The 243793-nt window shown below is 46.0% G+C and overlaps 3 protein-coding genes across 21 annotated transcripts; 1 reads left to right on the top strand and 2 right to left on the bottom strand.

Annotated features, from left to right (window-relative positions):
- Nucleotides 1-219: 219 nt before the first annotated feature.
- Nucleotides 220-26269, bottom strand: SRSF4 (serine and arginine rich splicing factor 4). Of its 4 annotated transcripts, none has more exons than XM_037827954.1 (8): nt 25916-26033; nt 14484-14666; nt 13602-13774; nt 8900-9042; nt 7891-8003; nt 3737-3951; nt 1952-2041; nt 220-1734 (listed from the first exon to the last, which is right to left on the bottom strand). In XM_037827954.1, exons 3-8 carry the CDS (start codon nt 13712-13714, stop codon nt 891-893), a joined length of 1518 nt encoding a protein of 505 aa, XP_037683882.1. In that variant the 5' UTR covers nt 13715-13774; nt 14484-14666; nt 25916-26033; the 3' UTR covers nt 220-890. The 4 variants fall into 4 exon arrangements, with proteins under 4 accessions (XP_037683882.1, XP_037683880.1, XP_037683879.1 ...); XM_037827952.1 differs by lacking the exon at nt 25916-26033 and adding an exon at nt 15653-19448; XM_037827951.1 differs by lacking the exon at nt 25916-26033 and having other exon boundaries at nt 14484-19448.
- Nucleotides 26270-32023: 5754 nt separating this feature from the next.
- Nucleotides 32024-71354, bottom strand: MECR (mitochondrial trans-2-enoyl-CoA reductase). Of its 8 annotated transcripts, none has more exons than XM_037827946.1 (11): nt 71141-71354; nt 54815-54912; nt 54222-54353; nt 47678-47821; nt 45601-45703; nt 44297-44399; nt 43313-43386; nt 40505-40565; nt 40260-40332; nt 38569-38676; nt 32024-32601 (listed from the first exon to the last, which is right to left on the bottom strand). In XM_037827946.1, exons 1-11 carry the CDS (start codon nt 71314-71316, stop codon nt 32573-32575), a joined length of 1101 nt encoding a protein of 366 aa, XP_037683874.1. In that variant the 5' UTR covers nt 71317-71354; the 3' UTR covers nt 32024-32572. The 8 variants fall into 8 exon arrangements, with proteins under 8 accessions (XP_037683874.1, XP_037683875.1, XP_037683878.1 ...); XM_037827947.1 differs by having other exon boundaries at nt 38569-38615; nt 71141-71353; XM_037827943.1 differs by lacking the exon at nt 32024-32601 and adding an exon at nt 37513-37874.
- Nucleotides 71355-77389: 6035 nt separating this feature from the next.
- PTPRU (protein tyrosine phosphatase receptor type U) lies at nt 77390-176885 on the top strand. Of its 9 annotated transcripts, none has more exons than XM_037827935.1 (31): nt 77390-77569; nt 92653-92784; nt 95504-95775; nt 96315-96396; nt 96504-96619; nt 97027-97201; nt 97644-97937; nt 124831-125139; nt 128420-128529; nt 128901-129102; nt 129436-129538; nt 132115-132388; nt 133054-133090; nt 133983-134121; nt 141676-141833; nt 157116-157306; nt 157994-158069; nt 158553-158629; nt 160354-160371; nt 164684-164720; nt 165327-165415; nt 165513-165629; nt 166371-166525; nt 167376-167511; nt 168120-168269; nt 170134-170307; nt 171600-171740; nt 173886-174011; nt 174129-174286; nt 175482-175617; nt 175879-176885. In XM_037827935.1, the coding sequence occupies exons 1-31, from the start codon at nt 77497-77499 to the stop codon at nt 175939-175941; spliced, it is 4320 nt and encodes a 1439-aa protein (XP_037683863.1). In that variant the 5' UTR covers nt 77390-77496; the 3' UTR covers nt 175942-176885. The 9 variants fall into 9 exon arrangements, with proteins under 9 accessions (XP_037683863.1, XP_037683861.1, XP_037683870.1 ...); XM_037827933.1 differs by having other exon boundaries at nt 165327-165424; XM_037827934.1 differs by having other exon boundaries at nt 77497-77569; nt 165327-165424; nt 174135-174286; nt 175879-175941.
- Nucleotides 176886-243793: the final 66908 nt, after the last annotated feature.

The raw sequence follows: 243793 nt of genomic DNA, 5'->3' as shown, positions 1-243793 counted from the left end.
CAAACAGCACAGAAGAAGGAACTCTATTCTATGTCCAAGAAGACCTCATCTGGTTTCCCAAATAAATTGGCCATAAGCTTTGTAAGAGAGGAAGGATGGGAAAGTTGCCTTTATTCTGTTCAGTGAGAAAAATCCTTTAGGAAAGTGTTGGTTCCCTATCCAAGCAAAGAAAAGAATAATTAAGATATATCAGGAAATGCAACTCTGATTCAAGCACTGTGAAATTTTGTCAAGCAAAAATAGTCTTTATTCAAATTTAATGGAAACAGGGGTCACTATACTTTGCAAGACGGGGAAAAATAAAATTAAAAAAAAAATTCTTTTCTTTTTTTAATATAAAACAATATAACCACAATACCAGAATATGGAACTCTACAATTTATTTCCTATGGGTTACTGCAGGTTATCAATTTCCCTCGACTGTGCTATTCACAACTTTGTTAAGTCCAAAATATGAAACCAAGGTGGTAGCAAACTTTAAGACTTAGCACTTTTACTAAATGGCATACATTAAAGGGCATCAATTCAAGGGCAAAAACGGTCGAACTCACCATACCTACCTATTTCATCATTCCAGCCTTAAAGCTGTCCAGGTACTGAGCTCCCTGTAGGAAAAGCCAGGCCTGAAAGCCGAGGCATTTTGGATATTCTACTGTGGGCCATGAGTATAGGGGTTTTTTTTTCAAAGAGATTTTTTTTCAGTCGAGCAGGAAGGCCTGGCGCCCGGAGGCTTTATGGAGAGGAAGCACTTAGATTTAACAATTATAGACACACCATTAGGGGAGTTAAAAATGTACAGCAGTGACGTGTTCTAACTCAATCACTTGTGCTACGGCTACCAAACATGTACAAAAGACTTCTCGGGTAGTTCCGACCATGGTTGTAGCCAGTTAGGACCGTGAGTGGGACCTCGATCTAGATCGGGAGGGTGATCTGGAAGCTGACCTGGATCTAGACTTGGACCGAGACCGGGTTTTAGAGGCTGACTTTGATCTGGAGCGTGATTCTGACGGCGGATTTGGTTTTGATTTGGAATTGGACCTGGACCTGGACCGGGTCTCCTGGTTGGTGCCTGTATCCTCACTCTCCCCTTGGCCTTCCCTCTGGCCAGACTCAGGCTTGGCGTGTTCCCGCTCCTTTGACACTGAGCGGGATCGCGATCGGGACTGGGAACGGTCAGTGTCTTCCTTCTTCTTCTTCTTGCTACTCCCTGACTTGCTGTCTCGCTTGCCACCCCGTTTCCTGCTCCTCTCGCTCTTGCTGTGGCTGCGGCTCCGACTGCGGCTCTCCTCCCTGCTTCTCTTCCTTCCCTTCCTCTTGTCTTTGCTTTTGCTACGACTCCGGCTTCGGCTTCTGCTGCCTCCCTTGCTCCTGCTCCTACTTCTGCTCCTACTCTTGAGGGGGTTTTTCTCCTGACTCCTGCTCTTCTCCTTGCTTCTACTTCTGCTCACACTCCCTCGCTTCTCCTCCTCCACTCTCCTCTCTTGACTCCTGCTCCTACTTTTACTCTTACTTTTATGCCTACTGGGACTTTGGCTCTTGGATTTCCCAGCGCTGTCATTGTTCTGGATCTTCTCTTCGGCTTGGTCTTTGCTCTTGCTGTGGCTCTTGTCTGCACTGCGGCTGCGGCTGCGGCTCTTGTCATCCTTACTGGGGCTCCTGCTCTTCTCCTTCTTGCTCCGGCTGCGGCTCTGGCTCCGGCTGCGGCTCTTGCTCCGGGAATGGGAGCCCGACCTGAGGAGGCAGAAGGGATGTTTGAATCACACGTCGCTATGTTCCACAAAACAATGCATGGCTCGGCCCGGCCAAGGACTGCTTTCTGAACCTCCATGATACCATTCCAGAGCCAGAAAGATGGGGGTGAGGGAAGGTTGGCAACATGATTAAAATCAAAGAGAGAAAAGGTACAGGTGTTCCCAGTTGACCTCCTCTACTTACACCAAAGACATACCTGGATCGGGATCTACTCTTAGAGTGACTGCTTTTGCTGCTGCCACTTCGGCTTCTGCTCTTACGGGAATGTCTGCTTCGAGACCGAGACCTAGGGGGAGAATATATTTTTCTTAACACTTGATAAAAGGCTAGCTGACTTGAGCCAACCAAGACATTCTTTCTATTAAAAAAGTGTATGGACACCTGCTGTTTGCCAGGCACAAAGTCAAAAGAGAACTCTCCTGTGTTCTAGGCCCACAGATGCAGTCAACTGCAAATATTCCACGTGGATAGCTCACTTGAAACTCTTAGCCCCTCTAATCTGAACACACAACTCTCCTCCTAGACCTGCTCCATTTGCTAAGTTCCTAAATTTTCACTGATGATGCCATGTTACTTACCCAGTTCCTCCTACCAGAAACCATCACCACCCTCGACTCCTCTTTCCCTCATCCCCTTATGTAGTGATGATTCTGCCCCTTTACCGTCTCTAGTCTATCCTCTCTCCTGGTACCACAACAGGTTCCTAACCTTTTGCCCCTTTCTTATCTTTTCACATTGCTGCAACCAGAGAACCATTAAAAAAAAAAAAAAAAAAAGAACTTTTAAAAATCTTTAATAAGCCTAGACTGTGAACTCTTCTTATTTGCCCCCAAAAGCAACCAGGGCTCTTTGGGGGAAATGAATGATTCCAGGTGTACAGCAAGAAATGCACAAGATGGGCCTAGGACACCTCATCGTGACAGAAAGAGGGAAATTTTCAAGGACTGTTGGACACCATCACCTGCAAAGGACTCTTGCCAAAAATGTTTGTCCTGCATCTCAATCACTAAACCTAACTTCTGGTTTACAGGAAGTTTAAGGGACAAGGTACAAGTTCAACGATATCAAGAGGAAACAGATAAATCCAGAATACGGGATAGTCTAAAAAAAACTTCAAAGAAAAGTGAATACTATGGGGGGGAAGGCATAATGACCAATTTTGATATAGATGACTAGATTGGATCCTGATGGGGAAAAAAACAAAAACAAAACACAAACAAACAACCCCCCCCAAAACAAAAACAAAAACACCACCAAAAAACAGCTACAAAAGATATGGAACAACAGGGGGAATTTGAATATATCCTGGATATTATACGATTTTCTGGGATTTATTGTTAATGTTATTATATTAGAAAACAGAATTGTGTTATCCTCATTCTTAGAGCTGAAGTATTTAGGGGTAAAAATATTTTACTTTCTATAACACTTTTAAATGCTACAGAAAAATAAATGTATGGTAATGTATGGTATGTGTGTATACACACAAACACACACATAGAGAGAGCGAGCGAGACAAAATGGTAACAACTAATGAAGCCAGAAAGAGGGTTTATAGGTGTTTGTGAACTATTCTTTCAACTTTATGTTTGAAAACATTCACAATAAAAAAACTGGGGGAAACATTTAGTTAATTACTTTCCCACAAAAATCAAACAAAAACAAGATACTAAAGATGGAAGACACAGAAGCTACCTTGAGGACCCCGATGGCCAAAGACAGAACTCAACATCCATCTGGGGTACCCAGGAAGAAATGTGAAAGAAGGCCGCTGATTCCTGCCTTGGAAACAAGATTTTACTTCTATTTGTATTCATGACTAAGAGTTTCAGAGTATTACAAATAAATGTTCAGTGTAAAGTTCTGAGTTTTTGAACCAGATGGAACCATGCCACCGAGAACTCAATAGGGGGCTGTAAATGGACTCTCTGTGTACTCGTTGATGATTTATGGCTCCAACACGAGAAGGCATCGACAGTACCTTGAATGACTCCGGCTCCTGGAGTAGGACCGGCGTCTTCGAGAACCTGGCTTGTCTTCAACTAATCTGATTTTTCTGCCATTGACTTCAGTTCCATCCAACTTTTCCAAAGCTCTTTTCATATCAGAATAAGACACAAATTCAATCACCCCTTCATTTTTGCGCCCCTTATGAGCATCTGCATAGGTCACTTCTCCCGCCTGACGCATATAATCCTAGAGAAAAAAAAAATTCCTGAATATGTTAGGACAACTTTTGCTAAAATATCTGTTGAATCATCATAATGAAAGTTTTTCCTTTCCTTTAAGGAGAAATGCCAACTTTTCTCAAAATGAAGTTTACTCTTAAATATTTCCAGCTACCCACCAACCATTAATAGAAGTCCTTTAAAGTGTCAGGCATTAAGAGGCCAGTAAAGACAATTAATACTAAATTGTTCCTTTAAAGTTTTCTGTGAATATATAAAATTTTAATTAATTATTTTCTAAATTTTATAATGGCAAGTTCTTAATTTATAGAAACTAAGGTTGATATATTTAAGTTAGGTCTTTTACATTTCACTATAAAATCTAGAATGAAAACATGTTTAGATATTAGCAAATATCCAAGGCAAAATGTAAACAAATTTCTAAAATGATGAAATTAGTCCCCAAATTTTACTTAAAACTGTTGTTACATAATCACTTCAAAACAAATAAAAGGCAAAAAGGCAACAGAAGAGTATTGTCCAGTTCTGGCTCTTAAAAGTGGGATTACCATCTATGTCACTTCACCATTATAGGTCTCTTTTGCCCTCTTTCAGAGGACTTTATACAATCCAACAAGACAACACAACTAATGTGCTAAAGGCAAAAATGATATATAAATAAAAATAAGAGGAAATATGTTTAGTGTTTAAAAAGAAAATGAAATGTGAATAAAATTCAAAACCTAGGGACTTATGGTTCTTTTTCAACATTTCTTTATATGTAAAACACACTCAAAAGATATTTGTGGAATGAATATATGAATATTCAATTTCTATTACTTTCCTTTTACAAAGTTACAGACATTGAGCACAAACCATTTTATACTATCTTTGCCTACTGCATCATAAACAGGTTTACAAGTCTTAAGATAAACAGTCTTCATAATTAGTGTGCCCGATACTTTTCCTGAGGACTCCTCACTTTTTGGACTTTCAGGTTGTACTCAGTCTTTTGCTATTATTCATAATCCTGCAATAAATATCTCTGTAAAAAATTTTCTTTACTTCAACTGAATTATTTGCAGGAGTGGGGTAAAATGCAGAGTCCAGAAAATTTATCACCCAGATTGGGATACATATGAGAGTGAGTGAGGACACTATTAATAGCTATGACAGGACTGTGACTGTTCTGCGCAAATCAAGATATATGGTCACTTTGGTAAAAAGAGGGCTTGAAGTGTGTCACCAACTTCTGTTATATACTGCCATACTCTCAAATTAGAAAATTGTAATAACAATAACAATATTGGTAAAATAGTAGTAACATTGGATGTTTATTCTATGATGGATGTTTTAATTAAATTAGTCCTAATTACACCCACACACGGTAAATACAATCATTATTCCTATTCTACAGGTGAGGAAAGTGAAATACAGAGATGTTAAGTAAACCGCTCAAGGTTATTCAGGTAGTAGGTGAATCAGCTGGGGTCTGTAACTTTGGAAACTGTATTTTTAACACTGCCTCACACTGTGGATGAAACTACCAATTCACAATGAAACCAGCAGTACATGACTACATAATTTTCATCTCAATGCCACTGGCACTGGGTGTTATAAGTTTACACGTTAAAAAAAACTAACAACATCCCTTAAATTTGTTTTATTTTTAATAGTTCACATTCATTGTGTCAGGAACTGCTTTGGCTTTTCATATAAAAATTCACTCAATTTTTACAATTACCTTGAGTAGAAATTAATATCAACCCCATTTTACAGTTGAAGACTATGAGGGACAAGAGGTAAGTAACTTGCTAAGGCCATGTAACCCACAGTAGCAGAACTGGGGTTCAATCTAGGCAGGTCAGCTCCAGAGCCCAGTTCTTAATGACAGCTTGGCTTACTAGGAAATCTACTTTTCTACTCTCGTTTCCTGACTCTGCCCAAATGTTGAGAAGTATACAACCACTTGAGAGCACGGCTAGGCTCCACTTTAACCAAAAATTCAAAAACTTTTGTAAGAAATTAGTTTAATACTATGTTTAGTGACAACACCTAAAGGGCTGGCATTTTCTATATTCACGAAGAGAGTAGTTTTCCAGTTTTAACTCTCCAGAATACTGGAATCTTGTTGGCAGGCACTCAGTAAAGATCTGCTAGAATGCTGACATTCAGCACAATGTACTAGAAAAAACACCAGACTGGGAGTCAAGAGTCCTGGGCCCAGCTCTTCCGCTAAAATCAACTGTGAGACTTAACTTTTTCTGGATCTTAGATCTCATGCTTGTTTTCTGAAGGTTGGTGGGGGGGAAGAAAAAGGACATATAAGTACTTTGATAAGGTAAAACTACATAAATGTGAAGAATTCCTAACTACTCTTTTCTGAATTTAAGTATACTCACTCATTTTGCTATAGACGACTAGTTTAATCATGGATTAAAAACTGAGAAGATAGGAAACTCTAAGTAACTTTTTCATCTGTCCTCCTGAGACCACCCTGGTTAAGATACTACTCAACAAGCTTTTTATTATCAAATTAAAAACCAAAACCATTCTCAACATTGTGATTGTGACAACCCTGTGGATCGCACTCCCTCCCTTTATCCAGTGTATGGATGGATGAGTAGAAAAATGGGGACAAAACCTAAATGAAAAATAGGGTGGGATGGGGTGGGGTGGTGTGGTGATTTGGGTGTTCTTTTTTTTTATTCTGATTCTTTCTGGTGTAAGGAAAATGTTCAAAAATAGATTGGGGTGATGAATGCACAACTATAAGATGGTACTATGAACAGCTGATTGTACACCATGGATGACTGTATGGTATGTGAATATATCTCAATAAAACTGAATTAAAAAAAAAACAAACAAACCAACACAATTCTCAAAAAAATGGGCTGGGATCAGTACACTAGATGGCTAACATAGCATTGGGACTTATTCTTATTTTTAAGCTTATATATCAAACAAAAACAAACAAAAAAACTAGGAGTCTTGCCTCTTTTGAACCCTCCTGACATTTTAGGAAAGCATGGTTCCTAAAATGGGGATGCCACTTTAGCACCACCGTGCTACAGTAGGGGCCTTGCTTAAATTAGAAAATGTGGAGTGTGACAGTTCTTATTTAATCTAAATTCAGGGGACAGAGCCTAGCTGAGGGCTAATATATAAAAAAGATGTACTTTTCTACTGAATGGTAGATGTTAAAAGTCTCTACCAAGGCTAAATATTGGTATAATGACACCAAGAGAGCAATTCTTAATGTACATTGCTCAGTGGTGATTTCACGGATATTTTCTGACTTTTTTTTTTTTCCTTCATGTCCCTGAATGGTTTACATTTCAGAGTGAGAAAGAAGTATTTCTCTATCATGGGTTTAATATTAGACATTGATTTTTTTTTTTTTTTTTTTTTTTTTAAATCATCATTTTATTGAGATATATTCACATACCACGCAGTCATACAAAACAAATTGTACTTTCGATTGTTTACAGTACCATTACATTAGACATTGATTTTTGACACCAAAATTCTTTTAGGAAAAATATTCCACAAAAAACAAATAAATCTTCTGAAAGAAAAGGCCAGGTATCAATTTCACCAGTGAGGTTTTATACTGGAAAGATGACACCAACTTGTATGCTATAGCTAATGTGACAGGAAACACTGGTGGTTGCACCTTTTTCTTTTATTGGTAAGAAACTACATTGGCATCTTCCTATAACATTCTCCAGAGGAAAGTTTCATTTAACTTGGATTTGTCCTTAGTGTGATGGCCCCATAAAGCACAGTTAATAGTGAGATTCTGATGTCTTTTGTATTTCTATGGAAACTTTCATTGGAGACTTTCCAAACACTTGGATTTGTTTTGCAAACACAACACGAATACATGCCTGGGCCCACATAATATCCCTGTTTCCCAACCTTAACTCCTTCCCAACCTCACCCAGAAGGTTAATGGAGCCCAAACCTTTAGGTCTTGCCAGCTGCACCGACTTGACAAATTTTCCACAATAAGTCTGTACTCAGTGCGGGTAGGAGGGCCATATTTATCTCGGCCACTTCTTCTATAACCATATCCACCTTTGGAACGTTCAAAGAGATAAGATTACTTCAGAGAAGGAAAAGGAAAAGTGATACAACACATATGCCCCTTAAATAGATACTAATTAGTCCCCTACCCCCACCCTAAACAATAGCACATATATTTAACTCTACTCCCACCCTTAATTCAAAACTAAATTTGTTTTTATTTTTAAAAAAAGCAGTTAAACATAAAAACTTATTTTAATTTACAAAGTTAAAGAATACATATTCGTTAATATTTATATTGAAAATGAACATGCATAAATTAAAAGCTATTAACAATTTAACAATTTAGAAATAAGTAACCAAATTACTAAATCAGTTACTGGTGTTACTCACAGTGATTAAAAGATTTTGTGAATATTTTATATGAAAAAAAGATTTTCAGGCACCTATTTCAGTTTAATCTCATCTGTGTCTAACCCTTGGGATCCTCACCACCCAGGTCTAATGGGGAAAGGTTGCGGTCGTCACATGGCTTCCTGTTTTTGGTCAGCCAAGGGCCACAATGGTTCAAAGAGCCACGCATGGAAAGGTAACCCAAGGTCAGCAAATGGAACAGGCAGTCATCTTAGCCTCAAAGGATTCTTTTAATTAAAACATTGAGGTCTTTGTTAAATCTATGTTAAACAATTGCATTACAGAGAAAAAAAACAACACAAACACACATCATTAAACATTGATAAAGTATTAAAACAAATTTGTCATTATTTTAATAAAAATTAAACATTATCAAAGATGTTTATTTGCAACTCTACATTTAAAAAAATAATTTATAAAACAAATGGCTTAAGCATCAAATTTAAATTAACATTAATTAATCAATTACTTTAAAAACTTAACATTTAAAAACAAAGGCATGTGATTGATACAAATGCCCTTTAAATGCTTACTGCGTCCAGAACCGTAACTGCCATCTCGACGTGGGCCACGGGCATGCTCAACAATTACTCGCTCACCACAAAGGTCTTTGCCATTTAGTTCATAAACAGCATCATCTGCATCTCGCAGATCATCAAACTCCACAAAACCATATCTACAAGAGAGCAAACAAAATCCTGGTTGGAACCATTTTGACAACCAGCTTCACTAACACTGAAGAGAAAGCAATGAGGTTCATGCTTAGCAAAGATAAGGTGGGTTTTGCAAACTAAGGGTCAAATTTTCTCTCCCCTTCCACTGAAACCACTCTGCTTTGAGCCAACAGGCATTGCCAAGAGGAACTGGAGACTTCTCAAAGTAGACCCCTATCTTCCTGGTAGGAACATAGCTATATACAGACCTTTCCTTTGATTCCCAAGTAGTTGCTGGAAATTGCAATGTGTGGTATAAAGTATCAAAAAAAAATTATAACTCTACAAGATGGAATATTTGCTCTTTAAACACCACATAAAAAGCCATCTTTTAAAAAGTTTTAGCCCCGAAGTGACATCTTAGAGAACAATTAGACCTATAGCCAGGTACTGTCTTAACTGTTAAATGTTGCTTAGGAATAATAAACCCCTGTGAAAGGAAAAATAAGTTCCTGTTCTTCTACTTAAACAAATCAGTCACAAATGAATTGACTATTCTAGAAATTATTCGTGAAAAAATTCTGAGCTATTCATTTTCCTGTGATATTCCAAACTCATTTTCCATGCCATTTAGATAGGCTGGAATTCTCTAAAAGCCATATACAACTGTGCAAACTTCTTTTCATTGTATTGCTAGGAATTTTCTAGCAAAGAGGTTTGGTGATTTAATACATACCCATAAGAAAATACCCCTCCCCCCAAATCCTATTTGTGCCCGTTAAAAAGTACAATTTATAAAAACTAAAGTGCAAAATTTATAAGATACTTATAAGCAAGGTAAAACAAATGCCCTGTCAACTCTTATGAATCAGCCTTTAGTTTAGTCTACACAGTTGTGAAAATTCTAGCTTTGTGACTACTTCCTATATTTAAAAACTGAATTCATCTTACTGATCATATCTAATCACAAAGGAAAGTTACAGGCAATTTCTGTAAACTTTAACAAGGCTGTGTACATAAGCAAACATGACTAGTGTTCCTCAGCATTTAAATGGATTCTTGTACAAAATGAAACTAAAAACAGGTTACAAGACTTGCAAGCAGTTCAACCAGCTTGCTCACAAGAAAAGTCCAGTGTTTTTTTTTTTCCGCATGTAATGCTGTATTCAGCAACATGCTAAATAAGTGTGTGAACACTCGGAATTGCTGAATTTTACCATTACTAAAGGGTTCCTTTCAAACAGGAATCTCTCAAGGTGACACTATACTAGGTTACAATATGTAACTAGCTAACTTTGGAGGGTTCTTTATGCTGAAATGTTTATGAGTGGCATTCAAGTTTTAAGAGTCAATGAATTTCAACTCCATTAAAAAAAAAGGTAACAGAGAGACACATCCAGTTATTTAATGGGAAATATTTTGTAGCAACACAACTTAGAAGTCACCTGGCTCAATTTATGGGCTGTGAAGCCTTTAGAACATGGCCTCACACTTCCATAAGCTGGAACTACTGAGAAGCATATTAATAAGAATGATTTGAATATGTGGTTATATTTGACAAAGCAAGCCAAGTCTCTCCAAACCACTGACTTACTAAAAATTTACTTAAAATCTATAATAGAAAATACATTCTATCAGCTTTTCCTTTTCCTAGTAGAATGAGTTAAGTGGAAAGCTGTATTTCTACTTTGGTTTATTTCTAAACAGGTCATAAAAGACTTAGAAAATAACAACAACAAAAAAAAACAGCCCCTTCTGTAATTGCATGGTTGAGTCTAGTCATGGGCCTGCTTTGCTCTCAGCATCATGACTCTTGGCACCATGTGAGAGCCTGAGGCCAAGCAGAGAGGGAGGAGAGCAAGTACTCACACACTGGCAGGCTGCGAAGGGACCCTTGCAGGTACCTTCCGGAAACTGGATGACATGACTGATCTAACGTGATGTCAGAAGGAGAACACTGGGCTCCTGAGGACTATCCAAACAAACCACAGGAAAACCCCAATTCTTCAAAAACAGTTAGGGCTTACAACTACTTGAGGGTCAGAGAATACATGATCCCAGTGTCTACGAGTCATGAAATGGAAAGCCAAACTATTATTACTGACAAATGACACTTGTCAGACCCATGAGAGAAGGCCACCTCCAGACTCAAAGATCACCCTGTGCAGTTCACTCTGCTCCAAGGTTTACACACAGAGGAACTCACTCTGACCTTTTAGGGAAAGTAATGACAATCTGTTAAGCGGAGGCACATTTATTTAAAAACAAAAAATTAATGCTCAGATAGACCCATCTTTCTTTGCGGCTGAAGCAATGAATGCTTTTTCAATAAAAATCTTCCCAGAGTTGTAGGGATCAATTTGTGATGTTAAAAGGAAAATGGCCCCCAGAGTCCTTCCTTAATATTTACTTTCTAAAAATTTCAACAAGAAGGTCACTCAGTAGTCACTTTTTTGGGGGTATCCAAGTCACTATAAAAGAGCTGACCTGAGATCCAATCTATTCCACAGAAAAATTTTGGCTACTACTCTGTGAAAAGCCACAAAATCTAGCTGGAGCATTTTGATGCCAAGTCCAGTCTGAGAATCAAGTCAGGGTCCGGACTATCACTTCTCTCTGCTACTGACATGGTGGATGGGTTTGGAAGGTTAAAACAAGTATCCTCCCCCACAACAAACCACACTTGATACGAGACTCCTGTTCTGAGAACAATGCAAAGGCCAGGTCAGTTTGGTTCCTGCTACCAAATTACTGTTTCTTTAGATCTGCCTTACTGAAATAACTTTCATTTATTCAATAAGTAGAATGAACTTTCCTCCAAATAAAGCAGTAAGACAAGATAATAACAGAAAAATACTACCTAACATTAATAATCTCTATATACTAGGTGATCTCATCTTATATAATATTCACAATACCCAAGAGCCAGGTACTATTATACCCACATCACAGATGAGGAAACTGAAGTACAGATGGTTAAGTAACTTGCATAAAAAAGGGGCAGAGATGGTGTTCAAACCCATGTGGTCTGGCTCCAGAGCATAAACTCTGTAGCCAATAACAGTGGAACAGCAAGAATAGGCCTTGGTCTCACTTCTCCTTGTGAAATGGTGTGTGTGTGTGTGTGTGTGTGTATGAGGGTGTGTGTGTTTACACTACGTTGGCTCTAAGGTTTCTCCTAACATCAAAAGCATGACAGATAACTGTTAAAATGAACACTCTCCTGACTTAATGACGGGGAAGCTTAAACTTGAAAATTTGGCAGGTTCAGACCAGTATGGTAATATCCATAATCTTAGTCACCAGAAGTGTACAACAGAGACAGGGACAAATTTAATTTTTTCATTTAAAAGACCTTTTAAAACTATTGTATGGGTCTCAATTTTAATTTTATTTGAGCGTTTTAACTGTCCTTGAATTAAATTTTAGTGCTTTCGACAAAGTAAAGCTCTCCCTGGTAACTGACGTCAGTCTTTCTAAATTATCTTAACATTCCCTTTGGGCTCTGTAGCACAAAATAACATGAAAACCAATTTATTTTCCTAAATTCCTTTTGAATCCTTTGTCAAAGTAAGGATAGGTATAAAATACATACATGCATGGATATACACATATGTATTATGTATGCATGGGTGTATACATTATATCTAATATACATACATTATCTCTGGTGTGACAAAACACAACCCAACAGATGAGTTTCTCTAAATCTAACTGCGGACACTCCTCTTCTACTCTATTGAAAGAAAAAAAAAAAAGCTTCTTTCTTCAGTGGTTCTCTTCTACTATCTTCTCCCAAACTCATTTCCTCTAGGTCACTATTTTTCCTGACAAATTAAGTGAAAGAAATGAAGGGGTTGCTGCAATTTTCTCCCTTTAAAAAAGTGGTTTCCATGGTTCTAAACAAATATAGAAAGGCACCTGGATACCACAAACAAAAGCCAGACTGAATTACATGGGCTGTTATAAACTTTAGTCCATTCACAGACCATGGCCAATGCTCTAGTCTTCCTTATCCAACAGGTGATGTCTGCCCAGGCACAGTCAGAACTAGAATGATGTATTTTTAAACTAAGGTACTCCAAGACTCCAATTTTAGAAATGTCAATCATACTTCTTCACCCAAAAAGAGTAATCACCTGGGCTCAGACCGTTTCTAAACAAGCTTGCCCTGATCCTAACAGCCTCTTCTCATGGTCCCAAACACCACTGAACATGTCCTGTTCCCTGAACGTTCTACTGAAGAGGATACAGATTATCACACTCTTTGCAGAATGGCTTAGGGTAATCTCTGTCTTCCAAACATCTTCACAGAACAGGGAGAACTGGAGAAAAATTGTCTGAAAGATGATGAACGTGACTTGCTCTGGAGGTACTCTGATCAACGGCTAAGTGGACAATGCGTGACTAAGGGAGCACTCAATACCAGCAAACTGATGGGAAGTGGATATGAGGAGCAGGGAAAGCAAGCCTCCATGCGTGTGACCACAGTCACCCACCAACACTGCTTACCGAGGGGCATGCCTTGGATGATCTCTTGATAAGAAAATTTTGCCCCTTTCCACAGAGGATCTCCGCTCACCTTTGTCCTAAAACTGTGCCACATGCTTTTCTTTGTATGTGGACATGACAGTCCTCAGCCACCATCAGCAGGATGTGAGTTTTGTTTTCCCAAATGGTGAGCCATTCCCACATTCACTCATTTTCCTTGTAAGAACCGAACCTCTCCATGGCTGGTCAGGATTAGGGATGTTGCTGTAGCCAAGGAAAAATTTTCATCTGTTGAAGTTAACCCATGGGGTGGCTTGAACCCTCAGTCTAGAGTCAAGAGCACTGTACTTTAAGGGCAGATTCCTTAAATCTATTCTAAAAGAAATGACAGTCAGTGGATAGGAATCAAACAGCTTACTTTCAAAGCACTCAGTGTTGGTTCTATGCTTCGGCCAACTTGGTCTCATGAGTGAAAAAAATCATGATACATTGACAGGATAGTAACAAAAAGGAGTAATTCTTGCTGTCTGAATAAAGTGCTTGGAAAACCGAAGACAGACACTTCTGCAACCAATTCTCTAGTGCTCGGGTGAGGCCAACTCACAGAAAAGCTTGTGAATGAGAATGGTGTAACTGCCCCTGATTCCAAAGGTCTGCAACATTTCAGGGAACCAGCGGTCAGGCCCTCAAAGTAGGATTAACCAATGTCACATTTACTGCTCTGGGTCAGTAGTTAGGACTGCAATTTGACTTTCCCGGTAACACTGACTCTCCCGGTAACAGAGAGTTGTTTATAACCCACAAAATAGTGCTTATTTTTCCAGCCACTAGGTGCTCCTACCACATCAAGTAGGTTCCTCAGATCCTTTCTAACCTGAGACAGGAGGTTGCTCTGGGCATTCTGGCCTCCCATTCTTTAGCCTCAGAGGAGGGAGGGCCATCAAGGCCACCCGGAAGAAGGTGGATGACTTACCCGTGCTCATGAGTGGCAGAGCTGGGGTGCGACTTCAGGGCTCACCATAACCCAGTCTGGGGCTCTTTTCACGTCGGCAAACTGGCAGTTCCTGCATACCAAGAGCTCTCTGATTAGAGCTAGTGTGGATTCCTGGTCTGCAAACGTTGGCCACAGCTCAGTCTGCACTTGATTTTTCCCCACCTTCAAAGAAGAAAACCTACCTCATGATTTCTCTTATGGATCCCCTGACCATCTAATTCACTCCCAACAATCTGGTAATTGCCTTTGACTACTTATCTCTGGTTGCCCATTCATTCTGTTGCCAAGTTCTACATTCTTCTCATTCTGTAAGGCTGTCTCTACTTATCTGATCAACTTACTTAATTCTAGGCTGTGCTATTTTTACTTAGTCATTTTTTCTCTTTATATGTAGCACGGGAAGTCAGCTGCTATATCATTCCTTTGCTCAAAGGTCTATACTGACTCCTAGGTATCTTTGTTTATGCCATTCTCTAAACCAGAAATACCTTGACTACTCAGGGTGAATCAAATCAATTTTCTTCCAAATGCTTGAGGAATGACCTCTTTCATGAAGCCTCAGAAACCCGACTCCAGTCATTTTAGCTATAGCACTCCAATTTTTGTATTATATTTATGGCATTTCAAGCCTTGTTCTTTTGTGTATGTGTGCTTATCCTCTCATTTGATTATGAGCTCCTTAATAATAACAAAGGCTACTATTTATTGGGTATTTAGCATAGTGCCTGGCACACATTAAATAATTTATTTATGTCTCAATCATTCCCTATAACACATGTAAAGAATGTACTGTTACTATTTCTATTTTACAAATGAGAAAACTGAGGCTTGGAGAGGCTAGCCAACTTGCTCACTGTCAAGGAGCTCAAAAGTGACAGACCTAGATTTAAACCCAGATCCATCTGACTCTAAAACCCAAGCTCTAAACCATAGGCTATGCTGCCTTTGTAAAGGCAGATGCTACTCCTTCCGTACTACAATCCTGAGTACAATCTTTTTATTCAACAAATGAAACTGCTTGACTTAATGATAATCTAACCTCAGTCAGGGCAGATTGTGTTAAAAAGTTTTTTTTTTTTTTTTTTTTGATACAATAGGGTGAAGGCTCCAGGGAAAAAGGAAATTGATCTTGGGGCAGGGTGAAGCACCTCTAAGTAGGGGGGGACATGTGACAACCAGGTTACTTTCACTCTTGTCTTTTGGTTCCCATTAGTCAGTGCCAGCCATCTGGTCCTTCCGAAAACATGTGTGGGTTCAGAACATAACGGACTGGAAGAACAGAGGAAAAATAAGATTATTCTGTGCAATCCCCATTCTGGAGGCCCCATATCAACCCCTGGAGTCTATATTTGGTTCCAAGGTCCAGCAAAAACTAGACCTTCAGAGTAGATAGAAAGCTGGGCCTAGAGGTGGTGGGTTTGAATGGATATTGACAATATAATGTTTTTAAGAATGCATTTAATTAGTTTTGCAAGGGATGGTGATTGGGACCAAACAAAACAAAACAAAACAAAACAATGCATAAATGGTGGGCACAAAATGGATTAGAAATCAAGAATACTAGCTTCACAGAATTCCAACTATATGAGGATTACAGCAGCAACAAGAAAAGTGTTCTGCAGACGGTAAACATAAGACCTGATTTGATTTTGTTAATTCCAAACCATTATTGACATGACTATTCCAGCCCACCAGGGCTCTCCTCCTTCAAATTCCACCTTTTTTTTGGGAATGTCTTACTATGGGTCAAGCATTATACTAAATGCTTTGCAAACAAAGCATTCAATTTTCTCAACTCTGAGGTTTACTGTCATTTCACAGATGAAGAAACTAAAACTTAGAGAGATAAGGAACTTGCCAAGGATATCCAAACACTTGGGTTCTTCAAATCCAGGCCTCAATCTAAAATCCATACTCCGTCATGTTCTATTGCTTCTTAAATATCAATGGAAAGAAATGGTCCATTAGACCAAACAGTTTGAGAAACAAAATCTCTAGGAGCACAGAAAATCAGTTTTGTCAAATTATGTTCTGTAATGTAGAAGACAAATACCCACATGAATATTGGCATCTTATGAGAAATATTAAATGGTAAGAAATACCATCTCTGCATTTGACATGTGCTGATACTAATAAGTTGCAAAAATCCAACTCAAGACCCTCTCTCATTAAGTACACTATTTGTTGACAGAACCTCTTAGGAAAAAGAAATCAAATCAAGCCCATAGTGCTATGTCCCCAATTCAGATAGCAGCCCTTCTCTAAAGAGCCATTACATACTGGGGTGGGGAAAATAGTAGGTTAGGCTAAAAACTGATCAATAAAAGAAAAGATCCCAGAATTGTAGAAACTGGAGAGGAATTCTGTATCAAAATAAAATTTAGTCTTACTTTGTAAATGTTTAATGGGTCTATCTGCCAACCTGTTTCAACTATCCAAAATTGTTTCAAAAATGAACTACAGTTGCTACACTATTTCACTTTTACTAGGCTGCAACAAATCTTTAATCCTCTAAAATAGGACCATTCAGAAAGCAACATAATCGCAAGTAGTCTGTGGATCAAACTATCACAACCATAATCTCCATCATAACTAAATGACATTCAACATGACTGCTTTCCATAAAGGGGGGCAAACACAATCATACCTGTGTGCATTTCAATTTTCTGACACTTAACACTAAGGGTAAATGAAATTAAAAGGTCTCACAAGAAAATAGAGTCAACTATCCCCTGATGACATACTCAAATCCATGAAGATTCAACGACAAATTAAAAACGATTAAACAAAACAAAAACAAAAACAAAAACAACTCAAGAGATGGAAAATCATATAAGCAATTTAAAATAAAACTCTTGAGACATAAGATACTCTTAATTAATGAAAAAGAGGCTTACACTCAGCAGACAGAAATGATTCTACACCAAAGCTACAAACACAAAACCAGTTCATACTTACCTCTAAATAGACATAATGAGAGGGCTGACAGGTGTTAAAGCCTCTTAGGGATTATGCCTCTGGGACCATCTTGGCTGTTCCCATGTCCCTCATAATTGCCCCAAGGTCCCATGGCTGCAGTCTGTTTTTCCTTCTTTTCAAATTTAAATATTTGGTTACAGCTGCCACTCCCTACTCTATTTCTTGGGGATTCCCTTCCCTTGAAAGCAACCATTTAATTCTTTAATGAATCTTTCAAATCATTTTAACAAAACGGATCAAAAGCTTCATTTCACCCCCATGAAAGACTTGTCTCTAAGTTAATGCCTCTGGTCTGTGATTCCTGATTCCCTTGCTTGAGGCTTGCCTCTTTCATTCCTGAAGGCTGAATTCTGTTTCCCCTACTCTCTAAGTCTTGGAGGTCTCTGTTCATGAAAGACTCCCTTCCTGGCATACAGGCCTAAAGACATGGCAGGGGGATAACAAGTGTCACTTAAGTGCTTCTTCAGGCATCTACATTTCAGAGACCTCTAGGCTGGGAAACTCTAATCTCAGTATACAGGAAAGGTTATATAGGGGTTTTCCTTGAAATATGGCAAAGTATGGATGGGCCAATTGAGAGCAGAATCTGATCCCTCACCTTCAGGACACTCCAAGACCAGAAAGCACTAGGAATAACAGGACAGAGATCATTTACTGGCACCAATCTTACGCCAGTCAGCTAAGACAGAGATGATACTACCTTATAGCTTTTCAAAGAGTAGCCTGAGAAGACTCCCTAGCAGTCTCCAAGGTTAACACCATAAAAATTACCATCTGTCTCACTTGGCAGTAACTTGTTAACTTGTTGGAAGCCTCTGCAGAGAGACCAAAGACTAAACAAACTGTAGAACCTGAAGTACCCTCTTACCCTTGGAGGAGGCAAGTCCCAAAAGGACAGGACTGAACCATCTGGAAAAAAACAGGATGAGAGCAGCTCTGAATACCATTGCCTATGCTATATCTGGACAGTGAATAAAAAAGATCTTCAGCTGTCAAAAGCTCATTCTGTAATCTTGAGCCAGTCGCTTAATCGCCCCATGCCTCAGTCGCTACTTCAGTGAAACTATGGAGAGCATTTGTTGGTAAAGCACTTTGATAATACTCAGCCAAAAAATAAATCATATAAATGCATGCATGCTGTTAATATTTTTAAAAGTTTTCAAATTTCAATCATAGCTTATAAATTCATAAACACAACTCTGGTTAGAATTCTCTGGGATGCCTGAAGCACCTTGCTTCTCAAAGTACAATTTCCTGTTCAGGTTACTTGGAAGCATCAAAAATACTGGGGTCCCAAATCACATTTTGTATTCTAGTCTAAATCCTGTGCCTATCTTTTAAAAACATATATATAAATAAAAAGAGATTTATTAAAAAGAATTGGCTAGGCAATTATGGGGGCTGGCCAGAGGGATTCCAAATCTGTAGGATAAGCTTTCAGGAAGGGCAGGGCTGGAAGTCTCTGGCACTTGCTAAAGCTGCTGTCCACAGATGGAGTTCCTTCTTCCATTCTCCTTTTAAAGCCTTTCACTGATTGAATCAGTGTGCCTATCTTTTAAGAAGGGACAAATACTTCACATGGCCCTTATACTCATGACACCTCAATAAGGGAGAGTGAGGTATTACACCGAGGCATAGGGGTTTAGAATGACTTTACTCAATAATTACAAATGATGTTTCTTGAGACCAAACTGACTGGGAATCCATACCACGGATGGGGGTCTTGAGACTGTGCAATTCATGCTAGTAATGTTTGGTCAAAATCTCAATATAGTATTGTCTTTTGGCACTGATGTTTCAAAATGACAGATATTTTTAAAAGTACCCATGTCTAGGGAGAAAAGGTGACATACTCTAGGAATATATCCAAAAGAACTAAAAAGAGACTTGAACAGATACCTGTACATCCATGTTCATAGCACCATTATTTACAATAGCCAAAAGGTAGAAACAACTCAAGTGTCCATCAACAGATGAATGGATACACAAAATGTGGTATATATGCACAACAGAATATTATGGAGCCATAAAAAAGAATGAAGTTATGATACATGTTACTACATGTGTGAACCCTGAAAACATTTTATTGAGTAAGACACAAAAGGACAAATATTTTGATTCCACTTATATGAAACATCTAAAATAAGTAAATTCATAGAGACAAAAGTAGATTAGGGGTTATCAGAGGCCAGAGGGAGGGAGAATGGGGAGTTATTGTCAATGGGTAAAGAGCTTCTGTTTGGGTTGATGAAAAAGTTTTGGTAATGGATGGTGGTGATTGGTAGCACAACATTGTGAATGTAATTAATACCACTGAATTATACACTTAAAAATGGATAAAATGGGAAAATTTGTGTTATATGCATATATTACCACAATAAAAATTAAAAAAAATTTTTTTAATTAACAACCTTTTTTGGAAATAGGTTAATGTCAAGAAGAAATTCTGGTACAGAAACAACTCAGTCACATTTGTAATAGTTATACTACTAATACACCAATGATAAAATGCTACTTAATCCATAGACCGATTTCTCATTTATTATCTGTTCAAGGAAATGCTCTTGATTAAGATACATGTGACTATTTTCATCTGTTAAATTAGCAAAGACTTTTAAAAATAAGGATGTGCAATGTTGGTGAGACTGCCATGGCAGGGGCATGTGCATACACTGCTGGTGCAGTTTTTCTGGAAAGTTATTTGACTATATGCAGTGAGAGCCTTAAAAATGTTCATTCCTGCTGTGATACACCAATTCTACTTCATGGAATCTGTCCCAAGGAATGATAAAAATGCAAACAAAGTTTTACATACAGATATCCACCACAGCAAAAACTTAGGACAACCTGGGAGTAATGGCTGGGTATATCAAAATATAGCCAAACAATGGCCATTAAAGTTATGTTTATGAAGACTTTCATGTAACAGAAAAAAAATGCATGTGATTAGTAGAAAAAGCAGGACATAAAACTGCATGTAAGACCTTGCCTACATTAAACGGATTATTTTCTATGTTATGCTTTTGCTATTATCTAAATTATCTACAATAAGTCATTTATTTTATAACCAAAGAAGTTATTTTTTAAAAAAAGTTGAATCTGTTCTGCTTGGTATGCTAAATGGATGAGCTTTTAAAGGCTGTAAGATGACTTCCTCATATATAATTTTAAAACTGTGATTAAAAATCATAATATCTGAGGTAGTGAGTTCGGAAAAGCAGGAACTCTTAAACATTATGGGTAACAATATAACTACTATTATGTTTAGAGAGTAATGGAAACCAACAGCTAGCAAAAGCCTTAAAATGCTCTTATTCCCAAAGTCTACTTATAGGAATTTGCCTGAAAATAATAACTATAAAGCTGTACAATGATTTATGTAAAGGATATTAACCACACTGTTACATATGTATGAAATAGTGAAAAACCAACAACAACCTAGATGTTTAGCAACATAACCCAGGGGGGAATACTATGTAGCCATTATGAATCAAGTTGCAGGAGAATACTTAATGACAAGGTAGAAACTAGCAGGTAGAATATACAGTGTGACTCCAAGTTTGTAGTTAAAAAAAAAAAAAAAAAAAAAAAGGAGGGGTCATAAGAAGTGTGTGCAGGTGTGTATGTGAAAAAAGTCAAAGCTTACATGCCTAAAGTGTGGGCAGCGTCATCTATGGATGATTATATTTTTTTGTTCTTGTCTAAATTAAAAACTTTTATAATCAGAAACAAACATAAGCTGTTTTGAATTGTTAAATACATAAATATAAATAAAATAAAGAATGGATCTTTAATTTTGACCAGGTATAACCAGAGTTGTTCAAACTCTTCTTTAAACAAAACCATGTTTTAATTTCTTCTTAGGTAACCATAAAATTAGTCCAGAACCAAATGCCACAGACACACAGAGCCAAATACTTGGTACATGTGAGTCCAAATGTTACATTACTTGAAAGCAGAACTGACCATGAACAAAAAGGAGATGGGACTCCTATGGGTAAAGTATTTTTTTCTTTAGTCATTCCTGTTACCCATTAGTTTTATCATTATCATAAAAATGATAAAGCATTTATCTGCCATTTGATAGGAGGAGGGTGGAGGTAATCGCTCACATTAAGAATATAATAATAGTGCAATTAACTGGAAACCAATAAGCTGGAACATTAAAAAACAAACTCCCATCAGAGATTCAGCCAAGAGAAAATTCCTGTGTAGATTCTAGGATTGGCAGAGATTCATCTCTGTATATTATATACCTAACAATGTCCTGCAGCAATCAGGGATACAAAGATTAACAATCTGATTCACTGAAATTCTTAATACGTTAAAAAGAATTCTTCAATTCTAAGGTACATTATACTAACATACTAAGGTACATTCTACTTGAAGGAATTTTCAGCAAGGGTCAAAACAAAAATTTCCTGCTAATACTTAGGTATTGCGGAAGTCCAATTAAACAGACCAGCATATCCCTGAAAATCCTGGCTATTCACAATTTCACTTGTAATACGAAACAGAGATTCTGAAATTTAGAGACAAGTTTCTATTGAGAGTTTTCATTCATGCCTTTCATCAACTAAAAACTGAAATGATTTGGGGCTTACTCTTTCAGCTACTAGGCAACTAAGATAATCTTTGGATGTATCAGGTTTTCCTCATGATACGAAGATCTATTTGATATATAAAGATTATTTTGAAACAAAATAGGAACTACTGTTTTATACCTTACTATGATTATGAATTAAAAGTTAACAGGTTATTTTTAATAGCCCACTGACCAAAAAAAAAAAAAAAAAAGCTGCCTTTCTCTGATGGTGCTTAAAATTGTTCAAAACAAATCCTTCCATAAACAATTGCTTTTGTAAATATAAATAGATACATTTAATTAGGTAAGGAAAATCATAACATTCAGTAGGTCTTTGAGACACTGAACCAAATACTTATTTGTGTGTGTACATGTAGATAAGATGCTAATCTGCTGTTCTGCTTGGCTAAAGAATTTTCTAATTTTGTCATGAAGTGACTTATTAGTAAAAGAGAAAACCCACAGAATCCACATATGATCAAAACTAGTAAAAGTTAGTTACCATAGAGATGGGAATTCTCTCTATAGAAGTGTTACTAATGCTGTTGTTTCCTTGAAGAACTCCTAGGATTCTACTCCCTGGTCTCACAGTGGCTCTTGCTAGAGACAGTATGGAAGGTATAAATACAGGAGATCCTAATGGGATCTGGAGTGGTCCATATGGTCCTGGGAGATCTACACCAAGTTTGAGGCCCCAAACTAACCCACCTTTACAGAATGGAGGCAATCTAGATCCTTTAGGTGGCTGCTCTCTGACCATTTTAGAACTGACCCAACTTTTAGGATTAGGGATGTGGTGCTGTGTAGAGTCATCAAGGATATCTTATCAAGGATATCTTATGAACCTGTGTGTTCCAAAGTATACTTTGTGTGGTACAAAGTATTGTACCAGTTACCTGGTACAATAAAATGGCAATGAAATAACTGCATACACACTTCTCAAAACCCCAAAAGGGCCCATAAAATCCTCTCCTGGACACTACATCTCCTTGGGAGAGCTCATCTGCTTCCTCATTTTACATCCTATTTATTTAATCCTGAACTTTAGCCTTCCAGTCTAATATACCTACTGATATATCTCATTTTAACCACAAATTTGAGCTCTTCAGCAATTCTTCAAAGCCCTATCAATCCAAAATCTGCTTTTGAGTTTCAATTACTAATCATCACAATCCAGATATGTTCAAGGATGCATCTGAATAGGGAGATCCACTATCCTTCTCAGTTTCCAGGTCTATGAGGTTACATGTATTGATAAATTATGCCATCTTTTCCTTTTATACCCATTTCTTCCTTTCAGATTCACCTGCATTTCTGCCATTGAGTCCAGCCAATTCTTGCTTGAAATATATCTTTATCATTGGTCTTCCCAGAAGTCATTTTCCTCCACAAAGATTCCTGAATGCTGCCAGGTCATACTGTGTGTCCTTCACTTGGTGATTGTCACAACTGTCTTCAAATCCCTCAAATGACTTCCATTACTCATTTCAACCTTGATTCTCAATCACTGATTTCATGCATATCATGGTTTAGAAACAGAACTGTAAAACAAATAGTTCTCAGAAGAGACCCAGGTATTCAGAGTCCTGAAAGAATCTGTCCTTCCTCTTATAATTCCTCAGGTTGCTCAATTCTTCCCTCCAGAGCCTTTGAATTCCTATTCATGATTTCGAATGTTTAGTGTAAAATCATATTGTTGTTGTTTTCTGGATTATGTTGTTATAACAGATGCTTCATGAGGCTGATCAATCCAAGCTAGATTGTTTAGCCAACTCCTCATCACCAGTTATGGCACATCTTATTCCCAGACACTTCTCTTTCTTCATTCCAAGCCACAGTCAATCCATTTTTCAAAGTCCATTTCAAACAAATTTTTTTCAAGCAAACCTTTCCAAGCTTTACTTGAATTTAAAGCAAGAGCAAGCATTTCTTAACTCAAATTGTACATTATAAAAATAAACACTTATTGCACTTACTACTCCTGCACAGCTTTTTTTTTTTTTTTTTTCCCCCTTTCTCCCCCAATTATACTTAACACAGTATCAGGCATCTTGTTGGTGGGTTATCAATAAATATTTGGTCAATTAACCAGTTTCCCCATTAACATTACTTCCTGCTCACTGATTATTACAAGAGTAACTTTAGAAAACAGACCCGACCAAATATGCCTCATATTATCAAACACTTGCATGTGAAGATGAATCCTAATGATCACAGTCAAATTTCTTTGATTAGAGCTACTACTTATTAGAAGGCTCCCATGAGCCAAATGCTTTACATTTATTATCTCTAAGCTTTCTATTTCATGTGGATGAGGAAATAGGTTCAGAGAAATCAAATAACTTGCCCAGAGCTAGTAAGTACTGAAGCCAAGATTTGGCTCAGGCTTGTCTGGCTTCCAAACTCATGCTTTACCCACAAAATTTATTCTGTCAATTTAGTTGGGCTCTGAAAGTAAAAAACTGAAGTTTTAATTTGATATCTCAGGTCTATATGTATTACAATTACAGAAACAAAATTTTATCACTTCTTTAGTATAAGCCTTAAGAACTTAATGCCCTTTTGCACAAAATGGGTAATTTCCTAAGCCTTTTACTATAGAAGAAATAGGCATTCATAAACACTTTACTGAGGACATTTTTCTCAGCAAGAAACTGATTCCTCCTAACAGACAATATGAAATGGCTTTTAAAATCGAGACCACAATTTTACTGTCTGGTAGTACTAAGTTTTCTCAAATGTGCAACTCACACTTAGGTATCTTTCATAACTTCTCAAGTGTCACTTGCTAGTATTACACTGGAGAGTAAATTGTACTACCAGACCTGTTGCAAAGTAGAGGGCTTTAAAAAAAGAAAAAATTAAAAGCTAAAGGTCACATGCAAGGTTTGGTGTCCTAAAATGCTCCCCCTGCTCCTTTTAATTTTTATATCCATGTTTTCCAAGGCCTACCAGCTATCATTTCCAGATTCCAAGTTTTCCCCACTGAGTATCTTCTCATGGCCTGACTCATCTGTTTTCCCAAAAACTTGGAGCCCCTGCCGGTTCTGCTTTGCCAAAGTAGATCAATAGGAATACAAGGATCAGACCACACTCGGGCAGGCAGTAAGTTAGCAATTTTGAGATGTGTGTCTCCCTGTATTAACTAACAACTCCCTGTATTCTCTAACAACAAATTCTACAACTGCAAGCAATTTTTTGGCAAGTTGGAGAACGGAAACCACAGTATGGAAACCCTGCACCACTGTAGAGGGAACAGTCAAGGCTTTCAATACGGCAAGACGATACTTTTGAAACTATCACTAATCAAACCCGTCTCCCGCCCAAAAAAGTGTGGTACATGGCAAGTCTAAAAAAAAGCTTCCCTCCAAAGCTCCTGTCTCCGGGATGACCTGGTGGCCGTCTGATCCATTAGGCTGGGAGGGAGGGTAAGGGGGCCAGGAAATCCTGTTTATTTCCAGCCTTCAGAGCAGAAAAGATTGGTCTCTACCCCGAAACGAACCAGGCCCCAGCCTCAGGGTCTGGCAAAAGAAAAATCCAAGCCTTTCTCTGCGCCCTGGAGCTGTCCCGTCCCGCCTGGAGCCCTAATTCCACTCGGATTTTCCGGCTTCCAGTCCCACTCAGATCTTCACTATCGCTTCCATTATCCCGCCACCACCCCCACCCGCGCAGGCGCAGTGGGAACTGGGGCCTACCGGCGCCCCCAAGGCGCGGTGACTATGGCAGAGCCGGACCAGGCCGGTAGCTACTCCGTGCGGGGCAGGCGACCCTCATCCGTCTCCGTGGCCTGCTCAACACTGGCGAAGCCTGGTTCCCCCCCGGCCAGCCCTTCCACCGCCCTCCTCACCCGTTCTTCAGATCCACCTCCAGGATCTTCCCGTAGCCCTTAAAAAAGCGCTCCACATCGCGCTCCCGGGCCTGGTAGCTCAGGCGGCCGATGTACACCCGCGGCATCCTGGCAACGTTGGTGGTGGCTTGGCCTGGCCCAGCCCCTTTAGGCGGCGGCCGGCGAAGCGAGAGCTCGGCGGCAGTGGCGGCAACGGGCGGGCGGCGGGACGGACGCAGCCGAACCCGGCGACGTACGCGAGCACGTAGCTCGCGAGCACGCGCCTCCCGCTTCCCCCCACCCGGCGGAGGGTAACGGGAGGGAACGCGCGTTAGCTTCCCGCCTGACCAGGAGTGAGGGGCGGGGCCTGCCCGGGGGTACGCCAGCGTGAGGCGGGGCCAGATGATCGACACGGCGCGGGTGCCGTTCGCTCCTCCGCACGTTCTCTCGCGAACTCGCGGGGGCAGGGACTTGCCCGTCCTCCCGGAAGTTGTTGCGCTTCCTCCCGGAAGTTATTGTGACTACCACCGTGCTAGGCTTGGTCCTGAGTCCCTGCTTTTGTCCCTTGAGGTGGAGTGGTTTCATTTTTAGAGAAAGACCTCTGAAATTAAACCTGGCCTCATAACTCGGGCTCGTTACGCGATGTCTCTGAGCCTCGTTTGTCTTCTCTGTAAAAGGAAGATAGTAATTTCTACCTCCCAGAGTTGTTTTGAGGCACGTAAAGCACTCGGTACTATTGTTCCCGGCACATAGTAAGTGCCTAATAAATGTTAAGAATCATATTTTAAAAACAAGACACTGTTTAAATAGAAACAATGTGGGAAGTGGTGAGGGCTGGGGTTTTGGAGTCATAGTAGGCATGATACTGAGCAATTTACTTGACATATTTAACTTTTCCATATCCTAATCTGTAAAACTAGAGTAATCTATACCTACCTCAATGCACGACCAGGATAAGTAAATGGGGTAGTGTATATGGGAAGTGCTTCAAATAGTGTCTGGAACGTGATAGCTCAATAAATACTGGTTTCCTTCTCACCCCAATTTACCTGAAAACCACAAGAGTTTTGTTTTTATTTAAAAAATTATGTTTTGAAAGGATAATTTCATTCACTTCAAAATTCAAACAGTTCAAATGATATACATCAAAAAGTCTTCCCATACTTGTCCTCCAGCGTCCCAGTTTCCCACCCCAGAGGTAAACAATATAATCAGTTTCTCAAATGTCCTTCTGGAGGTATTCTATACATATAAAGCAAATAGTAGTATACTATATATACAATTCTGCACTTAATATATTTTGAAAATCATTCCACAAGAGTATAAAAAGGAACTTCTTAGGACTCCTTATGGCTCATGATATACCATTTTATGCAGAGTAATTTATTTAACCAATTCTCTACTGAAAGACATTTGAATCATTACCAATCTTTTGTTATTACAGCTACTGCAATGAATAACCTTGTATATATACATACATGTAGGATCTATTCTTAGAAGTAGGATAGTTGGGCCAAAGGGTATGGACATTTATAGTTTTGATAGATAATGCTCCTCTCTCCTTTATAAGCGCCTGTCTCCCCAAACTGAATTATCAAACTTTTTGATCTTTGCCAATCTGATAGGTGAAAAATGGTATCTGTGGGTAATTCTAATTTGCAATTATTTTATTTTGAGTGGTGTGAGCCTCTTTTCATGTTTGAGTCATTATATTTCCTTTACTGTGTCTGTTTATATCCTTTGCCCATTTTTCTGTTGTGGTGTTGGCTCATTTTTTATTGATTCAGAGGAGCTCATTATATATTAGGGAAATCAGCTCTTTGTCATGAGTTGCAAATATTTTTTTCCCAGTTTGTTTGACTTTCAACTTTGCCTATCATGGTTTTTGCCATGCAAAAACACTTGATATTCACTTCTATGTATATATGTTATGTTCTACAATAAAAATATATGATAAAAAATTAATATAAAGGAACTTATTCTAGGATATAAAAAATTTGATGTTTAAGGGATCAAATTTTATACATCCTTTATTTTCTTTCATAGTTTTGAATTATAGTTTAAAAGGCGTTCTTTACTCAGATTAAAAAACAAAACACACACACACACACATACACACACAAAATACAACTCCCATGGTGGATTCTATTACTTTTAGGGTTTATTTGTATATTGTAATTTTTAATCCATTTGGCATTTAGTAAGGTGTGAAGATCATAACATTATTATGATATAGCATAATAATGATATGGATTGTCATATAGTCTGATAAACTCATTGTTTCCACAGAGGGGAAACATCTGCCTCCAAAACCTACCCCTCCTCCTGAGTTTCCTAACTCAGGGAGTGGCACCTCCATTTGCCTGAGACCCTCCTTCAACCACCACATCCAGTCTATCCTGTGGATTCTTTCTTCTACACTTGATCTTAGCCAAAAGGCCAAAGAGCAATGATGCTTCTAAATATTCAGGAATCCATTAACTTCTCTCCATTTCTGCTTACTGACCTAGTTCAGTCCTCATTATATTGTTCACACATCAGGCCTCAGGCCTTCTTTGCCCATCTTATCTCATATATCCCTATCGTTATGATATCACCCTGCGTTTTCTTTCACAGCACTTACCACATTCTGTTCATTTATTCATTCCTTCACTGTCTTTTTCCTCCACTAGAATGTATGCTCCCTGGTATCAGGGACCACATTATTTGTCTCCTGTTGTATTCCTAGTACCTATGACAGTGCCTTTTATATAATGGGTGCTCAAAATAGTTATTGAATGAATAAATGAATGTTCTCTTCCTTGGACTACTTCAATGGCCTCCCATGAGACACAGACTCAGGGAAATTTGAATATTCTTCCAACTGACATGTCAAGAAAAAAATAAGGGAGTCCTGAGGAGAGAGGGAGCTCCAATGCCAATCTTGAGGCCAAAAGAATCAGGACTGACTGGTGTGGTGAACAGACAGGGTCAGGGGATCTGGCTGCTGGTGCCAGCTCTGCTGGCTTGCTAGCTGTGTGATCTTGAGCAACTTACTTCACCTCTCTGTCTGTGAAGTGGTGATATTAAAATCTAAATGACACAGGGAAGTTGTAAAAATCAAATGAAGATGGACACGGAAGTGTTGTATACTGCAAAGGACTGTGGGTGTGAGGAAGGCTTTCTTCTCTTTAAGAAAGTGCCGTCATCTCACTTGCTTTTAGGCCAGCGTTCCCGTCCTCGCAGGTACTTTTCTGCTTTCAGGTGCAAACAAATGCTGTGCCAGTTCAGACTTTTTTTTTCTCCACCATTTCTAGCTGCTTCTGGCCTGAGCCTACTGCCCCACACAAGGCATGGCATCTGCCAATAAGTGTGGGGCTGGTGGGTGCTGCAGAGGGCTTCCTGGCACAAGGACAGTGATGCCTGGCATACACAGGTTAATGTGAGAGCCTTATTTTTCTGGGTTTCAGTCTTTCCCTAAGGAAAACAGGCTCTATTAGCTCATCTCCCAAGACATTCTTCAATATTATGGCAGTTACTGTAGGTAGTTGCAAGGTGGAAGGTCCTGGAAAAAAAACAGGGAAGTTGTAAAGCCCCAGGGTTGCAGGTGTACCCAAAACTTTGGTTTAGGAGGTAATACTTGTTTGTCTTCTTTTAGTCTCCTGGAGCCATGGGTTTCTCCTATTGCCACTTAAAAGGATATTGTTTGTTTTGTGGGCAAGAAGAGCTGTCTCAACTCCACAGAGATTATTCAGCCTGAAAATTAAAAATAATCTCCTGCACTTGTAAAATATAGAAGACATAATCCATTTTAAGTCAGATTCTGTTTTGTATCAGTCTCCTTTCCTCTGCTGGCCTCTTTATTATTACTATTTTTATTGTGGTAAAATATGCGTAACATAACATTTACCATTTTTGAGTTTACAGTTCAGTGGCCTTAAGCACATTCACAATATTGTGCAATCATCACCACTATCTATTTCCAGAACATTTTCATCATCCCAAACAGAAACTTTATACCCATTAAGCAATAATCCTTTTTCCCTTTCTCCCCAGCCCCTGGTAACCACTATTCTATTTTCTGTCTCCATGAATTTGTTTATTCTATATACTTAAATTAGCAGAAACACAAAATATTTGTCCTTTTGGGTCTGGCTTCTTTCACTCGGCATAATGTTTCCAAGGTTTAGCATGTATCAGAACTTCATTCCTTTTTACAGCTGAATAATACTCCACTGTATGGATATACTGTTTTGTTTATCTATTCATCCCCTGATGAACAATTGGGTTGTTTCCCCTTTTGGTTACTATGAATAATGCTGCTATTAATATCTATGTACAAGGATCTGTTTGAGTCCCTGGTTTCAGTTGTTTTGGGTATACCTAGGAGTGGTGGATTTTGCCCAGTCATATGGTAATTCTATTTAATTTTCTGAGGAACAGCCAAACTGTTTTTCACAGTGACTGCACTAATTTTACATTCTCACCAGAAATGCATGAGGGTTCCAATTTCTCCACATCCATATCATCCTAGTAGGTGTGAAGTGGTATCTCAACGTGTTTTTGACTTGCTTACTCTAATGGTTAATTATGTTGAGCATCTTTTCATGTACTTATGGGCCATCTGTATATCTTCTTTGACGAAATACCTATTGAAGTCCTTTGCCCATTTTTCAAACTTTTTTATTAATAATTTCAAATTTATAGGACAGTTGCAAAAATAATACAAACCACAGAGAACTCCAGCATACCTCCAACCTCCCAGATACCTGGATTCACCAAATTTTTTTAATTAAATTCAGTTTTATTGAGATATATTCACATACCATACAACCATCTGTCGTGTACAATCAACTGTTCACAGTGACATCATATAGTTATGTATTCATCTCCCCAATCTATTTTTGAACATTTTCCTTACACCAGAAAGAATCAGAATAAGAATAAAAAATACCCCATACCACCCTATTTTTCATTTAGTTTTTGTCCCCATTTTTCTACTCATTCATCCATACACTGGATAAAGGAAGTGTGATCAACAAGGTTTTCACAATCACACTGTCACCCTTGTAAGCTACATTGTTATACAATCGTCTTCAAGAGACAAGGCTACTGGGTTGCAGTTTGATAGTTTCAGGTATTTATTGCTAGCTATTCCTATACATTAAAACCTAAAAAATGTTATCTATATAGTGTGTAAGAATGTCCACCAGAGTGATCTCTCGACTCTATTTGAAATCTCTCAGCCACTGAAGCTTTATTTCGTTTCATTTCACATCCCCCTTTTGGTCAAGAAGATGTTCTCAATCCCACGCTGCCGGGTCCACATTCATCCCCAGGAGTCATATCCTGTGTTGCCAGGGAGATTTACATCCCTGGGAGTCAGATCCCACTTAGTGGGGAGGGCAGCGAGATCACCTGCCAAGTGGATTCACCAATTTTAACATTTTGCCACCTTTGCCATATCATTTCCTTCCTCTCTCCCTCCTTCCTTCCTTCCCTCCCCTCCCTCCCTCTTTCCTTTTCTTGCCTCTGCAGCAACCCTCTGCAAAGGGCTGGTCTAGTGGTGACGAAGTCCTCAGTTTTGTTTACCTGAGAATGTCTTAATCTCTCCCTCATTTTTGAAAGACAGAATTCTTGGTTGACACTTTTTTGCCTTCATCACTCTAAATATGACTTCTCACCACCTTCCTGCCTCCATGGTTTCTGATGAGAAACTGGCACTTAATCTTATTGAGGCTCCTTTATATGTGACATGTTGTTTCTCTCTTGTGGCTTTCATAATTCTCTCTTTATCTTTGGCAATTGACAGTTGGATTATAACATGGTGCAGTGTTTGGATCTGTCCTATTTGGAGTTTGTTGAGCATCCCGGATGTGTATATTCAGGTCTTTTGTTAAATTTGGTAAGTTCTCAGCCATTATTTGTTTGAATATTCTCTTTGCCTGTCTTTCTTCTCCTGGGACTCCCACAATGCACATATTGGTTCCTTAGGCTCTGCTCACTTTTCTTCATTCTTTCCTCTTTCTGCTCCTCTCATATTTGATGATTTCAATTGTCTCATCTTCAAGTTCACTGATTCTTTCTTCTACCAGCTCCAATCTGCTCTTGAACCCCTACAGGGAGTTTTTCATTTTGGTTACTATGGGCTTCATTCTGTTTGGTTCCTTTTCATAATTTCCATCTCTATATTGATATTCTCTTTGTGGTCATCTACTGTTTTCCTGATCTGATTTCCTTTAGTTCTTCATCCATGTTTTCCTTTAGCTCTTTAAACATATTTAGGACTGTCGACAAATGAAATAACCAAGGGATCTGCTGCAAAGGCAACGAAAGGGTTTTACTGAGCAAAAGCAACATGCAGGTGGAGCAGTCTCAGAATGGAGGGCTGCTCAGGGAGTTGCAGTTTTGGAGACAGCTTATATGGCAGCTCAGAGGAGAGGATGGGTGAGGGGTAGGTATGAGTCATTTGGGGTGGAATGTCTTTGGGCAAATGGCCAGTTATCAGCAAGCCCCAGGAGCAGGACATTTGGGCAAATGGTTGGTTAATCAGCAAGCCCCCAGAGCAGGATGTTTGCACAAAATCTGGGCCATCTGCTGAATGTCAGTGGATTCTCTGTCGCCAGCCTTGACTTGTTTTTCTCACAAGGGCAGAGGTCTCTGTTGCCACCTCAAAGTATCATTGGTAAGTCAATTCATCTAGTTTCTCTTCTCTTCTTTATAGTTCCCTGGATAAAGCAGAAGCTCAAGCAAATCAAAATGGTTAGTATAGTCATTAACCATTCCATTTTCACAGGACTAGATATTTTTTCTGTTTCTAATGTTTCATTTAGTCTTTTTTTAAAACTCCATTTTATTGAGATATATTCACATATCATACAGTCATCCATGGTGTACAATCAGCTGTTCACAATACCATCATATAGTTGTACATTCATCACCCAAATCTATTTTTTGAACATTTTCCTTATACCAGAAAAAGCAAGAATAAGAATAAAAAAATAAAAGTAAAAAGGAACACTCAAACCATCCCCCCTCCCACCCTATTTTTCACCCAGTTTTTGTCCCCATTTTTCTACTCATCCATCCATACAGTGGTTAAAGGGAGTGTGATCCACAAGGCTTTCACAATCACACTGAAACCCCTTGTAAGCTACATTGCCATACAATCGTCTTAAAGAGTCAAAGCTACTGGGTTGCAGTTTGATAGTTTCAGGTATTTACTTCTAGCTATTCCAATACCTTAAAACCTAAAAAGGGTTATCTATATAGCGCATAAAAATGCCCATCAGAGTGACCTCTTGACTCCATTTGGAATCTCTCAGCCACTGAAACTTTGTTTCATTTCACATCCCCCTTTTGGTCAAAAAGATGTTCTAAATCCCATGATGCCAGGTCCAGATTCATCCCTGGGAGTCATATCCTGCGTTGCCAGGAGATTTACACCCCTGGATGTCAGATCCCACATAGCGGGGAGGGCAGTGAGTTCACCTGCCGAGTTGGCTTAGCTAGAGAGAGAGGGCCACATTTGAGCAAGAAGGCACTCAGGGGGAGATTCCCAGGCACAAATACAAACAGGCCTAGCCTCTCCTTTGCAGCAATGAACTTCATAAGGGCAACTCCTGAGATAGAGGGCTTGGCACACCAAACCGCAGTCCTCAATGTTGTGAGAACATCAGCAACAATCCAGGTGAGGAAGCCCAACACCTCCACATCTTCCCCCAGCTCCTCAGGGGGGCCCTGCATATGTATTTTTATTCTCTGCCGAAATTACTTTGGGATGTGCACAGGGCAATTTTTTTAAAGGGCTTTGTCTGGAATGTTCCATATGTGAGCCTTTTCATTTATGGTTTCTAATGCTTTTTTTAAACTCTTCTTCTTTGCCTGGTCATCACCTCCTGTTTCTTTGCATGTTTTGCAATATTTTGTTGAAACCTGGACATTTTTTATATTTTAGCATGTCACTGTTGGAAGTTAGACCCTGAGGTGTTCTGTTACTTATGCTCATATCAAGCTAGTATTAAGACAGAGCTTTCCTTGACTAATCAACAAAAAAAGAAAAAACCTTTCCCAGTCTTTGCAGATTGACCTGTTCAGTGTTCTTCTTCAGGGCTTATCCATACACCGAGTTTGGAGAATAGCTCCAGGCCAAATCATAGGGGCTTCTTCTTGAGTCTTTCTGTGCATGCCTCTTCTCTTAGGCATGTGACCCTAGAAATTTCCCCATTTACATGTACAGGAATGTCCCCTTTTCCCTAGGAAAGTTTCCTCATGGTCTGTGGTCTCTGGCACGGCACTGGATGTCCTACATCCAGCAATCTTTTGCCCCAGGAAGCATGAGTTGACCACTCTCCCACAGCATTTTGTAGGAGAGCTCAGTGAGCCGCTTTCTACATGTAGGGCAAGTTCTGGGACGGTGAGTCCCTCAGGCCATCACCAAACAGATTGGGTCAGAGATACATGCTTCCGGTATGTGCATGAGGTTTACTCTGCTCCCTCTGGAACTAGAACTAGGGATCTGCACTGGGAACTTTGGCTGGCTCATACTGAGCTGGTGAGGGGATGGGGGTGGCACCAGCCAGGGCACCAAAGGATCCTACTACCTTTATATGACCTTTTCCTTGATTCAGCATATGCCCTGTTACTGCAATCCTTTAACTGTTTTCTGGAGATTTTATAAAGATGTTTCTGCCAGTTCTTGCTGGTTGATCAAAGCTTCTGTAGGGGGATGGAACCCTAAAGCATCTCACTCTACCATCTTGATCCTCCTTTGCACATTATTTATTTGGGTTGTCTTTTTTTGTTGTTGAGTTGTAGGAGTTCTTTATATATTTTTGATATTAAACTCTTATCAGGTACATGATTTCCAGATATTTTCTCTCATTCTGCAGGTTGTCTTTTCACTTTCCTGATAATATCCTTTGATGCACAAAAGTTATTAATTTTAATAAAGTCCAATTTACTTTTGATGCTTGTGCTTTTGGTGTCATTATCTAAGAATCCATTGCTAAATACAAGGTCTTGAAAACTTACACCTATGTTCTTCTGAGAGTTTTATGTTTTTAATTCTTATATTCAGGTTGTCGATCCACTGAGTTAATTTTTGTACATGGTGAGAGGTTGGGATCCAACTTCATTCTTCTGCATGTAGATTTCCAGTTTTCTCAACATCATTTGTTGAAGACTATTCTTTCTCCATTGAATGGACTTGGTATCCTTGTTGAAGATCAGTTGGCCACAGATGTGTGAGTTTGCTGGCCTCTTAAATGTTGGCAATCCCTATGTTGATCTTCAACATTTGGGGTGTTTTACTTATCTGAAATTCAGAAGCCCAGGAATTTCTGATCTTATCTTTTCTTTTAGTGCCTCCCTCCTCCAAATTTTCCTCCAACCTGCTGCCAGAGGGATTTTTATAAAATCTGATCTTGTGGCTCAGCAATCTTTTTTTCCCTACTGCCAACAGGGAGTTGGCACATTTCTTGGTTGTGAATCATAATCTGTCTTGATTTGCTTTTTCAGCTTCAGATCTCATCCTAATACAAATTAAATTACCGAGTTTGTATCAGTTGGGCTTAAGTTCATCGGGTGAATCAAACCCCAAAGAATAGGGGCTTAAACAAGACAGAAGCTTACTTCTCATGTACAAGAATTCCTGAGGTGGGCAGTTTGGAGCCTCTGGTGTGTCAGGGACACAGGCTCCTTTGATCTCATTGCTCTCCCATCCTTAACCTGGTCAAAGATGGCTGTACAAACTCTAGGAGTTGTCTCTGTTTCTCACCCAGAAGGAAGGCAAAGGGGAAAAAAAAGGCACAGGATGCATGTCAGCCATATTTTAAAGAGGTTCCTAAGAAGCCCTCACCTCTGCTTACACTGCAAAGGTTAGAATGTGTTAGCTCCAAGGGAGGCAGAAAGATGTACTGTTTACTCCAGGCTACCATGTGTCCACCTACAATTTGTGGGTTTCAATTTGAAGGAAGAAAAGAATGAATATTTAGGGGAAATTAGAAGGTTCAGACATAAACGTCATACCTCTATGACTTTGTTTAATCTGGTGCCTTGGTCATAATGCTTGTCTTCTTTTCCTGCCTGAGAAAATTAGAATGATCCTTTAAAGACCAGCCCAGATGTCACTGCTAGACTCCTGAAGTTACAGTGAATAACTCCACTGTTCTGAGAACATTCCTTACTCCTGTCCACAAGGCCTCTAACCATGATGCTGGGAACTGTGCTCCTTTGTGTCTGCCTCGTCTCAGAGATGGTCCCTGGGGCTTGCTCCCTCACCATGGCCACAGGCTCATCACTCCCCCTAACTCCAGCCTTGGATTCCCCCTGAAGAGCCTAATCTTAACTTTCACCCCTGCAGCTTTTGGGCAGTCTCTATCTCCCTCTCAGGCTCTTTTCAAGTTGACCAGCAGTTCAAATCTGTCCCACTAACCTAGAGGATATGGAAGTGGGGAGGGGAGAGCAGATGGAAGGGAAAACTGGCTGAGTTGGGGCTGATCCTGAGGCCAGGGTGTGAGGTGGCAAATTTTACCCAGAGAGCATCTTCAGGACTTTTCCAGACTGAAGCTGAGTCCCTTGCTCCAGAGGACACACAAGTTCCTCCCAAAGGCAAGATGATTATACCCGGAGACTGCATACACACTTGCATGCAACTGACCATATGTGTACTCTGGGCTTCACTTGCTGTTTAAAATTCCTCAGTGGCTCCCAGTGCATCAGGGTATGTCCTGACCTCATAGGTCTTTGTGATCTAACCCTTGCTCACTGCTCCCATCTGTTCTCACTCCCCATACTAGCTCAGGCAGTGCTACACTGGACTGTGAAGCTAACATGGAAAAGTCACTATAGTGGCAAACTCCTCTCTTTGCCTGAATAAAACCTACTCATTTTTCAGAACCCACTTCAAGCTTCACCTGAAGGATGCCTTCCCTGACACCAGGACTAGGACTTTAGTTACGTTCTCATAGCACCTCGCATGTCCTCTTTATAGCACTAAGCATTATGGTAATTAATGTAGGATTGTTTGCTTAATGGAGGGTTTCTCAATAGCGACACTCTGACATTTGGGGCTGGATAATTCTTTGTTGTGGGGGCAGTTCTTGGGCACTGTAGGATGTTTAACAGCATCCCTGACCTCTACCTGCTAGATGCCTTAGCACCCCCTCAGTTATGACAACAAAAATGTCTCCAGACATTGTCAACTGTCCCCTGGGGGTAAAATTGCTTCTGGCTGGGAACTACTGATGTGTTGTCTATTTCTCCAGTGAGGATGTAAGCTTCCTGAGGGTGGTCCAGCCCTTGGGACCCCATTTCCTTGACTCTCCAAGATCAGCTTGGTAATTACACTTTCCTTGCAGATTCTTCCCCTGTCCCTGATTGAGCTGCACATGCATATCATCTGAGAAGTAAGGCAAACCTTCTGTTTTACAAGATTCTACTTGTGGGCTTGGACAGCTGGAGGGCAGAGGTTGTGTCTAACTGGCTTTTGTACCTACCCGTGCCTGCCCAGGCTTTGTTTTCAGGGTGGTCAGGAAATAAGTACTGGGGTTATAAATGAAGGAAAAGCAAGGGGGGAGCTTCTTAGTGCTTTGAGGGGGCAGGTGCATATTCATCCTTCTTGGAAGGGATAAATTCTATTTATTATTTTTAGGAAGTTCACTTTATTAGATACTTTAAGGCTGGCCCTGGGGAAGGCCCTGGCTGGCTTCACAATCCTCCTAGTAGGAAGCAACAGTGAGGACAGAAGTGGCCTGGGGAAGGTTGGAGGCCCCTACTTAGGGGCCTGAAACAAATCCTGCTGGTCCATCTCCCTTCCCATTCACTTTGGTCCTCTGGGATTATCACATGGTAAGAATCTGTTTTGAAGACATGAAGGGCTTCACTGAGGCTTCCAAGGCATGCTGGTAGTCCTGCAGTGAGACCTCGGAGCAGGCGGGGGCTGTGAGCTGGCCTCGGCGGATGAGATCGCAGAGCGTGAGGATCAGCTCCTTGAACTGGTCTGTGGAGGGTTGGAGGAAGCCAGACAGGGAGCATCAGCTGGGGTTCGGTGAGATGGCACATGGGCTTCCCTTGGGGGCAGAAGCTGGTGCTGAGGTTTCAGCAGTGCCTCGAGAGCCCTGGCTTTGCCAGGGATAACATGGATCTGGAGGCAGCCTGGTGCCCACCTGTGGTAGACTGAATCTTGTCCACCATAAAGACATGTTCAAGCCCTAACCCCCAGTCCTGTGGGTGTGAATTCATTTGTAAATGGGATCTTCAAAGATCTTATTAAGAGGAAGCCAAACTGAAACAGGGTGGGCCTTAATCTGGTAAGACTGGAGTCCTTATAAGCAAAGGAAATTTGGATATGGAAGTATAAGCCACAAGAGACAAAAGGAGACAGATTGTGTGACAGAGGCAGAGAATAAAAGCCAGCAAGCCACCACCACAAGGCTAGAGACTTCAGAAAAGGCATGGCCTACCCTGATTTTGGATTCTAGCTTCCAAACTGTGAGCCAATAAATTCCTATTGTTTAAGCTAAGTAGTCTGTGATATTTTATTACAGCAGCCCTGGCAAACGAAGACACCGGCTGTGTTTAGGAGAGTGAGGGCCATGCGGGGTAGAGTCGCATGGGGAGTAGCCCCAGGAGTTGTGAAGTAGGTAGAGACTGCCCTTCAGAGAGCAGTGGCTGAGATGGCGCAGACACCGTACCTGACTGAGGTGGAACCAGGAGTCCTGAATGGCGGGAGGTAGGATTCCTGTGAGGCAGGAAGCCAGAAGAGGCACACAGGGAGGGAGGTGGTGTGCCTGGCACACCAACTGGCAGGGAACAAGTAAGATTTGCTCAGGGAAAGGAGGGGACTCCCTTAGAGCCCCTTAGAGCAGCCACATCCCCTCCCTTGGCCTATCTCCCACTAAGGACCCAATACAGTACAGGAAGATGAGACTCGAGGCCTCAGCTGGAAGTGTTTTTTGTAACACAAATTCACTCAACATTCAGATATAATCATATCAGTCTCCCACTTAAAGTGCTTGAGTGGCTCCCCAACTGCTTTTTTTTTTAAATTTTTTAACTTTATTGAAAAATTAAAAAAACAAACAATAAATACCCCACATTTCAAATAAAAGAAAGCAAAAGATTAAAAAAAACCAATAACCTAAAATAAATACTTTGCTTCCAACACATTCCTACCATACCCCAAGAAAATTAATAGACCATATCCAAACAAAGGAGTAAGAAAAACAAATGTAAAATAACTACATTGCTTCCAACACGCTCCTACCATACCTCAAGAAAATTAACAAACCATAATCAAACAAGGCATAAGAGAAACCAAATGACCTAAAATAACTATATTGAAGCTAAAATTTTTTTACTGCTAAAGTTTTTTTTACTTTATCAAAAAATTAAAAAAAAACAAAGGAATAAGAAAAACAAATAACCTAAAATAACTGTATTGCTTCCAACATATCCCTACCATAACCCCCAAAATTAACAAATCTTAACAAAACAAAGGAATATGAAAAACAAATAACCTAAAGATAGTCTGAACTCCTCCAAAAGGTTTATAAGGCCTTTCGTGATCTCGTCATGGCCTGCCTACCAGTCCAGCTTCCCTTACCCTTTTCAGACCTAATGCACCCGTTGTTCAGAACTTCAGTGCCCCAGGGAGTCAGGCTCACTGTTTATGGGCTTTGTGCTTGCATTTTTTTCTGCCTGAAACACCCTGTCCATACCACCATTTTCCTTCCCTTCCACTTGGATAACTTCATGTCATTTTTCAGTCTCAGCTTGAGGGTCCCATTCTGGGGAGCCAGTCTTCCAGGAGAGGAAGAATAGTGTAGTGGGTCAGATCCTGGAGCCAGGGAAACAGGCTATTCTCATCCTGGCTGTACTAGGATGTGAATAGCCCCTAGGTAGGGGTGACTTTGGGCAAGCTACTTAGCTACTCTGAACCTCAGTTTCCTCTTCTGTCAAATATGGTTAAAAATAGTTTAAACTATTATGACATTTAAACTGTGGCAGAGGTTAAGTACTTGCCCAAGGTCTCATACTAGGCAGAGCCTATAAACAGGAATGGTGGAGGCAGGATTTGCATCTGGCAGGCTGGCTCCAGAGTGTGTTCTCCTTACTTGGCCGTCTTAAATGGCAGTCTTCCGTGTGGTCAGCTCCTCAGGACAGGAGCAGTCTATGACTTGTTCAATACTGTGCTCCAAGGACTAGTTCAATGTAGTCCAATAACTATTTGCAGAATGCAGCTGTGGCTGGAGGCTATTTTCCTTTATCCTGCTGTGGAGTTGGGGACCCAATCACCTCTCCAGAGCTCAGAATGGCTTTTGTAACCATTCTTAGGCACTGCCCTCTCCTATGTCCCTTAGCCCTGGGCCCATCATCCACTGACCTGGACTGTGGTCCTTCTTCCACTGGGACAACCAAAAGCCCCGAAGTTTGATATCCTTAAAGATGAGCTGGCTCTGTGGACACAGGAGGGACATGTTAGAACTTGGAAGACAATCACTTCAGGCACCGCTTAAGGGTACAGATTCCACATTCCCCTCACCCCCCCGCCCAGGGACGGGGATAGTGCTTGAATTTACACAGCTGTGGTATCAGAGGAAGAGGTCTGGCTGAGGCATGTCAGCTTACCACAGAGGCTATGATGGGCTGTTTGGCCATTCCCCCATAGGTCACCATGGTTCCTCTAGGCCTGCAGAGTCCAGAAAAAAACAGAGTGAGCACAGGCACAGAAAGAGCTGTTCCTGAACCTGCCACCATGCTTGTTCTCCAACCCTGGTTCCTACCTAACTCTTGCTCTGAGAATCTCTGGGAAGTTTCCTAAGCCTGACCCCAGACCTAATGAATCAGGAGGCAAGAGTCTACATGAAAGACAATAGACGGCAACAAACAAGTAAACACCCCCAGATGACTTGAATCTTTCACCAGACTGGGAACCCAGTGACCTAACCCACCCAGTGAGGCTTTAATTAAGTCCTGCAAAGAATAATGTTGTAACATCCCTGAAGATTGGGAAAGCGATTAAACTAGAGGAAGGGGTAGCAACAGACAAGATGGAATTTAACAAAGAATTATGAATACTGAATCTTTATATAATGTGCTTTTTCTTAGTTGCTAGGGTATTAGGATAGAAGGGAAGAATTGAAACAGTGGAACTGTAACCCATAACATCCTTTGAAATTTGTTCTATAGCTACTTGTTAAATTGTCATTTGAAAGCCATAACTTTTTGTATATGTTATATTTCACAATAAGGAAATAACTGAAACTATGGTACTATAACTCATAATAACTCTGGAAATTTCCTATATATCTACTTGCTAAATCATACTTTGAAAGACAACACCTTTTTGTATTTTTGTTATACTTCATAACAAGGAAATAACTGCAACTGTGGAATTGTAACCTATAATATTCTTTGAAATTTGCTAACTACTTGTTAAATTGCACTTGGAAAGTTATCACTTTTATGTATATATGTTCTATTCTACATTAAAAAAAATGAGGAAAAAAAAAGAATCATGCTGTACTAAGGAAAGCTCAAGACCAAGTTCAGTCCTGGCTCTCTTCCTCCTTACAGATCTGGGACCTTGGGCAATGCACTGAAAACAGTCAAGGTCTCCATCTCTTCAGTTTTAAATGGTTATTCTAAGGATCGGTGAGATGACAGGCAAGTCACTCTACAGACAAGGGACAGTTTGGGTGGGGTGGAGGACAATGACAATTGTTCTCTCACTGAGAGAGGTGCCTTGTCAGTGCCTGTTCTCTGACACCTAGGCAGCCATCTCAGCAGTCAAGTGGAGTGACACCAGAGGGGAGTCTTGAATGGCACATGCTTGACTTATGTTCTCATCCTCACTCCCTGGCTTTATTTTTAGGAGTTTGTTGGTGAAGGACGACCAAGAGGCACATTTTGGGACAACGTAAGGGAGACTCTAATCTATACAATGCAAGAAGCTGCAGTGTGAGGAGGGTAACTCCTTGTCCTTGAGGCTAGTGGAGAGAGGACTTCGGTCCCATGTACCCCCTCAGCTGCACCTGCTCTAGAAGAAGCCGTCCCTCCTCTGTGTCTCCACTGCACACCAGATAACATGCACTGGGTGTTTACTCCGCCAGGCACAGTTCTAAGCATTTTACATGTATTGTCTCAGCGAATTCTCATAGCAACCCCAACAGAACGCCATTATTATCCTCATTTTGCAGATGAGAAAACAGGCCCTCCCTCAATTTATGGTGATTTGTACATCACCTCAGTGACCCTTAGAATAAACTCCTGAGGTGGAAAGGGTTTGTACTGCCCCCATTTCACAGATGAAGAGACTGAGGCTTGGGCCATTTTTTCATATATTGCCTAACTTTTCGTAGGTCCACAGCTAGCAAGTCACACAACTGGGACCTGAACCCAGCCATTCGAACTCCCACTCCTACACCTGTAACCATCACATGATGTCACCTCCTCCAATGACAAGGGGATGCAGTCTGCTTTGGAGGCTGCCCAGGGGAGGCCTGAAGAGGTGTGCTCTGGAGTCACATTGACTTTGGGGCAAGCTTGGCTCTCTGGCTTCCTAGACCCTGGGCAAGGTAATTACCCTCTCTGGACCTCATTTTCCTTAAGTGTAAAATGGAGTTGGTAATAGTACCCCTTGCCTGGGTGGCTGTGAGGAGGGGTAAGGCACGCACTCTGCATAGTCTGACTCGCGGTAAATGCTCAGTGACTGTCTCACAGCTCTTTGGCCACACAACTCATCTGCCCATCCAGCCTGGGAGTTCTCAGGGGGTTACCTCAGTGACTCAGACATTTCTGCACCCGGCAGATAATCAGTGCTCAGCAAATATTTGTGAATGGAATCAAGCTCATTGATGGGATTCCTGCTTTATTCAGGATGTGTCCTCTCAGGTGCCCTCCAGGTCAAGAGGTTTATATTTAAAGAAAGAAAAGAGGGGAAGGACATGGAACACACCATTAGCAGTGCTTGTCTCTCTTGGTGAGGGCGTGCTGGGTAACTTCCATGCCTTAATTTTCCCTTTGTGCTTTTATATGCTTCCACAAAGATTTGTAATAAGCCTAACGTTACCTCTAAAATTAGAACCTAATTTTTTTTTTTAAAGTTAATATAATTTTTAAAAGCCAGTAAGCTAAGACCAAGTGACTTTTTAAGATGCCCCCGGATTATGAATCCTTGAACAGTCCCGTATCACAGAGAGCTTCCGCAGACGGCTTTCTGTTTTCTCTTGGAAAAACAAGGCTGAACAAGGAGGAAGTGGAGAAAGGAAGTGCCCAGTTAACTAGGAGATGACTTTGGTCCTAGTTTCCTACTCAGCATCAGGCTGACCTGGCCTTGGCTTGCAATGGCCATTGGGACTTGGTCAACTGATGTTTCTCCCAGCTAAAGGCTTGGAGAGCTCCAGTGCACTGGACCTGCAGGACCGAGGGACTTACGCTAAGTGCCGCAGCAGTTCTGTGGAGCTTTTCCCGCCAACACAGTTGAGAGCAAGCCGGGGCTGAGGCATGTCCTGCAAAATAAGGAACAGCAGAAGGAGGGAGAAAAGGAAATGGGATGGATGTTCACGCCTCTGAACTCTCTTTTTCTCTCTGCCAGGAGGGCCTTTCTTTATTAATTTAATCCTGCTGTCCATTGCAGGACTTGGTTCAGACCTCATTTCCTTGAGAAAAGAACAGATAAAGAGCATCTATATTCAGTTTCAACTGACTTCATCTCCCCAGGGGTTCCTCTTCTCAGTACTTCTGACTCAGTTTGTATTGGATGTGCTGATCTACTGTCTTGGAAATGTTCTCGAGTGGTGTGTATTCTCAAGGGAGTGTGTGCTTGGGCTCCTCAGATGAGACGGGGGTCATGACTATGTATGTGCTGGGTGGTGGATGTTCTGGAATGTTAACAGATAACCTAGGGCCCAGTCCTGATTCCACAACTTACTAACTATGTGGTTTTGGTCAAGTCCGTTTTCTTTTCTGAGTCTTAGTTTCCTCATCTGTAAAACAGATGATACCGACTTTATGGAGCTGTTGTGGGAATTATCAGATAAAATGTAAGGTAGGTGCTTAGGAAACTCTACCTCTTTTCTTTCTCTTCCCTCCCTGTGTCTCAGTTTCCTCAGGTTCTCTCCCAGCTCTAAGATTCATACTGGCCATGTGAGCTGACATGGCCCACCACAAACACTCAAAACTGCAAACCACACAGGGTTTTCTACACTTTTTCTATTTCTCCTACCTCCCTCATGGTGTTGCCCCCGGGCACTTAATGCTGTTTCCTGGCTAAGGGGTTTGGGCTTCATCCTTTAAGAAGAGGCAAAGGAAGGTTTCTTGAGGGGAAAAATGCAACAAGTCCCCAGCATTTCTAATTCAAGTCACTTTGTTCAGGTAGATAAACGTGGGTGGAGGGGCAATGTCACTCATCCTAGGTACCTTCCAGAAGCTTTTCATCTCAGGCTTCCTAAGTTCCTCCTCTGTGATGACATGCTCAGCCCCCAGATTCTTCAGTCTGTTGCTTAGCTTCTGGATGTCAGGTCTGGAAACCAAACACAAGCCGATGTCCATGGTCACACCTGTTTCCTTAGCCTACCCAGTCTCCCAGGACCCCTTGGCCACAGTTGTGAGAACCTAAGTTTGTCTTTGCAAGAAGCCAGGATTGGGCTTAAGCCAGATTTCGAGCAGGGGCCACCACCTAATTTTATCATACTCCAGTATCTCTTGGCCTTGGTTTCCTCACTGGTGTGAGAGAGCTGGACTGGGTGATTTCTATAGCTCTGCCAGCTCAAGGTTGCTAGAAACCATCATGCCCCGGGAGAAATCATCTCACTTCTGATCTCTTCTAATGAAATGACAAACTCCACTTCCTTCCCACTTGTCTCTTTTCAAGGGATGCTTCAGAGTGTTGTGCGAACACACTCCAGCCCAGGAGTGGCTCCAGGCCTCTTTGACCAAGGCAAACAGAATAATTTCTGTTAGTAAACTGAGGATAGGGGAACTGGTGCAGGTTCAATTCCCCTCCTGGGGCTTGTCTTCATGACAGCAAAACCACGTTCATGGATAGTGAGGCTTTAGGCAACTAGATGATTTGATGGAAAGAGAAGAAGTCAGAAAATGAAGCCAGCTGAGCCTGCTACTGGCTTGCTGTGCTTCCCTGAACAGGCTGCTCCTTCTCCTAAGCTTCGGTTTCCTCATCTGTAAAACTGAGATGACAAACCTGTCCCATCTCCTTCACAACTGCATTAAGTGTACTTCGAAGTGCCACACGAATGCAAAGGAAAAAAGAGCCTTAGGGTAGACAGTTCACAGAAAAAATAATATAGCTTAAAACATTTCCAAATATGAACAATATGAACTGTGGTTTTGAAAAATGGGGTTATTAAGTCAAGAGTCTCAAAGACTCTTAGCTGTTCAGTAAGGGCAGTCTCCACCCCCTTCCTGCCCTCTCAACATTTCAAAAATTCACTCATCCTATAGCCAAAGGCCACCTGGATTTCATTTCCGGTGGCTGACTCATCTGTTTCAGCTGCCAAGTCTGTTAGCAAGCTGCAGCCTAATTGCCAAGTCTGTTAGCAAGCTGCTTGTGCAAGCGCGCCATCTGGTGGAGATGTGGGCACCTGCAGGGCTGTAACCTGGAAAAGTCCAAAATCTACGTCAAAAGATTGGTACTTTTCACACCTGCTAGGGATGCAAGGTGGAAAGGCCCAAGCTGTGATCTGGGATTAGGCCTCCCCACGCACCTGTCTCGGACCACATTGATGGTCCTCAGGCCCAGGGCTGCGGCGATCTGGATGACTGCTTGCCCCACTCCACTGTTGGATGCATTCTGGATGACAGAGTCTCCTGTGGAGCCAGGAAGAGACCCAAGTCAAGCCCTGGAGACCTGTAACAGATCAAGAGAACCTGGCCTGGGATCCTATTATGGGGCAAGAGATGGAAGCTCTAGGCTCAAAAGGGACCCAGGACCTGGCTGCTGAACTTTCTAAGACCTTGCTTGGACTGCTGCTTTGAAATGGGATTAGAGCTGCACTGGAGATACTGGCAGCCCCTGAAACAGGGTCCTACAGGCAGTCTGTGGTCAAAGCTCAGGCCTAGCTTTGGAATTAGCCAGTGGGGGAGGCAGTGTGGCGGGTTGAGAAAAATGTGGGTTCTGAAACAAGACAGACCTGCATGTGGAGTCCCATCTTCATCATCTGCTGTAGCTAAATGAGACAGAGCAAGTCATGACTTCTTTGAACCTCAGTTTCCTCCCCATAAAATGGGACTCCTGGGAGCACCAATCAGGGCTGCTATGAGGGTCAAATGTCAACTGGGTCCAGGAAGTGCTCCATAAACCCCAATGTCTTTGGTTTTTGAGAGGCAGCAGAGATCTGGTCCACAATCGGCTTGAGCTAAAAAAAGAGGACTTTCTGGAAGGAGAAAGCCCATTCTCCTTAGCCAGGGGATAGCATGCAAGTTATGACCTATCAGTGGGCTCTGAAATCAATCTAGTGGACTGCAAGGAGAATTTTTTTTTCACAAAAGTGGCAGAGAATAGAATAAAAAATAAGAGAATGCATCACACAGAGTAAGGGTAAATACTGTTCCATGAAACTGTGGTTTCCATTATACATATATATTCATATGTCTATGTACTGGGTCACAACGTAAAATGTAATTCTCACTGTGGGTCCAGATCCTAAGTTTGTTTACTACGGATCTGCCCTGAGGCAAAAAAGTAGCGCGGTGCACACGGGGCACTTGAGGTGGGGTGCTGTCAGCCTGCTCAGATCTGTCCACCACAGCTGCAGCCAAAACCAGAGGTGGCCTGAGGAGATGTGACTCAGATGACTGAAGCACGTGCTGCATTAGGGCTCGAGCAATGGTTCTGGGTCACATGTGCTCACTTTCTCCACCAAAGGCTCCTAGGACCCCTCTGCCACAGTTGTGGGAACCCGAGATTCTCCTTGAGGGAAGCTGGGATTAGGTTTAAGCCAGGTCTTGAGCAGGGGCCACCACCTGAGTTCATCATACTCCAACATCTCTTGGCCTCAGTTTCCTCATCAGTGTGAGGTAGCCAGATGGGGTGATTTCTATACCCCTGCTAGCTCAAGGAAATGCAGCGTGCAGGGGCAACCCCCAAACAATGGATGACGGGAGTTGGTGGATGACTGGCCCAGCTCCCATGCTTTGGACAATGACTGTATGTCAGGCACTGTGCTAAGTGTTATACCGCAGTGTTTCAGTTAATCCTCACAATGCCTTAGTCTTCATTTCACAAATGAAAAATCTGGCAACCAGAGAGGTCAATTCACACAGCTAGTGAAATGTGAAGCTTGAGTTCAGACCTGGTGATTTGACTTTGTGGGCTTGAGCTCTTAACCAGTGACAGTGATACCACTCTCCCCACACAGCTTTGAAGATTTAATGTGCCCAATGGGGGTATGGCATGTAAAGGTACTTTATGCAAACTGTAAAGTTCTGTGTAAATGCTGAATGAAATTAACACTAAATTCAATACTTTATTCAAAGCACAGGGACTATGTCTATTTTCTCTGGCTTTATATCCCTGCAGAGTTGGTTACATTTTTGCTGAATGAAAGAACTCCAGCCCAAGCTCTAAGGAAAATAATCTTTTAGCCGTTTTCATGAGCATACTCCTCATGAGGTTTCAGCATGTTTTCCAGGAACCAATCTATATCTTCCTAAGTAAAAGCAACATCACCACACTCACCCAGCTTAGGGGCCGGCTTCCTTTCAGATCCCTCCCTGGCAAGTTCCCAAGGCCTCAAGGTCAGGAGGCCTTGTGGTTTGCCCCCTCCAGTTGTGGGGCCCTACCTGGCCGCAGCTGCTCAAAGTCCATCAACATCCGGTAGGCCGTGCAGGGGTTGACACCCAGGGTGGCAGCACTCTGAAGAGGGATGTCACTCGAAATTCCCATCAGTGCTTCCTCACTGAACACCGCCTCAGTCCGCCAGGTTCCTGAGTCAGGGGATGAGCCCAGGATAGTGAGGGAGGATCCCTTTCCACCCCCAATCCCAGGGCACCCTCCTCAGTAAATGGGCATCTAGGACAGCAGACTTCAAATAATACTCAGAGAAAAAAGAAAATCTTGAAGTACCCCCCACCCTTTAAAAAAATTTTTAGCATGGGAACGTATCTACATCATAACATTTACCATTTTAACCCCTTTCAACTATACAATTCAGTGGTGTTAATTACATTCACAATGTTGTGCTCCCATCACCACCATCCATTACCCAAACTTTTCCATCACCCCAAAAAGAAACTCTGTACCAATCAAGCATTAACTCTCCACTTCCCATCACCACCCCTGGTAACCTGTATTCTAATTTCTGACAATGAATTTGCATATTCTAATTATTTCACATAAGTGAGATCATACAGTATTTGTCCTTTCATATCTGGCTTATTTTACTCAACACAAAGTGTTCAAGGTTCATCCACCGAAGTCCCTTTGAGTTCTTGTATAATAAAATAAGGTAGATTATGTTTCCCATTTTACAATGTGGTAACGGAAGTTCAGAGAGGTTTCCTGATTTACCTAATGTCCCACAGCAGGTGGCTAAGGATCTCAAACAATACTGGACTCAGAGTGTAGGACCAGTGATGCCATTCCAGGGCAAGAGGAGCTGCACATGCCTCCTCTTCCTAGTCAGTTCTCATTCTTCCCATCCAGGGCAGGTGACCCTGGGTGCTATTATGGAAAAAAGCATGAAAGTTGGAATCTAAAGGCCTCAATGTGCGACCTGGTTTTGCTACTCTGCTATGTTGAGCAAGTTTTTAAATCGCACTGAATTTTTGGCTACTCTAATTAGCAAACGACATTGGCAGTAACAGCCTGACTGGCCACCTCCAGGAGCTGTTGTGCAAATCAGACAAGATAAGGGAAGTGAAACAATCTGTAAACTGGAAAGAAACGATCATTAGCCCCAGCCCACATTCCAGTTCCAGACAGGAGAATCACAGTACATCAACACTGAGAAGACTGCTCAAATATCCAGTTTAAACTCCTCATTCAACAAGTGAGGAAACTGAGGCAATGGGAGGGAGGAAGTGACTCGCCCAAAGCCACCTGACTAATGTGGAGCAGAGCTGGATCTGGAGCCCAGGTGTTGGGGCTATCTCCCTTCCATCTACACATTATTTATTCTGCACCTATTCCAAGCCAGGCATTGTGCCAGGTATTGGGATTTAACCCTCGAACACCACAGACATGTTCCTTTCTTTCATGGGGTTTTCATTTTAGTGAGAATTAGTGAAAAACAAACACGCATATCAAATAATTATAAATAATAAAAAGACAGAGAGTAACACTGTAGAGAATTACTTTAGATGGGAGCCAGAGAAGACTACTGTGAGAGGGTGACAGGCCAAGAGTAAAAACAGATGTTAGCCACTCAAAGAGTAAACGAAGAACATTCTAGGCAGAGGAAAAAATATATGTGAGGACCCTGAGGCATAGCAGATTTAAGAGCGGAACTGGAAGAACATGCTGGAGGGCAGAGTGATGGGAGGAATGGCGCGAGATGTGGTGATGTAGCGTGGGCTAGGTCAGTGTCAGACAAAACTTTCATGAGCTTGACCCACAGTTACCAAGAGTTACATTTTAACTCAGTTTATATACATAATGAATATGTACATAATGGAAACCACAGGTTTTAGGGAATAATACTCACTCTGTGTGTGGTGTACTCTCATGCTGTTTGCAACCCACTAGATTGACTTCACACCCACCAATGGGTCACAATCTACAGTCTGAAAACACAGGGCTTGTGCAGGGTATTCAACATCACGGCATGGACTGCGGATTTTATTTTAGTGAGTGGGACGCCTCTAACGGGCTTTAAGAGGAAGACTGTGGTGATCTGGGTTAGGCTTTAAGATCAATTTGTGGCTGTAAGGAAAAGGCTGTGGGCTAGGGAGGGGCAGAGGGGAAGTTGGGAGACCAATCAGGAGGCTTTTGTAGTGGTCGAGATGATGGTGGCCTAGACGAGGACTCTGGCAGTGGGGATGAAGAGAAGGAGATGGATTCCAGTTATATTTTGAAGGAGAATCAACAGGATTCGATGAGGATTGGGTGAGGGGTGCCAAGTCCTTCCTCAGACATGCAGGATCCAGGATAAAGCAGAGGGGAAGAGAACAGAACTTGGAGTCAGAGAGATGCAGATTCAAGTCCTGACTGCCATGTACTTGTTCTACCAACCAAGGGAAGTTATTTGGACTCCTGTTGGCTCCGTGTCTGGTGTCTGTGGTGACTCATGGGCCCTTGGCCTATGCTTCCAAAATTCTTGAGTCCACCCACTCACTATCTAGTTGCTGGGATTCTAATGGTGCCCTGGTACCACATGGTCAGTTGTGGGAAGCAGGGGGCTGTCCAAGTGATTCTGGATTGTGCTGTAGGAAGGGGGAAACAACATGGGCTTTAGGGACTGGGAATTGGGGAGAGGAGGCAGGAACACTACTAAAGGCTGCTCAATCCCACAGTAGGTGTGTGGTTGAGAAACTCAGAGATGAAGAAGCTGAGGAAGGCCACATGAACCATTCTTCTCAGATCAAGGAGGTGCCCTGGTGTTCTCTTGGCCTTCACCCAACCTGGTTTTCAAATCTTCCTTGTCATCTTCATAATCCCATTCATCCTAGTTCACAGGATGTACTGAGCCAGATGCTCATGTATGAACTCACTGAGAAAGTTCATGAACTTTCTATGCATGAACTAAAGGGTGTTTTCTAATTCCCCTGAAAATGGATTTCTGGGCTTAGCAGTCCCTAATCCTCTTCTCAAGAGAGCCTGGGTGGGCTATGGTCAGCTCTAAGGGCTTCCAGGGCTTTAAAGCAGAAACTCTTAGACTTTGGAGATGCAAAGACCTGCTTTGAAAATCCTGGCTCTGTTGCTCACTAGTTGTGTGGTCTTGAATTTATCATTTTACCTTTTTGGGGTTTCAGTCTCCTGATCTATAAAATGCAGACAATTAACATGTCACAGTGTGAAGCTGAAATGAAACAACATTTGCACAGAGACAATCACTGTCTCTGGCACATAGTAGGTGTACAACACACGTTGGTTCCCTTTCCTTCTCCTGTTCCCCATGTGCAATCTGGGGACTCCCATTCCTCACGAGTGCACAACTGACCCTCAGCCATCTCTATCACCTAACACAGGGGTCGGTAAACTATGGCCCACAGGCCAAATCTGGCCCTACTAGCTGTTTTGGTAAAAAATGTTTCATCGGAACACAGCCATGCTCACTTATTTATGTATTGTCTGTGGCTATTTACAGTGACAGCGTTGAGTAGTCACAATAGACGGTATGACCTGTGAAGCCTAAAATATTTCCTATCTGGCCCTTAAAGAAAAAAGTTTACCAACTCCTGCTAATGCATATAGAAGTTTATCTTTGCAAAGCATCAGCGCATGCATTCCCTCAGCTGAACTACATAAATGTCTGCTGACTTTACACAAGGCAGCGACTAATAGCTCCATTTTAGGGATGAGGAAATAGAGGCTCAACGTAGTTGTGACTTAAACAAGGTCAGACAGTGGAGTTGGAAGAACCTGCATCTGATTCCCAGGCCAGTGCTCTTTCTACTCCTCTGGGCTGCCTCAGGAAGGTTTTGAGTGTTTCCCAATGAGATTGTCGGTTGGCAAAGAGCTATCCACACCCTCTGGCCCAGTTTCCTCTGGGACTGTTTGTATGTGGGAAAAGGTTGGCTATAGGCACGGGAACAGCTGGGCAGCTTGCTCAGCACCATAAACCACTACCAGGATCCAGCCAGGTGAGGACTTTCCTGTTTAATGACTGCCACTCTTAATAAACCACCGTCTTCATAAGAAGAAAGAACCTGTCTGTTCACTGCTATATGCCAGAGCCCAGCTGCCGCAGATGCTTACAAAATGTTTACTGAACAAACTGAGTTTATTATAACACCAAAAATTATAAAATCCTCAACCTCCCTAACAAGCACCTTGTTAAAAAGCCTCACCTTTACTCCATGGAGGAAATCCTGTTCTGGCTGCCACCACCACCACATGCAATTACACGTACACTTGGCAGACATCCTTTATTCTTCTCCTCCTCTCTAAATCCAAATGATTTCCTAGTCCTGTTACTTTTAGCTCTTAAATCTACCATTTCCTCTCCAGCCCTATGGCAATGTCTTGTTCAGGCCCTCATTATCTGAAGCCTCAACTGTTCAGCTACCTCCTCACTGGCCTCCTGCCTCCACTCTGCTCCTCCAGCACAAAGCTGATCAAATCGCTCCTCTACTTAACTCCTCCTGGGGTTCCCTCTGACCGTGGACTTGAGCCCACCATGACAGGGCCCCAGCCTACCTCTCCAGTCTCATGTCCACGTGTTCCCTCTCCCACACATGACCCAGTCACGCAGAATTCCCTGCAGTTCTCTGACTGCGCTGTGCCTTCTCCTTTTGCCATACCTTTGCACATGTTGTGCTCTCTGCTTAGAAAGTCCTGCTCCCCTCCCCACCAGCCCGTCACCTGGCTGTGCTCCTAGTCAGTCTTCCAGACCTAGATTGCTTCTCTGCAAAGCCTCTCCTAAGGTTTCCCAAGACAGGAGACTCTCGCCTTTGTACCTCTCCTATGATTGCAGCACTGATTATATTGCTGTTATTGTGTTGTTTCCCCATTCCTGGACCCTACATCCCCAGCCAAGAGCACTTTGAGAGCAAGGACTATTTCTGACCCATCTTGGTGCTGCCAATCAGTATCTAGTGAAATTCTCGCAGCTCACAATTTGCTCAGATGGCTGGGCTCCTGCAGAAGAGGGTGGGACTGTTCTTGGCAGCTTCCCTGATCCCAGAGAAGCAAAGGGCTGGTAGTAGACTTACTGTTTTTTTCCTGCCTGGTACCTTTTCCCTTCTAGAACTGCCCCTTCCTAACCTTTGGGGCTGTCAAACACAAGGTCCCACCTGCTGCACCACAGGGGTGGGCAAGAGACCCAATCAAGGCAATCAGAGTGGCCCAACCCCACCCCCCTGGTGATTGGTTCAGGGATGGGCAAGGACTCCGGCAGGGTCAGTCAGAGCTCTTCTGGAGGAAGGATGTGGTTGTGCTGGGTGGAGTATGGTCATTTGTTAGTTCTCAGGATGATGTAAACCTCAGGCTGCTGGCAACCATCTGTGAAAGGCATAAGTCAGAGTGAGTTAGAGACTTAGCTCCACCACCTACTGACTGGGTGACCTTGGGCAAGTTGTGTCTTGAATGAGAATAATAAAACTATCTACCTTGGCTTGGAGGAATAACTGAGTTAATGTACATGTAGAGTGCTTAGAACAGTGCTTGGCACAAAGGGAATGGCTAATAATATTTCCTATTAATATAGCACTCTGTGCCTGAAGCTTTCAATCTCCTGCACTTCCCAGTTGCATGAGCCAATTAACTTCCTTTTTTTTGTAAAATGGGTTTGAGTTGGGCCTTTGACAGTTATGACCCAAAGGGTCCTAACACTGGAGTGACATGAGAAAAACACAGGGGAGCTTAGTGGGCTCTCTCTCGGCTTGCTATGTAAGTCTGGGCAAAGGTTTCACTTCTCAAGCTTCAGCTCCTCATGTCTGATGAGTGGGTAATGTCTGCTCTGCCTCCCTCTCATAGCTGCAGTGAGAATCCATGTGTCTAAGGGATGTGCCTTGAAAACCAGTAAGTGCTAAAAAGCAAAAAATCACCAATGGCTTCTTAAAATGTAAGAAGGAAAATCCTAACTCTTTAGATTGGCTTTTGAAGGGTCTTACCCCATATGGCCCCAAACTACCTTTTTAGCCTTACTTCTCCTCTTCCATATGCAAATCCTCTGCAGAGGCTACACTAGACTTTCCACCTTTGTGTCTTGGCTCATTGTGTTGCCTCTACAGGAAATGATTTTTATGAACCTCCTCCATGAAGCCTTTTCTCATCCTTCCCCACAGCTGTCTCTTGCTTGCTGTCTCTGTCTCTCTCTCTCACTCACACACACGTAGCCAGAAGTCCCTCTCCTTTCTGTGAACACAAGCACTGTCTTTATTGTGGTTACTGGTTTAGAGATTTCTTCAATTAGATTTAAACTTCCTGGAGGGCAGGTCCTGTCTTATTTGTATTCCTGGCTGTACGTTACAGCAGGGATCGAAAGAATTACAGCTCTAATCAACAAAGGCCCAAGGAGAGAGCAGATGAATCACCTCCAGGGCAAAAGAAACCCAGAATTTCTGCTCTCCTTGTTCAGCTTCTGTCCCTCCTGGAGTCAGATATATGGACTCAACAATAAACCCTGCATTGCTTAATTACACTGAACCAATGAGTGAACTTTTCAGTGTGGGTGAAATAAGATCTGGAACAACAAAAAGGCTGCTGACACCTAGAGAAACTCACCCAAGCCGGCATTTGCTGGAATCACCCAGTCTCCTGGCTTCACCCTGGTCACAGTGCTGCCCACTGCCACCACCTGTCCAACTCCTTCGTTCCCTCCAACAGCAGGCAGTGGGGGAAGGAGGCCGTAATTTCCTAAGGGAGAAGGGCACAGAGGGTCATCCAACATCTGGCTGGTAAAAGAGCATGGGCTTTGGAGTCAGATACACCTCAGCCCAGCCTGGGCTCTGCCTCTGGCTGGCGTTGTAACTCACCTCTCTGAGCCCTGACTTCCTCTTTTGTGAAGGGGGAATCATATTCTTTAGCACCCATGGTTGTTGTGAGGCTTAGATGAAATAATGTATGAAGTGAGCCCAGACTATTGTAGGCCCTTCACAGTGCTTGGTTTACTACCCACCCCAATCCTCCTAACTCTCAAAAGGCCTCACATTCCAGAAAGGGGAGGCCCAAGAGAGCTGACAGTCTGCAGATGGCTCATCTGGAGAACAGCTGCTGCTAATCACAGGAATTTCACACCCGCACCTGAGGAGGAAAGAAAATGAGGTGGCGGCTAATCAAAAAAGCCAATTAACATAAGCCATAGAAACCAAGGTTACCTTGGATCATATTTATGTCAGATGGATTGATAGGGGCCGCCAGCATCTTCACGTGGACGTCTGATCCACCCACAGCAGCCAGCTCCAGATTCTTCAGTCTACGCACAAAGGCAAAGAGAGACGTTAATATCACCCAGGCTACATGGGGTGTCTTTCACTCAAAACCTCTCCACAAAGTAAGTCAGGCAACACTTTTGAGCTGCCATTGTGTCCCCAGGAATTAAGGTTCTGTTAGAAAAGAGAGGGCTGTGAGGAAATAGCACAGGATGCACTCAAACTTTCACTCCCTCAAGTGGATAATCCCTAATGACCTCTCGACCTGACTGTCCACCTTGGAAAATAGTTAACACCTCTGCTGGCCTGGATTAGCCCTGTTTCTCAAAACCTGATGGATCATAAGAATCACCTGGTGTGCTTACTAAGCATACCGATTCTCAGACCCCAGCCCCAACTACTGAACCAGCATGTCCAGATAAGGGATATTGGAATTCTTACAAACAGGCCTATCTGGGAAACCCTGGGCTAGCCCACTTGTTTTCTTTTGCTTCTTTGACCTCAACACATGTAGGGGAGATGAGACACTTCTGTCAGTTGCAGAGGAAGCTGAGGAAATGGAAAGAAGCCCCGGGATGCTGTGACCCACCCCGGTGGTGGTGCCCCTTCTGGGTGAGGATCCTGGACAGGATGGAAAGGATACTGGACAGGGTCTTAGGTGTGATGCCTCAGGCAAGTTTCTTCCTTGCTCTAGGCCTCTTGCTCCATTGGTAAAGTGGGGGTGTGGTGGGGGTTAGGACTTGATCACTATCAAGATCCTCTCTTATCCTAAGACTGTGTTAACTCCCTTTGCTCACCATGGGCCCTAGACACTGTGGTACTAATGTCTTCATCCCACTGGAACTTTGGTTAATGGGTAAAACCTGCCAAAGGGCTTCTGAGGGAGGCTCATGGGTCACAGTGTCCATGAATTACTTATATAATTAAAAAAAAAATTTTCAAAAAAGGAGATCTATCATCCCAGAGGCATTGATCAGTGTGGACTCATAAGTTCCCAAGACTTTTTAATTACCAGATACTCCTTTTCTTTCTTTCTCCACACCCCTGAGACTTCATGTTTGCAAAGCTTTTCTCTGCTCAAGTGTATTATTGAGTAACTTTCCTTATTTTTTATTTAGCAAAGATACATCTAACTACCTCAGAGGTTCTTAGGCAACACTGTCACTGCACTAAGCTGATGTAATTCCACTAACTTCTTGCAGAAATCTGACCTTTTAATTATACCTGAGGGTTGATCTTGGAGTAAAAGTGTGATTTTCAAGAAACACTTTGTACTAATAGTAATAACGGTGGCACATATGTATGAAGTGCTCATTATACACCAGGTCCCGTGCAATCTAATTGCAGATGCAATGTTCCTATAAGTAAAGTATAAATATTCCCATTCTGTCAAGTAGGAAACTGAGGCCCCTGGAGATTGTGAAACTTACTCAGGGTGATGTAACTGGGTAAGGGGCGGCAGGTTTATCTAAGTCCAAAGCCAGTGCTCTTGCTTCTCATGGCCTATCTTAGTGTCCTGAGATTAGCCTAAGATCCCTCCTGTCTCCAAGGAGCCCTGAGCATCTGGAATCTGATCTGATCATGTCCCAAGCAAGGGAGGCCATGCCTCACTATGACTGAGAAACAGCTGCCAAAAACCCAAACAGGTAAACTCTCTATAGAAAATGGTTATCTAGGAATGAGTTGCTGACAAGAGGCAGAGAGAATAAAGAAAGGGCTTTTTTTTTTTAAGGTGAGTATTAAGAAATGTAGGTATTTATACACAATCAGAGGGGAGGGAGTCCTTGTAACAACTCCTACTACAGTTTATCAAGTCCTTACAAGTTATGCACTGCACCAAGTGTGGTTTCATTTAATCCTCAGAAACTATTAGTCTGACTTTTTTTTCCAATATTCATTTTATTGAGATATATTCACATACCATACAAAACAAATTGTACATTTGATTGTTCACAGCACCATTACATAGTTGTGCATTCATCACCAAAATCAGTCCCTGACACCTTCATTACCACACACACACAAATAACAATAATAATAATTAAAGTGAAAAAGAGCAATGAAAGTAAAAAAGAACACTGGGTGCCTTTGTTTGCTTGTTTTTTTTCCTTCCCCCATTTTTCCACTCATTCATCCATAAACTAGACAAAGGGGAGTGTGGTCCTTATGGTTTTCCCAATCCCATTGTCACCCCTCGTAAGCTACATTTCTATACAATCGTCTTCAAGATTCATGGGTTCTGGGTTATAGTTTGATAGTTTCAGGTATCTACCACCAGCTACCCCAATTCATTAGAACCTAAAAAGCGTTGTCTATATTGTGCGTAAGAGTGACTGCCAGAGTGACCTCTCGGCTCCTTTTGGAATCTCTCTGCCACTGAAGCTTATTTCATTTCCTTTCATTTCCCCCTTTTGGTTAAGAAGATGTTCTCCATCCCACGATGCCAGGTCTACATTCCTCCCCGGGATTCATATTCCATGTTGCCAGGGAGATTCACTCTCCTGGGTGTCTGATCCCATGTAGTGGGGAGGGCAGTGATTTCACCTGCCAAGTTGGCTTAGCTAGAGAGAGAGGGCCACATCTGAGCAACAAAGAGGCATTCAGGAGGAGGCTCTTAGGCACAATTATAGGGAGGCCTAGCCTCTCCTTTGCAGCAACAGTCTTCCCAAGGGCAAATCCTGTGGTAGAGGGCTCAACCCATCAAACCACCAGTTCCCTATGTCTGTGAGCATGTTAGCAACGATCGTGGTGGGGCAGGCCAATACCCCTGCATTCTCCACCAGCTCCTCAAGGGGGGTCTGCATTTTTTCCCTTGGTTTTTTTTTTTTTTAAACTTTTCTTTTTTTTAAATCAACTGTATGAAAAATAAAAAAAAGTTAAAAAAAAATACAGTAAAATAACTTTTCAAAGAGACCATAACAAAGGAGTAAGAAAAAGACAACTAACCTAAGCTAACTACTTTACTTCCAACATGTTCCTACTCTACCCCAAGAAAGTAACCTAATATAGCAACATTTCTGTGAACTTGTTCCTACTATACCCATCAGAAACTAACAGACCATAGTCATTCCTGGGCATTCTCAGAATGTTAAATTTACCCACGATAGCTTATCTGTTCTTATTGGATTATTGTTCCCCCTTCCTTAATTGCTCTCTACTGCTAGTTCCCCTACATTCTACATTATAAACCATTTGTTTTACATTTTTCAAAGTTCACATTAGTGGTAGCATATAATATTTCTCTTTTTGTGCCTGGCTTATTTTGCTCAGCATTGTGTCTTCAAGGTTCATCCATGTCGTTGTATGTTTCACAACATCGTTTCTCCTTACTGCCGTGTAGTATTCCATCATGTGTATATACCACATTTTATTTATCCACTCATCTGTTGAAGGACATTTGGGTTGTTTCCATCTCTTGGCAATTGTGAATAATACTACTATGAACACTGGTGTGCAGTTATCTGTTCGTGTCACTGCTTTCCGATCTTCCGGGTATATACCGAGAAGTGCAATCGCTGGATCGAATGGTAGCTCTATATCTAGTTTTCTAAGAAACTGCCAGACTGACTTCCAGAGTGGCTGAACCATTATACAGTCCCACCAACAATGAATAAGAGTTCCAATTTCTCCACATCCCCTCCAGCATTTGTAGTTTCCTGTTTGTTTAATGGCAGCCATTCTAATTGGTGTGAGATGGTATCTCATTGTGGTCTTAATTTGCATCTCTCTAATAACTAGTGAAGATGAACATTTTTTCATGTGTTTCTTGGTCATTTGCATTTCCTCATCAGAGAACTGTCTTTTCATATCTTTTGCCCATTTTATAATTGGGCTGTCTGAACTATCGTCATTCAGTTGTAGGATTTCTTTATGTATGCAAGATATCAGTCTTTTGTCAGATACATGGTTTCCAAAAATTTTTTCCCATTGAGTTGGCTGCCTCTTTACCTTTTTGACAAATTCCTTTGAGGTATAGAAACTTCTAAGCTTGAGGAGTTCCCATGTATCTATTTTTTCTTTTGTTGCTTGTGCTTGGGGTGTAAAGTCTAGGAAGCGGCCGCCTAATACAAGGTCTTGAAGATGTTTTCCTACATTAGCTTCTAGGAGTTTTATGGTACTTTCATTTATATTGAGATCTTTGATCCATTTTGAGTTAATTTTTGTGTAGGGTGTGAGGTAGGGGTCCTCTTTCATTCTTTTGGATATGGATATCCAACTCTCCCAGCCCCATTTGTTGAAAAGACCATTATGACCCAGTTCAGTGACTTTGGGGGCCTTATCAAAGATCAGTCGGCCATAGATATGGGAGTCTATCTCCGAATTCTCAATTCGATTCCTTTGATCTATATGTCTATCTTTGTGCCAGTACCATGCTGTTTTGACAACTGTGGCTTTATAATAAGCTTCAAAGTCAGGGAGTGTAAGTCCTCCCACTTGGTTTTTCTTTTTTAGAGTGTCTTTAGCAATTCGAGGCATCTTCCCTTTCCAAATAAATTTGATAACTAGCTTTTCCAAGTCTGCAAAGTAGGTTGTTGGAATTTTGATTGGGATTGCATTGAATCTGTAGATGAGTTTGGGTAGAATTGACATCCTAATGACATTTAGCCTTCCTATCCATGAACATGGAATATTTTTCCATCTTTTAAGGTCCCCTTCTATTTCTTTTAGTAGAGTTATGTAGTTTTCTTTGTATAGGTCTTTTACATCTTTGGTTAAGTTTACTCCTAGGTACTTGATTTTTTTAGTTGCTATTGAACATGGTATCTTTTTCTTGAGCGTCTCTTCAGTTTGTTCATTTCTAGCATATAGAAACATTACTGACTTATGTGCATTAATCTTGTATCTTGCTACTTTGCTAAATTTATTAGCTCTAGTAGCTGTATCGTCGATTTCTCAGGGTTTTCCAGACATAAGATCATATCATCTGCAAACTATGACAGTTTTACTTCTTCCTTTCCAATTTGGATGCCTTTTATTTCTTTGTCTTGCCGGATTGCCCTGGTTAGCACTTCCAGCACAATGCTGAATAACATTGGTGATAGCAGGCATCCTTGTCTCGTTCCTGATCTTAGAGGGAAGGCTTTCAGTCTCTCACCATTGAGTACTATGCTGGCTGTGGGTTTTTCATATATGCTCTTTATCATATTGAGGAAGTTTCCTTCAGTTCCTACCTTTTGAAGTGTTTTTATCAAAAAGGGACGTTGGATTTTGTCTAATGCTTTTTCAGCATCTATTGAGACGATCATTTGATTTTTCCCTTTTGATTTGTTAATGTGTTGCAATACATTGATTTTCTTACGTTGAACCATCCTTGCATGTCTGGAATGAACCCCACTTGGTCATGGTGTATGATTTTTTAAATATGTCTTTGGATTTGATTTGCAAGTATTTTGTTGAGAATTTCTGCATCTATATTCATTAGGGAGATTGGCCGGTAGTTTTCCTTTTTTGTAGCATCTTTATCTGGTTTTGGTATTGGAGTGATTTGGTTTCATAAAATGAGTTAGGTAGTGTTCCATTTTCTTCGATGTTTTGAAAATGTTTAAGTAAGATTGGTGTCAGCTCTTTTTGGAAAGTTTGGTAGAATTCCCCTGAGGAATGGAGGCACAATAGTGGTAATAACTTGCTCACGTTAAGGTCACCAAAGGTAGTAAGTAGCTAATCTGATTTGAACCCTGTCAGTCCCATGCTGGGGAGACCAGTGGTGATGGGCTGACCCCAGACCAAGCAGAGAGTAGCGAAATGAGCATCAGCTGGACTGGTGTGCAGGACTGATCTTCACTGGACCTGCCATGGGTGGGGGTGTCAACGGGCTGTACACCTCAGTTCCAGCCTAAGCAGGAAGGCATCAGCCAGGAAGGTGATGTTTCTCCATGAATGTATGCATACACCGGCATTCTAAAGAAAAATCCCATCCAGAGCAAATGGATTCTGGACTAGCTGCACTTTTACATTAGCCATACTGCTTCTGTCTTGCATTTTGACAGATAATCGGCTTACCTGTAGGCTTACAAAGTCCATGCACTCAAGCTGCTTAACAACATTTTTCTACACATTTTCTACACACACTTCCTCAGTCCAGAATTTATTTTCCACAGCTTCTCCATCTACCAAGAAATTTAATGCACACTTTAAGACCAAGCTCATATTTTATTTCCTTTAGATGTCTTCTGACCCTCTTCCAGACCCTGAAAACAACATCACTTGCTCTATCCTCAGTGCTCCCATTACTCTCTTTCAGAAGGGGAGAATATAGCATTTAAGACACATTTTATGAGTTTATTGCTGTTTCGTTTACAAAGCCTTTTCACTCGTTTTTTCAATTGATCATGATAAACCATAGGTTCACAATCCCTTTTCCAAAACTCTTGAGGCCGAATGTGCCCCCGGAGTTTAGAACCATATATATACATATAATTATTATTTTTTTAAAATTCAGTTTTATTGAGATACATTCACACACCATACAATCATCCATGGTGTGCAATCAACTATTCACAGCACCATCCTATAGTTGTTCATTCATCACCCCAATCTATTTTTGAACATTTTCCTTACAGTAGAAAAGAATCAGAATCAGAATAAAAAATAAAAATAAAAAAAGAACACCCAAGCCACCCCCTCACCCCCAATCCCACCCTATTCTTCACCTAGGTTCTGTCCCCATTTTTCTACCCATCCATCCATACACTGAACAAAGGTAGTACAATCTGCAAGGCCCTCACAATCACACTGTCACCCTATGCAAGCTACACTGCCACACAATCATCTTCAAGAGTCAAGGCTACTTGGAGCTTGGCAGTCTCAGGTATTCACTTCTAGCCATTCCAATATATTAAAACCTAAAAAGTGTAATCTACACAGTGTGTAAGAATGTCCACCAGAGTGACCCCTCGACTCCACCTGAAATCTCCCAGCCACTGAAGCCCTACTTTGTTTCATTTTGCATCCCCCTCCTGGTCAACAAGATGCCCTCAATCCCATGATGCCGGGTCCAGACTCATCCCCGGGAGCCACACCCTGCACTGCCAGGGAGATTTACACCCCCAGGAGCCAGGTCCCATGCAGGGGGGAGGGCAGTGAGATCACCTGCCAAGGTGGCCTAGCTAGAGAGAGAGGGCCACATCTAAGCAATAAAGAGGCACTCAGTGGGAGACTCCCAGGCACAATCATAAGCAGGTCTAGCCTCTCCCTGAAGCAACGAGCCTCACAGGGGCCAGCCTCAAAACAGAGGGCCCAGCACACCAAGCAGAAAGTTCCCAATGTTTGTAAGATTATCAGCAACAATCCAGGTGAGGAAGTCCAACACCTCCGCATTCTACCCCAGCTCCTCAAGGGGGCCCTGAATATATATTTTTATTCTCCACCCAAATTACCTTAGGATGTGGCCCTAATCTATACAGACCTACCATAGCTCACCTCCCATTCAAAGTTCCATGCAATTGTAGTGTAGAACCATATATTTATCTAGACCTCAACAGGGGCTGGAGCAGCACCCTCTGCTCATTCACATGAATGTTTCTGCAGCAAAAGGTATGAATAGTCACACTAAGTGGGATGGATGAAGACCACATAAAAACCTCCTGTCAGATCAGGTTTTGCCTCCAAATGAATTATGAAAAACTGTCAGTTTTCAGAGCTTTCTGGATTTTGGAATAGCAGATATGTTTGGATTTGGATCCAAGGCTTGGAGACCCAGAGTCTAGTGCTCCTTTTACACACATGCTGACGGCAAAACTGGGTGCTAAGTGTCTCTCTCAGTCTCTGAGCTCACAGAGGGCAGAGAACTTTTAGATTTACTTAACTCAGGGTTTAATACTTGCTTGGACCAAGACAGCATTCAATGCTTCCTAAAGAAATGATTAACTTTTCTCTCCAGTGAAAAAATATGGCATAAAACTGTCAGTCATTTAGGAAATTACAGGAGGAATTTAGGAAATTATAAACCCAAGGAATTTAGCTATTCAGGCTTATACCTGTTATTCTTGGTTCTGGGCTGTTTAGGAAAACATCCCTGAAGGATGGGCTCAAATGAAAATGGATATTATCCTTGAGAGTTCAAGTCAAGCAAAGATCCCTGGCTCTTTTCCTCACCAGGAAGTGCAGATACAATCTGCAAGAAGATTACTTATTAATCTACATATCTATGGTCATTCAGATAGTTCTCAGTTCTTTGACGGAGGGTAATACACTAGAAAGAGCATGGATTTAGAGATAAACAAACAGTCTTGGGTTGGCATCCTGTCTTGGTCATTTACTAGCTAGATGAGCCTCAGAATACTCATCTATAAAATGAGGATACTATTAGAACCCAGCTGAAGGGATTAGAGTTAATGTACATAAAGCATTTACTAAGTACCTGATACACAGGAGATGCTGAAAAATGGCAGCTGATATCAGCAGCGGGAATATCCAAGGAAACCTTTGAAACAATTAGCTGGCTATACTTCTGAAAGGAACCATTGAATCACTGAAAGGAAGATAGCACTTTTTGGAAATCTCAAGTGAATTTAATTTAACAAACATTGACTGATGGTCCTACTAAGTGCCAGAGGTACTGTGCCTAGGGGTTTAAAGATGACTAAAATAAAATCCCCTGCCTGGGAGCTTGGGTGAGTGGGAACCCAGCTGTGGAAACACTGGGAGAAGGAATATAATACAGGCAGACTCAAGGTGCTAAAGTTGACTGACAGTGCCTAACCTTGCTGGGAGGAAGAAAACAGGGTTAAAAAATGGTCTTTGGAAGAAGTGATACCTTAGCATTACAGGAATTGATTGGGTGGAGCCAGTAAGGAAGCAAGGCATTATTGCTGGAGGGAATGGCAAATAATTTGACCTGACAGTAGGCTCAGCAAGAGATGTAGTCAGAGTTGGAGCTGTGGGAAGGGAGAGAAGGATCTGATAACCTGAAAGGGACAATGATGACTCTTGGGCGGAGGAAGCAGGAAGCCTTTGATGGCTCCCGGCTTCTGGCTTGGGCAAGTGGATGCTGAGACAGGGAGGAAGGTAGAGCACGTCGGGAGTGAGAGGGAGGTGACATACATGAAGTCCTAAGCAGGGAACCTGAAGCAGGGATACAGAGAAGAGGATGCTTATTCTGGGTAATTAAATGACAACTAACACTGAGTAAGCTCCAGGCATTGTGCTTAGCATTTTATATACACGACAAATTTAATCCTCAAAACACCTATGTGGAGAGTATCATCACAGACACACACATGCCCCATTAACAAATGAAGAAACAGCTCAGAGAAGTTCAGTAACTTGCCTAAGTTTCAAATGTTAGTAAGTAGCAAGATGGATCTTAAGTTTGACTCCAAAGCTCACACTGTTAAACACTGTGCCAGTACCCCCTAAACCGTATGGAATTCTAGTTCTGGGAGATATTATTAGGTATTTTTCCCTGGGGTTAAATACGTTTGGGAAATGCTGCTACTAAACTCCCTTTGTAAGATTCAGATGGCACATGACAACCATGAAGGCTCTGAGAAGTGACTTTGTGTATTCCAGAGATTCCCAGATTTAACTCAGGCTGGGGACACTATTTTCACAGCACATGAACATCATTCCCCCTGGAGAATATCATTCCCTCAAAGAGCAGTTTTGAGAAATGCTGCACTGCGCTAAAAACCGCTCTCAGTTTTCCTTGGTCTTCTGGGGAGCCTAGCTTGCCCTGTGCAAGTTGAGATTCACAGAAGAGGGAGGGAAGGAAAAGTGGGGCAAGGACCAAGCAGGGACAAGGGTCTAAGAGATGGAAAGGTGCAAACACAGGTGGGTGATGGCAGGGGGCAGGCCTGACACATGATGCATGCCTGGCAGAAGGTGTGTTGGTCCAGCTGTGTCGCACGAGGGACACCAGCCCAAGCCTGCCCCAAGGAACGCCATCAATGTCACAGATAAAGCTGTTCCTGCAGACAGTTCTAACAGCGTCATCAAGGATACCATTCTGCCAAGACAGGAAGGAAACCAGGGTCTGAGTCTGAATTCTAGGAGTTGGACCTCTGCTGTAATGCTAGCAATTTCTTCACTATTTTTTTTTTTAATTAAATTCACCAAAGGAACAGATGGCTGTCACAGAGTGCAAATGAGGCACCAAACACAGCCCAGCAAGATCTCAAGTCATTTCCCTGGGACTGTTCATGTCCTTCCCCTGTGAGTCTAACAGGGCTGTGTAACCCAGAGGGAAGCCAGTCTTCAACTGACAGATCCCAGACTGGATAAGGTCACAATACCTCCTTTGAGGCTGAGGTTCTACACCTGTAAGGTTGTATGAAATGCAAGGGAAACAAAAGCAGGCAGAAGAAAGAACTGTTTGAGAAGGGGAAAAAAGAGGCCAGTAGACTGGGGACTGGCTCAGTTATATTTGCCCTCCAAGGGGGCATTACAAGTTTGCTAAGATATCTTTCCCATCTTCCACATTTAATTAGCAACTCTTTGTTCTTATCTTGCATTTTTTACTCAATCACCTCAAATAGGTCAATATCATTTTGAGCAGAAAAAATAGGCAGGGAGAGGTAGTCACTGGCCACATGTACTTTCTCATCTGCTCAGTACAGAGAGCCAAGTGTGTACCTCCCATCGTGGGGCACTGGGTAAAGGAAACCAATACTTTACATGGCTTTCCCAAGTCTGACTGCAGTCCCCTTGGTCACGAACAAGCTGTCCTCTGTGATTTAGTGAAATGTCTGGCATGCCGGGAACACTGTTCTGGGGTGTGATTAATAATTAATACACAAGGCACAACTGGGCAATTGTAAAGGAATGAAGTGTCTTGGCTCACAGCTTGTAACAGCTCACCCCCCAGGAGGGGATGCTGGAGGCCTCAACTTGTGGGGTTCTGAGGGACAGCTCCTTTCCCAGAGCAAAGCCTACTTGTTCCACGTCAGTTGGTGTGCCACGCATACCCACCTCCCTTCTTGTGCCTCTTTGGCTTCCCTGCCTTGCAGTAATCCTGCCTTCCCACCCTTCAGGATATATCTTTTTGCTTACTAGTGCAATCATTTTGAACTGAGGGGAATCAGAGACTTAGGGTAACTTCTGCAAGTCTCTAGGCAGGGTTGGCAAACAAACAAACAAACAAACAAAAACCATTCCCTACCTTCTGAATTCCCTGAGTTCCTTCAACTACGATTACCAGAAACCTTGCAAGACCCTTGCAAGTCCTCCATCACTGACTTCAGGGAAACCCTGCTTGGAGGGAGTCGCAGTCTCTGCTGCTTAGTTTGCTGAGGCCTAACTCTTCTTGTTCCAGAGGGCAAGACTGGGCCACTGCAGGGGGCGGAGTCCCTGCCTGCAGCTGCTGTTGTCTCCCTGACAGGTACAAAAGAAGCTGCTGACTGTGTAATCAACCAAGGGTAAAGTGGGCCTTTGGTGAAATCTTCTGGCCAAGACCCCAGATTTCTAGCCACACTGTTGCTCCCTGGAGGTTGCTGGAGCAACCACTGGTAAGCAGGCAGACTCATGCTGCTTTAGTTTCATAGAATTGTCGAAGCTGGAAGTACTGGTCCAGGGATTGGAAAGAAGATTCACATCTCCTAACAACTCCTGTGGCTGCATCATCATGTTGAGGAAGTTGAGGCCTCATCTAGTTTAAGTGGGAAAGAGTGTTGTTTGGGGAGCATGGGGGAAAGAGGTGTGTAGATCTTGAGGTATATAAAAAAGGGAGCTATGAAGGTCTGTCACTGGCACAGAAGATGGGGATAACAGCTTGCATGCCTATATTTACCACTGCTGACCTTGGTCAACCCTTGGTTATCAAGGAATAACAGAAGAGAACGTAGACTGGAGTGAATTCCTCGCTCTGATTACTGGCAGAATTGGGACTGGAACCCAGGTCACCTGGTCCCCAGGATAATGCTCTTGCAGGTGGCCCCAGTGGAGCATCCTGAGCCAGTCTAACCTTGTGTCATCTTTGTTTCTCCTTCTTTAAAAAGAGGACCCCTCCCACCCACCCAAGGTAGGAAAGGCTTGGAACCATACCAGAGGACTGCAGTAGCTGCTAGGAGACAGCCAGACTGTAATAATAACTTGGAGTTGCACTGGGTGGCAGCATTCCTCCTAGGAGTGCTGGATGTGGGGGAAACCCCCCACCCCCGACTATTGTGCAATTCCTCAGAGGTGTACTTGCCAAGTTCCACTCTCTCAGGCAAGAGGAAACTAGGGTAGATGGCCTTGCCCCAAACTCCACAGTTCAGTGGTAAAATCTAGAAGGAAGAGTGTCCAAACATACAGGATGTGGGACCTGGCTTGAGTTTCAATCTTGTGTCCTTGGGCAAGTCCCCTCTGAGCCTCAGTTTCAGCAGATTCCTTTCTCACAGGATGACAGTTGGGTGCATAGGAAGCACTCAATAAATATTAACCAGATATACCACGTTTTTCTCTTGTCCCCGAGTCTTCGCACATACAGACTTCTGATTGGAACATTTCTATACTTTCCACACACAACACCCACCCCACCTCCTGGGGGATGCAACTTAAGACTTAGCATTCTCTGGTCACCCCCTGCAGGGATGTGGCACCCTCTTCTATGTGTCCACAGCACTCTGAACATACCCTACCATAGCACTTACCTCCATGGACTACAGGTGCCCAACTCCTGAACTAGACTGTAAGTTCCTTAAGGGCAAAGATCACATATTATCCATCTCTGCTCCCTCACTGCCTAGCACTTATAGGCCTTCAATGAATAAATACTAACTAACTGATTAATATATCAATGAATTCTGTTCCCATTCCATTCATACCCACAATAAAGAGCTCCAGGCAACTTAAAACAAAACAAAAAGCAGAAAACAAAATTCCAGTTCTTAACAGAGCACCAAATCATATTTTTTCCCCCAAAGTACTATAATTCTGGCTTAAAACCAAGTCATCTGCATAGTTTTGGTTTTAAACAGACAACCATTTTAAACACTGGTATCTAAAAAGAAGAAATTCCCTGAGGGTAAACAGTGTCCTACAGTGAGAACTCACCACCTATACAACCTGAGTTCCCACCACTTGCTCCCCAAAGTTCTGCGTGGCCTAAGACAGAATGGGTATGTGTCCAAGGGCTCCACAGCTTAGTTTCAGGAACTCATTTAGTACTAGCAGCAGGCAGGTGAGAAAGTCATGATGATCAGGATGCTGTTTTATGAAAGCTTAAGGATCCAGAAAAGGGAAGGAGATAGAGGAAAGTATTTCTATTTTCTTCCCCAGGGTGGGACTGCCCTTTCTGAGAAGAGTAGACTCGGAGTCACCTGAATGACTATACTTATGTCTTCTGTTTTGACCCATCATATTACCAATTTTATACCTCAACTCATTCTCAAAAGAAGATTTGAAAAGACTGGCATTGTTTCTTCAGGTGTATGTCTACATCGAGGAATTTTAATAACAAAGGGGCATCTTGTATGATTTTGGAGAAATGACTTTTGGCCTTCTCAAGTCTCAGTTCCCTTATTTGTAAAACATGATTTTTAAATTTCATAATATATGTAAAGAACTTAGCCCAATGCCTGCCACATAGTAGATGTACAGTAAATGAGAGCTGTTTTCACCATAAGACCTGGAGAATAGCAAAATCCTGCAAGGGGTTCCAGGGAACTATCTGATAGAGAATCCAGAACTCTCTACAAGGGATAATGGTCATGAGGACCTCTGAGATTTCTAGAATGTTTGTCATTCTCTCCTGTACAGTCTTAATTCATTCAATCAGCAATTAATAATTCTTTAAATGAAAAAGACCAAAGTGCTTTTTTAGTGGAGCCCATTTTATGGGGAGGGGAGAGAAACTTCAAGTCAGAGGAAAATAGCTTAGTAGAGAAAATAGCTGGAATGTTTTGGGGACATTCTGAATGTGAATAGGAGCTACCTAGAGGCCTTAGAGTTTCATGACATCTCAGGTCTGGGCAGATCTAGATGCACTATACTGTGTAGACTGACCTCATCCTTCCCTCCGGCTCCCAGAGCTCTGGCCCACAGTGCAAGTATCACAAAACTCACCAGTGTGGGGAATGTATGGACTCTGGGGAGTTCCACGACCCTACCTGGTGTAACTGGGATGTGTAAAGGACACTTGATTCTTTCTGTGCCAGTGTGGAAACCCTAACCCTCCTAAGACATGACTACAAGGAAGAGAATCCCAGCCTCTGACCTCAGTCCACACACGGACAAGTTAAGTCACCTGAAAGTGGGTCAGAAAGGAAAGTTTCCTTTCTGAGGCAGAGAGAGAACTACTGCTTGCTTGACAATCTGTATCCACAGGGCAGTGGTTCTCAACCCTGGCTTGGGGATCAGAGTCACGTGAAGAGCTTTAAAAACCACATATGCTCAGGAGGTCCCTGGACTTATTAAGTACCTCAGGGGTGGGGCCTGAGAACCTGTAGTCTCTAAAAGAACCACAGGTGACTGAGATGTGAAGCCAAGGTTGAACACAATGCTATGCAGAAGTTTCAAGGTTTGAACTTCTGGGAAATTACTTAGACCAGTTTTGTTTCAGCTTCCCTGGTTCTCTAAAAGGAGGGAACCAGTCAGGAGAAGCTGTCCTCAGCTCTGTCAGAGAAACACCCTTTCCTCTCCTGCCTAACCCTCTGCCACCCTTCCTCGGGTCCCCAGATATCTAAGATGCCCTCCTCATCACCATATACCTCATTCTTCTCTTCTTTTAAAAACAAGCACAGTAACAACTCAATAAAAGGTGCTCTTACTGAAATTAGATTCCGGTTGAACTAACATTTTTGGAGCAACTGTTTCATGGTGGGTCCTGTATTAGACATATAAATTACAAGCCTTATAAGCATTAAACCATCAACCCATTTAGGTGCCTTCCTGGAAATGGAGGGGTGCTTCTCAGAGCTTTACCAGCTCACTACAGCAGAGTCCTCGGGGAGATGTCTTCCCAACCCAGTGATTCATCATCTATGATCAACATGCAATTTGGGGATTACTGACTGATGTGTCGTCTCAGTCTTCTTCCCAATTGCTCTAATGGTATATGTGACCAGGCTGAGTGCATGACCTTCAATCTATTGGAGGTTTATCCTCTCCAGCTGTTAAAACATCTAGCCTGTATTTTAACCATTAAAATAATCCATGTTTGCCTGTCCTTTGGAAAACACTCAAGCTATTTGCTGGAAATCAAAGCAGAGGTGTAAAGAAGGAAAAGCAGGTGCTTGTAGGTGGAGAGCATTAGACTGATCTCATCTCATCAGCACTATGACCTATGCCTGTATTGTCTCCTTTTGGATGAAGAAATTGAGGCTTAGAGAACCTAAGTAACTTGCCAAACACACAGTGTAAGATAGGGATTTGACCTGATTCCCAGACCAGTGCTTTTGTCTTAGCTCCACTCCAGTAGCCCCACTAGTCCTTCGGAATGGCTAGAGCTATTTATTTATATGCAGATTTATACTGGTTGACAATTCACATACTATTTTTATCAGCCACATGCAAAAATCATGGATTAAGACCCAACAGAATTTTAGGAGGACACAGTCACACAAGTAATGAGGGCTCAGAGTGACTTGTCCAAGATCAAACAGCTTCTAAGAGGCTGAGCATTGGACCTTAGGTTAGTATGGCTCCAAAATCAGAGTTCTTTTTTTTTTTTTTTTTTTTTTTTTTAACTACTCCAAAGGAAGGTGCATTTACAATGCAGTGGAGAGGAAATCACAGGAGTAAGAGTCAGGAGCCTTGGGTTCTTTAGCCATATTGCTTCAGACAAGTGACTTGCCCTCTGCAAAATGGAAACAATGATCTCTGGCCTACTTTACTGAGAGGTGAGGTTCCAAATACAATAATGGAGGTTAAAACATCCTGAAGATCTCTTCCATGGATGCAGGGGATTACAGAAACAAAAAAATAATAGAGGGTAAGAACTCAGGCAGGTCAGTCAGTCGGACCCGGGTTCAAACGCTGACTCTGCCACTGTCTGTGTAACCTAGGGCAAGTGATTTTACCTTTCTTATCCCTCAGTTGTCAACTACAAAATGTGGATAAATCAGTTACTTAACATCAATTGGGGGCACCTATATAAACGAGACTACCTGACATGTGGTACTCGATCACTACATGTCAGCCATTATTATTTCAATTGCCAACATTATAATTGTGCCCCTCAGTCTGCAGCCACCTAAAGGTACGAACTTTTTGAGCTGTCAAATGCTCTCTGGGCTTCAGTTTCGGCCTTACCCTACTCCGCCCCTTCTTCGGATCCTGGGTCCCCCTTCCTATCCCCTTTTCTCCCCCTCTAGGGACCCCGGCCCCTTCCCCAGTCTCGGCACTGCCTCTTACTCGACGACCTTGGCTGGATCTCCGTGGTGCGCATAGACCAAGGCCTGGACCCGGGAGGGCTGGGTGGATGCGGAGTAGGAGGAGGCGGTCGGCCCATGGCGGCCCGAACCGGGTAGAACCAACCGCAGTGGCCGAGCCTGGGCTCTAGCCCAGTACTGTGTGCTGCACACCCACATGCTCCTTTCCGGTAAAACAGAGCCGGGCGCCCGGGAAACGTCATCCTCCCGCGACCGCGCGCCTGCGCCCCGCCTTCCGTCCCGCCCCCAGACGAAACCCCGCCTACGATCCCGCCCATTGCTGTTTTTAAATGGCTTTCTTCCATCGCACCCCACGCGGTGGCGCTTCGGGAGACACCTTGGGGAGACGAAGAGGGAAGTGGAGGCATCTAAGGGAATGGCGAGATTACGAGCCAGCCAAAGCTGCTCTACCAACCAGGAGAGTCTGGATCTGTCCTAAAAAGTGTGCCTACACCCAGGCCTGTGGTTTGGTGTTTGGTTTTGGGTCATTTACTCTCCTCTGGCCATAGTTTCCCCTTCTTGCTGCCATTTGAATGCTCACTGTGTTAGACCCTTTATAGGCATTATCACATTTAATCTCCACTACCCTGTAAGGGCATAGGGAGACAAAGCCTGCTTTCCTACACTGAATAGGGTGTAAACTGATAAGGAGGCAGGAATACTGGGCTTGGAGTTAGAGGATTTGGGTTCAAAGCCTAGCCCTGACCCTTCCTAGCTGGGTCACCTTGGGCAAGTGACTAAAACTCAATCTGTTTCTCACCTCTACACGGGGATAATATTCCTCCTTCAAGGAGGAGTGGATGAAACAATAGATTAATGTTATCATGGACATGAGAGCACTTTGTATAAACTTAAGTGTGTTCAGATATAAGGGAGAAATCACAAAGAGGAGACCCCTTCTCGAAATGCTCCCAGTCTACAAAGAGATTAGATGGGACAATGAAGTGCTTTGTAAAAAGGTGTAGCCCAGTAAAGAAGCTAGATCTTATTTTTAGGGGAGGGAACACATGAATGTAAAAAACTAGAATCCCAGTTAAACATAAAAGTATGACAGAGTAAACTGCTGAAATCTGAAGGAGAAGGGATGGGGGGTGTGGGGCTTTTAGAGGAGGTGCTATTGGAGCCAGTCCTGTGACTCTCAATCTTCAGTGTCCAGAAAAATCACCTGAGGCCCCTCTTGAGCTCTACTGAATTGGAATCTTGGGAGGTGTCCAGGAAGTTCCATTTCTTACAAGCCCCCAAGAATATTCTGATGCATGTGACCCAGGGAACAGGCTTTGAGAAACACTGAGCCTGTGCTTTGAAAGAAAAGGAAGATTTTCTTTCTCTGGATTGTATTGACCTGTTGTTTTTGGTTTGTGTTCTCTCTGAGAAAGAGAGGACAGCAAAGTGCTGTGATTAAGGGTGTGGGAGCTGGACTTGGGCAAACCTGACTTTGAATCCTGGCTCTGCCATTTTTTAGCTATTTGATCTTGGTCTCTCTGCATCTCCATTTCCTTATCCTTAAAATGGGGGGTGGGGTGGATAATGGTACCTGTTTAAAGCTTGATACTTGACAAGGTTATTCACTTGAAGCATTTAGCACAATTCTTGGTACATGGAAGCATCTGATAATTGTTACCAGGGGTTCATTGTGAAGATTAAATGAGAAATAGCACACGTAAAACACTCAGGCTAGTGTCGGGCTCATGGTAAGTGCTCAATAAATGTCAGCGCTTGTTTTCCTTTTCCTTTTTTATTGGGTTAACATATATACCACATAAAATTTCTCATTTTATCACGTTTAAGTATACAATTCAGTGGTACTAATTATATCCATGATATTGTGCTACCATCACCACCATCCAATTCCAAAACTTTTTTGACACTCCAAATAGAAATTCTGTATTCAATAAGCAAAAATAACCCATCCTTCTCACCTCCTTCCACCCCTCCCGGTTCCTGGTAACTTGTAATCTACTTTCTGTCTCTATGAATTTACATACGCTAGGCACTTCATATAAGTGGAATCATATGACATTTGTCTTTTGAATCTGGTTTATTTTATTCAACATGATGTCTTCAAAGTTCATTGATGTTGTGGCAGGTATCAGAACTTCATTCCTTTTTATAGCTGAATAATATTCTACTGGATGGCTATAACACATTTTGTTTATCCATTTCTCTATTGATGGACACTTGGGTTGCTTCCACATTTTGGCTAATGTGAATAATGCTGCTATCACTGCTTGTTTTTATCACTAGAGAATAACCTGGTGGGGGAAGGGCTTGGTATTACAGTTATGCATTCACACACACACACACACACACACACACGACCCTATCCTGCTCACCACCTATTTTCACAGTGACACACAGGCCTACTTTTACTAGGAGGTATACAGTAACCCTCTGTTGGAAGTCTTTCTAGGTGACAATCAGCTGCTGATATCATCTTCCCTACCAAATTGGTTCCTTCTCCGGAATTACCTGAGTAGTCTAGCCAGGAAGCTTAGAGAATCATCTAGCAGGTCTCCCTCCTCAGTACTGGAATTTATTCCCTCCTCTATACCTATAGCCCTCACCTTCAGTCCAGGCCATCAGCTCTTGTTAGAACTATGACAATAGCCTTCTTACTAACTGGGATCCTTTCCCTGCATCTCTCCATCCCCAGTTCCTCCTTTCCCAGGCCTCCACAATGATTTGTTTTTCTTAACAGAAAGATCAGATTTTGTCTTTTCTTTGCTTAAAGCTCTTCCATGTCTACCTCTCCCCAGTGCTTAGGGAGAGACCGAAGCCACAGTGCATTATAGAACACAATAAACTATTGATATATGAAATTTAAAATAGTGGGAAAAAAAACAAAAAAAACTATGATTCTATGCTGATTTTATCATTTTCTTACACTATTGGTTTGCACTTAAGGCTTCAGGAAAATATTTGGAGGAAAAGTACCTTAAAACTGAGAAATTCTATTCCTGTAATTTTTAATTATTTTTTTATTTATTGTAATTTAATCTGTCTTCTTGCAAATTAGGAAAAGGTGGCTATCATTTTCATTTAATGGCAGAACCCCTCAGCTTGGCTTGAGGAACACCTGGCTCCCCAAGGGATTGGTTTGAGGACCACTGATCAGGGGTTCAAGTCTAGTTGTCCTGAATTGCATTCAAGATCCTTTGCCCTCTGACCCTCACCCTGTCTTTCCAACTTTATCTCCTGCTCTCAGTCCAAGCACGGCCTACAATCCACCTGCACCTGATACCTGCTTTTCCCAGCACTTCCACGTCCTGTGCTTTTTTTCAGGCTGCTCCTTTGGCCTGAAATGTTCTTCCCTGCTTGCCTATCTGGGAGTTTCCAGGTTCAGTTATCATTTCCTTGATGTTGTTTCCCAACCTCCTGGGGTGAGTCAGCAGATGTTGCCTTTGTGCTGTCCCAGTATTTTCTGGTCTTTAGGACATCACCTCTTATTTATGTGCCCACCTCCTCCTCCAGGCAAGAGTGGAGCCTGTTTGGTTCGTCTGTATGATGCCAGCACCCAATACGAGGCTCAGCAAGAATAGGTGTCATAAATGTTCAATGAGTTGCAGGTAATTGAATTTCCTTGTGACCTGGCACTCACTTTCTGAGGTGCCATCTTCTTTTCTCCAGACCCAAGCAGGTCACTCTGGGCCAGGACCTCTCTTTTCCCTTCCCTCCTCTTTCCAGAATTATGGAGGGTTATAGAGGTTTGAAATTAGAATTTTCTCTTCTATCCACTTGTTGCTGCCTTCTCTTTCACCCTCTAGCATAGTCTCTGCCATCTTTCCCTACACAAAGAGTAGAGAGTTTGGAATCAGTCGAGGGTTTGGACTCGAATCTCAGGTCCACCCTTTACTAGCTGTGTGTCCTTAGCCAAGTGCCTAATGCTCTTTAAGCCTTGGTTTCCAAATCCGTAAAATGGGGTGGATGGTAAACCCCTGCCATGAGGCTCCTGCAAGATTGCTCTGCAAACAGCATTCTTGGCTGCTTCTTTTCCGGTCCACCAGTTTCCTCCCTTTGATTCTCCTTTTCTGGGTAGCTTTCTGTGTCTCTCCTCCTTATTCTGGTGTCTCTCTGTCTCAGTTTCTTCCCCTTCCCTTTACACTGTTTTTGCTTCTGTGTCTCTCTCCCTGTGACTCTCTCTCTATTCAGTTCTCTGTTTCTGGTTCTTGCATGCTCTGTCTCTTTTGGCCCATTACCTGGCTCAGCCTAGAGCTCATCAGCACTCACAAAAGAGGAAAACGAGAGCCTGGGAACCCTCTGCTCTGCTTCCTCCTGGCCCAGGTAACTGTTGGGTGTGCAGAGCCAGTCAGGCCCTGCCCCAGCTGCCCTGACCCCAGGAAGAGGAGGGAGGGCAAAGGGAGTGCCTAGATACAGCTGGAGCCCCTTGGCTCTGTTCAATGTTGCTGCCCAATGTTCAGTCTTCCCATGTCTCTCTGGCCTGAAGAACAAATGCAGCAATGGCCCGTGGGTTCTTCTGCTTCCTCAGTCTGTTCTCCACTGAGCTTCTAGCGGACTTTAAAAGAATCAGAGATCAGAACTTAGTATTCTGCTTATTGCTTCAATGGCTTACCAGTACTTTTAGGGTTTAACCCAAAAGCCCCTTCCTTGCCCACAGTTCTTTGTGTTACCTGCAAGCCCTGCTGACCTCTCTAGCTGAACCTTGTCTCCCCTCTCCCGCCACCCATTCTCCTCTAGCCATCCTGGCCTCCTTGCAATTCCTCATACCACCAGTTCCTGCCTTGGACAGGCTGTCCTCTGGTTGCAGCGTTCCTCTCTGCTGATACAAATTTCTTTCTCATACTTCAGGTCTCAGCTGAAATGTCACCATGTCATCTCCTTAGGGAAGCCCTGTCAGAACACCTTATCTAAAGTAGATCCCTTCTGTACTCTCCCCCCCCCTCATATTCTTTATCACAACATACCACCCATTTCTTTCAGAGTGCATGTCTTGGGTTGTAATTACATATTTATTTGTAAGCTTGTTGTTGGTCTCCCCCCACTCAATTGTAAGCTTTAAGAGGGCAGGAACTAAGTTTGTATTCATTCATTCACTCATTCATTTATTCATTCAGTATTTGTTGAGCACAAACTACATGCCAGAGACAAGGCCCAGGATACAAGACAAAGTTTTTGTCCTTCAGGTGGAGATGGAGACAAATAAACATGTCACATAGTAGGTCCTCTGTTTAAAACTGCAGCAATCCCCTCCCCTTTGCTGCTTTTTTCTATACCCTGTATCACTGTCTCCTATACTGTAGGATTTTGGTTGTTTCATTTGTCTTCCCACTAGAATGTAAGCTTCATGGGTGCCAGGTTTTTTGGCTGCTTTGTACCTCTGCCCTGGCTCATAGTAATTGTTGAATAAATGAATCAATATCCAGTAAACATTTATTGAATGAATGGGTTTCCAGATGGGAGCTTTGCCTCAGCTCCCATTCAGTTCAAGCCAGAAAGCCTTGACTCAAATCCTGGTGCTGCCCTGGACTAGTGCATGCCCTTGGGAAAGTCCCTTCCTTTCTCTGTGCCTTGGTTCTTCAACTGTGTTTTGGGACTTACAAGAGTATATACCTCAGTACAGGGTTATGGTGAGGACTAAATGACTACACGTTGGTAAAGCATATAGAAAGTTCCTGGCGTCACATAGTAAGGGAGGGCAAGTTTGCAGGTCATTGTAAAAGGGTTTGTACTGGATAGAAGCCCAGATATACTTATCCTGTGTTGCCAGAGGGTAGGAGTAGGACCAGTGAGGGAGGCAGCCTCCACGACATGAAAAGGAAGAAATATCTAAACGCTAGGCATCTCCAAGAAACTAATGAGCACTCTCGGTAGGTGATGAGCGCCCTGTCCCCTGGAGGTATGTATGAATGCGCATTTGGAAGGAGCCAGGGTAGAGGGGATTCATGCATCAAATGGGACACAGAGGCCTGATGACCCTGGGTCACTGTTCCTGAGAGCGCCAAGCCGAGATAGGCGTGGGCGGTGAGCGTGCTCACCTGAGAAAGTCGGGCCAGAGCAATGGACCGTGGGCGTCCAGGCCCGGCCGCGGAACCTTCAGGCTGGGTGCAGGGGTGCGGGAGTGGGGGAGGGGCGCGCCCGCCCCGCCGGCGACTGGCCGGGGCAGATGCAAGCGCCGGGGCCAGCAGGGGGCGGTGCGAGACCGCGGATTGCGCGACCCGCCTGACGTCAGCGCCCGGCTCGCTTGGGCTCCCGCTCTGGACTCGGCGCCAGTCCCGCTCCGCGCCGCGCAGCGCCGCTCCGGCTCCAATTCGCCTCGGGCTCGGCTCGGGCTCCGGCAGCGGCGCCCCCCGTGCCGGGCCCCGGGGCAGGCGGCGGCGCGCCATGGCCCGCGCCCAGGCGTTGGTCCTGGCGCTCACCTTCCAGCTCTGCGCGCCTGAGATCGAGACTCCGGCAGGTAAGCGCGCGGCGATCCGACCAAGCTTGTCCCGAGGAGCCCCGGGGCCCGTGGCGTAGCTCGGAAGAAAGTGTGAGTGGTGGGTGACTGGGTGCTCCGAGCGTGTTCCGTGTGTGTATCTGAGTGTTGGATATGCAATCATGTGTGCAGGGTGTTGTGTGTCTGCGAATGTTCTGTGTCCGTGAGTTATATGTGCAAGAAAAGGTACTATGTGTTGTGTGTCTACGAGTATGTTTGGGTGCATGTTGTGTGCATCAAGGCGTTGGGGGTGTTCTGTGTCTAGTGTGTCTGCCAGTGTGTAGTGTTTGTGCGGCCGAGTGGGTTGTGTATCTATTGTGTGTGCATCTGAGTTTGGTTGTGTGGCTGGAGTTGTCTCAGCAAATATGTTGTATTTGTTTACATTTGGTATATGGTAGTCGGGAATGCTGTTTGTTGTGTGTCTGAGAATGTGTTGCGTGTGTGGCCGGGAGTGCTCTGTGCAGTGTGGATCAGGGAGTGTGTGCTTGTGAGATACGTGTACGTGTGTGAAAGCTGGGCATGGGTCCGGAACGTGTGAGTCCGTTCACTGTGTGCGCGATGTGTACGTGTGGGAGTGTCTGGGGTTTGTAGTGTGCGCCGACGTGGGCTGCGTGGGTCCGAGTACATGCCAAGTGTGTCAGGAATGCGTGTGTAGGAGCGAGTCTGGAGCGGATGTGAGTGTGAGTGCGTCCGTGCGTACTGGCTGCGTGTCCGGGAATGTTGCGAGTGTGGTGCGCGCCCGGGCCGTGGCCGTGTGTGTGCCCGGGGCCCCTGGGCCCCTCGAGGTGGCAGTGGCAGTATGTGTGTGTGTGTGCGTGTGTGGCAGCGCCGGGCCGAGCAAGTTGTCGCGGCGGCGCCCCCTCCCCTGTCGGGTCTGGCTTGAGGCTCTGAAGCGAGGAATGAGGGGCCCCGCGGCCGCGGACTCCGACATGTCGGGCTGTTTTGTTGTTTCGCAAGTTCCGAGCGGCGCTGGCGGGCGGCTGATCCGAGGCGGTGCTTGGGCTGCGGGGCCGCTCGGGTCGGTGTGTGTGTGTGTGTGTGTGTGTGTGTGTGTGTGTGAGAGAGAGGGCGCGCCTGGCGGGGGCCCCGCCGAGGGGTCGACGCGGGAGGTGGCCGGGAGGGGCCGGCGGGGGCTCTCCAAGGCCCGGCTGGCGGCCCGGAGGGGAGGGCTGGGCCGGCGGGCGCTCCCGCGGTGGCCCGGCCGCGCAGCTGGACCGAGGGCGGCGAGGCGGGGGCCGGTCCTGGCGGCGGGGCTGCGACGTCGGGGCGCGGGCAAGGCCCGGGTCTCCGCGCGCTCGGCGCCCCCTCCCCTATGGTACCCGAGGAGCCGCGGACGCCAGGGTCTCCCGGGACCCTCCCTACGTCGACTCTGCAACTTTGTGCAACCTCCCCGCCGGCCGGGACCGCGGTGTGTGAGTGTGTGAATATGTGTCTCCGCGCTTGTCTGCTGTGCGATCGCGCTCTCTCTGGGCGTGTTTTGGAGTCTGCTGTCTTTGGGAGTGTGTGTAGACATGTACGCGTGCGTGTGTGTTCGATTATCTGAATGTGTGTTTCTGGAGCTTGCGTCTGTGTGTCCGTGTGCCCATCAGAGTGTGTGTTTTGGACCCTGTGTGTATTGGTGTGTAGCTCTGAGCTGTCCTTTAGGGCGTGTGTTTGTGTGTCCGTGTGTCTGTTCCAACCCCATACCCACGCTCCCTCCCCGAGCAAAACCCCACGTCCCACCCTGGGACCTGTGATCCCACAGCGTTACCCCCTCCAGCGGCGTTCCGCCCGACCTCCCCTTCTCGGGGGCCTCAGCTCCTGCGTCCCCACCAGTTGCGCGGCTCCCGCCCCTGACCCCGGGTGCTGACTGAACCCGAGACGCCCGAGGCGGGGATCCGAGCTCCCGGACGTCGGTCCCCGAGACCGGCCTCCTCTAGATCGACTTTGCGGCCCCGCGCCCCTTGGGGACCCTGGCGTGCGAGCTCCGGAGGCTCCCGCGGTCGCTCTTGCAGCTGGCTCAGCGTTCGGGCCTCGCCCGGCGGCCCCAGGGCCTCTGCGCACAACTTTAGCGTTGTCCTCAGTCCCCATCCCCCCGCCCCTGCCCGCAGCCACTTTGCTCTCCTACCCCACCCTGAGCTCAAAGGGCTCTAAGGTACTCTACGCTCCCCTCCAATTCTCAGCCCCTCCCCCTCACCTTTAATCCCCAAACCTTTACGTTCCCAGAACTCCTGCCAGTTGGGGTAACTGTCAAGAACGGAGGTTTGGGAGTGAGACCTTGAGCAAGTTACTCCCATTCTTGGGGCCTCAGTTTCCCCATTTGTCCTGGGGTAATAATAATGGTATATGATACTTGGTAGAAGTAAGGCTTGGTTTGTGGTGTTGAGAGCTGTTACAGAGTCCCAGAGGCTGTAATCTGGGTTCAAATTCTGCCTCTGCTGCGTGCTGTCTGTGTGATCTTGGGCAAGCCGCTTCACTTCTTAGCCTCTGTTTCCTCATCTGCAAAATGGGGGTGGCTGTGCAGTGGGTAAAGTTCCTGGCAGTCTCGTACTCGTATTTTTAGAGCTTAATTCTGAGGCCCTTAGTAGCAGGCATGGATCACCTCCTGCCCCAATCTGGGTAGAGCCAACCCAGCTTGCTCAATGCCTCCTGAGTCCGACAGGTAAGGGTGGGTGTGTGATGGCATGTCTCTTAGCCATGCAAACTTGGCAGTAATTTATTTTGCTGCGTTCCAGCTCATTTTGTCCTTTTGGTGGCTGGAGTTGTGGACAACAGGAATGAGGGAGAGGCTGCCCAGTGTTTTCAGCTTGGGTAATAAAGGCTTGTCTGGGCAGTCTTCCTTTCTCTCTGGGGCTGGGGGAGGGGACCCCCAGGCATTGGTGAGAGGCGGTTCAGGCTGGGGGCACTGAGCTCCTGGGCAGCCTTCTGCCCGAGTCTGGTGCCAGGGAAAGTCCAGGGTGGGCACTCTGCCATCTTTCTGCCCTCTCATCAATTAAGTTGGGCTTGTGGGATGGTTTTCAAGGCAGGACTGGGTTAGCTAGAGTTGCAGGGGTGCCCTATGCCCCCCCTTTCTCCATGTCCTCTCTCAGGGAGCTGCCTCCAGATGTGTCCTTCCTTGTGCCCTCTCAGGGTTTCTCTTGTTCTCAGGAAGACCCCAGACTCTTCTCTCCATCTCTGTCTTGCTTGTGCCAGGGATCTTCCTAAAACATGTTTTAAAGCCTGGTTTAAAACTCTTTGAAGGCTCTCCATTGCCTTCAGGGTAACTCCCTCTTGGCCAAGTTGCCTGCTTTAGCTCCTGCCTACCTGTCAGCCCCTTACGTGACATTTATCCCTTACGTCCTGCGCTCTGGACAGCCTGACCCACTTCCAATAGCCCCCTAAGTGCCTGTTGCCTGCCATCTCCTCTCTGGGCCTTTGCACAAGCTGTGCTTTCTCTTCCAAACTCTCAAATTCTACCTTTTTGCCTAGTAAACTCCTGCTCCTTGATTGGTCTCAGCTTAGACATCACCTCCTCCCTGGAGCCTTCCCTGATTACTTCCTGCCCTAGTGGATGTTGATTGGAATTTTATGTAGCTTGTAATTAGTTTATTGGTCCTGTCTCCTTTACCAGACCATGAGCTCCATAAGGACAGGAACTGGACATTTAGTTCACCTCTGAAACCTCAGTGACAGACTTAAGGCCCAGCCTTCATGTGCTGGATACATTATATGTGGCATGAAAGAATGAATGAAGTTTAGTGGGTCAAGTTCAGAGCTGCAGTTGCCAGATGGGGGCGCACTGACTCCACTGAAGGTAGGGATTAAAGAACCAGTTTTTCCCTCCAGGAATCTGGAAAATTCTGCTGGGGGATGGTGGTGTGTTGTGAAAAGGCCATATAGAGAGTGTCGTTTGGGAGCTGTGGGTAGGAGAGGTGAAGTGCCTGGCAGAGAGGGAAGGCAGTGAGTCTCCTGCCTGCCAGCCCCTCTCCCAGGCTCCCAGCACTGCCTCCCCCTGTCCTCTAGCCCCTCTCCCAGCAGCTGGCAGGGCCAGTCCAGCCCCCAACCCTGGCCCTTTGTCCTGGAGGCCTTGGCAGTTGGTGAGGCACAGAGTCCCAACTGTCAGTCTGAGCGTCTGTGGGGAGGGAGGGAGGCCCCTGGAGCAGAAGGGAGAGGGGGACTTCTTGGCAGAACACCCTACCCCCCCATCCTCAGTCCCACATTTAGCCAGTGGTGACTGTATTGGACAATGTAGGTAGAGAACTTTCCTTCATTGCAGAAAGTTCCAGTGACAGGACCGGTCCAAAGGTATGAGACTTACAGCATCTTTAGTGAGGTGTGGGCCCCTCATGGATTGGACTTAGTCTGCATGGCAACCACTGAAAAAGGTTTTGTTGAATCCACGTCCCTTCTCCCCAGCATCTAATTTCTTGCCTGGACTATTTGCAATAGCCCCTTCCTTGGTTTCCATTCTGCCACCAGCCTCTTGCTCTCCAATCCTTCCACCACCCTGTGACCAGAATGACCTTTCTAAGGCAGACATAGGATGCTGCCACTCCCTTGCCCCAAGGTGAAGGCTCCCAAGCATCCAGGAGATAAAACCCAAACTCTGATGCAGCAGTCTACCCAGCTGTTGCTTTTTGCAACACCTTCGTGTGATGACTCTCTCCCCGTCATTCCACTCCTCTCTAGTCCACTTGATGACACAGGGTCACCAAAAAATTTGCTGCTCCCCAAACCTGCCATTTCCTTTCATGTCTTCGTACCTTTACGTGTGCTGCTCTGTCTGCCAAGAATGCCCACCCCACCCTTCTCACCTTGTGAGGGCCTGTCTGCTGGCTCAGCCTTCAGAGTCTAGCTCTGATGTCATTGCCCCAGTGAAGACTTCCTGGACCCCTCCCAGCCCAGTTGGTCAGATTCCCCCTAGAAGGCACCTATGAGAGTGTGCTGTAGCCATGTTGCAGCCTCCTTCCCTGACTAGGTTGGGAGCCCCTTAGGGCTGGGCTTCATCTTAGTCACCTCCGTGTCCCCAGGACCTTGTCCATGGCAGGTGCCCATAAGTGTTTTCATTGCTGTGAACCCCCAGATACACAGGGAAGGGGGGGAAGGGTGGAGGGGCTGGAGGGGGGCTCTGGAGGGCAGTGGGGGTGGGGATGCCCTTTGGGTAGCCCTGGGCAGGGGCTGCAATTACCTGTTGGGGTACACAACTCAGGAGAAGTTGTTACTGGGTGCAAAACCCCAGGACCTAGAGGCAAATCACAACGGATGAGCAGAATGGGGATTTAGAGGGACAGGTGTGGAGTTTGAGGGCAGAAGCTGGGGTGGGGGTCGGTGAGTGGAGTGGTGGGGCAGGGTGGAAGGATTGGGATAGGAAGTTGGGAAGCGGTGTAGTTGGGGACATTTGATGGGCAGGGTCACAGAAGGGGGTGGGGTGACAGCTGGGGATAAAGATAAATCTGGCGAATGGGGACAGCTGGTGGTTGGGGGGACAATGGAGGATGAGGGATTGACCATAGGATGGGGACAGCTGGGGTTTAGGGGGGACAGCTGGGGATGAAGAGACAACTGGTATTGGGGGACAACTGGGGCTTGGGAGACAAATGGGGATGGAGAGAACAGGGAGATACATGACAGCTAGGGGATGAGAAGTGACAACAGGGTGTCAGAAACCTATCTGGGCAGGATAAGTGGGTCTCAGCTGAGAGAGTGAGAAATAACATTGCTCAGAACATGTGTGTGTGTGCACATGTTTGTATGTGTATACCTTTGTGGCTGTCCATGTGTGTGAATGTGTTTGTACCTAGAGTGTGATGGTTAAGAGCATGGGCACAGGAATCAGACTACCTGGGTTGTAATCTTGGCTCCTGCACTTACTAGCACGTAACACTGAGCAAATTACTTAACCTCTCTGGGTCTCAGTTTTCTCATTTGGGAAATGGGCATAGTAGTAGAATCCGCTTCATGGAGTTGTGAAGATATATGTATATATGTTATGTATATAGACATATAAAGTTTAGAACAGGTCCTGCAGGTAATAAGCAGTGTGTAAGTGTTTACAATGAAATGTGTGTGGGTTTATGTGTGCCTCCTGTGTGCTCCGAAAAGTTTGTTCTTAGCTTCTGATGGAGTCCATTCCTGGGGGTGGCGGTGACCAGTCACATTGGTTGGTCTGGCTCTCCTCGTACAACCTTCCCACTGTTCACCCCACTCCCCACCCACCCTGTGCCACCTGATCCAATAAGTCTCCCTCTCTGTCTCTCCCCTGTCCTGCCCTGCAATGCCCTGCCTGGGGCTGGGGGATGTGCTGTAATTGTCCAAAAGCTTTTCAGCAGAATCTGAATTTATTGTTTGCCTGCCAGTGAGCTGGGGCCCTGCCCTGCTCAGATATAAACACTTGGATAATGTGCTCAGTTCTGGGCTGCCCATTCTGTGGGTGGCGGTGGCTTCTTCCCATGCTCTTGGAAAGTCACTGGAGTGGAAGTGTTGGAGGTTGGGGGGTACAATGGGGAGAAGCCCACAAGGTGGATGAGGCCTCAGCTCCCAACCAGTGGGTGAGCTAGCTCAGCGTGGCAGAGATGTAGGAGTTTTCTGGTGGTCTGGGCCCCCTTCCCTTCCAGTGCATCACTGGGAGGCACCTGCAACCCTCCCTGCCAACACTTTTGCAATGTGCTGCATCTTTGTCTTACACTGTATAACTGCAATGTATTATGGCTCTGGATGGCTCTGGGTGTGTGTGATCTGCGGTTCCTGGGCCCAGAACCTCAGGGCTGAGCCACTGTATTACATCTTGCTCAGACTGCATCTCAGCTCTATACTGAATAACAACTGCACAGGGATTCCTCATTACATAGGGTGTGTGAACTCTCCTGGCTCTGTCTACATTCCACCTTTGCATTGTCCCATCATATTCTACCTCCACCCTGCAGTTGTATGTACTGCCATTTGAACTTTTGTAGTTCTCATCTGTGCTGCATTACTCTCCCAGAAGTGAGCATTGCATTAAGAAGGTGGACTTTCCTGGGTTTCTGGACAGAGTCCCTCACATTGCACCACAGCCTGAGACCAACACGCGGCTTTCTCCAGCCACGTTGCACGTTTGCTTTGTAGAGTGTTTCTGTTCTACACTGCAGGATCCCACTGGGTAATCTACATTGTGTTGGGTATGTGTACTCTGCTAGGTTTGGGGCATTGCTCCTCACCATGGATCACTGCATTTTGTACCAACAAATAGCATCCTTCCACCACACAGCATCCTTGTAGCACATGATGTCCTTGTATTGCACCATAATACTGCAGCGTTCATCTGCCCTGCATTGGGCATTTGGACTTTTCTGAGTTTCTGGGCACAGCCCCTCTGCTTTCCTCCATCACACTGTGCCAACACAGCACACCTTTGCCTTACACAGTGCTTCTGTCCCACTGCTTTGCTGCACTGCATTGGGTACGCACTGGTTCCAGGCCCAGGCCTTTACACTATACCACTGCTGTGGCAATGCTGCCCGTTTGGTATCTGTCTTTCACTGTGTTACCACTGAATGTGTCTACTTGTTTCCTTTCCTAGGTTTCTGTTTGCAGTCTCGTTTGAACAGTGTCTTTGCATTGGGTGTCTTTGCTGCAGTGCACTTCTGCTCCCCATTGCACACTGCATTTACGCTACAACTTGAGGCCGCTTTGGTGGGCTTCAGAACTGGCTTGGCTTTTGAGGGCAGTGCTTTTGCACAGAACTGCAACAGTATCCTGGTGCACCATGCTGGATCACTGTTGTGGACCTCTACTAGCAACATACCTGTTCACGTGCACTCTGCTGGGTTTCAGGACCCAGGGTCTTTGCGTTGAAACCACCAATCCACACTTTATCTTCACTACCCTCCATGCCACTTTCTACCACTTCTTTGGGTGTCTGCACCTATACTGCTCCTTGGGATTGTACTGAGCTTGTGTTCTAGACAGAGTTTCCATACCCACAGGTTCCTTCTACACCACACTGCTGCCTTCCCTTCCTTCTGTGCTGTTCAGCATGCCTGTACAGGGCACCTGCCTTCAGTGAGAATTTTTGGAGCTCCTACCATGTCCCTTTCCCATGTTAGTGTCTGGAGAGAGAACTGGTAGGGGCTTGAGCTTACCTCCTTGGCCTTCCTCCATACACCTCTCATGTTACCCTGAGTGCCAGCCCATTGGACCACTACTTGCTTTGCATTGGCACCTGTGTGCTGGGCCTCTGTGCAGCTGTGGGTCCTGTCCATAGGGACGTGGCACTCCTACTCCGTGTCATGACACTGATCAGTTCTGCCATGCTGCACAAGATGCTTCTCCTGGAGTCTGTGCACACTGTGGGCTCTGCTTGCTGCATTGTGTGATCCCGTGGTGATGCTGTACAGTGCAGAGCTGCTGCCCTGCGGGAGATCTGTACATCCTCACTACATAGCCCTCTCTCCCCACAGTACTTTATAAAGCTCAGTTCTTTGCATTGCACAGGTCCAAGCACAGCCCTGTGCCCCTGTAGTCTGCCCTGCATGTCTCTATGATGCAGGGCCTCTGTATGGCATGGCATCTGCATACTCTTTGGCCATCATACCCCTGCCCAGCACAGCCGTTTATTTGGCCCTTCGCCTGTATATGGCATCTGGGCCACACTATGCCTTCCCCTTATACTGCCAACATGGCCGACCTACTGTTAACCCTGGGATTTGCAGTGCATATTGATCAGGGAGATGGGGGGTGGGTCTGGCTTTAGTCCCCTTGCTGCAGTTGGCTTTCCTACTCCTCAGTGGAGATGGCAGGATGTTGGCATCTCTGGGCTCTGGGTTGGCTCCTGTGGGTGGTGCTGGCTCTGCTTTCTCTCCTTATGGCCTGGCCTGGGTGTCTTCCCTGGTTGCAGCCTTGCTGAACCCTGGGCGTTTAGAAGATGGGCATATGGCTGCCAGCACTGCCCTTAATTGCTCATCAGTTATTCAGGGCTCCAGCTGCAGCTCCAGGGAGTGCTGGCCTAGGTCTGGATGTGTTGATTTGGGCAAAGACAGGAGTGAGGTGGGCTGGGCCAGGCCTCTGGGCTAGGGTCATGGTCCTTGAACTGGGTGGAGTGGTCACGGTAAGAATAATGGGGATCATGGAGTCAATAAATCCAGCCACTGTCGGCCATCTATTGCACACAGGGCTTGGGGATGGGATTGAAAGGCATAAGAGACAGTCCCAGACCTCAGGAGAAGAGGAGATGAGGGTGAGAGGGGCCAGAGATGGATCTGTAGTTGGAATGAGGACACTAGACAGGGCTGGGGTGGGCAAGAATATCTAGAGATGAGGCCAGTATTGGTTCTGGGAATGGGTTGAGCTACTAGAATAGGGGTGCCATTTTGGTTGGTGAAGAAGACCAGGATTCTCACTGGGGTTGTGCTTGGATTTCACAGGCCAGAGTTGGGGCTTTGCTTGGGATTTGGTGTGATCCTAGCCCCTATGTTTGCTCTCGGTTGGGAGAGGTTTTGTTTCTCCTGTAGCTACTCTTGGGACCTGGATGTTCTGTTGACAAACCAAAGCCCTCATTGCAAACAGGGAGGGCAGGCTGTGTTTACCTTGGGTCTTCAGAAAACCGCCATTGGCACAGAGCATGTTCCCTGTCTGGTGGCGAGGAGAGCCTGGTGCACGCATACATGCGATGCTCACACAAACATGCATGTCCCCACTGCACCCCCCTGTGCTCGCCTCCCCCACAGGTATATGCATTTGCTGTATGTGCCCTTATACCTCTGCACATAAATATCCACCTACACACCTACAACTTCATGGCACGCTTCCCGGGAGACCCACACTTTCAAACACCCATGCTCACCCTTGCATATCCTTCTCCCATAATGTCTCTCTCTGCCCTCAATCACTCTTGCTCACATGCATACTCAAACAACTGCAATCAGAATTCCAGAGCTGGAAGCCACCTTAGAGGTCACCTGGCTCCTCATTTTTATTTTCTAGGTGAGGAAGCAGGGGATCAGAGAGGGCAAATCACCTGCGTGAGGTCACACAGGGAGTTAGGGGCTCAGCAGGAATAAGACCCAGGGCTCCTGCTTCCCAATTGAGTGCTTGCAACTTGGTACCAGGTCCTCGCTCTCACAGCCCTGCATATACCCTCACACGTACATGCACCCTGCGTATGGAAATGCATGCCCCTGGAGACATCGAGACCATCGACCAAGGAGAACCGCCCCTAGACTCTGGTTTCTCCTCCAAAGGTTGCTTTGTTCCTTTTGGCCGGATGTGGATAAACCATCTCTGTGCTTTCCCAAATTGTGGCTGACGGTTGCTCAGGCAACCGCCTGCCAGATTGGGGAGATTAGCTGAGGAATGTAGCTGGGCCAGTTTGAACAGGGGCTGGGGGAGGTGGTGGGGGTCCTGAGTTGGTTCAGCCCACCCTCTCAGGCAGGCTGGGTAGAAGTTGGGTGCCCAAGGAGGAACCTGGTCTTCTCTCCCTCCCCAGTCCAGCTGAGAATGTGTCCCTTAGGCTTCGACTAGGCTCGGGGAAGGGAGTGTGTGAACATTTGAGTGTGAGGCTCTGTGTGTGTGTGTGTGTGTGTGTGTATTGTGCTTCTCTCTGTAGGGTTCTGGATGTTATTGGGGTTTCTGCTGTGTGCATCCAAGATGGGGACTTGAGGCCCCTTTTCTTAGTAGTTCCTGGCATCTGACTCTGGACCCCATGCTGGCTTGGTCCCAATTCCCTCCTAATTCTAGAGTGTCCTCTGAAGAAGCTGCCACCCTCTTCAATGGCTTATAGGATGTGTCACTCATCTCTGAATCCAGGCACTCCCCTGTGCAAACACCTATGGTAGCTCCCCAATTCAAGATGCAGCCAAAGTCCTCATTCTGGCATTTAAGGCCCTCTGTGCTTTGACCTCAGCCCCGATTCTCTACAGTCATATCTCATCAGAGCAGCCCCTCTGGGCCGCACTCTGTGCCCTGGACAAACTGTGTTTATTCACTGTCTTCCTTTTGCTCCTGCCAGGCCCTTTGCCTCAAATGCCCTTCCAGCCATCTCCACTGGCCAAACTGATAACCGTCCTCCAGACTCAGCTCAGATGCATCCTCCTCTAGGAACTCTTTCCCCTGCCGCCACCCCGTCCTGAGATCTCTGACTCTTCTGGACTCCAGGGCACCTCCAATCCCCCCTGCCCCTCACCCGTTGTGGCCTTGACCCTTCTCTCTCTGATTTGTCTCACTTCCTCCCTCGCACCCAGACTGGGAGGTCCCTGAGGGCAGATGAAGCCTCAGTCACCCTTTTTCCTCTAATGATGCCAGCCTGGGACCTGCTTTGTTGCAAAGTGTCAGCGAACAGAAGTCCTGGGAATGAACTGAACTAACACATGTGGCCAGCAGAAAGTCAGGGCCTTTTCTCTTTGTGCCTAATCTCCTTGAATAAAGATAGCTGGTTTCAGTCCCAGCTGCTTCACTTTGTATCTATGTGACCTTGGGCAAGCAGCCTCGTTTCTCTGTGCCTCAGTTTCCATCTGTAAAACAGGAATAATAATAGCACCCACCTTCTGGGTCACTGTTCAGATTCGCCAGCACATGGTCACAGTGTGAGGGGTGGCAGCCCCCTCGTGGCGGTGTTGGTGTGTGTATGTGTGTATGTGTGTGTGTGTGCACCCATGGCTATGTCCATGGAGTTGAGAGGGATTCCCTGCTGCCAGTCTTGCTCCGAACCCAAAGCCTGATCTAGTATTTTCCCCCGGGCTGGAGCCCTCAGACTTCTCTGGGTCTCCAGCAAAGAGCTGGGGCTTGGTTTTGGGGCTCCTGGCTCCTGGGCCTTTCAGGTTGGAAGTGATGGGGCTTTTCCCAGGGCCGGGGGAGGGCTGATTGTTTCCATCCCAGAGTGAGCTGGAGTGAGGTGGGAGTAGAGCCCTTGTTGGGGAGCTGGCCCTGGAGATGTTACCCCTCAGATCTGTGGCTGGAATGGGTTCTGGCCCAGAGACGCAGAGCTGGGGATGGCCTGACAGATGATGCTGGTTAGCCTGGGCCCTGGTCAGTTGGTCTGGGGTTGCTCTGGCCCAGGACAGTCCCTGAGACAGTGACCAGGGAGAGGGAGTCATCCTGGCTGAGGAGTCACCCTGTCTGGGGTCAGGTGGCAGGAGTCATCTGGTGGAGGTCAGGGGTCACTCTGGCCAGGGTTAGCATGAAATCAGATGATCTGGTGGTCATCTGGATGATGTTAGGGGACACTCTGGTCAGGGACAATCAGCTGGGGGCCACCTTGGCTGAGGTCAGTCTCTCTGAGGCTCACTGACCTGGGTCAATCAGTCTGGGGGATCACGTGACTGAAGTCAATCTGGGGGTCACTCTGAGCAGTTTAGGCATTGCTCTGACCAGGTCCATCAGTCTGGGAGTCCTGGCAGGTCATGGGGCCTAACCCTGGATAGACAGGAGGAAGCCCTGGAGCTGGTCCTAGGCTTGCCCCACGGCCATGGGTGAGATAAAGTGAGACAACCTGGGGCTGCTGCCTTATTACTTGCGAAGGAACAAGTTGGGTCTGAGTCCCAGCCTGGCCCTAGATCCTGGACTTCCATTTTTGGCAATCCCTCTGCCTCAGGAAGAACTTGGCTGAAGAAGACCCTCAGGGGCAGGCTTAGCTCATGCTGAAGTCAGCTGTCCCCTCTCCTCCAGGGAGCCCTCCCTGACCATTCCCCCTGGCCATGTCCCCTCTCTCAAGCACTGTGGGTCTTTTCTAGAGGGAGAGTTGAGGCCCTCCCAATACAGATGGGGATTAACATACACCTTCCCTCTGGCCACAGAACATGGTGCTGACCAGGGCTTTTCAAACTGAGAGGGAAAGAGCACAGCTAAGGTCTTGCTCCAGCCCGGGAGAGAGGCTTGTGTTGTTCTGTCCCATCGGCTTAGTGCCAACCCCACACCTACATCTTATTGTTTTATGCACTGAAGGGCCAAGAAGGGGAAAGGGAGACTCCAACATTGACAAGCCCCTTCTGTGTGGCTGACTCTGCTGCCTGTGCTTCCATATGCCGCTTTACATGACCTGCACAGCAATTCAGAGAAGTAGTTGTTCCAGATGAAACACCTGAGTGTCCGGGAAGAGAAGTCACCTGGCTGCATATGAGCATGGCCAGCGCTGTGCCTGGCCCATGGCCCTCGCTCCCCAGTTGTTGCCTATTCCCTCCACTCCTTGAGACTGGGAAGCAGCTCAGGTCCCTCTTGCGTTGAAGGTGTCTTTGGAAGAAAGCGTGGACTTTGGCCTCCGACCAACATGGGTTCAAATCCTGCCTTTGTTACTTATGTAAACTCAAGCAGCACATATAAAGAACCGCTAATCCAGGGCTTGCTATGTGCCAAGCCTTGTTCCAAGTGGACCCCACAGTGAATCCTCAACCACCCCACATATGAATGGGGAAACTGAGGCTCAGAAAAGAGAAGTCTTACCCATAGTTACAAGGGTTGCTAAATTGCAGAGATTCAATCCCAAATCTGCCTGACACCGAGGCCCACTCTTATATACCATGTTATACTGTGGGTGAATCCTTTACCCTTTGGAGTGTCAGTCACCTCACCTGTCAAATGGGGAGAAGTACCAGGGGCTGGCAGGCATCCAGGACAGGGCCTGGCATGATTTGTGCCTGCTTCCTAACTGCTTGCCTGGGCATTTTCCTGGATCTTGGATGCCTCAGGACTATCCCTGATGGGGCTCCAAGCACTAAAGTTTGGGAGTGAGTGCAGGGGACTGGTTTGCTGTTAATTTCTGAACCAGTGATGTTCCCAGTTTATTAGGTGCCCACCTCAGGGCTTTGATGAGCAAGCTATCATGTGCTGACCTTATTACCAACTGGAGGGCTTGCTTCTGTTTCAACCCACCCCTTCAGTTCACACCAACTGCATTTTTTTTTTTAAGAGAGGCAACATATAAATAACACAAAATTTCTCCTTTTAATCTTTTAAAGGTATACACGTCATCGGCATTATTTACATTCACAGTGTTGTGCTACTGTTACCACCATCTATTACCAAGACTTTTTATGGCCCCAAACAGGAACTCTGTACCTATTAAGCAAAAAATCCCCATTTCTCCCTCCCCCAGGCCCCTGCTAATGTCTAGTCTACTTTCTGTCTCTGTAAATTTGCTTATTTTAGATATTTCATCTAAGTGGAATCATGCCACATTTGTCCTTTTGTGTCTGGCTTATTTCATGCACCATAATGATTTCAAGGTTCATCCATGCTGTAGCATGTATCAGCACTAAGTACTATTCCATTATATAGCTCTACTACATTTTGTTTATCCATTCTTCAGTTGATAGACACTCACATCCCGCCCCCCCCCCCCGCTTTTATCCTCATTTAAACTGTAAATATTGGTTTCAAATCATGGGAATTTGCTTTCTCTAGTCATATGCGTGCCCAGGCCACACACGGCTGCATTTTTGCATGCCACAGCCCTGCAGGCAGAGACCTAGGTTGGGTGACTTTGGGCAAATGACTGAATCCCTTAAGCTCATCTATCAAATGGGAATAATAGTAGTACCTGCCTCCGAAGGGGAGGCCTAAAGGAGACTCTGCCTTTATAGAGTTTATCTCCGAGCTTGGCATGTAAGCAGGAGATGATCGGTGCTGATTGGTATTGTTAAAGAGATACCGTGACTTCTGGCTTAAGGAGTTCATGATCCTGTCAGTCCTGGTGTCCACTGTTCGTCCTCTTTGTGAAGATGGAGAGGCAGGTGACAAGACACTGACTAGCAGTCAGCAGATGGTGGCTCAAACCCCACTTCTGCCATTAACTAGTTGTGTGACCTTAAGGAAGTCACTCAGCCTCTTTGGGCCTTAAGTTTCCTCATCTGTAAAATGGGCACAATTCTAGTCCTGATCGCACTGAGTTGTTGTGAAGCTCCAATGATACAGCAATAATGATAACTTGGTAGAGGGCTTTGGTAGAGGGAGAGGGGGTAAAGAGAAGAGTTTTGTTATAGGCAGGGAGTAAGCTGGGGAGGGCTTGAGGAGAAGAAAGGGTGGGAGGTAGGTCTGGGTAGAAGGAGGAGACAGTGGGGGGACCTGGAGGGCAGCCCCGGGTGCCCTCTCTGTCTGGCAGTCCTGCCGAAACCTGGGCTAACCAGGCCCTGCCTTCACAGCCGGCTGCACTTTTGAGGAGGTGAGTGACCCAGCAGTGCCCTGTGAGTACAGCCAAGCCCAGTACAATGACTTCCGGTGGGAGCAAGTGCGGAGCCACCCTGGCACCCAGACCGCTGCGGACCTGCCCCATGGTGAGCCTGCTCCCCATCCCCATGCTCCCTCCTCCCACGACTCCTTCCAGGAGCAGTTCTACCTACATGCCTTGTGACCTTGGGAACTTCACGTAACCTCTCTGGGCCTCATCTGCTTTTGCATCTGCAATGACATACATGATGCTGTGAGTATAGAACTCGCTGAAAAATGGATGCAGGACAGGTAATCAAAGGTCCTTACAGTTATCAATTAAAACCCGCTTCCTGTTACTCCCCTTGCAGCTCAGCTCGGGATCCCCCTCACTCCTGCTGGGTCTTCCTGAATCCTCCACTCTCCTCCTTGAGAGCCTCTGACTCTAGTCTCCCCAGGGCTTGAAGATGCTGATAAAGCAGTGACACGGGGGGCTGGATGTGTATAAAACCTTCCTTCCTCTCTCCCCTTCTTCCTGGAAGTCCCAGATCCTTTCCAACTTCCACCATGTTTGTTCCTTATTTCAGGATGGGGTTCTTTTGGCATCCTGAGTACTGGACTGGGAGCCAGGAGATTTAATTACATGGGCTCTAGTACTGGTCTCCTACTTGAATGATGGCCCCCTAGAGCACTGGCTCCAGAGTTATGAAGACCTGGGTTCAAATCCTGCCTCTATCCCCTTACCAGCTGTGTGACCTCAGGCAAGTCACTTAACCTCTCTGAGCCTTCATGAGGGGACTCAGTGTTTACTTGCTATTCTTCGGGGGTCTTTGAAGGCCTCTCAAACTAGTACTCCTCTTCACTGCCTGGGTTCAGAATCAACTGGGAGATTGAAAAAAAAAGCTAACACGGAGGCCAAATTACCAACTTTATTACTGATAAAGACTGGGTTGGAGGATATAGCATAGTGGGAGAACCAAATAGGCTTGCTGAACTGGACAGCTTAAGGCCCTCTTCCCCACTGCCCTATCACAGTAGTGGGCCAGGGCCTTACTGCTCAGCTGGGGGCATGGCTGAGAATTGTACCTGCTACTGGGGACAATGGTGGGGCCAGGACTTAAAGCCAATGGGAAGAGGCCTTTCTCTTCTGGGCGCAGGTGGCCTCCACACAGCCTTGACTCCCGCTGCTCTCCCTACCTCCTGGAGGCCTCCCCACCTCCCCCTTCTGTGCATTACTCGCACTATGCCACCCCCTGGGGCAGTCATCTCTGCCCCTGCAGAACTCTCAGCTCCTTTTTTGACCTCTGGGCTGGTGGGATCACAGTTGGACATCGCTGAGAGTGACCTGTCAAGATAGCCGCCTGGTAGGGATCCTGTGTGAGCACTGTATCCTCAGGGCCTAGCATGGTCAGGACTCCAGTAAATGTAGCTGGTTAGAATTCTCCTTTAAAGCCTTGACCACTGTGTATGGGCTCTATCTCTCTCTCACACGCAAGCACAGACATACCCAGTGAGAAAGGGGACAGAGAAATTTAGAATTTCATGAGGGCCTTGTGCTAGACCTTGGGCAAGCGAGACAGACATTCTTAGATCTCTTGGCACTCACATTCCAGGGAAGGGAATTAGGGGTGAGGAGAGAGAGAAGGAAGGAGGGAGAGTTATAAGTAGAGACAGAGAGCAGGAGAGAGGAGAAGGAAAAGCAAAAGGGACAAAGGAAGTAAATGAGAGAAGGGAAGGGATGGAGAGTGGGAGAAAAAACTGGGGAAAAGAAGAAAGAATCAGAAGGAACGGGAGGAAAAGGCAAGAACAAAGTGTCGGATTGGAAGGGGGAGAGACACACACAGCTGCTCACAGGAGGGGAGAGAAGGAGGAGCCGGCCAAGAGTGTGTGGGGGCGGGTGAGCTGTCCTGGGCAGGGCAGCTGACTGACCGACAGGGACCAAGAGTTGGTTTAGTCTCTGGCCCGTCAGGACTGACCAAGGGCCACCTCTAGACTCCTGGCTTGCAGAGATGAATGACAGCCTCTACAGTGGGGTCCCCAGGGACCCTCTCAGAGCTGGGAGCCTCATGGTTTGGGATCTGAATGAGCTTGTGTTGGCCGGCAGCCAAGCCCAGAGGCAGCGGTGCTGGATGGCTGAGGGGGCCCCTTGGCAGCTGCTGGGCCTTCTCCCCTGAAAAAGAGAAGCCATAATCCCCCCTGCTGGGCCCTGAGAAGTCCAGCCACCCGGCTCCTCACCAGCCTGGGTCTCTGGGGAAGGGACAGGGCCTGCCTTTCTCCAGGTTGGAAATCAAGAGAATTCGCATCCCAGGAATTTAGACTCAGGGCATCGGGCTGGAAGGGAAGTTAGAGTCCTTTCATTCAATCACTGTTTTATACATTCATTCGGCTTGGAGTCAGAGCCTGTGCTCATACATGCAGACCTGCATGCCCTTTATTAGCTGGGAGGGAGGGCTTGGGAAGAAGTGGCCTTTGAGGTTCTGTTTTGTGCCAGGCTCTGACTCCTGAGATGACTGACCTAGTCCCTATCCCCAAGGACAGCTCAGAGCATGGGGAAAGCTGTGCATCAGACTGGCCATGAGCTTAGACTGTAATCTGGAGGAGGTAAGGAGCCATAGAAGGGTTTGATAAAGTTAGATTTGTGTTTGTTTGTTTTTTTTTTTTCTGCTCCAACTCTTTCCTTTGGGAAACAGGCCTGGGAAAGTGAAGGAACCTACTTAGCCAGTCTGAGCTGGGCCAAGAACCCCTAACTCCTGGTGTATCAGATGCCTGGAGTCCGTTGTTTCTGCCCACCTGACTCTGGTCCTACTCCCAGCCTCCTCAGCTCCCTCCTCTTCCTGCTCTTTCCAGGCTCCTACTTGATGGTCAACGCTTCCCAGCATGCCCCCGGCCAGCGGGCCCATGTCATCTTCCAGAGCCTGAGTGAGAATGACACCCACTGTGTGCAGTTCAGCTACTTCCTGTACAGCCAGGATGGGCACAGCCCAGGCACCCTGGGTGTCTATGTGCGCGTCAACGGAGGCCCTCTGGGCAGTGCTGTCTGGAATATGACCGGATCCCACGGCCGACAGTGGCACCAGGCTGAGCTGGCTGTCAGCACCTTCTGGCCCAATGAGTATCAGGTGGGCTGAGTTCAGTCTGTGGTCATCCTGTGGGGGTGGAGAGCATGTTAGCTTGAGGCCAGGGATTAGTGAGCGGATGAGGTTGGAGCTGGTCTCTGTTCCGCATCAGGGGTCAATCTGTGGTCACGGTCGTGGGTCAGTCTGTGGTCAGCATTGGGTTATTCAGGGACTGGGGTCAGTCTGGGTTCAGCATCAGGGGTCATTTGTAAATAGGAATAGTCTGGGGCCAGTGTCAAGGGTGACTTGGAACAATGCTGACTTGGAAAACCTGTCTGGATGGGTAAAATTTTGTTGCTTGAAGGTAACTGTCCGGGATTAGGGGTGCAACCACTGGCCTTGACCTTGCTAGCTCTGGCTGCTGATACTCCCTTCTCCCCCAACTAGCTGGCTTGGTAGGGAGGGTAAGTGTGAGCTGGGAAGAGCTTGGTGGTTTGAGGAGGGTGGTGTTGGGATCGATCTGAATCGAGGCTCCTCTGGGCCCCTTTCCAGGCAGAACTGGAGGGATGCCAGTGTGACAGGGGCCCTTCCACCTCCCCCAGGTGCTGTTTGAGGCCCTCATCTCCCCAGACCGCAGGGGCTACATGGGTCTAGATGACATCCTGCTTCTCAGCTACCCCTGTGGTGAGTCCCAGCCCCTCTGGCGGTACAGGGGTGAAGGGCACGCACGGTCTCGGCTCCTGCCTGCAGGGGGCACAGGCCCAGGTCACCGTGCTACTCTATTCCCGCAGCAAAGGCCCCGCACTTCTCCCGCCTGGGCGACGTGGAGGTCAACGCCGGCCAGAACGCCTCGTTCCAGTGCATGGCGGCGGGCAGGGCGGCGGAGGCAGAACGCTTCCTCCTGCAGGTTTGTGGCGATGTGTGTGTGTGTGTGTGGGGGGTGGGGGCTTGGCCAAGGTGGGGGGCTTCTTCCTGTTGCTGAGTCCGCATTTCATCTTCCAACACCCATACATACGCTCTCGTCCTCCCTCATTCCCTAGCTACCCGTATGCAGGCTCGGGTGCCTCTCTCCCCACCTCGCCTCCCACTCAGAGCAGAGCGTGGCTCCAGGACCCTCCAACGCCCCTCCCCACCAAAGCGACCACCTTCTCTTAATCAGCCTCTTATCTCGCACCCTCCTTGGTGGAGCTGGTTCCAGGAATCCCATGTCTTCCCTGCGCAGGGACGGCGAGATGGGGCCAAGTCACAGCGGGATCGGGACCCCTCCCTCCCCGGCACCCCTGACCCTGCTCTACCCTCCCCTCTCCTCGGCAGCGGCAAAGCGGAGCGCTGGTGCCCGCCGCCGGCGTGCGGCACATCAGCCACCGGCGCTTCCTGGCCACCTTTCCGCTGGCCGCCGTGGGTCGCTCCGAGCAGGACCTGTACCGCTGCGTGTCCCAGGCCCCTCGCGGTGCGGGCGTCTCCAACTTTGCCGAGCTCATCGTCAAGGGTCAGTGCGCGGACGCCCGCCGCGGGCGCACCCTCGGGGTGCGGCTCCGGGTGGGTGGGGGTCTGGCCAAGGGACGGGCCGGTGGGGGGGCAGCGTCAGGCTGAGAGCCGGAGAGGCGGGGTCTGGCTGGGAGGCTTGGGGAGGGGCTTGACCCGAGGGGGTGTGGTCAGCCGCTGGAGGCGGGGATTTGAGGATTCTGAGGGGAATGCGGGAGAAGATTCGGGCTGAGGGGCGAGGGGGCTGCGTCTTACCGAGGGTGGGCGGGGTCAGACTACTGAGCCGGGTCCCTTAGGACGTGGGGATTTAGTGGCGGCTGGAGAGGCGACCTGGTCCCCCGAGGAGGGTTTTTGGGGACTTGGGTATGGTGGGTGAGAGTGAGGAGTTGGGGCCGGGTTCTCACAGCGACAACTGCCGGCCCCCCTCCGACCCCGTCCCCTCGCAGAGCCCCCCACCCCCATCGCGCCCCCACAGCTGCTGCGCGCAGGCCCCACTTACCTCATCATCCAGCTCAACACCAACTCCATCATCGGCGACGGGCCGATCGTGCGCAAGGAGATCGAGTACCGCATGGCGCGAGGCCCGTGGGCCGAGGTGCACGCCGTCAGCCTGCAGACCTACAAGCTGTGGCATCTCGACCCCGACACCGAGTACGAGATCAGCGTGCTGCTCACGCGCCCAGGCGACGGCGGCACCGGCCGCCCCGGACCGCCCCTCCTCAGCCGCACCAAGTGTGCAGGTGGGTGCGCACTGCCCCGAGGGCGACCGAGGGGCAAAGGGGTGCGTTCCAGACGTTGTATAGCCTGCATCTGTACTTCTAAACTTTCTAAAATGTTCTTAACTTTCTAAAATGTTCTTAACTTTCTAAAATGTTCTTAACTTTCTAAAATGTTCGTAACCCCTATGGTAAAGATGCACCAGTTTTACCTACTTATACACACACACACAGACACACACAGATACACTGATATAAAATCCCCAGGAACGCCATGACGTGGGCACTCTCGTCATACCCATTTTACAGATGAGGTGACTGAGGTACAGAGATGTTAAGTGACTAGTGACACAGCTAGTAAGCCACAGAGCTGGAAGTGGAATCTGATAGTCTGGCTCCAGCAAATGCATTCTTAATCCTACACATCACACCATCTGGGTAAAATAAACAACCAACACCATCAAGTAAAAGTGTGTTATTAAATTCTATTGGATTTTCTTGTCAAGGGCAGTGAACCTGAGGTCTGCTCTCCCTTGCTGAAAAGCGTAAAGCAGATGTAGGAGCTAAAGCACACCTGCACCAGGAGAGGCTCTTTTCCTGGTTTTCCCAAGTGAGATTGAGAAGACAAGTTTCTTACTCTGTGATTTTAGTTTTTATTAATTGGAATTTTTATTGATAATTGTAGCCACACATGCAGTTCTAAGAAAAAGTACATTTTACCCTGTTTCCAGCAATGGTAACACTTGGCAAAACTATATAGCATGATATCACAACCAAGACTGATAATGATACAATCCACAGATGTTATTTATTAACATTTTCCCAGTTTCACCCATACTCATTTGGGTGTGTGTATTTAGTTCTATAGAATTTTATCATGTATGTAGGTTGTGTATTCACCTCCATAGTCAAGATACTGAATGATTCAGTCACCGCAAGGAACCCTCATACTGCCCTTTTATAGCCTTCCCTCTCCCCTCAAACCCTGGTGACTACTCATCTGTTCTCCGTTTACAGAATATTTTTATTTCAAAATATCTTATAAGTGGAATCATCCAGTATGTAACCTTTTTTTTTTTTTTTTTGGTTTCAGCTTTTTTTTGAATTATAATTCATGTCCCATACAATTTACTCATTTAAAGTCTACAATTCAGTGGTTTTTGGTATATTCAGAGTTGTAAAACCATTACCACAATCAAATTTAGAACACTTTATCATACACACACACACACACACACACACACACAAACCTGTACTTTTTAGGAGTCACCCCCTATTCCTCCCCTCTGCCACCGTCACCCCCAATTCTAGGCAATCACTAAGCTACGTTCTTCTCCATCGATTTGCCTATTATGGACATTTCATATAAAAGGAATCACACAGTCTCTGTTCTTTTATGGCTGGCTTCTTTTACTCAGCATAAGGTTTTCAAGGTTCATCCGTATTGTAGCATGTATCGATCCTTTATTCCTTCTTTTTTGTGGCCAACTAATATTCTGTTGCATGGATATGCCACATTTTATGTGTCCATTCATCAGTTGATAGACATTTGGGTTGTTTCCACTTTTTGGTTTTTGTGAATAGTGCTACTATGAACATTTGTGTACATGTTTTTGTTTGAACGTCTCTTTCAATTGTTTTGGATAGATACCTAGAGTGAAATTGTTGGATCATATGATAATTCTATGTTTAACTTGCTGAGGAACAGCCAAACTGTTTTCCACAGCAGCTGCATCATTTTATATTCCCACCAACAATATACAAGGGTTCCAGTTTCTCCATATCTTCCTCAACACTAGTTATTTTTCTATTTTTAAAATTATAGCCATCCTAATGTGTGTGAAGTGGTGTCTCATTGTGGTTTTGATTTGCGGTTCCCTGATCGATATTGTTGTTGAACATTTTTTCATGCACTTGTTGGCTATTTGTATATCTTCTTTGGAGATATGTCTGTTCGAGTCCTTTGCCCATTTTTAAATTGGGATGTTTGTCTTTTTGTTGTTGAGTTGTAGTTCTTCATATATTCTGGATACTAAACCCTTATCATACATATAATTTGCAAATATTTTCTCTGATTTTGAGAGTTCTCTTTTTACTTTCCTGATAGTGTCCTTTGAGGCACAAAAGTTTTAAATTTTGATGAAGTCTGATTTACTTATTTTTTTGTTTTGTTGCTTGTGCTTCTGGTGTCATACGTAAAAAACCCTTGGCAAATCCATGGTCATAAAGATTTACCCCTATGTTTTCTTCTAAGAGTTTTGTGGATTTAGCTTTTTATATTTAGCTATTTGATACCACTTTGAGTTAATTTTTGTATTTCTTTTGCATATGGATATCCAGTTGAGCCAGCTCTATTTTTTGAAGGGACTATTCTTTCCCCCATTGAATTGAGTTGGTGCTGAGATTGGCTTGTTTTATTCAGCATTATTCCCTAGAGATACATCCAAGTTGTTGTGTGTATCAATAGGTCATTCATTTTTATGGTTGAATAGTATTTCATAGTATGCATATGCCACAGTTCGTCTAAACATTCACCTGTTGAAGGGCATCTGGTCTGATTCTAGTTTTTGACTATTACAAAAAAGGTTGCTATGAACATTTGCTTATGGGTTTTTATGTGAACATAAGTTTTTATTTCTCTGGGATAAATGCCCAAGGGTACAATTCTGGTTCATATGGTAATTGCATGTTTAATTTTATAGGAAACTGCCAAACTGTTTTTCAGAGTGGTTGTACTATTTTACATTCCCACTAGCAGTGTATGAGTGATGTAGTTTTTCCTCATCAGCGCTTGGTGGTGTCACTTTTTTTTTTTTTTAAAGCCATTCTGAGAGATGTGTTAAGATATCTCACTGTGGTTTTAATTTGTATTTCCCTAATAGCTAGTGATGGTGAAAATCTTTTCATGTGCTTATTTGCCATCTGTATATCCTTCTTGGTGAAATGTCTATTCATGACTTTTGCCCATTTTCTAATTAAGTTGTTTTTTACTGTTGAGTTTTGAGAGTTCTCTATGTATTCTGGATAACTAGTCCTTTGTTGGATATGTGGTTTGCAAATATTTTCTCCCTGTCTGTAGTTTGTCTTTTTATTCTCTTTGCATGGGCTCTCACAGAGCAAAAGTTTTAAATTTTGTTGAGGTTCAATTTATCAATTTTTCATTTTATGGGTTGTGGTTTTGGTGTCAAGTCCAAGAACTCTTTGCCTATCTTTAAGTCCCAGAGATTTTCTTTCCTTTTTTTTTTTTTAAGTGTTAAAGTTTTATGTTTTACTTTTAAGTCCATGACCCATTATGAATTAATTTTTGTATAAGCTGTGAGGTTTAGGTTGAAGCTTATTTATTTCTTCATTTAGCCTATCGATGTCCTTCAGTGTTCTTTAAAGCCGGTCTAGGAACCATCTAAAATCCAGCTGAGTGCTCTAGAGCTCCACTCTTGGGGAGACCCTTGGGTGGTGAACCAGGTGCTCCAGGGGGACTTGCTTTCTTGCTGAGGGGTTTGGGTCAGGTTACTTAGCCTCTCTGAGCTGCAGCCCCCTTGTTTTATAAAACGGGGGTGATAATAATTATCTTTACCATACAGAGTTAGTGTGAAGATTCATTTACAAATATTTATTGAGCGGGTCTCATGTGCCAGGTTCTATTCTGGTTGCTCGGGCTGTACGACTGTGAACAAGACAGGCCACAGTTTTGAAGCTCCACATGGAGCTCACATCTGATGGGAGGAGACAGATGATAAATAAGTAAACAAGTGAAATATCTAGTTGGTCAGATGGTGATAAGCACCATGAAGAAGAATAAAACAGGGAGGGGGTGGTAAGAGACTGCCTTACTGAGAAGTTGACATTTGAGCTGAGACCTGAAGGAGGTGAGGGACTGAATCGTGTGGAAAGCTGGGGAAGTTGCCGGGGGAAGGAGCGGTCCAGGAAGACTGACCAGCGAGTACCAAGGCCCTGGGGCTGGAGCATGCTGGGCCTGTGTGAGGAGCAGCAAAGACCAGTGTAACTGTGGTCTGGTGATTGAGGGGGAGACGGCAGGAGAGAAGGACAGAGTCCTGCTGGAGATGTGGGACTCATAAGCCATTTTAGGCTGAGTGAGCCGGGAAGCTATGGGATGATTGGAGAGCAGGGGTTTCATCACTTACTTTTGTGTAAAGGAATTGTTCTGGCCACTTTGTGGAGACTAGACTCAGGCAGGTAAGGGCACCAGTTGTGAGAACAGTGAAGAGGCTATTGCATCAGTCCAGCTGACGGAGGGTGGTAGCTGGGGGCAGAGTGGCAGCAGTGGGGGTGGTGAAAGTTGTTTGGATTCTAGATTTATTTTGAAGGTAGAGCCAACTAGATTTGCTGATGGATTGGGTATGCTATGAGAGAGCAGGAAATAGGGAGAAACCAAGCATGGCACCAAGGCTTTTTACCAGAGTAGCTGCAAGGATGGAGTTGTATTTGCTGCAGTGAAGCAGACTGAGGGAGGAGCAGGTTTGATGGGGCTGTCGTAGATCAGGGGTTCGTGTTGGAAACGTTGACTCTGAGATGCCTATTAAATGTTCAAGGGGAGATATCCATCAGGGAGACGGATACATGAGTGTGGAGTTCAGGGAAGAGGTTCAGGCTTTGGATATAAATTTGAAAGTCGTCAGCATAGAGATGGTACAGATGGTATTTAAAGTCATGAGACCGGATGAGATAATTTACACTGGTGGTTCTCAACTAGGGGTGATTTTGCCTTGCCTCCAGGAAACTTGGCAATATCTGGAGACATTTTTGGCTGTCACAACTGGGGGATGGTGTTACTGTCATCAAAGGACTATAGGCCAGGTATGCTGCTAAACATGTTACACTGCATAGGACAGCTTCCCACAGAGAATGATCAATAGTGGCTGAGGTTGAGAACCCCTGATTTAGTCCTTAGATTCTAAGGACTAGATAGAAAAGAGAGGTGGAGATGTGAGGCCTGAACTCTGGGGCCCTGCAGTATTTAGGATTAAATGCAGGCAATTTTGCATGTATAATTCGTTGAATGCCTGTGATATATAGTGCTGAACACACAGTAAGCATTCAATAAATGACAACCATCATTCCTATGTTGTTTTCAAAGTCACTTCTGGCCAGGCACTTAGAATAAAAGAGATCTGAGCTAGAGTGTCCACAGAGAATCTCTATTCCATTCCCTTTAGTGTACAGATGGGGAAACGGAGACCCAGAGAGGGGAAGGGACTTAAATGTAATCATATAGTGGGTGAAGGACCCAGGTTTCACGGTGGTGGCTGATGATTTTCCACTTCACTATACTATGGTTATTTCCATTTTACAGATGAGTAAACTGAGATTCAGAGATTTAGTCACTTGCCTAAATCTATAGACGAGTCCACAGAGGAGCCAGAATCAAAATTTGCATCTCCTGTTTTGTAACCCAGTGTTTTAACAACAACAATAACAGCTGCGGGTGCTGAGCACCCACTTTGTGTTGCCACACAGCTTCATATAGACTGGCCAGAAGGAAGCTGGGGCAGGGACCAGGCAGATGCAACCCCTACAGCTGCCTCTGCCCCTCTTAATTATGTGCTTCTGTTTGTTGACATCATACCCCATCCTTCGCTTAGGCGTCCGTGGCTAGTGTTTGTTTTGCTGTTGGCCAGCTGTGTTGTCATCTCCTCCGTCCCCGTGAAGCTCCCCTCCCACAGTATTATTTACTGTGAACACAACCATATAACATCAGTATAAGTCATTTTGAAAATATCACCCTAAATCTCATTATTCTAGCCCAACAGCTGCTTTAGTTTTTCTGCCTCCTTCAAATCTCTGCCCATATGCCTACAGTACACATTTTACACCCTTGTCACTTGATGTTGATAGCCTGCTGTTTTCTGCTTCATTTGCTTGATGTTGTTACATGTGTTATGTTGTTTATAATTATTATGCGTATTGGCTGTGTAGCAGCCATTGAGTGGTCTCATATTTCTGGACTCTTTGTTTCCAGATCCCTATTTTATCAGCAATACTACATTGAAAAACTCAGTGCCTATAGTTTTTTTAAAAATTTTTTAGGAAAAATGGTCAAAAGGGCTTTTGACATATATTGCTTTAAAAACATGGTTGTACTAATTTATACTGCTCTAGTATCTCACATTAGTGCATATGCATTTATTTATTAATTACTGTAGGCTGGGCAGTTTGACATATCATCTCATGTAATTCTTACACTCATTCTCTAAGGCAGGAATTATTATCTGCATTTTTCATTTGAGGAAACCGAGGTTCAAAGCAGGTTAAGTAACTTGCCTGAAGTCACAGAGCTAATGAGGGGTGGGCATGGAAGTTGAACTTTGGCACACCTGAGCCCAATCCACAGCCTCTTCCACAAGAAAGAGTTGAAAGCTTCAGGATGATTGTGTACTTCTCAGCGTTATTAGAATCAACACATTTTGGCCCGATTTAACAGATGCAAAATGTTATCTTCCTTGTTTTAATGTGCATTTCGACCTTTGATCCCTAAGCAGCCTGCAGCCCTGTGGAATTTAAAGAGATGGGGCTTTGAGGTTCCTGATTTCTGTTTTGCCAGTGTGTGATGGCAGCTGAAAAGAGTGTCTGGATGCCAGATGGTCTTTGGAAACACAGAGAGACTCATTAATTCACACCCCTCAATCAACATATCGGTCTGTAGTCAACAAACTGAGTGAGATTTGTTCAGGGTAGGAAGAGAAGAGAAAGTGGGCCTTTTTTCAAAGGCCCCTCAGTCTAGCCAGGTAGATGGGAGGTGACACAGCTGTTGGAGATGAGATTCCAAGTATGAGGTTGGGAGTTTCATCTTCTAAGTCAGAGGTTGCTGTCTTGTACTCTACAAGGTGGTTTTAAAAAACTTGAGTAGATTGCCAGTATTTAAAATCTGGAGATTTCACATAAAAATCTGAATTTCTGGTTTCTCTTGGAAAATAGGAGGATCTGGCAACTTTAAGCCAGAAGTCCTGCATGACAGCAATTGCCTGGAGCTGAGTAGCAGCTGCTCGTTTTGGATGGGACATCTACTGTCCTGTTTGCCGTAGTCCCCATTAGGTCTGTGTCACAATTTACGCCTCAGTTTTCATGCTCTTCTTTAAATGCCGCAGGAAGGCAAAGGAAGTAGTGCACTTTGGCTGAGCCTGCAAAGCTGGAAAGGCATGTGGGGTTGATATTCCAGGAGGTGGAGATGGTGTGAGCAGAGCTGCAGGGAACCGAGACCCATGCTCAGTAGCACAAATAAAGAGGTGGTACTTGGGCTCCCAGAGGCCCACTGGGGATAGTACACATGGGCCAGCCACGTCATACCAGAAAATCAGGAAATGAAGCGAGGACTTCTGGACAGGATGGCAGAGTGAGCACACACAAATTCCGCCTTCTCCACTCCAAACACATAGGAATAATGGGTTTAAATAAAACAATATAAAAAAACTGGTCCAAGAATGAAAGAGAAAACCTAAGTTTGTATAGGTGGACTTGCAGCCAGCAGCTCACAGGGAGTAGTAGTAAGAAGTGGGAACCAGCTCTTTAGTGTCCTTGTCGGATGGGACATGCACATGCTTTGCTTGTGGAGAGAAGGGAGTCAGACTTTCTGTAAGAAGTCGGGGGTAAGCCTTGCTCTTAGCAGGTGCTGTATAACTCTTTTCAGTTATTTTGGTGGACCTATGTTAGACTGGAGACGTGTCCCTTGTCTGGGGCCCAGGGAAGAAAGAGAAGCTACTGGGCGGGAACAGAGACTTGTACAGTGCTGTACTTGGGGCCAGCCTCTAGGGCCGTGCTACCCATTCTCTCCCAAGGCTCCTGGGCTAAGAGCAGGCTGGGCTGAGAAAATTAATTCTGAGAAAATTAATCATATAAAAAACAGTAATAGAGGTGTGTTTAATCTTAAGAGGCCAAGCAGCAGTATTTTCTCACCTTTCATTATGGCACGTCCTGAGATCCTCTAATTGGGGATATTTTGTAGATATTCACAGAATTTGAGAGTAATGAAACTGTGTTTCACAGAATCAGGATGCAGGAGAGAAAAGGATCATTAAAGTAAGCTTGGCTTCTTCCCTCATTTTGTAGATGAGGAAATTGAGGCCCAGAGAGCAGTTTGCTTAGGATGACACAGCCAGTGTGATGCAGAGGCAGGGCTGGGGGCCGGCCCTTCGTGCTCCATTCTAGCTTTGCTTCAGGAGCCTCAGTTTCTTTATTTATAAAATGAGGATTACCTTCTGCTGCCATTGGGTAGTTAAGAGGCTCTAAAGCAAAACATGCTCCTGCATGCTGGGGTAGCTGTCTCTCTCCTGAGGCACTTTAATTTTTTTCATTTTTAACACAATACCATATCCAGTGTGGTTTGGAGGGGAGGGGAATACCCTGCGGAGCACAGTCACTCCAGGACCCAGGCTGTTGGAAGCTCCATCATCTTGTGGCTGCAACATCTGGAGACGAAGTCCCAGTGCTCACCACAGCAGGGGATGAGAGGACTGAAGGTTGCATATTGCCTTTTTTTCCTTATATTAATCAATTTATTTTTAATTGTGGTAAATTGTACATAACATAAAAATCATTTCAAACATTTTAAGTGGACAATTCTTTGACATTACATTGACAATACTGTGTAATTTTTACCACTCTGTATATCCACTGGTTTCATCATCCCAAACCAAAACTTCTACTCATTTAGCAATAACTCCCATTGTCCCCTCCCCGCTCCATCCCTGGAAATCACTATTCTGCTTTCTGTCTCTGTGGATTTTCTTATTCTAAGTATTTCACATAAGAGAAATCATACAATATTTGTCATTTTGTGTCTGGCTTATTTCACTCAATATAATGTCTTCAAAGTTCATCCATGTTGTAGCATATACCAGCACTTCATTTTGCTTTACACAGAGCTGAATAATATTCCATTGTATAGATATGTCATATTTTTTCCTGATTTTTTTATTGTGAACCTTAACAAATATACCTAACAGTGATAACTTTCAAAGTATGATTTCACAAGTAGAGTGCAAATTTCAAAAAACGTCATGGGTCACAGTTCCACAACTTCAGCTATTTCCATTATTGTAAAATGTAACATACATACAGAAAGGTGTCAACTATCGATGTATAGCTCAACAAGCAGTTATATAGGTAATTTCAAAAATTGTTATGGATTACAATTCCACAGTCTCAGTCCCTTTCCTATTATGCAATACAGAGTATATAGGGAAAGGTAAAGACCTTCAAGGCACATTCGACAAGCAGCTATAGAGCAAATCCCAAAGGATGCTATAGGTGACAGTTCCACCATGTCATTTACCTCTCTCCAGCCCTTCCAACACCCCAGCATCCAAAAAAAATATATAATTATATAAAGTTTCAGTATTCATAGACCTTTGTTAAATCTTATCTAGTTTGTTGCTACCTCTTCCTCTCATTTAGTCTCTCTCTATCTTCATGGGTGTCTAGGCAGTGAGCACCCTAACTTGTTCACATTGAAAGGGGGTGTCAACAGTATGGGAAGGGTGCTACATCTGAATGTTGATCTTAAAGCGGCTGTTGCCTCTGGGTTTTAGGACTTGTCTGATACAGGAAAACTCTGGTGGATTTAAGTTTTTGAAAGATAAAACTTAGTGAGTGAATCTATTATGGAATCTCAGGTAGGACTTAGGTATTTGGGAACTACTTTTGGTAAGGCCATTTGGGATGTCTAGCTGGAGCTTACATAAGAGAAACTTCCAGGATAGCCTCTGGACTCTATATGGGATCTCTCAGCCACCGTGACCTCAGCTTGTTACCTTTCTTTTTTCCCCCTTTTGGTCAAGTAGGCATTTTCAGTCCCTAGCTGCCAGGGCCAGGCTCATTCCTGGGAATCATGTCCCACATCACCAGGGAGATTCATTCCCCTGGGAGTCATGTCCCTTGGGGCGGGGGGGTGGTGGTGGTGGTGGTAATGAATTTATTTGCTGAGTTGGGCTTGGAGAGAGAAAGTCCACATCTGAGCTATGAAAGAGATTCCCTGGAGGTGCCTCTTAGGCTTAATTATAGGAGGGCTCAGCCTCCTATTTACAACCCTAAATTTCACAAAGCAAGCCTCAAGTTGAGGGCTTGATTTATTAAGTGGTGGGTTCCTAACTTGACTTCTATCCCAAGATAAACCGTCAGTGTCTTACATTATCTTCACTTAATTGTATGTACAATCATCATCATTCTCAACTTTAAACAATTATAATACATCTCAGAGCTTTTATCAGCTGCTAATTATTCATCCCTAGTATTAGTGTAGAGTTAAGATATCCCTATTAAATGTAGTCTTTAATATGTAACGGGTAGTTTTTCCATACCACTCTGTCATTAGCCCTCTGCACCAGTGTTGTACCTTATAAGTATATCATGCTAACATTTATTTGGGTTTGTGGTGGGGGGGTTACAGGCTTTAAACAACCATTTACAAACATGTTTGCCTTCAATGCGTCACTGATACGTAAATCCCATTAATGAACCATAGTCACACTTAACCATCCTCATACCATTAAAATCACCCTCATTATCATATCTTTACATATTAGATTATTATTTCCCATTTCACTGCCTTCTGACTATCTCTAGGTCCTCTATATTCTACATTATAAGACATTTATTTTACATTTCTCACAGAGTTCACGTGAGTGGTAACATACAATATCTCTCCTTCTGTGTCTAGCTTATTTCACTCAGCATTATGTCTTCAAGGTTTATCCATGTTGTCATATGTTTCATGACCTCATTCCTTCTTACTGCTGTGTTGTGTTCCATCATGTGTGTATACCACATTTTGTTCATTCACTCATCTGGTGAAGGCCATTTGAATTGTTTCCATCTGTTCTAGTTTGCTAATGCTGCCGGAATGCAAAACACCAGAGATGGATCGGCTTTTATAAAGGGGGTTTATTTGGTTACACAGTTAGTCTTAAGGCCACAGAGTGTCCAAGGTAATGCATCAACAATCAGGTACTGTCACTGGAGGATGGTATCTGGAAAACCTCTGTTAGCTGGGAAGGCATGTGGCTGGCCTCTGCTCCAAAGTTCTGTGTTCAAATGGCTTTCTCTCAGGACGTTCCTCTCTAGGCTGCAGTTCCACAAAAATGTCACTTTTAGTTGCTCTTGGGGCGTTTTTCCTGTCTTAGCTTCTCCAGAGCAAAAGTCTGCTTTCAACGACTGTCTTCAAACTGTCTCTCATCTGCAGTTCCTCCCTCGGCTCCTGGGCGTTCTTCCAAGTGTCCCTCTTGACTGTAGTGCCACTTCAAAATGTCACTCTCAGCTGTACCACGTTCCTTCTGTTTGTCAGCTCATTTATATGGCTCCAGTGATTTAATTTAGACCCACCCTGAATGGGTGGGGTGACACCTCCATGGAAACTATCCAATCAGAGTCATCACCCACGGTTGTGTGGGGCGCATCTCCTCGGAAACACTCAAAGAATTTCTATCTAATTAATACTGATAGGTCTGCCCACACAAGATTACATCAAAGATAATGGCGTTTGGGGGGACATAATACATTCAAACTGGCACACCGTCTCTTGGCAGTTGTGAACAATGCTGCTATGATCATCGGTGTGCAAATATCTGTTCATGTCACTGCTTTCAGATCTTCTGGGTATATACTAAGAAGTGAAATTGCTGGATCATAGGTTAGGTAACTCGATATCTAGTTTTCTGCGGAACTGCCCAACTGTCTTCCAGAGCGGCTGTACCATTATAGAGTCCCACCACCAATGAATAAGAGTTCCAGTTTATCCACATCCTCTCCAGCATTTGTAGTTTCCTGTTTGTTTAATGGCAGCCATTCTTATTGGTGTGAGATGATATCTCATTGTGGTCTTGATTTGCATCTCCCTAATAGCTAGTGAAGATGAACATTTTTTCATGTGGCTTTTAGCCATTTATATTTCCTCTTCAGAGAAATGTCTTTTCTTATCTTTTGCCCATTTTATAATTGGGCTGTTTGTACTATTGCTGTTGAGTTGTAGGATTTCTTTATATATGCAAAATATCAGTCTCTGATCAGATACATGGTTTCCAAATATTTTTTCCCGTTGAGTTGGCTGCCTCTTTACCTTTTTGACAAATTCCTTTGAAGTACAGAAGGTTTTAATTTTTTTAAATCCAGTTTTATTGAGATTGTTCACATACCATACAGTCATCCAAAGTGCACAATCAGTTGCCTGTGGTACCATCACACAGCTGTGCATCCATCACCACAATTAGTTTTTTTTTCAAATTTTTAGAACATTTTCATTATTCCAGAAAAGAAATAAAAACAAAAGAGAAAACTCACATCTTCCCTTACCACTAACCCCTTCCTCCATTATTGACTCATAGTATTGGTACAATACATTTTTTACTGTTGATGAAAGAATGTTAAAATACTACTAACTGTAGTACATAGTTTGTAATAGGTATATTTTTTCCCTATATGCCCCTCTATTATTAACTTCTAGTTATAGTGTCATACTTTTGTTCTAGTTCATGAAAGATATTTCTAACATTTGTGCAGTTAATCACGGACATTGTCCACCACAAGATTCACTATTCTATACATTCCCATCTTTTAACCTCCAGCTTTCCTTCTGGTGACATAAGTGACTCTGAGCTTCCCCTTTTCACCACATTCATCCACCATTCATCATGGTTAGTTATTCTCACAATGTGCTACTGTCATCTCTGTCCATTGCCAAACATTTAAGTTCACTCTAGTTGAACATTCTGCTCATAATAAGCAACTACTCTCCATTCTTTAGCCTTGTTCTAGATCCTGGTAACCTATATTTCATGTCTATGAGTTTACGTATTATAATTAGTTCATATCAGTGAGACCATACAATATTTGTCCCTCTGTGTCTGACTTATTTCACTCAATATAATGCCCTCAGGGTTTCTTCATCAACCCGTTTTTTTTAAAGACAGTTATGTTCACACACCATACATTCCATCCTAAGTAAACAATTGATGGTTTCCTGTATGATCATGTATTTATGCATTCACCACTATCACCACTGTCTGTATGAGGACATTTCCATTTCTTCCACAAAGAAGGAGGAAGAGTCAAAGAAGGTAGAGAGACAAAAGAAAAAGAAGAAGAAAAAAATGACAACTAAAAAGCACAAAAAGAAAGACAGAATTAAAATAAAGTACAATAAGAGTCAGACCACATCACCAATGCCAACAGTCCCATACCCCTTCCTTATATCCCCCTCTTATAGGCATCTAGCTTTGGTATATTGCCTTTGTTACATTAAAGGGGGCATAAAACAATGTTTCTGTTAACTATAGTCTCTAGTTTGCATTGATTATATTTTTTCCCCAATACCACCCCATTTTTAACACCTTGCAAGGTTGACATTCGTTTGTTCTCCCTCATTTAAAAACATTTGTACATTTTATCACAATTATTGAGCACTCTAAGTTTCACTAAGTTATGTAGTCCTGATCTTTATTTTCCTTCTTTCTTTCTGGTGTCCCACATTCCCTTAACTTTCCTCTTTCCACCATACTCACAGTCATCTTTGTTCAGTGTACTTACATTGTTGTGCTACCATCACCCAAAATTGTGTTCCAAATCTCTCACTCCTGTGTTTTCCTATCTGTCTGTAGTGCTCCCTTTAGTATTTCCTGTAGAGAAGGTATCTTGTTCACAAACTCTCTCACTGTCTGTTTGTCATAAAATATTTTAAACTCTCTCTCATATTTGAAGGACAGTTTTGCCGGATATAGGATTCTTGGTTGGTGGTTTTTCTTCAGTATCTTAAATGTATCATACCACTTCCTTCTTGCCTCCATGGTTTTTACTGAGAAATCTGCACACAGTCTTATCAAGATTCCTTTGTATGTGATGGATTGCTTTTCTCTTGCTGCTTTCACGATTCTCTCTTTGTTCTTGACTTTTGATAATCTGATTTTTAAGTGTCTTGGCATAGGCCTTTTCAGATCTATTCTGTTTGGGGCATGCTGCGCTTCTTGGATCTGTAATTTTATGTCTTTCTTAAGAGATGGGAAATTTTCATTGATTATTTCCTCTATTATTGCTTCTGTCCCTGTATTACTTAGGGTTCTCTTGGGAAACAGAATCAAGAGATATCTATAAATATAAGATTTTATAAAAGTGTCTCACATAACTGTGGGTTTGTATGAGTCCAAATTCCATAGGGCAGGCAGCAAACTGGCAACTCCTATGAAGATGTTCACTGAACTCCTCAGGCAGCGAACTGGCAACTTTGATGAATGTGTTCAATGAACTCCTCAGGAAACGTGTTGCTGGTTAGCTGAAGAAGAAGTGATGGTCCTCTATCTTTCTCGCTTTAAAGTCTTCAACTGATTGGATTAAATCCAGCTAACTACATTCTCTCATTGTGGAAGACATGCCCTTTGTTGATGTAATCAATCACAGCTGCAGCCAACTGACTGATGACTTAATAAACCAGCCTTCTGGTTTATTAACCAGCCACAAATGTCCTTGCAATAACGATTAGGCCAGTGCTTGCTTGACCAGACACCTGGGTACCATCACCTGGCCAAGTTGACATGTGAATCTAACCATCACAGTCCCTTTTCCCTTTTCTTCTCCCTCTGGGACACCCATGACACGTACATTCATGCGCTTCATGGTGTCATTCAGTTCTCTGAGATGTTGCTCATATTTTTCCATTCTTTTCCCTATCTGTTATTTTGTGTGTAGGATTTCAAGTGTCTTGTTCTCCAGTTCCTGAATGTTTTCTTCTGCCTCTTGAGATCTGCTGTTGTATGTCTCCATTGTGTTTTTCATCTCTTGTGTTGTGCCTTTCATTTCCATAGATTCTGCCAGTTGTTTTTTCAATCTTTCGATTTCTACCTATGTTTGCCCAGTATTTTCTTTATATCCTTCGTCTCTTTTGCTGTATCTTCCCTAAACTTGTTAAATTGATTTAGCATTAGTTGTTTCAATTCCTGTATCTCAGTTGAAGTCTAAGTTTGTTCTTCAGGCCATATCTTCAATTTTCCTAGTGTGAATTGTGGTTTTCTGTTGTCTAGGCATATGGTTTCCTTGGTTGCCCTAGTCAGATTTTCTCAGACTGGAAGAGGCTCAGGTCTCAGAAGGGTGCAATACTCAGTATCAGGTTTCCCTGAGGGTGTGTCTTAGAAGATTGACAGACTTTCCTGTGAGGCCTCTAGCTGCTGTGCTTTTCTGAACATGCCTAGCAGGGGATGCCTGTCAGTCTGTTGCTTCCCACTGGTGTAATGAGGCATGGTCTCTTTAGTTTTCAGGTTAAGTTGTTTCTGGATTGATTGTTTTCCCCCAGGCCCTGGGATCTGAGTTGTGAAGGGAGAGCCGGCCCTAGAGTTGGGCCCCACCTCCTTCCTCTTAGGGAAGATACACTCCCTAGGGAGTTATCTTCTGCATTTGAATAGCTCCTTTGTCTCTTTGACTCTGCAGCTCCACCCCTGTCTGAGTCAGAGTGCTGCGAACCAAAAATGGCTGAGGCTCTCTCCACTGAGCCACTCAGTTTGACAGAGAGAAAAAGGGAAAGAAAGCCCCCTTTCAGAGCCAGTCCACAGCCCTCCAGCTTTGCCCATTGGCCAGAGACAGCAACTGGTCTCCTGGGCTTCCTTTCCCGGGGTGCAGGTGCCTTCTGGCTCTCTAAGGTTGTCTCTGAAAGTCTCCATATTTTTTTTCTTTTTTTAATTAATTTTTTTTTCTCTCTGCCAGCCCCACCTCCTTTCCACTGGGAGCAACATCAGGGTACTTTGCTGCTTTTTAGGGGTTTGTCTATGTTTGTAGCTTGTATTCAGCAGTCCATATTTGTTAATTAAAACCCCAGTTGGAGCTGGGCTGAGCTATATTCGCTTGTTCTGGGTATGCTGGTTTCTCCTACAGTGAATTTTGCAGCTCAGCCTGCTGTGGGGGGAAGGGGGCTCCTGGCACGTTTCCGCAGTTTTTACTTATAGATTCCATGTTGCGATCTCAGCCATTCCACCAATGTAGGTTGGTGTATGATGTGTAGACAGTCACGGTTATCCCCCAGCAGTTGTTCCAGATTATTTACTAGTTGTTCCTGGTTGTTTATTATTTGCTCCAGGGGACTAACTAAATTCCACACCTCTCTATGCCACCATCTTGCCCCCTCTCCACAGAAGCTTTTAATTTTGAGGAGATCCCATTTATCTATTTTTTCTTTTGTTTCTTGTGCTTTGGATGTAAGGTCTAAGAAGTGACCTCCTGATACTAGGTCTTGAAGATGTTTCCCTATGTTATCTTCTAGGAGTTTTATGGTATTATCTCTTATATTGAGGTCATTGATCCACTTTGAGTTAATTTTTGTGTATGGTGTGAGGTAGGGGGTCCTCTTTCATTCTTTTGGATATGGATAACCAGTTCTCCCAGACCATTTGTTGAAGAGACTATTCTGTCCTAGTTCAGTGGATTTGGGGGCCTTATCAAAAATCAGTCTACCAATCTGTGGGTCTATTTCTGAATTCTCAATTCAATTCCATTGATCAATATGTCTATCTTTGTGCCAATTCCATGCTGTTTTGACTACTGTGGCTTTACAGTAAGCTTCAATGTCAGGAAATGTAAGTTTTCTTTTTTAGAATATTTTTAGCAATTTGAGGCATCTTTCCATTCCAAATAAACTTGGTAACTAGCTTTTCCAAGTCTGCAAAGTAGGTTGTTGGAATTTTGATTGGAATTGCATTGAATCTCTAGATCAGTTTGGGTTAGGATGGACAGCTTAATGACGTTTAGCCTTCCTATCCATGAACACGGAATATCTTTCCATCTCTTTAGGTGCCCTTTTATTTGAGTGTCTCTTCAGTTAGGTCCTCTCTAGTGTATAAGAACATTACTGACTTATGTGCATTAGTCTTATATCCTACCACTTTGCTGTATTTGTTTATTAGCTTAGGTAGCTGTGTCATCAATTTCTCAGGGTTTTCCAAATATAAAATCATAACGTCCGCAAATAATGACTGTTTTACTTCCTCCTTTCCAATTTGGATGACTTTTATTTCTTTGTCTTGCCAGATTGCTCTGGCTAGAACTTCTAGTACAATGTTGACTAATAGTGGTGACAGCGGGCATCCTTGTCTCGTTCCCAATCTTAGGGGGAAGGCTTTCAGTCTCTCACTATTGAGTACTATACTGGCTGTGGGTTTTTCATATATGCCCTTTATCATATTGAGGAAGTTTCCTTCAATTCCCACTTTTTGAAGTGTTTTTATCAAAAAAGGATGCTGAATTTTGTCAAATGCTTTTTCAGTATCTATTGAGATGATCATTTGATTTTTCCCATTTGATTTGTTAATGTGTTGTATTACATTGATTGATTTTCTTATGTTGAACAACCCTTGCATGTGTGGGATGAATCCCCCTTGGTCATGGTGTATGATTTTTTAAATGTGTCTTTGGATTTGATTTGCAAGTATTTTGTTGAGGATTTTTGCATTTATATTCTTTAGGGAAATTGGCCTGTGGTTTTCCTTTTTTGTAGCATCTTTATCTGGTTTTGGTATTAGAGTAATATTGGCTTCATAAAATGAGTTAGGTAGTGTTCCATTTTCTTCAATGTTCTGAAAGAGTTTTAGTAAGATTGGTGTCATTCTTTTTGGAAAGTTTGGTAGAAATCCCCTGTGAAGCCATCTGGCCCTGGGGTTTTATTTGCAGGAAGCTTTTTGATGTCTAATTGGGTCTCATTGCTCTTGATTGGTTTGTTGAGGTCTTCTGTTTCTTCTCTGGGCAGTCTAGCTTGTTCATGTGTTTTAAGGAAATTATCCATTTCCTCTAAATTATCTAGTTTGTTGGTGTACAGTTGTTCATAGTATCCTCTTTTGATTTTTTAAATTTCTTCGGGATCCACAGTAATGTCCCCCCTTTCATTTATTATTTTGTGTATTGGGCTCTTCTCTCTTTTTTACTTTGTCAATCTAGCTAAGGGTTTGTCAATCCTGTTGATCTTCTCAAAGAACCAACTTTTGGTTTTATTTATTTTCTCTGTTGTTTTTTTTTTTTTCCTTCTCCAGATCATTTATTTCTGCTTTAATCCATGTTATTTCTTTTATTCTAGTTGCTTTAGGATTAGTTTGGTGATCATTTTTTATCTTCTTCAGTTGTTCCATTGGTTCTTTGATTTTAACTCTTTCTTCCTTTTTAATGTATGCATTTGGAGCTATAAATTTCCCCCTCATTACCTCCCTTCCTGCATTCCATACATTTTGATATACTATGTTCTCATTTTCATTCATCTCTAGATATTTGGCAATTTCTCTTGCAATTTCGTCTTTGACCCACTGATTGTTTAGGAGTGTGTTGTGATATTTGTGAATGCGCTAGATTTTTGATGGCTATTGACTTCCAGTTGCATTTCACTGTGGTCAGAGAATGTGCTTTGAATAATTTCATCTTTGATTGTTATTGACTTCTAGGTGTATTCCAGTTTGGTCAGAGAATGTGCTTTGAATAATTTCAGTCTTTTTAAATTTATGGAGGCTTGTTTTATGCCCCAGCATGGGCTCTATCCTGGAGAAAGTTCCATGAGCACTAGAGAAGAATATATATCCTGGTAATTTGGGATGTGATGCTCTATATATGTCTATCTAATTTGTTTAACACATTGTCTAGGTTCTCAATTTCCTTATTGGTCCCCTGGTTGATCTATCTTTAGGAGAGAGTGATGTATTGAAGTCTCCGACAATTATTGTGCAAATATCTATTGTTTCCTTTAGTTTTGCCAATGTTTGTCTCATGTACTTTGTAGCGCCTTGATTGGGTGCATAAACATTTATGATTGTTATTTCTTCTTGGTGAATTTTCCCTTTTATTAGTATATAGTGTCCTTTGTCTCTTGTAACATCCTTGCATTTAAAGTCTATTTTATCTTAAATTAGTATTACTACCCCTGCTTTCTTTTGGCTGTAGCTTGCCTGGAATATTTTTTTCCCTCCATTCACTTTCAATTTCTTTATGTTGCTGGGTCTAAGATAAGCCTCTTGTAAATAACATATTGATGGTTCATATTTTTGAAACCATTTTGCCAATCTATATCTTTAAATTGAGGAGTTTAATCCATTCACATTGAATGTTATTACTGTGAAAGCAGTTCTTGAATCAGCCATTTTATCCTTTGGTTTTAATTTTCAGATGCATTTCCCCCCCTCTCTCTATTTCCTTTAAGGTACCCTTACTAAAACTCTTCAGTTATGTGCCCTTTTCCAGACCTCTCTTTCCTTTCTTTTTTTCTCAGTTGATAGAGGTCCCTAGTATTTCTTGTAGGGCAGGCTGCTTGTTAACAAATTCTCTCAGCATTTGTTTGTCTGTGAAAATTTTAAGCTCTCCCTCACTGTTGAAGGAGAGCTTTGCTGGGTAAAGAATTCTTGGCTGGCAAATTTTCTCTTTCAGAGTTTTAAATATGTCATGCCACTGCCTTCTTGCCTCCATGGTGCCTGCTGTGTAGTCAGCACTTAGTCTTATATGGTTTGTCCTTTATGTGGTAAATCGCTCCTCTGTTGCTGCTTTCAGAACTTTCTCCTTCTCTTCAGCATTTGACAATCTGATCAGAATGTGTCTTGGAGTGGGATAATTTGGATTTATTTTATTTTGAGTTTATTAGGCATCTCTGATTTGCATATTTATGTCGTTTAAAAGGGTTAGGAAGTTTTCCCCAACAATGTCTTTGAATACTCTTCCTAGCTCTACTCTTCTCTTCCCTTTCTAGAACAGCAATGATTCTTATATTTGTGCATTTCATGTTCATCATTTCCCTGTGCTCCATTTCAAATTTTTTGAGTTTTTTCACCATTTCTTCTTTCGTTCTTTCACTTTCGATCACCCTGTCCTCAAGTTTGCTAATTCGTTCCTCTGCCTCTTCAAATCTGGTGTTTTGTATCTCAAGAATATTTTTAAGTTGATCAAGAATATCTTTTATTTCCATAAGATCTGCTATTTTTTAATTTACTCTTGCAAGTTCTTCTTTATGCTCTTCTAGGGTCTTCTTCATGTCCTTTTTCTCCTGAGCCACGATATTGATGTTTGTGTGTACTTCTTTAATTGCTCCAAATTCTGTGTCTCTTCTGCCTTTTTAAGTTGGACGTTTGGGTTATCCATATCTTCTGGTTTCGTCATGCGTTTTATAATTTTCTGTTGTTTTTGTCCTCTTGGCATTTGCTTATCTTGATAGGATCCTTTTGGGATATGCAGGATTATATGAACATTTATCTACAATTTGACAGATCTACAGCTTGGTGGAGTGCACTTTCCCTGACCTATCAGCAGATGGCGCTCCTGAGCCACTTCTTACCCTCAAGCCAGTTCTCCCCAACTTCATCCATGCACTGAGTGTGGGTCCAAACCATGTGGAGGACCAATTAGTGCACCAGTTTTCCATGGGCACTGGGGCTGCCAGTCCTGTGGTTGGGGGGCGTGCCCTGTGCAGTTGGGCAGGGAGTCTGCTCTAGGACACAGTGGTCCCAAATATTCCTGGGGCTGCAGGTGGAGTACTTTGGGGCTGCAGAGCTGCACGTCTCACCTTCCAGCTCACATGCCCCATGGTCCCTCTCTGCTGTGTGCCCACGAGTCCCTGGGATTGGGGGAGGGTTTCTGGCACTTCCCTGCAGCACCCCTGGCTCTAGGCTGTGTACACCACAGGCTTCTGTGGAGGAAAAGTGGATGCCATCACGAGCCTGTCAAATCCCAGATTTACTCAGGGAAGCTCTCGGCCATGGGGCTGTGAAGGGTTGTCTCCCAGTCAAGTGTAATGATAGCTGCATGGGGCATGGAAAGCTATCCCCTTCTGCGATCATCTGCATGCTTCAACAGGCTGTTCCTGACACGGGGCCTCCTGGCTGTGGGTCTGAGAAGGGTTATCACCCACGCCAGGTACTGAGGAGGTTGCCCAGGGCGTCGAAGGCTACTCCCCTCTGTGCCATCAGCTGGCTCCACTCGCCTGTTCCCTCGTGGTGTTCTGCACCAAACACTCACCCATCTTAAATGTAGCTTCTCAGTCTCTCCAAGTACACACTCACTATGGGCATCGAAGTCCCTGCCCAGCCAGTGGAGCCCTTGAACTGTTGTTCTGGAGCACTTTCTGTCCTTTCTTCTAGTGTTTTTCACGGAGGAGAATTTTGCTCTGTCTCTCCTAATCTACCATCTTGGATCTCCCTGTATCACAGTTTGTTTTTCCATTGCCTGGTGATGGATACTTGGGTTGCTTCCACCTTTGGGCTATTGTGAATAATGCTGCTGTGACTTGGTGTACAAGTATCTGCCTCAGTCCCTGCTTTCAGTTCTTTTGGGTATGTTCCTAGAAGTGGAATTTCTGGGTCATATGGTAATTCTATGTTTAACTTTCTGAGGAACAGCAAAGCTGTTTTCCACAGCAGCTGCACCATTTTACCTCCCCACCAACAGTGTACTAAAGTTTCTACCTCTCTGCATCCTCACATCCTTGACAACACTTATTTTCAGTTTTTTTTTTTTTAATAATAGCCATCCTAGTGCGTGTGAAGTGGCATCTCATTTTAGTTTTTATTTGCATTTCTCTAATGGCTGATGATGTTGAGTATGTTTTCATATGCTTTTTGGCCATTTGAATAGCTTCTTTGGAGCAATGTCTGTTCAAATCCTTGGCAATTTTTTGATTGGGTTGTTTGTCTTTTTGTGGTTGAGTTGTATGAGTTCATTGTATATTCTTGATATTAAACCTTTGTCAGATATGTGGTTCCCCAAATATTTTTTCCCATTCTGTACACTGTCTTTTCACTTTCTTGATGATATCTTTTGTTGCACAAAAGTTTTTAATTGTGATGAAGTCCACATTATCTATTTTTTTCTTTTGTTGCTTGTGCTTATGCTGTAAAATCTAAGAATCCATTGCTTACTACAAGGATCATAATTTTACTTTTTCCTTTCTAATTTGGATGCCTTTTATTTCTTTCTCTTGCCTAATTGCTCTGGCTAGAACTTCCAGTATAGTGTTAAGTAACAGTGTTCATAGCAGGCATCTTTGTTGTCTACCTGATCTTAGAGGGAAAGCTTTCAGTGTTTCATCATTAAGTATATTTGCTGTGGGTTTTTCATAAATGTCCTTTATCATGTTGATATTCCTAGTTTTCTGAGTGTTATCATTTAAAGGATATTGTATTTTGTCAGATGCCTTCTCTGAATCAATTGAGCTGATCATGTGTTTTATTCCCTTTCTTTCTATTAAAGTAGTATATATTACATTGATTTTATTGTGTTGAACCATTCTTGTATTCCTGGAATAAATCCTACTTGGTCATGATATATAATCTTTTTAATGTACTCTTAGATTTGGTTTGCCAGTATTTTGTTGAGAACTTTTACATCTAAATTCATAAGGGATTTTGGTCTGTAATTTCTTTTCTTGTGCTGTGTTTATCTGGTTTTGGTATTATGGTAATGCTGGCCTTATAGAATGAGGTAGGAAGTAATCTCTCCTTTTCAGTTTTTTGGAGGACTTTGAGAAAGATTGGAGTTACATGTTCTTTAAAAGTTTGGTGGAATTCAGCAGTAAAGCCATCTGGTCCCAGTCTCTTCTTTGTTGGGAGGTTTTTAATTACTGGTTCAGTCTCTTGTTATAGGTCTGATGAGATTTTCTATTTCTTTTTGCATTGGATTAGATAATTTGTATATTTCTAGGAGTTTGTCCATTTCGTCTAGATTTTCTAATTTGTTGGCATTTAAGTGTTCATAGTACCCTCTTATAATCCTTTTTATGTCTGTACGGTCAGTTGTAATAGCCTCACTTTTGTTCCTGAATTTAGTTATTTGTGTTCTCTCCCTTTTTGTCAGTGTGGCTAAAGGTTTGTCAATTTTTCTATTCTCTATTTCATTTATATCTGCTCTAATCTTTACCATTTTCCTCTGTCTACCAACTTTGGGTTTAGTTTGTTCTTTTCCTAGTTTCTTTAGGTGAGAGGTTAGGTTATTGATTTGTGAACTTTCTTCTTTTTTAATGAAGGCATTTAGAGTTATAAATTTCCCTATGAGCACTGCCTTCACTGCATCCCATGAATTTTGGTGTATTGTGTTTTCATTTCCATTTGTTTTAAGTTTCCTAATTTCCCTTGTGATTTCTTCTTTGGCTTATTGATTGTTTAATAGTGTATTGTTTAATTTCCACAAATTTGTAAATTTTCCAGTTTTCCTTCTGTTATTGATTTCTAGCTTTATTCAGTTGTGGTCGGAAAAGATACTTTGTATGATTTCAGTATTTTTAAATTTATTAAGATTTGATTTGTGGGCTAACATATGGCCTATCCTGAAAAATGTTCCATATGCACTTGAGAAGAATGTGTATTTTGCTGTTGTTGGGCATATTCTAAATATGTGCATTGGGACTGATTGGTTAATAGTGTTGTTCAAGTTCTGTATTTCCTGATTGGTCTTTTGTTTAGATGTTCTGTCAATGATTGAAAATGGTGTATTGACGTCTCCAACTAATATTGTAGAACTACATTTCTCCCTTCAATTCTGTCAGTTTTTGTTTCATATATTTTGGGGCTCTGTTGTGACGTGCATATGTTTATAATTGCTATGTCTTCTTGCTAGATTGAACCTTTTATCAATATATAATATCCATCTTTTTCTCTTGTAATCTTTCTTGACTTACAGTCTGTTTTGTCTGATAATAATATAGCCACTGCAGGTCTCTTTTGGTCACTGGTTACATTAAATATCTTTTCCACCTTTTTATCTTCAAACTCTTTGTGTCTTCATACCTAAAGTGAGTCTCTGATAGCTGGCATGTAGATGGATAATGTCAGTTGCTGACTTTTAGGAGGGTAGTTTAATCCATTGACATTTAAGGTAATAACTGAGAAGGAAGGAATAAGTTTTGCCATGTAGCTATTTGTTTTCTGTATATCTTGTATGTTTTTTGTTCCTCAGTTAGTCCATTACTGTTTTTTAGTACTTAGTTGCTTTTTTTGTAATGTACCCTTTTGATTCCCTTATTCTTTCCTTTTCTCTGTATTTTTGAGGTATTTTCTTAGTGGTTACTTTTGTAATCACAATTAACATCTTAAACTAATAGCACCTAGTAATTAGAAGTTCCAGACTAGTTTCATTCGGATATGAACTCTCTACTATTTACTTATATAGTTACCTTTACCAGTGGGTTCTTTATTTCTTCTTATGGCTTTGAATTACCATCTGGTGCTCTTTTATTTCAGCCTGAATGACTCTCTTTAGCATTTTTTTTTTTTTTTTTGGAGGAGGTCTTCTGGTAATGAGCTCTTTCCGCTTTTGTTTATCTATAAGTATCTTAATGTCATCTTCATTTTTGAAAGATAGTTTTGGCAGATATAGAATTCTTATTTGGCAGTTTTTTCCTTAAGGATTTTAAATATTGTCTTCTGGCATCCATGGCTTCTGATGAGAAATCCACTGTTAGTTTTGTTGGGGATCCCTTGTATGTTCCAAGTCACTTTTCTCTTGCTGCTTTGTAAATCCTCTCTTTGTCTTTGGATTTTGACAATTTCTCTATAGTGTGTCTTGGTGAAGATTTCTTAGAGTCTATCCTGCTTGGAGTTCATTTAGCTTTCTGGATGTGTATATTCATATCTTTCATCATTTGGGGGAAGTTTTTGGCCATTATTTCTTCAAATTCTTTTTCTGCCCCTTTCTCTCTTTTTTTCCTTTTGGGACACCAATGAAGTGTATGGTGATATGCTTGATGATATCCCATAGGTTCCTCAGGCTCTGCTCATTTCTCTTCATTATTTTTCCTTTCTGCTCCTCACTGGATAATTTCAATTGTCTTGTTTTCAAGTTCACTGATCCTTTCTTCTGTCTGTTCAGATCTGTTGTTGAACCTGTCTAGTATGTTTTTCATTTCAGTTACTGAACTTCACAGATCCAAAATTTCCATTTCATTCCATTATATATATATATAATTTCTGTCTCTTATTTTGTTTAAACTTCATTTTCTTAATTTCCTTTAGTTCTTTGTTTATGGATTTTTTTGGCTCAATGAATGTATTTAAGACAGTTGATTTAAAGTTTTTGACTACTATTTCCAATGTCTGAGCTTCTTTGGAATTCTGGCAAATTCTTTTTTTCCTGTGAATGGGCTGTATTTTTCTTTTTCTTTGTGTGTTTTGTGGTTTTTTGTTGAGAACCAGAATTCTGAGTTTTATGCTGTTATAGCTCTGGAAATTTAGTTCTCCTACTCCGTTGGAATTGCTAGGTTTTTGTTGTTGTTGTTGAGGGCTGGAGCCATCAATTTGTGACTTTTCCAAACAATTTTTGCTCCAAACTGGGGAATGGAAAGAGAAAAGAGGGGGAGGGAGGGAAGGAGAAAGGTACTGCCTTTTTAAGACTCATTTGCTGCTTCTGCCTGAAGGGGATGGAACAGTGGCTGTCCTTAGTGCCAGCCCCCCAGAGAGCTGAAGTAGTTGATCAAAAGCAGTGATCAGTGATCAGACCACATGCCCCTGGATTTTCGTGCACCAGGTCCTTATAGCCCACCTTGGCTCCAGCAAGCTGCATGTGGGGCCTGGGCTGCAGTTCCCGCTGCTGCCTACCATACAGCTGGGGGATGGGGGCTAGTGACTGCTGCACAGAAGGTGAAATCCATAGACATTTACCAGCTTCTTCCTCCAGCTCTTTCTTGGATGCCACACAGTGTTCCATTAGACTCCAGAGTTTTGAAATAGATGAGTCAGACAGTTTCTGCCAGTTCAAAATTTGTTTTGGTGGATGGACTGATTCTTGGAGCTTCCTTCTGTGCTATCTTTCCACAACCTTCCTCCACTTGCTTTCTTGTGTGTGTGTGTGTGTGTGTGTGTGTGTGTGTGTGTGTGTGTGTGTGTGTGTTTTGGCTGTTGAATACCTCATAGAGAGGCAAGGTAGCGGTGATTAAGAGCACAGATTCTGGAGCTGCCTATCCAGGTTTGGATCTGAGCCTCACCATTTACTGTCTTTGTGACTGTGGGCAATCTACTTAACCTCTTTGTGTCTCCATTTCCACGTCTGTAAGACAGGACTAATAATAGCGCCTGTCTCTTTGGATTGCAATGAGGATTAAATTAGATAAAGGATTTAAAGCCTTAGAACAGTGCCTGACATGTTCTCAATAAATGTTAGCTGCCATTATTATTATTATATAACAGGTTGCATTTCCTTTTTTATTTTATTTTATTTTATTTTATTTTATTTCATTTCATTTCATTTCATTTCATATTTCATTTCATTTCATTTCATTTCATATTTCATTTCATTTCATTTCATTTCATTTCATTTCTTTGCTTTGGCAGTCAGGGAACTCACCACTTAATTTGAACCTTACCTTTAGAAATTGCATAGGACCTAAAGCATGCATTGCTGTTTCCCTAACAATCTCTGGGTTTATTTCACTATTTGGCTTTCATTTCCTCCATCAACCTGATTTCTATTTACTATTGTTTCATATGTTTTACTATAAGCTGTTTCAGAAAGATTTTGAAGTTAATAAATTATGAAAACTACAACAATAGGTTGATTCCAACTAGCCTGATGAAATCTGGGATGACCTTAAATTAGGAGGTGAACTACGTTATTAAATAAAAATTATAGCTGTCATTTTTGGGGGCTCATCATGTATTAGCCATTGATACATGAGCTTTCTGTGCATTACTTTAAACTTCACAACCATCCTGTGAGGTAGAGTCTATTCTCCCATTTTGCAGTTGAGCACAGTAAGGCTCAGAGAGGTGAAGCGACTCAGCCACTGGTTGCCAGCTGGCAAGTGGCGGAGCCTGGATTCCAATATGGCCCTGCCTGCTCCCCGCTCAGTGTTCTAGGGGTCATTTGCGCTCTTGGGGACAAAGGAGGGATGATCTCAATCAGCTGACTGTTGCCTTCTCTCCCTGTCCCTCTTTCTCCTCCTTCACCCTTTTCCTCTACCTTTCTCTCTCTCTCTGCCTCCCGGGTTCCTCAGAGCCCATGAGGGCCCCCAAGGGCCTGGCCTTCGCCGAGATCCAGGCCCGCCAGCTGACCCTACAGTGGGAACCACTGGGCTACAACGTGACGCGTTGCCACACCTACAGCGTGTCCTTGTGTTACCACTACAACCTGGGCAGCAGCCACAATCAGACCTTCCGGGAGTGTGTGAAGATGGAGCGGGGCGTCAGCCGCTACACCATCAGGAACCTGTTGCCTTACCGGAATGTTCGTGTGCGGCTCGTCCTCACTAACCCCGAGGGGCGCAAGGAGGGCAGAGAGGTCACCTTCCAGACAGACGAGGACGGTAGGAGACCCAACTCTCAGACCCTCCCCTGGACACTCCACACCTGGGACTGAAATCTATTTAGGATTTCTTTTGGCTTAGGATTAAACCAACTGTATAACAATAGGGTAACAATAGCTCGTATTTGTTCTCTGGGAGATTTTGGGTAAGATTGGTAGAATTTCTTCTTCAAATAGTTGGAAGAATTCAGCACTGAAGCCATTTTGGCCCTAGAGTTTTCTTTTTGACAAGGTTTTTAAATAATAGTTCCAAGTTTTAAAGTAGATATAGGAATATTTAGATTTTCAATTCTTGTGTCAGTTTTAGTATACTGTGTTTTACCAGGAATTCGTTATTTCATCTAAATTGTCAGATTTCTTGGCATAGAGTTGTTTATACTATTCTTATGTGTATTTAATGTCTGTAAAATCCATAATGCTGTCCCTTTTTCATTCTTGATATTGGTAATTGGTGTTTTCTCTCTTTTTTCTTGATCACTCTTGCTATGGGTTTATAAATATTATTAATCTTTCCAATGAGCTGTTGTTTGGCTTTTTAAATTTTAGTTATTATATGTTTATTTTCTATTCTTTATTCTTTTTACCCTTCTACATTCTTTGGGTTTAATTTGCTGTCTTTCCAGCTTTTTGAAAAAGAAGCTAGATCATTAATTTTTAGCCTTTCTTTACTTCTATTATATACATTTAAGGCTATACATTTCACTCTAAGCTTTGCTTTAGCTGCATGTCATAAGTATTGATATGGCCTATCTTCATTATCATTTAGTTCAAAATATTTTATAATTCCTGTTATGATTTTTCCTTTGATCCAAGAGATATTTAAAATTATGTTGCTTAATTTTCAAGCAATTTAGACTTTTCCAGGTATCTTTTTGTTATTGATTTCTGGCTTAATTCCTCTGTTATGAAATTTGGTCTTTTCTTTATGACCCAGCACATGGTTAACTTTTAGTAAACTTTTAGTAAATGTTCTGTGCGCCCTTGAAACAAATGTGCATTCTGTCATTGTTGAGTTCCATGTTCTACATATGTCAAGCTAATACTTATTAAATACTTACTATGTGTCAGGCACTATTCTGAGGGCTTTTCACATGCTAATGCATGTAATCTTATGACAAAAGGCTACCATTATTGTTCCCATTGTACAGTTGAGATAATTGAGGAAAAGAGAGGTTCAGTAACTTGCCCAAGATCATATAGCTAGTAAGTGGGGAGCAGAGCTGGGATTCATCCCTGGCCATCTGACTTCAGAGTTGTCATTCTTAACAGCTATACTTTAAAGCCAGCACAGGTCGTGTAACTCTGATGTTGGGCAGGGTCTTTGCTTATTTGAGCCTGATCTCTGATTTCTACGCTTTGTGTAAGTCCAAAGCCTTCCCCCAGATCCTTGCAAATTCCTGGGGACCTGAGCTCCTTGGTCTCTAGCTTTTTTTTTTTTTGCTGACCCACATGCACAGTTTTCTTTTTGCACAGCACTGGCCCAGGCACTGGCCCAGGCACTGGCCTTCCTTAATTTCCACAAAACTCCACTTACCCCAGGCAGTGTGCATGTGTTATGCTGAGAAGATTTGCTGGGGGCAGGAGTGAGGCCTGCAGAGGGGTTTACCCTGACACATTGCAAACAACCTCAAGTTGAATATCAGACCGTCCCTTTCTTAAAGTCTGTGGACCTCTGCATCCCTCCACCCCTCCTCATGCCAGCCCCCACCAGCCCCCGGCCATGTATGTTGTTGTGGTGGCCTTATCCCACTCTTTGCCAGGCATTACTTGGGCTGCTTGGCCTCTTTCTTTCCCTTCCTTTTCCTTTCCTCCCCACCCCTTCCCACTTCCAATAACTGCTTGTTATTTAATATTTTTTATTCAAATTGACATGTTGGTATAATACTTACAGGAAAGTGCACTTATTTTAGGTGGATACTCAATAAATTCTCACAAAGTGAATTTATCAAGAAATAACATCACTAGCACCCCAAAAGCTTCCCTTTGCACCCTCTCCCAGCCACCACCATCCAAGGGTAACCATTATCCCGACTTACAACATGAAGGATTAATTTTTGCTTGATTTTGCACTTAATGTAAAATGAATTACACAGTATGTATTCTGGATGTGGCTTCTTTGTCTCAACCTTATGCTTGAGAGATTGAGCCATGTTGCTTGTAGTTCTAGGTCATTCATCCTCATTGCTGTGTTGTATTCTGTTATGTGATTATACTACTATTTATTTATCCTTTTGACTCTTGTTGAACATTTGGGTTGTTTCCAGTTGTCAGCTATTTTGAATACTGCTACTATAAAAATCCTTGTAGATCTTTGGGGTACATATACCTATTCCTGATAGGTCTATGCCTAGGAGTAGAACTGCTGGGCTATAGGGTAGGTGTTCCACTTTGGTAGACATAGCTGAACAGTTTCCAAAGTGGTTCACACACTGCTAGTAGTGTTCCCCCACTAGCAGTGAGTGAAAATTCCATTTGCTGAGCATTCTCATCAATACTTGGGGTGGTCTCTTTTTCATTTTACCATTTTGGTGGGTGAATAGTAATGCTGCCTTAGCTGTTCATTTTAACAGAACAGCTTAGCTTCCACTGATTATTGTCTTGGTTTCTGCTTTCCCCTGCTTTATAATTTCAGGTTCCTTCCAATGGTTTGTAAAGGTGTTTTCCCAAGCAAAGACCATTCTCTTTCTAGAAGAAATTCCTGTGCCCTCTGTTAAGATGCTACATTAGAATAATGACGACAACACCTGAAAGGGTTTATTCCAAAGTGTTAACACTTTTTGTTTCTGGGTGGAGGAATTGTAGGTGCCATTCACTTTCTTTATGCTTACTGAGATTTTCTACGTTCAATATATTATTTATGTAATGGAAATTTTTTAGACAAGGAAACATCTGCACTTGTAATCCTGCCACCCTAATGCAATTGTTATTTTAATTTCTCTAGCAATTGTCTGTATTTTCTGAAAACCACCCAGTTAGAGTAAAATAGGAATATTCCAAGAGTCTTCTCTGCTGAATGCAACCTGCTCAGTAATGAAAATGCCATCAGCTTTTTTTTAAGTAGTCAGTAATAGATTAAACCATGTGAAATGGCTGATATTTGCCCTCATTTACTCCTGGTTGGGGAGGGGTTATTATCTTCCCCATTGCACAGATGAGGAAACGGAGGCTCAGAGAGGTTGATTCAGCAGTTCAAGCCTACAGGCTACTCAATGGCAAGGCTGGAATTTGAACCCAGGCATTTGACTTCAAAGCCTGCTTTCTCCGGCCCCGTTCCCTTGCAGTGCCTGGCGGGATTGCAGCCGAGTCCCTGACCTTCACTCCGCTGGAGGACATGATTTTCCTCAAGTGGGAGGAGCCCCAGGAACCCAATGGCCTCATCACTCAGTATGAGGTGGGTTTGGGCCCCTATTACAATGGGGGCCCCTGGGGGAAGGTGGGAGGAAGACCCCCTTTCCTTCTGCTGCACACAGCTTGGAGAGGGAAGTGGTGGTGCTGGGGGTGGGGGTGGGGGGACAGAGGTGATCATCAAAGTTCCTCCAGCTATGGCCTGGGTCTCTGGCCCAGTGGATCTTGGGGAAGGGGGCACTGAAGGAAGGAGTTGGGGGGCCAAAGGTGCCCAGGGGCCTGGGCTAAGGGGAATCCATAGTCCCACTGAGCCTGTCCTCTTTGCCAAGCCTCATCCCTAGCTCACGTGAAAGATGGTGGGTGGGAGGCCTCTCGGTCACACCCCCATGCCTGCCTGCTTGCCCTTCCTGTCCCCAGATCAGCTACCAGAGCATTGAGTCATCAGACCCAGCAGTGAATGTGCCGGGCCCACGACGTACCATCTCCAAGCTCCGCAATGAGACCTACCATGTCTTCTCCAACCTGCACCCAGGCACCACCTACCTGTTTTCTGTGCGTGCACGCACGGGCAAGGGCTTCGGCCAAGCAGCACTCACCGAGATCACCACCAACATCTCAGGTGAGCCCCCCAGCCTCCCCATGACCCCTTTGGAGGTGGCCCAGGATCTCAGGGTTCCAAGGGCAGAGAGAGAGGTGGCGGGACCCTGGGGCTGGGTATAGAGGCATTTAGGGGTTGAGGTCAGGATTCAGGGAGGCTTAAGTCAGAGGGGTCAGGAGACTATGGTCAGTTGAACTAGATAGCTGAGGTCGGAGGTCAGGGAAGCTCAGATTAGAGGGATGAAGGAGGCTAAGGCTAAAGGGTAAGGGATCCAAGGACAGGGGTCAAGGAGGCTGGAGGCCTGGCCTTCTTGGTGCAGTGGCTCTGTGCTTATATCCCTGTGCCCTTCCCCAGCTCCCAGCTTTGATTATGCTGACATGCCGTCACCCCTGGGCGAGTCTGAGAACACCATCACCGTGCTGCTGAGGCCAGCACAGGGCCGTGGTGCGCCCATCAGGTAGGAAAGCCTGGATGGAGGGGTGGGAGGCCAGGGCCACAGGGAAGAGGCCCCCCTCTGACCCCAAGTCCCCCACTCAGGCCAGCTCAGCCTGTCCTTCCTCAGTCTCCCCACTCAGTGCTCAGTGTCTGGAGGAGGATGTTCTGGGATCCTGGGCAGGCAGAAAGCCTGTGGTCACCTCCCCCTTGAGGCCATGGGTGTCTGTGGTGACTACCATGAGGTCTCTGGACAATGTCCCGCCTGGAGAGGTGACTGTTCAGGCCTGTCCCTCAGAAACTTTGAAGTAAAACTCTGGGGGCCCTTATTTCTTCTCACCTTTTTCCTGGAGGGTGCTGACCAGGGGGACACAGGGATGGGCTTTCTAGAAGGCTGGGTCAGCTGGCCAGATAGGACAGTTGCTGGAGTAGCCAAGAGCTTGGCATCTCTGTTTACTTCTCCCCAGAGGAAACTGGTTTGCTGATGCCACCTTGGCTGCTTCTACTGCAGAGAAGGTGCTTGGAGCTAAGATGGTGTGTGAGGTGTGGTGTGGGGGTGTGAGTGTGTATGAGAGTTGTGTGTGTGTATGAGGGTGTTTGAGAGGTGCGTGTGTGGGAATATGAGTATGTGAGTGTGAGAGCATAAGGGTGTTTAAGGGGTATGTGTAAGGGTGTGTATGTGCTTATTGTTAGTCAGGCACTGCGCTGGGGACTTTACATGCATGAAGTCATTTTATCCTCTTGGCAGCCCTGCCGAGTGGGTATTATTACCCTTATTTTACACATCAGGAAACAGGCTCAGAGAGCCTAACTAACTTGCCTAAGGCCATACAGCTAGTAAGCAGTAGAGCTGGGATTTGGAACCCAGGTCTGTCTGCAAAGCCTGTACCTTTTCTTGAAGACGCAGCCTCCCTGCCCCTCTGGTCCACCCCCTTCTTCCACAAAGGTGCACTGGGAGAGAGTGACAGCCTTTGTGTGGCAGGCATGGGGAGAAAGCTGGGGGTTCCAGTCAGCCCCCCAAAGCAGGTAGTGGGTTGCCCAGGTGCCCTTGACAGCCCCTTCATTCCTCACCCACCTTCCTCTCCTGCTTTGTTTCCTCTCACTCTCCTTATAGGAAATGATCTGGTCCAGGGCTGATCTCAGAATCTCAAGGGAGACCCAGGAAAAAGGCCACCTGTGGAGTATTTTGCAGGAGGCTTAGGGCCCTTGTGCAGCTGAGTCTGAGAGGAGTTGTGTCCTTTCCTTGACCCCTTGAGGGCTCCTGTGACTGGTCAGCTTCCCTCAGGGATGATGATGACAAGACTGGGGGCAGGCATGATGGCTGTGTGACCTTGGACATGTCCTTTCCCCTCTCTGAGCCTCTGCTTCCTTATCTGCACAGCGAGGATCATCCTGCCCACCTTGCAGGGTGGCTGGGAGAGTTCAGCAGGATTGCCCAGCTTAAGATGCACTTTGTTCATGGCTGATGTTGATTATCATCATCTCCTGGTGGGATTTGGGGCTGGGGGAGGCCTGACAGCCTGGGAAATAGAGGCTGAGAGGGGCCTGGGATGGTATTTAGAATGGGTTAGCGATAGACAACGGGCCATGTGGCTCAAATCCCAGGAACCTGGGATGCTTCCCCTGCAACTTCAAAGCTTGAAAGAAACAGCTGGAAAGCAAGGAAAAGGCAGTTCCACTTTCCAGAGCAGAGGCTGTCAGTACGGGAGGTCACATGCCAGGACGTGACTGAGTCTGTGACTGGAAATATTTAAATTTGCCAGCATTTGTTGATTTACTCTGGGCTTTATTCCACAGAGGATTTGGAGGTGCTCACAGGAAAAGCCCATTCAGCAAAGTGATGAAATAAACAGAAACACAGAATTGGGGACCAGGGAACACACCTGAGAGTGGGCAATCAGGACCCGGGAGGCAGTGGGGCTTGGATTTGCAGACCAGAGGCTGCCTCCTGGCTGGACAGGCACCTGCCCACCTTGCAGGGTGGCTGGGAGAGTTCAGCGGGACAGAGGATAGGGCGTGCCCTTGCTTGCTTGCTTAGTGACTCTCCCCCACTAGAGTGTCAGGTCCAGGAAGCCTCGATCTCTTCGTGCCTGGCATTGTCTGAGTTCAGTAAATAGTTGATGAATGAATGAATCTCTTCTAACCCTCCTATTTAGAGAGGCCCAGAAGGAAGCCATTGCACCCCCTGCGTGGAGCCTCAGGCTTTGGTTTCCTGGGTCCTGGGTTGGGCACAGAAGGACTCATTGGGCAGTCAGGGTGGGGCCTCAGGGCTTCGTGTGGGTGAGCAGGGCTCACCTTGGGAGTGTAACAGCAATAACAGCTGACACGCACCAGCCACTTGGTAAACCTGCCAGGTTCCTTAGTGCTATGCCTCGTTTCATCCTTGCATCTTGCTCACAGAACAGCCCTGCAGTAGCTCCCACTTTACAAAGGAGGAAACTGAGGCCTGGGGAAGTTAAGTGACTTGCCCAGCTAGGAAGAAGGAAAGTCCAGTTAGCACCCAGGTCTGCCTGCCCTCAGATCCCACACCCTTAGCCACCAGATGGCTCCCCTCGTCCTCTGGCCTCCCCTGATCGCTCACAGCCTCCCCTCCCTGTCCAGCGTGTACCAGGTGATTGTGGAGGAGGAGCGGCCGCGGCGGCTGCGGAGGGAGCCAGGGGCCCAGGACTGCTTCCCAGTGCCACTGACCTTCGATGCGGCGCTGGCCCGTGGCCTGGTGCACTACTTCGGGGCCGAACTGACAGCCAGCAGCCTGCCCGAGGCCATGCCCTTCACCGTGGGTGACAACCAAACCTATCGCGGTTTCTGGAACCCACCGCTTGAGCCCAGGAAGGCCTATCTCATCTACTTCCAGGCAGCAAGCCACCTGAAGGGGGTGAGGGACCTGCTAGGGGCGTGGGGAGGGGGGGCAGGGGTGGGGGGCCAGGCTGGGAACACCTCGGAGCTGGCCCACCAAAGAGGCCAGAGCTACAGCCAGAGACCTGGGATCCCGCTCTCCTCCCTTGGAGCCCCACGCTCCTCCCTCCAGCCCACCCCTTCCCCTGAGCCCCGCCCCCTGGCTCCTGGCTCCTCACCCCAGAGCCCTGCCCCCTTCCTGAGGACCTGGTCTTCTATCTCAGGCTTCTCTTTCCCAGGAGGAGTCTATCTCAGGTTCCTCCTTTCTTGACCAGATCTTGAGGCCTAGGACCTGCCTTCTTCTCTTAAGCTCTGCCCTCTCCCCAGACTCTGCCCCACCTCGGATTGCTCCCTCCCAGTCTTCTCTTTATTTAACCAGACCTAGGCCCCGCCCTCACTTCTGAGGCCCGATCCTGACCCTGTTCTGTTCCCTCTGACGTCATCCGCCTTTCCTAAGGCCCTGTTTGCAGCCCTCTCCCTTCTTGGTGCCCCTCCCAGGACCTCCTGCCGGGTGGGGTGTCCTTAGTTACAGTCCATACCCGAGAAAACCCTGAGTAGTCCCCAGAAACTCTGTCCGAGGTTCCAGCTGTGGGGAGGGTCAGGTCCGGGCGTCAGCGGAGCTGAGAGCCGCATCTGTGCCTCCAGGAGACCCGGCTGAACTGCATCCGCATCGCCAGGAAAGGTAAGCCCCTCTGGGCGCCTCCAGTCCTTCAGTGGTGGGCTCCGCCCTCTCCTGGCCCCGGGGAGGTGGGTCCTGAGGACCCGGGGCTGTGGGAGCAGAGGAGGGCGTCAGGGGGCCTGGGGACCAGAGGGGTTTCTTTTCTGGGCCCCCATGTGGCCCACCTCAAGGGCTGCTTCTCCCAGGCTGGACAGCAGGGCCTATCCGATCCCCATCCCACCCATCCAGGGTGGTCACAGAGGGGCCTTGGCAGGGGCTTGGCCTGTCGAGCGGAGCCATTATGGTGGGGCCCAGGGGTGATTGGGAACCCCTTGGAGCTGGCCCACAAAAGAGGCCAGAGCTACAGCCAGAGACGGGCGACCCAGCTCTCCTCCCTTCCAGCCCCATGCTCCTCCCTCCACCCCCGCCCCTTTCCGGAACCCCACCGCCTTCCTGAGCCCCGCCCTCCCTGAGCCCCGCCTTCCCTGAGCCCCGCCCTCCTGGCGCCTGGCTCTTCACCACATGGCGGGAAAGAGGTGGCCCTTGTGTGGCGATTGTCCCTGCTTCCACTCAGGATGTGCTTGGTTCCCCATCCTGAGGTGTCCTAACCGTGCCCTAGGTATATAATTCTCTCCCCCATCCCTTGCCAGGAGGGCAGAAGGGTGGGTCTGAAGATGGGGAGGGTTTGAGAAGGGAGAGGAGAGGGAGGCTGTTCCCGATGGGGGAAAGTGTAAGCAAAGGTGCCTGACTCAGGAATGCAAAAGGTTTCAGGGGATGTCAAGGAAGGAGATAGGTCTGACTGAAAGGAGGGCACGTGGTGGGGATAAGGAGCAACTGTGCAGCCCAGCTTGTCCTACCAGGGGGTAGGTGGTCTGTATCTCTCCTCTGACCCTTTGTCTTGCTTCGTTCTCCCCAGCTGCCTGCAAGGAAAGCAAGCGCCCCCTGGAGGTGTCCCAGCGCTCCGAGGAGATGGGGCTCATCCTGGGCATCTGTGCGGGGGGGCTGGCTGTCCTCATTCTGCTCCTGGGGGCCATCATTGTCATCATCCGCAAGGGGTGAGTGGGGCCCGTGCCCTGGCCCACCCGCTGCCCCTGTGCCTCTGACGCCTGGTGGGCATCGAGAAACGGTGGCTGGGGACAGCTGGGACAGCCACTTGGTGAGTGTTTGGAGAGCTGCCAGCCTGGACGTCAGGCCTGTGGATGACGCTGAGCCGGGCATTGGGAAGCCAGAGCCTTGGCAAATGGAGCTTCCCTAGGATGGCCTGGCTGCAGCCCAGGGTCTGGCTGGTGGCAGGTGCCACTCTGTAGGGAAGGGCGTTCAGTGCCTGCTGCTGAGTTGTGCTGGAAGCTGGCACCAGCCTCCTGTACCTGCTGGGGCTGCTCCAAAAGGGAGGCTGTGGGGGTGCCTTGACTTTGAATTCCCAGCCCCCCAAAGACCTTCTGTTCTCTGTCTGCCCTGACCATGGGGATGTGCGGTTGACCCTGAGCTGTGGGGAAGGTGCCCCCAGCCCGGCTCCCCACCCCCACCCTCCCTCTTAGCTCAACTTGCCCTGGACCCTTACTGTTGATCCCTGAGGAGTTCTCCTGTGCCCATGACAGAAAGAAAACCCTTCTCTTACCCCTTCCACCCTCAGGCTTGAAAGGCCCAGCCTTGTGTTTGCATGGGGCATGTCTCCTAGTGCATTTTTGCATCGGTAGCATGAATCCCAGCACATCTTAGAATCCAGATCTTAGAATCCTGGTATTTCAGAAATCTGGGATTTGGGATTCTAAGAGTCTCTGAATTTCAGAATTGTAGAGGCTCAGAGCTCCAGAAAGTGAGAGTTGCCAGGTTGATCAAGGCATCAAGTTTAGTGTTTTCAAATCCTTTGAAAGCACAGATGCTATAAAACACTAAAAAACCTCCCCTGGGAGCCGAGTACATGAAGCAGATGAAGGCCGAGCAGCTCTGGTGAGAGCTGGGGTGAGGGCCTCTGGAACCCCTCTGCTTGCCACCCCTGTCCCCACCTGGCAGCCCCAGGACCCGGTGGTCCAAATGCCTTAACTGAGGGATGGAGATGCTGAGGCCCAGAGGGGCACGGACCTGCCCGAGGTCGCCCCAGGAGCAGAGGCAGAGGCAGAGCCACCCGGCTCCCCCCTGGGCTCTGGCTTCTGGAGCCCCTGCTGCTGCCAGGCTGGGCACTCATGGCTGAGACACATGGCTGAGTTGGCGCTGGATCTCAGGGCTGCTGGGTGCAGATAAGTAGGATCCAGGCAGATGGGAGGAACTGGCCAAGAGCACCTTGCTTGAAGCCAGGTACCAGCAGGAGAGAGAGTCTGCGGTGGGAATTGCCAGCAGAGTAGGCATGGCTGGATGACCCATCCAGGGTGAGAGGCTCTGGCTTTTCCCTGCCCTAATCCCTGTAGAGCTTCATGAGATAAAAAATTTTCAAGTATCATTTGACAAATAATTACTGTGTGCCAAGAGCTCTACATGCATCATCCAGAAAGACCTCAGTTATTGAACACCAGCTGTGTGCCAGGCACTGCCCTGGCACTTGGGGATACATCAGGGAGCAGAGCAGACGAGGCAGAACATTTCCTTATTGGACCCTGACTCAGGAAGCAGCTCTTGCTCCCTTTTCACTGATGAGGAAACTGTAATTAAGTGACTTGCCTGTGTCACTCAGCTAATAAGCAGCAGGGCCTGCCGTGGACCCAGGCTCTTGTATCCTCAGGTAGGCAGGGCCTCATCACCTCTGCCACACAGTGTGTGCTCCGTAACTGACAGTTCTATGTACTTCTCCCAGCAGAGTTTTGCCCTCCTGGGGCCCTGAGAGGTGAATGAAAATTCGGGGCAGGGAGAGGTGGTGATGGAGAAGGCTGTAAGGGAGGTGTCAGATTGGGGAGGGAGGTGGTTGCAGATGGTATTTAAGGTCTTAGAAATATAACCCTCAAGGAGAGAAGGTTTGCAATATGGAGGGAGTGATATCACTCACCCCTGCAAAGAGAGGGTTGGTCCCAGGAGGGGATGGGTCAGGGACACTGCCAGGGCCTCACTAAGGAAACCCTCTATCTTATGCAGCTGCCACTCCCCATAAACCCTCCCAGGCCACCCCAGAAACCTGTGAAGCAGCTTCTGGGATTCCCCCTTGCCCGGCACCTCCTTACTTCCTGAGTAAGCAGAAAGCCACTCAGTTCTGCTCTTTAGCTCCTCATTACATCCCCCTGGATCCTAACCTGGCTCTTTCAGAGTCCACTGTCCTTAGGGCTCCCCCCAGTCTGGATTGTGAGGTGTCCATGGGAGAGAGCAGCTCTGGCAGAGAATAACTTGGTGTGTGAATGTAACTGCAGATGAAGAGGTTGCTGAGGGAGGGCAGTTAACCTGTGGTGATCTCTTGCTGGAGGAAGGAAGGGGCATAAGGGGGGTTTTGGGAAATGGGCCAGCTGGGAGGAGATATCAGCTTCTCCATCGTGCTCTGCTTGTGTGGACAATCAGACTTGATGGACCTGACCTTTTGCCCAGGCTTTTTTCCTTGGGAATGTGTGGTTGGGAGAATTCCAGGGCATGGAAGGGGAGGCCTGGCCAACTCCAGGCCAGGTCAGGTCCCTTTGTTCTGCTCCCAGATTTCCCACCCTTCTCTTTTGCAGTACTTTCTTCACCCTGCACTTTTTTCAATTATTTACTTGTGCTTTGCTCAATGTTTATCTTCTTTCCTGGATTGAGAGCTCTGTGAAGGCAAAGAAAATTCTGGCTTGTTGGCTTCTGTATCCCCAAGGTCCAGCCCAGTGGAGTCTGATCCCCCTGACCTCTCCACCCCCCACCCCTCCCCTGACCTCACTGGTGGGGAAAAGTTTCAGGGGAGGGAGGCAGGGAGGTGCTGCTTACTGACACCTAGCCTCGCAGCAGCCATGCGGGGAGAATATTACTAACTTCACTTTTTTTTAGAGCAGCAAATTGAAGCTCATGGAGGTGAAGATCATTCATTTATTTTCACTTCTTTTTTGATCATTCAATTCAATAAAACATTCATTGAGGGATTATAATGTGCCAGGCACTGTGCTAAGCCCTGGGGATCCCTTGTTGGGTAAAACAGACCAGGCTGCTGCCCTCTTTTGAGCCAATAGGGAGACTGGCATTAAACTGGGAAAAGCACAAATGGATAGATTACAAATTGTGGTAAGTGCGATGGCAGAAAAGAATAGGGTGCCCGAGGTTGGGGGGTGGAGATAGGGTGGTGGACACAATTTAGCTGGCAGTAGTAGGGGAGTGGTCAGGGAAGACCCTTTGGAAGAAATGACATTTCAGCGGAGACCAGAAGAATGCCACTCCTCCAGCCACCAGGGCCCTGGGGATCCGGGCCCCGTCCCTCCTCCTGGGTCCATAAGATGTGCTGCGGGACCTCAGGTGAATCTCCTGCTCTCCCTTGGCTTCAGTCTTCTGCTCTTCTCTCTTCTTGCCTTCTCACAGTCGGCAAGATTTCCTTGTGAAAGGCCATTCCTTGGGGGTCACTGCTGACGGGTGATGTGGGAGTGGCTGAAGGGAGGATATACCTGCAGTGTGTCTGGATGGAGAGTGCGGAGGTGGTTTTGGGGCCAGGGTCCTGACACAGGCGTCTGGTGGCCTCGGCCCTGCTCTGGACTTGGCCGCTGAGCCAGTGTCCCAGGGCAGGCACGCTTCTTTCCAGACTCAGCTTCGCCCTCTGTGGAAAGGGAATCAGATCTGCTCTACCTACCACTGTGGGGGCTCTGCAGTAATGTTAGGGATCTTGGCTCAAGCTGTGCTTTGGGTGCCCCCATGAGGGGGCAACTTGGGTCCTTTAACAGACCCCATATGCAGGAGGAGCTGGGTGGGTAAGGAGTCCCTTAGGTTTGCTCTGAGAGTCCAGTTGGAATCCTCTCTACCCTGTCCCCTCCATGTCCCCGGCCACTCTTTCCTCCCAGGCAGAGGTATATGCAGAGGGCTGACCCTCTGGGCAAGGGGCATTCAGGTGTGAGCAGCTTCAGAGGCTTAGGGAGGGGCTGTCTGCAGGGTATGTGCGACCCGGTGAGCAGTGGTTACCCTTGAGTGCCGGTGTGTCTCTGTGTGTGTGTGTGGGGAGTGTACATATCTTTGTGTGAGTGCATGTGGGCATGTGCTTGTGAGTGTATATTTTTGTATGTGTCTGTGTCAGTGTGTATTCAAATGCATATGTATGAATGTGTGCATGTGTGGATATGTGTTTGTAAGTGCATATGAATGTGTGTCTGTGCAACCATGGGTGTGTGTGTCAGTGTGTGTTTCTGTTTGTATGGGTGTATGTGTGTTAGTGTGTGTCTATGTGAATATCTATGTGTGAGTACACATTTGTGTGTCTGTGTGTGTGCGTATTTCTGACTGTGTGTTTGAATATTTGTGAGAGCTCTGCTCCCCCCAGGCCCTTTCCCTCCCTCCCCCTCCCTCACTCCGGCAGCACTCAGGGGAGGTTCCAGAAGGGCCCTCGGGTCCTGGCCCCCAGCTGCTGAGCCCGGCTAGCCCATGGGACAGGGAAGAACCCTCTGGCTCGCCTCCCGGGCCCGCAGCCCTGGACAGCCCCTCGGCAGCACAGAAAGCACCCAGGCCCCTCCCTGCTGGCCGGGCGCAGCCCTCAGCCTGGCCTTGCTGGAAGGACCATGGACACAACTGTGCTGTTCTCTCTTTGCACGCTGCCAGGAGAGACCACTATGCCTACTCCTACTACCCGTAAGTAGCCCCGCCTGGGCTTTTGGAGTCCCAGCCCCTCCTAGGGTGAGACCCCTGCCACCCCCCACCTGGCCTGGTGACCCCCGGTGCTCCACGGTCAGGGAGCTGTCTTTGGGTTTCCCACCCTGCTCTGTCCTCTCTGCATCTTCCTCCTCGCATGGTTGTAGTGAGTACTAGTTTTGTGGTCAGAATCCTGGGTTCGAGACCAGGCTCTGCTGAGTCCCCTGGGCAAGTCACTTAACCCCCCTGAGCCTCAGTTTCCTCTTCACCACTCTCCGTCCCAGTTGGTCGGAAGGACCTGACACCAGGTCAGAGACCATGTTCAGGAGTGTCCTCTCACAGGCCCTGCTCTGGGGTCCGCAGCACGTGTACATGTGTGTGCGCGTGTGCATTGGGCATCCATGGCAGCTCCTCCGCCAGGGCACACAGCTCTCAGGTCCCACCCAGCCCCTTCTCCAGCTGGGACAGTCCCAGGCTCTGCAGACCCACCGTTGCCCGGGCCCTTCCTCTGGCCAAGCCCTGGGCACAGTCCATTACACAGATGCCTCACAATCACCTGTGGCCCAGGAACCATTAGCTCTCCCATTTTACTGATGGGGAAGCTGAGGCCCAGAGAGGTCAAGGGGCTTGTCAGAGGTCACAGAAAGTGCCAGAGCTGGGGCTGCAACCCAGGCCTCCTGTCTGAATTCACGGCCTGCTGAAGCCATTCTACCTTTCTGCTTCTGTCTCCTCTTACTCTGCAAGTCTTCTAGAACATTTCTCCTGTCTGTGCATCATCTCCCTCCTCTCACAGAGCAGGCCCAGATGGCCTTAGGCCAGCTCAGAGGGCAGAGGTCTCTCATCCCTCCTCCCTGGACCTGCTACTTGCATCAGTGTCTCCCAAAGTCACATTAGCTTTTCCAGCAACCAAACCCCTGTCGACTCACACTGAGCCTCCAGCTCAGCTTTTACAGGAACCGCTGACGAGGCAGTTCTCCCTCCCTCTCTGCTCGTGCAGTTCATTTGTGAACCTGAGTGCGGAACTTTGGGACGTGGATTACGTTCCATCTGCTTCATCTCACACTGAGATCAGCTGGAGGCCCACAGTGTCGGGGCCCCTCCTGGCTCCTGTCTTCTGTTTTGCTGACTGGTTTGGTTGGTAGATCTTCCAGGGAGGCACAGAGGCCTGGGCTGGGAACAGAGCCTGGTGGCACACACCGCAGACTGCCTTCTAGGCATTGATGGGTCCTCTTTGGCACCATTGTTCTGCCAGCTTTATTGGCTGTCGTCTGTCCATGACCCTCTGTTTGTCCTCTCTGTGGCTTTGCTGGTCTCTGGACTGTCCCTCTTCTTTCTGTCCCTTTTCCCGACTTCTTTCTTTCTCTCCTTGTCATTGTCCCTTTATTCTCTGTCCTCCCCTACCTTCTCTGAATCCTGCTAAATCTCTCTCCTTCCCACCCCCCTTCCCTTTCTTGCCTTCTTCCATCATCTCTCATACGGGTCATTGAGGTCAGGGCCAACAGAGCCTTCTCCTCCCCAGCCCCCAAAGGGGTCTCTGGCTCCACCCTGGTCTTGGTGAGGAGATGCACAGAGCCTGGCAGGTGGGGCTAGGGTGGGAGGCCAGTGCCTCTGAGCATCTCTCATCCGGGCTGGGAAGGGTGTGCCCACTCTGTGATCAGCAGCAGTGGTCCCCAGCGTGGACACACAGCTGTCTCCTTAACACAGGAAGGACATCAAGGCCCTGGCAGGAGGGGCATCCCAAGCTCTTCGTGTCCTTCCCCTGCCCCAGGCGGGTCCTGGGTTCAGGACACATTGACTGGATTTGGCTGCCTGGGAAGATGCCTTCACTGGCCTCCTCGTCCCCACTGATGATCAGTGTCTCTGAGCCCATATTACCTGGAAGTCCTTTCTCAGGTCTACCCCACATCCTGCAGGCTGTAGGGGCAGGCAGGGGAAGGGCTCTCTTGTCTGGAGCCTTCCCCATTAATGGGCCCCTCTGGCTCTTCTCCAGCCTCATGGTGATTCCCAAGTCCTTTCCCCATTGCTTGTTGCTTCGCCCTTCGCTCCCTGGAGCTGTGCCCCTTCCTCCCCACCCCCATTTCTCCCACTTGCCTTCTAGTCCCTCGGGAGGCAGGAGCCACAAACTGCTGTCCTCATCTCTCAAGCTGGCCTGGAGGGCGGGGGCCTTGAACCTTCTCCCCGTGCTGCATCCAGCAGGGAGCCGGGCAGATGAGTGTTTGCAGGAAGATGGCCACTTGTGCATCTATTTTTACATCTCTCCTGTGGATGGTGGGGGGCCTTCCTGGGGGCTTCTGGGGTAGGAGCGGTAACAAAAAGCCAAGGTTGGAGTTTAGTCTGTGCCCTGGGGAAAAACTCTGAACACTAGCTGAACTCTGCTCTGGCCAGACCCTGTCATGAAGCAAGAGTGGAGATGGCTTGGGATAGTTCATCCCCACTGCAGGAGAAAAAGTTCAGAAGCAGGTCTCTGGCAAGGACAGGGAGAAAGGAGGATGGAGATGGGGTTTAGGGCTGGGGGTAATCTGGGGCTGGAGTGGGGACACCATCTTGTTTGGGGTGGGGGTGGCTGTCTGCTGTGACACCAGAATGGGCCCAGAGTGACTTTCCTTCCCATCTTTGGAGTTTTGGGGACAGTGGGACTTAGGAACTGGGTCTCAGCCTCAGGCCACTGCTGCCCCACCCCTGGCTCTCAGCACAGGTCCCCAGAGCAGGGACCTTTTGGGAGAGGAAGCAACTCTCTGGATGTGGTGGGTGAAGGGTGGAGGCAGAGCCACTTCAGCATCCGGAAATGCTTCCAGGACCGTGCCCGCTCCTGGCCTTGAGGATCCCTGACTGCTGGGGCTCCCCACCCACTTCTGGGTGCTGTCCAGGCCAGCTCAGCGCCTGTCTTTCCCGGCAACCCCCTTCTGCAGGAAGCCAGTGAACATGACCAAGGCCACCGTCAACTACCGCCAGGAGAAGACCCACATGATGAGCGCCGGGGACCGGAGCTTCGCGGACCAGAGCACCCTGCAGGAGGATGAGCGGCTGGGCCTCTCCTTCATGGACGCCCACGGCTACAGCCCCCGGGGTGAGTGCTGGGGCCTCCTACCCCTTCCGCGTGGCCTGGGGGTCCCCTCCCCAGACTCCCGAGCCCATAGGACTGAGCCCCTCCGGGCCCTCCCACATTAGATGAGAGCAGGAAAACCCCTAACCAAAAGTCACACATTTACTGTGCTTCTGCTGCATACCAGCCCTGGCACGGGAACTACAGAGAAGCATAGCTATTATCTTTGTATTGGAGGAGTTTTAGTGTAATTGAGGACTCTGCCTCATATTCACATAATAGGAATGTGAAGTGGAATATGATAATTGTGCAAAGCGTTTGGGATGGGGGAGAGGCTCAAAGGAGGGAGCAATGCTGTGCAATGAGATGGGATCAGGGCACAATTTCCCCATTGATTGAGTGCCTGCTATGTGAAGTGGGAGATCCGGTGGCTGAGAGGGAAGTTCTCTGGATTCAAATAGACCCGGGTGGGCCTGCATCTCAGATCCTCTTTTTAGATGTATGACCTCGGGCAAGTTGCTTAACCTCTCTGGGTGTCTTGTTTCCTAATTTTAAAATGGGGTCAACCCCATGGGGCTGCTGGGAAAACAGTGCAATTGTGCATGTAAATCATTTAGTGCTGTGTTTGGCATATGCAGGAAGAGTGTGGTGAATCTCAGTGGTTATGTGCTAGGAGCTGGTTGTGAATTTCTTCATCACATATCTTTTTGTTCTATTTAGTGTTGATTTATACAAAAGAAAATATATAACGCCTATGAAAATTATGAAGCATAATAATACAACAACCACACATGAACCCCACTGGTGAATTAGAACATTATCTGGTTGCTTTTCCCTGATAATGTCCTCTACCTCCCTCTTAGATGTAAATATTCCCCTGAAATTTGTGCTTATCATTTTCTTGCCTTTTTGGGGGTAATTTTACCATACATGCCTGTCTCCACAAATAATACCTTATATAGCTTTGCTCATTTTTGAGCTTTATAAAAATCACACTATTTTTCAACTCAGCATCATTTTTCTCATATTTACCCATGTGGATATTTTGCTGAGGTTTACTTTCTCTCATGTATGGTTTCCCATTGTATAAATATACATCATCATTTATTTATCCATTCTGCCATGCATGGATATTTAATTTGTTTCAAGTTTTCTGTTACAAATGAGGCTACTATGAACATTCTTGCATGAGTCTCCAGATGCACCTGCACAGATTCTACAAATAGAATTGCTGGATTGTGGAGTGTGTGCATGTGCAACTTTTCAACATGGCACCAAGAGCACTGGGATTCCCCTCTTTCTCGGGTGTCCTCTTATTTCTTATTTGAGCAGGTGAATGTTTACGGAACAATCATGAAGACAATATATGGGAACTCTGTGCCCATATATTGTGCCCCTCACCCACAGTTTTCCCCATTATTAACCTTTTGCATTTGTGTGGTATCTTTGTTGTAATTAATGAACCAATACTATTATAATTATATTATTAACTACAGTCCATAGTTTACATTAGGTTTCACTTGTTTTGTACAATTCTATGGTTCTTAAAAAAATTTGTTCTAGTAACATATGTGCAACCTAAGATTTATCATTTTAACCATTTACCATTTCAATTATACAATTCATTGGTGTTAATTACATTCATAATGTGCTGCAGTCACCACCATCCATTACCAAAACTTTCCTATTACCCCAAACAGAAACTCAATGCCAGTTAAGCATTAATTCCTCATTCCTCATCCCCACCCCTGTCCCTAGTAACGTGTAATATAATTTCCGAGTCTATGAATTTACGTATTCTAATTATTTCATGTACATGAGATCATATAGTATTTATCTTTTTGTGTCTGCTTTATTTCACTCAGCATGATATCTTTAGGGTTGATTCATGTTGTAGCATATATCAGCAATTCATTCCTTTTTATGATTCAATTTTCCATTGAATGCATATAATACATTTTGTTTACTCATCTGTTGATGGATACTTGGGTTGCTTCCATCATTTGGTAATTGTGAATGATGCTGCTATAAATATTGATACACAAATATCTGTTTGAGTCCCTGCTTTCAGTTCTTTTTGGTATATACCTAGAAGGAAGATTGCCGGATCATGAGGTAGTTGTATGTTTAAATTTTCGAGGAACCATCAAACTGTTTTCCACAAAGACTTCACCATTTTACCTTCCCACCTGCAATCTAAGAGGGTTTGTATTTCTCCACATCCTTGTCAACACTTATTATTTTCTGTTTTTTGGATAGTAGCCCTCCTAGTGGGTGTGAAATGATATCTCATGGTTCTGATTTGCATTTACCTAGTGGCTAATGATATTGAGCATCTTTTCATGTACTTATTGGCCTTTTATGTATCTTCTTTGGAGAAATGTCTATTCAATCCTTTGCCCAAAAGACAATACAATAGTACTGGCATTTGTAATTACCCAGGTAGTTACCATTATTTGAGATCTTTATTTCCTTATGCGATTGAATCTACTGCCTAGTATCCCTAACTCCCTTTAGCATTGTTTGTAGGGCATGACTAGTGGTGATGAACTCCCTCAGCTTTTCTTTATCCAGTAATATCTAATCTCTCCTTCATTTTTGAAGGACAGTTTTACTAGATAAAACGTTTCTTGTAGGCAGTTATTTTCTTTCAGCACTTAAAAAATTTTATCCCACTGCCTTCTTGCCTGCATGATTTCTGATGAGAAATTGGCAGTTAATCTTATTGAGGCTCCCTTGCACATGATTGGTTGCTTCTCTCTTAGAGCCTTCAGGATTCTCTTTCTGTCTTTGGTATTTGATAGTTTGATTATAATGTGTCTGGGTTGTGTCTCTTTGAATTCATCTTGTTTGGGGTTTGCTGGGATTCTTGGATGTGTATATTTATGTCTTTAGTTAAATTTTTGAAGTTTTGTGACACAATTTCTTTGAATATTCCTTCTGCCCCTTTCTCCCTTTCTTCTCTTCTGGGATTCCCACAATGTATATATGGGTTTGCTTGATGGTGTCCCACAGGTTTCTTCAGCTCTGTTCACTTTTATTCATTTTTTTTTCTTTGCTCCTGACTCTGAATAATTTCAGTTGTATTTGAGTTCAGTGAATACAATGAGTACTCTGTCTTCTGCCAGTTCCAATCTGCTGTTGAACCCCTCTATGTAATTTTTTAATTTCAGTTACTGTGGTCTTGAGCTCCAGTTTTCCTGTTTATTTCCTTTTTATAATTTCTATCTCGTTATTGAATGTCTCACTTTGTTCATATATAATTTTCCTGGTATCTCTTAGTCCTTTGTTTTAGTTCTTTGAGCAGTTTTTAAAAGTCTTTTTCTTACATGCTCAAAGTGAGGTCTTCTTTGTTGATGGTTTCTGTAGTTTTACCTTGAGCAAGTTTTACCATGAGCAAGCACAAGCCCAGGACAGGAACTAGACTCAGAAAAGACAGAGCAGACGCTACACTTCATATATGCCTTTGGCTGATCTTTTATATAGGAAGGCTAAACTGTGAAAGGTGATTTTTGCATTGGTTTGTTTGTTTTTGTTAGTTCCTGGGACTCAACAAAATCTCTGTTATATCACTATCTGGATTCAAACTTAAGGAACTGACAGTGCAGGGATAAATCCCAGAGTTAACACTTTAAAATATTAAAAATGTACAATGTGCAACAAAAGATTACAAGACAAACAAAGAAACAGGAAATGATGGCCCATCCAAAGTAACAAGATAAAAATACAGAAACCACTAACAAAGAACAGCAGACTTTGGAAAGATAAGAAAAGACTTAAAAAAAAATTATCCTCATGCTCAAGGAAATAAAGGAAAACACAGAGAAAGCACAAAAGGATACCAAGAAAAGAATGAATAATATGAGAATCTCAATTGATACAAATTTTAAAGAGGATCCAAACACAAATAGTTGAAGAGCACAATAACTGAAATGAGGCATTCCCTAGAGGATTTCAATGGCAGATTGGAACTGGCAGAAGAAGGAATCAGTGAACTTGAAGATTGAAATGATTCACACTGAGGAGCAGAAAGAAAAAAGAATGAAAAAAAGTGAGCAGACCCTAAGAGACCCATGGGATAGCATCAAGCATACCAATATACATATAAAGGGAGTCCCAGAAAGAAAAGAAAGAGAGAAAAGGAAGAAGGGATAGTCCAAGAAATAAGCTTAGAAAACTTCTTAACTTTAACAAAACATGTGAATATGCACATTTAAGAAGCCCAGTGAACCCCAAGGACTGTGCCCAGACACATAGTAGTCAAACTGTTGAATGCCAAGGACAAGGTGAGCGTTATGAAAGCTGTAAAAGAAAAGTAGTATGTTATACACAAGCAAGTCTCAATAAGATTATGTGCCTATTTCTCAACCAAAGTACTGGGGGCAAGAGAGCTGTGGGATGAAATATTGAAACTGCTGAAAGAAAATAATTGCCAACCAAGAATTTTATATCCAGTGAGACTGTCTTTCAAAAATGAGGGAGCGATTAAGACATTCCCAGATAAACAAAAGCTGAGGGAGTTTGTTGCCACTAGAACTGCCATCCAAGCAATGTTAAAAGGAGTTCATCAACTCGCTGCCCTCCCCACTACATGGGACCTGACTCCCAGGGGCGTAAATCTCCCTGGCAACGCAGAATATGACTCCCGAGGATGAATGTGGACCCGGCATTGTGGGACTGAGAGTATCTTCTTGACCAAAACGGGGATGCAAAATGAGACGAAATAGTTTCAGTGGCTGAGAGATTTCAAATGGAGTCAACAGGTCACTCTGGTGGACTTTCTTATGCACTATATAGATAACACCTCTTAGGTTTTAATGTATTGGAATAGCTAGAAGTAAATACCTGAAACTACCAAACTCCAACCCAGCAGTCTGGATTCCTGAAGACAATTATATAATAATGTAGATTACAAGGGGTGACAGTGTGATTGTGAAGACCTTGTGGATCACACCCCCTTTATCTAGTGTATGGATGAGTAGAAAAATGGGGATAAAAACTAAAGGACAAATGGGGTGGGATGGGGGGATGATTTGGGTGTTGTTTTTTCACTTTTATTTTGTATTCTTGTTCTGGTTCTTTCTGATGTAAGGAAAATGTTCAGAGATAGATTGTGGTGATGAACGCATAACTATGTTATCATACTGTGGACAGTGGATTGTATACCATGGATGATTGTATGGTGTGTGAATGTATTTCAATAAAACTGAATTTAATAATAAAAAAAAAAGGATTAGGGCACGAAAGACAAGCATTTTGTAGAAAATTTTATACATACACACACACGTAAATTTTACTCCTGTAACAATAAAACATGGCTTGAAAGATTAAAAAAAAAAAAAAGGAGTTCATCAGGCTGAAAGCAGAGTACCTGTTCTGGGTTGCTAATGCTGCCATTATGGAAAATACCAGAAATGGATTGGATTTTATAAAGGGGATTTATTAGGTTACAAAGTTACAGTTCTAAGGCCATAGAAATGTCCAGATTAAGGCATCAACAAGATAATACCTTCACTGATGGCATCCAGATCACTTCTGTCGGCTTGGAAGGCACATGGCTGGCATCTGCTGGTCCTTTGCTGCTGGGTTGTGTTTCAAAATGGCTTTCTCCAAAATGTCTCTGGGCTTCTGTCTTCACTCCTCTCTCTCAGCTCCTGTGTGTCCTTGTTTCTTTCTTTGAGGACATTTCTCTCTAAGCATCTGGGTGTCCTTTCTTAACTTCTCTAGGGCAAATTCTGGGCTTCTTCTCTTAGCTTAGTATTTTCAAACATCTTTCTGACTGCATCTCCAAGCATCTCCAAGCATCAGCAAGTGTCTGGATCTGCTTCAACTCTCAGCTCTCTTAAAGGACTCCAGTGAACCAATTAAGACCCACCTGCATGGGCGGGGTCCACAACTCCATGGAAATAATTTATTCAGAGGTTCCACCTTAATCAACAGATTAATCAGTCTGCCCCCACAAGATTTCATTAAAGAACATGGCTTTTCTGGGGGACATAATATATCCAAACCAGTGCAGTATCCTAGACAGTGAATCAAAGTCATAAAAAGAAAAAGACTTCTAGTTAAGGTAACTATGTGGGTAATTATAAATGCCAGAAGTATTGTATTATATTTTTTGGTATGTAACACCAATTTTTATTTCCTATAGATTCTAAAATGCAAATGCTTAAAAAGTTATGATAAATCTATGGTTTTGCATGTACAATGTATAAAGATATAATTTGTAACAAGTGTAACAAAAAGATGGGGTATAGAGGGATATAGGAACAGTATGTGCGTTTGCTATTGAAGTTAAGCTGGTATTATATTAAATGTGATTGTTATAGATTTATTGTATTAAATTTAAGCTTCACAGTAAACCAAAGAAAATATATGAAAAATATATAAGGAAAGAAATGAGAAGGACTCAAAATGGTACAATACAAAAACCACATAAACATGAAAGTAGTGATTAACAGAAGAATTGAGGGACAGAAAGGGAATAAGGCTAACAAAGACCAAATACAAAACTGGCAAAAGAAAGTCCTGAATTGTCAGTATTTACTTTAAATGTAAATGGTTTAAAATTTCCAGTCAAAAGGCAGAGATTTGGCAGAATGCATAAGAAAGCTTGACCCAACAATATGCTGTTGGAAAAAAATATACCATGCAAGAATGGAAAAAAATATACCATGCAAATATTAAGAAACAGAGAGCTATGTTAGCTTTATTAATATCAGATAAAATAGACTTTAAGTCAAAAACTGTAAGAGGAACAAAGAAGGAACAAAGAAGGACACTATAAACTGATAAAGGGGTCAATTTAACATGGAGATAAAGCAATTTTATATATATATATATATATCACTTAACTGCAGAGCCCCAAAATACATGAAGCAAATACAGTTTTGTATTAGTACTAGGAGACTTCAATATACCACTTTCAATAATGCAAACTATGTATCAATATAAAATCAATAAGGAAATAGTAGACTTAAACAACATTATGAAATAACTAAATCTAGCAGACATATATAGAACATTTCACCCAACAGCAGCAGAATATACATTCTTCTCTAGTGCACATGGATCATTCTCCAGGATAGACCATACGTTAAAACATAAAATTAGTCTCAGTAAATTAAAAAATACTGAAATCACACAATGAATCTTTGCTGACCACAATGGAATAAAGCTAGAAATCAATAGCAGAGGGCAATGGGAAAATTCACAAATGTGAATATTAAACAACATACACTTAAACAACTTCTTTCAAAGAAGAAGTCACAAGGGAAATTATTAAGAAATATTTTGAGGCAAATGAAAACAAAAGTAAAACATACCAAATCAGAGACCTAACCTCACAACTGGAAGATCTAGAATAAGAAGAGCAAACTACTCCCAAAATGAACAGAAGTAAGGAAATAAACATTAGAGCAGACATAAAGTCGACACTCCTTTTCAACATGAACAGGTTAGGGTGGTCACTGACTAGACATCCCTGTAGATCGGGAAAGTGATTAAACTAGAGGAAGGGTAGCAACAGACAAGATGGAATTTAACAAAAGATTATGAATACTGAATCTTTATATAATTTTCTTTTTCTTGGTTGCTAGGTGTATCAGTTTGTATATATTATGTCCCCCAGAAAAAGCCATGTTCTTTGATGCAGTCTTATGGGGGCAGACATGTTAGTGGGGATTAAGTTCAAAGGTTTGGATTAGGATGTTTCTGTGGAGATGTGCCCCACCCAATTGTGGGTGATGACTCTGATTGGATAATTTCCATGGAGGTGTTACCCCACCCATTCAGGGTGGGTCTGAATTAAATCACTGGAGCAATCTAAATGAGCTGACAAACAGAAGGAACTCAGTGTAGCTGAGAGTGACATTTTGAAGAGGAGCTTTTCCTCATAAAGGACTCCAGTAAAAAGATCAAGACCTACCTTGAATGGGGTGGCCCACATCTCAGTTGAAATAACCTAATCAAAAAGTCCCACACACAAAAAGTCCCACACACAGTAAATCTGCACCCACAGGAATGGATTTAAAGAACATGGCCTTTTCTGGGGTACATAACAGCTTCAAGCCTGTGAAAAACACCAGCTGACATCATATTCAATGGTGAAAGATTTAAAGCTTTCCCACTGAGATCAGGAACAAGACAAGGATGTCCTGTCACCACTGTGATTCAACATTGACTGGAAGTTCTAGCTAGAGCAATAAGGCAGGAGAAAAAAATAAAAGGCATCCAAATTGGAATTGAAGAAGTAAAACTTTCCCTATTTGCAGATGAGATGGTCCTATAAAGAGAAAATCCTTTAAAATTCACAGCAAAGCCACTGGAGCTAATAAATGAATTCATCAAAGTTGTGGGGCACAAGATCAATGCACAAAATCAGTAGTGTTTCTGTACATTATTAATGAACAATCTGAAGAGGAAATGAAAAAAGATTCCATTTAGTATAGTAACTAAGAGAATCAAATATCTAGAAATAAATTTAACCAAGGAAAATAAAGTTCTTAAACATGGGAAACTATAAAACATTGCCAAAGGAAATCAAAGAAGAATAAGTAAATAGAAGGACATTCTGTGCTCATGGATTGGAAGACTAAATATTATTAAGATGTCAATTCCATCCAAATTGACTTATGGGTTCAACACAATCACAATCAAAGGTCCAATAGCCTTCTTTGCAGAAATGGAAAAGTCAATCTTTAAATTGATGTCGAAGGGTTAGGGTCCTGAATAGCCAGAACTATCTTGAGAAAGAAGAACGAAGTTGGAGGGTTGAAACTTCCTGATTTTAAAACCTATTACAGAGCTACAGTAATCAAAACAGCATGGTACTGGCAGGAGGACTGATATATAAACCAATGAAATAAAATTGAGAGTTCAGAAATAAACCCTCACATCTATGGCCAGTTGATTTTTGACAAGGGTGCCTAGTCCACTAAAATGAGGGAAAAAAAAGTCTCTTCAACAAATGGTGCTAGGAAAACTGGATATCTGTAGGCAAAACAATGAAGGTGGAACCCTATTTCACACCACATACAAAAATTAACTCAAAATGTGTCAAAGACCTAAATATTAAACTAAAACTATAAAATTCCTAGAAGAAAACATAGGAAAGCATCTTCAGGACCTTGTGTTAGGCATTGGTTTCTTAGACTTTACACCAAAAGAAAGAAGTAGATAAATGGGACTTCATCAAATGAAATACTTTTGTGCATCATAGGATTTCTTCATGAAAGTAAAAGGACAATTTACATAATGGGAAAAATGTTTGGAAACCATATATCCAATAAGGGTTTAATATCCAGCATATATAAAGAAATCCTACACCTCAACCTCAAAAAGACAAACAACCCAATTAATAAATGGGAAAAAGACTGGAGTAGACATTTCTCAAAAGAAGATACACAAATGGCCAAAAAACGTATCATTAGACATTGGGGAGATGAAAATCGTACCAGAATGAGATCCCATTGCACACACAGAGCATGGGTACTATTAATAAAATGGAAAATAACAAGTGCTGGACAGCATGTGGAGACATAGGAACACTTGCTCATCATTGGTGGGAGTGTAAAATGGTGCAGCCACTGCGGAAAATGGTTTGGCAGTTCCTCAGATAGTTAAGCATAGAATTACCATATGACCCAGTATTCCCACATCTAGGTGTATACCCCAAAGAATGGAAAGCAGAAAGTCGAACAGATATTTTTACAGTGATATTCATAGTGGCATTGTTCACAACTGCTTAAAGATGGAATTAACCCAAGTGTCCATCAACAGATGAATGCGTAAGCAAATTATGGGTTATACATAATAAAATACTATTCAGCCATAAATAGAAATGAAATTCGGATACATGCAACACCATGACTGAACTTTGAAGATATCTTGTTGATTGAAATAACAGACACATACAGTGTTTTCTCAATGATATGAAATAATTAGAAGCAAACTCATAGAGTCAGAAACTAGAATGCAGGTTACCAAGGGATGGTATGGGAATAGGGACTAAATACCTAATGGTATAGAGTTTCTTTTTGGGTGAAAGAAAGTTTTAGTAATGGATGGTGGTGATGGTAGCACAAAATTGTGAATGTAATTAAGAGCACTGAGTTATATATTTGAATATGTTCAAAAGGGGAAATTTTAGGTTTTAATATGTTACTAGAGTAAAAATTTAAAAAAATCATAGGATTTGCAGCACAAATAGTGAACCCTAATGTTACATTAATAGTATAATCTTAATAATATTGTTTCGTCAATTGTAACAAAAGTACCACATTAATGCAAAACATTAATGTTAGGAAACCTATGCATATGAGGGCAGTATATTGGAACTCTGCATTTTCTGCATGATTCTTCTGTAAACCCAAAAGGTCTCTACTTAAAAAGAAAGGCAGCTTCTAGGACCCATTCCCACCTCTCCTGCTTTCCCCCACCCTAACCATCCTATTGGAGTTGGCCTACTTTGTCTTTAAAACTCAGCTATCTGTCTTTGCATCTTAGGTCCATTTGACCCCATCCCCTTCCTCTTTTGCATTGTTCATTTAATTTGCAGTTTTTGTTCTAGTAATATAAGAAACATTTATTGAGTACCTACTATATGCCTGACACTGGGAATACAGATGAGTTTTTTTTCACTCATTCATTTATCCACTCCCTCATTCATTCATTCAGTAATTTTATTCTTTTATGTTTAACTGTTGTCTGGCCATTATCCTTACTATGCTGATTCAGATAGTTCTGTCTGTTTACAAATAAACAAAAGTACAAATAAGCAGCTGGGCAAATAAAGGAAAGAGAAAAATCACAAGGGAAAATAGCAAAAGTTTTAAACTGAATGGTAATGAAAACAAAATATATCAACGATTTGTGGGATACAGGTAAATGCTGCTTTGAGGGAAATTTAAAGTTTCAATGCTTGCATCAGAAAAAAAGAAAGATTTAAAATCAATTATTGCAGCTTTCACCTTAAGTAGTGGAAAAAAGAAGAGCAAATTAAACCCAAAATAAGAATGAAGGAAATAATAAATATAAGAGCAGAAGTAAATTTAATAGAATATGGACAGGCAATAGAGAAAATCAAAGAAACAAAAGCAGAATCCTTGAAAAGACCAATAAAATTGATAAACTCTTAGCAAGAATAATGAAGAAAAGAGAGAAACCCAAATTACTATTGTCAAGAATGAAGAGGAGATATTATTATAGATCCTATGGGCATCAAAAGGATAATAAGGGAATATTATGAACAATTTTTTATCAATAAATTTGACAACTTAGATAAAATTGAATTCTATCAAACATTTAAGGATGATCTAGTTCCAAGCTTACACAAACTCTGAGCAAATAAAGAAGGAACACTTCCTGTCATTTTATGAAGCTAGTATTATCTTGATTCCTAAAGCACAGACAAAAAATTGCAAGTAAAAGAAAACTACAGATTAATATTCCCATGAACACAGAAAATTTATTAAGAAAACATTAGCAAATATATCATGATCAGGTGGGATTTATTCCAGGAATTCAAGGTTAGTTTAATATTAAAAAACTCAATTAATATAATTCACCAAGTTGTCAGAATAAAGGAAAAAACATATGACTACCTCACTTGATACAGAAAACATTTGAAAATTTAAAAACCCATTATAATTAAAAACAAAAATTCTGGCAAACCAGGACTTCCTCGATCTGATAAGAGGCATCTACAAAAAACAGTTAACATCTTATTTAATGGTGAAAGACTGAATGCTTTCCCCCTAAGATTGGGAACAAGGCTATGTTGTTTGCCGCCAACATTTCTATTCAATATTGTACCAGATGTCCCAATCAGAGCAATGAGGTTAAACAACAGAAAAACACTATAAAGGAAGAAGTAATATTGTATTTATTTTCAAGTGACATGATTCTTTTGTAGAAAATTCTACTAATCTACAAACAGGCAACTAAGAAGTGAATTTACCAATGTCACAGGATACAAGGTCAATATACAAAAGTCTATTCTATTTTATAAGAAACAATTGGACAATGCAATAACAATACCATTGACAGTAGCGTCCAAAACTGCAAAATGCTTAGAGACAAATTTATCAAAATATGTGTAATACTTGTGCACTGAAAGAAATTAAAGCTGACTTAAATAAATGGAAAATTTACTGTATTCCTCATGGAAAATTCAGTTTTAGTAGGGTGTTAATTCTCCTCAAATTGATATGTTCAATGCAGTCCCAAGCAAAATCCCAACTGGCTTTTCTTGTGGAAATTGACAAGCTAATTTTTAAACTTGTATGAAAATGCAGACTTTTTAGAGTAGGTAGAACAATTTTAAGAAAGAACAAAGTTGGAGGGCCAAATGCTGTACGGTAATGCTGCCGTGTGCATTGTGATGTTGGTGTAAGGAGAGACACTGATCCATGGAACAGAATAGAGAACCTAGTAATAGACCCTCACATATATGGTTAATTGACTTTCAAATAAGGTTCTAAGGGGGATAAGACAGTCTTTTCAACAAATGGTGCTGGACAAACTGTATATCCAAATGGAAAAAAATTGAATCTCAACCATACCTCACCTCATAAACAGAAATTAACTTGAAATGGATTGTAGACTTAAATGTAGACATTAAAATGATAAAACTTCTAGTAGAAAACATACATAGAAGAAAATTTCATGATCTGCTGCTAGGCAAAGATTTCTGAGCTAGGCCACATACAGCACAAATCATGACCAAAAAAAAAAATATGTATATCTGACATAGACTTGTGACTTGCATCTGGAATATGTAAAGAACTCTTACAGTTAAGTAATAAGAGAACCCAATTTAAAAATGGGCAATAGATTGGAATGGATGCTTCACAAAACAAGATATATGAATGGTCAGTAAGCACCTGGAAAGATGCTCAAAATCACTAGTTATCAGGAAAATGCAAATTAAAACTGTAATGAGATACCACCCCACACCCTACTAGAATGTGTTTAATTAAATAGACTGATTTTATTACATGTTGATCAGGAGGAGGGGCAAGTGGAACTCTCTTATATTGTTAGTGGAAGTGTTAATGGCCGTGGAAGACTGTTCAGAAGTTTCTTATAAACATACACTTACTCTGTGACCCATCAGCAATTCCACTGCCAGGTATTCACCAAAGACTTGTACATAAACGTTTGTAGTGGCATCGTTCATCATAGCCCAAACCTGGAAGCAGCCAAAATGCTCAACAGGAGAATGATAAGGAAATGTGGTCTATTCATGCAATAGAATACTACTAAGTGATAAAAAGCAACAAACTATTAATAACAACATGGCTGATCTGAAAAACATGCTGAGTTGTATAGAATGACATAAAAATCTGCATACTGTGTTATTCCATTTACATGACATTCTGGAAAAGGCAAAACTAGTCTGTAGTGACAGTAGAGTGGGCGTGGAACTGATTGCAAAGGGATAAGAGGAAACTTTGGGAAATAAGAGGCATTCTATATTATAGTTGTGGTTATTGGGGCATATAACTCATTGAACTTCATATTTCGAATGGATTTATTTTATTTTTATGTAAATCATGCTTCAATTAAGTAGATTAAGTAATTAAAGGAGTGAGCTAGTTGGGGGGTCTACCTTCCTTTCATTGCTGTCTGTCAATCTTACACCCATGATGGGTAATATCATGCTTCTTTTATATGAATCTTTCTATGGTAATCTTCTATAAATCATTAAATACATTCCTGCCAGGGAATCCCATCCTGAGCCACCATATGGGTGAACATTCCTCAGCAACATTTCAGCATTGCCAGGAAGGTCCACCCTGTGTTAAAAACATCTTATAGGCCAGCTATCCGGTTAATATTGCCTGACTTTCCTCCTTTTTTTTTTTTTTTTTTTTAATTGTATAGGCTTTATTGCAGTCTGAAGGGCAAATATTCCGGGGAAGCATAACATGTCATAACATAAAGTTATGACTATATTCCTGTACAATGACAAAGTGCTTTCTCAAAGACTGTCTCATTTAACCTACCCTCTAGGCCTATGAAGAGGCCTGGCTTTTGTCATTCACCCGCCATACCCCAAGGTCCTGGTCAGAGACCAGCTTGGGTCCTGGCCAGGAGTGTGTTTGCATTTTGGAGAGCTCAGCAGGAAGTCTGTCCTTTTGATCTTGTGTTCATTCTGTCAGTTAGTCATTAAGTGGGAATGAATTATGGGCCAGGTTCTCCTTCTCACAGACCTCTCAGATCAGGGGTGAGACATCTGGGGTGTCACAGAGGAGATAATGGGATACTCCTGGAACCAGGGGAACCTTAGGAGGGTCATTTTGGCTGAGCCATGAAGGATGTGTAGGAGTTCACCAGGCCAAAAAGAAGGGTGTTCTTGGCAGAGGAAACAGTGTGCAAAGGCCCAGATAAGTGAGAGGCAAGCACCCAGACCCCGCTGGGGGTCCCCCGCTGATCCCTGCCAGCTCAGGCCTGAGTAGAGAACAGGTGTGAGAAATCCTGAGGGTTGGGCTTGAATAAGCCCCTTGCAGCCTTACCCAGGATAGGAGGAGGGAAATGAGTGTTGAACAACTAAGTGTGTGGGAGTGTGTGTCTGAAGGGGGTTGTGCCTGGGGGCTGTTTTCTCATCCTCGGGACCTGATCATGGGGTCCAGGGTGGCATGTCTGTGAGAGGCTGACCGGAAGAGCCAGGGGAGCGGGGCGGGCCTGGGGGTGGGGTGGGGGTGGGTGGGGGGGGTAGGGGTGAGGATAGTGTTCCCGGGAGGGCGTGCGGAGACTCTGAACCTCTTGCCCGGTTCCCCTGATCGGCCGAGTCCGCTGCACAGGCTGACAATGGAAATGCTTGCACAGGAGAAACGCCTCTATTCAGGTGGCTCGCGCTAATCTGCAGAGGCGGTGGCGGCAGCAGCTAATTTCGGGATTTGTCTGAATGGGGGTAATTGCTGGGAGTTGCCAGTGTTCCAGGTTGTTCCGTGGAAGAGAGGGAGGGGGCAGGGGCGGCTGTCGCGGGCTCTGCTCAGCACTGCCCCCTGCTGGCAGCGCGGTGACGCCTCAGCGGGGTGACGCCCCCGCTGGGGAGAGCGGGAGGGAGGGAGGGTGTCCGGGGATCCCGGCACAGCAGCGCTGAGGGCCCCAGAGGTCATGTGACCTGACGCACAAGGGAAGGGACGTGCCCAGGGTCACGCAGGTGGGCCTGGCCAGGCTGCTCGGCTCCAGCGAACAAGGCGGCCACCCTCCCACTGGCGGTGCTTCCTTTCCTCCCTCGCCCGGAGTGCAAGAGAGGTTCCCCAGGCTGTGTGTCAGGACCGCTTTCTCTGACCGCAGGAGACCAGCGCGGCGGCGGAGTCACCGAGGCCAGCAGCCTCCTGGGGGGCTCTCCGCGGCGGCCGTGTGGCCGGAAGGGCTCCCCCTACCACACGGGGCAGCTGCACCCTGCGGTGCGCGTGGCCGACCTGCTGCAGCACATCAACCAGATGAAGACGGCCGAGGGCTACGGCTTCAAGGAGGAGTATGAGGTGTGTGCCTGGCCCCGCAGAACTACTGCCGGGGCCCCTGCCCTGGTCCTCTCAGGGGGATCCTGGCTCTGGCAACCATCATCCCAGCCCTGGTTGGACCTTAACTCGGACAGTCCCCAATTAACCGTTTTCGTCTTAATTTGCACCTTCATCCTAATCCCAGACTGACCTGCAGTCTTACTCTTGTCCTAACCTTGATTTATAAACTGATCTTGAATCTCTTCCCAGTGTCCATCTGGATCCTGATATCATGATTTTTAGCCCTAATCTGAACCTGACCTCTGACACTGACCTCTAACCTAACCCACTCTGACTTTGACCCTGATCCTTATCCTAAGCCCTGTTTGAACTTGGATTTCAATCCTATTCTACCTCCATCTGGACTCTGACTGGACTCTTATCCAATAATGTTAATCTGACCCTGACCTTTACTTTTCTCCTGACCCTCATTCTAAAATTTCTCTGAACTCTGACCCTATTGTTCCCTCTTCTCAATTCCCTCCTCCCACACTGCTTGGTTTTGAACCAGGTCCCTACTGATAGAGGGCTCCAAACCCAGCCACCCAGACCTACCTTGGCTACACCCCATCCTGCCGTATCATCCAGCTGAGGGAAGGGGTCTGATGAATTGGGAGTGGGTGGGGGTTGGTTTCCTTGTCTACTGACTACCACTTTCTCTTCCTGCAGAGTTTCTTTGAAGGCTGGGATGCCACGAAGAAGAAAGAAAAGCTCAAGGGCGGTTGCCAGGAGCCTGTGCCTGCCTGTGAGTCCTGGGGAAGGGCCTGGGGCTTGGGGGTTGGGGTATTGGGGGTAGGACACAGCCAGAATGAGCTTAGGTCTGTCTCAGAGATGATAGTAGAACTGGCCACCCACTATGTAGCAGTATTGAGTGCCTACTCAGCAGGTCCCTGTGCTGAGACTGATTCACCCATTATCTCATGTGTTCGTTTCAGTAACCCTATGAGATGGGGAATGTTATCGCCCCCATTTTACAGATGAGGAAACTGAGACTTGGAAGATTAAGGCCCCTGCCCAAGGTCTCACAGCTAATAACTGCCTGAGCAGCCTACCACCTCGTGCCTCCTTGAGTCCACAGTCCAGACCCTAACTCCTGGCCTCGCCTGCCTCCTGTGGTGCCCCAAGCTTACAGCTGACCGTAAGCCTCTAGGCCTCCAGCAGCCTTCCCTGACTACCCCAGCCCTGGGCTCCCCAGTTCAGCTCCTGGCCACCTGCTCTGTGTTTACAGATGATCGGCACCGAGTGAAACTCCACCCGATGCTGGGAGACCCCGATGCCGACTACATTAATGCCAACTACATAGATGTGAGTGCCTCACCCTGTCATTTCTGCAGTTTCTGGCCACACCCCGAGTTCCTGTTGTACGTAGGATCTGACCTCACCTTACCCACTCCCGGCTCACTGTCCAGGCAGGGCAGAAACCTGTCAGGAGATAAGCAGAGATTCAAAGGGCTGAGTTCTGAGCACCCCCATGTACTGCAGTCAGTGCTGGGGAACTCAGAGGAGGGGCAGGGCACGGTGGGCTGGAGCCATCAGAGAAGGCTTCCTGCAGGCTGGAGTCAGCCTGGGAGATGGGCTGGGGTGGGGCTGCGGGTGGGGTCTTTAAGTAAAGCAGAAAGAAGAGAAGAGGTCAGACGGGTGGGCTTAAAGGTGAGGCAGGAGCCCCTCTGGATGAGGGGCCAAGAGGCTTGGAGAGTGGGATTCCCCTGATCCACAGTGAGCTGAAGAGGTAGGCAGGGGCTGGATTGTGAAGGCCTCGAATGGCAGGTCTAAGTAGTTTGGACTTTTTTCTAGGGGCACCAGGGAGTTATTAAAGTATTTTAACAGGTTTATTGAGCATGTACAATGTGCTAAGCACTTTATACCCAATATGTCATTTTATATAATCCCATCAACAACCCCGTGAGGCAGTTAGCATCATGACCTCACTTTGCAGATGAGGAGACTGGGCTCACTGAGGTGAAGCAGTTTGTCCAGGACACACAGCTAGTGAGTCATGCAGAAGGGACTCAAACCTTAGCCTGTCTGTGACTCCCAAGCCTTTCTGTTAATTACTAGGCTGTCCTGCCATCCACCACAGTGGCTGGATCTGGCTGGATCAGAGGGACGGGCCATAGACAGGGCCAATAGCCAGGAGGCCTAATCTTGGGGGTCAAGAAGAGGTAACATGTCTACTCTCCAAGACTGGAGGAGGGGTGAGATGCAACAGGGCCCAGGGACCCTGCGCAGACCTCTACCCCACCCCCCAAAAAAAACCAAGCTTGGGAGAGACTCATTTTTTCATTTATCAGATGTATTTTGGGCACCTGGCCTGTGCCAGGCATTGTGCTGGGCATAAGGGATACAGCAGCAGTGGGCAGCACAGACACAGCCCCTGCTTCCCGTGAATGTGTATATTCTGGTGGGGGAGAAAGATAAACCTATATACAAATAAAATAATTTCTGATAAGATGGGAAAACACAGGCCAGAAATGTCACATAGTAAGTTAGTGGAAGAGCCAGGGTTAGTCATGGCAGCCTGCGTGGAGGAAGTGGGGCTTGAGCTGGCTCTGGGTGGCTGGAGAGGAAGGGAAGGGCATTCTGCATAGGGGAAGAGCATACGCAGAGGCCTGAAGGTGGGCAGGAGGAGTAAGGCATTACCTGGTCAAGGACTCTGGAGGTGATCTACCCTCTCCCTCTTCTTCTCCGCCCCGGGGCCAGCTGTGCTGCACCATATTTCCCAGAATTCCTTACCTCCCACCTCCCATCCTCCCATCCTCTCCCTTGGCTGGGGTAAGGGCTGGGCCTGGCCTGTTGGACTTGGGGAGCTTTGGTGATAGGGACCCTCTCCTTGATATTCTCCTTGGCCCCTCCAGAGACATGCCACTACCTCCTCTCTGGCCTAGCCTGGCCCACCTGTCTCTGCTCTGCCTCCCCTGCTCGCATCGCCCATTATTCTGGCCACCCCTGTGCTCCGTCCATCTCCATCTGCCTCTGGCCTAACATCTGTCTCTTTTGCTTTATACTGTTCCCTCACTGGAATCATTAAGATTCGGATAAACCGAGAAGTAAGTATCTCTCTCCCCTTTTCCTCCGCCTCCTGTCTGTCTGAGTGTCTGTACCTCGGACTCTCTCACAGTCTCTGGCTGTTTTTCTCTCTCTCTCCCCACCCCCACCTCCACTTGTGTGCCCAACACCAACTTGTCCATTTCAGCAGCCTGGCCAGGGGCCACCCAGGGCTGAAGACTTGGCAGTATCCCTGTTGTAAGCAGTCCCCTCCCATCCTCCACTGCCTTGAGACAGGGCAGCCGGGTTGGGGGGTGCTTTCCCAGGCTCCATTCTGCACTGGCCCAGCCACCACCTCTGTCACCTTTGTCCCCAGCCCCAGCATTCGGACGGGTCCTCGTTAGCTGCACCTTCTGCAGGGCCCGGGGAGGGGGTGGGGCACAGGGGAAGTTGCCCTGGGTGGCCCTGTCTCTTCTGCGTAGGGATCACGGTCTTCAAGGAAGCAAGGACAGCCCTGGGGCAGTCCCCCGAAAACTAGTTTCCCTAATGCTCAAATCTCCTCCTGATCAGTTTGCTTGAAACGCAACCCCAACTACTTTGCCCTCCATTTAGACCTAATTAGAAATATTTGGGGGGGTGGGGGGGTGGCGGTGTGTGGGTAATCTGTCTTTTTTTAAAATTTTGCCATCTTTTTGGCCTTAAAAAAAACCTAATTCATCTAAGGATCCTCTGATTTGATTTTTAATAGATATATATCATTTCCATGATATTTGATGACTGATGGGATTGTTGGCTATTTTATGGGTACTTTTGTATTTTATTTCCTTTTTTGTTTTAATAGTGTCTTTATTATTATCAGACTTTCAGACAGTATGCAGATGCCTAATATATGAGGTGAAAAGTCCCCCATAGTTGCGTCTGCCAGGGATGACGTTATGTTTCCAGAGTTGCCTCCTTAGTTTGAGTGTGCTTATACAGTTGATTTGTAAAGTTCTCAAATTTAAAGGGAATATTAGGCTCATGGAATGCAATGGATATATCCAGTGCTAGTGACCCTGTTAGAGGGTAATGAATACATTACAGGTCATTACATTTAGACTCCTTACCTATCATTTTCCACACTCACAAAACACACTCACTCTTAAATCCCACCCACTTGGTACATTGTTGTCAGACTCTTAAGAAAGAAATACCCTTAGAAGACTTGGCTTCCTAATTCTTCAAATGCCAGTTAACAATAGTGTCATCGACTGAGCACCTGCTGTGTGCCAGACCCTTTCAAACATTGTTTAGTCTTTGCCACCCTGTTCTAGTTTGCTAATGCTGCCAGAATGCAAAACACCAGAAATGGATTGTCTTTTATAAAAGGGGGTTTATTTGGTTACACAGTTACAGTCTTAAAGCCATAAAGTATCCATCAACAAAGGGTACCTTCACTGGCGAAAGGCCATTGGCATCTGGAAAACCTCTGTTAGCTGGGAAGGCATGTGACTGGTGTCTCTTGCTCCCAGGTTGTGTTTCAAAGTGGCATTCTCCAAAATGTCTGCATCAGCTGTCTTCAAAATGTCTGTCTCAGCTCCAGCTAGCTATGAGCTCCTTCTGTCTGAGCTTATACAGTGCTCCAGTAAACTAAACAAAGCCCATGCTGAATGGGTGGGGCCACGCCTCCATGGAAATTATCCAGTCCGAGTTATCACCTACAGTTGGGTGGGTCACATCTCCACGGACACTGAACCGATAGGTTCCAACCCAATTCACACTAATACATCTGCCCCCACAAGAATGCATTAAAGAATATGGCTTTTTTCTGGGGGACATAAATATACAATCCAGCACACACCCTCTGTGAGGTAGGTACCATATTTACCCATTGGACAGATGGGAAAGTTGAGGCTTAGAGAAGTCACTTGCTGAAGTCCGTGCGGTTGTTGATTGGCGGAGCAGGGCTTCAGACCCTTATGGTAGACTGGTGGGTCGCTCCCTTTGGGGAGCATCAGAATGCCCCAGGGGTCTTGCCCATAGTGCAGGTGCTCAAGCCTTCATCTCCACCTAATCAGGAGCTGTGTAAGGACCAGTACCCCCAAATGCTGGTCTCCAAAGAGGGTGTGCTCCAGGCGATCTCTTGTCTTCCTTTAAAATCTGATCATTTTAAACTTTTGAATTTTGGTGTACTCTATGTAATATAGTTGTGCAATAATACACGTATGTAATTAAGTTAAAGGCAGATAGTGAGGGTTGCCTGCTAGAAAACTTTTTTTCAAATAGAGTTGTTTGATAAAATAGGTTGTTATGACTCCTGAACCTACTGTCTTCAAAAAGATCTCCCCCAAATGACAAAAGAGGAGGACACCGCAACACTGCAGAAACATACATAATAGGGCTGGAGTTTAGACTGGCTATTGGGCACATTAGTCCGTTTTAATTGGATTCCGTTCCTCAGCTCTTTACTGACGGGCATTTGAGTGCTCTGTCCCACTGGAGGGACGGAGATGGATGAATCACGTGAGGCCCTGCTCTTGTGGCCCATTGCTAGGCAAACTCATTTTAGGTGGAGTAGCCTTTCCCCAGCTTAACTCCTGCTGGGCATGGGGTAGGGTGGGGAGCGGGCAGCCCCTGGCAGCCCCTTTAATGGGCCCTTCTCCATCTTCCACCTCGCCTTCCCTTCTGGGGCTCATTGCCCCTGCGGCATCATGGAGGACTTGAAGCAGAGACAGTGGATTGAAGCAAGAGCAAGAGGAAATTCTACTAGGCTTGAAGTTCTAGCAGTGAGGGCTGGGTGACTCTGGGAGACTTTTCATTATTACTGTGTTTTGATTATTTTTATGGGAATGGTACGTAGGTACGCAGTAGAACCTGGGAGGTGTAGGTATGGCTGTTATCCTCTTATCACAGAGGAGGAACAGAGCCTTAGGGAGGCCTGGAGCCCGGCTATGTAAAGTGTGTTTCGAGGTCCTACAGCTTCGGCACCATCTGGAGCAGACTGGGAACACACAACCCCTGGGCCGCCCCAGCCCTTCTGAATCTGCCTCTGAACAAGATCCCCAGGGGAGTCTTGTGCACATTTTAATGGCTGAGAAGCACTGCCTTTGTGCTCAGAATCACACAGTGGCAGAGCTATAGCTCGGACCCAGGTTCATTTGACACCAAGATTCAGGTTCTTCACATCCATAGGAAACCATCTCCTGCCCCAGGAATTCATGGCATCCACACTGTTTGGATCTTCAGGGATACTGTTTGACATTTAAAATAGTAGTATGACAATAATGGCTTCTATTGGCCAATTACTGGCTTTGTGCCACATGCAGTGACAAATACCTGACAGATGACTGTGTGCCTATCACAACAACCCTAGCAGGTAAACACTGCAATTATCCTCTTTTTATACATGTGAAAATAAAGGCAGAGAGGAGTGCAGGGATTTGCCAAAGGATGCATAGCTAGCAAGAGGAAGAGCTGGGATTTGAACTCTGGCAGAGTGACGTCAGGGCCCCTTGGGCCTAGGAGGCTCCTGGGGCCAGAGGAGTTGCTGGGAGCTGGGTTGAGGGCATACACTTCAGGCAAGGGGCCAGGCCTGACCGTTTTCCTTCGTCAGCTGTTCTGCCTTGCTCACGCTGACGGCCTGGGTACCTGGTGGGCTCTGTACCCCACAGAGATGAGGCCTTGTGGGCAGCCGTGTCCCTGGGGGAGAGAGTGGAGGCCGGCTGGTTCCTCTCCTCAGCTGGGGGCTCTGGGAACGGAGGATGAAGTAGCTCTAGACCTCTCTTTTGCAGTAGATCATGCAGGTAAAAGTGCTTAGCACAGTACATGACCATAACAGGTTCTCAAAAAATGTTTATTGTTCATTTTGAAGATTAAAAACAAATATATTTTACTTAAGGGCCATGGGTAATCCCTCTCCTCATTTGCTACCAACTTGAAGCCTTTATCTGCTTCCTCACCCCCCAAGCTCTGGGTGACTCTGAGTTAGGCCCGTCCTGCCCGCCACCCCTGCCCCCACCCATGGCAGCTGGAAGAGCTGACAAAACCCAGAGACCTCCTTTCTGGACTTTAAAGACCATGGACTTTATTTGTCCCCAAAACTGCCCGGATGTAAGCTGTGGATAATTGTCCCCAGTTTATAGGTAGGGAAACCCTCTAGGTCCATAGGGGAGTTGAGTCCTCCATAGGGTCCCACAGCAAAGCTGGGGTTAAACCCCAGACACTGGTGTCCCAGCTGCAGGTCCCTCCTTACTTGGGGACTGGGAGGACAGGGTCACCCTGGTTAGGAGATCCTGGGGATGAGGGTGGGACAGTTCGCTGAGGGGAGGGAGGGCAAAGGAGGTCTGAGGGAGGGAGAGGCCCCGGGGTCTTACCTCACCCTCTTCTCCTTTCCAGGGTTACCACAGGTCAAACCACTTCATAGCCACTCAAGGTACCTGGCATCTCTGCTCAAGTGAACCCCCTGCCCCCGTGTGCCCACCAGTGAGCTGCAAGGCCCTTTGCCTGCCTTTCTGCTTTACTCCTGTCTGCCTCCCCATCTGTCTGTCTGTCTGAGCCCCTCTTTGTGTGGTCTCTTGGACTCTGGCCATGCCAGCCTTTGCCCGCTGTTGTGTTCGTGTCTGCCTGATGCAACTGGTCCTTCCATAGCTCTCTGGCCCATCTGTCTGTCTCCATGGGGTGCATGCAGAAAGGGCTGGCCAGGCCCAGTCCCCATGGGTGTGGATTCTGCCTCTTGGTCTGCTGGCTGCCTGGGTACATTGGCTGTGTGTGTTTTCCCCTGGCTGTCCATCTGTCCATCCCTCCTAGAGACTTATGCCATGGACTGATGGTCTGGCCCGCCAGCTCAGCCTCCTGGGTCTGACTCAGGATCACTGGGCTCTCCCTGCCAGACCCTCTCCTGATAGTCCCCACCCCAGGGCCCTATAGGCTGATTTGGCAGTTGGTGGGATGCAGGGGTGGGTGGTGATGCTGGACAGCAGGGTGTGCTGGCCCTGGGCGAAGGCTTTGCCTCAGGGATGAGCACCTGCTGCGCCTCCAGGGCCGAAGCCTGAGATGGTTTATGACTTCTGGCGCATGGTGTGGCAGGAGCACTGTTCCAGCATCGTCATGATCACCAAGCTGGTAGAGGTGGGCAGGGTAAGCAGGGCCACAGGGAGGGGTGGGGGGCTGGGGGGCCAAAGGAGGGTGGTGGAGGGTACACTGAGACCGCCCTGTGGGGACTCAGGTGAAGTGTTCCCGGTACTGGCCAGAAGACTCGGACATGTATGGGGACATCAAGATCTCGCTGGTGAAGACGGAGACTCTAGCTGAATATGTGGTGCGCACCTTTTCTCTGGAGCGGGTGAGTTGCCCATCACCTGTTTCCTCCTGAGGGTCCCTCTGAGCAGACAGTGCAGAGCCCTTCCACTCCCTGCGTCCCCATCTCCCCTGGCCTGGCTGTGCGGAGGGAGCTGGAGGAGTGAGGAGGGCACTTCTGCCCTCCCGAGCAAAGCGGCTCCTTGATAACTTCTGGAAATGGTTATGTCAAGAGGAATCGGGGTGATGAAGGTGATGAGCTTGAGAGCTGGCGGTGTTGTGACTGTGCTGAGCCCGTTACATGTTCTCTTTTAGCTCTGGAAAACTCTGTGGGCTTAGGCGGTTACCATTAGCCCCATTTTCCAGATAAGGAAAGTGGTTGTCTCTCCCATAAGAGGCCCCAGGACAAGTGACTGGCCAGTGAGTTCCTCCTGTTCATGATTGCATTTGATCCACCTCTGTAAAATCCTTTAAACCAAGACCCAGAGAGTCAAAGTGATCTCCCAGGGTCAGTCACACAGCAGTCTGGTGGTGGTGGTGGGTAGTGTCACAGGGTTGATAACATCAGGCAGAGCTGGGTCTAAGTCCTGGGGAATATCTATCCACATGGTTTCCTCTTTGAGCCCCCGTTTTCTCATTTATACAGCAGGACATTAACACCCACCTCGTAAGTTTAACATAGACATTAGTGGCGCTCACGCATGTGAGATGCTCACCACACTGTCTGGCACACAGCGTCTAATAGCTGCTGGCAGTGACTGCCTATGTATCCCGTTGTCTCCCCCAGAGAGGCTACTCTGCCCAGCATGAGGTCCGCCAGTTCCACTTCACGGCATGGCCGGAGCACGGTGTCCCCTACCACGCCACGGGGCTGCTGGCCTTCATCCGGCGCGTGAAGGCCTCCACGCCCCCGGATGCTGGGCCCGTTGTCATCCACTGCAGGTTGGGCTGTGGGGATCCCAAGGAGAAGAGGGGCAAGGGGGAGCCAGGCTGGGAGTGAGGGAGGGGGTCCAAGGTCCCCAAAGGGGACTAGGCCAGGGCTCCTCCTGCTTGGAGACGGAGGAAAAGAGAGAAGAGAGAATGGCACCCAAAGGCCCTTGGAGCTTTGGCTCTGAGGTTGGCACCCTCCTGTCCCCCCACCCCTACCCCTGCCCCAAGACCTGCTCAGCCCTTGGCCCAGATGCCAAGGAGGTGGTGGAGACCCAGAGGGGGTGAGGGGTTGGTGAAGCACCAGGCAGGATCTGGTTCAGTTGGCTTTCACTCAGCAAGGGCTCACTGCATACCTGCTGCCTGTTGGTTTAGCCAGGGGTTGGGAAGGACTTCATTTTCTCCTTGCCAAATCGATCGGGCTTCCCTCATCCCTCGGCCTTCCCTGCAGCCCCTGACCTTCACTTTCTCTTCCTTTCCCAACTCTTGACTTGAATGGCTCCTGTGACCCCTCATGCCCTCCCTCTGCCCTGCGTCCTTCCTGGCTCCACATCTTCCTCTGGCCTCTTCAGTGGGGGCCCAGCTCCTTGTTCTGGCCCTGTCTCTATTCTTCCTCTGACAAGCTTAACATCTAAACCTTGTGACTTCAACAAGTCGTCACAACCCTTGACTTCTCTATCTTGTCCACTATTACTTTCCTAGCAGCCTTCTTTCTGGCTCCTGCTGGAAGGAGTCTTTTTGTGTCCCCTGTCCCCTGGTGTGATGTAGATATGACCAGGTGCCCCCGTCTGCCCCCCTCTTTTCTTCTGGCTCCCAGGCCTCTCCCCCAAGGCTCTGACCTGACCCGGGACCACTCTCTCCCCAGCGCAGGCACTGGCCGCACAGGTTGCTACATCGTCCTGGATGTGATGCTGGACATGGCGGAGTGTGAGGGCGTCGTGGACATTTACAACTGCGTGAAGACCCTCTGCTCCCGGCGTGTCAACATGATCCAGACTGAGGTGCGGGGCCCTGGACCTGGCCCTGCTGCCCCCTCCAGGACTGGGGTCCCTCGTAGAGGAGGCCAAGGCTGGGGGGTTGGGTATGAGAGGGTGTCCTTAGGTCCCTCCCTTCCCTAGGATTTCTCCTTGTTCTTTTTTACCTCAGAACTCAGGCTGCCAACCTCTTACGGTCTCCCGCAAACAGCTCCGCTGTCTTCTATTGGTTGAAGTCAAACAGCAGCGGGTCAGGGCCATGAGTTCTGTAGTCAGGGCATAACTGGGTTTGCATCCTCATTAAGAGTGAGACCTTGGGCTGTCTCCTCACCTCTCAGAGCTTCTCACATCACTATTATAGGGACGAAATGTGATGTATGAGTATAAAGGCATAGCACAATGCCTGTCACATAGACAAATAGTAACTGTTGTTACCATTATCATCATTCTCCCCAGGTCAGGGCTAAACATGTCCCTCAGTGATTGTTTCAAGTAAGGTTGTTCCAATGACTTGGACGTGGTTGAAGTCCACCTTAGAGTACCCCTGCTTCAACCATGAGCTTGCTCCACCCTCATCCCTAACACCGCTGCCCCCACATCTCCACCATGGGTCCTCAGGTTCTCACCCGTTTCAGGAGCAGTACATCTTTATCCATGATGCAATCCTGGAGGCCTGCCTGTGTGGGGAGACCACCATCCCTGTCAGCGAGTTCAAGGCGACCTATAAGGAGATGATCCGCATTGACCCTCAGAGTAATTCCTCCCAGCTGCGGGAAGAGTTCCAGGTGTGGGATGAGTGTGTGTGCACGCGTGCATGCATGTGTGTGTGTATGTGAGTGTTGTGATGTCCTCCTTGCTGTGCGACACTGTGGGCCAAGTAGGAGGGATCACTCTGAGACCCCAGCTAGGGGGATGCAGTTCGGCTGCAAGGAAGGCCTTTGGGACAGTGGAGGAGATGATATATCAAAGCAGGTAAGAGCTCAGATTTGAAGGCAGATAGAGCTGGGTTTAAATCGTAATTGACATAGTTAAGAACTGTGAGTAGCCTTGCCACATCACTTTACCTCTCTAAGCCTCAGTTTTCTTACCAATAAAAGATAGTTAATATTTACTTCACAGGGTTTGTATTCATTAGGATTCTTTTGGCTGAAAGTAACAAAAATATAGCTCAACTGGCCCATGTAACTAAAAGGTCTCAGAGTGGTGCAGCTTCAGTTATGGCTAGATCCAGGGGCTCCAGTGATGCCAGGACCTAGTCTCCATCCAGTGTTAGTTCTGTTCTCCTTCATGTTTAGCTTCATTCTCAAGCCTGCAAACTGGCATCCAACAATGCCAGGCTTACATTATCTCTACTGCCAGGAAATTCAGTGGACAAAGGCACTTTCTGCTCCTGACAGCCTCCCAAAAAGTCTTAGACCAGACTTTCATCTGCCTGTCCCTGAACCAGTCACTGGGACCAGAGAGATAGAACACACTGATGGTTCCCAGCCTTGATCACACACCCAAGGCCTGGTTCTGGGGGGTAGAGATGGCCTTGCCCAGGTTACATGGACTGAGGTGGGTTAATTTTTATCAAGATGAATTGCTGCCCCTTCCAGGGTGATGATACAATCCATTATTGCCAAGGTCACATGCATGCACTTCTTGAGGGATAGTGCCATCGTGGAGGCTCACTGTTGGTCTCTTGCTGGCAGGTTGGAATAGCTTTGGTTCTCCAGACACAAATCTGAGAGCTGTCACTGGGTGGGCAGAGACTCCAGACGTCCTCTCCACTCCAGGGTTCCTGCAAGGGTTCAGCAGGGTGGCACTTGCTGAGTGCCTGACACCCTAGAGCTGGCACAGAGTGTCCTGGCTGTGGTTCCTGGAGAAGGTTGTTGAGCTTTGGGGCTCGATGCAGACTGGGACTCCTTGATAGGGATCCTCAAGAATGAGAGAAAGAAACTTTCCCTCCTGTTGTGACCCCATGAATCTGGGAAGACATGAAGCAGAGAGACATGGGGATGGGGGAGATGACCCCGGAGTCCCTGGCTTGACATAGTACCAAGTGCTCAGGACTTGCATTCCCTTCAGACCAAAGACCCACCACTTCTCCAGGTACCTGGGACCCGCTTTGTGGAAGACGCAGGGTCTCAGCGTTGGCCGGATGGAAGGGCCTGATGAGCCAGCAGTGATCATTGTGCCTTCTGCTCAGTGAGCCCTGGGTGTGCCAACTCAGAGTGTGGTGCTTGGCATTTTCTCACTTTATCCTCCCAACGGCCCTATTATGATCCCATTTTATAGTTGAGGAAACTGAGGCCGACAGTTGTATTAGCTAGCAAGGTCACATGGGCGAGCGAGGAGGCAGCCCAGTTGGGCTCTGTCCGGGCCCTGAGTGGCCTCTTATGCCCAGGAGAAGGTGGTGAGCTCCGGCTGCTTCTTCCCTCACCCCCAGGTGGAGGGGACACCAGGCCGGATGATCTCACAGGGGAGCGGCGGGCCCCGGAAACTTGGAGCTGGGTCCCTGCCTTCCCTTCTCTCTGGACCCCAGTTTTTCCATCCATAAAATGGGGTTAATAAGCCCGCCGGATCTCCTTCCTGAGGCTGTGAGGAGGCCCGGGGAGCACTGGGTGTGACCCCCACCCCTCCCTCACCCCTCCCCGACGCCTGCAGACGCTGAACTCGGTCACGCCCCCGCTGGACGTGGAGGAGTGCAGCATCGCCCTGCTGCCCCGCAACCGGGACAAGAACCGCAGCATGGATGTCCTGCCGCCTGACCGCTGCCTGCCCTTCCTCATCTCAACCGACGGGGACCCCAACAACTACATCAATGCTGCCCTGACTGATGTGAGGGCTCAAGGGGACATGGGCTCCGGGTAACCCCCTACCCAGCAGCCATCTGGGAAGGTCCAGGAGCTGAGGGCTCTGATGTGGGGGAGCCCTCTGCCCTTTTGGGGGGCCAGTTTTGTGGGGTGATTTCCCTACCCCAGTGGTCTTCCATTCAGGGCACTGCTTCTGGACTGAGTGGGGGCCAGGGTCCTAGAGCCCAGGCAGGGCTGTCTCTAGGATCCGGCCCTGGAGAGCCTGGGCTTGGAGGAATGCTTCAGGGGGCTTTGGCTGGGGAAGATTGGAGGGAAGGTGTGGGATTGGGGCTTGAGATCTGATGTCTGGAGCCAGGGGAATTCATCCTGGGGTGAATGAGCCAGAACCTGTGCCAGCTTCTGAAGCCTGAAGGAGGACCAGGGGTTAGGGTCAGGTTGGAAAACGGGGGTTATAGGAAAAGAGCATTGCGGGGAGGTGGGGGGGTACATGGCACAGGGTGGGGCAAGGCAGGGCCCTGGGGGCAGACTGAGGGCTGGAGCACTGATAGGGAGAAGGTCAGGGCTGTGCCCACCCAGCAGGACCGGCCCAGGGAAGGGGGAGCAGAGGCAGTGTCTGCTCTCTGCTTGGAGAGCCTGGGCTGGGGTCTCAGACCCTTGTGTCATGGAGTTGGCAGGGCCATGAGAGATTAATTTATTCAGAAGGATTTATTGAACCCCTACCATGTGCTGGACACAGGTGATACCCAGAAATCTGGACCTTGCACTTGTGGGTGGGGTGGGGCAGTCAATGAAACAAATATATAATGGAATATTATATAGCCACTGTGAAAAAAATGAAAAAAAACCCCCCAAAACAACCAGGCTGAAGAAGTGCTTAACGTGGGTTTTGTGTGTTTGTGTTTATGACTGTTTTCCATGAGGTGTTCAGGGAGGGTTTCCTTGAGGAGACGACGGTTAAGCAAAGACCAGAACCAAGTGGGGGAAAGAGCCATGCATCCAGGGAAGATGTTCCAGGCAGCGGACCTAGCAGATGCAGAGGCCCCGAGGCGGGGCCCAGCAGGGCCGGTGTCTGTCTGCCACTCCCCAGCTCCATTGCCACGCGTTTGAGGATGTTTTACTGTTCAGTTCCTGGGAGCCCCTGGGCTTGGGCACCAGAGACCCCTGTCGACTCAGGCCTCAGTGCACCTGCCAAGCTCTGAAATGTGGCGGTGGAGCTGTCCAGCTCAGGGTGGGCAGGGCAGAGGACAACCTCTGCCAGGGGCTTGCCTGCACCAGGGGCCGTGACCAGGGTCCCGCTGAGTCCTGGTTTCCCTGCAGAGCTACACGCGGAGCGCAGCCTTCATCGTGACTCTGCACCCGCTGCAGAGCACCACGCCCGACTTCTGGCGGCTGGTCTACGACTACGGGTGCACCTCCATCGTCATGCTCAACCAGTTGAACCAGTCCAACTCTGCCTGGGTGAGGGGACCCACCAGCGGGAGGCAGTTTGTTCAAGGGCACTGTCCTAAAAGGCAGGCGTTTGATCCCAGCCCTGCCGTCTATTTGTTGTGTGATCTTAGGCAAGTCCTTTTCCCTCCCAGAAGCTTGGTTTCTTGGTCTGTAAAATGAGGGTATCAAACTAGAGAAAATAGCTGCTCTTCGTTGAGTGCTTGCTGTGTGCCAGGGACTCTGCTTTATAATTACAGTCTTATTTACTACCTTAAATGACCCTGGTATGAAAGCTTCAGGTGAGAAAATCAAGACCCAGAGAGGTGAAGCAACTTCTCCAAGGTCACACAGCTGGGAAGTGGCAGAGCTATGCCCCCTGCCCCCTGCCCCATGCTGCCTCCTTCCAGAGCCTCTGCATTTTTAGTCACTCAACAAAACTGCCCGTAAAGGGTGCCTTGGAGGCACAGTAAAATTCAAGCCTCCTTACTTTCTGGCTGTGTGACCTAGGGTAGGTTAATTTGTCTCTCTGAGCTTCAGTTCCCTTCCTTGTAAAATGAGGACTACTCAGGACCTGATCTCCTGGGGTTCTAGGGAGGCCATGTGAGATGGATGTTAGATGCTTGGCACTGTGCTGTGCCTGGCATGTAGAGGTGCTCAAACGTGGCAGGGAGGAAGATGATGTGATGTGGCTCTGTGACCACAGCCCAGGAGTGGCCCCTCCAGCAGCCCCTGATTTCCTTTTGGGGCTTCCAAGACTGGAGCTCCTGGGAAGTGCAGATGCCCAGCCTTCCGGCCCCACATGGTCACAGCCTCTAGCCCATCTCCGCCTGAGCCTCCTTCTGCCCCAGCCATCATTCCCAGGAGGTCGGGAGAATTTGCTATACAGTGAGCAAGACAGCCTCTTAATGGCCACCTGAGGAAGACTTCATTAACTTTTATGAGTCAGGCACTTGATGGAAATGATCAGGACTGCAGAGTAATGGGCTCCAGTGCCTAGGTGGGGATCTGGAAGGAATCCCAGCTGTGGCAAGGAGAGGGACGCAGAGGGAGGCTTATGTGGACATCATTTACTGATGACCAATCTGCTCATTCACTCAACCCTTCCCATGGGCCCCTCTGTGCCAGGCCCTGCAATGGGCAGTGCGGAGACAGAGGGAGAAGACGGCCCCTCCCAGGATTTTGCGGTCCATGGGAAAGTAGATACAAAAATATTTGGTGATAACACACAGGGCAATGTACTGTCAGAGCTTGCATAGGAGCATGGAGGAACCTGGGCAGGGGTGCAGGGGGATGTAGTGTATCAGGGAGGGCTTCCTGGAGGAAGCAGTATCTGAGCTGAGATGTGGGAATAGTAGAGTAAATTAGATGAAGAGGTGAGGGAAGAGTGATCCAGGGAGAGGAAACAGTACATGCAAAGGAGTTGCCAGGATCCCAGGCAAAAAGAAGGTAGTGTCCTTTCCTTATGGGTTTGTGGTCAGAGACAGAAGCAGATGGAGCACGGCGCCTTTCTGGGAGGGAGGTTGGAGGCATTTTACAGATGGGGAAACCTGGAACCAGAGAAAGGAAGAGCCATGCCCAGGCTCTTGGCAGAGCTGAGGCTGGAAGGTGGGGCTCTGGATGGCCTAGCCTGGTGGACCACCTGTGTATTATGTGTGTGGGGGCTGCGCCTCCTGCATCCTTCTGCTGCCTTGAGTCTTGGGCCTGGCCAGGGGGTTGCACTGAGGATCCTGATGCCCTGGAGGGGCCCTGGGGCAGCAGTCAGGGTGCTGAGCTGTGTTGCAGCATCAGGTCACCCCACTGCTGTGAGCTGGTACTGAAGGGCAGAGGTGGTGAGGGAGAGGGCTGGGGTGGGGTTCTGGATAGGTGGGGTTCATCTGAGGCCTAACTCTGGAGGGGTGGCAGCTGCATTTAGGTGTGTCCATGTGTGCGGTCCATGTGTGTGTGTCTGTGAGCATTGTAAGGTGGAGATCTATAGCCACATGGCAACGGGAATCAGTACACAATGCACTGGGGCAGGTGGGTGCTGTAGACTGAAGGAGAGTCTGCAGTGAGGGGTGGGCTGGGGCAGGGGAACCCCAGGGCAAGTGTGGAGGGCTGGGGCTGGGGGTGGGCGTGGGTGGCCGCTGCCCTAGGCTGGCCCCACTCAGCTCTCCTGTCTTGGCGCCGGTGCTCCAGCCCTGCCTGCAGTACTGGCCAGAGCTGGGCCGGCAGCAGTATGGCCTTATGGAGGTGGAGTTTGTGTCGGGCACAGTGGACGAGGACTTGGTGGCCCGTGTCTTCCGGGTGCAGAACATCTCTCGGGTGAGCGACCAGGGGAGACGACGGTGAGAACCAGGGTGGTGGCTGGGGCAGCCTCTGATGACCCTCCTGAGGTCACTGGGTGCTCATGTCCCCCTGCCTGGCTACTCACGCCCCCAGTTGCAGGAGGGGCACCTGCTGGTGCGCCACTTCCAGTTTCTGCGCTGGTCCGCGTACCGGGACACACCTGACTCCAGGAAAGCCTTCCTGCGCCTGCTGGCCGAGGTGGACAAGTGGCAGGCGGAGAGCGGGGACGGGCGCACCGTCGTGCACTGCCTGTGAGTGCTGGCCCCATGGGGAGCGGGAGGAGGGGTTCGGGAGCCTCGGGTCCAGGGGTAGAGGTCTGATCTGAGAGAGCCCCCAAGGTTGGCACCAAGATCCCTGGGCTCCCAGAGGGCTGTGGCCTGACCTTTCCTGGAGGGACCTTGTCAGCTTCCAGGGTATGGGTTTACCCCAGACAGCTGTCCAGTACCCTTCGTGTGACCTTTGACCTTACCAATTTAATCCTATCTGAATCTTTCACCCCATGAGATAGTAGCACACTTTTTAAGCCAACAGAATTCCAATCTTGGTTCATTTACACATGCCTGCAACTCTTCTTGTATGAATTCATACATTCGTTCATTCATTCACTCATTCCTTCATATCCGTGCCCTAATTGACAAACTCATTTATTCACTCATGTCTGGGTGATTCATGCCTTCTGTCCCCACTCTTCGTGCTTTCCGCTCTGACTGACCCTTCTCAGTGCCAGATTAGGAACCTGACTCAGGGCCCCAGGGCTAGCCGTTCTTGTGGGATGGTCCCCCACGCTGGGGAGTCAGAGGGCAAGGAGGAGGGGAGGGACATCGGAAGGGAGAGGGCTGTGTGGGAGGCTGTGGGGCGGTGTTGCGGGGGTCGTGACTGGTGTTCTCAGTGTTCATTTCCCATCTTGCTGTCGGGCTTTTGCTTGCTGTTCTGCTGCCCTCTGTCGCTGTCTTTATCTCTCAGTGTCTTGCTCTTGGGGTATGTCTGGGCTCCTTTCTCTCAGAATCTGCTCTTTTCTCCTTGCGGATCTGTTTTTCTAGATGACTTAACACTTTGGATGTCAGTCTTAGCCTCACACTCTGGCCGCTGAACATTTGGGTCCTGCCGATCCCTTCTTGGTCCCCCAGACCCGCCTTTCACCTTCCGGGCCCCCTGGCCCCGCCCCTGCTTCCTTCTGGGTTCCGTGGCCCCGCCCCTCCTTCCTTCTGGTTCCCTGGCCCCGCCCCCTCGGGGGGCTCTCTGACCTCGCCCCTCCTCCCTCGTTGCGCCCTGGCCCCGCCCCCACCCTTGGGGCGGCCTGGCCCCGCCCCCTCGGGGGCTCTCTGACCCCGCCCCTCATTTCTCTGGGTTTCCCAGCCCTGCCCTTCACTTTGGGATCTGCTGGTTCCCACTTCTCACCCTTGGCTCTGGGGTCCCATCCCAAACCTTTTCTGTCTCTTCCTTTAGGAATGGGGGTGGCCGCAGCGGCACTTTCTGCGCCTGCGCCACAGTTCTGGAGATGATCCGCTGCCACAGCCTGGTGGACGTTTTCTTTGCTGCCAAAACTCTTCGTAACTACAAGCCCAATATGGTGGAGACCCTGGTGAGGAACCGTCTCCCCAGTCCCAGCCATTCGAACCTCAGGGTCCATGCCCGGCCAGGTCCCTCCACACCCACTCTCCCATATGCAACCCCCACAATTGGGCCTTGGGTTCCAGTCCTGTGGTGTCAGAACTTTCCCCTCATTGTCCCCCTTTCCCCCAGGGAAGTGCCAGGGCTCACACTAGTCTCCTCTGCCCTCACTGTGCCTCCCAGTGCTAAGGAGGAACAGCTCAGGTTTCCCCTGTCCCTCTCCCCTACCCAGGACCAGTACCATTTTTGCTACGATGTGGCCCTGGAGTACCTGGAGGGGCTGGAGTCAAGATAGCATGGGCCCCTGGCCTGGGGCACCCACTGCGCACTCAGGGGCAGACCCACCAGCCGGGACTGGCAAGGAAGACCTGCGCCTCCAGATCTGCTCAGCCCTGGCCCCCGTGGGGGAAAACACTGGCGTGGGCACTGGGCCATCTTGGTGTCCCCACTTCTGCTGTGGGCAGGGCCTTTCACCATTACTGGGGGCAGATAGGGAGCCAAGGAGGAGCTTGAGCCAGGCTGCAGCCCTGTCCCACCTCCACAGGGTTCTGCAGGCCCATGCCAAGAGGATTGGCACTGCCTGGCAGTGCTGACGGACTCAGAACTGCCAGCTTTGGGGGACCCAGGCCCAAGTCCCTTGACTCCATCCCAGTCCCTGGCACAGAAGTGAGGCCCTGCAGAGGGTGTGCCAGGTCAAAGTTTCCCCACAGCTTGGCTCCTTCTGGGCATTGACGGAAGATGAATGGGGGCTTGGCATATAGAATCCCATCTGGCCCAGCCCCCGAGGGTCCTGGGGACGCTGGGCCCTGCCTTTATTTGCCAGTGGGACACATCTGGACTGGTTCTTCCTGGTCCCTCCTCCACCCCACTGCCCCCTGCAGCCCCTGGAATATTTTGCTCACAATCCCTCTCCACTTCTGCTTCTCTGACGTGTGCTCTGAGCTTCCCTGAACCAGGAGCTGCAAATCCCGGTCCTGCCCCATGTGGGGCCTCCCTGCTTGACCGAGTGTCTGCAGAAGGAAGATACCTTAGCCCCCTCTTCCTATAAAGTTCAGCCCTCCCTGGCCTGGCCCTGCTGAGCCAGAGGCAGTGATAGTCTGCAAGGCTGAACAACACCCCGTAGTCAGGCTGCTCACTGGGGAGGGGCGGTACCATAGCAGGGGTGCTCAAAACCCCAGGGTTTGGAGGAAGAAGAGGTGTTTTGGGTGGAGGATCTCTGCTTTTTTGTTTGTTTATTTTGTGGGGTTTTTTTTTTTTTTTTGATGGGTGGGTGGGAAGGTTTCTTTAAAATGGGGCAGACCACACCCCCATTCCGTGCCTCAATTTCCCCATCTATAAACTGTAGATATGACTACTGACCTACCTCGCAGGGGGCTGTGGGGAGGCATGAACTGGTGTTTGTAAAGTGCTTTGTAAATAAACATGCTCTCTGAATGCCACAGAGCGGCTCTGTGTGTGTCTGACCAGCCTCACTGGAGCCCGCCCACCTGCCTCAGCCCTCCAGTAGATGTGAGGCCCCTGGACTGGGGTGTGGACCAGAGCATCACTCAGGGTCCTTCCACCTGCAGAGGCGGTTCTAGGGGAGCCTGGCCGCCGCTGCCCCCACCCAGGCCTTTGAAGCGTTTTCTTAGGTGATGGCTTTATCTCAAGATGCCCCCAGGGCTACAGCTTCCTCTCTCCCCACTGGGGTCCCAGATCATGGTTGAATTCTTCCTGGAGCACTGTCTGAGGCTCAGGCTTTGGTGTCAGGCAGTCTTGGCCCCACTAGCTGCGAGACCCAGGACAAGGCAGCTGCCCTTTGCAGGCTTTGGTTTCTCATTTGTGAAATGGGGATGAACGTGTTAGGATCAGATGAGAGAGACATTTGTGATTGTTAAGTGCCTTGGTGATGCCTGAAGGCCAAAAGGGCTCAGTTTACAAACACCTAGAGGAAATGGGGACAGAGGAGACAGCACTGAGGATGAGAGTCCAGATGCCCATGGCCAGCCTATTCCCAAGGCTTCCTCGTGGGTTCCCAAGGCTTCCTCATGGAGTAGACTGGAAGAAGTGTGGGCTGGGAGTTAGGGACCCAGGTCACTTGGCTGCCACAAACTTACTGTGTGACCTTGGGTGGGACAATTTCCTGTTTCTGCGCCTTGGTTTCTTCATATGGGGACTGTTTGGGTGAGGCTCTTCTGGCTCTAGGATGCAATAATTCTCTTCACTCACTGGCTGACTCTGTGCCTCAGTTTCTCCATTGGCCAAAGGACATGGCCCATTCTAACAACCTCACATTTCAACATCCTTTAATTTGAATTTAAAATGTATTGGCTAGCTATGATCCCATTGGGCTAGACCACAGACTGACCTTCTCACCCTCGTTCTGAACTGATCTCTAAACCTTGTCGGTTGGGTCACAAATGTATGTCACAGATACTGGCCAAGCCATAGAGTGTGGCTTGCTTTGAACTATCGAATGTGACATTGTGTGAGTTCTTGATCCTAGCTTTTGCTTTTACTCTCTTGGAACTCTGCCTTGAGACTGCCATTTAAGAAATCCTGTCTAGTCTACTGGAGGATTTGAGGGCACGTGAAGTAGAACCAACCGCTAGACCCGTGAATGAAGCCTTCTTGGACCCTCCAGCCCAGCTAACCTGTCAGGTGAGTGGAGCAGCATGAATAAACCTAGGTGAAGAAACTAACAAAACCCTAGCTCTGGGAGAGATGATAAATCGCTCTTTCTTTTAAGTCAGTGATTCTTTTAGGACCATTTGTTATACAGCAAAAGCTAACTGATACACGTGTTGTGGGCAGTGTGGATGCAACTTCACTCTTTCCTCCAAGAGGTGTTTGCCCCATCAGGTGCCTGTCACCCTTAAGGGCAGGGAGGGCTTCTGTGTTCATCTTGTATCCATTGCCCAGCAAAGGGCTTGTCTTGGAGCCAGTGTTCAAGAAATGTGGCATGAGGGAGGGAAGGAAAAAGGGAGAGTGAGCCTGTCGGTCTGTCTGACCAGTGACCTTGCATGGCCTTTTAGAGGAGTTGGGAAGGCAGGTGGTGTATTAGGAAGGGCGCCAGCTCCAGAAGCAACAAGCCAAGATTCCAACTCCAATCCCATATCCCACCAGCTGGGTGGCCTTTCATAAATCCCCTAATCCCCCTGTGGCCCAGTTTCTCAATCAAGGAAAATGAAAATAATCATATCCACCTTGTGGGATTTGTTCTGAGAACTAGAGGTAAAATATTTAAAAAGAACTAGCATAGTCCCTGGGGACATAATTGGACCTCAATAAATGTCTTCTCATATTATAATATTAAAATCCCTGGATAATAAAAATGGTGACACTACTTTTTATTTAACACCTATTGCTGTGTTAGATGCCTAACACCTTTATCTCTTATTTAATTCATACAACTCTTTAAAGTAGGAATTTCTACCCCCTCACTTTACAGATGAGGAAATGGAGGTTCAGAGAGGTGGCTTTATTCACCTAAAGTCACATGGCCAATAGATGACAGAGCTTGGACCTGAACCCAAGTTCAAGCCTGTTCCTTTACTCTGTGGCCTCCCTGGATATTGTCATAAGTCAACAAATCCCCTTGATGCAACACTAGCTGGGTCATTTGTGACTTGGGCACTGGTTTTCAAATGCTGGGAAAGGTGTCGGAGGTGGAGCCTGGAGCACAGGAGATGAATGGCCCAGCCTGGTGGGCCCAGGGCCGCGGGCCGAGCAGGGGTGGGGTGTAGCCTCCATCCACCCCGGCCCCAGCAAATAGGGTTTCTACAAGCACAGGCCGGCCAGTTGGCTAGTGCTGCCAGGAGCTAAGTTTTTGTTTCTTTATGTCATAATAAATCTACCGTAGGAGCCGGCCAAAGCAATTATTACTCCTTACCACCTCTCTGCCAGCTCCTGATTGGGACATGTTTATATATCCCAGCACCTGGAGATGGAGCTGTGACTTTGATGGATGCCAAGGCCATTTGCATGGCTCTAATTGAGAGTGGGGTCCAGTGGCTGTCTGTCACTGGGCTCCTGCTGACCTCCCTCACTGACCTCTCTGGGCTTACCTCTCCTGACTTACCTCCCCTGACTTACCTTTCCTGGCTCACCTCCCCTGGTCTCACCTCCCTGGGCTCACCGCCTCTGGGCACTTCCTCTGGCTCACCTCCCTGGGCTCACCACCCCTGGGCATCTCCCCTGGCTCATCTCCCCTGGCTCACCTCCCATGAGTTCACCTCCTCTGGCTCACCTCCCTGGGCTCACCTCCCCGGGCTCACCTCCCTGGGCTCACCTCCCCTGGGCTCACCTCCTCTGGCTCACCCTCCTGGGCTCACCTCCCCTGGGCTCACCTCCTCTGGCTCACCTCCCCTGGCTCATCTCTCTGAGCTCACATCCTCTAGCTAACCACTGATGGACAGGAGCTTATGAGGTTCAGCCTTGACACCTCCATGGTGGAGGATGGTGCAGAAACAACAATGTTGGTCCATCAGCAGAACCTGCCGCAGTGTCGTGGAGAGAGCAGGGGCTCTGGTGTCTAAGGCCCCGGGTCTCAGGGCCTCCTTCTAGTGGGAGTCCCGACTTTTGCTGAGCCTCGGGTTCCTCAGTGGGGAAGTGGGAGAAGAAAACCCACTGGGCTGTGCTGCAACCATGGCAGCCGGAGGCCACATTTATGGGACTGGGAGAATCTGTGATTTTAGAGAACAAGGGCTTTGGACGTGGCAATGTGAAAAGCAGCCTTTACTTGGCACTTCCAGTGCCCAGGCACATGGCTCGGTGTTCTGTGTGGAACAGCCTGTGTCAGCCTCCAGCCGAGCCTCTGAGGAAGGCACTCTCATTATCCCATTTTGCAGACAAGGAGACTGGGCTCAGAGAGGTCAAGCAACTTGCCCAAGGTCACAGAGCTACCGAGTGTCAGTCATACAAGCAGCAGCAGCCAGGGCGATCCTTTGTAAAATAAGAGCCAGAGCAGATCTCTTACCTGCTTAAACCGTCCAGTGACCCCCTGTTGCTCTTTCATTAAAAGCTGAGCCCCCTGCCTTGACCTCCGAGGCCCTGCTGGACCTGGCCTCTGCCCGCTCTCTGACTGTGTCCTCCCTGCTCGCTCCTTTGCTCATTTCTTCTCCTCATCACCCCGAGCTATTTGCCTGGGGGACATTCTTCACCAGTCCCTGCGCTTCTGGCTCCTTCTCAGTGTCCAGGCCTCAACTCACCTGTCCCCTCTGAGAGAGGCCCTCCCTGAGTGTCCTGACGTGGCCCTCCTGCCCCCTCTGCCCCTCACACTTGGGCCCTGTCCTGTGTCCGGGCTTCAGTGCTTTCTCATGGTGGGTGATTATCTTGCTTGTTCATTGGTGGTTGTTCACTGCTGCCCCCACCAGAGCGCAAGCAGTGAGAGGGCTGGGACCATGTGGCTCTTGTCACTCCTGTGTTCCCTGCCTTGAGCATGGTGTGTGGCCCATGCCAGGCACTATGGAATGAAAGATGCAGAGCTTGGACGCAGATTCAGGTCTGTCTTGCTCCAAAGTGCATCACAATACAGCATCCTCCCAGATGGCCACATGGTTTAATGCCATGACACTGAATTCCAATCCTGGCTCTGCCACCAGTATGCTGTGTGGCCTTGAACAAACATCTGCCCTGTCTGGGCCTCAGTCTCTTGGTCAGTCTAGTGAGGAGGTAGAACTGGGTGCTTTCTAGGAGCCCATGCCAAGTTTGACAACGTCAGGTTCAAATCCTTCAGTGACAGTGGAGCTGATGTTGCTCAGTGGTGCCCAGGCCACTGGCCTAAGTATCTACTTTCTGATACTTAGATTGGTCTAAAGGGCCTGGCACCTATCCTGACAGGCCTTTGCATTACATTGTTCCTAGTTTTTATAACAGTCCTGGGAGGTAGCTATTACCAAGTCCATTTGATATATGAGGAAACAGGCTCAGAGAGGGAAGGTGGCTTACTTACGGTCACGTAGCTAGAAAAGAACCAAGGCAGGATTAGAACCCATGTCACTTGACTCTAAAGTCACTGCTCTTGTAACCTACAGAGAAATACAGGAAAATCTCAACCTGAGCTACGTTAATTGTTTAGAATTTCTCTTGGCTATGAATCAATCTGCCCTCAGCACTCCCGCTGGGCTCAGCACAAGAAGCTATAAATAGATTGAAATCCACAATCAAATAGCCTCCCCTGGTACCCAGTAGGTCTGCAGAAAATGCTTTTGAATATAATGATGGAACGTCTGTTGAATATGCAGATGGTGGGGGTGACCTGAGTCAGCAGGAGACAAGTTGCTGAGAAAGACTTTTTGAGAAAAATGAAATGCATCTCAACTCACTTCCTACTTTCTCCCAAGGGTGGGCAGAGGGATCCTGTCCAGGAATTTTATTTTCTGTTCATTTGAAAGCTGAACAATATGACTTTCTTGGTCTGTGTTTATGATCTGAATGCATTCTCTGTCTTAAAAAAAAAAATCTTATTGTGATAACATACATATATGTAACATGAAATTTGCCATTTAACCATTTTTGACTGTACAATTCAGTGGCATTAATCACAGTTACAGTGTTATGCTACCTTCACTACCTTCTGTTACTAAAATTTTTTCATCTTTCCAAATAGAAACTCTGTACCTATTTATCAATAGCTCCTCATTCCCCCTTTCCCCAGCCCCTGGTAATCTCTAATGTACTTCCTGTCTCTGAATTGGCCTATTCTAGATATTTCATATAAGTGGAACAATACAATATTTAATCTTTCGTGTCTAGCTCATTTCACTTAGCATAATGTTTTCAAGGCCCATCCATGTGGTAGAATGTGTCAGAACTTCATTCCTTTTTATGGCTGAATAATATAACACTGTTATGTATGTCCCATATTTTGTTTGTCCGTTTATCAATGGATGGACACTTGGGTGGTTTCTACGTTTTGGCTATTGTGAATACGCTGCTGTGAACATTGGTGTATAAGGATATGTTTGAGTCTCTGTTTTCAATTCTTTAGAGTATATACTGTGAAGTAGAATTGTATGTCACATGGTAATTTTATGTTTAGCTTTTTGAGGAACTGCCAAACTTTCCGTAGCAGCTACACATTTTCCCTTCCCGCCAGCAATGCACAGGGTTTCCAATTTCTCCACATCTTTGTTAATACTTGTTATTTTCCATTAAAAAAAAAATAGCCATCCTACAGCATGTGAAGTGGATCTCATGGTTTTGATTTGCATTTCCCTAATGAGTGATTATGTTGAGCATCTGTTCGTGTGCTTATTGGCCATTTTTGTAACTTCTTTGGAGAAATGCCTATTCAAGTCCTTTGCCCGTTTCTTAATTGGGTTGTTTGTTGAGTTGTAAGAGTTCTTTATATATTCTGGATATTAAACTTTTATCAGACATATGATTTACAAATATTTTCTCCATTCTATAAGTTGTTTTTTCACTTTCTTGACAATGTCCTTTGATGCACAGAAGTTTTTAATTTTGACAAAGTTGAATTTATCTATTTTTTATTTTGTTGCTCGTACTTTTGGTGTTATATCTAGAATTCCATTGCCAAATCCAAGGTCAAGAAGATTTTCTCCTATGTTTTCTTCTAAGAGTTTTGTAGTGTTAGCTCTTATTTTTAAGTTATTCATCCATTTTGAGTTGATTTTTGTATTTAATGTGAGTTCAGTGTGATGGTTAAGTTCATGTGTCAACTTGGCTAGGTTATGTTGTTCAGTTGTTTGGTCAAGCAAATACTGGCCTGATTGGTACTGTGAGGATAATTCATGTATTGAAATAATCAGTAAGTTGATTGCATTACATCAATCCATGGCTGATTGCATCTACAATTAACTGGATCAAGGAGATTGCTTTCAACAATGAGAGAAGTCTCAATCAATCAGTTGAAGACCTTAAAAGGAGAAGTGATGACTTCAGCAGTCAGAGGGAGAATTTCCATCTCTAATTCAGCCAGTCAGCTTCTCCTTGAGAATTCATCAAACACCTTCATTGGAGTTCCCAGCTTGTACCTGCCCTATGGAATTTGGACTTGCCCATCCCCACAGTGCGTGAGCCAATTCCTGTCAGTTCTGTTTCCCTAGAGAACACTGACTAGTACAGTTGGGGCCCAACTTCATTCTTTTGCATCAGAAACCCAGTTGTCCCTGCACCATTTGTTGTAGAGAAAAGTCTGTTAAATGGACTTGGCACCCTTGTTAAAAACCAATTGGCCATAGTCTCAATTCTATTCCATTGGCCTATATGTCTATCCTTATGCCAATACCACACTGCTTTGATTATTGTAGCTTTGTAGTAAGTTTTGAAATGGAGAAGTGTGAGTTTTCCGACTCTGGTTGGTTTTGGATATTTGGGGCCCCTTGAAATTAGAAATTTTCATTCTCTTTTTGAAGAGAGTCAGAGACTTCTCTCCCCAGGGCTTCAAACCATGCCTGTTCACCTCCTCCCACCCCTACAAAAGGCAGAGAAATCCCTGCCCCTCCAGCCTCTTACCCTGCCAAAAATGTTCTTCCTTCCATGTCTGCATACCCCACCCCCAATTCCAATTATCAATTTATTGTCTTTCAGCTCGAAATACACCCTTCTTTGCCCTGCTTTGTGATCTTGGAGCTGGACCCTGTATGTGGTTCTGTTTGCCAGCTGATGCCGTGTTAGGCTTTGCCAGTAGAGGGTGCTGGAGGGACACTGGAAGGTGGCAGTGGCAGGAAGGCACTTATATTCAAGGTTCTGATCCTTGTTACAGCTTTTCTTTTCCTCCCTCTCCCCCTTTCTTTTTTCTAGCACAAGAGCTAAGGCCCAGTGCTCAGTGGCTCTCATGGACCAGCTCCAGATGCCCCTGCAGGCCTCACTCTGCCTACCTGGCAGCCAATCTTCTATAGATCAGCTCCAGCCATAGTTTGAATGATGCTTCCACCTAGAGAGCTGCTTCAATGGACCAGCACTAGCCCACACTCTCTCACAAGTTTCTTAGCCACTAGAGGCTGCACTTTCTTGAGGTAGTCACTCCCTCTTTGAAGAGGACTGAATCGCAGCCTTGGGGGCGTGCCTTCTCTTGAATCCTTAGTTCCTTCATTATTTGCTGTCCTTCAGTCTAGACTGTGCTTCTCTTGTATCTGCTGTTTCTGAGACCCCTAGAGTCCTCTTATACCCCTTTTAGTAGTTAAATATCTTTTGCTTGTTAACACTTCTTTATAATCAATTTTCCAAGTTCAAATTAATGAAGTGGATTCTGTCTCCTGACTGGATCTTAATTGGTATAGAATTGGAAGGAGGGGAGTCCTAGGAGACAGACCCTCAAAACTGGGATTTTGATTTGGTTTCGTTGTACCCTTGGGCTTGAGCATAGTGCTGAGTGTGTTGCCAATGGGAATCGGGATGCCTAGTAATCTGTGGCTTAGGGAATCATAATTAACCATGCTATCATGCGATGCCAACTAAAGCAAGTGTCTTGTGAGCCCATGCAGTTATAGCACTTGTCTTGTTACAGCAGTAATGATGACTGCAAGGACTGCAGTGTGGGATGGGTTCTTGAGTGCACTGGAACATTTACTAGAAAGGAAGTGACAAATTCAGGGCATTTAACTCTCAGTTCAAATCATGGTTTGAGAACCACAGAACTTCCATGGCAGCCTTATAAGAATTTCTTATTTCCTATAGCCACAGGGCTGAACTTGCTAAAAATCAAGAATGTCATTTTGTGTGGATTGAAGAATTAAAATGTCAGTTGAATTTCCAGCGTTGCTAAGTTTCTCATGTCAAAGTTTGGACATAGATTGGGAAAGAATGGGATCCTGAAACTTGAAATAAGTACATCTGTTTGGATTCAGATGAATGGAGAACCTCAAATCCCTAAGCCACTCTCAGCCTCCCTTGCCAATGGAAATCACCTTGCCCTCTTGTTTCTGAAGAGACTACTTTAACTTTGTTTAAAAACCCTTTGATAACTTCATATGGGGCAGCTGTCTTGAAAGGGGACACCCATTCTCAAGACAAACCAAAAGCACCCTTTGCTGCCGCTAGATCCATAACTAAGGTCAAATTTCGGCATGCTCCAGGAGGGCCGGGCACATACTAGGACCCAAGAGGATACAACAACAAACTAGCTAGATTTAGCTAATGACAAGATTTGGCATAATTGTGGGGAATCTTAGTGTGTGGCAGTTGATTCTAAGAGTGGAATATAATATTAAATCATTATTAATTCATTGATACAGATTTGGGATTTAATGTATTAGCTTGTGCAGCTGAAGGTGGCTCTAACAGCTTATTTGATTGGTTGACTAAACTGAGAATTGAAGATGACTTATGTTTAGTGTGGTTGATATGCCAGAGCTTCCAAGGCATGTGAAAGGGGGAATGCAAAGGTTTAAGGATATGGGAATGTTGGAGTGGATTGATCACCTGTGATCTGCACAGCCATTGCCAGATTATGTAGCATGAAAATTCCCAGAAGAAACTTTCTTCATCAAGGCTTTGAGAATACATTAGTAAGAAATGCATTTCTTAAGAAACTCATCCTTAAGAAGCTTGCCTTTGTAGTCCAGGCATTACTGTGGAGTATGCTGCCATTCAGACAGGCTCCCTGATTTCACAGGGATGATAGGACCCTGGGGTACCAGAAGCTAAGTGGTATGACCTAATAGCCAAAGACAAGATGAGTGCATTTACCATAAACGGTAACAGGAGATATACAATAACTAGAATACCTTGGCCCCTAGGGATCTTTGGTGGTGACTAATTGATCATGGTGTCCCTAGGAAGGAAATAGATGGACAACCTACTGGAGCATTGCATGACCTGCAAAACAGAAAAAATAAAACAAAAAAACTCTAGGTCTGGTGGCCAAAACCTGATTTGAGTCTACAATGGAGAATTATGGTCTTTCATCCAGTTTTCAGACTGACCAGCCCCTTGACTGAAGAGGAGGGCAGGCCCTCTTGGAGAAGGTTCCTGCAGCAGTGCTGTAAGTGTACACCATCATTCTTCCAAGCCTTACCCAAAGGCACTGTGGCCATTTCTTACTGATTGTGCACTTGGGAAAAGGAGGTAGCCTGACCTTTGGGGAATTATTAGACACTGACTTTGAATTTATGTTAATTCCTGGGAATGCAAAATCCCACCTTAGCCCACAGTCAAAATGGCAACTTAGGTAGCCATATAATAGATATATAACAAGTATATTCAGTTGATTGTTTCTTGAGATCCTGAATATATAATTGGCATAGACATACATGGCAACTGGAAAAATCTCCACTCTTGAGTATTTGACTTATGAAATGAGGGCCATTATGGAAGGAAGGGATAAATGGAATTTCCTGGAATTACCTCTCCCTAGCAAGATAGTAAACTGGAAGCAATCCCGTATTTCTGGGAAATTTTCATAAAAGGCTTAAAATATGTAGGAATGGTGATTCCGAACACATCCCCATTTAACTTCCCTGTTTGGCCTGTGCAGAGATTGGATGGATTTTGGAGAATGACTAGATTATTGTAAACTTCATCAGGTGATGACTCCAAATGCAGCTGCTGTTCCAGATGAGGTATCTTTACTGGAGTAACTCAGTATAGCTCACAGCACTTGGTATGTAGCTATTGACCAGTCTACTGCATTTTTCTCCATACCAATTTGTAAGGACCACATAAACAGTTTTCTTTAGACTGAAAGGCCAATGATATACCGTCAGTTTTGCCTCAAGGTTAAATTAATTATCTTGCTTTCTGCCATTACATAGTCCACAGAGAATATGGTTATCTAGACATTCCCCAAAGCATCACACTGGTGCACTACCTTGGTGACCAACTGATTGCATCTGGTTAGCAGGAAGTAGAAAGAACTTTAAATCATTTAGTACCATACATATGAACTAGAGGGTGGGATATAAACCCCACAAAAATTCAGAGGTTTGCTACTTCAGTGAAGTTTCTGAGAGTTCAGTGATCTGTAACATGTTAATATAACCTCTCCAAGGTGCAAGTCAAGTTGCTATACCTACACTGCCTACCATGAAAAAAGAGGCATGCCACTTGGTAGGCATTTTAGATTTCATTTATGTGTGCTAGTTTGACTCATCTACAAAAATCCCCACAACGCTTATAGTTTTGAGTGGGGACCATAGCAAAAGAGGGCTCTGCAGCAATCTGAGCCTTCAGTTCAAGTCCTTCTACCACTTGGTCTCTATGATCCAGCAGATCCAATGTTTCTCAAAGTGTCCATGGCAGGTAGGGTTGCTGTATGGAGTCTCAGGAAAGCCCTAAAAGGAGAATAACAATGCAGACTTCTAGGATTTTAGAGTAAATCTATTTCCTCTTATGAATATAACTTCTGAGCAACAATTTCTGGCTTGATCCTGAATTGTGGTAGAGACTAGCTGCCTAACTATGGGACATCAAGTGACCATGGAGCCTGAGCTTCCCATCATGAACTGGGTGTTGTATGACCCACCTACCCATAAGTTTAGTTATATATAGCAGCAATGTATTATCAAATGGAATGGTATAAGAGGGACCAGGCTTGGGCAAGTCTGGAAGGTATGAATAAGTTGCAGGAGTCAGTGAATCAGACTCCTTGAACCTCAACTCTTGTTTCATTGCCTTCTCTTCCTCAAATAATGCTTATGGCTTAATGGGGAGTTGCTTATGATCACTTGACTGCATGATATGCTAGTGCCACTCAAAGTACAATGCTGCAGTATAAAGCCGAGTTCAGGACTGACCCTGAAGGACAGTGGTGAAAGAAAATCTACATAGTGATTAGAACTTCAAGAGGTATATTTGGTTGTCCACTTTGGAGTGAGAGATGGCTAGAAGTGAATCTATATTGATTTATGAGCAGTTGTTAATGGTGGCTGGATGGTCAGGGTCTTGGAAGGAACAGGATTAAAGATTAATATCAAAGAATTCTGGGGAGCAAGTACATGGATTGACCTCTAAGAATGGGCACAAACTGTGAAGGTTTGTGTTCCATGTGAATGCTCAATGGAGGGAACCCACTGAAGCTTTTAATAATCAGGTATACAACGTGACATTCTCTGTGCCTATCTTTACCCTTCCATCCTTGTGCTTGTTCAATTGGCCCATGAATAAAGTGGCCACAGCAGCAGGAATGGAAGATTTGCATGCACTCAAAAACATAGATTTCCCCTTACTAAGACTTCCTTGGCTACTGCCACTGCTGGATGCTTAGTCTTCCAACTGAAAACACCAACACTGAGCCCACAATCTGGCACCATTCCATGGATGGACCAGCTACCTCCTGGTGGCATGCTGATTTCATTGGACTGCTTCCATAATGAAAGGGGCAGAGATTCTTCCTCTTTGGAATAGACACATTTTCTGGATATGGATTTGCTGTCCTTACCTGTGATGCTTTTGCCCATACCACCATCCATGGACTCACAGAATGTCTTATCCGCCACCATGACATTGTACAATTCCTCTTACCAAGGAACTCGTTTCACAGCAAAGGGAGTGCAGCAGTGGGCTTGTTTCTGTGGAATTAACTGGTCTTACCACATTATCCATCACCTAAAAATGGCTGGCTGAAGAGGATGGTAAAATGGCTTACTGAAGGCTCAGGTACAGTGCCTGTTGGGAGACAAGCCCTGGAATGATGCAATATATGCTTTGAATCAGACCTCAGTATATTGTGCTGCCTCCCCATCATTAGAATACATGAATCCATTAATCAAGGGGTAGAAGTAGGAGTGGTTCTGTGTCAGTCAATGTCCAATCAGGAGATAGAAACCACATGGAGTTAACTAAGAGGGAATAAAAGAAAACAATAAAGAATACCATTAGACTGAAAAAGTATGCAAAGATGAAACTTGGAAGGGAGGGAAGATCCTTTCTATGGCTGGGATTCAGACCTCATTGGAGAGGGTGTAGTTGCAGACCACTGGGTAGTAAAAAAGTTCACTGGTTGTCCCCAGCCAGTGGTTGTCAAGGTTAGTGGGCAGAGAACTGCCTGTTGAGGTGCTGATGAAATTCGCTGATAAAATGCCTGCAGGGGGTGCTGTTGAACTTGCTGGCAAGCCAGGTGGGGCACTGGCTGGACTCTGGGAAGCTGCCAAGAAGTTTCCCATATAGGTGAGTGTGTGTGGGAGAGATAAGAAACCATCATGGGGAAGCTGCTGACAAGTAAGCTAGTGGTTGTGGGGCGCGACACTGCTGATGACATCACTAGGGGTGTGCTTTCCACTGAGTGTCTTGCATACAACTTAGTGCTGTAGGAGCAAGAAGAAGCAAAGCACACTGGAACCAGGAAGATAGTCCCTTCCTCTCCAGTGTCCTGCCAATGTCATCTACTGGCAAAGATTAACATCATTCCAGCTCACAAGGAAGAAATGTTCTAGTATCACAAGCAGAAAATGAAGGGTAGAATTGGAGCGGAGAAGCAACAAATGACAATTGGCACAGGTTTCTCTATTATTCTGAATAAGGTACTTGCAGCATTATTGCTTCTTGTCCTAGCAAATTTGAGCTCTGCTGGCTTGGAGGTCTTTGTTCACAAGAGGAAAATACCAGGGGACACAACAGTGATTCTAATGAATGGGAGAATGAGACTGACACCAGCCTTTTAGGATCTTGTATTACTGAACAGACAGACAGATAAAAGGGCGACTCCACTGGATGAAATGATTGATCCCAATAACCATGGGGAAATTGGATTGCTGCTACACAGTGAGGGCAAGGAGAACTATATCTGGAACTCAGGGATTCTCTGGGGGTACCTGTTAGTACTTCTATGTCCAAAAGTAATGGTTATGGAAAACTTCAGCCCCCACCCCCACTCCCCCATTAGGATAATTGAGGACTCATGCCATTCAAGAATGAAGTTTTGGATTACTCTTCCTGGTAAGAAACCAACTAGCTGAGGTTCTGGTTGAGGGCAGGGAAATCTAGAATGGGTAGTAGAAGGAAGCCACAGATAGAAATCAGTTACAGCCTGTTACCAGTTACAGAAATGAAGATAATAGTAGCTTTGTATATTTTCTCTTTGCTTGTTACATGTATAAATTTGTATCTGTATATTAACCATTTATTCTCTCTCCTTCCCATTATTATTTTTTAAAATTTTTATTGACTTTATTTATCAAAAAATAAAAAAATAAAAAAAAATCCAAACAAAACAAAGCAAAGAAATAGGAAAAACAGATATCCTGAAATAACTTTGTTGGTTCCAATATACTCCTACCATACTACAAGAAAATTAACAAACCATAGTCATTCCTGAGCATTCCCATATCATTAAGATTACCCTCAATATTGTATCTGTTCTTACTAGGTTATTGCTTCCCCCTCACTAGCTGCTGTCTATCTCTAGGTCCCCTATATTCTACAATATAAGACACTTGTTTTACATTTTTTACAGAGTTCACATTAGTGGTTACATGCAATGTCTCTCCTTTTGAATCTGACTTATTTCACTCAACATTATGTCCTCAAGGTTCATCCATGTTTGTCATATGCTTCATGACCTTGTTCCTTCTGCTGCATAGTATTCCTTTGTAAGTATGTACCACATTTTGTTTATCCACTCATCTGATGTAGGACATTTAGTTTGTTTCCATCCCTTGGCAATTGTGAACAATGTCACTATGAATATCGCTGTGCAAATATCTGTTCGTGTCACTGCTTTCAGGTCCTCTGGGTAAATACCGAGAAGTGAAATTGCTGGATCGTAGGGTGACTCAATACCTAGTTTTCTAAGGAACTACCAAACTGTCTTCCAGATTGTCTGAACCATTATACAGTCCCACCAGCAATGAATAAGACTTCCAATTTCTCCACATCCTCTCCAGCATTTTTGTTTCCTGTTTGTTTAGTGGCAGCCATTCTTACTGGTGTGAGATGATACCTCATTGTGGTCTTGATTTGCATACCCCTAATAGTTAGTGAAGATGAACATTTTTTCATGTGCTTTTTAGCCATTTTTATTTCCTCTTCAGAGAAATGTCTTTTCATATCTTTTCAATTTTATAATTGGGCTATTTGTACTATTGTCGTTGAGTTGTAAGATTTCTTTATATATACAAGATATCAGTCTCTTATCAGATAGATGGTTTCCAAATATTTTTTCCCATTGAGTTGGCTGTCTCTTTACCTTTTTAACAAATTCCTTTGAGGTACAGAAGCTTTTAATTCTGAGGAGTTCCCATTTATCTATTTTTCCTTTTGTTGCTTGCGCTTTAGGTGTAAGGTCTAAGAAGTAACCTCTAATATTAGGTCTTGAAGATGTTTCCCTACATTATCTTCTAGGGGCATTATGGTACAGTCTCTTATATTGAGATCTTTGATCCGGGCTGAATTAATTTTTGTATAGGGTGTGAGATAGGGGTTCTCTTTCATTCTTCTAGATATAGATATCCAATTCTCCCAGCCCCATTTGTTGAAGAACCTGTTATGACCCAATTCAGTGGATTTTGGGGCCTTATCAAAAATCAGTTGACCATAGATCTAGGGGTCTATTTCCAAATTCTCAATTTGATTCCATTGATCAATATACCTATCTTTGTACCAATACTATGCTGTTTTGATTATTGTGGCTTTATTGTAGGCTTCAAGTCAGGCAGTATAAGTCCCCCTACTTCATTTTTCTTTTTTAGAATATTTTTAGCAATTCGAGACATCTTTTCCTCCCAAATAGATTTGATGACTAGCTTTTCCAAGTCTGCAAAGTAGGTTGTTGGAATTTTGATGGGAATTGCATTAAATCTGTAGATCAGTTTAGGTAGAGTTGACATCTTAATGATGTTTAGCCTTCCTATCCATGAACATGGAATATCTTTGCATCTCTTAGGTTGCCTTCTATTTCTTTTGGTAGAATTATGTAATTTTCTGCGTAGAGGTCTTTTACATCCTTGGTTAAGTTTATTCCTAGGTACTTAATTTTTTTAGCTTTTATTGAGAATGGAATCTTTTTATTGAGTGTCTCTTCAGTTATGTCATTTCTACTGTATAGAAACATTATTGACTTATGTGCATTAATCTTATATCCTGTCACTTTGCCAAATTTGTTTATTAGCTCAAGTAGGTGTGTTGTCAATTTTTCAGGGTTTTCCAAGTATAAGATCATTTCATCTGCAAATAATGAGAGTTTTGCTTCTTCTAGCACAATGTTGAATAATAGTGACAATGGGCATCCTTGTTTCATTCCTGATCTTAGAGGGAAAGCTTTTCAATCGCTCACCATTAAGTACTGTGCTGCCTGTGGGTTTTTCATATATGCCCTTTATCATATTGAGGAAGTTTCCTTCAATTCCCAACTTTTGAAGTATTTTTATCATAAAAGAATGCTGGGTTTTGTTGAATGCTTTTTCGGCATCTATTGAGATGATCATTTGATTTTTCCCTTTTGATTTGTTAATGTGTTGTATTACATTGACTGATTTTCTTATGTTGAACCACACTAGCATGCCTGGGATAAGCCCCACTTGGTCATGGTGTATGATTTTTTTAATGGTCTTTGAATTCAATTTGCAAGTATTTTGTTGAGAATTTTTGCATGTATAGTCATTAAGGAAATTGGCCTGTAGTTTTCCTTTCTTGTAGCATCTTTGTCTGGTTTTGGTATTAGAGTGATGTTGGCGTCATAAAATGAGTTAGGTAGTGTTCCATTTTCTTCAATATTTTGATAGAGTTTAAGTAGGAATGATGTCAGTTCTTTCTGGAAAGTTTGGTAGAATTCCCATGTGAAGCCATCTGGGCCTGGGGTTTTATTTGCAGGAAGCTTTTTGATAACTGATTGGCTCTCTTTACTTGTGATTGGTTTGTTGAGTTCTATTTCTTCTTTATTCAGTATAGGTTGTTCGTGTGTTTCCAGGAAATTATCCATTTCCTCTAAATTATCTAGTTTGTTGGCCTAGTTGTTCATAGTATCCTCTTATGGTATTTTTGATTTCTTCAAAATCCATAGTAATATCCCCCCCTTATTTATTATTTTGCTTATTTGGGTCTTCTTTTTGATTTTGTCAGTCTAGCTAAGGGTATGTCAATCTTGTTGATCTTCTCAAAGAACCAACTTTTGGTTTTATTTATTCTTTCTATTGTTTTTTTTTTTTCCATATCATTTATTTTTGCCTTCATCCTTGTTATTTCTTATCTTCTATTTGCTTTAGGATTAGTTTACTGATTGTTTTCTAGCTTCTTCAGTTGTTCCATTAGTTCTTTGATTTTAGCTCTTTCTTCCTGTTTAATGTGTACACTTCAAACTATAAATTTCCATCTCAACACTGTCTTTGCTGCATCCTATAAATTTTGATATGTTGTGTTTTTATTTTCATTCATCTCTAGATATTTAGCAACTTCTCTTGCAATTTCTTCTTTGACCCACTGATTGTTTAAGAGTGTGTCGTTTAACCTCCAGATATTTGTGAGTGTTCTGGTTCTTTGACAGTTATTAACTTCTAGTTGTATTCCAATGTGATCAGAGAATGTGTTTGAATAGTTTTAAAAGTTTTAAATTTACTGAAGTTTGTTTTATGCTCCTGCATATTATCTGTCCTGGAGAAAGTTCCATAAGCACTAGAGAATAACGTGTATCCTGGTAATTTGCTATGTAATGTTCTATAATATCTGTTAAGTCTAATTCGTATATCATATTAAATTCTCAATTTCCTTGTTGGTCTGTCTAAATGATCTATCTATGGGAGAGAGTGTCATATTGAAGTCTCCCACAATTACTGTGAAACTTCTATTGCTCCCTTCAGTTTTGCCAATATTTGTCTCATATACTTTGGAGCACCTTGATTGGGTGCATAAACATTTATGATTGTTACTTCTTCTTGGTGAATTGTCCCTTTTATAGTGTCTTTGTTTATTATGACACCCTTGGATTTAAAGTCTACTTTAACTGCAATTAGTATTGCTACCCCTGCTTTCTTTTGGCTGTAGCTTTCATGGAATATTTTTTTTCCCATTCTTTCACTTTCAATTTCTTTATGTCTCTGGGTCTAAGATAAGTCTCTTGTAAACAACATACTCATGGTTCATATTTTTAAATCCATTCTGCCAATCTATGTATCTTTTAATTGGGGAGCTTAATCCATTCACATGCAAGTCAGTGGGGGCTAATTTTACAATTTAGCCTTTAGGTGACAGAATATTCAGTGTGACTACTGAATTTGAGAATTAGCTCATGTAGCCAGTGATAGATACAATGACATTGGAACTACTTGTCTCCTCGTTCTGAGGCAAGTGTGAGAACTTCTTTATTTGTACAAAGGATAACTGCATCTTGTGAGATGGAAATCTAGAGTTGCTTAATTGTGGAATGGCAGTTCACACGTATGTAGAAGGGTGCACGTGGAAGCTGATCAATCAAAGGCAAGAGCTCTGGCAGTTGTCACCTTATTGTCTCTCAGCTCCAAATCCACCCTTCTTTCCCCTGCTTCGGGTTATTGGAGCCAGACACTGTAAACAGTTCTCCTTTGCCAGCTGGCTCAGTGTTGGCCTCTGTTAATAAAGGGCACTGGAGGGACACTGGAAGGTGATAGCAGCAGAAGGCCACTTCTTTTCTGGTTTTGGAGCATCTTCCATTTTCTTTTATTCCATGTGGGGGCTTCCCAGTGGCCTTTACCTCAGCAGTGGTCATAGACTGCTCCCTTCTCTGCACCCACAGGCTTTGCTCTCTCACAGCTACTGTTACAGACCATCTTCAGCCACACCCTCAATCATGGCTAGAGGTAGTATGTTTTCCTTGCATCTGCTACTCCTTTATTCTTTAGAGTCCTCTTTTGCCTTAACCTCTTGGTAGTTAACCCACTGTGCCAGTTGGATCTATTATGTCCCCCAAAATGCCATGTTCTTTAATGAAATCTTGTGGAAGCAGATGTATTATTGTTAATTAGGTTGGAATCTTTGGATTATGTTGTTTCCATGGAGATGTGACCCACCCAACTGTGAGTAATGCCTTTGAAAAGATTATTTCCATGGAGGTGTGGCCCTGCCCATTCAGGGTGGGTCTTGATTTAATTACTGGAGTCCTATAAAAGTGTATGCAGAAGAAGGTCAGGATTGCTGCAGCTTAGAGAGACATTTTGGTGAATGCCATTTTGAAACACAACTTGGGAGCAAGCAGATGCCAGCCATGTGTCTTCCCAGCTAACAGGTTTTCGTGGAGGCTAGTGGCCTTTCTCCAGTGAAGGTACCCCATTGCTGATGTGTTACCTTGGACACTTTATGGCCTTAAGACTGTAACTTTGTGTTCTAGTTTGCTAATGCTGCCAGCATGCAAAACACCAGAAATGGATTGGCTTTTATAAAAGGGGGTTTATTTGGTTACACAGTTACAGTTTTAAGGCCATAAAGTGTCCAAGGTAACACATCAGCAATGGGGCACCTTCACTGGAGGGTGGCCAATGGTGTCCGGAAAACCTCTGTTAGCTGGGAAGGCACATGGCTGGCATCTGCTCCAAAGTTCTGGTTTCAAAATGGCTTTCTCTCAGGACGTTCCTCTTTAGGCTGCAGTTCCTCAAAAATGTCACTCTTAGTTGCACTTGGGGTTTTTGTCCTCTCTCAGCTTCTCCGGAGCAAGAGTGCTTTCAACGGCCATCTTCAAACTTTCTCTCATCTGCAGCTCCTGTGCTTTCTTCAAAGTGTCCCTCTTGTCTGTAGCTCCTCTTCAAAACATCACTCACAGCTGCACTGAGTTCCCTCTGTCCGTCAGCTCATTTATATGGCTCCACTGATCAACTTAGAGACACCCTGAATGGGTGGAGCAACACCTTCATGGAAATTATCCAGTCAGAGTCATCACCCACAGCTGGGTGGGGCACATTCCAAAGAAACACTCAAAGAATTACAATCTAATCAACACTGATAACGTCTGCCCACACAGATTACATCAAAGATAATGGCATTTGGGGGACTCAGTATATTCAAACTGGCACACTTTGTAACCAAATAAACCCCCTTTATAAAAGCCAATTCATTTCTGGTGTTTTGCAAAATGGCAGCATTAGCAAGCCAGAGCACCCACTTTTACTGATTAATGATTCTTTACATTAAATTTTCCATGCTCAGATTACTGGTGTGGTCTCTATCTCTTGGGACCTCGATTTATATACTCCCCATCTCATCATCTTCTCTCCTCTTCTCTTTCATCTCAGTCCTTTGACTGTGCTGTCTCCTGTTCTTCTCATCTTGGCCTTTCTCCTAACCTCTGCCTCTTTCAGAGGCATCTTTAGAACAATTCAATTAGCCTGCAAAGAAAAGCATGTGGTAAAGAATTAAGGAACCTCCATACCACTGATTTAATCACTTTCTCCCAGGATGCCTTGCAGAAAAAGGTGAAATTTCACAAAGCTGATAGGGTGGAAAGAGCCTGGAGCTCGGAATCAGGTGCCTGGATTCTAGGCTCAGCTCAGATTCTAACCCATGTATTTTCCAGACAGGAAAACTGAGAAGCAGTTGCAATAAATAACTGCTCTCATCTAAGCTGCTCTACTCAATTGCCAAATGCCCCACCCTCCTAAGATACCTGTTCTCATGGGTTGACTGGATAAGTCCTCTTATTATTCTAATATATTATTCCAGTTAATACAGTGGTTCTCAGCTAGGGGCAATTTTGCCTTCCAGTGGGCAATGGGTGGGAGTGCTACTGGCATCTAGTGGATACAGGCCAGGAATGCTGCTAAATTTACTACAATGCACAAAATGGTATCCCACAACAAAGAATTATCTGGCCCAAAATGTCAACAGTACCAAGGTTGAGAAGCCCTGAATTAATGGGTAAAGAAATTGAGGTCCAGAGAGAGGAAGTGACTTGCCCAGTGTCCAACAGAAAATGAGCAGCAGCTTGAATGGGAGCCCAGGGCCCCTACCTCCAGTTGGGGTCTTTTCAACTCTCTCTCATTCTTCTCCCTGGTCCAAGGGAAAGGAGATAGGAAGCCAGTGAGGCCCAGGAATACTGTGCCTGCAGTTGGCTGGTGTTCTCCTTTTGCCACCCTTGCCCTGCCAAACTCCAGCCATTTTCCAGTGCAACCATCTGCTTTCTCAACTCCTATTCTGAGCTGCTGGGAAGCTGCTGAGAAAATCGTGCTCAGTGAGTAATGGTAACACTGCCAAGGATAAGTGCCAAAGGAAGGTGGCTCCAGCATTGCCTATCCCTCCTCTGACCCTCCTGTGGTCTGTTCCCACTCTCTCTCCTTACCTTCAAGGACTATTTAAGTCCTTCACACTCGTCAAGTCCCCAACCCCCACCATCAACTCCCTCCCTCCCAACAGGTAACCTGACTTCTTCCAACACTCCCTTCTATTCTCAGCCATCTCAGGAACAGAAGTTTTCCTCCCCTGGTGGAAGGCCAATCCCTTCTCATCCCTTGGATCCATTCCTTTCTGCCTCGTCAAGGGCATGTCCCTGTGGAGTATCATATCTCCCTGTTCCATTTGTCAGTTCCTCCAACTCTGCCACCTAAGGCTTTCCTGCATGCAGTCTGCTCAAATCTCCCCCATTTTTAGTCCTAAAATAAATCCTTCCCTTGAAATCCTCTGGTTCTTTGAGCCACTTTTATTTCTTCCCTCCCATCCACATACTATTCCGGTTGCCTGGTTTAGCCACTCCTCATGTGTGCTTCAGCTGAAGAAGTCCTCTCACACTTCAAACCCAGCTAAAATGTCAGCTTTCTTAAGATGCCGTTGATGCTCACTGCCATCTCCCCTTGGCTTTCTAGGTTCTCCTGCAGGTACAGACAGCTCCTGGTAGGCTGAGAGCTTCTCACCACAATGCCTGTGTTTCTTTCCTTGTCTACACGAGAGCTTCCTCTTGCACCAGGAGAGCTTGCTTGGCAGTGTGGCAGGTGCCACCTAGAAGTGCAGGGGGCAGAGGCATGGGGGTGGTGATGAACGCCCCCAAAGTCAGTGGATAAGGGCCCCACCTCCCCCGTCTCCAGGAGGATGACTGCAGCGTCTTCCATGCAGCCCTTAGGAGGTCCCCGGCAGGACCAGCCCCCCTTGTCCCTAGCTGTAACCTGCTCACAAACACCTGCTTTACCGATTTCTCCCTGCCTGCTTCCCCCCTCCCTCCCTCACTTGTGCTCCCCGGGGTCACCTTCCAGATAAAATACCAGCACCAGAGTCCTTATCTCAAAGTCTGCATTCGGGGGACCCATCCTAAGGGAGAGAGCTGCCCCATTGGACCCCCAAGGCTTTTAAATGCTTCCTCTTCCTGCTCTCTGGTAACTATTGTACTTTGTGAGGCAGAGTTTCCCCATTTAGGCTTCTGTCTCATGTGCAAGACTGAATGGCTTGAGGGCAAAGGTTAGCTCTTAATCTCCTCTGTATCCCCATAACCTGGCACATCACCCCAGCACATGATATCCAAGGAGTATCTGTTGAGTGAACACATGAGAAAATGAATGAACGAATGATTAAATGCATTTCCAAGTACACCTATGTTGAATGAACAGACCCTGCGGAGTGGAGTGCATGTGCTCTCTCAACTCTAGCCTTCTCCTGTCACCCCCTGCCCAGGTCCAGAGGCCCATCACAGTGCCATCAACCTGCCCTTCTACCCTCTATAATGCAGTCTGCTCCATGCAGCCCAGGCCACCTCCTGCCAGGAAAAGTCCCCAGAGAAGTGGGCCTCTCGCTGGGAGATTCCAACTCTGGCTAAATAAAGGTTATAGGAACCGAGTGAAATGCTATTATAATGTGACATAATTCAATGCCACCTTCCAGCAGATGTTGCTTTGAAGGGATGAATTTGTCCCAGCAGGACTCTGGGGCTCATTCAAAAGCACTGGGAACAACCACCTGCTGCTTCTGATGTGAGCAGCTTTGGGGAATGGTAATTTCTACAAATCAACTTATTCAGCCCAAATATATGGAGCAGGGTTTTCAGAAGGAGAAATTAAAATTGTTGTTGGGGAAGTGAAGAAGCTACTGCCAAGCCAAACAGTAGCAAAGACCATGTCCAGCTTTGAAACCCCTGAGGGAACAGCATGCTTGAGCACATCCAGGTGCCAGAGGACTCTAACTTAGCACCGTGGTCCCAGGAAACATCATTTTACAGCTGAGAAAACTGAGGCCTGCGATTACAAAGGAGGTTGTCCAAGGTCACGCATGTTGTCAATGGCATACCTAAGACTCTGAGCCTGAATCCAGACAGCTCTGCCCCCATTCTCCTCAAATCCCAACTTCTCTAAAGATCAGATGGGGTGAAAATTGTCCTGAAATTAAAACAAAACAAAACATCTTGGGTTGACTCACAAGTTGCCCCTGCCATTCTGTTATAGGCACTAGCCTGGAAATAGGGAATCTGGATCTGATTATGGCTCTGTCCCTCACTTTCTGTGTGACCCCTCTCTGGGTCTCACTTTCTTTATCTATACAATGAAGAAATTGATGATCTCTAAAATGTTCTTCATCTCTAAAAATCTAGACACTCTGGGCCTCAATTTCTACCTTTCAGATGGGCATAATGCTCTATTTCTTCAGATGTGAGTAGCATGTGAGGTCCAGAAGGAACTCCTTGGCACATTTGTGTGAAAGTAAATCCTGGAACAGTGTTATCATGTCTCACACATCTGCAGCAAGGTGGTGCTGAGGGTAGAGCTAGTTCCACATCTGAGCTGCTAGAAGGACTGAAGGAGAAACCAAAGTGTGATCTCCCAGTCAGGAAGCTCTGGGGGACCTGGAGGGCCTGGATTCCTTCCCTAGAGGGTCTGGATTCCTTTCCTGGAGGGTGGGGGTGTCTCTGAAGCCATATCTCCCTGCTGTTCCAGTAAGTGACATGGAATCTCTTATCGCAGGCTGCTTATCCAAAAGGGCCTTGGCAGTGCGGGGCTGGAGGCAAAGAGCTGGGAAATGGAAAGAGAGAAAGAGGAGGTTTACAAGGGGTGAAAATGAAGAAGAGAAGGACAAAGGTAAGGAGGAGAAGGAAGATTTTGAAGAGGAGGATCAGCTCTATTCTATAAGGCAAAGTGCAAGCAGAAAGTGTGGGCTCTAGAATTAAAAAAGATCTGATACTAAAGTTTAGCTCAACCACTCAGTAGATGGGGGATTTGGGGCTAATCATTCAACCTTTCTAAACCTCAGTTTTCACATCTGTAAAATGGAGGATGAGGATGGTACTTCTTTCTTGGGCGTAATCTTGGCAAAGCTCTTAGCAACATGCTTGGCCCAGAGTAAGTTCTTAATACCTAGTATCTAGAGGGACAGCAGAAGCAGGACAAGTAGTTATAAATATACAAATTAGTGATTTCTCCAAAGAGGGGCTGGGAAACCCATCCCACTGACTACAGATATAAGAAGACAAGGACTTGTTCCTGTAGAGGAGCAGATGGATTTGTCCAAGTTGAGAGAAGCTTGAAGAGGCAGAGAAACCCAGATTACACATCAAAGGAATGCCTTAAACAAATTTTTATTTTATTGATGATAGCAGAATCTATTCTTATCTGGTAGCAGCAATTATTTTAATGAAGACAATAGTGAGTTCATATGCTAATGGTAGCAATACTGATTAAATGTAATCTTTATTTAATTAATTATTTAATTAAATAAATAAATTTAAATAAATAATCTTTAAATAATTAATCTGATTATATAATCAAAACCTTATATAATAATATATATATATAATGATATAATGATCATGCCAATAGATCAACCAGGAAGAAATATAAATAGAGAACCATGAGCAAATGACTCCCACATGTATGAAACAATGGGTGTCAACGTTAGAGAGAGGGGAGAGGGAGATTCATAGTGCCTGGACGCTGACCGAGGGACAGCCATCCTGGGTACTCACTGGGGTTATCATTCAATATCAAATGAGGCACATCAGGTGAAACAACATTCCTTAAATCCAACAATGGGTTTGAAGCCTAGACTCTATCTCAGTTCTTTCTGATGCCAAAACTCTGACCACTCATCTAAGTTGACTAACACCATGTCTTCAGGCTGGACCTTCCCATCGTTCTAGATCCAGCAAGATTGTAGGACAGATTAGCTCAGGACTGAGGGGTATCGACAGCTGGGGTAAGGGGACCTTCCCTTCAATAGTGATAGACTGGATAGGAAGTGTACCCAGGGACAATGGTCTTCAAGGCTAGAAGTCTGGATGTGCTAAACTATGTGTGTGTGACTATGAAGTCCTTGGAGGCTTCCCTTTCAGTTTCCATCAAGGCAGAATTCCCTAACTTCCCCACAACATGGATGTCAGATCTTTCTGTTCATAGCAGATCTACCTGGGTGGCAAGACCACAAGGCTATAGATGGAGAAGGAGCAGAGGGATGCACACAGTTTTGAATTGGGAGAAAATACCAGCTAAATATTTGTCCTATTTTTTTCCTCCTGAGTAAGTGAATTATGAAATGCCATCTGGTTTACTATGAGATCTGTATCATCACACACAGTCTATTACATGCATAGTCAGTCAGCCACTCACATGCATATAGAAGCAATTACACACACTCATACACACACACACACACACACACACACAGAGGCTCCTGGGGCTATTTTCCTTTTTCAAGAACCCTGGATGGTCCTTAGGAAGTGGAAAAAGTGTTTAAACCCAAGCAAATTTCTTTTCCTGGGACCTGTGAATGTCACACAATTGTCCTACTCTTGTTCCTCAAGCTTCACTCCCTCCCCTCCAACTCTACCTTGTCCTGACCCCTGGCACTGAAAGTGAAGGGGCCGAAGAAAGGAATATTCACTTCCCAGCCCTCAGAGATGTTCACTTTCTTGGAGTCTTTTCTGAGTCACCTTCTTTCATAGAAGCCTTAGGGTCAGAACACATCCATTGAATTGGTTTAACCCCATTTCAGCACCACGGACAGAGCCCACCCTTCTTGGAGAAGGCTGAGTTCTATTTTAAGTTTAAGAAGGAGAAACTGGGAGCTTCATGCTAATGGCTTCAAGACATTAGGACACCCTGGTTACTGAAAGGTCTGTATCCTGACAATGCTTCGTCTAGACCTCAGCCACAAACGCATAGGATCTCTGAATTCTCCAATTTAATATTTCAAATCCATGCATATTTTGCCCTCTATGATATATCCATGATTGTTTTAATATAAAATAAAAAATAATGGGCATGTCCATGATTTTAGAGTAACGCTGATGCAGAGGGAAGATATCCTATGCCTATTCTATGGCTTCATGTACCTCTGGGCACACTGCCAGAATTCTTCCGGTAGAGGGTGCACGTGTGAGGTACACTTGCCACAGGATAATGTTCAAGCTCCTTAGCTTGGTATTCAAGGTTTTTCTGTTCAGGCCCTTGACTAATTTCTCCATACCATCATTCACCATTTCCCCTTCCCCACTTTCCCTTCTGCCCCAACCTCATGTCACACATGTGAACTACACAACACCCACCATACACACATACACAGGCTGCTTTAGGCCTCTGGCTTATTCTCAAGTGCTCTTTGGATTGCACCCTTTGAGTTGCACCTTCAACTCTGCCTTCTCTGCTCCTACCTGTCAATACAGACATGTGTCCTCTGAGCACTCAGAAGTGAAGCCCATGCCAGAGCTTTGCTATTTTTCAAAGAATAAACCTGGATTGGTCTCACCGATTTATTTCAGACTTTTAGTCTGTCCTGAGGTAGCTGCTCCCTCACTAACTGCCTCTCTCCATAAGGAAAAGACTGAAGAGAGTCCCAGAGCCTGACTTCCCAGGGATTTTTTCTCACCCTACATTCTAATTATTGCCAGTGAACCTTCAAAAGAATTAAAGGCTCTATGTGAGCTGAGGTCTCCACCATGCAGCCTGCCTGTTAAATCTCTTCCTGTTGCTCTAGCATGGGCCAGGGGCTTCAGGAGGCTCTCGGGTGGACAGATGGACTGCAGCTGATTCCTGTCAGCATCCTGCATGGTCCTGATCCTGGGAAGTTACAGCAGGAAGGAGCAGCTCTTGCACTGACTGATCAATGGCCCCCATTCACATCTGTTCTGTGCTAGGCCTGTCCTGGGCACTGGGGTTGCAGGGATGGGTTGGACATTATCCCTGCCCTTGGGGAGTTCAAAGTCTGCTGGCTGGTGGATTAATCTTAAACTGAGGACCAGAGAGGGGTGTGATTCAGCCCAGGCCTCACAACCAGGCAGCAGGTGGGACTGGGACAGAAATCAGGGCTCTTGGAGACACCCTAGCTACCTGAGCAGAGCAGGATGTGTTCTCTGGGCTCCAGACCTGGGTTAGGGAGGAGGAGTTTCTGGAAGAAAGACCTTGGCATCATGAAAAGTGTACATGGAGAGGAAATCTAAAGGAAAGAGACTTGATTCAACTAAACCCCACCCCTTCCCAGGACTCCACAGCCCAGCTGGCTGCTCTTTCTCTCCATCTCTCTCAAATCCTGTCCTTGAAAAATGGCCTTGTGCTAATGAGAACCTTTTTGCTTGAAAGTAACAATAAACGGGCTTAAACAAATGTGGGGATTTGCTGGCTCAGTTAACTGAGAACAGAGAAATGTTAACAGTTGACAGAGGAAGGTCTACCCAGGTGCCGTGGCTCCATTTCTCTGACAGTCTCCCTCTCTGTCCTCCTCCACACGTTGCCTTCATTCCTGACCCCTCACATCGTCACTCCATGGTAGCTCAAAGAGAGAAGTTTCCTCCTGGGAGCTCCTTCTGCAGAGAGGGAGGCTCCTCTTTCCCAGAAGCCCCAGCAAACATCTCCTAGCCTTTAATTGGTCTGACCTGGGTCACGTGCCCCTCCCTGAACCAATCACCGTATCCAGCCGCATGGGATCTGCTGACTGGATTCAGCCAATCAGGACCCACCCCTGGAGCTACGGATGGGCGCTTCCTACCAGATCACTGAGAGTGGGAACTGGGCAGTTCTCCAAAGAGAGTTGGGAGGTGCTGGTCGAAGAGGTGAAATGGAAGCCGGGGGGGAGGTGGGGCAGCAAAGAACTGCGACAGGCCCCTTCACCTGAGGTGATCAATAACATCCAACTAACGCAAACTCGTCCCTGCCACCCCAGCCTCTCTCCCATGTCCCACCTTATGCCCAAGCCAAGAGGGCACGTAGTCCCCCCTCACCCCATGCTGCTTCATGACTCCATTCGCCGGCTCTTGCTGTGTCCCCAACCTGGGATTTCCCCCCTCCCATGTTCAGCCTTTAGACCCCTGCTCGAGTTTCCCCTGTGCAACTGTGAACTTTAAAATGAGTCATCTCTGCTGCAGTTCCCTCGGCACCTCCGTCCCTCCACTGTCATTGGCGACACCATTATATCAGGTTTCCTCATTATCCTCCCCACCCCTCCTCCCTCACCCCCCAGCCTCCACCCCCATACGCACAGCATTTGCCAGTTCCTGGAAGGTATGGACCCGGACAAGTCTTAATTAATCTCCCCATTCCCAGCCTCTAGCCACTGCCTGGTTTAGAGCAAGAGCTCAATAAATACTTTCTGCATGAAAGAAAATGTTTGCGTTAAAGACGCAAAAACTTCTGTGAAGTTCTTTGCATTTTGACAAAGGCAAAGCCTCAAGCCATAGGAACGAAGCTCCAGTGATGGAATTTCAGGCCCCAGTGAGCTGAGGACAGAAGTTTCCTCTATTGTTTAGTGCCCGGAGGAGGAAATGACTAGTCAGGTGAATTTTCTACTCATGACTTTCCAGTGCAAAAAACAATCATGTTGTCTCCTGAAAACACAAAGTGTGTCATGGAAACAGATGTTTCTCGATTGGCTTTCTGGTGGTAGGAAACTTTTGTGGTTCTGTCAGGTTTTCTTGCCCTGGTTCTGGTTGGCGGAACGTTCCTTCCTGACATCCCTGTACGGCTGCCTGGGCCGACCCTTCCTCCATCCCAGCCCTTTGACCCCACGTTCACTGAGCCCCAACTGCCAGCCCAGCTCTGCCGGTGTGAGACCCCACTGTGAGTGGGGATTTGAGGAGCCTCATTCCGCTGCTCCGACAATTCCTCATCAAGCCCACCAGCTTGGCCGCTTCTCTCACCTTGACCTTGGGCCCCTCCTGATCTCTGGGCCCCTCCCTGGTCCCCTGGCCCAGCCCCACTCGTACCCCAGCTCTGCTCACTGGAGACCTCCCTGCCCTCAAGCTCGTCCCCCTCCGCTCTGCCCGAGTGTAACCCTCAGCAAATACAAAGCTGACCGGGTCCCTCCTTGCTGGAAACCTTCCCGGGCTCCCCGCTGCCCTCAGGTCCAAACTCCTTAGGCCTGGACCAGCCACCCAGAGGCACAGACCTGAGCCAGGTTCACACCGGGCAAGAGATTGTCCCTGCCTTGGCCCCTGCCCTTCCCTCTGCCTGGACGCCCTTCCCTCCCTGTCGACCTGGTGAGCCCTTGTTCTTCAAGACCCAGCCCCAATGTCCCCTCCCTCTGTGAAGCCTTCCCTGATTCCCACTGTAAAGCTGATCCTGCCCTGTCTTGGTCTCCACCACTATTTCCACCCCTGCATGCAATTCCCGTTACTGAGCTCCTGGTCTCTCCCCCACTAAACCATGAGCATCTCTAGGTCAGAAGCCAGGTTCGATTTTTCCCTGTCCCCAGCACCTTGCCACAGAAGGAGTGTCAATGCGTGTTTGTGCAGGGAATGAATGAATGAACTTACTACTATTATAACAACAGCAACAATTATGTCTTATTTTTAGAGCATATTCTATGTGCCAGGCACCGCACTAGGCATTTGCCTGTGTTTACCCACCATGGCTTCACTCACTTTGTGAGTTTGGCTCAATTTTGGGTGAGCCTAAAATTTTACAGGTTTTACAGATGAGGCTCATTAGACCCGGAGAGGTGAAGGTTCCAGACCCAGGTCACACCATGAGGGAGCGCAGGGGCCAGAACTTGAACTCAGGGATGTCCAGCTCCAATCTCTCATTTTCTGAGGGCCTACTATGTGCCAGGTGCCGTCCTGTGGTCTGGAGATACAGCAAGGAACTGAACGGGCCAAGTCCCTGCCCTACTGGAGCTCACGTTCTGGTGTATGGGGTGGGGAGTCAACATATAAAACAATTAGGGGGTGGTAAGTGCTGTACAGAGAAACAAAGCAGGCTTGGGAGCAGAGAGTGGGAGCCTGGGTATGTGTGTGTGTGATATCTGGGGGGACGTCTGAGCAGAGACAGGAATGAAGTGAAGGACAAGCCCCGGGTACAGCTGAGGGAAGCATGTTCCTGGCAGAGGCAACAAATGCAAGAGCTCCGAGGCTGGAACGGGCTGAGTTTTTCTGAGCAATAGCTGGGGGTCAGTGTGGCTGGAGCTGGGTGAATGCGGGAGGGTGGAGGGGACAGGTCAGAGGGGCAGTGTGGGGGGTGTCAAGGGGGCAGACACACACATTTCCTGAACATCCCTGGCTCAAAGTGACTGACTCTTCTCTCCCCATAAGTATGTGGTTCAGATGGGGAAACTGAGGCCCAGAATAGGAATGGACCTAGTCAGAGACACACTGTGTTGGTGTTGGCTGTCCTGCGCAAAGACTCTGCCTCTAGCCTCCCTCTTTCTGGGGAGATGGTGAGTAGCCAGTGCTGGCAAAGCTCTGCTGAGAGGAGGGATCTTTGAATCGGGATTATTGTTACTGTTGTCAGTATAGAAATGACAGCGGATTCCGTGCAGAGCCAAGGGGAGAAGAGAAGCTCAAGTGAGGGGAGGGGGCAGCGGGGAGAGTCATGATTTCCCAGGCAATGTCCTCCTGCCTCTCCCTGATGTGCTTCCTTTCTGCCAGTTTATTAAGCATCTTCCTCCCAGTCCTGGGCACCAAACTCAGGGGTGGCCTCAGTCAGTCTGACCCCCTGCCAGCTCCCCGCACAACAATGACCACTGACAGAGCTTCGAAATGCAGGAGCCAGGAGCAGCACAGCCCCCTCCCCCATACAACCACCTCCCCTGCACTGGCCCTTCCCCTGCACCACCTTGTTCCAACCTCACAACGAGGCAGGTGTGAGCACAATCCCCATTTACAAGTGAGGTGACTGAGGCCAGAGAGGTCAGGCTACTGATGGAGAGAGCCCAGCTGGTGAGCAGCAGAGAGGAGACCCGAACCCATGTCATGCGGCTCCAGAGAGCGCCAAATCTCACTGCCCACCCCCCTTAGCCTCCTGGCCTCCCGGGCCGTGCCCTGCCACTCCCACCCATGCCCGTGGGCCAGTCAGTCCCTCTCCCTGGACCTCAGATTTCTCATCTGGAAGCCCAAGCGCCCACCCCTGGCCTTTCTGCCTCCCTGGGAGATTGGATTTGGATGATAGCACGAGTACAGGGCACCTGCTGAATGCCTGGCCTGGGCCACACTCAAGGCTGGTCAGGCCTCACGAAAGCCCCATGAGGTAGGGAGTCTCAGCCCTGTTTCCTGAGGAAGCAGCAGAGGCTCAGAGAGGTTCAGGAGCTCACCCAAGGCCACACAGCTGGGAAGCCTTAGAGCCGGGACCCTCAAGCTCACCTGTCAGACCCCAGAGCCGTGTTCCTTCTAATTCCACACCCTCCCCTAGCCATCCTGTTGGGGGCTGAGCCTCCTGAAATCTTGGTCAGTGTTGGCTATAGGACAAAGAAGGCCTGAATTTAAGGGGAACTTTTTTTCGTTTATTTCATTTCATTTCACTTAATTTTTAAATTTATTTTTAGTTGAGGGGAACTTTAAAAAGTATATATTGGGTCATGTCACTTCTTCCCATTTAAAAGTCATACTCTGAGCCAGCGCCTATGAGGCCCTGCCATAGCTCAGCCCTGCCCAAACCCTACCCTCACCTCATCCATCTCCCCCGGCTCTCTGTGTCCTGCCACCCCGCTCCTGGCTGTTCCTGGAACATGTCCTGCTCCTCCAGGCCCGACCTGCTGTAAGGTGCTCCCACTTTCTGGAATGCTCTTCTCCCTTCCCACCCCTCCACCCTCCACACTGAAGCCAAAGAGCTTTAAAAAACACAAGCCTGGCTGCATCAGGACCCAGCTTCAATTTCCACTGCCCTTGGAAAGGCTGTGAGGTCTTGGCATGGCCAGCGTGGCCCCCCCTGACCTGGTCCTTGTCAGGTTTCCAGCTTCACCCCAGCCACACTGGTGGCCTCAGTTCCTGGGGTGTAGGCCGTTCCTGCCACCAGCCCCATCCTTTTTGTCTGACTGGCTCCTTCTGACCATTCTGGTCTCAGTTCAAATGTTTCCTCAGTGAGGCCTTCTCTGGACCCATGAAATCAAACTCACTGTCTCTTTTTCTAGTTTATAACTCTCTGCAAATTCCCTGAATTGACTCATGCAGTTTTTTTTTTAAACAGTTATCTTGTTCATATAAGGATCTAAGCAAGGTCTCAATTTCTCAAATATGTTTCTTCAAATACATCTCAATTTTTCTCTTTAAAACATTTTTTAAAAAAAAATAGTTTTATTAAAAAATTCCCCAAATTTACAAACACTCTATATCCACCAAAGCAACAATTCTACCTCCTCCCTTCCCCTCACCCCCTGGCAATGTCTAATCTACTCTTTGTCCCTATGAATGTGCTATTTCTGGATATATCATATAAGTGAAATCATACATTATTTGTCCTTATGTGCTTTATTTATTTCACTGAGAAGAAAGTTTTCAAGGTTTATCCATGCTCCAGCATGGCTCAGAACTTTCTTTCTTACGGCCGAATAATATTCCGTTGTGTATATTTGGTTTATCTATTCATCTGTTGATGGAAAATCAAGCCATTCTATTCTTCTCCCTCATGCTGTTTTATCCCCTTGCTTCAAAATATAAGCATCCCAGTTTCAAATTATATGCATTTGTTTATCTATTTACATCGTGCCCCTAGACTAAAAGCTGTCTGGGCCAGGGAACTTCCTGAGTGTACACAATGCCCAGCACAAAATAGGCACTAAGTAAATATGTTGAGTAAGAGGGTGAATGAATGAACAAAGTTGAAGGTCCTCAGACTCCCAAATGAGACAGAGACCCAGGGGCAGGGTCCCGGGAGGACCTGACAGGCACCTTTCCCCCCAACTGCCTGGTGAGTGGAGAAACCAGCAGGGATGCTGTCGCCATGGCTACACACTCAGCAGCCCGCCACCCCCGCCAGGCCTGTATTTAATTCCTCTCTGTTCCACTCATCACTTCTCCCAGGAAGACCATAACATTTTGACATTGTTGAGGACCCAAAGTAGCAACCACATCAGTGCACTACTGAATGTCAGGTGGGGGCCTCTGCAGGCCTTGAAATTCTCCAACCCAACAGGAAGCCATGTTGTCCTTCACTTTTTGAGAAGGATGTGCTCCCTGGTGGGAGAGGTGCCCCATTCCAGGAGGCCCGAGGTCACTTGAACCCGGAGGTGCCACAAATTCCCGCCCACCTGTCTTTTAATAGGAGCTCATAGCTGCACTCTTCAAGTGATTGGCTGAATAAATGAATTCATCTGCTTGGTCCCTCTGATTGCTGATTGGGAGCAGCTGCTCATTGGTTCCTCCTGTGATTTACTTGGTTGATAAACACCTTCCTCTCCGATCCTGGATTATTCTAAGGTATCCACCTTTCTGTTGTTTATTCCTTCTGCCTGCAGATCAGGAAGCAAGTTAGCAGGGGACTCGGGCCCTCAAGCCCACTTGGGGCATTTACTTCCTCCAGGGGCCGCGGGGACTGTGGTTGGGGGGTCGAGTCCTGGACTTCAGTCCCTCCAGTCTCCCCTTCTCTTCCCATCACCACGCAGACAGCCAGGGAGCAGGTTCCTGCGTGTCCTGCATTTTCCACTGGGTCTGTCTTCTGAGCCCTTTAAGCCAGCTCCACCTCTGCCTTTGCTGACCCCATGGGACCTTACTCTCACCTTCTATGGGCTTGGGGGGCTACGGTCACATCAGGGAACCCCCTGTTCCCTCAGGGTCTGATGAAGCCAAAAATGTGCCAGGTCATGGAGTGGGCCTCTGAGGAGTGTATCTGTCCCCACCCCTTCCCTTCCCTTCTCTTAATGGAATCCTCTGTAGTAAGGAACAATTCCATGTGGTGCCACCGGGGTTGCTCGCTGGGACGGTCACACGACTCAGCCAATCAGAGTCTTCCCTGAGATGTCACCTAAGCAAACTGCTACTTTTCTGCTTCTTGCTTCCCAGCCCTGCTTCCTTTTTGGAGTTTGGTTCTACCACTTGACTGCAGCTTGTTTTAGGTGTTTGGATGTATAGGATCTTAGAAAAGACTTAGACACCTAGAGTGAAAGTCTTAGGATTCATTACTTCATTTATTAAATATTTCCTGAGTGCCCACATTGTGCCCAGCTCTGTGTTGGGAGCAGGGGATGATTTGAACACCACGAGTGTGTCTCTCCCTCACGGATGGTCCATTCTGGAATCACAGAAACTCAGAGTTGAAGGGCTCGGGAGGGCTTCTCACCTTTTCAGCCCCCAGAAGAGGGAGGCAAGGTCAGGCCTGTGGAAGGTCAGGCCTGGGAGGGGAGGTCAGAGGAGAGTGAAGTGGGAAGATTGCCCCGACCCAGGGAGGAACCCAGGAAGAAAGCGCATCTCGAGTGCGGCCCTCCTCTGCACGGCCTTCTCAGCCTCTGCCATTTCCCCAGGAGGCAGGGGTGGGGCAGACCTCCCCGAGCTCCTCGGTGGGCTGGAGAGGCAGCAAGGGGCCTGGCGCCCGCTCCCCACGCTCCCCAAGCATCTAATCCCACCATTCCGGCCTCCACCAGCTCCGGGGCCACTCACCTGCAGTCAAGGCTGCCTGGGCTGGGCCACGGGTGGGCCATGGAAGGAGCCCCCAGCAGTGGAGCGTCTCGGGGACCCCTGCCCAATGCCCAAGCCCGGCCCCTGATGCTCAGCCGGGTCCTCCAGGAAACAGCCCCCCTCGGATGGTGCTGACGCCCGAGTCCACCCACTGGCCGGGCCAGGCTTTATTCAAACTCGAGAGGGAAAGTTACTCCAGATTCTATTTTTAAGTTTTAATTACATATAATCAGTCCAACAAAATAAACTGTGGTTTTTAATGTTTAACTTCTATAGTTGTGTGAAATTCTCTTTTTCTAAAACAAAAAGTAAATGGGCTGAACTGTGTTATGCGATGAACTCAGTTTTGTTAATCAAAGTGGTTCATGATACGGTTTAGAAAATCAAACAGTAACTGAGAGATCGAGAATGAAAAGTAACAGCTCTCAACTCCTCCTCCTCACCCCCACTTCTGCTCCCCAGAAGATCTCATTATTATTATCCTTTAGGAAACTAGTTTTAATTCTTAGCTATTTTTTTTTTAATCTATGCTTAGACCCACCATCCACTGGCTTCCTGTTACTTTGCAAGGCATAAGCTCATTTCACCACCAGCCTCCCTCCCTTCTCCCCTCTTGCCAGTAACACTGTATTTTTAGTGCTTTTATTGGTTATCTTGGAAACTTTAATAGATTTCTACATTATTTTTGTAAAAAATAAAGTACATATTTTAAGGTAGCAGGAATGAATATTTATCAGGCCACATAACTGAAATGGAGGGGATCTGGGGGCTCTACTTTCTTCTGCTGGCCCCTCTCTCAGGCAGCTTTCTCCTCAGTGTGGGAGGGATGGCTCAGGCTATTTGGGGTCTGTGTCAGCGTGTGGTGGAGCCTATTATTAGTCAGAAATTCTGGGAGATTTTTGGTGAACTGTTGGTAGTTTGACAAACTGGTGGGAATATTTATACCACGGAAATTGGTGAATGCTACAAATGGGGCTCTATTTTTTTCCCTCAGAGAGTAGGTTTACCAGTAAACTACTGGTTCTGTCCCTTGCAGTGAAAGGGATCTTTCTAAAACAGGCCACAATCAATCAAGGGGCAGAGCCAAAATCCCAAATGGAAATAAGGCCTGGAATTAGACCCAGGAGAAGGGGAGATCCGGGAGAACCTTAAACCCACATAGCCTGGTCCCAAGCCCTGCCCTAGAGTGATCTTCTGAGGTTTTCAGTTGGAATTTATTGAGCTCTTACCTTCTGCCCAGCTCTGGGGCTATATGGTGAGTCAAAGCAGACACTGTGCCTGCCCTCCTGGAGCTGACAGTCTAGTCGGGGTACACAGACACTAAAGAATCCCATAATTTAACATGAATTTGCAGTTGTTGTGAATGCTGCAAAGAAGAGGGGCACTATAGAAGGGCTAGGAAAGCAGTCTTTTAATATGGAGAATAGCCTTTGACAAGGAAGTTCAGTGATGATGAGGAGGGAGTGCTGCTTGAGATGGAATCTGCACAGACGCAGAAGAGACTGGGAAGCATTCGTGGACCTGGAGAGCCCGGGGAGGAGGGCAGGAGCCAGATGGTGCAGGGCCTGGCAGACCACGACTGGGTGGGCTGTTCTTTATTCTCAGGACGGGGGCACCATAGAAGACTCTCGGATCCAAGTTCTGAGATGTTTCTGCCACTGCCAGGTGGAGAATGGGTTGTCTTAAAGCAGTAGTAGAGGCCGGGCGCCCTGACAGGGAGCAGCTGTGGCTGGGCATGTCCTCTGGTTAAGTGAGGGTCCCCTGCCTGTCCAGGCTTCACCCACCCTCCTCCTAGAGCTGGCGAAGGGGATCCCATGCACATCAGGATCCTGGGCCTGCAACCATCTGGGACCACCAAATGCCCAGGAGCTGCCAGTGGGAAGGAGTCCTCACTTTGCTTCTCCTTGCTAGGAAGAAAGTGGGTTTTGTTTGTTTTTTGGTCTCCCAGCAAAGAAGTCTGACTCTCTGCAGCCACTTGAAATTCACTAGGGGCCACAGTGCTCTTTTCCAGGTTGGTTTCGGCTCTATAGTTCTTCCCAATACAGGCAGTTGAGACAGCACAGGGGAAAGAAATATTGTAGGAATAATGATTAAACAGCAGTGATAATAAGAATAAACAAGGCTACCACTTTTTGAATAATTACTGCATGCCAGACACTAACCCATTTGCTCACAGGCTCCTCAAAAGAGCCCAGGTAGGTTGTTGCTCCCCCATTTTACAGATGAGGAAACTGAAGCTCAGAGAGGCTAAATAACTCACTCAAGGTGTCACAACGGTTAAGTGCTAGAGCTGAAGTGTGACCTCCATGTCAGTCTGACTCGTCTTTCTTCTTTGCCACTAGCTGACCCTTTCATATTCTGTAAAATGTCTCCTTATGAGGCAGAAGTAAGGTGGTGCATATAATATAAAGAATGTATCATGGGGCCTGGCATAGTAGGTGCTCAATAAATTAGCAGTTTATTTTTGGCTTGGTCCCAGAAAGGAGAATGTCTTGGGTTCCCTGGAACCATGGATTGGTGATGTGTGTGTGTGTGCGCGTGCGTGTGTGTATATGCGTGCTGTTTCTTTATTCCTCACCTCCAACCTCAGCTGGAGTGAGGGAGAGAGGGAGGAAAATCAGTTCAGTGAAGGCTGATGAGCTTCAAATTCTTCTGGGTGACTTGTGATTTATCAATAACTCCTTGTAGATACCACACCCTATGTGATGGTTAGGTTCATGTGTCAACTTGGCCAGGGAGCAGCTGTGGCTGGGCATGTCCTCTGGTTAAGTGAGGGTCCCCTGTCTGTCCAGGCTTCACCCACCCTCCTCCTGGTGTCCAGGTGTCTGGTCAAGCAAGCACTGGCCTAACCATTACTGCAAGGACATTAGTGGTTGGTTAATAAACCAGAAGGCTGGTTGACTAAATCATCAGTCAATTGGCTGCAGCTGTGACTGATTACATCAACAAAGGGTGAGTCTTCTGCAATGAGAGAAATCAATCAGCTGGATTTAATCCAATCAGGTGAAGACTTTTAAATGAGACAGGACCTTCACTTCTTCAGCTACCAGCAAAGCATTTCCTGAGGAGTTCATCGAACACCTTCATTGGAGTTGCCAGTTTGCTACCTGCCCTTATGGAATTTGGACTTGTGCATACCCACAGTTGTGTGAGACACTTTTATAAAATCTTATATTTACACGTATCTCTTGTTGATTCTGTTTCCCTAGAGAACCCTAACTAATACACCCTGTCACCCCTTCCCAAACCCAGGCTTGAATCCTCCATTCCTGACTGTCTATATCCACCCAGGCAATGTACCTTTACTGGAGAGGGAAGAGTTTGGGTTTGGGGTCAAGGGTCCGGATGCTGTCACTTAATCAACTTACGACCTTGGGCAAGTCCTTGTACCTCTGAGTCTCTGTTCCCTCATCTGTAAAATTGGTCTTTCCAAGCTAGCTGCTCCTCCCAGTGCCTCCGAGAGCAGGGATTATTGTGCCCGTGTCACAGATGGAGAAGCCTGTTCCTGGATGGCCCCTGTCCACCCTGTCTCCTACCAGGGGGAAAGCAGGGCCTGAGGTGCTTTTGTGGACCTGTCCTCTCCTGATCTGGGCACAGTTGTCCATGGAGACCCCATGTGGGTGGGTCTCAGGGGAGGGCAAGCAAGAGGAGGCTGCCTGGAGAGGGAGAGAGCGCTCCGGCCTCGGTGTTGGGGGTCTCAGGCTCTATCTAGTCCTGGCTCTGAGTCCCCGGGTGACCTCCTGGGACTGTTTTCATCTGACCATGTGGAAATTGGACCCAACGATCACTAAGAGAAATGATGCTGCAGACTGAAATAGAAAAGAATGAACTAATAGAAGAGAACAAACCTTAGGCTGGAAAAGACAGATTAAAGCTTATGTGGGGGCCTGGAGGCCCATTAGGAGGAGGGTCAGGGAGCAGAGACTGCCTCCCCAAGGACTAACCCCCGAGAGAACCTGCGGTGGAGCCGGTGGGGAATAAATTAACAGTGAAGCAACGATCATGTTTCTGTCCCTTTACTGGAGACATGGGGCAGCACAGCAGCGGGGGTTTATGGGAGCATATGCATCCTTTAGGGGTCTGATTCTCCACCACAGGCCAGGACCCCATTGTACAGATGAGGCTGATGAGAGCCAAGGAGGAATCCTGGCGTGCAGTGCCAGGCTTGAACCTGGATCTCCGCCCAGCACCCGGCCTCCCCACAGCAGGGTGCTCAGGTCATGGCTGGGGTCTGTCCTGGGGTCTGGGGGTTTGGGTGGGTGCATCGACTGGTTTCTGTCCACATGGGCACCGTGAGATGTGCGGGTTTGCACGGGCAAGTGGTGAGTGCCCGTCTGTGAGGGGTAAGCAGAGGCTGGGAGACCAGTCCCGGGGCTGCTGGAGCTCCAGGCATGTGTCGAGGGGAGGAATCAGAAGGTTCTAGGTTCAAAACCCGACTCTGGGTGACTGGGGTCCTTCATGTAATGTCTTAGCACCAGAGTTTCCCCACTGGGAGTGGACTGACCACAGAGCCCCAGTGAGAAAACGGAGATCGGGCCTTAGCTCCTACACCCGTAGGTGCTCAGGAGGTGTTGGCTGGTGCCCTTAGGGTGCTGTCCCGGACTGCAGCTGGAAAGCGGAGTGGGCGTCCTGACCCGCCAGGCCCCTCCCGACCAGACTCAGCACCCGCAGCTGCGGCCACAGCGCCCCCTGCCTGTCGGGGGCTGAATCGCGCGCGGTGCGGGGGCTCCAGGAGCATCTAGCTCAGTTCTCACGACCACCCCTGTGGGGTGCGCAGGGGGCTTCACTCAGCACAGGAGCAAACGGAGGCTCCCAGGGGTGAAGTGACTCACCCAGAATCACCCAGTTTGGCAACGGGAGATCCACTCTCAGGGCCTCCTGGCCCCACAGCCTGAGCCTTTCCCTCCCCTGGGCCCACGTGGCTGTGGGTGGCCGGGTCCGTGGCAGCAGCAGGGAGGGGGAGCTCAGCCCCTGTGAGGTCTCACTTTGGAAATGCAGCAGCCGGGCCCTGCTGTCCCCTGCTCGCCAGACCCCAATGGCTGGGCCAGCAAGTGTTGTATCACCTACATCACACCCAGTGATTATTACCCCTTCGGCTGGACATTGAGGGATTGCCTCAGCCGCCCAAGGTGGGAGGTGAAAGAGGAATTGCTGGAACAAGGAGAATCAGCTTGACGGAGGCTGGGGCGGGTGCGGTGCAGAGAAAGACCCGAGGCCACACGAAGGGGCCAGCTGGGGCCTCAGGCAAGGGAACGGCAACCCCATTATCAACTCCTGTGTGACCCAGGCAGGCCCCCTAACCTTGCTGAGCCTTGGCTTCCTTCTGGGTAGAATTTCTCTGTTCACAGTCTTTGGGCTGCTCCATTCCTGTATTTTTCTTGATGGTTTCTCTGCCTCCTCAGACCTGTCCGCCGGCTTTCTCCTCCCAGTTTTGTACGAGCTGGTGGCTCTGCCTGGAGCACATGACACTTCTTGTGGCCTGGCTGCCCCCTGCCCATCCTCCTGCTCCTGGCTGATTCTCCCATGGTGGGTGGGCCGCCCTGCACTGTGCCCCCTGCTCTCCCCCTACCCATGGTGCTGAATCTGTCCTGCTCAGCGCTGCATCTCCAGTGCTGGGAAGGTGACTGGCACATAGTAGGTGCTTAGTAAATGGATGACATTTATTTTCAGCAGGTGTGTATTGATCACCGACTGCACACCTGGCCCTGCGGGGATCTGTGAGATGGGGAAAGCTCTCATTTGGGAGGTAGGAGATGGGAAACAAGTGGATGCATCAATGGACAGGACACTTGATAGAGGTCATGGAAGAAATGCCATGTGATGGGTGACAGAGGAATCTGGAGGAGATGTGGTGGTGGGTCAGGGATGGTGGGTCAGGATCGGCCTCTCTGAGGAGGTGACATTTGAGCTGGGACCCAAAAGGCAAAGCTGGGGGATGCAGAGATTGAGACTTGGGGTGACCAATTGTCCGAGTTTGCCCAGGGCTGAGGGTTTTCCTGAGATGTGGGGCTTTCTGTGATAAAATGTGATGCGGGTCACTCCAATGGAGACACAGGCCCTGCCCTTGAGGAGCTTGGAGGCTGACGGGTCCAGAAACAGCTGCTATGAACAGTCTGGGGTGGCCCAGGTGGCAGCATGCCAATCACTTTCCACGAGGAAGGCACCATCAGCATCCCCATTTCTCGGAGGAGGAAACCGAGGCCTGGCCAGGTTAAGTGACTTGCCCCAGGTGGAAAATGGGGCCCAGTTTCCAACCCAGCCAGGCCAGCTCTGAAGCTGAGCTCTTCGCCTTCTGTGTGCTACTGTCACGACACTGACAACAGAGCCAGGCCCTCACCTGGCAGGTAGTGGCTGCCAACCAGACAGAAATTCCAGCCCAAAGCTGCTGAGTGTGGCCCACCTTATAACAGAGACACATCCCCTAGTTCAGGCTCAGACAGAAACGGAGTGCCCTGTGCTGGGTACCCCAGATAGCGAGAAATGGCTGTGCCCAGGAGATGCTCTAAAGACCAACATTTGATTTCCTCCCACTGTGCAAATAACAGGCAGTGGTGGCGGCACTGGAAGACGTGGAAGCATGGGCAGGTTTAATGACAATGGGTAGAGGTGAGCTGGAGAGTGAGTTGGTGAAGGAGGAGAAGTAATGGCTCTAGACTGTAAATCAGACCCTTTTATGGGGAGACCCTGCTCCGTCACCTGGCCTTCGTTTTCAAAGCCTCCTTCCAGAAGATGCCGACGTGCAGGGCATGTGGAGCAGCACCTGTCCTGGGTGTGTACACTCACACACAGAACAGACGTGCACCTGCCACCATACTGAAAATCCTGTGATTAGCACCCTATGGGATACAGTGTTTCCTCTCCAGGCCCACACCTCCCTCAGTCTCCCATAGCCCAGTGGGAAAGAGTCTCAACACACCCCTGCCTCTGAACCTGCACCAACACGGCAAGATCAACACCCTAATTTTACAGAGAGGAAACTGAGGCCCAGAGAGGTTCAGTGACTTGCCAGGATCACACAGGTGGGAAGGAGCAGAAGAGAATTCAGATGTTGGCTGGGTCTGATTGCAAAGCCCAGATTCTTTTCAATGTCATAAGCCTCTCAGGAGGTCTTAAAACCCAAGACTTCTCATTCGATAGGCTCCCGATGGGGTCCAGAAATGTGAATTTTAGCAATTCTCCCCACGTTCTGATACAGGAGTTGAAGGGCCCATGTTTGGAGAAACTTCAGGTTCCTTCCTCCTTCAGAGGGTGGAGAGAACAGCAGGGAGCAGAAGGGTGTGGAGCAAGAGCATGAGACAACTTTGACTTTTAGAAGAGGTGCTGGTGGGGATGACAGTTAAACCAAGGGAAAGGGATCACTACTGGCAGACATTTGGGCTTTGGGATGGAGATTAGCAGAGGGTTGGGAGGGAAGGGTGGTCCCCTGTGCTGTTTGTAAGGAGGCTGTCCTCACATGGCTGCCTTAAAAGCCCCAGCCAGGACCTGGTCGGACTTCCCTTACTACCCAGCCCCACCCCAGCACCAGCAGCCAACTCCCCCAAAACTTACCTCTTGCAGTACAAAATGGGATCTGTCCTTATTGACTTGTGTTGGGAGAGGAAAGTAGCTGTGGGGTCCCGTACAATCGCCCTGCTGCCCTTGCTTCAGTGGCCTCCTTGTGTCTATAAACCCTGAGGGTCCAGCCAGCCTCCTGTGGTGGCTCCTGGGGGCCCTGACAGGGCTCGGGCAGGCCCTAGGGTTGCTGAGACATTTTGCACTGAGGTTCCTGGCTCCTGGGTCCAGGCTGAACAAATTTGCCTTAAATGAAGATCTTCTGGACCAGCCTAATGGCATGGGTCCTGGGCCCCAGAGCTCACATAGGGCCACTTCTGCCCTTTGCTTCTGTTCCCTGAGGCAGGTTGATAACTGGGGGCCCTCTGGTCCTTCCTGTGGCCTGGGCTAGAGCCGTGATGAGGCTGAAGCTGGACTTCCAGGCAATGGGGGTGAACTTTCTCAACCCCAGGGAGGAGACTCCACCACGAGAGAGCCAGCGGTCTCAGGGACACTCTCCTAAAGAGGCCAGGTAATGGGTCCAGGGCTAGGAAGATGGAGTCTCAGGAATGGTTAGAGGAGTGACCAAGACCTCTGCCTGCTGACCCCTAAGCTCTGAGCCTGCTCTTGGCACATGCTTATGACATTCTGCTGACTCTGAAGAGGCTGGGTCTAGCAGCTAGAGGATGGGGGTGCACATGCTGACCATGTGGCCTGGGGCAGGTGCCTTCACCTGTGTGGGCCTCAGTGTTGTCACCTGAGAAATGGGACAACAATGGGACTGCCCCGACAGGGTGCTTGTAGGGAATGAATGAGGCAACTGGGAAGAGGCCTGAGCCTTGTAAACTATCTCCAGCCCCTGCCCCTGCCCTCTTCTCCAGCCCTCAGAGGGCCCTGCTTTTCTCCAGGACATGTCCCCTCTCAACGTGACAAAAAGACTCCTCCTCAATTCCAAACATCTATGGCTAATTGACTTTTGACAAGGCTGCTAAGACAATTCAATGGAGAAAGAACAGTCTCTTCAACAAATGTGCTGGGAGAACTGGATCTCCACATGCAAAAGAAGGAAGGTGGATACTCTCTATATACAAAAATTAACTCAAAATGGATCCATGACATAAATATAAGAACTAAAACAATAAAAGTGTTTGGAAAATTTAGGGGTAAATCTTCAAACCTTGGCTTTGGCAATGGATTATTAGATTTGACACCAAAAGCACCAGCAACGAAAGAAAAAATAGATAAATCAGACTTCATACAAATTAAAAACTTCTGTGCATCAAAGGCCATTATCAAGATGTGAAAAGACAACTTACAGAATGGGAGAATATTTGCAAATTGTATATGTGATAAGGGCTTAATATCCAGATTATATAAAGAAATCTTACAACTCAACAACAAAAAGACAAATAACCCAATTAAAAAATAGGCAAAGGAGCTGAATAGACTTTTCTCCAAAGAAGGTACACATATGGCCAACAAGCACCCCTCAGGGTGTAGCCTGTCTTCAGGAGGACAGACCTATGGAAGAATCCCACTTGGGCATGGGATGTGGGCTACAAGCCATTGGGCAGGGAATTCCAGGGATCAAAAAATTGGGGGGAGTGGCACATCTTTTTGGTCACATGGATCCCTCATCTTAAGGGGAGAGGCACAGCCCAGAGGGGCCCAGGGCAGGATCTCTAATGTGTGGGGCCCAGGGCAGGGGTCTGTCTTGCCCACATCTAAGGATGGTTGGAAATCCAGCCCCTGACCCACTTGCCAGGCCATCTGCCTGGTTCTGTAGAGGAAAGGACCCAAAAGGCTGGATCAAACCATTCAGGAGAGCAAGACTCACAGACCCAATGCCAAGGCCAAAGGTCCAGAGCAGGACCAGATTTAGGGTATGGAGGCTGAAGCTGGAGTCAGCTAGAAAAGGGACCTGGGCTCAGGAGGGCTGTACAGGTGAGAGGGTGCAGGTGGGCCTTACCTGGCTCCTTACAGGGTTGCTATAGGGCTTACAGATCCAGCTAGTCCCTTACCATTTCCCTGTGGGTCACAACACAAAACAGAAGCTATGCACACTAGTTAGGAGCTGGTAACTGCAGACACATCTACAGCATTCTAATGGTCCAGTGATTTACACACTCACACTCGCTAGAGTTCGTGACACAAATGAATGCTTTTTAAAGAGTTATATCTTTGGAAGAGTTCATGAATTTCCCAGATTCATCTCCCTTGACATATTCGATAAGAATGAACATGAGATACTCACTTAAAAGAAAAGAAGGGGGAGAAAACAGATACAGGTAGTAGAGTGGAAACTCTGCTTTAAACATAATGTGGCTTTAAAGGAGAGGCCAGGTTTTCCCAAGTAGTTTCTGCTGAGTCTCTCACATATGGGGACTGCCTGTTTGTTCATAATGGCCTGGAGCAGGGTACACACATCCGCTCGCCCCACACCCCAGTGCTTCTCTCGATGGAAGGGTGGTCCCTGGGGTGCAATGCCCTGTCCCTCCTCCCACGACCCTTCCTAGCCCTAGGGCAGCCGCCCCTCATCCCACTGCCAGCCCTCTTCTCTTGGGGCCGCTCTGCCTGCAGTTCTTCTAGTTAGTCTGGGATAGAATCCCTGCTGGTGGGTTAGGGTAGATGGGTCCACAGCGCCCTTCCCAGTGCTTCCTGGAGTCAGCGCCCCAGTGGGAGTGGTCCCAACGCAGCCTCTTAAGAGTGTATCATCAGCGATTGCCAGGATAACGGTGTGTCCGATATCACCTAAAGCACAGTTGCTTACAAGGGTAGGCATTGTTTTTCTTGTTTGTGGGTCTGGGACGGGCTGGGGCAGCTCCATCTCAGGTTGCAAGCTGGCCAGCCTTGGCCCCAGGCTTCGGGTGGGCTTAGGGCTGCTCCGTGAGTCTCACCCTCCATGGCTCAGTGGCTCCCAAGACATGTTCTGCTCATTGGAAATGGCTCAAACACAAGGGAGCTAGCAGAAACACGGATGCTTCTCAAGTACTTGGTTCAGAACTGGCAACTGTCACGTTCATTCACAGTCCTTTGGCCAAGACAAGTTCTGCTTTGGGGAGAAATATACTCTGCCAGGTGTGTGAGGGGCTGTGAATACTTGCTGAAAATAATTCAAACACTTACAGAGACTTTGGGCAAGTCACTCCCCATTGTAGGATTTGGAATCCCGTATGTGTAGTTATGGGGCTGGATTATTTCCCGAGCTTTTCCACTCCCAATTCTCTATGGGTCTCCCACCCCTTGACCACGGGTTCCATTACATTTCCTCAACCAGGACTTCCCGGGATCCTGGGGGTGGGGGTGGGGGGTCCACAGAGCCCTGTAGTGTGCGGGGTCTGGGGTGGGAGGCTGGACTCCCGGGTCCTTATCCGTCAAGCCATCAGGCCCATCACACACCTGGCACCACATCCCACCCCCTTCACGGTCCTGGTCCTGGGCCTTTGCTCTCCCCAGTCCTCCTTGCTCTTCCCCTCTGAAGCCTTGAACCTGGCGGCACCTCTCCCGCTCACAGCCAGGGTTCATCCCTTGAACCTGATGCCTGGTACAGCCTTCTCAGTTCCACCTTTCACTGGGACTCTGCCCTCTCTCTAGCCCCCAAGGAAAATTACAGTCCCCCTCTGACCTGATCTCAGGATACCCCCCCACCCCCCCTTGAAACCCAACCCATTGAGTCTCTGCAACTTGGGGGGATTTGCCTCCCCTTCCTCATTAGTTGGGCGAGGCACCTGATCGTGGACCCTTCATTCCATGTGGATGGAAACCCTGGGTCCCTGGCAGATGTGTTCATGCTGTGGTTGCATTTAAATTGCTCTTCTCCAGCCAGTTCCATCCCTTCCCATCCCAGCCTCCAGCCTTCTGTTGCTGGGGTTCCTCTCTCTCTCTCTCTTTCTCTAATGCATCCTTTTGTGGGAATGGCTTCCCACCTCCTTTCCCTCCCTCCCAGCCAGGCACCAAGTCCTCATTCTCTGAGCCACAGAGCAAGATGGAGTAACATCGTGAGCATGAGAGAAACGCTTCTCCTATGGCCCTAAATGCAACTCTCCATGAACTGCATGAACCAGGCCGGTGGACCCCTCCCTGTGTGTACCGACAGACCCGCTCCCCACCTTCACTGGGGCAGGAGAGCCCCTGGCCCTCATGATGATAACTTGTGACCATGGAGCCCTTCCTGTGTTTGGAAAGACTATCTCTTAGTCCTTTCTAGAGCCCTAACTGGTGGGTACTAATATCCCCACTGCTCTGATGAAGACATTGAGGCTTAGAGAAGCAACTTGGACAAGGTCATGCAACTAGTTAGCAGTGGCGCAGGGAATGACAGCCAGGGCTGTCTGAACATAAGTGTATGATGATGCACCAGCACTCAACATACCCAGGTGCCCTCACACCAGGGGACACCTCCGTATGCACCATGAAAATAGTCCTTGCTTCACCAATGAGCAACATCCTTGTGTGCACTGATGACAAGCCTTCTTGTGCATGGGTGTGCAACGTCCCCATGTGTACCCTCTCATGATAGCCTCCTGTGAACACATCAGACCCCAGTGTCCAGGATTCGGGATCCACCCTGCAAGGACTGCCTGTTATTGGGCTTCAGTGATGAACCCACTTTCAGGTATACCCTAAACCCCTTCCAGGAGTGATGGACTCCAAGCATGAGGCTTACTTGGTGAACCACTCACTAATGAACACGCTGAGTGCCGCCGTGCTCCTTGCCCATAACGCAACCCGTGAGCATGAGCGGGATCCACAAGCCCGTGCTCCTTCCTCCCTTTAATCTGATTTGCTCACTTACAAATTCCCTCATGCCCACTGCCCAGTCCGGGAAGCCACCTTCCTCTAGCAACAGAGGAAGATAATTGTACCTCTTCTGGCTTGATAAGCTCTAACATGGGGAAGGCGGTTGTGATGGAAGGAACCTGGTTTTCTGGAATGATGTGAAACATGTACTTCCAGTGCTTCATCACCCGTGGTTATTGTCTTAGCTTTATTCTTTCTGGCAAGTTAAATTAGCACTGTCTTTCCAATCTTGTTCTCTGGGAGGAATTAAACCACAGAGGGCAAAGAGGGCACTAGCCGTAATGGGCCAGTTGAGCCCTTTTGCACACCCTGTGACTTAAAGGCCCATTGCTCTGGAAAATACCAGGTGACCAGATGCAGTCTGGGGCATTTGGGGTTGGGCATTTGCCTCTTCCTTATACCAGACATGGTCAGCAATCCTAGGTCCAGGGCAGTACTCTGTGCCTCAGTTGTCCCCTCAGTAAAATGGGCCCAATCCTGGTGTCAGTGTGTGTTTTGGGATTCTGAGTGAGGACTGGCCTTGATCTTGACAGATGGGCCTTATGATTCCACTCTGGCAGTTTGAAGTATGTAGAGAGAGGAGGGCAAGCAAATTGGAGGGTCCATTTTTAGATTTTACTTAGGATGACTGAGGCAATGCCTAGGCCTTTGATTGAAGGAAACCTCTACTCCAGGGACTGCCCAAACTGTTCTGCATATTGACCTGTGAAACTTGTTAAACATACAGATTCCTGCACCACAGAATATAATGCTCTAAACCTGTGGCCTGGGAATCTGCATTTCCCAAAGAATTCAGGATATTGCTGATAAAGGTACTTTATAAATCAGAGTTTGGGGACTCATTGCTTCAATCCTAATGTTGCTAACCAGTGTTTATTAACATCCAGTTCTTCTCTCCTGTCTGGGCACAAGGAGGGTCCCTTGTTGTCGGGTGGGCCATGTGACTAGCGTTGGCAACTGGGTAATAAGTGGAAGTCACACATGTCACTTCTGGACCACGACAGTGAAAAGCCCTTGCAAGACCTTCCAGCTCTTTCCTCTTTGTTGGAGATCATGGAGACTGAGTGCTGAGATGAGTTGTTTGAGAGGTAAGATCAAAGCAGCCTGGAGTGCTGGGTCAGCACATGGAAAACTGCCTGACCCATGGCGCAGTTTGTGAGAGAGAGAGAGATAGAGATAGAGATAATTTCCTGGCCAGGGAAATTTGGGCCTCTTTGTTACTACAGCATAATGCTAGCCTATCCTGACTAACACAGACTCCTTTGAGAATCTGGTAAAAACTCTGGATCCTCTCCCTAGGAAATGTGCACTTGCATATACACATAAAATTTGGGCTACCTAAGGTGTCTCCTGGGCTCCCCTTTCTCCTTCAGATTTAGGAAGTATTGGCTGAAGTCAAGTCCCTGCCAGTTCCACCCTCTGGTTCTGATTTGTACAATGGTGGCATTCCCCTCCTATAGCTGCTCCTTTTTTCCACTCCTGTTCATTGATGGCCTCTGGGGGTTCCAAGTTCTCTTCTGCCTATTCAGAGCAACCCAGCCCTGTGCTCCCACTCCACCCATGTGGATCAACCCCTCCAGGTGGCCGGGAGAAGAAAGGGCATATGGGAAGATAATTATAATTATTTAATTAGGAATTATATGCTTTTGTATTAGTAATACTACCTTTGACAAAATGGCAGGGGGTTTGCTTCCCCTGAATCTCATTTTCTCATCCATAAACCCCAGATTACTAGCCCCAGATCTAACTTCTGAGGCCGGAAGTTTCCCAGGGGCCTGCAGGGAATTCTCCAGGGCCTTACACATGGCTAATGCAGGCTGCTCAGAGGATTTCACAGTCAGAGAGTGAGCCCCACCTGGGAACCCCCTTGCCTGACTCACCCCCTTATCCCAGGGGCATCTCAGGCCTGGCGTGGTGCCCTCCGCAAGCTTCTCTGGAATGCGCTGATTCTTCCAGTCATGATCTGCCATTTACTTCCCTGCCTGAGGCTTAATTTCTGAGACTTCAGCTGGTGGAGAAAACACCAAACCCAAGATTCCTTCTGCCTGAGTCTCTTTTTACCTGCAAAGAGCTGTCTTGCAACTTGGCAAAGGGGTAGGATCCCTGAGTCACCCTGTTTTGGATTCGAATGCCTGGTCTGCCACTTGCCAGTGGTGTGAGCTTGGACAACTTGTTTTGCAGCTCTAGGTCTCAGTTTGCCCAACTATGAAATGTGGATATTGTACTATGGTCCCGCTAGAGCTCCACGCACATCCTACTCTCCAGTCAACCTGGGTGGCTCTCCACTCCAGCAATCTCTGTCTCCCTGTCTTTGATATTCTCCAAGGCCTGTTTCAAATGCCGCCAAACTCTTTCCTGACGCAACCAGAATAATCACCTCTCCTTTCCTGGAACCCCCTAACTTGTGGTTAATAGCCTTGTTGGCTATGACTCACTTTCTGCCTTTATCTCTGTATATTCCAGACTTTTCCAACTTGAGAAAGCTGGTATTTACGAAACCTACTATATACCAGACTCTGTGCAAGGTGCTTCACCAGCATCAACTTTTGATTTTTGCATCAACCTGCAAAGTAGGCACTATTTTCCCCATTTCCTAGAGGTCGGCACTGAGGCTGGGGAGCTCAGGGGACCATCCCCCCAAGTCCCACAGGCAGAAGGGTCATTTGAACCTGGGGCAGTCTGTCTCCCTTGAGGGGCTTTGGCGGTGGCACCCAGTAGAGCCTGCTGAGGGGCTGTGGGGCTGTGCCCACTGCCAGCAGAACCCAGTGGCTCCTGGGCCGGGGCTCGGTTCTGTGCAGGTTCCCTTCCATCAGCGCGTCTGATTCAAAGTGAAGACCCGTGGAGAAGAAACCCCTGCAAAGGCAGACGGATTCCCATATGCCTCTTTGTCGTTGAGGGCACACGGGTGGAATGCAGAGTGCGTCTTGGCGGCAGCATTTGGGAGAATTAATTTCCCCACTCGGGGCTTATTTTTCAGGCTCTTACGAGCCAAGTCAGGAGATGGTGGAGCAAAGCAGGGTGCTGGCAGGGGGCGGGAGAAGAGCGTGAGCTCAGAGCAGGATGCTGACGAGCGAGCCCCTCTTGCTCTTCTGTCTTGTTATTCTCTTCCCATCTCTTTTCTGTCCTTTTCTATTCCCCTGACCCCGTTCCGCTCTCCCTCTGCCTATGTCTGTTGTAACTGGCCTCTGAGGTGTGTGTTACAGGGTTGTGTGTACACATCTCTCATGCTCTCTGTGTCGCTCTCTCTTTTCATGTGTTTGTGTCTGGCACGGTGTCTTTGTATGTATGCATGGTTTTGTATCTTTTGATCTGTTCCTGTATTTTCCTGACTTTACTCTCTTTTATGTATTTCTTATTCATTGGTTTTCCCTCACTGTATGAATCTGTTTTTTTCTTCTCCCTCTCCCTCTTTCTCCTTTCTCTTTTTATCTATAGTCTCACCTGCACCCCCATCTCTCACCTTGTGTGTGTGTGTTTTTCCTTCTATGCGTGTGTGTCTGGGTGTGTGTGCCTCCTTCTTGGCATGTGCATAAAGCACATCTTGCTTCTTGTCTCTATTTCTCAATGACTTGATTTATTTCTTTCTCTCTCACTTGCTCGCTCCTCCCGCCCCATTTTTGCTGCTGACACCAACATGGAAATCTGAGAGACTCAGATATGAGCTCCTCACGCTCCAAGGAAGGATAAATCACAGTTTGGGGGCAGGTGGGCAGCTCTCAGGTCATCCTCAGGAAAGGAACATGTTGCAAACCCAATGTGGTCCTGGAGTCACCTTGTCCAGGTGTAGTGGGAAAAACCCTGGACTCAGAGCCAGAAAATCACAGCACAAGTCCTGCCTCTTCCAATTCCTGTGTGATCTTGGGCAAATCACTTAATCTCTCTGAACTTCAGCTTCCTCTTAGTAAAACGGTACATCCAGGTCACCAGGCTGGTCAGGGCTGAGGGGAAGAGAACGAGAGCTCCCGTTGTGGGCAGGTGCTCCTGGCTAAGTTGTTATATTTATTCCTCACCTATTCCTGAGGTGGATGTTATGTTCACATTTTACAGAAAACTGAGGCTCAGAGGGGTGAAGGCCCTGCCCAAGGCCACAGCAAGTTGGCAGCAGAGCCAGGATCTGAGCACGGGCTTGTCTGACCTAAAGGGCCTGGCACGTACCTGGTATGCGGTAGGTGCTAAATGGGTCCCTGGGCCTCTGCACAGCCCCTGCTGGTCTGTGGGGCTCTGGGTTCCCTCCCGAGGGCCCTCCCGCCCCAGAACCCCTTTAGGGTACTGACATGACTCTGGATTCGACACCAGAGACAGTGAATGTTCCCTCTCTTGGAAAACTGCAATTGAAGCTGGGAATTCTCTGGCTCCTCCGAGGACTCCTGGAAGACCCCCAGAGGGGCTGAGAACTGCCAGGGATGGGAACACAGGCTCAGGAGACCTGGTCTCTGCTTTTGACTCCTCTGTTAACGACGTTGAGGCCTAGATCTCATTTTTTGCTCTCTCTGGGCCTCAGTTTCCCCTGTCTGTATTACTAGGCAACTTGGACCAGATGATCTTTATGATAATAATAAGAGCAGCAGCTGGTACTTACTGAGCACTTGCTGTTGGCTTGCCTGGCATCTAGCTGTCTACACGCATTATTATTACATGGTCTCCTGCCAGGGCATGGTTTATCATCCCCATTTTATAACCAAGGAAACTGAGCCCAGAAAGCCTAAATGAACGGTCCCAAAAATGTATGCCAAAGTTTGCTCCCTTTGTCACCAGCAGACCCTCACCAACAGGTGAGGGAATCCTCTGGGGGTCCCACAGTGGCCATCTCCCCTCTGATCACACGCACACTCCTGTGTAAGTGCCTGAGAGTGGGTTCATTCCGGGGTGCAAAGATAGCAATAGGAGGAGGAGGAGGTACGGGGGCACTGGGCTGCCAAGCAGTGGGAGGAAGCCCAGTGTGCATCCCCAACGTCCCGTGTCGACTGCGGAGCAGCCTCCCCCCCATCCCTCTTCCAAACCCAGCTGGACTCTCCCTTAACTCTCACCCTGCAGGAATGTTCGTGAAGGTCACGTTCACTTTCCCTCCTGCAGGCTTGCAAAGCTCAAAAGATAAAATTAAACGGTGGGAGATGGTTTCCTGGGCAGATCTGCCCCAGAAAGCGAGTCAGTGGGCAGGGCCAGATACCCAGACCTGCCGAGCCCTTCCTGACGGCCGCTGGGTCTCCTGGTGGGGAAGCAGAGAGCTCTGTACCCTGGTCCATCCTCACAGCTGGGGCTGCCACCTCCAGGGCTGAAGACCCCCCCCATGGGAGAGCCCCTGGGAGAGACTGTGTGTGATCAATGAGCTCAGGTGCCGGCTCGGTGTAAATGTGCAGTTCAAGCAATAAATCTCCACCACCAGGACCCCTGCTGTTCCCGCCACCAGGGGGAGAGGGAGGCCCAGCAGGGAGGCTGACTGGCTCTGAGCTGGCTCCGCAGCTTGCTACCTGCGGGGCCCTGGGCTGCTCACTGCTCACCTCCGACCTCAGTTTCCTCATCTGTAAAATGGGGGAATCATAGCGCCTGCCTCGTGGGGCTGTGGGGGCAGTTCAATGAGTATGTAAAGTGCTTTGTACAGCACCCCATGTGTAACTAGTGGGATTGTTAACCAGCTAACCCACCAAATGCCATCGAGGCTTCTAGACCAGGGAGCCCCTTCGCAGCCGCCTCGGGTCAGGCCCCCTGGGAGGGGAGCGCACTGTGTAAGGTGTTCTCTCCATACTGCCACGTTTCTCCCTCACCACAGCCTGGTGAAATGTGGCTCACCATCCCCACTTCACAGAAAAGGCTCCTGGAGGATCTCACAGTGAGAGGGTGAGTAAAACCCAGAGCACAGGTCCCCAGTTTGTCACCCAAGGCCACCCTCCACACAACCACATTCTCAGGGCTGTGGGGGAACTGAGGGGTGAAGGGAATTATCCCACCTGACATTGATGGGGCTCTTCCTCCAGGTTGAATGCCCTGTCACGCCCACTCTGGGGGTCACTGACCCCCACAACTGCTCCATGAGAGGGGAATTGTTATCGTCCCATTTTACAGTGAGGATCCTGAGATTTCAGGAGTCATGGCTACCCAGCGTCAGAGGCAGGGTTTGAGCTCCGGCATCTGACTCCCGAGCCTGCACTCCTATCCACCCTGCACACCTCCAACAAGTGTCACTGCTGCCCCCTGGGGCTCACAGTCTGCTGGCTGAGCAGCTAATAAGTCCAGGAGGCAGGACTCGAGCTCAGGTCTGTCTGGCCCAGAGCCCAGCTCTGAACCCCAGTGACCTTGGCCTCTAGAGAGCAAGCTCTGGTGAAGCCTGGCCCTTGTCTGGCCATGAAGAGCCTTTCTCTGGGCTGTGCCTCTTTAACCACTGCCCCACTGGGGTCCTGGACACAGGCTGACCTCTGGGGTGAGAGACCCATGTGAGCCTGGGCAAGTCGCTTTGCTCCAAATAGGGCCCTAAATTTCCTCTCCAGGGTTACAGAGGTGACGACATGAGATGAAATGTGATTGGACCTCACTGAGCTCGTCTGCCAAGAGGTTAATGAGTCCCTTTGTGTGGGGCTGCAGTGAGGATCAATGGAGAACCTGGTGCTGTGGGCTCATGAAATGTGAATTTGGTCCCTGCCTTGGGTCTGGTTCCCCAGCCCTGGGCCCAGCTCCTTGCCACACACAATTTGCTCCTGGCTCCTGGGCCCCTGAGTTTCACACGCACCTCTGAACATCAAGGTCATGCCAGGCTCTGGCTTCTGAGCCGTCCAGACAGGGCAACCAAGGTGGAGAGTCGGGGTGCCGGGTCATTAAGGGGCAGGGCTTCCAGGGACTTCCATGGTCCGGCCCCATGCACCCCTCTACTTCAGCCCCATCTCCATTCCAGCCTTTCTCCTTCCGCTTTCAGATCCCAAGTTGTGGTGGAGTCTTTCTCCACCTTCAGCTCTTAAGATACCCTGCTCCCTCTGCCTGGAACTTGATCCCTACCCCTTTTTCCCCCACCCCAACATCCCTCCTCTGGGCTCCCATAGCTGCCTGTGAGCAACCCTCACCCCTGTCCCCACCCCATCATAGCCTTTACACATTGTGCTGTAATTGCCGGTTCATTCACTGTCTTCCATTAAGCTGGGAGCATTTTGAAGCCTGAGACTGAGGCTGGTTCACAGCTACATCTATAGAAGCCAGCCCAGGACCCAGCACACAGGAAGATAACGGAGTGAATCAATTCATGACAATAGCCACAGGGGCTACCTTCGAGCAAATGTTTCCTGAATGAATGAGCAGGTGACCATGATCATTCCTTCTGGCCCCAGGAGTTATGTCTAGGACCAGAAGAGTAACGCCATGGGGTGGATTCCAGCTGAGTTTAACGAAAGGCTATCAATAGTCAGACCATCTTTTTAATGCAAATTTTATTGATACATATTCCCACACCAAATAATTCATCCAAAGCACACAATCAGTGGCTCACAGTATCATCCCTTAGTTGTGCAATCATCACTACAATCAATTTCAGAACAGTCTTATTACTCCAAAGAGAAAAATAACAAATAGACATAAAAAAGAAAATATAATACACCCCATTTGCCTTATGCCCACCATTGTTGACCCCTAGCATTGCTGTGGTACATTTGTTACTGTTGATGAAAGATTATTAAGATATTACTGTTAACTTTGGTCTGTAGTTTGCAATAGGTACATTTTTTCCCATATACTCCTCTATTATTAACTCTTTGTACTGGTTCATGAAAGAACTTATTTACATTTGTAGTGTTAATCACAGATATTGGTTCACTGCGTTATACATTTCATATTTTAACTTCTAGCTTTCCTTCTGGTGACACATATGCCTCTAAACAACCCCTTTCAACCATATTCATGGACAGTTCAGCAGCTATTAATTATATCCCCTGTAATGGGCTACTATCACCTCTCTCAGGGTCATCTTAACAGAGATGTGACCCTGGAGAGTGAGTGAGCCCCCTGTTGCAGGAGGTGTGTAAACAGAGGTCTGGTGGCAAGACCTGTCAGCAGCTCCTTAACAATTATTTCAGTCCTGGACTTGGCGATTGAGTCCTGGTGTCGGCAGGGCTTGTGGCCCATTTCCTGGGATGATGCAGAACACCTGTGGGGTGTCTATGTTACCCTGACCTTCTGGTGGGGACAGGACCTAGGGGGAGAACACCTTTCTGGAGTCCGTAAAAGCAGAAGGGTCCACACAGCTCCATCTGCCTGGTAAGCACCAGACATCAGACCTCCCAAGGCTGAGGACAGGGTGGGGCTGGGACAAGGGCTCTTGCAGCCTCTGGGATGGGTGGGGAACAGGGTGAGTATGCAGAGGAACCTAAGGGAAGGTAGTAGTTTGGCTGTAGCAAGCTTGCTTCACAGGGATTTAAGCCTGTGCTGGGTCAGACAAGTCTTGAATGTGAGTCCTGGATAGCCCTGGTGCCATCCTTGGGCTCATTCCTTCCTCTCCCCAAGTCTGAACACCCCTGTCAACAGAGGTCAGACTCAATGCTCTCCAGGAGTCAGAAGTACCCGCTGCTGCTACGTGTCCTTGGGCAAGTCGCTTAACCTTTCTGAACTTCAGCTTCCTCATCTAACAGCAGCTGCCTTCCCCAAGCCACAGGGGCATTCTGGGAACCAAGTCGTATCTGTGAATGGGATGTTATTCATTCATTCATTCAATAATAGGTGCATGTGTTGTGCACCAACTGTGTGCTTTGAAAAGTCTGCACTTTCATTCCCATTCCAGCTACTGTTACTCCATTTTGCCTTCTTGTGTGTTCTAGTTTGCTAATGCTGCTGGAATGCAAAACACCAGAAATGGATCAGCTTTTATAAAGGTGGTTTATTTGCTTACAAAGTTACAGTCTTAAGGCCATAAAGTTTCCGAGGTAAGACAGCAATTGGGTACCTTCACTGGAGGATGGCCAATGGTGTCCTGAAAACCTCTGTTAGCTGAAAAGGCACATGGCTGGTATCTGCTCCAAAGTTTTGGTCTCAAAATGGCTTTCTCCCAGGACGTTCCTCTCTAGGCTGCAGTTCCTCAAAAATGTCACTCTTAGTTGCTTTTGGGGTGTTTGTCCTCTCTTAGCTTCTCTGGAGCAAGGGTCTGCTTTCAACAGCTGTCTCTAAAATGTCTCATCTGCAGCTACTCTCTCAGCTTCTGTGCATCCTTCAAAGTGTCCCTCTTGGCTGTAGCAAGCGCGATTCTAATGTCTGAGCTTATATAGTGCTCTAGTAAACTAATCAAGGCCCTTGCTGAATGGGTGCAGCCACACCTCCATGGAAACTATCCAATCAGAGTTATCACCCACAATTGGGTGGGGTGCATTTCCATGGAAACAACCTAATCCAAATGTTCCAACTTAATCCCCACTAATATGTCTGCCCCCACAAGATTGCATCAAAGAACATGGCTTTTTCTGGGGGACATGATATATACAAACTGGTACACTGTTGAATGGGTTGGCCCCTGCTCCCTCCCTGCAGCTGAGCGCTACCCCTCCCCCTCTGTGGCCTGTCTGGGAAGGGGATGGCAATTTCCTCTCTGAGGGTAGACACGGCCTCCTGGGAGCAGCATTTTTGGAACAATTCAGGGACCACAGGCCCACGCTTTTACTGGATTCTTCACTCCAGCCTCTAGTCTTCTAGATATCTTGGAAAAAAATATTTCATGAATGAATCATTAAAATATTTACAAGCAACAAACAACTGAAAGCAGTCTATTTGCTGAGCACCCACTGTGTGCCGGTCCAGTTAACCGCCAACAGCCTCACTTACAGAGGAGGAGCTGGGCTTCAGAGCGCTCGAGCCCAGGCCCAGGGCCACGAGGTAGTAGCAGGGTCGGCGTCCAGGCAGGCTGGTTTGGAGCCCGCCGCCCGGGCTCAGCTCTGCAGGGCAGACAAGTGAGCAGTTTCTCAGCGGCGGAGGCAGGAAGGTTAGCCGGCTCTGGCAGGGGCCAGGCCCCGCTTAGGCCTTTTTTTCCAGCATCTCTACCCTCCCCTTTCCCCCGTCTGGTGCAGGTGTGAGTGATGTCCAGGGCCTTGAGGAGGAGGTAGAGGATGGGAGCTGGCGAAGGCCGGGCAGGAGGGTCAATCTCTGAGGCCCCTTTAGAGCTGCTCAGCCTCAGAGGCCAGAGGTGGCAGGGAGGAGCCGGGACACGGTCCAGGGAGAAGGAAATTCCCCTGGGGAGGAAGGGAGGAGGGATTCATACAATTGAATTCTCCTTTATCTCTCTCTTTTTCTTGTCCCTGTGTGTGTACACCTGTCTGTCTCTGTTAAGCACACTTGCATGCACACACATGCACTCGTGCACACACATGCACACACACTCACACACACACTGTAGTCCCTGCTGACTTCTGGCCTCTCTCCCAGCTCCTTCCCCCTGCCTGGGAGCCTGGCTCTTCCTGGGGTGGCAGCAGCAGCTCAGTGGCTGGCCGGGCTCCAGGTGGCTGCTTCACTCTGGCCCAGGTACAGATGCAAAGGGCATAGACACAAAGCCAGAGGCCCTGGGTGTAGGATGCAGCTGGGGAGGGGTGCAGAGAGCAGAACCCAGAAGTGGGGTCTAGATTGAACTTGGGAGGAAAGGGTTGTCTTTCAAAGCTTGGACATGCTGAGTGTTTTACTTTTAAATGTTTTCTTCTTCCCTTGCATTGGCTGATACCTCTGTATCTTCCTCTCTCCCAGGTCACATAAAGGCACTCCATCAAGAGCAAAGAAGTGATTGAACAATTGTGTCAAAGCCTCACAAAGATGATCATATTTAATTCTCAATTCAGCCTGTGGGGTGGGGATCATTGTTTCCAGTTACAGCCAAGAAAACTGATGCCCGGATACAGGAAGTGAATTGTTTGAGTAAGAGACCCAGCCCCTCTCTTTCCCTCTGTCCCATGGCAGCTCTGGACTCGGCTCTGTGGTTTTGGATTTCAAGGCATTCAAGGCAATGCTCACCTGTGAAGGAAGTCAGGGAGGGCCCTGGGGCGCTGGCCGGGCAGGAGGATGGAAGCTGGTCGCTGCCTGTGGCCCCTTCGTGGAGGTGGTGGTGACAGCCCTGGGGGTCCACGACCCTCCTGACTTCCCTGGCTGAGCCCGAGCTCCCTCCAGCATGCTCAAGGATGGGTCACTCCAAACTTTCCCTTCCCCAGAAAGCCCTGGCTGCTCTCTTTATTAAAAACCTTCAATCTCCCAGCTCCACTGTCGCTGGCCGGGGTGGGTCAAGGCAGCCGGATCAGGGGGTCTCGGGCAGGGATCTCCAAGCCCCACAGTCTTAAAGGTCTCAACTTCTAACTTGTCACCTGGTCAGCATTAGAGGCTCAGTGACTTTCCTTCCAGCTGCTCCTGGTCCAGCCCCACGTGACCCAGCACCTGCTTCCACACCCGGGGCTGACTCAGGGGCACTCGTTGCTCCTTACAGCAGCAGGACAGGGGCTGGGTGTGGCTCATTCTCCATGGGACGGCCCTGGGGAAGACCTGGGGGCTGTGGGGAAGGGGCTGGATGGGGGACGGTCCTGTCCTCCAGTGTCCGACTGTCCCAGCTTCCCTGGAGCCTGCCTCTGGGGCCTCAGGGGACAAGTCTGTGAAAAGTCCAGGAAATCGGGTCTAATAGAGCCTGTCCCAGGTATCTTTATGAGAATTCAAGAGCCAGAGTGTCTGGTCCTGGCTCGGCCATTGACCAGCTAGCCAGTCAGCTTCTTTGTGCCTTGGTTTCCTCTGTGAAATGGGGGTGATAGGCATTTATTTCTCATAGGCTAGCTGTGAGCAGTAAAGGAGCAGATGTGTGTGATTGGCTCCAAGCAGTGCGCGGACTTCCGTGGTGGGTTTTCAGTCATCTGCAGAGGAGTCGTTGTTGTTGTTGGCCCCTGGTTTCGAAGCACAGATTGCAGGATGACAGCTACAGAAGAAGGAGTCAGAGCTTCTGGGTTTTCATCCTAAACACGTCTAAGTTTAGGACTTGGAACAGCAGAGGACATTTCCATCTGCAGGGAAAGACTCACTTCTCTGCCTCCAACTGAGCTGCACTGAAATCTTTCCCTGAGCATCTGGGGAGTGGGCATAAGGATGGTGCTAGATGGTGGGGCCTCTGGGGACAAGGGGATGGGGAGGGAGGCAGAGGAGCACCCAGGAAGGGTGGCATGGGTGAGGGCACCTGGGGAGTGGGGCCCCCACCTTGCAGCCCTCCTACACCTTTCCCCTATTGAATGGGTCAGCCTGAGGCCTCAAAAGGGAAAGACCGTCATCCAAACTTACACCATGAATCAGTGTCCAGGTTGGGCTGGGGACCCAGGTTTCTTGACTCCCTGTCCATTGCTCTTTTCCCTTAGACAGTCCCCCTCAGGGGTCAGCAAGAGAGGAAGCCGGGTGGGGCAGGACTGACCTCTAGGGGTCTCTGGATGGAGCTTCCTTTTGAGCTGGAATGAGCCACTCTCACCACATCCGAGCTGGTGGGATCACCCCCTGATTCACAGAAGAGGCATCTGAGGCCTGGAAGGGCCCTGGCTAGCCTCAGCTGGCACAATGGGTAAGCAGCAGCAGAAATCCTAAGCTAAGAGCTCCCGTTTCCAAGCCCAGTCAGTATCCCTGAGCTGATTCTTTTCATTTAAAACCTCACGTAAAGCTTTAAAGCAAAAGCCAATTTTATTACAGTTTTCATGTTTTGCACAAACCATGCCCACACACCCATCATCTAGTAACTATTTTCATACGTCTCTTTGTCTCTGGGGCCTCGAGGCTCCTTCCGGCTCGTTCAGCCTCTCCTCCCGCTGACAATCTCCCAGTGCTGGCCACAGTGTGGCACAAAGTGCCTGCTCTATTTATTTCCTAATAAAAAGACAGCCTGGGTGGCCCAGTGGGAGATTAAAAAGAGATTTACTATGAGATGATTAACCATAAAACCACAGGTTAAATCAACATTAGACAAGGAGAAGAAGTGGGGGAAAGAGCTGCTGGAAATGTTAGCGAAGTAGGTTCGCAATCTCACAAGTGACCAGGCTATTGTCGTCTCAAAGCCTCTGGCCAGAGCAGGCTTAAGGGAAGCCTGGACCTGATTCTGTCCCCTCTTGCTGTGTGACTCTAGGCATGTCCCTTCTATTCTCTGGGTTTCAGTTTCCCCATTTATCTAGTGCAGAGACTATACTAGAAGCTCCTTGGTTGGCACAAGTGGAAAGAGCATGATTTTTGGCAGCAGATGGTCTGGGGCTTGGATTCCTGTGTTGCTGTTTCCTGGGGGTGGCCTTAAGCAGATTGTGTCTCCAAGGCTCTTTCTCTCTATGGGGATATTAATGATGATGATGATGGTGATGGTGATGATGATGATTTGATGATGGTAGTAATAATAGTGATAACTAACATTCATTGAGGGCTTATTACATGCCAAACACTATTTGTTCTAAGTCTTCCACATTTATTGAATTGTTTAGTCCTCACAACAGCCCTATGAGGGAATACTATCATTATTTCCATCTTGCAGATGATGTGGATTTCCTAGTGAGGCTCAATGGCACCCTGGAGAACAGATTCCTGGCCAGTTTCTTTGGCACTACAGTGGGCTGTTTCCTGCTTGTCGGCCTCAGCCAACTCTTCACCATTCAATGGGCTACAGCCACACCCACTCCAATGAGGTCTGAACCACAGGATTGGTTTTGGGGGAAGAGGGGTTTTTCCAAATTTGTGTGTTTCTTGGGCACGCCTCCTCAGCTCTTTATATTGGCTATTTCTGTTTATTTTAGAGTTCTCTTTACTCCTTACTTTTCCTGTTAAAATTAATATGTGGTGTTATCTTCTGACTAGACCCTGATTGATACAAAATTGATCCTGAGAACTACTCCCAGGAGATAGACTAACAACAGTAGTATTTTTTGGTACAACTTTTTAAAAATAAAAAACTATTCTTAGCTTGGGGTCATTCAAAAACATGTCATCATTCAGATTTGGCCAACAGGTCATAATTTGGATCTCCTTGTACTAAAGTGACTGTCCCAAACCTCCTAGAGATTACAGACACTGGTCCACTAGTCAAAGTGAGGACTTACAACAGTCAGGTGATACGTGGAGTCTTATTTAGAGTTCATCTCCCAATGGGCTAAATTGATTGTTCACTAGTTTCTGAAAGTGTAATTAGAATGGGCATACTTAAGTAGAATTCCCGCTTTGGCTCTCTGATAGTGATGGGGTGATGCTACTGTGGTAGGGAAGGTGAAGTAGAAGCCCCTGGAATTCCCCCCGTCCACCAGAAAGATAGTAATCCAGAGGCAAAAATGCTTCCCTGGGAAGAATTGCAAAGATTAATGCCACCATCAAAACTTGAAAGAAGCAGGGGTGTTCTAAATAGTGTACAGTCACATCTTCATTTAACTAATTCAATTGGCTTGTTTGGGAGTTGGATAGATTTTGGAGAAATGACTGTGGACTGCTTTAAAGTTAATTAGGTGATTACTCCAACTTCAGCAGCTTTCCTAGATATATTATTTTTAGTGGAGCAAATAAATGTGGTCCCTGGCACTTGAAGTGTAGCTACTGACCTGACTAATACCTTCTTCTCTATACCAATTTGTAAGGATCACCAGAAGTCTGCTTTTACCTGGCAGCGCCAACAGTACATTGTCAGAATCTTGTCTAAGGGCTGTGGCAAGTCTCCTGCTCCCTCTCAGACTTCAGCGCAAACTGCTTTACCCTTTGGGCCTTATAATACCACAGATCCCATGACATTTGAAGTGTTTATGGCAAAAAAGGATACTGTTTGTACCTCTGGCTGGTACAAATAGGAGAATCACATCAAATATTTCCAAGATTTTGTAGCAAATCAATGCCCTCTTCTGTAGTTTACTACTGTATTTTCCTTTTAAAGAAGAGTTTCTATCAGGCCTTTGTAGTGAGTAAACACCTAAGCTACGGGACATCAGGTGACCATTTAACTTGAGCTTCCCATCATGAACTGGGTGTTCTTTGCCCCAATGATTTATAAGGTTGGGCATACATAACAACAGTCTATCATCAGTGGAAAGGTATATAAGGAACCAAAATTGTGCAGGTCTTGAAAGTATGAATAAATTGTCAGATAGCTTAGACATCTTCGACACCAATACCCCTTTCTCAGTCCATTCCAATGGAAACTTGGGGAGTTCCTTATGACCAGTTGGCTGAGGAAGATAAAAAAAATGTATAGCCTGATTTACAAGCAGGTCAGCTTGATGTGCTGGTACCACCTGAACATGGACAGCTGCAGGATTACAGTCCCAGTCAAGGGTAAGTTTGAAAGACAATGATGAGGGAAAAGCCTCCCAATGGGTGTGTCTTTGACCATATATTTTGTTATCACTGTTTTTTTAATGGTATGAGAGATGACCAGAAGTACATGTTTACACTGATTTGGGCTGTTGTTAATGTTTGGCTGCAACTCAAGGACTTGCAAAGAATAGGATTAGAAGATTTGGTACAAGGAGGTCTGGGAAAGAGGTACATGAACCTCTCAAAATGGACACAGACTGTGAGGATATTTGTGTCCCTTGTAAATGCTCACCAAGTGGCATCCACACCATAATATGTTTTTAATAATCAGTTGAACAGAAGGACATCTTCTGTGGATATCAGTTGGTCTCCTTTTCTTGCCACATCAGTGCTTGCTCAGTGGGCAAGTGGGCCATGGTAGCAGGGATGGAAACTATGCAGAGGCTCATCAGAATGGGCTGATTTGGCCAATACTACTGCTCAGTGCCTAATTCAGGAACAATAAAGAAGAACAATGAGGTCCCAATATTGCACCATTTCCTGGGGGTACTAGCCAGTTATCATGTGGCAGGTTAATTAAATTGGACCTATCCCATAATGGAGGGGTCAGAGAGTCTTCCTCAAGGGAATAGCATGTTTTGGATCTGTATTTACATACCCTGAAAGTAATGTGTCCTTCTGTACCACATCCACATACTCATGGAATGCTTTATCTACCATCATGGTATATTTCACAGCATTGCCTTTATTTACAGAATAAGTTTGCAGCAATGGGCTCACATCCATGGAATAAACAGGTCTCACCACATATCCTATAACCTGAAAGTCTGGCCTAATTGAAAATTAGAATGGCTTACTGAAGACTCAGTTACAGTAACAGTTGGGAGACAACACTGAAAGGATGGGAATCTATCGTACAGGATGAAGTATATACCCTGAGTCAAAGATCATTATATGGTATGTCTCCCCAGTACCCAGAATTTATGGGCTTGGGAGTCAAGAGGTAGAAATGGATGTGGCTCCCTTCTCTATTATACCTAATAACTGGCTTACAGAGTTTTTACTTCTCATCGTGTTAACTTTGAGTTCTGCTTGTTTGAAGGTCTTTGTCCCCAAGGAGGAAATGCATCCACCTGTGGATATTACAGGAGTTCCATTGAATTGGAAATTGAGACTGCCGTTTGACCACTTGTATTCTTTATGCCAATGAACCAACAGGCAGAAAAAGGGGAAGCAGGTGACTCTACTGAGTGGAGTGATGATCTCAATTACCAAGAGGATATTAGGTTGCTACTACATAATGGAGGGCAAGTATGGGTATGTTTGATATCCAGGGGATTCTGTGCAGTGTCCCTTAGTAGTCTTAAGTCCTATAGTAAAAGTTAATGGGAAACTCAGCAACAACAAAAAAGGTAAGACTGTTGAGGACTCAGACCCTTTGGAAATGAAGGTTTGGGGTATTCCACCATGTTAAGAACTCCAACCAGCTGAGGTTCTGGCTGAGGTCAAGGGAAATACAGAATGGGTTGTGGAAGATGGAAGCCACAGATATCTTTGACCAATGATAGAAATGAAGACTTAAGTTCCTTTGCATATTCTCTTTACCTGTTGTGTTATTTATTATGCTAACTATTTTCTTCTTCTCTCTCCTTCTTCCCATTATTATTTTGTACGTAACTGTTGGAAGCTGACTTTACAATTTAATTTTTAGGTAACAATACTTAGTGAGACTAAGACCAAATTTGATGAATAATTAATATAGCCAGAGATGGTTACAAAGATTGTTGGGACTCCTCATTTTGAGCAAAGGGTGAGAAACTTCTTTACTCGTATGAAGGATAGCTGTATCTTTTAGGTGGGCACATACATATAGCTGCATCTCATTGTTGGATGGAAGTTCAAATATGTGTAGAAGGCTGCACATGGAGGCTCTGTAAAGGGGTGGACTGTGCCAGTTATGGATTTATTGCTTCTTATGTACGAATCCACCCATCTCCTCCCTGCTTTGGGAGACTGGAGTTGAACCCTGTAAATGTTTCTTCTTTGCCAGCAGGCATGATGTTGAGCTTTGTCAGTAGAGGGCCCTTGAGAGAAACTGAAGGAGAATGGGCCTCCTCTTTTTGCTTCAATGTGCTGCACTCTTTTCTTGCTCCTGTAGTTTTTGACTCCTCTGTAGGACACCCAGTGTTTCTCATTCTCCTCACCAGCAGCAAGTTTCACTACACTCCTATTCTGGTTTGCTAATGCTGCCGTTTTGCAAAACACCAGAAATGGATTGGCTTTTATAAAGGGGACTTATTTGGTTACAAAGTTACAGTATTAAGGCCTAAAGTGTCCAAGGTAAGGCCTAACAATAGGGTACCTTCACTGGAGGTTGGCCATTGGCGTCCGGAAAACCTCTGTTGGCTGGGAAGGCATGCATCTGGCTTCTGCTTGCTCCCAGGTTGCGTTTCAAAATGGTGTTCTCCAAAATGTTGCTCTTGGGGAGTTTTATCCTCTCTTAGCTGCAGCTCCTCTTCAAAATGTCACTCTCAGTTGCTCTCCAAAATGTCACTCACTGCTGCTCCGAGTTCCTTCTGTTTGTCAGCTCTTTATATAGCTCCAGTGATTTAATTCAGACCCACCCTGAATGGGTGGGGTAACACCTCTGTGGAAATTATCCAATCAAAAGTCTTGCCCACAGTTGATTGAGTCACATCTCCACGGAAACACTCAATCAAAGGAGTCTAATGTAATCAACACTAATAACTCTGCCCCCACAAGAATGCATTAAAGGATATGGCTTTTTCTGGGGGACATAATATACACAAACCAGCACAACTCCCATGGTCAGATTTCCTGAGAGTTCCTCTGGGCCCCAGCTGGCTTCCCAGAAAATTATGATGGTACCCCAGCAGGTTGTTACCTGTGCATACAACTTCATATCATTTTTCCCTTCACTTTTTTTTTTTTTTTAAATAAGTGTTATTCAAGGTAGGAAGGAGATGAGGTGGGCATCCAAGGGATTGGGTACAGGTGGGAGGGTCAGGAAATCAGTGTCTACTGAGGAACAGCGTCCTAAATAACAAGGGGCCCATGTCATACATGCTGCAAAGCAGGCACTATCTCAGATGCTTTTCATAGGTGCTACTGTCCTCACCCCCATTTTACAGGTGAGGAAACAGGCCTGGAGAGGTTAAATAGTTTCCCAAGGCCGGGAGAAGCAAAGCTGAGATTTGAATCAGGGCTACCTGGCTGCAGCCACTTCCTATACAGTGCACACTTACTGCAAGCCAGGAATTTAAACAGATTTACTGTGTAAGTAGATGGCAGATGAAAAACAAAACAAACAAGTCCTAACAGGCCCACCATTTGTTTTCCTTACAAATCAGGAGGGAACAGAGGGAGATAGGATTTAAGAACCCTGTGAAGCAGGTGCTATTATTACTAACCCCATCTGACAGAGGAGGAGACTGAGGCTCAGAGAGGTTCAACACTTCCTTGCCTGAGTCTTTTCAACAAATGGTGCTGTCTCTACTGGACAATGCAACAAAGGAAGCCTCAACCTACACATCACCCTTTATATAAAATAACGTAAGGTGGATCATAGACCTAAATGCAATATGCAAAACTATAAAACTTTTAAAAGAAAATGGGAGAAAATCTTCATGGACTTGCATTTAGACAAAGAGCTCTCATACAAGCCAACAAAAGCATGATCCACAAAATGAAAAATTGATAAAAAAGCTGTACATCATCAAAATTAAAAACCTTCACTATGCAAAAACACTGATAAGAGAAGGAAAAGACAAAGCCACAGGCTGGGACAAAATATCTGAGATCATGTATCCAACCAAAGACTATATGTAGAATACACAAAGAACTCTCAAAACATAATAGTAAGAAAACAGCCTAACTAGAAAATGAACCAAAGACATCCAAGAGTATATTTGGATTTCTTATAAGCACATGAAATATGCTCAATAGCATTAGTTTTATGCAAATAAAAATTAAAGTCATAGTGAGTTATCACTACACACCTATTAGGATGGCTGAAATAAAAAAATACTGACAGTGGCAAGTGCTGACAAGGACGTGAAACAGCTGGAACTCTCACGCATTGCCGGAGGGCAGGCAAAACGGCATAGCCACTCTGGAAATCAGTCTGGTCATTTCTCATAAAGTTAAACATTCTCTTATCAAAAGGACCCAGCAATTCCACTCTTGTACCCAAATGCTTATAGCAGCTCTATTCATAACCATCAAACCCAAGAGCAACCCAAATGTCCTTCAATTCCAATGTTTGTTTGAATGGATAAACTCCTCAGCAATAAAAAGGAACACACTACTGATTCATGCAGCAACTTAGGTGAATCTCCAAGGCATTATGCTGAGGGAAAAGCAGCTTCTCAACACTACTTACCATGTGATTTCCCTTTATATGACTTTCTTGAAGAGATAAAACTATTGTGATGGAGAACAGATCAGTAGTTGCCAGAGGTCTGGGGTTGGAATAGGGTGTGACTACAAAGGGATAGCCCAGGGGAGTTTATTGAGGTTATGGAATTATTTTGAATCCTGATTGTGATCGTGGCTACATGAATTTATACACATGTTAAAATTCATAGAACAAGACACCAAAAAGATGACTTTACAGTATAATAACATGAAAAATAAGATAAACACCGTGAACGAGAGCACTCAGTAAGTGAGGGGCAGTTCCATCTGGCTCCAAAGCCCACGCACGTAACCATGGGCCACACAGCCCCGCAAGCCCCCTCTCTCCTGGATCCAGGACTCTCCTGGGCTGGGGCAGCAGCTGCCAGCTGGAGGGGAGTCCAGGGCAGTGAAACATCAGAGGGCTGGACAGACAGGCTTTGCTTTCCTAAAGATCGTGGTCCTGCTTTTAGTCTCTGGCTGGTGTCCTCTCAGCAAATGTCAGCGATCACGAGAACATAGCAGCGAGGGCCTCAGAATCCTGGGCTCTGCCTCTCCCTGCCCTGGAGCCCACCCAGCACAGCCACAGCTCTGGAGCTTCCTGCTGTGAGCCCAG

This window comes from Choloepus didactylus, chromosome 2, assembly GCF_015220235.1.
Source record: "Choloepus didactylus isolate mChoDid1 chromosome 2, mChoDid1.pri, whole genome shotgun sequence".
Classification (NCBI taxonomy): Eukaryota; Metazoa; Chordata; class Mammalia; order Pilosa; family Megalonychidae; genus Choloepus; species Choloepus didactylus.
The sequence above is the reverse complement of the archived record's forward strand: the minus strand, read 5'-3'. Positions and strand labels throughout refer to the sequence as shown.

Excerpts from the sequence above, each read along its gene's own strand:
- PTPRU (XM_037827933.1), top strand. The coding sequence starts at position 77,497 with ATGGCCCGCGCCCAGGCGTTGGTCCTGGCGCTCACCTTCCAGCTCTGC. Across the intron at positions 129,103-129,435 it reads GATCACCACCAACATCTCAG|CTCCCAGCTTTGATTATGCT; the intron begins GTGAGCCCCCCA and ends GCCCTTCCCCAG. Across the intron at positions 165,630-166,370 it reads GCACCTTTTCTCTGGAGCGG|AGAGGCTACTCTGCCCAGCA; the intron begins GTGAGTTGCCCA and ends TGTCTCCCCCAG.
- SRSF4 (XM_037827954.1), bottom strand. The coding sequence starts at position 13,714 with ATGTGGGAATGGCTCACCATTTGGGAAAACAAAACTCACATCCTGCTG. Across the intron at positions 3,952-7,890 it reads GCAGCTGGCAAGACCTAAAG|GATTATATGCGTCAGGCGGG; the intron begins GTTTGGGCTCCA and ends TTTTTTCTCTAG. Across the intron at positions 2,042-3,736 it reads AGGAGCCGGAGTCATTCAAG|GTCTCGGTCTCGAAGCAGAC; the intron begins GTACTGTCGATG and ends TTCTCCCCCTAG.
- MECR (XM_037827943.1), bottom strand. The coding sequence starts at position 71,316 with ATGTGGGTGTGCAGCACACAGTACTGGGCTAGAGCCCAGGCTCGGCCA. Across the intron at positions 45,704-47,677 it reads CTTTGAGCAGCTGCGGCCAG|GAGACTCTGTCATCCAGAAT; the intron begins GTAGGGCCCCAC and ends CTGGCTCCACAG. Across the intron at positions 43,387-44,296 it reads AGATGAAAAGCTTCTGGAAG|GACATGCCTCAGCCCCGGCT; the intron begins GTACCTAGGATG and ends CTTATTTTGCAG.